The sequence below is a fragment of the Hyperoodon ampullatus genome, assembly GCF_949752795.1.
Source record: "Hyperoodon ampullatus genome assembly, chromosome: 19".
NCBI lineage: Eukaryota > Metazoa > Chordata > Mammalia > Artiodactyla > Ziphiidae > Hyperoodon > Hyperoodon ampullatus.
In genome coordinates this window covers 25833646-26093382 of record NC_136932.1, presented here as the reverse complement: position 1 = coordinate 26093382, position 259737 = coordinate 25833646, and the positions used below count along the sequence as shown (strand labels likewise).

The 259737-nt window shown below is 39.8% G+C and overlaps 1 protein-coding gene and 1 long non-coding RNA gene across 4 annotated transcripts; one reads left to right on the top strand and one right to left on the bottom strand.

Moving 5' to 3' along the window:
• Nucleotides 1-12585: 12585 nt before the first annotated feature.
• On the bottom strand, nucleotides 12586-46308 carry LOC307068018. Of its 2 annotated transcripts, none has more exons than XR_013811426.1 (3): nucleotides 46138-46308; nucleotides 16818-16963; nucleotides 12586-12973 (listed from the first exon to the last, which is right to left on the bottom strand). It is a non-coding gene; the product is annotated as an uncharacterized lncRNA (long non-coding RNA). The 2 variants fall into 2 exon arrangements; XR_013811427.1 differs by lacking the exon at nucleotides 46138-46308 and adding an exon at nucleotides 18079-18473.
• Nucleotides 46309-126005: 79697 nt separating this feature from the next.
• HELZ (helicase with zinc finger) lies at nucleotides 126006-256477 on the top strand (the record flags this gene model as incomplete). Of its 2 annotated transcripts, none has more annotated exons than XM_079725645.1 (30): nucleotides 126006-126215; nucleotides 128541-128577; nucleotides 139934-140058; nucleotides 142526-142582; nucleotides 146683-146734; nucleotides 148129-148204; nucleotides 150272-150470; nucleotides 150939-151046; nucleotides 152101-152398; nucleotides 159801-160068; nucleotides 167587-167920; nucleotides 168981-169111; nucleotides 174269-174448; nucleotides 174997-175098; nucleotides 180617-180795; nucleotides 183698-183816; nucleotides 184957-185102; nucleotides 186399-186546; nucleotides 189661-189844; nucleotides 190993-191221; nucleotides 197340-197544; nucleotides 204096-204147; nucleotides 204905-205095; nucleotides 206820-207027; nucleotides 219063-219142; nucleotides 223308-223860; nucleotides 224259-224505; nucleotides 225294-225810; nucleotides 251893-252145; nucleotides 256143-256477. In XM_079725645.1, 30 exons carry the CDS (start codon nucleotides 126006-126008, stop codon nucleotides 256475-256477), a joined length of 5823 nt encoding a protein of 1940 aa, XP_079581771.1. The 2 variants fall into 2 exon arrangements, with proteins under 2 accessions (XP_079581771.1, XP_079581770.1); XM_079725644.1 differs by having other exon boundaries at nucleotides 174994-175098.
• Between the last annotated feature and the right edge of the window lie 3260 nt (nucleotides 256478-259737).

Below are 259737 nucleotides of genomic sequence, written 5' to 3'. Positions count from 1 at the left end.
CCACCGGCTCCAGCTCCCCCACAGCAGTGGTGAGGCTCCCGTCGGGGCTGCGCCGGCACCCCGGGGCTCCGGGTGAGGGTGGGGGGCGCGGGAAGCTTCAGGTGGATGAGGACCCGGAGCAAAACTCAGTCGTCCGCCATCCTCGGGGTAAACCGGCCTCTCCTAAGTTTCGCCCGAAGAGGCTTCACCTGAGGAGGACCTGAGTGGCTCGAGGGCGGCCGCATTAGCGAGCGCGTACCTGGGCCCAGGTGTGGCGCCTCGGCCCCGCTGGGCCGCTTTCTTTCTTCTTCCCCGTCCTAAGGCCGGGTTCCTCGGCTTAGCATAGATTTCATGCCCAGGTCCCTTGCGTTCAGCGGGCGAGAGCGGTCAGGGCCTTGGTGGCTCCCGAGAGCACGCAGAGGGACTCCAGCCGTGGGAAGGGAGAGAACCCGGGGGGAGGGGTGGTCCGCCCGGTTCCCAGCGGCTGTGCTTGGGGGCGGAGCTGCCTTCCAAATGCGCTCGGGCTGGGCCAGAGGCCCTCGTCCGGAAACTGGGGAAGGGGGCCCTGGCTGTGCTTCTCTGTGACAGTCGGCCTTCCATCAGCCTCGGAGCCCCATTCTTTGTTTCCTGCAGATCCTCTCTCACTTAATTCTCCTTCGTTCCCCTATCCCCCGCCCCTCCCTCAGGAATGAGGACGCAGCGGGATTTCTACGTTCGCCTCATTGACTCCGTGACAAAACAAGTGAGTTTCTTAAATTCGCGCTGCGGGGGTGACTACGGCCGCGAAATTTGGGAGAGTCAAGAAGCCGGCTACTCCTTAGCGGGAGGGCTGGGACTCGAACTCTCAATGCCAGGGCGGACCGCGCTCTTAGCGCAGCCTTGCAAGCGCCCCAAAGCACGTTGACTCGCCGCGCGGGAGATGGCTGGGCGGCCCCTTCTTCTCAAGGGAACTTCAGACCTTGCGATTTGAGACTACGGGGTGCTGCGCGGGGAGAGTACGGGCTGAACTTCCTTTGACCCGGCCGGGGGGCCCCAGGGGGCGCAAAGGTGCCCAGAGACCCTGGTGCAGACCGGGCTGAACTTGTGAAACCCAAACCCTCAGGGCCTCCCCCGGGGGGCAGAGGTAGAGGAAGCGGGTGAGGGGCAAAAGCAGCTTCCCCAGGAACGGTGCGGTGGTCTGAGAGCGTGCTTGACCCACTCTACACATTTTTTAAAGAAGAGATGGTGGTGGTGGTAGTGCTGGAAGACGGAGCGACAATTGTCAGAAGATATCTTGCAAATATCCCCCTGCTTTTGCCTCCAAGTTTGGCAAGAAGCCAGGCAGCGTGAGCGAGCTTGTGCTCTTAAAGGTACATAGACGGCATTTTCTTACGCTTCCAACACGCGGGCGCCGAGCGGTATACATTAAAGGTGAGATATGGTTTAAAAGACACAGTTATGAGCCGAGTCAGAAAAGAGGTCTGACGTTTTTACGAGGCGCATGAACATTTTTTCTTTTCAAGAAAAAGTTTAGGAATTAAATATCTGGTTAGGTAGTTGGAGGATTTCGTGACAAAAAAGAAGACAGTTTTGGGCTTCCCTGGTGGCGCAGTGGTTGGGAGTCCGCCTGCCGATGCGGGGGACGCGGGTTCGTGCCCCGGTCCGGGAGGATCCCACATGCCGCGGAGCGGCTGGGCCCGTGAGCCATGGCCGCTGGGCCTGCGCGTCCGGAGCCTATGCTCTGCGGCAGGAGAGGCCGCGGCAGTGGGAGGCCCGCGTACCGCAAAAAACAAAAAACAAAAAGAAGACAGTTTTATTGGGTGGGGGACAGAAATCAGAACAAAGAGAAAAGTTACCCATTGTGTACTAACCACCAATTCAGTGAGAGGGTTAAGACTGGTTTGCTTGATGGAGGTTTTAAAAGATTCCCTTTAAAATAAGGGGCGTAGTTTTCATAGATGCTGGCTTGGAAGGTTTCAAATTAGAGTATACATGCATATTTAAAAATTATTTTTAGATACCCATGGCTTAAATATGTTGTACCAAATGCACATTAATAACCTGTTGGGAGTTTTTAAATCTACTCAGCAGGAACCAATTTAATAACAGCTAATTGTAATTATTACCTTCATATTTCATTGTGAAACAAGTGAAAAACATGAGGGTATGACATGTATTTTTTAAAATGATAAATACATATCTCTTGAGATCTATTTCAAGTTATTAGCCTAAAATATTTGACTTTCTTGAAGATCTGTTTTATTTCTTAGTTGATTGTTCAGAGTAAACGCACATTTATACTTTTGGTATTATTACTGTTTTTTATTATTATTACTATACTGGTTTTGATCATTACATAGGATAATTCCCTTTGATTTGGACGCTCTGTATTTTGTTAAATTTTTTTCCTGCCAAGCAAAAAAATGCAAGAGCCTGATTTCAGTAATTTTTAAAACAAATGATATCAAAACAAAAATGTCTTAAGTGGAGTTTTGTCTTTAAAAAATTGTCTTTGATACCCTGGATACCTTTTCCTGCCATTCCCATCAGAGGAAAGAAAAGCTGGGAGGGGGAGAGGGAAAGTATGGCTTCTAATACATGTTCCTTATGTACTGATTAGAGTTTATTTTTTAAAGAATAAAAAGTCCCCACAAACCAGTATGTAAGACTTGTCTGCTTGTGAAACATTGGCCACTTAAATATTAAATTATCGGCAACTCTACGAAGGGGACCCCTATTTAGGAGGGGACCCCTAAAAACTTCCAGCACAATGGGAAGTCTAAGGTACGATAATCAGAACTGCTGTTGTAGTTCTCTTTCCAGCTAATCTTTATATATTTGTTTTGATGTTCCTGGTACTTTAAGTTATTGATGCAAGTGGACAGTTGTAAGGAACACAAAATTAGGACATGTTTGACGTGATACCTTCTCTCAAAACTTTATTTTAGACCCCGTAAACCAAAAGTGCCACAAGAATTGATCTTCCCATTATGAGATGAACCGACTTTACACACTCTTCTAAGGAGGAAGAATAATCTTGATTCTTATAAAGCAATACATCTAATATCATTTTACTAACAAGGTCATAGAGCTTAAGGAAAACTATAGCTTAAGGCATTCTTTGACTGCACGGTTTCATAAATTCTATCGTGGTGGAGATGGGACCAGAATAAGATACAGTGCAGTAGCAGCAGGTATAAGAGAGTTACTTGCCATACTGTGACATCTCACTGAAAGTTAAAATTATAAATGTAGGCAATTATATATGTTGGTGGGGAGTGACCTGAAAAAAAGGCTTAGTAATTATCTGAATTTAGTCTAAAAATATCAAGAAAAAAGATTTTTCCAGGCATACCTGTTTGCTTTCATAATAGCTGTCTAATGCCTTCTCTGTAGCTTTTACTTTGAAAGGCAATCCCTGCCCGTTATCCAGTTGCTTGTTCCTTGATTCTGTGCTGTAAGAGTTTGGGAAGTAGGTTAGCTTCTTGTGTACACAGCTAATACAATAGTCTTCAAAAAGCAGATCAGCGTGAAGAGCATGACTTTCCTTAGCTGTGACATAATTATTACGTTTTAGCTTTGATGAGTAAAACAGTGGATTCTCATCTAGCTTGAAATTATTCTGTGATAATTAAATGCCAAGTCTGATTTTTAAATTTCTTAAATTTTTGATTTAAGTGTGCAGTGACCCCTTCAATCAAAAGTAAGTCTTGACAGAAGGTGACTGATTAAACAGTTACTTTTTTTTCCCCTTGTGAAATTCTTCCAGGTAGATTGACTCAGGATTTTGATATTTAGAGTGCAGAATGGAATAATTTCAGTGATTGATGAGTTCTAATAACATCATAAATTTCAGGGGGAATAGCTAAGCATAGTTCAAGTGTCTCTTAGCTGCTTATTTATCATAACATTTTTCACGTCAGAGATGCAACTTTATGTATGTGATGTCATATCTTTGATTCACAAGTTGGGGTTAAAACTTGAAGGGAATCTTTGGCAAGCAAAATTCAAAACTAGCTGTGCACTTTATAGTTTCATAGAATGTTTGTGATCTTGGGTGGAGTTAGCAGCATTGAGATCAAACAGAAATGTACTCAATCAACCAAGATGTATTGGTAGGACACAGTATTTCACACCTTTTCAAAGTGTCTCATTACACTATTTGGGGTAATGACTCTTAATTTTGGACTCTACCAGGAAAGGGAAAGCTTTATTAGAAGTGAATGTGTAAGGATCTGAGTCCTCTTATCCCTATGCTTTTCTTATAAAACACTAAGGATATAATTATATTTAAAATATTTGTCCACCAACTAGAAAATAAGAAGCTTGCTTTTGGGAAGGGTTTTTCAAAACCAAGTTTAGCTGGACTAAAAATAGGGGTTTTTTTGTTTTTTGTCATTGCTGTTTTTGGTATTCCATTAGTGAGCATGCAGAAAGGCCTGTAGGATCCAGAAGTTTATAGCTGTTGCATCCGGAAACAGTATCTACTACAGAAGCTGAAATGAACTTAGTGGGAGAGGTCTGAGTTTTAATGTGCCTCAGTTCAGATTTTCCTGTAGTATCTGAGATATAATTACATTCTGTGATTGCTTCACTGAGTTATCTTTAAATAGTTTTAAAAAAAAAAAAACTTTAACTTATCTGCCCTCTTACCATCTTGCTTTGAAGAAAGGGACATTTTTATAATTCAATGAGAGAGTACCAAATTCCATAAAGTTATCAAAAACAAAACGTTCCCTGCCCCCAAACCAAAGCTCTTTTTTGGAAAGGGAAAAATAATAAGTCACATAATCCTTGTCTGTATGGATTTGAAGGTAGGTGATATTGTGAGGGGACCCCTAAAAAGTCCCAGCACAGTGGGAAGTCTAAGGTACAATAATCAGAACTGCTGTCATAGTTCCCTTTCCAGCTAATCTTTATATATTTGTTTTGATGTTCCTGGTACTTTAAGTTATTGATGCAAGTGCATTTTTTCATATTGATTGTTTCATCATATCCTGCCACAGCTACATAGATTTGATTAACAGCCCTTTCTGTTCATGGTTCTTCATTTGTAGATAAGCACATTTTTAGTGTATCAGTATGTTCCTCAGGAATTCACCTAGGCCAGCAGAGAGGTTCTTTCGTATATTTGGGGAAACAAACAAACAAAAAATGACACGGCAAGTTTATAGTTAGAAGCCATATTTTAGCATCTGTCTCTCTTCTTTGGTAACATGTCAAAAATGCAGGTGAGGGCTTCCCTGGTGGCGCAGTGGTTGTGAGTCTGCCTGCCGATGCAGGGGACATGGGTTCGTGCCCCGGTCCGGGAAGATCCCACATGTCCCGGAGCGGCTGGGCCCGTGAGCCATGGCCGCTGAGCCTGTGCGGTCGGAGCCTGTGCTCCACAACGGGAGGGGCCACAACAGTGAGAGGCCCGCGTACTGCAAAAAAAAAAAAAAAAAAAAAAATGCAGGTGATTTGAATTTCCTTGCACATAGAAGAATGAAGAAGTTTGGAATTTTTATGCATGATCAGGACCTGTGTTTGGGAAAATGTAAACTCATCACAGTGGAAAATGTGTTGTTTGGAGTCTGGGGGTGAAAACAAAGCTGATGGTTTTGGAGAGATTGCCAGAGCCAGATGGCCTAGTACTTTCCCAGTCTGGCGGTCCAACTGCTCCCTCCTGGATAATATACAGCCATTTGTTTGGGGATATTTACGCTAGAGCTGTTTCCATGTGAATGTTTGAACAACATTAAAAACGAACATATTAGTAGTGGTGCATTTATCAAATTTGTATGACTACACAGATAATCTGTTCTTGGGTCTTATATTGCTGAGAGGAATGAAGGAGTGTCTGGATGTTGGTGAATTGTTTATATAGTTGTTGAGCAAGAATGATTTGGTCTTAGTTATTAAACTATGTAAGCATTTGGAAACTAATTGAAGTAATGGCAGCACATAACTGGAAGCTCAGTTGTGAAAATTAAATGAATTCATACATGGAAAATGCTTAGAACAGTGACTAGCATACATTAAGTGCTTAATAAATTAGCTGCTTTTATTATTACTATTATTACCTCATTGAGTTGACAAAGCCAGTTGTATCTACTAATATAGATGTAAATGTAGTTATCATATGAGTGAAATATCTTATTACTGCTAGAAAGAAATATTGTATGATATTGTTAGAATGATTCAGTTTTATCTTGGTGTTTGAATAATATGAGAGATTTTATTTGAGACACAAAAGATGTGTTCTGAAGCTAACTGCTTTTGGTACACATTCTCTTGTTATTCAGGGCTGTGATGTAACTGAACAGCATACTGAATATGATATTCCTATGCAACTTTCCTAATTCAGTTCTGCAAACAGGCCTGCTTAGCTGCTGAGCTTAAATTATATCTTTGTAATTTGTTCACTAGTAGCCAAGCTGCTAATTGAAGCAAAATAATTTTTTATTTCACTATTAATTTTGGATTGCTGTTTCACACAGTTGTTTATGAAACGTCAAATTTGTAGTGTTTTCTTTGGCACAGGTTAATTTTTCACTAAGGCTCCCTCACCTATTGGAAATTTCTCGAACTGCATTAGCTAACACTTTTTTTTTTTTTAATGACAAGCAGTGGAACTTGGTGGTTGAAAGTAATGATTAATATTGCAGCATGTTGATAATGTAGGTGTTCATATTTTTTTATTAGTTTTGATTCTTGGTAACTTGCTGCCAAAGTCGTGTTGACAGTCTGTATTTAGAGGACACTTTACTTCTGGTTGAAGGAGATACTTTGTACATTCATGAATGTATTCTTTAAGGTGACAAATTAGGTTTGGCGTTTTATTCTGTATTTGGAAAAAAGAGTGATGTATTTTCAAGGTTACTGTTTTGATTTAAATGGAAAATTAGGAGTTTTTGTTAGTTATAGGTTACATATCTACCTGTCTTCCTTCCTCCTTTCCTTCCTTCTTCCCTCCCTTTCTTCCTTTCTTTCCTTTCATTCTTTCTGTCTTTCTAAATTAATGATGACAAGTCTCCGATTGTTGGTTTGTAAACCAAGGAAGACTCCTAATGAAAACATTTTGTTCCTAAAAACCTTTCAGATTTTAATGAACCAAAGTCAAAAGTATTCTTTGTCCACTTTATTTTTGCATGGAACACAAAGAGTTAAAATTATTTGAAAAGTAAACAAAGAAAACTGTGCTCAATTCTCTATTTCTTTCGGCGTGCCATTGAAGTGTGATCCCTGTGTAAGTACACCGTGTAGTTTTTGTTTTACTATGTGGTCTTTATCCATAGTAAGTTTCAATTAACTTTTAAGACCCAGTGATATTTTAGAAAGGTGGAGATGAACCACATTTCACAAGATGCCTTCTAAAACACTGGCAACAGAGGCAGATTTTTTCTATTGATTGATTTCTTTTCAAAGATGGTATAGGTTAGTGTGTAATTGGGCATTTGAAACTGATGGCATTTCATCCTCTCACAGCAAACCTTCTGGCACTATTGTGTAAGAATGTGAAAGTTTAACAATTCCTATTTTTTCCTTCATTTTTGTTAATTATAAAAAATTATTCTTGAAAAACCCCTCAATCAGAAAGTCAACAGAGTATTAAAAATAATTGTGATATTTTCATTATGCTCATTAGAGGAGAACATTGAGGCTAGTATATCAGAATAAATCTGCTCCAAATATGTCAAGTTTTGACAACTTGTTTATCAATTTCACTAGGTTTTTAAAGTTGAGATGAAGTTCGTGCTGTGTATTTTTTTACTTTTTTTCCTGTACAAGCATTCCTGCCACCTTAAGGGATTTATTTGCATTGGCAGGATTAATGTAAATGTCGTTTTCTATTTGATATTGTATTTTGTTGTTGTTGTTGTTGTTTCTTAGGTTAAAACCTCAACTTGCTTCACCATCAATTCATTTATTTAAATAATACATTTGATATGCTTCCTCTCCCCCTCCTGCCCATCTCTGTAACAGGCCTCCCATCCTTACTCCTTCCTGATGAACACGCTGATTTCTTTAAACCACTGTTGTTTTTGTCGCTCTCACGGCAGACTTACCTTCCTCCCAGTGAGCAGAAGTATGACTTACTATGGAGGATGAAGATAAGCCTTCTTCTTGGTGTTCCATTGTCTAGGTCCTAAACCAGCTGTCTGTTAAAATCGTTTCACTTAAAGTAGTCAATGCTGTTTATATGCTTCTGTGATCTCCCAACTGATCCGGCCTCAACGAGCTTCACTCACACCCCACAGAGGCATATATTAAATTGGGAAAACAAGCAGAAACTTCTCCCTAAGCTGGTGTTAAAGGACCCCTTTCCTTTTAGGCTCGGAGTCTGCATTTGCTGAACTGTGAACCAGTCTCGACGTGTGTACTAAATGTACACGGTAGAGATTTGATGTGTGTGAAAGCTGGAGGGAGAACTTGTTGACATTTTTTAAAAGTCTGTTTTATTGTTGACACTCTACATTGGAGACATTCATCAAAATAGATTTATCCTGTTGTCCCATGTTGGATCTCAACAGAATGTCGATTTCTTGGACCATACTTTTATATGATAGTGTGGTATGTGTGTGTGGTGTGTGTGTGTGAGTGTGTCTGTGTGTTTTAACAAGCTTTTTCTGTAACAAAAACTCCTTAGGCGAGGTTGGAGGTGGAGCTGCCTTTGACGGAGTTTCACTGTATAGCTAACTCTATTACACTGAGGTTCTAGATTATTACTCTGTTTCCAGGATTTTAGTTCTACTCCTTAGGAGACAGGAAAGACTCTCTGTTTCACTTGTTTTTATCTCAGAAGTCACAGAAGCAGCAAGCGCTTCTTTGTGTTTATGTGCTGAAAAGTATTGTTCTGCTGAGGCCCCAAGAAAAGGAACAGAAGAAACTTCATGCTTCCTTCCGTCCCCAGAGTTTAACTATTTCTGAGCAAATCCAAACTCATGCTTTCATTTTTCTATGCTTGATGTAGAGAAAGATTCTCCATTTTGACTCTGCTGCCAGAAGCGAAGTGGCAGGTTGACATTTGGTAGAGATGTATTACGGAGGCCCTGGGCCTTCAACGAATGATGTTCAGTCACCAAAGACAAAAACATGGAATACCTGGGAGACCATGGATCATCTACTGTTTGGGGGGGTCATCAACATATTTTCACTGCAGCATATCTTTTTGGGGGGGGGGGGGGATACGCGGGCCTCTCACTGTTGTGGCCTCTCCGTTGCGGAGCACAGGCTCCAGATGAGCAGGCTCAGCAGCCGTGACTCACGGGCCTAGCCGCTCCACGGCATGTGGGATCTTCCTGGACCGGGGCACGAACCCGTGTCCCCTGCATTGTCAGGTGGACTCTCAACCAATGCGCCACCAGGGAAGCCCCCTGCAGCATATCTTTAATTGAGTATCATCACGGGCCCACTGATTTCAGTGGAACCAGCAGCCTCAGTAAAAAATAATATTGGTATTATCTAGAAAGACTCAAAATGAGAAGGTCTGATGTAATTGATACTCTTTTCTCCTCCCAAAACCAATTTTTTTTTAAACAGGAAGGAAAACCCCATTAATACCTGTGAATTTCATTTACCAAGTTACTTGTATTAGTTTAGCATGACAGAAAACTAAAGTTGAACCAGAGGTTTTCAGGGGTATTAAGAGAACATACAAAACATGTAGTGATAATAGGATTTTGCAGAAATGCATGATAGAATTTTTTAGCACCATGTATGAGATCTAATCAGTTATTTACAGTGTTTCTTTGATTTTTTAAAGCAGTGATTGCAGTAAATAAAGCAGGCAGATGTAAGTTTTGGTTTTTAAAACATTTTCAATTTACTTAATGCATTTTCTTGAGTAAAGCAACTTCTTGGGTATTTAAAAGGTCTTTTAAGATTGCAGGAATGCATCATCAGTGCATGCTAAAACTAATGGGTGAAAATTTAAGTCATAATACAATGTGAACATAATCTAGATGATTTCCCCAGAAGATAGTTATGAATTACTTCAAGTAGTGACTTTACAGTACACAAAGCTGGCTGTGCTCTCTGATGGGTGGCAGGTACCCCCTTAACCAAATGGTCAGAGTTTACTGGCATTAGTGGAACGAGTTGACAGTGTGATGTCATACAGGGAGAAGAACTCAGCATCATGTCTGTGGTATTCTGGCCCTGAATTACATAACTTTAGTCTAAGCCTGAGGAAACATTAGACAAATCCAAAATGAGGATGTTCTACAAAATGGCCTGTATTCTTCAAAAATGTCAATATCATGAAATACAGAGACTCAGGAATATTCCTTTTTTAAGGAGATATGACAACTGAATGCTGTGATTGGTATTGGTTTTGTTGTTGTTTGCTATAAAGGACATTATTGGGTATTTGGTGAATCTCAGGTGTTGATTATTGTATCAATGTTAATTTTCTGATTCAGATAATTGCGCTATGGTTATGTAAGAGAATTCCTTGTTTTAAGGAAATACATTCTGAAGTATTTAGGGCATGTCTGCAGTTAACTAATAAATGGCTCAGGAAAAGAAAATAGAGAAAGAAAGAAGAATAAAGCAAATTTACTAAAATGTAAACACTTGAGGCATCTGGGTAAAGAGTATCTTGGAATTCTTTATATATCCTTACAACTTTCCTATACATCTAAAATTATGGCAAAATAAAACATTAAAAAATATAGGGTTATAACAGGCTAACCATAAAAAATGCTTTTGATGGGCCAGTGGTAGAGAAATATTTTCTCCTTATACAGGTACTTTTTCTCATTTTTTAATTTGTTGCAATTTTTGTTTTGTAATGGAGTTAGGTAACAAAGCAAGAGCCTGCTCTGAGGGTCTGCACACATAGTGTCATAAGCTGTCCTCCATCATTTACAGTTCTAAAAGTCTCAGGTTCATAAACAAGCACATTCCGGACAACTATAAGTTAGTTCCTGCAGTTTTTGTGTGTCCTAAAAAAAGGATAGTCTCTGGTTAATTTAAGTAGTTTCGTCACCAAGAAATTGAGAGTTATCTGAATGTGTGAAAGTAATTTTATTAACAATTTGAAGCTGTGTTATATTAGTATTATGCAGTGCTACATTGTTTAGTTAAAATGTATCCCCATGCAGAGCACTGCTCTACCCATAGCTGTGAGCTTTTCTCTGGCCCAGGTATTAACATGTAGATCTTCCAGTAAGCAGAGGTCTCAAGGAAACTTCCAGTGACCTTATGTAACATGTTTGTACACATATTACTAAAAACATCTTGGCTGGGGAGGTGGTTTGGGACTCCAAAGTTTGAGAGTCAGATGTAATTCTTCTTAGTTGAGGGAGATAACTGTGGCTTAACTCCTCGCCCAACCCTGCCCTTCCCCCAGCATATGCGGGCCAGTATTACTGTTTGGGTGGTTATACACCCCAGAGAGCACATGTTTTCAACCTGTAGGCAGGAAGGATTTCCCCATTGATGAATCATCGCAAGACAGTGAGTGGACTCATAACCATACCCTCAATTGTTTTCTGCTACTTACCTCTAGAATATTACATGTTGGAGTTGGAAGAAGTAAAATGAGGCAACAAATACGGATCATTTAAAAATAAAATCCATGTGCTTTTCTATATTTTAAGTCACTAGTATCTCAGTCTGCTAAGCCTTCTGGGTTTTTCCTTCCCCATTGGTTAGATTTATTTTTATTCTGAATTAAAGAGAGAATTGTGGTTGTCTTGACGACAGAAGCCCATCTCATACAAGGATCCAAAGATGTGTGTTATAATAAGGTGGTTGATGGGACAGAGAGGCACATATCCCCTTCCGCTCAATTTGGGTTGATCCTTAACAACTGTCTTAAAACAATCAGCCCAGTGAGGCCTTTGGCTCTGAAAGCTAGTTGGCCTTGCAGCAGTGGTGAATGGTCAAGAACTCGATTGTGGTAGTTAGTCCTCTGCTACTTGGTTCCATTCTTAGCTCATATCGTGCCTTTGTTTACAGGCCATAGTATATTGAAGGCCAAGACAAGAACCCAGAAATGTGCCGAGCCTTGCTCACACACGAAATCATGTGCAGGTAAGAAATACCTTGTTCTTTCCCTTTAATTAGCAAAGAGAAGATGAATTTATATCTCAAATCTAGGTGAATTCAGGTCTTTTTTTGGGTATATGTTTATCTTCTGTTAGACAATATAAAAACTGCTAGAAGTGAGTATTTGGTAGTAAAGTGTCAGGCATCACAGTGGTTCTCAATTATTTATTAGATTTCATCCTAAAAGATGTATGTTTCCATTTTGATATCACATTGTTAATGGGTGCAAAGCAGTGCTGTCCCCTTTTTCCTTTCAATCAAGTAAAATACAATATAACCCTTTTAGTGTTAATATATGTGCTCAACTGCATTGCTAGTAAAATAAGAGTTCTATTGATGTCAGCAGAAACCTCTGTTTGGATAAGACATGAAAGTTATAGTTCCCCTTCATAATTCTTCCACTTAAAAATGTGACCATCCATACATAGGCATCATTCCTCCCCACACGAACCCTGCAGCTGATCTCTTAATCTTAGTTACCTTTTATATAACTATGACAGTGTAGCTAACATTGCTTAAATGTAGTGAGCTTTTGGAAGGATGGCAAAGATGAGTCACTGAAAAGTATAAACATTCATGTTTTCCACAAATGAGTATCTTTATTTTTGTCTGAAGCTACATTTGAAATCAGGTAAGCAGACCACATTCACTTCCATGGCCTCAGCCAACCCTCCACATGGAAGAGAGTAAACCAGAGAACAGCCTTTTAACTTGTAGTTTAGGATTCTAATTCTTCGTAAAATAGCACTGGCACCTTGCTTCTGATATATTCTGAGTAATTGGATAAAGCATGACGATGACGCTCTGCATCAGGGAAGGGCTACTAATGGCTTTGTCAACCACGCAGGCTCTCCTGGCACAGAGCGTTCTCAGCTCCTGGCTGTTACTGACCAAACCATTTAGGACTTTCAGCTGCCGCTTCGGCATGGGTGGGTTTATTTGCTGCCCACGGACCTGTGGGGAAAGCAATCTGAAAACTCTACAGGTGGAAATAAAATAGAAAAGAGATTAATGTGTTTCCTTAGTGAAGTCCCAAATAGTAACTTCTTCTGTAATAAGAAAAAAAAATACTTAAAGATATACTATGCCTTTCACACACAAGCCTACACTCTATTAATGCAGTTTATATTTTTCTTGTTCTTAAAATTCATTGGTCCAAAGTACTTTGGGTAACCCTATTGCATGAGCTGCCTAAAGGGCTTACTGCCATGGGATTGTTATTATTGTCTCTCTTTGAGACAAAACCCCTTTGACTTGATGGCACAGAACTCTTTCCATGGAATTCTGGGAGAGGTTCTGCATTTTTGGTAAACTGGAATCTATTATACCAATCATCATTATTACATTTTGCTAATACTTGGTGATGAAACTCTTAAAAAGTATGGCCCCGTGAAGGATTTTTTTTTTTTTTTTTTTTTTTTTTGCAGTACATGGGCCTCTCACTGTTGTGGCCTCTCCCGTTGTGGAGCACAGGCTCCGGACACGCAGGCTCAGCGGCCATGGCTCACGGGCCCAGCCGCTCCGTGGCACGTGGGATCTTCCCGGACCGGGGCACGAACCCGTGTCCCCTGCATCAGCAGGCGGACTCTCAACCACTGCGCCACCAGGGAAGCCCCAAAAGAAACAATTATTGCTGTTACATGAAACATTTAAAAATAACTAGAATTATGACTGATAACATTTTACCAGGACATACTAGATTTTTAGGAATTCCATGTAATTTAACATACTAATCAAACATTTCTCTCTGAGATGGCTCAGGGGCCTTCTAAAGCATCTCAAAGTTAGCTGGAGATCAAAGGAACTGTTAGAATTGGCCAAACACTTATTCACTTAACCAAAGCAAGGAGATTTCAAACAAAAATACAGATCACAGACACAGGGAAAGGAACTCACAAGCTGTTATCAAAAGCAGTGTTCCAAGAAAACTTTGGAGGGAGAAACCAAAGCCAGTCTTGCCCTAACCCACTTCCAACAAAATCCATTTACCCAACTAAATTTAATCCAATTTTAGAAAATCCTGATCATGCACAACTTGTTTTCTCAGTGTTTCCTTTTCACAAATTTTCATCACCTTCTGTATCCATCTTATTTTGCCCCTTATTTTCTTCCGCATTCAGAAACAAACAGCTCTAGTACAAAGTGACTTTCTTTTCTCTTTGTACTATCAGCCTGGTACCCAGCTGCTCACTTTGTTTATTACGTAGCTTCATAAATGCTTGAACATATGGAACTTCTTTTGTCTTTCTCTTCCAGTTACAAAATAACTCTAGCTGAAGGGTAGTACAGTCATTTAGGCTACCATTCAAAGACCACCTTTCCTCATTTTCAAGAATGTATCCATATGTTGGCCGAACAAAATTACAATAGAATTTCACTCTTTTCCTAGTCTTAGGTTTACAACTGCAGGTTGACCAGTCTGCCAGGATTTTTCCCATTGGCTATCAGATGGAATTGAAGAAGAAGCACTTCCTATGTTTGAACCATAGAACACTCATACGCGGACTAAGAACAAAACAAAATCCTCACCACTAAGGGAAGCCTAAAACCAAAGGAACCAAAAGTCAAACAGAAACCAAAAACCAAACAGCACAAGACTCAAGTCAGCTTCCAAGTCTCAACTTAGCCTGTGACCTCTGTCCAAGTGGTGCACCTTCCAAATGAAATTTCCTGGAATGAAAAGTCACCCAAATGGGAACTAAAGTTCCCCCAAATGTACAGGGCTAAAAGGACCTTAGAGTGCATGCTAGGGGAGTTACCACATGCTGGCTGAGGTATCGCAACATCCCAAATGCTACTTTTCTGGTTTCCCAAAATAATCCCTTGGAGTAGGACATTCGGGGCAGTCCAGGAAGGAGGAAGAGAGGAACATCCTCAAGGCAAAGATGGTCTTGGCAGTTGCTAGGGTGGTCCCTCTTCTGCCATCTTCTCCTGCCCCAGAGTTCCAACTGCTGGGATGGCAGATGGGGTATGACTGGGGCTTGGCCTCTCCAGGCAAGGGTCCCAGGCAGTCTGGCCTCTAAAGGAATTCTCCAACCCTACACTCTCTCAAAAGAGGCTGGCATGGAGAAAATCATAGAGTGTCCAATCAAGTCACGGGATCCACAGGGGCCATCCCCAAGTCAGCCCCATATTGGGTACTAAATTTGATGCCGAAAGCTCGACCTCTGTGCACCAGTGGCAAATCAAATCTCAGAGACAGAGGTTTGGAAGAAGTAGAAAAGAATAGCTTTACTGCTTTGCCAGCCAAAGGGGGACACACAAAACTCATGCCCTCAAAAACTGTGTGTCCCAATGCAGGAGGATCTGGTGAGGAGTTTTACAGCAATGGTTTAAGGACACAGTTGCTCCTAAGGATTAGTGTGTGTACAGGGCCTTAACTCCCTTTAATCTGGCCTCAGATGGTCTCTTGATGAGCTTCTCTGGAATGAAGAATGCTAAAATCTTCTATTTTGTGGGGGTTTCAGTTTGGTAAAGAGCCCAAAGATACTCTTACGGACATCCCTTTAAGGCCCTGAGGCTGTCCTTAACAAAGGCCCTCAACTTATCTTTAACTGAGGCCCTGACACTCTCCTTAACTAAGGACTGAGGCTGTCTCTAACTAAGGCCCTGAGTCTGTCTTTAACTAATGGCCTCACTCTTTCCCTAAGGCCCTGACACAGTCCCTGACATGGCCCCTAATAACATGAGCTGTCCCTCATTAATGCCCTGATGCGGCCCATAACTGATGTACTGAAGATGGCACTAAGGTCCTGACCATGGCACTAATGACCCAAAATGTCTCTTATCAAGACCCTCAAGTTACCTCTGAGGCCCTAAAGATGTCCATAACTAAGTCCCTGACACTATCTCTAAGACCCTCAAGTTATCTTTAACTGAGGCCATGACAATGTCCCTAACAAAGGACTTGATGCTGTCTCTAACTAAGGCCCTGAGTCTATCTATACCTAATGGCCTCACTCTTTCCCTAACTACGCCCTGATGCCATCCCTAACCAAGGCCGTGACATTCTTCTTAACTAAGGACTTGCCGCTGTCCCTACCTAAAACCCTGACACTGTCTGTAACTAATGACCTGACTCCTTCCCTAACTAACACCCTAGTTTTGGCCCTAACTAACGCCCTGACACTGATTCTAATTATGGCCATGATGCTGGCTCTAAGGCCCAGAATATATCCCTAAGTAACAGCCTGAATTTTGTCTAACTAAGGCTCTCACGTTATCTCTAACTTAGGCCCTGACACTGTCCCTTACAGTCTAAGCTGTCACTAAATAATGCCCTGATCCTGTCCATAACTAAGGCCCTGAATATGTCCCTAAGTACATCTCTGACGATGTCCCTAACAGCCTGAACTGTCTCTTCAAGTTATCTCTGAGGCTCTGACACTGGCCCTTACTAAGGCCTCACCCTGGGGTTGTCCCAGGCTGCTGGGCAGTTTTCTCTTGTCTGCATCTCTAGCCAGCTGCCTGCCATTGGCCATTCTAAGATTCTGCGATGCAGTGGTCCCACGTGGGATGTGCCTGTGTAGGCTCACCTGCGGGAGGAGAGTCATGGCCACTCTGCCCTCCAGGGGACTGCGGCTCAGGAATCTGTCAGCCAGTGTCTGGACACATGGTTCTGTGTCCTTGTTTGTTGTAAATCCCTTGGAGTTACCTCTAACATTTTTTAAATGGATCTCCCCCTCAGCATATTTATGATTTAAATTATTTACCACATTAAAATTCAGGAATGACATTGTTAGAATGAGCAGGAAGACACCAGATGCCCCCCCCCAATGATCTATTACTTGGAGGATTTAAAATTCTAATGAGAAAACACTCACTCTCCTCACCCTCTTGGGTGTCAGCACAAGGCGGGAATCAGCTGCATTCTTTATTTATCCCTCTGATTTTCCAGAACCTTTCCTTCAAGGAGAAATCTCTGGGCTCTGCGGGAACTGTGAGTGGTGACCATGAGGTAAATCTGAGACTGAAAAGCAAGAGGAAGAGAGATAGAGGAGGAGATGAGAATCGGTGATGGGGAGAAGCAGGGGCATCCACATTCAATCGCAGGCTGAGAGTCTGGGTTCATCTCCAACGAAGCTAAGGACCACCAGGGTCTGGCCCCACTGGCCTTGTCACCTGGTGTGGGGACTGGGGACAGCCAAACCCCATGGCCACTCTCAGAGAAATAAAGAAGTTGGGAGGGCACCCCTGAGAGCCCGATTGAAAATGGTCATGCTGTGAAATAATAAGATGCCCTTTTCAGAAAAGTGAAGACTGTCCTCTTGGGTCTCAAAGACTTGCAAATACTCTGTGTCCTTCTGGAGGCATGTTGAAGCCTTCAGCCTTTGAGGGCAGTAATGGGAGTGCAGCTGGGCTCAAAACCATCCAGCACACACTCCTTGAGGGTGCTGAGGATAACCAGTGTCCACACCCTGGGTGCTGTGGGGCCTGAAATCCCCTTATCACCTAGGACAGGAGGGGCCACACAGACACTCCACTGGACCACCACGGGGCTTGGCTGCTACAGTCCTTTATCAGATACATGGTTTGCAAACATCTTGTGCCATTTTGGATGGTGGATTATCTTATTCCTTGCTCCTTTTATACACAACTGTTTTTCATTTTGAGGAAGTCCAATTCATCTATTTTGTCTTTTGTTGCTTGTGCTTTTGGTAGCAAATCTAAGAAATCATGACCAAATCGAAGGTCATGAAGATTTACTCTCATGTTTTCTTCTATGAGTTTTTTAATTTTGGTTCTTACATCTAGGCCGTTGGTCCATTTTGTGTTGATTTTGTATACGGGGTGGGGGGAGGTAAGGGTCCAACTTTATTCTTCTGCATGTGGGTATCCAGTTGTTCCAGCACCTGTGCTGTTTGGGAGGAAATACCTGCAAATGATGTGACCAAAAAGGGCGTAATTTCTAAAGTATACAAACAGCTGATACAACTCAAAAACTAAAAAAATTAAAAAGTGGGCAGGAGGTCTAAATATACATTTTTCCAAAGAAGACATACAGACGGCCAATAGGCACATGAAAAGATGCTCCACATCGCTAATTATGAGAGAATGGAAATCAAAACTACAGTGAGTTATTACCTCATAGTGGTCAGAATGGCCATCATTAAAATGTCTACAAATAGGGCTTCCCTGGTGGCGCAGTGGTTGAGAGTCCGCCTGCCGATGCAGGGGACGCGGGTTCGTGCCCTGGTCCGGGAGGATCCCACATGCCGCGGAGCGGCTGGGCCCGTGAGCCATGGCTGCTGAGCCTGCGTGTCTGGAGCCTGTGCTCTGCAACGGGAGAGGCCACAACAGTGAGAGATCCGCGTACCGCAAAAAAAAAAAAAAAGAATGTCTACAAATAAATGCTGAAGGGGGTGTGGAGAAAAGGAGACCCTCCTACACTGTTGGTGGGGATGTAAATTGATACAGCCACTATGGAAAACAGTATGGAGGTTCCTCAAAAAACTAAAAATAGAATTACCATATGAACCAGCAATCCCACTCCTGGGCATATATCCAGACAAAACTATAATTCAAAGAGATACGTGCACCCTAGCGTTCAGAGCAGCACTATTCACAATAGCCAAGACATGGAAGCAAGCTGAGTGTCCCTCAAAAGATGAATGGCTATAGAAGATGTGGTACATATATACAATGGAATATTACTCAGCCATAAAACAGAATGAAGTAATGCCATTTGCAGCTACATGGATGGACCTAGAGATTATCACACTAAATGAAGTAAATCATAGAACGACAAATACCATATGCTATCACTTATATGTGGAATCTAAAATGAGACCCAAATGAACCTATATACAAACAAAAACAGACTCACAGATTTAGAAAACAGACTTGTGGTTGCCAAGGGGAAGATGGGGGGAGGGATGGATTGGGAGTTTGGGATTAGTAGAAGCAAACTATTATATATAGGGTGGATAAACAACAAGGTCTTACTGTACAGCACAGGGAACTATATTCAATACCCTGTAATAAACCATAATGCAAAAGAATATGAAAAACAGTATGTATATATGTATGTGTGTGTGTGTATATATATCTGAATCACTTTGTTGTACAGCAGAAATTAACACGACTTTGTAAGTCAACTATACTTCAATAAAATAATTTTTTTTAAATTAGGTTGAGATTATACCATCAATTAATTTGAAGGCACTTTTATAAAGTAGGCCTTATTTCTTTTGTCCTTTCATCCTGGGACAAATGTATAACAGATAGAAACTAACCTGGATTACTCCAGGCTGAACTCATATCACACAGAACTTTAATTGTTGAACAAACCATTAATACCAGTTACACCATGGGACGTCCTGATCCAATATCAAGTTTGTAAACCTTGTATCAAGCCTGCAGAATCCACTAAATTTGGAAATTCAAACTGAAATGAAGCCAACTATCCCATGACTTCTCTAAAACTAGTTCTACAACAATCAATTGGAAACCATATGCAATCAAATGAATGTAGACAGAAACAACTATACCCTTCCTTTTTTTTACATTTTAGATGAAGACGGTATTTAAGGTGATGTCTTGGGCCATTCCAAGGTGTTACTCAATTTCCTGGGTATCTCCCATGCAAACAGGATGTACACGTGTTAGTTAACGTGTTTGTGCAACTACATGAAGGTAGTTAATACCACAAAACTGGATACGTAAAATGAATTAAATGCTAAAGTCATGTTTTGTATTTGTAATGACAATGAAAAAAAAAGCGTAGTGCTGATATTTGTTACAAAAACGAACGTTAAAAACATCCTTAGTGAAAAAAGCCATACAGAGAAGGCCACCCAGGGCTTCCCTGGTGGCACAGTGGTTGAGAGTCCGCCTGCCGATGCAGGGGACACGGGTTCGTGCCCCAGTCCAGGAGGATCCCACATGCCGCGGAGCAGCTGGGCCCGTGAGCCATGGCCGCTGAGCCTGCACGTCCAGAGCCTGTGCTCCGCAATGGGAGAGGCCACAACAGTGAGAGGCCCACGTATTGCAAGGGGGGAAAAAAAAAAAAAGGCCATCCAGATCCCATACTCATCTTGTCTGCTTCAAATCCATCAAGGTTGTCCAAATGAGGGGAAAACTCAGTAATGGTTCCAGAAAAAGAAAACTGGATCAGGATGGAAAAAGACATTTTCATACAGTTGGGAGAGCAGATGAAAGTTGAAGTGGGCCTGTGTATTAAATTATAATGTGGACATCATGATTTCCTCATTTAGGGATTATGTGCTGGTTCCTTGGGTAAAACACACTGAGCATTTTGTGTGAAGTGGCAAATGTGAGTACTTTTTGCCATTATTGAAACTTTTCTGTACATTTTTAGTTGCTGGAAAGTAAATTACTTTTCTAAACAACCATGTCAGTACCATGCCAGAAAATCAGATAAGACAGCCATCAAACTTAGTTATAGAGGCCAAGACTTACCCAGACCAAGTTCAACCAAAGTTGTGATATTTATTTCCCTTGTAGGAGTCCGCATGGTATTAACAGGCACCATGGGAAGAGTATATTAGTAGCTACCATGTCTTGGGTCCTGTGGATGACCTGGGGTGCAGTAGAAACGGTGAGATTTTAGTATTACAATTTTTCACATTACTTCAAAAAATGTTAAAAAATAAATTCAGTAAAGTTGCAAAATATGGAATCAATATACACAAATCAGTTTTATTTCTGCACACTAATAATGAACCACCAGCAAGAAAAATCAAGAAAACAATCCCATTTACAATTCCATCAAAAAGAACAAACTATTTAGGAATAAATTTAACCAAGGACATGAAAGACCTGTACTCAGAAAGCTATAAAGCACTGATAAAGAAATTGAAGACACAATAGAAAACAATATTCCATGCTCATGCATCAGAAAAATTACTATTATTAAAAATGTTTATTCTACCCAAAGCCATCAACAAACAGTGCCAGGAAAACTAGACACCAGGCTCCAAAGAACGACACTGGTCACCATCTACACTGCACATAAAACTAACTAAAGTGCACAATATTCCACATTAAACCCTTTCTCTCCTGAGTCCCCTGAAGATGCACCCCACCCAGCCAGCAGTCAGCTGCACAGGAAGATTCTCCACACTTGCTCATTTTTTCCTCTTGTGGAGTCTCCTCACCAGTGGTTCCTGAGAAAACCCAGCTCCTGTTAGTGTGGACAATGCCTCATGGTCCAGAAACCTAAGCCCTGACAGGAGACAAAGCTCCTGTCTGCTTGTCACAGAGCAAAGTCTGTGGGCAGGGTGCCCCTGTGCCCCCAGGGTCAGACAGGTGGGTTCGGCGCCCCCTGTGGGACCTCAGAGAAGTGCCGGGAGCGCCGCACTCACAAACCCAGAGGCCTCATCCGGAAGGCAGCTCTGCTGTATATACTAAGTTTGGAAATCCAAACTGAAATGGAGCCAAGTATCTCACTGTATCTTCTCAAAACATGGTTAAGGAACAATTAATCAGAAACCTTATGTAATGAAATGAATGTAGACACAAACTTCACAACTTAAACCAAAATTCACTCAAAATTGCCCATAGACAAATTTAAATTACCAGACTATAAAAATCCTAGGAAAAAAAAAGAAAATCTACATGACCTTGGGTCTGGTGACCTTATTCAGAAAACCGAAAGACAAACCACAAACTGCAAGAAACTATTTCCAAAACACGTATCTGATAAAGGATCTGTACTCAAATTATGCCAACAACACCATTAAAATTTGGGAAAGATTGAAACACACACCTGGCCCAAGAAGATAAACAGGCAGTAAATAAGCATACAAGAATATACTCAAAATGCTGGTGGAATGCATGTACAACCAACTTCGGAAGACAGTTTGGCAGTTTTTTCCAAATCTAAACAGTCTCACCCTAGGATCCAAGAAGTGTACCTCTTGTATTTAGACAATTGCTTTGACAAACTGTGTTCAAACCAAAACTAGCATCAAGTAATGCACAGCAGCTCTATTCATAATGGCTAAAAACTTAAAGATAACAGGATGTCCTTCTGTAGATGAATTCATAAGCAAATTAGGGCACATACATGTCGAGGGAAGCAGAATACACCATCCCAAAATATGCCCATTTGACAAAAGGATTATTTTGGACTGATTAATTTAAGAAACAGGCCCAGGAGAATCTTTCAAAATCAAGCAGAAAATGCCCTTTTATGAGGTAAATTTACAATTATTAAGGATATCTCCATTTGTAAGGGTACGTCCCTCTCTGGACCAGGAATTGAATGATGACTAAATATCAAGAAAAGCTTGTTGGGACTTCCCTGCTGGTCCAGTGGTTAAGACTCCATGCTCCCAATGCAGGGGGCCAGGGTTCAACCCCTGGTCAGGGAACTAGATCCCGCATGCTGCAAATAAGAGCCCACATGCCGCAACTAAAGATTCCACAGGCCTCAACTAAGACCCAGCGCAGCTAAATAAATAAATGTTAAAAAAAAAAAAAAGCTTGTCAATGAAACAGGCCTGGATATAAATCTGTGTAACAACCATACCCTTGTTTACTGTGCTTTGCCTAATAACCTCCCTTAAATGGCTTCCTCCATTCCCTAACATCTTTTTTTGTTCTCAGCAGAAGCACTTAAGGTAATGGCTTGGGCCATTTCAGGGAGTGACTCAGTTTTCCTGGGTATCTTTCAAGTATACAGGAGGTATGGATGGTATATATTAAACTTCTGATTGTTTTCTCCAGTTCATCTCCTTTTCATTATAAGGGAGATCTCAATGAAGAACACAGAAGAGTAGAGGGAAAATTATTTTTTCTCTCATATACATGCAATGCAATAGTATTCAGCGATATAAAGGAATGGACCATCAATCCAGGCAAAAAAAAAAAAATAGATGCATCTAACACTTACATTGCTAAGTGAAAGAATCCAGTCTTAAGTGCTACACACTGTATGACCTCATTTATATGACATTCTAGAAAAGGCAACACTGACATGGCAAACAGTTTATGGAATATGTGGTTGAAACAGTCCGTATAATACTTTAGTGGTGAATAGCTGTCAACTATGTATTTGTCTACACCCACAGATTTTTACAACCCAACAAGTAAATTACAATCTATTCAAATTTAGCTACTTAGGATATGGGAGTGTCAAAGACTGGCATACAGAATGTAACAAAGAATCTAACTGATTTACAAATGTATGAAAAAACTCACTGTTGGTGGTGGGACAAAATGGGCTGACCTAAGTTAACTTTGGAAATGAGCGGACTCTGTAGGCCAAAGGCAAAATATACCGTACATACACAGTGGACTCTAAGTTCTTTCCCATGAGGGGTAGCAGCTAACAGTACTGAAACTACTATATCCGTAATCGAATGGAACAAGCAGTGAATTTAATAAACGACAAATGGTGGAAGCCAGGTTTCTGACCACTGGAGTGGGAAGTCACAGACAAAGAGAGAAGGTTACAATATCCATGTCATAACAGATCAGGTTGGAGATATCAGTATAAACTATCTTTAGCCTAACAGAGATACACCTAATTATAAAGATTTCCATGTGGAACTATGTGTATATGCATAGGCTAGGATACATGCACATATTTCCATGCACTGTCAGCTGAGCATATTTAGCTCCCACATGTAAGTTTTTAATACCAGTCTCTAATAAAAGGAACAAGGGCTCTCAGAAGAAAGGGCTGATGCTAGGACTGAGACAGTAAATATATGAAGCAGGATAATCTTAAAATATCAGAAAGTAAAGAAGTACCAAAAATTTAAAAAACCCACAAAAGAAAAATTATGTAAAATGAAAACAGGAGCAAATGGAAAAAGCTCTCAACAGCCAAAGCAAGAGTGAACTAAGCAGTCTAATAATGTAGTGCTGGATTATAAACAAAAGTTAAAAGTTAAAGTTTCATGTGTCCAAACTGGTAAAAATAAATTACATAGTTTTTGACGAATGGTGTTAAATAGAAATCTCCTATGCAGAAAGTTTCTAAACAATTCATATAGACACTCAGCTGTCCATCAAGGATGTGAAGCTAACCCCTCTCTCCTCAAGTGTGGGTTCTGCATTATGAATTCCTCCTACATAAGACACACAGGATGGACATGGAAAAAAATTAACCTCACTGTGGGAAAACTTGACAAACACTACTTCAGCTAGGTGACCAAAATTAAGAATATAAGTGAGAAGTTCCCTTAAGATCCTGTCCTCTTGATATATAGTGAAGAGGAAGCACTTCACCTCTGTGATCTGCTTTTTCAAAGCCAAGTCTAAACACGACAAAACCACCAAGCAAATCCCAGTGCCCGGCAGTCTATAAGATACCTGACAAGTCCTCCTCCACACTGTCAAGGTCATGGAAACAAGGAGAGTCTGAGCAACTGTCAAAGCCCAGAAGAGACCAAACAGACATGATGACCCCACGTCCTCTGAGATCCTGGAACAAGGAAAGGTATAACAAAGGGAACGTGAATAGGGACTTCAGTTAATAATAAAGTATCAATATTTCTTCATTATTTGTGATGATTCTGTAGAAAATTAGACAGGAAAAATTAAAAGTTAAATAAGAGAAAACTACTGTAACAGGAAATCTAGAGGAAACGGGTGATTTCTTTGTAGAAACACGTTACGAAAATGAACCCTAAATTAAGGAAAACACAAAAAGAGCAATTAATCACTGAGGAACCTCTTCCCCATACTGGTTACCCTATCACTGTTCCAGGGTTTCCCTCTCCCAGGACAGGGAAGGAGCAGGGACAGAGCTGTTTGGCAGTTCCCCTAGTATATGACCTCACCCAGTGTCTTCACCTCCCCCAGCCACGCCTACCCAGTGTGAACACCTGAGGGTGGATCAGGGAGTATTGATTCGGATGTGTCAACTAGGACTTTTTTTTATTCCCAGCGACTGGACACACTTACTGAAGTAAAATAAATTAGTATTTATTGTAAGGGTAGAAATACATTAATACTTGCAAGTGGCAAGTTGAAGAATGGGTTTGGACCTGGCAGGTCCAGTGGCTCACACTCTCTCCGTGTGATCTTGCTTCTCTCCAAACCTCTGTCCTGCTCAGTGCCTTTGGGGGACCCCATTCACAGGCACAGGCTCTCTCACTGCCCTTGGGCCCACAGCTATTCTAGGCTGACAACCACTCACCATCCATTTTCCGAGAAAGAGTTTCTCCTTTTCCTGGATTCCAAGAAAGTCATGGTTTTAAATGCCTTTGGTCTGGCTTGGGTTACAGTCTCATACTTCCCCCATCACCAGAAGATGGAAAATGGGACTGGCTAGATATGGGCTGTAAACCCATCTTCGAGCTGGGTGGAACATGGGGTCATCCTTCTGGAACTGTTTGGACTGGAAGCAGGTGAGATGCAATTCCCAAAGGAAAACTGAGGCACTTGGGCATGAGAACAGATGCTGGCTGGGAGAAAGCAACAGACTCTATGTCAATGACAGCTCACTGTACAGCATAGAATCTGACACAAAAGGAAGAAAGGGGTTCACTCAGGGTCAGGGGCTGCAGCTACTTATCTAGTGCTTTTACTGTCCTCCCAAGACTGCAAGAAGTTCTTTCACTTGCTGAAAAGTCAGGATTATTGGTGGTGGTAAACTCAAGTCTCCTGCCTTGGGCACCAGGTCCTCACATCTCAGAGGTTGGCCCAGAACAGCCCATGTGCCCTCAGAAGACACACAGACCTCATTCCTGCCCCTGAGAGGTGGGAGCCCTGGAGCTATGCCATCTCCCTGGCCATATTAATCACCCATCCCTGAAAAACAATACTGCTCCTTTTCCAGTTTCTTCTGTCTCCTTTACTAAGGGAAGAAACCAAATGCTAGGGTGGTAAGGGAACTCTTGTGCAATGAAGTAACAGGAGGCTCAAGAATTATTCCATGCCATGGAACCCATAATTGGCAGGCTTTCCAGAGGTCACATGGATGCATATGGCTCTCCAAGACAATGCAGTCTCAGTGTGAATCTCCCATTGGGAGGTCCAGTTGCTCCCATATCTTTGATTCTTAATGAATATGAATGTCAAAAGTTTCTAACGACTGAAAGGGCAAAGGATTGCAGGGCCATGGTCTGCTGTATGGTTGTTGTGTCAGGGACACACTCCAATGTTTAGAGGATTATTACCTCTCTTGGCAAGCTACAAGGCTGTGAGGGGGAGGCCTTTTTCTCAACCACAGGGATGTTGGTAGTTGAAACTTCTCAAAGGAATGTCTACACTGCCCAGGTAGCTGTTCAATTGCCCGGCAGCATGGTCAGCTCAGTAACTATACATGAGGGCCTGACAATGCCCAGGCTGGACTGAGCTAGAGGACCACAGATGCCTGCCTGGATAGTGAGAGGTCAAGGGCTGTCCTACCTGAGACTTGATCATCTATTCATGCCCACTCAGATTGCACAAAGGATGCCTCCAGTTCCAGGAAGGCCCCACCAGCCCTTAAGAAGGCAGCATCTGGGAGCTGGCAGGTCACTGCACCCAGTCCTGTATAAATCCACACATGTCCACTGAGTGCCCTCCTGTCTGGGCTGTGCTGGAACCTGGGGCTGCCCAGGCAGAGTAGGGCCAGCATCACCCTTCCCAGGTGGGAGGGCAGAAGGAAACCATGCATGACTTCTGACACCCTCCCTAATCCTTGACAGAGGTTGAGGTGGATAAGAAACAGTCCGAGACAAGAACAGACATTTCATTCTTCTCTCAGAGCCCAGGACTGGGGAAAGGGAGGCCAGAAAAACAGTTATTGACCTCAGCTCCCTGACTCCTGTTTGACCCTGGGCAAGTCCTATCCATTCTGGAGGCTTCAGAGAGAAGAATAGGGGAGGGCAGTGAGGGCCAATTATGCTTAAACCTAACTCTAACCTTAACCCTATGAACCCTAACCTCTAAGCATAACCCCCTAACAAGCCTAGCCCCAGACCCCTAGACCCTCGCCCCTGACCCCCAAACTCTAATCCCTGACCATGACCTTTAACCACAACCCTCTACAATGACTCTCCAACAATGACCCATAACCCTAAACCGTGACCCCTGAACCCTCACACTGACTCAACCCCAGGCCTAAAGCCTGGTCTAGTGGGTACCGAGAAAGGACTCTATGAACTCTCAAATAAACCAAGGAATTAAATCTTCCTGACCACGAATTTAGCAATGGTTTCTTAGATTTGACAGTAAAGCATAAGAAATGAAAGAAAAAAGTAAATTGGATTTCCTCAAAATTACAAACCTTTGTGCATCAAAAGAGGCTATCCAGAAAGTAAAAAGACAGCCCACAGAATGGAAAAAAATATTATATTGGCACATTATATATCTGATAAGACTCTTTATCTAGAATATACCCAGGACTTTTACAACTCATCAACAAAAAGACAAACAATACAATTTTTGAAAGGGACAAATGACTTGCATGGACTGTTCTCCAGGCAAGACATACAAATGGTCAACAAGGACATGAAAAGATGTCAAACATCAGTAGTCATGATGAAAATGCAAATAAAAGCCACAATGTGATGCCCCTTCACACACACTAGAATAAATAAAAATAACAATAAAAATAATAAAAATAACAATAAAAATAAATTTTAAAATAAATAAATAAAAGTAACAAATGTTGGCAACAATGTAGAGACATTGGAACCCTTAAAAGTCACTTGTGGAGATGTACAATGGTGCAGTCTATGCGTACAAAACTTTAGCATTTATTCAAAAATATAAAATATAATTACCATGTGGTTCAACAACTCTACTCCTACATATATACCCAAACAATGGAAAACAAGTGTTCAGACAAAAACTTGTACACCAACTATTCATAGCAGCACTATTCACAATAGCCCAAGGTAGAAAAGATTAAATGTCCATCAGCAGGTAAATGGATAAGCAAAATAAGGAAGAACAATAAGCTGCATTATTCTGTCATATAAAGGAATAAAGTAAAATTATACGGCTGCTGTGGAAAACAGTATGGTAGCTCCCCAAAAACGTAAACATGGAATTAACGTATGATCCCTTGATTCCACTCCAGGGTGTACACCCAAAATATTAGAAAGCAAGGACTGGAACAGACATTTGTACCCCATATCCATAGCAACATTATTCACAAGAGCCAAAAGGTGGAAGCAACACAACACATCCTTCAACAGATGAATGGATAAGTACAGTGTAGTATATATGCAATGGAATATGATTCAACCTTTAAAACTAAGGTAATTATGACTGTTGCATGCAACAGTGTGGATGAACCTTGAAGTCATTATGCTAAGTGAAACAAGCCAGACACAAAAGGACAAACCTTCTATGATTCCACTAGTCTGAGGTATCCAGATAAGTCAAATTCAAAGACAAAGTAGAATAAGGTTGCCAGGGGTTGAGGTGAGTTAGTGTTTAATGACTACGGTTTCACATGGGGAAAATTAAAAAGCTCTGGAGATGGATGGTGAGGATATTTTTACAACAATGTGAATGTAGTTAATGCCACAGAACTGTGTACTTAAAAATGGTTTAAATGGGGCTTCCCTGGTGGCACAGTGGTTAAGAATCCGCCTGCCAATGCAGGGGACACGGGTTCAAGCGCTGGTCCTGGAAGATCCCACATGCCGTGGAGCTGCTAAGCCCGTGCGCCACAACTACTGAAGCCAGCGTGCCTAGAACCCTTGCTCTGCAACAAGAGAAGCCACCGCAATGAGAAGCTTGCACACCACAACGAAGAGTAGTAGCCCCTGCTCGCCGCAAGTAGAGAAAGCCCGCGCACAGCCATGAAGACCCAACACAGCCAAAAAATTAAAAATAAAATAAAGCTTTTAAAAATGGTTTAAATGGTAAATGTTATGTGTTTTTAATCACAATGAAAAAAATGAATGAAATAATGATCAATGTTACAATGCGGATAAACATTGAAAACATCCTAAGTGAAAGAAGCCATACAGAAAAACCACCCAGATCATGCTCATCTTGTACACTTTAAATCCAACAAGGTTTTTAAAGTGAGGAAAAGCCCCAGTGATGGTTCCAGGAAAAGAAAACTGTATTCGAATGGAAAATACATTTCCACAAAGCTGGGGCAGCTGGTAAAAGTTGAAGCGGGTCTGTGGATAGGATTATAATGTGGAAACCATAATTATTCCTCATTTTGGGGTTATGTGCTGGTTCCCTGGGAGAGTGGCCCTCCCACTCTCAAAGGGTAAAACAAACTTGAGTATTCTGTGAATGTGGAAAACTTTATACTGCTATTTAAAGTTTTTTATACGCTTGAAATTTACTAGAAAATAAAGTACTTATCAAAACAACCATGTCTCTCTCGCCTCGTCACAGCTTACCCTTCCCCCTCCCCATATCCTCAAGTCCACTCTCAAGAGAGAGGCTTGGACATATATACAGTACCAAACATAAGGTAGATAGATAGTGGGAAGCGGCTGCATAGCACAGGGATATCAGCTCGGTGCTTGGTGGCCGCCTGGAGGGGTGGGATGGGGAGGGTGGGAGGGAGGGAGACGCAAGAGGGAAGGGATGTGGGAGCAGATGTATATGTATGACTGATTCACTTTGTTATAAAGCAGAAACTAATTAAAAACATGTTAAAAAAAAAAAAAACAACCATGTCATACCACACCAGAAATACAGACATCAAACTCTGTTATAGAGGCCAAGCCCTACCCAGATCTAGTTCACCCACAGTGGTGATGCTAATCACCCTTGTAGGAGTCCACATACTACAAGAGACACCATGGGAAGATTATACTGGGAGCCACTATGTCTTGGGTGCTGTGGATGACCTGGATGTAGTTGAAACAGTGGGATTTCTGAATTCTAGTTTTCCACATCCAACCACCAAAAAACTATTACAACTAACAAATGAATTCAGTAAAGCTGCAAGATACCAAAAAAAAATCAATGCACAAAAATCATTTGTGATTCTATAAACTGATAATGAACCATCAGAAAGAGAAATATTTTTTTAATTCCATTTACAATTGCATCCAAAAAGATAACTAGAAGTAAATTTAACCAAGGATGTGAAGGACCTGCACACTGAAAAATGGAAGATGCTGATAAAGGAAACTGAACAGATAAAAATAAATGGAAAGATACCCCGTGCTCATGGGTAAAAAGAATATTTTTATTCTTTTTATTTTTATTTTCTTTTTATTCTTTTTATATTTTCTTTTCATATAAATGCATATTTATATGCATTCTAAGGTGGGACTTCCCTGGCCGTCCAGGGGTTGGGACTCTGCGCTCCCACTGCAGGGGGTGCAGGTTCCACCCCTGGTTGGGGAACTAAGATCCCGCATCCTGCATGCCACATGGTGTGGCCCAAAGTTTTTTTAATTTTAAAAAAATATGCAAGAAAATGGGAATAGGAACATACATATCGATAATTACCTTAAATGTTAATGGACTAAATGCTCCCACCAAAAGACACAGATTGGCTGAATGGATACAAAAACAAGACCCATATATATGCTGTCTACAAGAGACCCACTTCAGACCTAGAGACACATACAGACAGAAAGTAAGGGGATGGAAAAAGATATTCCATGCAAATGGAAACCAAAAGAAAGCTGGAGTAGCAATTCTCATATCAGGAAAAATAGACTTTAAAATAAAGACTACTAGAAGAGACAAAGAAGGACACTACATAATGATCAAGGGATCAATCCAAGAAGAAGATATAACAATTGTAAATATTTATGCACCCAACATAGGAGCACCTCAATACATAAGGCAAATACTAACAGCCATAAAAGGGGAAATCGACAGTAACACATTCATAGTAGGGGACTTTAACACCCCACTTTCACCAATGGACAGATCATCCAAAATGAAAATAAATAAGGAAACACAAGCTTTAAATGATACATTAAACATGATGGACTTAATTGATATTTATAGGACATTCCATCCAAAAACAACAGAATACACATTTTTCTCAAGTGCTCATGGAACATTCTCCAGGATAGATCATATCTAGGGTCACAAATCAAGCCTTGGTAAATTTAAGAAAATTGAAATTGTATCAAGTATCTTTTCTGACCATAGTGCTATGAGACTAGATATCAATTACAGGAAAAGATCTGTAAAAAATACAAACACATGGAGGCTAAACAATACACTACTTAATAATGAAGTGGTCACTGAAGAAATCAAAGAGGAAATTAAAAAATATCTAGAAACAAATGACAATGGACACACGACGACCCAAAACCTATGGGATGCAGCAAAATCACTTCTAAGACAGAAGTTTATAGCAATACAATCCCACCTTAAGAAACAGGAAACATCTCAAATAAACAACCTAACCTTGCACCTAAAGCAATGAGAGAAAGAAGAACAAAAACACCCCAAAGTTAGCAGAAGGAAAGAAATCATAAAAATCAGATCAGGAATAAATGAAAAAGAAATGAAGGAAACGATAGCAAAGATCAATAAAACTAAAAGCTGGTTCTTTGAGAAGATAAACAAAATTGATAAACCATTAGCCAGACTCATAAGAAAAAAAGGGAGAAGACTCAAATCAATGGAATTAGAAATGAAAAAGGAGAAGTAACAACTGACACTGCAGAAATACAAAAGATCATAAGAGATTACTACAAGCAACTCTATGCCAATTAAATGGACAACCTGGAAAAAAAGGGCAAATTCTTAGGAATGCACAACCTGCCAAGACTGAATCAGGAAGAAATAGAAAATACGAACAGACCAATCACAAGCACTGAAATTGAAACTGTGATAAAAAATCTTCCAACAAACAAAAGCCCAGGACCAGATGGCTTCACAGGCGAATTCTATCAAACATTTAGAGAAGAGCTAACACCTATCCTTCTCAAACTCTTCCAAAATATAGCAGAGGGAGGAACACTGCCAAACTCATTCTACGAAGCCACCATCACCTTGATACCAAAACCAGACAAGGATGTCACAAAGAAAGAAAACTACAGGCCAATATCACTGATGAACATAGATGCAAAAATCCTCAACAAAATACTAGCAAACAGAATCCAACAGCACATTAAAAGGATCATACACCATGATCAAGTGGGGTTTATTCCAGGAATGCAAGGATTCTTCAATATATGCAAATCAATCAACGTGATACACCATATTAACAAATTGAAGGAGAAAAACCATATGATCATCTCAATAGATGCAGAGAAAGCTTTTGACAAAATTCAACACCCATTTATGATAAAAACCCTGCAGAAAGTAGGCATAGAGGGAACTTTCCTCAACATAATAAAGACCATATATGGCAAACCCACAGCCAACATTGTCCTCAATGGTGAAAAACTGAAACCATTTCCACTAAGATCAGGAACAAGACAAGGTTGCCCACTCTCACCACTCTTATTCAACATAGTTTTGGAAGTTTTAGCCACAGCAATCAGAGAAGAAAAGGAAATAAAAGGAATCCAGATCAGAAAAGAAGAAGTAAAGCTGTCACTGTTTGCAGATGACATGATACTATACATAGAGAATCCTAAAGATGCTACCAGAAAACTACTAGAGCTAATCAATAAATTTGGTAAAGTAGCAGGATACAAAATTAATGCACAGAAATCTCTGGCACACCTATATACTAATGATGAAAAATCTGAAAGTGAAATCAAGAAAACACTCCCATTTACCATTGCAACAAAAAGAATAAAATATCTAGGAATAAACCTACCTAAGGAGACAAAAGACCTGTATGCAGAAAATTATAAGACACTGATGAAAGAAATTAAAGATGATACAAATAGATGGAGAGATATACCATGCTCCTGGATTGGAAGAATCAACATTGTGAAAATGACTCTACTACCCAAAGCAATCTACAGATTCAATGCAATCCCTATCAAACTACCACTGGCATTTTTCACAGAACTAGAACAAAAGATTTCACAATTTGTATGGAAACACAAAAGACCCCAAATAGCCAAAGCAATCTTGAGAACGAAAAATGGAGCTGGAGGAATCAGGCTCCCTGACTTCAGACTATACTACAAAGCTACAGTAATCAAGACAGTGTGGTACTGGCACAAAAACAGAAAGATAGATCAATGGAACAGGATAAAATGCCCAGAGATAAACCCACGCACATACGGTCACCTTATCTTTGATAAAGGAGGCAGGAATGTACAGTGAAGAAAGGACAGCTTCTTCAATAAGTGGTGCTGGGAAAACTGGACAGGGACATGTAAAAGTATGAGATTAGATCATTCCCTAACACCATACACAAAAATAAGCTCAAAATGGATTAAAGACCTAAATGTAAGGCCAGAAACTATCAAACTCTTAGAGGAAAACATAGGCAGAACACTCTATGACATAAATCACAGCAAGATCCTTTTGGACCCACCTCCTAGAGAAATGGAAATAAAAACAAAGATAAACAAATGGGACCTAATGAAACTTCAAAGCTTTTGCACAGCAAAGGAAACCATAAACAAGACCAAAAGACAACCCTCAGAATGGGAGAAAATATTTGCAAATGAAGCAACTGACAAAGGATTAATCTCCAAAATTTATAAGCAGCTCATGCAGCTCAATAACAAAAAGACAAACAACCCAATCCAAAAATGGGCAGAAGACCTAAATAGACATTTCTCCACAGAAGATATACAGACTGCCAACAAACACATGAAAGAATGCTCAACATCTTTAATCATTAGAGAAATGCAAATCAAAACTACAATGAGATATCATCTCACACCAGTCAGAGTGGCCATCATCAAAAAATCTAGAAACAATAAATGCTGGAGAGGGTGTGGAGAAAAGGGAACACTCTTGCACTGCTGGTGGGAATGTGAATTGGTACAGCCACTATGGAGAGCAGTATGGAGGTTCCTTAAAAAACTACAAATAGAACTACCATATGACCCAGCAATCCCACTACTGGGCATATACCCTGAGAAAACCATAATTCAAAAAGAGTCATGTACCAAAATGTTCATAGCAGCCCTATTTACAATAGCCCGGAGATGGAAACAACCAAAGTGTCCATCATCGGATGAATGGATAAAGAAGATGTGGCACATATATACAATGGAATATTACTCAGCCATAAAAAGAAATGAAACTGAGCTATTTGTAATGAGGTGGATAGACCCAGAGTCTGTCATACAGAGTGAAGTAAGTCAGAAAGAGAAAGACAAATACCGTATGCTAACACATATATATGGAATTTAAAGGAAAAAAAATGTCATGAAGAACCTAGGGGTAAGACAAGAATAAAGACACAGACCTACTAGAGAATGGACTTGAGGATATGGGGAGGGGGAAGGGTAAGCTGTGACAAAGCGAAAGAGAGGCATGGACATATATACACTACCAAACGTAAGGTAGATAGATAGTGGGAAGCAGCCGCAGAGCCCAGGGAGATCAGCTCGGTGCTTTGTGACCGCCTGGAGGGGTGGGATAGGGAGGGTGGGAGGGAGACACAAGAGGGAGGGGATATGGGAACATATGTATATGTATAATTGATTCATTTTGTTATAAAGCAGAAACTAACACACCATTGTTAAGCAATTATACTCCAATAAAGATGTAAAAAAATGCATTCTAGTCAAATTAATGTGCACATTCAATGCAATCCCTACCAAAAGTCCCATGACATTTTCCATAAAAACAGAACAAACAATCTTAAGACGTGTGTGGAACCACAATGGACACAGAAGAGCCAAAGCGACCCTGAGGAAGTAGAACGGGCGGAGGCATCTCGCTCCCTGACTTCACACTTCATTACGAAGCTGCAGTCCCAAAAAAGTGTGGAATTGGCACAAAAACAGGCACACGGACCAGAGGAACAGAGCAGAGAGCCCAGGAATCAACCTACAGGTATGTGATCAGTTGATTCACAAGAAAGGAGCCAAGAACATACACCAGGGAAAGGTCAGTCCCCTCAATGAACGGTGCTGGGAAAACCAGAGGCCACAGGCCAAAGAACAACGCTGCACTCTGTCTACACCACACACAAAAGGGGCCAAAATCCCAGTTTTCCACATCAAGCCCTTCCTCTCCTGGGTCCTCTGAGGACAGACACCCTCAGCGGTCAGCCACGCACAGGAACCTTCTCCCCACTTTTCCTCACCTTCTCCCTCAGCGGCATCACCTCCCGGCAGGTCCTGAGGAGACCAGGCTCCTGTCAGCATGAACTGGACCCCCCAGTGTCCCAAAGCTGAAGCCCCAGCAGGTCCTGAGGAGACCCGGCTTCCGTTAGTGTGGACTCGACCCCGGGTTGTCCCGAAGCCCGGCTGTCAGCATGGACTCGGCCCCGCGTGTCGCAGAAGCCAAAGCCCCAGCGGGTCCTGAGGAGGCAGGGCTCCCGTCAGCTGCGCGCCGCGCCAAGTCTGCAGGCAGAATGCGCCTTCCCACGGAGGCTCAGGGAGGCGGGCTCGCGTTCCCTGCCAGCCAATGGGAACGTGCAGACCAAGCCACCTCCCAGTTCAGTGGAGGCCCCGCCCCCTGAAGGCACTTCCCGCTGCATCCACTAAACTGTGGAAATGCAAACTGAAATACAGTCAAGTATCCTATGACTTCTCCAAAATAGTTAAGAAACAATTAACTGGAAACTGTATGAAATGAAATGACTAGACACAAACTTTAAAACTTACACCAAACTCACTCAAATTTATTAACAGACATTGAAAATGTGAAACTATCAAAATTACAGAGATAAACACAGAAATACATGACCTTGGGTTTAGTCTCTCGATCACGAGCTTTGAGTTTTAACACATAACACAAAAAGCCAATCCACAAAAGAAAAAAGTAATATTATGGACTTTATCAAATTAAAGATTTCTACTCTCAAAGATATTATTCAGAAAATCAACAGACAAGACACAAACTGGGAGAAAAATATTTGCAAAACTTGTATCTGATAAAGGATCTGGACTCAGAATAGACAAAGACCTCTAAAACAACCCCATAAAAAAAATGGGTGAGGATCTGATCTGAACAGACACCCAGACAAAAAAGATATACAGACAGTAAAAATCATACAAAAACAAGCTCAACATCATATACCATTAGGGAATTACAAATTAAAATCATGAGATATCACAGCACACCTATTAGCACTGCTAAACTCCAAAAATATGACAATACCAATTGCTAGAGGGTGAGGAACAACAGGAACTCTCCCTCATTGCCAGTGGGATGCATGTACAGCCACTTTGTAAGACAATTTGGCAGTTTTTTCCAAAGCTAAACAAGTCTCACCTTGGGATCCAACAATTGTGCTTCCAGTATTTAGGCAACTGCTTTGAAAATCTATGTCCAAATGCAAACAAGGATGCAATTATGCACAGGAGCACTATTCATAATGGCTAAAAACTTGAAGAAATCGGGATATCCTTCAAGAGATGAATGCATAAGCATCCATGTCAAGGCAAGTAGCATATGCCACCCCAAAATATCTCTCTCTGGCATGAGGATTATTTCAGTCTGATTTTTTAAAAAAAGGGAATCTCAGAAAACTGAGCAGAGACTGCCCCTTTGTGAAGGACATTTACAATAGAGAAATCTCCATTTATAAGGGTATGTCCCACTTTGCACCAGAAATAGAAGGATAATGAAATCTCAAGTAACACTTATCAATGGAGATGTCCTGACTTAAATGTGCAAACAATCATACCCTTGCTTACTGTGCCTTGCACAATAACCTGACATAACTGGCCTTCCCCCCTTCCCCAACATCTTTCTTCTGTTTTTAGCTGAAGACAGTATTTAAGGGGATCATTTCAGGGAGTGACTCAGTTTTCCTTGCTATCACCCCTGTATTCAGAAGGTATACATGTTATTAAATTTCTGTTTTTCTCCTGGTAATCTTGTCTTTTATTACAGGGGCGGGGGGTCCTCAACCAAGAACCTAGAAAAATAGAGGGGAAATTGTTTTTCCTCCCGTACACGTGCACTGGAATACTACTCAGCAGAAAGGAATGCACCATCAACCTATGGAAAGACATGGATATATCCTCAGTATATATTGCTAAGTGAAAGAATCCAGTCTGAGGAGGCTGCACACAGTATGACCCCATTGATGCCATTCCGGGAAAGGCAAAGCTACATAGATGATAAGCAGATCATGGGGTGGGGGGGTTGAAGTGTTCCACGTGATACTCTAGCGTGGATAGCTGTCACTATGCATTTGTCTAAGCCCACAGATGTGCAGAGCCCAAGGGGCCAATCATAATCTATTCAAATTTAGTTATTTAGGATGTAGGCGTGTTGCAGGATGGAATACATAATGTGACAAGAGTCTAAATGTATTAGAAATATATGGAAATAACTCACTGTAGGGGATGGGGTAAAAGGTGCTGACCTAAGTTACCTTTGGAAATGAATGGAATCTGTAGACTAAAGGCAAAATGGACCATATATAAACAGTGGGCTTTATTTTATGAAGCTCTTTCCAGGGTGTAGTAGCTAACAATTCTGAAACCTCTGCACATGTAACCTGGAAAGGAGCAATGCACAGATAAATGGCAGATGGTGGGAGCCAGGCTCCTTGCTGTGGGGGTGGGAAGTTACAGATAAGCAAGGGGAGAGCCTCTGCCCTCGTAATCCTGGATCTGGGCTTCCTGGAAGGATGCTGACTGGCTGGGGGAAACACACAGATCTTCACACTGGGAAGACCCTGCAGACACAGGAACTTCACACCCCATCTTTCCACCCATATCTACTGGAAACACCCAGTCCTTTGTAATCAGTCACTTGCAGCTTTTAAGACATTCTCATCCCTAAGCAGATAAAGGAGCATAAGGGTCTTGCTTACCCCTAAGCTGTCCCAGAATCAAGGCCCTGGGGGTAGAGCCAGGTTGGGGGCTCCTGGGCCTCTGACCAGCAGGTGAGAGGAAGGAGGAGGACCAGACCTGAGGACAGAGGTTCCCTGAAGTCTGTGAGCCCCGGTGCCCCGATGGGATTCATTCCCAGTGCGGACATGGGCGGGGCCTGCAGTGGTTCTGTGTTCGCCCTGGGCCCCTTTGATGAAGCCATGGCAGCACTGGGCCCAGATGTCTCCTGGCGGTGTCTCAAACTCTGACACAACGGTTTTACAATGGAACAAGAGAATGAAGGTCAGCCCCTGACGGCCACTCGTTTCTGCCTCTGAGTTGCTTCCACCAGGACCGCAGTCACCTGCACGTAGTCTGCTGTGACCTAACTGCCCCCATTGGCCTTTCCTCTCCCTCCCTGTGATGATTCTAGTGACATTTCTAGCCCAGACCCCTCTCTCAGGCCAGAAGCCTCTGTCCAGCCACTGCATCCCCATCTCCCTTGGGGACTAACAGGCCCCCTCAGAGGACTGGGATCCCGCAGCTCCCCACACCCAGGAGCAGCCCCACCTTCTCAGGTTGCTGAGCCCAGGCACTGGGTGTAACCGAGCAGGACCCTATGGGGCCTTCCCAGGACAGACCCCTCCCCCACATCCTCTGCTGTAGGTCCTCTCTGCAGTACCTGGATGACAGTATCTGATGCACACTTCCTGGGTTGTTTTACAGATGCTAAAACCACCACCAAGTGGAAGGAATTAACTACTTGATGATCATGAACAGGTAGCCCCAGAGATTCTGCTGCCTAAGAATTTATAATGTTAACTGCCTGTTACCTCATCTTCAACCAGAGAATTGTGCACCAGCTGATCACATACCCTGCGACCCCCCTCCTTCACCTGGCCTTTAAAATTGCCTTGCTGAAATCCCTCAGGGAGTTCGGGGTTTCAGAGCACAAGCCACCTGGCCTCCTTGTATTGGCACTTTTACAATTAAAGCTGCACTTTTCTTCACCACAGCCGGTGTCAGTAGATTGGCTTTACTGCACTCGGGCAAGTGGGCCCAAGTTTGGTTAGGTAACACTGGGGTCTCCAAGGCTCCCACTCACCTTGTGCCCCAGTGACTGTCATCTGCTCCTCCAGAGTCTTGTAGCAAAAATAGAAATGAAGTTTTCCCTCCCCTGAGAACAAGGAAAATAAAGGGAACAGTGAACAGGCTAGAGAAGAAACATAACCTGGCCTGAAAGAGTTCATCAATTCTTATTTTACTTTGTCACTAATTTGTAGTAACTAGATTGGTACTTTACAAAGCTAACCTCACTCCCTGACACTATGTAATTTACATTCGGCACCCATCACCCCTGACTCTGTGTGAGTTACATCCCCTGCCTCTCACTCCCTAACCTTATTATGTCCAGCACTTACATTCTATACGCCCCTCATAACAAATCACCCCCTAGTTTTTCAGTTCAGAAACAAGTTCATCGGCCGATAAACCAGAGACAAACATATGCAATTACCAGACTGCTGGACCCCAATTACCAGGCAGCCTGACGCCAACTATGACTGTTTTGAAATAATGCAAAGGAAAGGAGGAATGCAAGACCTTCACTACTTTGATCCTTATCCTATACACCGGACTTCGAGAGCCCCACATATAAAATCTTCCCTGGGGCTTCCCTGGTGGCGCAGTGGTTGGGAGTCCGCCTGCCGATGCAGGGGACACGGGTTCGTGCCCTGGTCCGGGAAGATCCCACATGCCGTGGAGCGGCTGGGCCCGTGAGCCATGGCCGCTGAGCCTGCACGTCCGGAGCCTGTGCTCCGCGGCGGGAGAGGCCACAACGGTGAGAGGCCTGCGTATCGCAAAAAAAAAAAAAAAAAACTTCCCTGATTCTCAAGGAGGTGTGCCCAGTTCTTGAGGCGCTAGCTGGCTGTGTCTTCCCTGCTGCCTGGCAGAAAAATAAAGCCATCTCTCTTTTCCTCCAAAATCCCTGTCTCCGTATTTCTGTTTGGCCTCAGTGCACAGGGAAGCCGATACTTCGACAACAGTCTGTGGCCAGCTCCCACACTAATTCACCTCTACGCCCACAGCCCTGGCCCAAGCCCGATCTTGTTGTGCCCGGTTCCTCCATCAGGCCTGACAAAGCTCCCTGCCGGCACGGTGCATTTCATATCCCACCCCAATGTGGTCTTTCTGAAGCACAAATGAGACTGACTCTCTCCCACCTGTAATCCCCCGAAGTTTCCCCACTTTCGCTAGGGTATCTGCTGGGAGAGACATCTGCCAAGGCCTTGCGAGTGCCCGGCATCCCCACTAGGCTGCTGGCTCCTGGGTTCCCTGACAATGAGCACCTCGGCAGGCCAGGTGACACGGCAGGAAACCCCAGAACTGCTCACCTCAGGAGGGGACTGGCACTGCCACGGCCTGATCAAAGAGAGCAGAGAAGGGTTCCCCAGCTGGCACACAAACTCTGCATGAGTGGCCTCTCCTTGAGCCATCATATCACCTCGTGTGACTTGAGGGAAGGAAGGACCGAAGCACACTTGGTTCCTAAGGAGGATGGTATAGGCTCAGTCACGTCCCCTCAAATTCACAGGCTGAATCCCTAACCCACAGGACCCCAGGATGTGGCTGTATTTGGAGATGGGATTTTTAAAGAGGTGATCAAGGTAAAAATGAGGTCACTAGGGTGGATCCTAATCCAATAGGATTGATGTCCTACAAGAGGAGACTAGGACACAGATAGGCACAGGGGGAGACCATGTGAGGACCTGGGGAGAAGATGGCTGTCTAAGCACCAAGGAGAGAGGCCTGAGGAAGCCAGCGTGCAGACACCTTGATCTCTGACAGCATCCAGGACTGGGAGATAGGTCTGTTATGCCCTGTCTGTGGTATTTGATACGGCAGCCCCGAGCAGACTCACACGCAGAGTAACTCAGGGCTCAGACTGGACAGAGCCCACTCTCCATCCGCCTGTATGGGAGTTACAGGATCCTCAGAAACTGAGGAGGGTGTCCCTGATGGGAGGCACAAGATAGAAGATGCTAGGCATTAACATGACTGCATTCATGTTAAACGTGCCTGAAATCCATTCACACGAGATGGTTTTGTCCTGTATGTACATCGGCACCTTCAGTCTGAACTGAAGATCTTTGGCTTCACCAGCTCCACTGAAAGCATTAGCTTCACCTGCTGTGGACTGTCTCCTATAGGATTTCCAGAACCACAAAGCATCGAAGCTTCACAGGCCCCAGAGTCTGTGCACTAGCGTCCAGGCGACCCTCACAGGAGAGCCGTGCAGCTGCCCATGAGAAACCATTTCCCTTTTTCCTGTTCACAGCTACCCTGCACCTCCCAGCCTTCCCACCCCTTACAGCTGGGGTGCAGTGCCTCGTGTTACCAAGGGGAAGGGGTGGAGGTGGTGAGGGCCTTGACCAGCCTGCATCCTAGGATGGAGGGCATGATGCCCACCTGGTCACCCCACCCTGCTGGTTGGAGCCCTCACCTGGAAGCAGGGAGGAGAAACAAGGGGGACAGAGCCTGGGCCCCGACACCCACCTGCCCTGGACTCTCACAAGAAGGGGACAGAGACATCTTGAGCTTCAGCCCAGTTTTGGGAGATACTTTGTTCCAGCAACAAACATTTGCCTTAAAAGCCAAGGTGCTTTACAAACACCTCCCCAGCTGTCACAGAAAGGCTTAATCTCATCACACTTTTTGCAAACCCCAGCTCAAGGTGAGACCACCTCTCAGGTGATGGTGCTTCAGAGCAGCCCCTTTAAAAGATCCCTGGAGTTCAGCTCTCCCAGCCCTGCCTTCAGTTTAAGGGAGAAGTTTCCTTGACAACCTTGACAAACCTGCTCAGTTTCCTTAACAACCAAGCTTCGCAATCTCCCAAACTCTTCTCCTTCAAACATTCCTACTCTAGGCTTGATGAGCCTAAAGTGACAGTGCTGTCATCATGTGCCAGAGAGCGATTCTTCCAAGCCCATAGTTATTGGTTACATGATGCTATCGATGATGAAATCCCAGAAGAGCCAGCTTTGCAACATAACCACTTCTGGGCTTGGCACTGGGTCCCTTTCCACGGACAGAGTGGAGTGGCTGTTTCCACGTGCCCCATGGTGGAAGAGCTCACCTAATGGTACCAGGCCTTGATCCTTTCCAGGTGATTCCAGGGTCCTCATTCTCCCCAGACCCTCACCCACATGGCTGCTGTCTGTGCCAGTCTATACGGGACCTTGGTAATCTCCTAAAATGAGGGTTATTTTATACACAGATAATGGGTTGAATGCTGGCCCCAAAAGATGTGTCCCCCCAGAACACGTGAACGGGACCATATCTGGGAAAAGGGTCTTTGTATATATAGTTAAGGATCTCAAGATGAGGTCATCTTGGGTTAGGGTGCCAATTGAGAGAGTCCTTATGAGAGACAAAACAGGAGAGACTTAGACACAGAGGAGAAGCCATGTGATGACGAAGGCAGAGATGGGAGGGATGCAGCCTCAAGACTGGGGACGCCTGGAGCCCCCAGAAGCTGGAAAAGGCAGGAAGAACCCTATCCTGGAGCCTCTGGAGGGACTTCCATCCTGCAACACCTTGATCTCAGATGTCTGGTCTCCAGGACTGGGGGAGGATGAATTCCTGTTGTTTTAAACCACCCAGCTTCTCGTCAGTTTTTACAGAAGCCACAGAACAGTCACACAGACCCTACTCTGTAGGATCCTGGAAGTGCGGGTCTCACTAAAGGCAGATAGAGGCTGGATTACAGAACCCTTAGAGTCGGCACTGAGCCCCAGAAATCCTAAAGCAGTGGCTGGACACCAGAATGTTGAGGGGTCAATTCAGATGCCCAGCCCCAAGGGTACCGGCTGCACACGGCCTCCCCAGTTTTTTCCCCTGTACCTGTTAGGGGTAAGTATTTTCATTCTGATTCAGGACTTCTGATGTCACCATTCACGTTGCTAATTAAGAACCCACTAGTTACACAGATGAAAACCCTATCAGGACACTTGCTCCAGTGGTAAACAATTCTGAAGTTGGTCAGAGGTGGGGAATCGTCTCCCACGCAGCCAGCAGCCCCCCTGCAAGGAGCGTCCTCATTGCAAAGCTGGGGGACCGTGCCGAGGCGTCTGTGAGTAAACGTGAGCTGAGCCCCAGGCCAGCTGCTGCTGAACTGTTCCCACCCTTCCCAGGTAAAACACCTGAATGTGTGCAAAGACGAAAGCCTAGAGGAAGGGCCGTGGAGCCACACCGGCCACAGCACGCAGGCCGACTTGGTGCCTGCAGGCCAGCCAGGATGGTCCTGGCCCCGGGCGCTCTTCTGGAAGCTTTCCACTTCCCTGCCTGAGGTACCCCTCCTGTCCCGGCCCCCACTGCTTTTTTCCTTCCTCACCTCTGCCCGGGGAGAAATTCCAGCAGCAGGTATGGGTGACACATCCCCTTGCTTAGCAGGTGGCAGCCTGGCAACTCCCGCGGAAAGTCCAGCAGAGCCCCACGCACACCGGGCCACCCACAGAGCCGTGGGCCCTACTCCCTCCCACCAGCCCAGCCCCGAGACTGCTGACAGGGCAGAGAATATGGCATCAGGCACAGCTGCAGGTAATCTTGCTGCCTGGAGGGGTGTTTATATTGACCTCAACCCAGGCACACCTGGGGAGGGCTGGCCGGCAGGGTCTGGCTGCCCAGGTCAGCCAATCCTCGCCCCTCAGGGGCTCACAGTTGCAGAAAATGGGCCTTGCTGCACTGGCCAGGTCCAAGGAACAGGTGTGGCGTCCTGAGAGTCAGGATAGACATGGGGCTGCAGCTCTGGCATGTTTCCTAATCATTTTAACTGGTCCATGAGTGGGAGACAATTTCAGAAAGACCCTCTCCTCACAAAAGGAATCCAGGAGTCAGGGAGAGGAGGGGTGGTGGGTGGAGACAGAGGCCTGGTGCCCCGGCTGCAGTGGGAGCCTCTGGAAGACCCGATGGAAGGAGGCCGCACAGAGTGACGCCCAGGGTCACAGGCCTGTCGGAGCTGCTGTGTGTTAGTTCAGGTCCTGCTCTGAGGTGCTCAGGGTCAGCTCTGACCGACAGGTGGGCTGGGGGTGCTCTGCAATGCAGGCTCCGTGCACGGTTCCTGTGTGCCCAGCCCTGCCGGGTGCCTGCCCAGGGGAGCTCCGTATCCTGGGAGGGGCCTGAACACGAGAGCCCCGTGGGCTGCTGGGTAGCTGCACAGGTGAGCTCCATACCCTGGGAGGGGCCTGACCACGTGAGCCCTGCATCACCCTTCCCAGGAGGGAGGGTGTAGGGAAACCCTGCATGACCTCTGAGGCCCTAAGAACACTGGACTGAGGTTGAGTTCAATTGGAAACAGTGAGGGACCAGAGCAGACACTTCACTCATCTTCTATCAGGGCTCAGGGCTGGAGGAGCAGAAAACAACGGCCAAGCTCAGCCTTGACCCTAATCCCGACACTGATCCTCACCCTAGACTCTGATCCTGACCCTAAGCCCTGACCTAACCTTAGCCCTAACCCGTATCCTAAACCTGTACCTTACTGTAACCCATACTCTACCTATATCCTACCTGTACCCTAATTCTAGCCCATGTCCTAACACCCACTCTAACACAGGACCCTAACACCCTGAGACCAAAACCATAAACCTTAAGCAATAAACAAAACCACAACCATAACCAAAACCATAAACCATAAAATGTATTCATTAACCATATGCATAAATATGTCATAACTGTAAACGTAACCATAAGACGTAAACCATAACAGCAACCATAAACCATACACAGCCCCAGCCCTAATGCTAACCCTCCAAACCACTTACACCAAGCCAAATCTAATCAAATTATACAAATACATCATAAAAAAGAAAACTACCCCAGCATACCTTATAAAGATGAATGTAAAAATCTATCACAAAATAATAGCAACAGGAAACCAAAAGAACATTAAATGGATAATGCCATAACCAAGTATCTCTACACCAGAAATTTCAGGTTGTTCAACATATTAAAATTAAGCAATGTAATAAACCACAATAAAAGTGTGAAGTAAAACACATGATCATATCATTTAATGCAGAAAAAGCTACAATCAAAAACCAGTGTTATTTCATGATACAAACACTCAAGGAAGCAGGAATAAAAGGAAATTTGTTCAATATGGAAAGGAGTAGTACAAAAAGCCACAGCAAACATCATGCTCAATGTTAAAGACGGAAAGATTTACTCCTGAAATCAGGAACGAGGCCAGTAAGCTGGTCTTCATCATTGTTACTCAATAGGATGCCGGAAGTCCTACCCGGAGTATTGAGGAAAGAAATAAGAGGCATCCATGTGTGAATGGAAAAATTCAAACTGTGTCTCTTCACAGAACACAGATCACATCGTTTTATATATAAAACTACCTATAATGAACAAAAAACTATTTGAGCTAGTCAACTAATGCAGCAAAGTTATAGAACAAAATATCAATTCACAAAAATCTATCTTACATGTATACACGAGCAATAAATAACCAGAAAAAGCATTTATGATAACAATTTCACTGTAAATAATGTCAACGTCAATATTTAGGAATATATTTAGTCAAGATGCAAGACTTGTTTTATGTGTGTAAATTTATATGTTTGAAATTACTGGAAAGTAAATTACTTTTCAAAACACCATGTCAATAGCATGTCCGAAAAGCAGAGAAAACATCAAGCTTCCATAGAGCAGCCAAGCCCTACCCAGATCCAGTTCACCCAAAGTCCACACGTCATTTAGAGGCACTGTGGGAAGGTTATATTAGGAGCCACTGTCCTCCGTGTTGTGGACGACCTAGATACAGTAGAAACGGTGGGATTTTGGAATTCCAATTTTCCACTTCGTTCCCCAAAAAAAACTATTAGAACTAATAACTGAATTCGGTAAAGTTGCAAAATCAATACACAGAAATCAGTTGCATTTCCAAACACTAATAATGAACCATCAGAAAGATGCTCCTAAGACGCGTGTGGAGCCACAAAGGACCCCGAAGAGCCAAGGCGACCCTGAGGAAGGAGAACGGGCCCGAGGCACCTCCCTCCCTGACTTCACACTACATGGCGAAGCTACAGTCCCCAAAACAGTGCGGAACTGGCTCAAAACAGGCGCACAGACCAGAGGGACGGGACGGAGAGCCCAGAATCCACCCCGCACGGGGAGGGGGGGGGGCGTTAATTTACGACAAGGGGGCCAAGGACACACCGAGCGGAAGGGCAGCCCCACGGTAAACGGTGCTGGGAAGACTGCACACCCCATAACCCACGCGGCTCCACCGCGCACCAGCCTGACCAAAACCCCAGCTTTGCACACCAAGCCCTTCTGGGTCGCACGAAGACGGGCCCCCTCAGCCGTCAGTCGCCCCCAGGAAGCTTCTCCCCACTTTTCCTCACTATCTCCTCACCTTTTCCGCCGGCGTTGCCGGCGTCCTCAGGAAACCCAGCTCCCGTCAGCGTGGACGCAGCCCCACTTTGTCCTGAAGCCGAAACCCCAGCGAGTCCTGAGAAGACCGAGCTCCTGTCAGCAGAGACGCTGAGCCCAGCGTCCCAGCCGCAGCCCCGGCGGTGCCCGAGGAGACACAACTCCCCTCAGCTGCGCTCAGAGCCGAGTCCGCGGGGAACGCGCATGCGCTGTGTGGGTCAGAGAGGCGGGCTCAGCGCCACCCTGTGGTCGGTGCGGGAAGTGGTCGGTTACTGGAGACAGCGCCCCCTGCTGGCGGAACTGCTGAATCTGTTAAACCGTGGAAATTCAAACTGAAATGGAGACAAATATCCCAAAAGTTTTCAGAAAACAGTTAGGGAACAATTAACTGAGAAAGGAGAAGAGGCTGGAGGCATCTCCCTACTGGACTTCACACACTGTTGAAAAGCTACAGTCGCCGAAACAGTGTGGAATTGGAACAAAAACAGGTGCAGGGACCAGAGGAACCAGACAGAGAGCCCAGAATTCAACACGCACGGATGGGGTTGGTTAATTTATGACAAAGGGGCCAAGGACACACCGAGGGGAAGGACAGTCCCCACCCGTAAACAGTGCTGGGAAAACTGGACACCCCATAACTCCAACAAATTGGAAACCATTTGGAATGCAATGAACGAAGATGCAAACTTTACAACTTACACCAAATTCACTCAAAGTTATTCACAGACAAAATGTAAATACAAAACTATTCAAAATTATGGAAGCAAAAGTAGAAGACAATTGACAATGAGCTTGAGTTTGGTCATGTAGATCATGAGCTTTGGAGTTTTAACACACAACACAAAAAGGCAATCTACAAAGAAAAACAAGGAATACTGTGGACTTTATAAAATTAAAGATATCTACTCCATGAAAGACCTTACTCAGAAAAGCAAAAGACAAGTCACAAACTGGGAGAAAAATATTTACAAACACACATCTGATGAAGGATTTGTCTCAAAACATACGAAGAATGCTAACACAAACAACCCCATGAAAAATAGGGAAAGATCTGACTGGACACCTGGCCAAAGAAGATACACAGACAGTACACAGAACTATGCCCAGGACTAGGGGGCAGAAAAACAATGGTCCAGCTCAACTCCCTGAATAATGTGTGACCCTGGACTAGTCCTGTTCTTCCTGGAGGCATCAGAGAGATGGAGAGGGAAGAAGGGGAAGAGGGCCAGATATGCTGACACAGAACTCTAACCCTGACCACACTCCTCGCTTTCATTCAACATAATTAAATAAAAAGAAATAAGAGAAATCTGATGACAGAGGAAAAAGTAAAACTGTCACTCTTTGTAGACGACATGACACTCTATGTAGAAAATGCTGAAGGCAACACCCAAAAGCAAATTGAACTCATCAGAAAACACAGTGAGGTTGCAGGATACAAAATTAATCTACAGAAATTGGTTGCATTTCTATACACTCACAACAAACTATCAGAATGAGAAATTAAGAAAACAATCCCATGGACAATGACATTAACAAAAATAAAATACCTAGAAGTACATCTAAGCCAGGAAGTAAAAGACCTGTACTCAGAAAACTGGAAGACATTGATGAAAGAAAATGAAGATGACACAAACAAATGGAATGATATGCTGTGCTCATGGAATGAAAGAATTCGTATTGTTAAAATGCTTCCACACCACCAAGGCAATTGAGAGATATGATGCCATTCCTCTCAAAATATCAGTGGATTTTCTCAGAACACTACAACAAAAAATTCTAAAATGTGTATGGAAACACAAAAGAACCTAAAGAGTCAATAAAATCTTAAGAAGAAGCACAAATTTGGACATATCATACTGTCTGATTTCAAACTATACTGCAAACCTAGAATCATCAAGACAGCAGGGTATTGGCACAAACAAAATAAACATAGATACAAGGAACATAACTGAAAACACAGAAATAAACCCACGCCTATATGATCAATTCATCTATGGCAAAAGAGGTGAGAATATACAATGGGGAAAGGACAGCCTCTTCAATAAATGGTGTTGGGAAAAGTGTGCAGCTACATGCACAAAAATCACCATTGGATTCCTTTCTCATACCATCTACAAAAACAACCTCAAAATAAATCCAGCACTGCAAATACTTCAATCCTGAAACCATAAAACTCCTATTAGAAAACATAGGAAGTACACTCTTTGACATCAATCTTAGCAATATTTTTTTGGATTGGTCTCCTCAAGCAAGGGAAACAAAAGCAAACTAAACCAAAAGGACTCTATCCAACCGAAAGTGTTTTCAACAGCAAAGCCAACCATGCACAAAACCAAAAGAAAGCATACTGAATGTGAAAAAATATTTGCAAATAGTGTATCTGATAAGGGGTTCATATCAAAAACAGACCAAGAACTCACATAACTCAACTTCCCAAAAAACCCCTAACCCTAACCCTAACCCTAACCTGTATAATTCTTCCTTTTAGGGGGAAACATTGTAGAAGGCAGACCAAGTTGCTGTTAGCAACAGGTTCTTGTCCTTTACCCACAGTATTAAGTTTCTGGGGAGATTCAAACTGATCCTTGACTCTGAGTGTACTCATTTTAATCATTCCCTAGATTCACAATAAAAATAAGTGCATTAATGCAGGAAATCAGCCCTTTCTAACTATTAATAATGAATTTTAGCCTTGCATATTCTTGAATAAACAGTTAAGAAAATGCTTTTCTAAAATTTTATTGTCTAAAATTATCTTGTCTTAATTTGTCTTTCTTGCAGGATTCAGAGGCTTTTCTCTCAAATCTAGTAGTTAGCAAGACCATCTTTGCTAAAGTAGACAGATTAGCAGAAATCATCAATTTCCAGAGACCCAAGGATTTAAATAATTTTTTAAATGACTGGTCTCAACAAACTTATGGTTACCAGGGCGGAAGTGAGGAGGGAAGGGATAGCTAGGGAGTTTGGGATTGACATGTACACACTGCTATATTCAAAACGGATAACCAACAAGGAGCTACTGTATAACACAGGGAACCCTGCTCAATGTCATGTGGCAGCCTGGATGGGAGGAGAGTCTGGGGGAGAATGGATACATGTATATGTATGGCTGAGTCGCTTTGCTGTGCACCTGAAACTATCACAACATTGTTAATCGGCTATACTCCAATATAAAATAAAAAGTTTAAAAAAATAAAATAAAATGATCAAACAAATACATAAATAAATATAAAAATAAACGAATGGTCTCAGAAACTGAACTCACTTATGTCTCTAGTTAACAAAACGACACACCTCATTGCCAAAGAGGAGATGATACATAATCTACAATAAGGGTCTCCATGCCCTTAATGCTTTCCGAAAAGATTTAAAATCAGAAGTCATATATTAAAGAAGACTTTTATGATGTATATGTTGGTGTTGTTTTTTTTTCTATTCTCAGCTCTTTTGTCTAAAATTTAAAAGGTAGTCAATATATTTGAGGCCCCTTTCGATCTTACTATTCCTCAATTTCATTATTAACTTTGCATTTGCAGTTGGTACAAAAATATATAATATATTTCTATTGTCTGAGTACTCAAAAAATTGTCAAAACTTACCTAAATATGTTTTTCTATCATTTGAAAACTTTTTTAGCTATTATTTGTTTTCATTCAGCTAACAACCCAAATTATAATAATCAAAAAGCAGTATGTGAGCATGAGTGCCTTGAGAAGGGGTCACCACATTGTCATCCTTGCAGTTCTCTATTTGTTGTGAGTTGTACAAACTTCTCCTTTCAGAGCAGTCATCTTGTTTTTGCCAGGAATATATTATGGGGCATGGTCCTTCTGATGTCTACTTATTCAGTGAGTGTGAGATGATTTGTATCACTTTCATTGGTTTAATTTGACTGTTATGTATTTTTTTCTGCATTAAAGTTTGAATTACGTAACAGAAAAAAAACAGTATATGCATGTTTACTTTCTATGGTTACCTGTCTCTCTAAACATTTTGTGGGATAGTGATTTAAGTGTTTTTTAAGTAAATAAGTTTTGTTGTAAAACTATTGATTATTTAGTAGAATTTAAAAAGCAACACAGAATCTATAAGAACATTTGGGAGAAAGTTGTGATTTGTGAAGAATTTGTATTTTAGTATCGTGTCAGAAAGTCTCTAGATGGTGTACAGAGCTATCAAGTAGGCTATAGACTTTTTTTTGAGTCAAACTAGTTTTAAACACAGTAACTTATTTTTACCCCCTTTCCTTGACTTGACCAGTCGTTAAACTAAATCAACTGACATTGTGTTGACACAGTTTAATACACCAAGTCATTTTGATAAGACTCCTTTGTGGCTTTAACTTCCATGTCTAATTACATCATTAACGCTCCAAATTCATTTTCTCCCTATAGGAACTTCAGTTCCATTATAATGCGTGCTAAATAACAACCTAAGATGGTCATTAAAAATGACCAAAAAAAGAGACTTCAGGCCACCCTCTCGGTAAATGGTATAGCGTTGACATTTTTTTTCAAACAGAATTAAACAAAGGTAGTTTCACTGTCAAAAGAAACATCTGAGATCACTTACCATGAGCAAATTTTAGAAATTTTAAATTTTGATTTCAAAGAAAATAGAAAAGAAACCAATGTTAGGATATTTTAAATATGTTTAAATAAAGAAAGTGTAAGGTCTACTTTTTAAAAAATACAAATAAGGAGAGGTGGGGAAGGCATTCTGGAAACAGCAGTTCTCATAATTCATTTTCCATTTAATGGTCACTAAATTGTCATATTTCATGATCCCAGGGGCTGGAGACAATTGTGGAACCTCTATTTTTTTTTTCTGAGTCATTGTGAATAATAACATCGTACTGATCTAATTTTATTCTTTGGAAATGTAATGTCTTGGTTACATTAATAACAACATCTACTATCACTATCTTTAAAAACTAACCAAAAATATGGCAAGTTTAGAAACATCAGAAGTTCACACTAGCAGTAAGAATATGATTTTAATTTTCTTTTGAATGAAAAGGATAGAAAATAAAATCCTTTGCATTGTTAATTTGTAAACTGAGTTGGAATTAATTTGAATCTAGCTTCTCCTTAACTTCATCTTTCTAGGGACTCATTCACCTTGTGGTTGCCAAACCTAGACTATTTGGCCAAATATGTTGCTGTAAAGATCTAAAATGCTCCTTTTGTTTTTTATTTAACATGCTCACCCTCAAACTAAGCTTTTTGTGTGTTCTGATTTGGTGCCATTTGTAACTGTGTCCCAGTGGCCACACCCCACTTGACTTAATTAACTGCTTATCCATTTTTTTGTTTTTTCTCTCCAAGCAAACTTAAGACCAATTTCTTAGTGTTACAAAGAAGACTCCATTATCCTAAGGCAGTGAAATGTATGATATGTTCAGAACCTAAAATCCTGGCTCCCATTTCAGACCTAAAGCTGGCATGCATGAAAAAGATAGAGCCACTTTGTTTTAATATGGAGAAGAGAATACTTGACTTATTGTTTTCATTAGGTTACTAACCAGCAGGAGAGGTGATGGGCCACTGTTTTTTGTTTTTGCATTTTTAACGAAACACCTTTTCCCCTTTATTTCTATATAATTTATGTTTTTAGAGTTCAATGGTTATTTCTGTAATTATCTTCAATTTCCATATGCTTATTATTGAATCACTGAAAAACTCGTCTTTAAAATTCATATCATTCCATTCTCTCTCTTATAAGTGTTAAATGTATGATAAAAGTACATATTTTAAATTATCTTCCGCTCCTGGATATAACTGCAAGAAAAGTACTAATTTGTGGGTATTTAAGACATAAATAAACTCATTCTTTAAAATATCACGTCTCTTTTCAACTCTTTTACTGTTTATAACAAAAAGCCGTAGATAATTTTCATTTTTCTTTCAAAATCATGTTACCTCTCTAAACCTGTTTTTAAGCAGTGGGAAAACATTTTGTATGTTGCAACCGGTTGGCTTTTCCCCCTGGATTCTTTCTGATTCGGGGTTGGTGAAAGGCTGTACCTTGTTGTGTTGACCAATGGTTTTCTAACTTAGCACACATGGGAATCACCTGCAGGGCTTGTTCCACCATGGATTTCTAGGCCCACCCCCAGAGTTCCTGACCCAGTAGGTGAGGCCCAAGAATTTGAATTCCAACAAGCTCTCAGGTGATGTGTTTACTGCTGATCCATGCACTACACTTTGAGAACCACTCCTTGATGATACTTGCAGTAAATGTTAGAAAAGAACCATGTTGAGTTTTTTAAAGATATTTTTGTGAGAAAAAAATACTGAGTGAACATGGACATCAGTAAAGTTAGGACTGTGCGGCAGGGTGATGCTTATCCAGTGTCAATTGTTTTTGAATCTAGTTTTATCCTGCCCCCTGAGATGCAGAGAAATGTCACTTTTTGAGTGGACATAAAACAATGTCCCTAACTTGGAGTTTAGTATTTCCTATGTTGAGAGAATTGAATGACATCTCTTTGAAGACTGCAAAGGCTTTATTATCATCTTGCTATTTCCTCTATATAAGATTGGGAACAATGTTTTTATCTTTGTATCCATCATTCTGTTACATAGTAGAAACCTAGATAATTGTTGAGTTAAATTGTTTTAACCAATTAATCTTTTTCATCCTTCATTAGCATATCTTACCGCAATTTTTTAAATATATTTATTTATTTATTTGTTTGTTTATTTATTGGCTGCTTTGGGTCTTTGTTGCTGCACGCAGGATTTCTCTAGTTGTGGCGAGTGGGGCTACTCTTCGTTGCGGTGCGCGGGCTTCTCATTGTGGTGGCTTTTCTTGTTGCGGAGCACGGGCTCTAGGCACGCGGGCCTCAGTAGTTGTGGCTCAGTAGTTGTGGCTTGCGGGCTCTAGAGCACAGGCTCAGTAGTTGTGGTGCATGGGCTTAGTTGCTCCGCGGCATGTGGGATCTTCTAAGACCACGGCTCGAACCCATGTCCCCTGCATTGGCAGGCGGATTCTTAACCACTGCGCCACCAGGGAAGCCCTGCAATTTTGTTTGGATCCTCAACTTCCAACTTTTAATTATCCTGTAAGCATGCAGTTCAGTGGTATTAGTTATATGCCCAGTATTGTACAACCATCACCACTATTTCCAAAACTTCATCATCCCAAACGGAGGCTCTGTAACCATTAGCAGTAGATCCCCACCCACCTCCTTCCCCAGCCCCTGGTAACTTCTGATCTCCTTTCTGTTTCTGTGAATTTGCCTACTCTAGATATTTCATATAAGTGGAGTCATACAATCTTTGTCCATTTTGTGACTGGGTTATTTCACTTAGCATGTTTTCAAGGTTCATCCATGTTGTACTGTTGTACATGTTGAACTTCATCAGAACTTCATTCCTTTTATGGCTGAATAGCATTTCATTGTATGGATATACCACATTTTTTGTCTTCATTCATCTGTTGATAGCCACTTGAATTTTTCTTACCTTTTGACTATTGTGATTAGTGCTGCTGTGAACACGGGTGTACAACTGTTTGTTTGAAGCCCTGTTTTCAGTTCTTTTAGGTATACTGGCTTAAAAACAGCAACAACAAAAAGATTCAGAGGAAGTTGTAAAGATTATGCAGACAGGGAGATCAGCTCGGTCCTTTGTGACCACCTAGAGGGGTGGGATAGGGAGGGTGGGAGGGAGGGAGATGCAAGAGGGAAGAGATATGGGAACATATGTATATGCATAACTGATTCATTTTGTTATAAAGCAGAAACTAACACACCATTGTAAAGCAATTATACTGCAATATAGATGTTAAAAAAAAAGATTGTGCAGAAAGGTCCTTTGTACCCTTCACTCAATTTGCACACTGGCTTTTAAAACCAAAAGGAAGTTTAGGCACAAAGGAATAATGTGGTAGACCAGAGAGAGAGCAATTCCTGATAAAGCTGTTACTATTTAAATCTTATCTCACTAACCCTAAAGACAAATTCCAAAAGAACTCCTGTTCTCTTGGACCTACTGTCAGGGGGGCCCAGAGTCAATGGAATAGGAACCACTTGTGATCAGAGTGATAAGACCAAATGTCAACCATGTTGAACGTGTATCAAGTGCATAAGTCCCAGTAGTGCAATCAGCATTAAGTAAAGCACTCCTGTCTTCAGAATAGGTGGTCTTATATCTGAAACCCACTAAGGATGTTTTAGGGTTTTAGAACCCTAAAAAATCTAAAGCACATTTGTCATCAGTGGGACAAATAAAAAGAGTATTATTTAGATCTTGGGCCTAGTTGGTTCTAACCAGTTTATGTCATATCCTCAATGGCTATGTCATTTTTTTTTTTTTTTTTTTTTTTTTTTGTCGTACACGGGCCTCTCACTGTTGTGGCCTCTTGGGTTGCGGAGCACAAACTCCGGACGCGAGCGGCACGTGGGATCTTCCCCGGACCAGGGCACGAACCCACGTCCCCTGCATCGGCAGGCGGACTCCCAACCACTGCGCCAACAGGGAAGCCCGGCTATGTCATTTTTTAAAGGTTGTGCCGTGCCTCCTTATCTCCTTTCTCACAAGTATTTTTTCAAGATTGAGTGTTGACTCTCTCAGGAATGGCTGTGGAGGGAGAATCTTAATGCACAGTGAAAGCACGGAAGTTAGGCTACATGTAAGGTGAACGAACCTTGGACAAAAAAAAATCTTGGTCAGCTCTACTGAACGTGGGTGGAGACTACTCAAGGCCATGAATACCAGGAGAATCTGAAGAGATGCCTTTCTGCCTACAACAAAAGCTACTGCCTTGAGGATATGGGGAGGGGGAAGGGTAAGCTGTGACAAAGCAAAAGAGAGGCATGGACATATATACACTACCGAACGTAAAATAGATAGCTAGTGGGAAGCAGCCGCATAGCACAGGGAGATCAGATTGGTGCTTTGTGACCGCCTGGAGGGGTGGGATAGGGAGGGTGGGTGGGAGGGAGACGCAAGAGGAAAGGGATATGGGAACAGATGTATAGTATAACTGATTCACTTTGTTATAAAGCAGAAACTAACACACCATTGTGAAGCAATTATACTCCAGTAAAGTTGTAAAAAAAATAAAAATAAAAAAGCTACTGCCATTGTTTGGCCAAAAGTGCTGCTCCTGGACCACGGGGCCACGGGCATCTCCATTTCAAAAGAGTAGCTCTTCTCTGCATTTGCATAACTAAAAGTCCCCTTAAGGGGCTTCCCTAGAATGAAAATGGATTAACTTCAGCTTTGAAATGACGATTTTTCATTTCCTATCTGTGGCAAAGAGAGCTCAGCCCCAGGAAGTCGCTGTCTGCTCATTCAGCCAGGCTTCTCCCTGACATAGTCAGGCCCAGGGCAAGAGTGCAGATGGACACCCATAGACCATATGTCTAATATTTAAAAATTATAAGCCAATACAGGGAGCTATACTCAGTATCTTGTAACAACCTATATTGGAAAAGAATCTGAAAAACAGCGCATATATATATATATATACATATATATATGAATGACTTTGCTGTACACTCGAAACTAACACATTGTAAATTAACTATACTTCAATTTTAAAAGGAGCATTAAAAATAAATAAATAAATATTAAAAATAAATAAAAATTAAAAAGCTTTATTTTGTACTAATAATAAAAGTTGCTAAATAAACATTATTTATACATCACACACACAAAATAATCTGGGCCACCTTTTCAGAAACTTTAGGATGTAGAAATAACGTTCTCAACATGAGAAGCTTTATCTACAAGGAAGAAAGTAGGTGTCACAGAGACATCTTAATTTTTCTGTATTGCCATACATACAGCCTTGTTATTTAATACATGATGAGTACCAACCCTGCAGTAAAAGTCCTCTTTGTCTTTAAGACTAATATTTCTGAATTTAGTGCCCTGATTAATTTCACATCTTAATTTAAACTTTGGACATTTTCCTTGAACTGTGAAAGAAAACTTTCTGGTTTCATAATGCCTTTTTAAAAAGTGCTTAAATGTCACTTGAAAGTACAGAAAGTTAAAAGGTTAAAGCAATATGATGTAAACTAATTTTACTTGATCAAGACTTTAGCATTGTATTCATTTAAAATTTTTGAGGATTTGAAGGATTAGATAAGTTTAAAAGAACTAACTAATCTTCAAGAAAGAGCTAAGATAATGCTGGGAAATAATAGACGTTTCTTAAAATGCATATTATGTCTGCCACTGCTGAATGCACAGTGTAATGCCTCACTACAGAATACTAAACAGCTGGTTTCCTGGTGTGTCCACATTGATTTCCATTGTGTGTAGAATGAAGGGCAGGTATTTTATTCAAAGTGTTCCCACTTAATGAAAACGCTATATAAGACCACATCTCCTTCGCTTTTTGAATGCAAATCTTGAAAGAGAAGGCTAATGTAATTTTCTTCTGCTGTCAGTACTTAGGGATTATGGTAAGAGTTTGGAAATAAATTCTTCCTCCAAGATTTAGATTCAAGTAGCAATATATTCTGGACCAAAGCAGATAGGCAGATGCATAATGCCTCCCTGGCTGACAAAAATCTGACTATAAGAAGGAAAGCTTCGGGGCTTCCCTGGTGGCGCAGTGGTTGAGAGTCTGCCTGCTGATGCAGGGAACCTGGGTTCGTGCCCTGGTCCGGGACGATCCCACATGCCACGGAGCGGCTGGGCCCGTGAGCCATGGCCGCGGAGCCTGCACGTCTGGAGCCTGTGCTCCGCAACAGGAGAGGCCACAGCAGTGAGAGGCCCACATACAGCACAAAAAAAAAAAAAAGAAGGTAAGCTTCTAGAAGCCCACTTTTCACAACTAGTTGACAACTAAATTCTCAACATCTGGAAGGCAGCTATGCTCACCACTATACCACCAATGCTAAATTCTCAACATCTGTAACTAGTTTGCTTAATTTTATGTTATGGAAATTTCACCTTAGTTTTTTTTTAAGATAAGATCACAACTCATGTAAATATAAAATACACATATCAAAGATTTTATTCAACTTACAATTAATAAGGGAACCAGTAAGATGTTAAAAGATGTTCCAAGGGATCTTTATATAAGAATAAAACTGCTAGTCAGATACAAAATTGGTTAATGTCCAACAAGGCCATGCATTGTAACGTCCTGAGGTTATCTATTTTGCCAGACAGGAATTATCTGAATCACTAGTGGACAGAAATCTGTATTCATCTCTGCTCCTACAGAATTTTATTTATTTATTTTTTATAAATTTTATTTATTTTATCAATTTTATTTTTGGCTGCATTGGGTCTTCATTGCTGTGCACGGGCTTTTCTCTGGTTGCGGTGAGCAGGGGCTGCTCTTCATTGCGGTGCGCGGGCTTCTCATTGCGGTGGCTTCTCTTGTTGCGGAGCACGGGCTCTAGGCGCCTGGGCTTCAGTAGTTGTGGCACATGGGCTCAGTAGTTGTGGCTCGTGGGCTCTAGAGCACAGGCTCAGTAGTTGCAGAACACGGGCTTAGTTGCTCCATGGCATGTGGGATCTTCCTAGACCAGGGCTCGAACCCGTGTCCCCTGCATTGGCAGGCAGATTCTTAACCACTGTGTCACCACGGAAGCCCCAGAATTTTAAAATAGCCCAGAAAGTGTCAAGATCAGCACTGCACTGAAAGAAAACCCAGCAATCTCTTTTACCTATTTCCAAGTTTTAAATACTTTTTCTATACTTAAAAGTGGTTTAGAGACTGTCATACAGAGTGAAGTAAGTCAGAAAGAGAAAAACAAATATTGTATACTAATGCATATATATGGAACCTAGAAAAATGGTACAGCTGGACCGGTTTGCAGGGCAGAAATTGAGACACAGACGTAGAGAACAAACGTAGGGACACCAAGGGGGAAAAGCGGCTAGAGGTGGTGGTGGTGTGATGAATTGGACGGTTGGGATTGACATGTATACACTGATGTGTGTAAAATGGATGACTAATAAGGACCTGTTGTATAAAAAAATAAATAAATAAAAATTTTTAAAAAGTGGTTTAAATGGTACATTTTATGTTATTACATTTTACTATAATAAGAAATCAAACGAGAAATATACATACATACATACATGTTTTTTCTGATATTGTATATGTCTGCCTCCCAGGAGACGAAGGGTTACTCATGTGGATGACAGTTAAATTCTCATTAGTGATGAACAAATGGTCATTCTGGTGTTATACACCAGTACTGCAATGGATAGATAGTGTATATTCATCCCTAAAAGATGGATCTGCTCTTTGAACTGGAAACACTGGGTTTCTGTGCCTGCAAGGCCAGAGGTCAAACTTGGTAGAAAATTCACCAAGGCAACAAATGTGAACTGGTGAAGTCTTTCTCGATAGACAGCTCTTTGTACTCTCCCTGGTGAAAGAGAGAAGAGAGTCCTTTTCTTATTTTGAACTTTAACAACTTCATGTTGGCCCTGAAGCATTTTTTTTTCAGATCTTGAGATCAAATGTTTAACCATTTATCTATTTCTCTGACTTTTGGGATATACCATACTCTTGAAATAAGTTTACTAAACTCCATTTACTGTGGAATGTTTGCTGAGATATTCAGGCAAATTACTCACTACTTGAAATCATTCGAAGTACACTCAATTGTGAGGTAAAAGTTGGATGGGATACAAGCGCCTATAGAACACGTGCCATTGTAAGGAAGTTCTGTTCCTTCCCATGAGATAACTATCACTCATTTCCTTCCTGGTTTTTCAATTCCCATTCTCTTTGTGAACGTTTACGGCAGGGTTTTATGTTGGGGAGAACATTGGCCGATATTACATTCAAGTGCTCTTTCTGTCAAAAGCGTTTTCAAGCTCTTTACTGGTTATAGTAGTTACACTACAGCTTGGTAGAGTTGCATTAGATGCTACTTCTTTTGAGATGGTATCCTCATGACATGTATGTTTATGAACTACCTGCTTCTCCGATATATGGTAAACTGACTGTCAAAACAGTTTCCTTGGAATCCCGGGGTTTGGATCAAAATCATCCAGTTCTGCTACTCAAAGTGAATTAAACTAGGAGAATTGCTGACAGCTGTTTCCATTTCCTTCTTGCAGATGCACCTGGAAGCACTGAGTCACAAGGTTGTTTTCAAAGTTTACGTCCTATAGTATTTCCCATGACTTTGGGCAAGAAAACTATCGGTGTCCTACACAGGCTAAGTGAAACGAGAGGAGGTGATTGTGCATAGATCTATCCAGGAGAGGACCTGTACAGAGAGCCAGGACTCTGGGAGTCTCACTGCCAGTTACTGATGTGGAGATAATTTATTGAGACTTTTCTGCTGTGTTCCCACTGCCATGGAAGACTCAACAACAAACAAGCAAGGTATTTTCTCTCTTTCATTCCAAGAAGCCTTTGTGTTTCATGGCCCATCTCCCTTTCCCAAAGGGCTACGTCGTATGGGCTGAGAAGAGAAGTTATGGGAATGCTCTCCCCTCTACCTCTGGGTTCATTTGAGGAATAAGCAGTTTATTCAGGGAGCCAGATGTTGTCGGGGGATGGGGAGAAAATTGGCATAACTCCCCTGGGGAGGAGAGAGTTGGTTACACCTGGAATAATTACACCTTGAAACCCACTCCACTTTTGGTTTTATAAATTATGAGATATAAGAAAATTTTATTGTTTAAGCCATTTCGAGTCTTAGTTTTCTGTTATTTTGCAGCCCCAAATATTGTAACATACTTAAATATATAAAATCTGTCCAAAAATGTACACAAGTGAGACCATTCGGACACACTGCTCGGTACTTTGCTTTGTTCATTAAATATGTCTTGTGGCTGTTTCCATATCTCCATGTACAGATCTACCCCTCCCCTTTTTAACGGGTGCATGGATTTTCAATGTATTAAATACCATCATTTATCAACCAGCCCCCCAGTGATTGAATGGTTGTTTCCAGGATTTTTAATTTTTAACTTAAGAATTATTTAAATTATCTTTTCCATTTTTCCCCAGCTTTAATGAGGTATGATTGACAAATAAAAACTATATATATTTGGCACTTCCCTGGCGGCGCAGTGGTTAAGAATCCGCCTGCCAATGCAGGGAAAGCGGGCTCGAGCCCTGGTCCTGGAAGATCCCACATGCCGCGGAGCAACTAAGCCCGTGCGCCACAACTACTGAGCCTGCGCTCTAGAGCCCGCGAGTCACAACTACTGAGCCCACGTGCCTGGAACCCACACACCGCAACAAAGAGTAGCCCTCACTCGCGACAACTAGAGAAAGCCCAGGCACAGCAGTGAAGACCCAACGTAAGCAAAAATAAATAAATAAATAGATAGATAGATAAAACTATATATATTTAAAGTGTACATGATTTTTTGAGAGTTTTGAAAATATTTTATTATTTCTGATGGTTATATAATTTTAATGATTTTATACACACTATACATTTAATACAGAGAAATAATAATATATATGTCTTTTGTTCCCTTTGAATCCACATTATCACGTAACTGTGTAAATAGCAGTTCTAACTGGGCCATGAACTGGGATTGGAAAAGCCAAATGATTCAATGGAAACTTAACCTGTGCCTAGTTGAGCCTAATCTTCTTGTGGTAGGAGGAATCCAAAAAATTTTTCAAAGCCTTTGGAGTTAATTCTTAGCGTTACATGTTGTTCCACAGAAATGCAAGACTAGAGGGATCTATTGATAAAAGCTTGTCAGGAAGAGAATTTTATTTTTATTTTTTTTAATTGAGGTAACATTGGTTTATAACATTATATAAGTTTCATGTGTACAGCATTCTAATTTGACTTCTGTATACACTACAGTGTGCTCACCACCAAAAGTAGAGCTTCCATCTGTCACCATAGAGTTGACTCCGTTTACCCATTTTGCCCTTCCCCCCACCCCCTTTCCCCTCTGGTAACCAGCAACCTGTTCTCTGTATCTATGTGTTAGTCTTTGTTTTGTTTGTTCACTTACTACTTTTTTAAAAAAATTTATTGAAGTATAAGTTGATTTACAATGTTATGTTAATTTCTGCTGTATAACAAAGTGACTCTTATACATATATATTCTTTTTCATATTCTTTTCCATTATGGTTTATCACAGGATACTAGTTTCCTGTACTATGCAGTAGGACCTTGTTGTTTATCCACTCTCTATATAATAGTTTGCATCTGCTAATCCCAAACTCCCACTCCATCCCTCCCCAACCCCTCTCCCCACTTGGCAACCACAAGTCTGTTCTCTATGTCTGTGAGTCTGTTTCTATCTCATAGGTACGTCCATTTGTGTCATATTTTAGATTCCACATATAAGTGAGATCATATGGTATTTGTCTTTCTCTGACTTAGTTCATGTAGTATGATAATCTCTAGGTCCATCCATGTTGTTGTAAATGGCATTATTTCATTCTTCTTAATGGCTGAGTAGTATTCCATTATATATATGTATGTACCACATCTTCTTTATCCATTCATCTGTCAATGGACATTTAGGTTGTTTCCATGTCCTGGCTATTGTGAACAGGGCTGCTATGAACATAGGGATGCATGTATCTTTTCGAATTATGGTTTTCTCCAGATATATGCCCAGGAGTGGGATTGCAGAATCATATAGTAACTCTATTTTTGGTTTTTTAGGGAATCTCCATACTGTTCTCCATAGTGGCTGCACCAATTCACATTCCCACCAACAGTCTAAGAGGGTTCCCTTTTTTCCACACCCTCTCCAGCATTTATTATTTGTAGAATTTTTAATGATTATTCACCCCCAATTTAGAGATGAGAAAGCTAAGGCTCAGTGAGGTTCAGTGTACTGCCTACAACATGATGTTTTGATGTATGCGTACATTGTGAAATGCTGACCACAGTCGAGCTAATTAACATATCCATCACCTCATATAGTTACCTTTTGTGTGTGTGTGTGTGTGTGTGTGTGTGTGTGTTGAAAACGTTGATCATCTACTCTCAGGACTTTTCAATTATATAACACATTACTGTAGTTACCATGCTGTACATTAGAGCTCCAGAACTTATTCCTCTTGTAACTGAAAGTTTGTACCCTTGGACCAACATCTCTGTATTTCCTCCGCAGCGCCCTCAATTTTTATTATTTTTACAGCTTTATTGACACACAATAAACTTCCCATATTTGAAGTGTACATGCTGATACATATACATCCCCGCAACTCTCACCAACAGCAAATAGTAAACATATTTGTCACCCTCACAACCTTCCTGGTGCCCCTTTCTTCCTGTCTCCTGCCACCAGCGCCAATCACCCTTCTTTTTTTTTTTTTTTTTTTTTTTTTTTTTTTTTTTTTTTAAATTTATTTTATTTATTTATTTGGCTGCGTTGGGTCTTCGTTTCTGTGCGAGGGCTTTCTCTAGTTGCGGTGAGCGGGGGCCACTCTTCATCGCACTGCGCGGGCCTCTCACTGTCGCGGCCTCTCCTGTTGCGGAGCACGGGCTCCAGACGCGCAGGCTCAGTAGTTGTGGCTCACGGGCCCAGTCGCTCTGCGGCATGTGGGATCTTCCCAGACCAGGGCTCGAACCCGTGTCCCCTGCACTGGCAGGCAGATTCTCAACCACTGCGCCACCAGGGAAGCCCCACCCTTCTTTTTAATGAAGCCATAGACTTTCATTGTGTTAGATACCATCATTTATTTACCAGTCTCCATTTCTGGGGGATGATTTTCCTTAGTTTTTGTGCTTAATTTTAATTTTTTTTTCCTATTACAGACACTGCTCCTGTAAACATCCTTGAACAGCTATCTTGGTTTGGTTGTTCTCTTAAAGACATAAAACCTCACTGACATTTCGCTTCTTATGTTCTTTAAAGTCACAGTTCAAATTAATATTCAGATGACCCACCAGGTACCTCTCATGCACCATATGAAAATTTCTCGGCCTCATGTGTCACTTTTCCAGTCACCAAGGCAGTGATCATTTCTGTGTAGACGTGACGGATTTCAAGCTGGTGTGGCCACACCAGGTTCTGCCCTGGGCCTGCTTCACCGCTTCCCTCCTCCTGCCCTAGGGCTTCCCTGTTGACATAGCAGGACTCCAGCTTGGCACCCACATGAGTCTGTGCTACAGAAAGGGAGGGGGGTCAACATCCCAGGAGGCGAATGTTTGACCAGTTGGAGAAGGGAGTCAGGTGTTGCTTCTCCCCCAGCACCACCCCGCTCCCTGGGCAGACTGTCCTAAGGTGCCAGTTACATGACTTCTTGGAGGATGGTCCCCCAGGACTGAGCCGAGCACGCTGAGGAGCAGCAGTTTTAAGGATGCATCTCCCTCCTTCCAGGCCTCCTTCCCCTGATCCCTCACTCCTCTGCTGCCTGGAATTGCACTCCCTGACACAGTAGGAGCACGTAAGCTTTTGCCTCAAGCTGTGTTTTCTGGGGAATCCAGGCTAAGACAACTGGACTTTCCACATGGTTATACTGACTTTAAGCCATCTGTAAATCTTCCTAGTTATCAACGTTGTCATTAAATACTGAGTTCTTGGGATTGTAAAGGACGGTATACGGCAAATGCAGACCTGCTCCCTACTCTTCTGGATAAGAGAGGTGTAATAGAATGGGGGGTCCAGGAAGTAGCAGAGACTTTGACAAAAACGTGTCCTATAACCTTGTTCACTGTCTGCCTTCTCCCCCTCTTCTCTCCTCTGTGCCCTGATATCATCTCAACCATTCTTCTGAAGAGGCCCTTTGGAGGACATCCACACCATCCATCATGTCACATCCAGGGGTCAGGTGTCCTGTTGCTGTCTTACTTGGTCTCTCGGCAGCCTTTCGCTCAGTTAACTGCTGCCCGATTGAAGGCTTCTCTAGGCTTCTATGCCAGAGTTACCATCACACCCTACCTCAGGGACTGTTTCTGGACCAGCATTGTCAGACCACTGGCTGTTAATGGAGGGCCCAGGGTCTCTCCGCAGCCATCTTCAACTTCTCCATCTGTGCTCTCTCCGCAGATATGCTCATCCAATCCCATGGTTTTACATGTATCTGTAGGCGGATGACTTTCAAGTCCCTGTCTTCTACCTTGTCTTTCTCTCTTGAACCTCAGACTCCAATCATCAACTCATTTCTACTTGAATATCTACTTGGATATTTCCATCTATCAACTCATTTGTCCTTGGGTATCTCGAACATGTTGACTTTTCTTGGGTCAGCATCTTTCACACGCTAATCTCTCTTTTCTGAAATACTCTTCCCCAGATCCTGACATGGTTGGCTCTCCTTGGGTGTTTTCTTATCACTTGGGTCTCTGCTCGGATATCATTCCTCCAAGAGGACTTCCCTGACCTCTCTGGTTAAGGTGGTCCTGCTCCTGAGATCCTCCATATCCCGTTACCCAGCTTTATTTTAGCCATGTCATTTATCACTGTCTGAAATTATCTCATTATTTGTTTCCTCCTTCTTTCTTCCTTTGTCTAAGTACAGACTGTCTCCCTCTCCTAGACTACTTGACCTTTGCCCTGTTTCCCTACTATATCCCTGGAGATTAGAATAGTGCCTGGAATACAATAGGAACTCATTCTTTGGCTACAAAATACATATTTGTGGAATTAATGAATACGTGTGGTAGCATTCTGGGTTGGCTACTTCCCTGTGGCAGGCTGTTTTAAATGACTTGAAACAAAGGAGATCAGAGGATGGTTTGCAATATTTGGAAATAACTGTCTTTTTTGCCCATTAAGAGGAAAATTTCCCTGGCCTTCCTTTCATTACTTTTATAATTATTATGCTTTTGCCCAAAGAATTAGGGTCACAAAGACCTTATTGGATTGTGAGGAATAAAAATCATCCTGTGCCTCCCCTCTGTATCTGATGGGTGTGGAGAATGTCAGAGCTTGGAAGAGAGGACCCGAGACGAAAAGGAGGGAATGTATGGTGAACCCAGAGAGCAGGAGTGTCCTGAGAACACTTTAGCCTCTGTGCTGGTTGGCTCAATAGAGGGGTTAATATGTGGTCCTATCCCTGAAGCCTGGACACGGATCCCAACTTCAGACTTCCCTATTCAATAACTCTGTACCCCTGAGTAAGTCAATTCACTTCTCTGTACTCCAGTTTTCCCATTTGTATGGAGATGATGATGAAGATAAAAATAAAATACCTCTATCTAGGGTTTGTATAAGAATTAAATAAAATTATCTATCCCAGTAAAATATTTGACGGTTACCAAACTGGATTTCTAGCTAGTTTGCTAAAAGGGGCCAGACTTGAAGTGTCACAGAGAAAGTAAACTAATAGTTCTCCTAGGGGTATATTTAACTTTGCTTCACATTTATTAAACAGGTTAAAAATCCCCTTGGTCCCTCCTGCGCCCCTCCCATTTTGCTCCTTTCTCTCCTTTCCTGTCTCCTTCTTCTATTCCTCAGAGGTATAGAGGAAAAGAGGAAGAAAAGGGAGAAATAAGTATTCCCTCCAATATATTTTTTAAAGCTTTTATTCATTTGTTTTTTTAAGGAACTCTTAATACGTGACTTCCTGGAAAAGCCGCCGGCCCTCAGAAGCCACTAGAGGGCCAGCTCTGCTCTCTGGTCCCAGCCAGTTCTCCCACCACCTTTGCTGCAAGAAAGATCTGAAATCCCCTGCATTCCCAGTCCTGCTCTCCAAAGGAAAAGGTGGCATGTGCTGCGTAGGGTCTCCACTCTCTCAAACAGCAGCAGGAAACGGCTGATGTCTCCTTTCCGCGGCGGCCAGTGGCCCAGGTGCCGAGTGGCCGAGTCGCCCAGGGCCTTGGTGCCCATCCCGTGAGCTGCGGCACGCCCCCACCCCCACCCCCCTGCATGAAGCGGGGCTGCAGGATGGGCAGTGGCCGAGCCCGTGGGAACTTCCCTTTGCCACGTGGAGGGCCAGGACTGGAAGGAACCACGTCGGAGACCAGGAAGGAAAGGAGACAGACAGGTGGTCTTCTCCGCTCCTTCCCACAAGGTCGGGGTCAGCTATAAGGCGAGACCCAGAACCAGGGCTTAGGTGGCGGCCCTCCCCGCCCATCTCGAGCAGGGAATCAGAGGGCCCGCCTCGCTGTCTGGACCTCTCATGGACAGGAAGGGGTGTCCCTTCCGCAGGCCTTTTAACAGCCCCTCACCACCGCAGACAACCTCTTGCCCGTCAACTAAGGGGAAGGGGCTGCCTGTGTGTGTGTGTGGTGTGTGTGTGTGTGTGTGTGTGTGTGTGTTGGGGGGAAGGGTTTGCTCCAAGATGAAGTCCAGAGGCCCCCGGGCCTAGTGAGGACTGTGGGACTGTGTATTAGTTCGCTCAGGGCACAATAACGAAATACCAGACCCAGTGGCTTAAATGACAGAAACTAATTTTCTCACAGATCTGGAGGCTGGAAGTCCAAGAGCAAGGTGTCTGCAGGGCTGGTGTCACCTGAGGCTTCTTGCTTCCTCTTCACGTGGTCATGCCTCTGCCCCAGGAGCCCCTTCCTCTTCTTTAATGGACACCAGGCACATTGGACTAGGGCCTCACTTTAACTGAATCACCTCTTTAAAGACCTGTCTCCAAATAGGTTACGCTCTGAGGTACTGGAGGTTAGGCCTCCATTGCATGAGTTTGGGGGACACTATTCAGCCCATAGTAGACTGTGACTCAGGGGGCTCAGTTCTCTTCAACGTCAAGAACAGCTTAAACGTCCACCAACATTCACATCCTCCAACTGGGATGACAAAGGCAAGGAGGGGAGTTGGGGGTGGGGAACTGCGGTGAGGACAGGGGTGACTGTCTTCTGGTGGCCAGTGGGAAGGCCAGGGAGGATTGTGAAGGTGCTGGTGGTGGACAGAGGGGTGGTGTGAATTGTGCCCCACTACGTGTGGTCAGTGCCCTGCTGTTGGTGGGCAGAGCTGGGGCTGTCCTCCTGCCCTGCAGAAACCCATGACGTGACACAAGAAGACACTGCCTGCTGTGGCCACCTGGTCCCTCAAGTGGGGAATCCAATGCTCTTCTTGGTCTCACCTTCTTAGAATGAAGCCCTTTGTGTGTCACGGGAAGGATGGAGAATGAGAAGCGTACTCGGGGTCCAGTTCAGGCCAAGAAGACTCATTAGAAAACCCAGGAAGGTTGTTAAAGGGTCCTAACTTGATAGGAGGGTGGGAAAACCAGGACCTTCCTTGACATGTAAAACCCTCCTCCCGTCCTCTTTCCTTCATTCCCATCTCTGGAGCTACTACACCTCAAGAGATCATAGCAAGGGACAGCCTCCAGTATGATGGTCTAAAGATGCCACCTCTTCCCATCTGCTGTGATGCTGTGATATGTGTGTGTGTGTGTGTGTGTGTGTGTACAATCAGGCCACCCAAGACAGCTGTGCTCTTGCTCTCTGTACATCCCCTGCTGGACCAGTCCCTGCCTCACCTACACTCTACTCACTTGGCTGACCTTCCCTCTTAATCGCAGAGCCTGATCAGTAAATGCCTACATACCTGCCCCGGCCCAGCTAGTGACTGTGCTAATCTTTAGATCAGAACTATCCCCACCATGACAGCTTATCAAAGGGGCAGTGGGAAGCGGGCTCTGCTGCTGGTCTCGCTGGTGACCGCTGAGCCCCCTGACATCAATTCCCTCTCTGACTGGTAACCTCCCTGTCCCTCAGCAACGAAGGCTGCTGCCCTGTCCTGCGTGCCATCTGCACCCACGGCGGGGTGTTGCTCCGGGCCCTTGTGTACAATCCCTCATCCACTAAACCACTGATGTCTCTGTCGCTGACTCCAGACTCTTTCTTGCGTCTGGGCAAGTACAGGGCTTGCAGCCCAGCACGGAGTGCGTGTGAGTTCCAGCTTGGGGAGATTCGGGGCAGCTGCAGCGGTGCGGGGATGTCCTAGCTTTCCCCACCACTCGCTCCTCCAAGACCGGGTCCAGTTCCTAGCACTCACTCAGCTTCAGCCTTACGTGCATCTCCTCACGGTAGTCTTATCTATTACACCATCCTCCAAAGCAACTGGAACATTCTCAAGGCCACATTCTAAGGCTTCCCCCAGCCCACCCAGCTGTAAGATGAGAGCTCTGAGGGAGCAACTTGAAATTAAGTTATGAAGAGGCCACGATTCTGCTATTCTGAGGTGGCTGTGAAATAGCTTCACCATAGTGTTTATGGGAAGAAACTTCATTCTTTGGGAAATTAGGGGCTACAAAAAGATGTCTAATGATAGAAAAAAAAAAAAGCCAAAAAATGGATTTCTTGGAATCCAGAGATGACTGTACTATCCCCAACTCTCTCCTGTTTCTTGGGATGAGCTCAGTTTTTCCTTCCAAGGAACATGCCAAATGTTTTCAAAGGACAAACTGTCTATGTCATTTTCCACAGCGGTGGCTGGTGTGAGCAACACAGTCCCAACATGGCTGAGAAGGCAAGAAAGGTGGTTTACGTGGGAGTAGAAAACAACTTGCCCTCCTACCGCCACCGCCCGCTGGGGTCACACTCAGAAGTGTTAGAAGGCGGAGATGGTGGAAAGTTTTCCTGGGATGCCAGGGGAGCGGGTGTGGGCCAGGGGCTCAGGCGAGGCATGAATTCTGCTCTGGGAGTTTGGGCCACATTTTTCTGGGGAAAAAAAGTCTGCAACCGTGTTTCTTGCTAAGTAGGCCTGCAATCAGGGAAACCAGAGTAACTCTGAGAGAAACTATGGGGCAACAAAGCCAGGGGTGTATTCTGCCTCTGGCCTCCCAGACGATTCCCCCTTCCCCTCAGCAGCAAGCTCATTACAGCTGCCAATATTTCCAAGAGCCCTCCTAACCCGTCTTCCACAGCCCGCACTTTCCCCCATGCTGAGGGGCTTCTGCGCTGGTGGAGTTCAAAATGTGTTTATGACTAGTGAATAGCCCTGCTAGTTGTAGGAAGATTTAAAACCACAGAAAAAATGTCAACGTGAGAAAAATAATTACATGTTATTGGACCACCCAGAGAATATCACTGATAATATTGTAGCCTCCTGGTCTTACTTGTCAATGAATGCTTTAAAAAACTTTTAAAACATACATGATGTATACACACACACACACACACACACACACACACATATATAAAATCCTTTTATCTTCACTTTTCCATTTAACATTATATCACGAGCATTTCTTCCGCGGGTGGTGCCCCCTTGAGAGAATTCCTCAGACGTCAGGGAAATGTTCCAGGCAGAGCCTGCGGGGACAGGCCGCCTCTCTTTCCCTCACTGAGAAAGCACAGGGGTCAGCAGTCGGGACTGAGCAGAAGCCCGGATCTTACCCCGGCTTGGTGCTCCCTTCCAGGTCAGTCAGAGCTGTTTGCCTGCTCATGCCAAGTTCCCTCCCATGGGAGCTGCTCAAGCTTTCCACAGTTTCAGCATCAACGATACTTTTGTCTGCTCCCCTTGGGGAGAGGGCTGGATAGTCTGCTTTTGTGTCCTTGATGGATCCAGCCCAAGTTCGATGGACCTGTGTACTTGCTCAGTTTCCCTTGATGGCCCGGTTCCAAGAACAGCTCAGAAGCCAAGGAAACCAAAATCCATGCCTCTGCAGCCAAAATGGACAGGCTGTTTCCTGATACTGTGTGTGCGTGTGTGTGTCTGTGTGCGTGCGTGTGTGTGCGTGCGTGTGTGTGTAGTCCCAACCTGTGATTTTATTTCTGTCACAGTATAAAAGAGCTCAGTGCACAGTTTTTCCCCTGCTTTCATGCAAATAGATGATCTATCCTTCCCCAGCTGACTCAGTTGTGAAGAATAAGTGTCTGTGAATGAAAATTTTTGCAAATGAATCCAACCAACAACTGAACTTTGTGGATGATGAAAATCATCAGTGTTTTAGTAGATGTATAGCTGTTTCCTCAGGTGTGAGCTATATGTATTGTAGGTAATTTGTTTCCTTTTTAAAAAAAAATTATTTGTTTATTACTGTTTATTTTGGGCTGTGTTGTGTCTTTGTAGCTGTGCACGGGCTTTCTCTAGTTGTGGCGAGCAGGGGCTACTGTTTGTTGCAGTGTGCAGGCTTCTCTTGTTGTAGAGCATGGGCTCTAGGCGCATGGGCTTCAGTAGTTGTGGCACGTGGGCTCAGTGGTTGTGGCTCGCGGACTCTAGAGTGCAGGCTCAGTAGTGGTGGTGCGTGGACTTAGTTGCTCCACGGCATGTGGGATCTTCCCAGACCAGGGCTCGAACCCGTGTCCCGTGCATTGGCAGGTGGATTCTTAACCATTGCACCACCAGGGAAGCCCTGGTACCAATGTTTGCAAATAACTTATTTTTTAAATTGTGATAAAAGGTTTACCATTTTAGCCATTTTAAAGTGTACAGTTCTGTGTCATGAAGCACGTTCACATTGTTGTACAACCATCACCACCTGTCCATCTCCAGAACTTTTTCATTTTCCCCAACTGAAACTCTATACCCATTAAATAATATCTCCCCGTTATCCTTTCCCCAGCCTCTAGCAACCATTCTTCTACTTTCTGGAAAATAACTCACTTTTCACATCAATTAGAGTGTATTCTAGGTTATGCTTATATCATTGCTCACATTCATTCACTCATTTATTCATTTTACAAATATTTATTGAAGGCCCATACTCGTGAGTAGAACAAAACTCTCGCCCATGTGAAGCTTATGTTCTTAAACAATTAACTGATAAAAATAAAATAAGTGTAGGGTAGTAACAAATGCTATGTAGGGAAACAGTTACCAGGTGGTCCAAGACGGTTTCTCGCAGGATGTGAAATTGTTGATGGAGACTTAAGTGAAGTGAAAGAGAGTCATGCAAGAATGTAAGGCAGGAGAAGCGGGGGGAGGTCCCGGGACGGGGGAAAGCCTGGAAGGAATAGATGCACCAACCCTGAGGAGGTGTATCAATTACACGATTTTCGCTCCAGGTAGTAGAATATCCAATCAAGAATGGTTTATGGGGGTTTCCCTGGTGGCGCAGTGGATAAGAATCTGCCTGCCAATGCAGGGGACACGGGTTTGAGCCCTGGTCCGGGAAGTTCCCACATGCCACGGAGCAACTAAGCCCGTGAGCCATAACTACTGGGCCTGCGCTCTAGAGCCCGTGAGCCGCAACTACTGAGCCTGTGCGCCGCAGGTACTGAAGCCCGCGTGCCTAGGGTCTGTGCTCCGCAACAAGAGAAGCCACCACAATAAGCCTGTGCACTGCAACGAAGAGTAACCCCTGCTCGCCGCAACTAGAGAAAGCCCGTGTGCAGCAATGAAGACCCAACACAGCCAAAAATAAATAAATAAAATTAAAAAAAAAAAGAATGGCTTATGGGAATTCCCTGGTGGTCAGGTGGTTAAGACTCCACGCTTCCACTGCCAGGGTCCTGGTTTTTGATCCCTGGTCGGGGAACTAAGATCCTGTAAGCCCATGGCATAGCCAAAAAAAAAAAAAAGAAGAATGGCTTAGACCACCCTTTCTCAAAGTGAGATCTGGGGATCCCCTGGGGATTCCCAAGACCCTTTTGAGACATCCATGAGGTTAAAGCATTTTCATAATAAGACCAAGACCACATTCATTATTTCACAAGTGTAAAGTGGAGGTATTCCAGCGGCTATATGATGTGTGATATCACAGAGATGAAGTGCAGAAGCAATTATTATTAGAACCCAGCCATCTCCCATTAACTCAGACTTAAAGAGATTCGCAAAAAGGTAGAACAACCACTCTTCTTACTAATTTTTTCTTTTGGAACATATAATTATTTTTTCATAAATCCATGTTGTTTATATGAACAACAAATGGGTTTATTATCTTTATTTATAAATATTTAAACTTTTTCTCTGTCTCAGTTTCTAGCATGGTAAATACTGAGCCATAGCACACATAGACAGAAGCTGTTTGGGATTCTCAGTAATTTTTTTTTTTTTTAAGATCTATTTATTTATTTATTTATTTATTTATTTTTTGGCTGCGTTGAGACTTCAGTTGCGGCACACGGGATCTTCGTTGACGCACGCAGGATCTTTCATTGTGGCACGCAGTCTTCTCTCTAGTTGTGGTGTGCAGGTTTTCTCTTCTCTAGTTGTGGCATGCAGGCTCCAGGGCGCGTGGGCTCTGTAGTTTGTGGCATGCAGGCTCTCTCGTTGATGTGCACGAGCTCAGTAGTTGTGGCACATGGGCTTAGTTGCCCTGCGGCACACGGGATCTTAGTTCCCTGACCAGGGATCGAATCTGCGTCCCCTGCACTGGAAGACGGATTCTTTACCACTGGACCACCAGGGAAGTCCTGTCTCAATAATTTTTAAGAGCTGAAAGGGGCCCTGAAACCAGAAGTCTGAGAACCACTAGCTTAACCAATAAGGATATTTGTTATCTCACATGATCAGAGGTTCAAAGGCAGAGTGGTGGCTCCTGGGGTAGATGCAGTGGTTCAACCATGACATTGAGCACAAGGGTGCTTTCCAGCTTTCCACTTTTCCATCTGGCTACTCTCAGCTTGTCAGCAGCATCCCTTCTTCACGGTCAAGAGGCAGATGTTTGAGCAGTTATAGACATTGCAGATACGCACACATCTAGCCAAGAAAAGAATCTCCTCCCATGAGTCTCTACAGTAGGGGAAAATTTTTGCCTAAAAGCTTTCCTACAGAAACAGTTGGCCAGGATCAGGCCACACGCCCATACTCCAGCCTTAAGTCCTAGAGGTGAGTCTTGGTATTTTCAGCTTCTATGGAAGGGGTTTCTGCAGCACGAAGGGTGGGGGGAGGGTACTGTAGGACTGGGGCATGGGAACAGCTTGGCCTGTTGGAGAAGCCACAGGCCATCCACAGTGGGAGCATGGGAACACTGTTGGTGACACGTGTGGAAGAACGTGAGGAGAAGGTTAGGATCTACTACTTTAGCTTAGGAAGTGTTATTATAGCTGGGTCCGAGGCTGACCTGGGTCCTAGGTAATTTTTGATAAGGTTTAGTCAACAGCAAGAATGAGATCCAGCTGTTTTGCTGGATGAAAACTTGATACGAATTTAGAATCCATTATCCTAAATTCCTTAAAACTTAAGCCATAAACTCAGTGAGTTAAGGGTTGGACTTTTTGTGATACATTTTAATATCTTCACCAGGCTTTTAATTAAAAGGTAATCTGATATACAATAGCCAAGATATGGAAGCAACCTAGGTGTCCATCAACAGGTGAATGGATGAAGACATGGCACATATATACTATGGAATACTACTCAGCCGTAAAAAAGAATGAAATTTTGCCATTTGCAACAGCATGGATGGACTTGGAGGGCATTATGCTGAGTGAAATAAGTCAGAGAAAGACTTATTTCTGTATGATATACTGTATGATATCACTTATATGTGGAATCTAAAACATACAACAAACTAGTGAATATAACAAAAAAGAAACAGACTCACAGATATAGAGAACAAACTAGTGGTTACCAGTGGGGAGAAGGAAGTGGGGAGCGGGCAAGGTAGGACCAGGGGACTAAGAGGTACAAACTACTATGTATAAAATAAATAAGCTACCAGGATATATTGTACAGCACAGGGAATATAGCCAATATTTTATAGAATAACTATAAATGAAATATAACACTTAAAATTGTAAATCACTATGTTGTACACCTGAAACTTATATAACATTGTACTATACCTCAATTGAAAAAAAAAAGGTAATCTGATTAATGCAGGAGGAGCAGGAAAGGACTATGGAAAGGGTGGGTAAGGCATTTTGTAATTATGGCAGGAGTATCAGGCTTTTTACCTGGAAAGCCTGGGCTGGCCAGCGGTTACTTGCATCTTGGACTTGGGATGCACCTTCCCTAGGCAAAGGGCAGAGGTGCGGGTGACCCCTAAAGACAGTTCTTCCTCTGTGCTCTTTGGTATTTGGGACTGGACTCCAAAAAAGTGCCCAAACAAACCCAAGCCAGATGGGTCACAATTTTGCTTGTCCTTTGTATTATCATTTCCCATCAATGATTTTTTTTTTCAAATAGTCAATCAAACGTTTATCGATACTCTTCTAAATACTGGACACTGGTTAATTGACCCTTGACACAAAAATAGACTTGAGTGTCATAAGCTCAAGAAATACCCAAGTGGAAAATTTTCATGGCCTTAAGAAGTTGGTTTTTAGATATAGTGTCCCATGATTTCCTTTAGTCAAAATGACCCTGTATCTAAATATCTCTGTTAGAATGTACTTTGCTTGATTTTACAGAAGCCCTCAAAAGGGCAATCATGGGCTCTCATGATGGAAATTCTGATTTTGAAAATGATGACCCAGACATGGGAATGTCAGTGTGTTGATGGTGGGTGTATGTTCTAGAAGCAACGCAGTAAAGTCTGTCCGGTAAATTTGGTAATCTGGCCTAGTGCAGAAAACAAAATCAAGGCTGAAAATAATATAGATTTGTTGTTGTTACTGAAGTTGTTTTGTAATTGAAGTTCTATTTATTAGAGATTTACTATTTAGGTCAGACATTTGCTGATTCAGTTTTTAAAGAATTTGCAAACATTGCTTCCTCGGGCGCCCCCAGCCTGCGGGTGTAGAGCACAGAGGCCTGAATAATAATTGTAGTTATAATAAGGCTGGGAGCACTGAACTTTTACCCTGCCCCCATCCCCAAGGCACCAGGCCTGGGGGCAGGGAGAAATGTGCTTGCAGTTTGGGCCTGCCAGCACTGTCAGCTGAGGTAGGATGCTTTGTCATGTAACGCAGGGCAAGGAAAATGTGCATGTTCACGAAGCACAGGGCTTAACGGATTAGTTTATGGGACCAGTCAAATCTGTGTTAATAGAAGGAATGCAAATTTCCTATGTATTCCAGACAGGAGAGGGTTTTGGATGAAAATTAATCCTGGTCAAGGCAAGAGATGTTTGATTTTAAATATGCTAAGAGAAACCAGCTGCAGCTCCAAATGGAACATCCCCCCATCTTTGAAATCAGAGCTCACTCCTCCCATCTCCCTGCAGCCCACTGGCTGCTCTGCAGAAGCATCAGTAATCTGGTAGAGATGAAAGGGCATCAACATCCTTTTGACACCAGCGGCTTGTGAAATTTGCAAGACACAGAGAAGGAGAAAGAGGGGAATTGAGGTTTGATCCTTTCAGTAAAGAAGGGTGATGGATGGGGGAGAGGGTAGGGGAAGAGTCTTGGAAGGGGAGGGGGTTTACGGGCAAGGGCTGCCTGAAGAGAGAGAAGGGAGAGATTTGAAAAAAAAAAATTCTTTCTACTACAACACAGAACATTCTAGATGTTGTTTCTAAATTCAAAAGAAAAATGATTGAACTATATTCAGGATTCTAATAGATTTAGTATACTTTACATGTAGCAAATGGCGAGGTGTTTGTGGCTAGGGTTTGCAGATGTATGGAAGGAGTGATGACCCGAATGTTTCTTGGATGTAACGTATTCTCCAGCAGGTACCAGAAATAGTTGGTTCAATACAAATCCAAGAAGTTCCCTAAGAGAAATGGCAAAGAGAACTTTGCAGGATGAGTGGCTGAACCTGCCTACATGGATGATTTAGGCTTCTCCAAAAGGCCTGCTCCTCTTGGGTGTGGATGCTGGACACTGGTTACTCTCAATTTCTTCTTCAAAGGTGAAAAATGGATGTAACATTGGCAGTAAGAGAGCCCATCCTTACCTCCGAGAGAAGAGTAGTGGCAACTCTGAGACAGATGAGGTCAGGGTAGTTGGCTCTGGTTTCTACACAGGCAGAGTGGGAGAATCTGTCCAACCTTCTCTCCCTGGCAAATCTGGCCTTGGATTCCAGCCCAGGCCAGGAGCTCCGTCAGGGCTGGGCTTGAGGGAGAGCATGCTTGGTCAGCAGTTATGAGGCAATGGAACAAAAGTGAAATTGGGTCCCAAGCAAGGGTGGGTCAGACCTGGGTTCTGGGTCATAGTGTAAAGTGGAAACTGGTGTTGAGTCTTGGGAAAGGGCAAACAAGGAAACAAGTTTGGACTTGAAACATCACGTTTAAAACCAGGATTTGAAGGGGTAGGTTGGCAGCCCTGAATTGGCAAGAAGATGAGGCTGGGAGGATGAGCTCAGAAAGATCCCAGAAGAAAACCTACACAGGCAAGAACATTTATGGAGTGGAATGGATAGAACTGTTGAGAACCAGCATAAGGACTATGGAAACTAGGACCTGCTCTGGCCCGTGGAAAACAAGAATGGCTGCCAAAAAGAAAGGGCAAGGCTTCCCTGGTGACGCAGTGGTTGAGAGTCCGCCTGCCAATGCAGGGGACACGGGTTCGTGCCCTGGTCCAGGAAGATCCCACGTGCCGCGGAGCGGCTGGGCCCGTGAGCCATGGCCGCTGAGCCTGCGCGTCCGGAGCCTGTGCTCCGCAACGGGAGAGGCCACAACAGTGAGAGGCTCGCGTACGCCAAAAAAAAAAAAAAAAAAAAAAAAAAAGGTAAATCCTCTGGGCTACTTCCCCTGGGAAAAGGGAGGGCAAAGTCTAGTAGCATTCAGGAAGCCCTCCTCTCCTCCACTCCCCACCACGCCCTGGCCCTTTCAGCCCATACGGTGTCTCTAGTTGTCTTTGTGGAGCCCGTAACTGGACAGGTTTCCCTGGTGTGTGCTCACTCTTGGGTAGGTGTTCTTTGTGCTAACCACCCATAAGGAGGGGCTGCTGATGCCTGCGGGGGATCCTGGACCAGGAGGGGCCCTCTGCCTGCTCTGCAGACCTTGAGGCTTCACACACACACACACACACACACACACACACACAGGGAACAGGAGATCTGTATATTCTGCGTATCTGTATCTCACTGGTTCTGTTTCTCCGGAGAACCCTGACTAACACCTTCTCTCACTCTCCCTTCATTCTCACTGCTTATCCTCTTTGACCCCTTTTCCCTCCAGTGTCCCTCCCCTGCTCCTTCTTCTTCCCTATCATTCTTTCCTACAGAAATAATCATGTTGCAGTCCTTTTTATACCTCCTTTCAACTGTGCCTCTGAGTCTTCCATAGTGTAGAAGAAAAAGCTCCACATGTGAGTAAAGGCACTTGCATTTTAATCCTGGTTCTTTCATTTATTAGCTATGTTGACCTGGACATGTGTCATCGCCATTGTAGTTAAGCTGAGTGGAAACCTCACTGCCCCAGGACCTGTGTCAACCCTGGAAATGTTCTAAGCCAGCTGTTTCCTCAGCTTCCTGAGAACAAAGTGTGTCTTACACTATGACAGTAGCCTCGACCTCCAAGTATGCATGAGGCACATAGTAGGTGTTCGATATATGTGTGCCTTGTGTCAGGAGCACAATGTTATAAGCACCAACTTTGAGACCAGCTGTGCCATGAACCCACCTCTGAGACGCAGAAATGGTGCTTTACGGAGAATGCCTGGAATTTCTAAAAACCTGGAAAATCACCCAATGTGTCTCTAAATCCAACTACAAATTTACCTAGGCTCCCAGTCACAATGCCACCCTTGGTTTCTTTCATGTTTGTTACCCTCCTGGTTTTAATGTCTCTCTTGTATCCTGCCTTCCTAGATCCTGACCTTTGGCTCCTGATATATCTCTCATTTCACTCCTGGCTTTGGCTTTGGCCCATCTATCTCTTTGGCCTGAAGTCCCAGCTCCAAATTCTGCCTTGGAGTCCACAGCTGATTTCCCCCCATTCCTAGGCCCTTGCTGGATCGTGAAAAACTGCATCATCAGGAACAGTGCACGGGACCCCACTGTACATTGTACATGTATATTGGTGACTCAGTCTTTACCAGTCTGTGAATACAGGTAGAGCCTCATTTAAATGAATGCCCAAATCTTAGTTGCTCTGAGGTCTCACTGTTTCAATCTTTTATAGTAGCCTCTCCTATTTTTACAAAATCACTTAGGAAATACCAGGGTACTTAGACATACTCACAAACTAGTGCTGGTCACTGGTTGCCACTATGGCTACTTGAACTTGGACCTAATGATCCAGATCCTAACAGTTGTACACATGCTGCTCCATGGGCAATACTTAGATTCCACTGCTATGACCACCACTAGATGCTGGTGGAACAGGAGACCCACCATGCACAATGCTAATAAAACTGGAACATCCCTGGTGCTCTAAAAAATCAGAAATCCCTTTTGCTACCTTGGGAAGCAGAAGGCTGCTTCTCTTCTTGCAAGAAGCAAGCTTACTATATGAGAGGTCTGCAGGACAGGCCCGAGTATGAGTAGTTACATCATACCTGGAAATAATCACTTTTCCCTAATTCTCAGACCCTTTCACTGCATCTAGCTTTCAGAATCATTGTAAAATTCAGGTGCCAAGACAAGTCAATGGGGGAAATATAGTCTTTTCAACAAGTGGTGCTGGGACAACTGAATATCCACATGTAAAAGAATCAAGTTGAATGCATATCATATACCATACATAAAAATCAACTCAAAATGGAAAAGAAACATAAATGTGAGAGCTAAAATTATAAAACTCTTAGGGACTTCCCTGGTGGTCCAGGGGTAAAGAATCTGCCTTACAATGCAGGGGACGTGGGTTCGATCCCTGGTCGGGGAACTAAGATCATGTATGCCACGGGGCAACTAAGCCTGTGCGCCACAACTACTGAGCTCACCTGCCTCAACTAGAGGCCCCATTCCACAAACTACAGAGCTCACATGCTCTGGAGCCTGCACACCACAACTAGAGAAGAGAAAACCCACCGCCACAACTAGAGAGAAGCCCGCGCGCCACAACGAAGAGCCTGCATGCCTCAATGAAGATCCCACATGCCCCAACTAAGACCCGACGCAGTCAAAAATAAATAAAATAAAATAAAATAAATAAATGATCAATAAATCTTTAAAAAATAAAATTATAAAACTCTTAGAAGAAAACCTAGGAATAAATCTTTATAATCTAGGGTTAGGCAATGATTTCTTAGATATGACACCAAATGCACAAACAATGAAAGGAAGAATTCATAAATTGGACTTTATCAAAACTAAAAACTTTTACACTTCAAATGACATCATCAGGAAAGTGAAAAAATAACTCACAGAACTGGAAAAGCTAGCATATTATATAACTGATAAGGGACTTGTATCCAGAATATATAAAGAAAGAACTCTTAATAAGAAGAAAATAAATACTTCCATTTTAAAAATGGGCAAAGGATTTGAAGAAACATTTCTCAGAAAAGATATACACATGGCCAGTAAGCACATGAAAATATGTTCGACATCATTAGTCATTAGGGAAATGCACATTAAAACCAAAATGAGATACCACTTTATACTTGCTAGGATGGCCAGCATAGAAAAGCCAATAAGAAGTGTTGGTGAGGATATAGGGAAAGTGCCGCTGGAATGTAAACTGGTGCCGTCGCTGTGGAAAAGTTTGGCAGCTTCTCAAAACGTTCCCACATGACCCAACAATTCTCTTAGAGAAACAAAAATAAATGTCCCACAAAGACTTGCACCAAATGTTCATAGCAGCATTGCTCACAGTAGCCAAAAAGTGGAAACAACCCCCTTGCCCCTCAACTGGTGAATGGATAAATAAAAGGTGTTATATCCACACAGTATAATACGAAGAACAATAAAAAGGAATGAAGTACTGATACATGCTACAACATGGATGAACCTCAAAACCATTAGGCTGAGTTGAAAGAATCCAGTCATAAAAGACCACGTATTACATGTCTCCATTTATATAAAATGTCCATAAAAGGCACATCTATAGAGACAAAAAGTAGTTTAGTGGTTACCAGAGATAAGGGGAAGGGTGGGGAGTGACTTTAAGTGGGTACGTGGTTTCTTTTTGCAGGGATGAAACGTTCTAAAATTAGACAGCAGTGTTGGTTGTGCAACTCTGTAAAGGTACTGAAGACCATTGAATTGTATACATGGGTGAATTTTACGGTATGTAAATTATATCTCTATAAATTTTTTTAATAAATTTTTTTAAAGAAGTTTGATTAATTCAGGGATATTTGTCTCCGAGACAGATAAAACTTTTTGCAATTTAAAAAAATACATCAGCTACTTCAGGTGCAGTTCCTGGGGCCCATGACCTTTGTGAGAATCTACAAAAAGATTTTTGAGACCTAAAAAAACATGTATTGGCTTTAAACTGTAAAGACTTATCTGAAATAAATAAAAATAAATCAAAAGCTGACAAAATATAATAATACGTCAACGAACCAATGAAAGCCAACTCATATGAAACTAATATGCCTACACATACATTGATGTAATATGGGATGTGGGTGTATTTCACATGTGACATGAAGGAATGAGACCCCCAGGAGCAGGGTGCTAGGACTATGAGAGTCTTGGGACACGGAAGCTGCTTCACCTAGCCAATTTTTTCTTTCCTTAAAGTGAGGTCTTTCATAAGGCTTCTGTAGTCCTCCCCTGTAGAAATGCCCCTTTCTGGGCTCCCAAGTTCCTCAGACATAACAATAATAGACAGGGTTCAAGTTTTTGCCCTCCAGAAAGTTTGTTATCCTACATAAAAATCAGTGTATGCAAAGTAGTTTTATAATAGAGCAAATCAAGTGCTCTTATTCCACTCAACAGAGGAACCCAGCTCCACTGTGCAAGGCACCTGGTTCCAAACCACCCTGGAATGGCCCTTACCGTGTTGCAGAAAATATATGTCCACGCTTGTGTCCTCCACATTAAAAATAGTGTGCTCAGGCTTCCCTGGTGGTGCAGTGGTTGAGAGTCCGCCTGCCGATGCAGGGGACACGGGTTCGTGTCCTGGTCCGGGAAGATCCCACATGCCGCGGAGCGGCTGGGCCTGTGAGCCATGGCCACTGAGCCTGCACGTCCGGAGCCTGTGTTCTGCAACGGGAGAGGCCACAGCAGTGAGAGGCCCACGTACCGCAAAAAAAAAAAAAAAAATAGCGTGCTCCCTGAAGATTTGGATGTGTCTCACTTACTACTGGACCCCAGGGCCCAGTGCAGTGCCAGGCACATGCTCTGGGCCCAAAAAGAAATTTCTTAATAGGTAAGTTATTTTTATTTATAGTGTTCAGAGTGACAATCACCACGTGCCTGGGTTCTTGCTTTCACGTTCTAAACTTCTACCCTCACATACCAATAAAGTGGCTCAAAAAGTAAATAAATTAAAAACTTTAAAAGTAAATAAATTCCAATCCTCTTTGGGAAAGAATATAAGAGAAAAAGTGTTATCATATCACTATTGGACAACCATTATAGTAATATTTCATTCATGCAAGGATCATCAATGGATGCTAAGGTTAGCGGGTGAAAGTTGAAGGATTAACAGGATATTTACACAGTCTCGAAGTATCTTTCCACAAGATGGTGATATCATGGTTTATAAGAAATAGGTATTTGGTCATTCAGATGACCAAAATATATATTTCTCATACATTCGGCCTTCACCTACAGTTCCTGGCTCACAGCTCCCCAAACCTTTGGAATTTCCTGAGCTATAAGAGCAACAGGATGATTATTTGGTCTCTTGTTTTCAGTTCCTGAAAATGCTTTGGGGAAGGTGACAAGAGTGGGGCCTGGTTGCCGGGAAAACCAACCATGAAATCAGAGGGTTGGAACTTTCGGTACCATCCCCCATCTCAGTGGAGAGGAGAGGGGCTGGAGGTTGAATGAATAGCCAGTGGCCAATGATTTAATCAATCACGCCTGTGTAATGAAGCCTCCATAAAAACCCCAAAGGAGAGGGTTTGGAGAGCTTCTGGGCTGGTGAACACGTGGAGATTTGGTGAGAGTGGAGTGTTTGGAGAGACCCTTTCCCCATACCTCACCCTATGTATCTCTTCATCTAGCCATTGATTCATATCCTTTTATGATAAATCAGTCATCTGGTGAGTAAACAGGTTTTCCTGAGTCCTGTGAGCCATTCTAGAAAATTAATCAAACCCGAGGAGGGGGTTGTGAGAATCTCTGATTTATAGTCAGTCGGTCAGAAGCACAGGCTTGTGACTGGCATCTGAAGTGGAGGGTGGTCTTGTGGGACTGAGCCCCCTACCTGTGGAATCTGATTCTATCTCCAGGTAGATAGCGTCAGAAATGAGCTGAAAAAAAAAAAAAAAGAAAGAAATGAGTTGAATTCTTGGATACCCCACTGGTGTCAGAGAATTGCTTGTTGGTATGGGGAAGCCTACACACACACACACACACACACACACACACACACACACACTGGAATTGGGTCTGGGAACCCTTTTTCAAGTTACTTATTAATTTTACAAAGAGAAAATAATAACTCTTCAGAGCAGACACCATCCCAACTGACAGCCAAAGTTAACATCACCAGTAATGGGACAAATTGCCACCTCTTGAAATGCTGCACTGAGAATAACACAGCATTAGTTCTGGAGGATTCTGGTGCAAAATACACAAACTGAATCTAATCATGAGAAAAGCATCAGATGTACCCAAACTGAGGGACATTTTACAAAATAACTGACTCTTCAAAATGTCAAGGCTAGGAAAAACAGGCCAAAACAGAAATGTTTCCAGGGTGAAGAGGACTAGGTAGACACTAAAACAGAATGCAGCCTATAATTTGGGGTTTTCTATTGTCTTTCTTTTGGGGGCATTAAGGACACTATTGGGCCAATTGGCCAAACCTGAAAAGAGTCTATAGTTTAGCTAATAGTATCGTATGAGGGTTAATTTTCTGATTTTGATTATCTTCCTGTGGCTATGTTGTACATAAGCCCTTGTTCAGGAAATACCCACTTAAAGTGTTTACGGGTAAAGGGGCAATGTGTCTGCAACTTACTCTCAAGTGTTTCAGGAAAAACATTTGATATACAAAGAATGATAAAGTGAATGTGGTAAAACATTAACATTTGGGGAATGCGGGTAAAGGTCATATGGAACTCCATGTATTATTCTTGCAATTTGCTGCGAAGTCGGCAATTATGCCAAAAAAAAAAAAAAAAGGTGAGAAATGTTAAAATATCTTTTGTCTCTGGTCATTAAAGCCATTGTTGGATGTCATTTGTTGTGGCACTGAGGGAGTCTGGTAAACATGTGAAAATTCGTCAAAAGGACTCAGAGTCATTAGCATTTCTTACCTTTCTATTTTCTCTCTTGGCAAGGCCCATCCTTTTGCGTGGGTCCAGATAAATTTGATTTCTGAGCAATGTGAATTTATAAATTCCATATGTTAGAATGTGCATTTGGATACATATCTTTCAAAATAACAGTGGCTTAAATGGGATAGAAGTTTAGTTTCTCTCTCGAGGAACAGAACTCAGCAGTCTGTCAGCCCAGGGCTGGTCTGGAGGGAGGCTCCTTTATCAATAAAGATCAAGTCTTACTGCTCTGATGTGCTCGGTGTGTGGCCTCATGATCCAAGTTGGTGACTGAGGCTCCAGACAGCACATCTCTATTCTAATCAGTAGGAAATGGGAAGGAACGAAGAAGGGTGTCCCACAGTCCCCACTTAAGGACGTTTTCTGGACATTGCACACAAGTTTTGGTTACATCTCTTTGTTCCAAGGCAACTTCTAGCTGCAAGAGAGGCTGTGCATTGCACTCTGGGCAGTCACGTTCCATCCAAAAATTAAGGAGGAAGAGAATGGTTATTGGGATGTGAAATAAGTCCATGTTTCAAAGCGAGATAAAGGTACTCTATAAGGAAACTCTTGCAACTATGACTCAAGTGACAGTATTGGGGCTGCCTGGTGGCCTAAAGGATAGTAGATCTGGGGGTGGCCTAGGACATGTAAGTGGAGGAAAGAGCTGTTTGCAAAGAGGAGAAGAAAGTGGAAACAACCCTATGGATGCTGTGGGAAGTGAGATGAAATAGAGCTAAGACCTCTGCTTAAGTGACTAAGACTCCAGCTGAATAGGGAGAAAGGGAAGATAAGGAAAACCAGAAAACGGAAGAGACTGGGAAGAAAGGACAAGAGGGCCTGAGCAAGGGAGAGATCAGGAGTAACAGGGGGGTAAAGTCCAGCTGTTCTAGCTGCTGGAGGTTGGCTCTGGCGTCCCTGGCACTGTGGCCTCTTAACTCACCTGTAAGGAGAGTCCTGGGAAGCACAGCTTCGTCTGGTATAAGGAACCATCAGTCATTTGTAGTGTTGGAGACTCTCCTGACTTCATGAAAAGCCTTTATACAACTAAGCTGGGTGAGCAGACATGGTACCAGGGCCAGAAAAAAAGGTTAGGCTACACTGAGAAGAAATCCTAATTGTGTGCTAGTAGGAGTTTTAATGACTCCTGATAGATCAACCCATGGCTTTGCTGCCGCCTTCAGGGATATCGCGGGGATGGCTGGAGGGCTCAGTGTGGTGGCTAAATACTGGGAAAGCTGCTCACAAGGCTTCTGAGTCAATAGAATTTTTTTTTTAGTCCTCTTGAATAAAACTGCCTTTCATCCAATAAATACTTCCCTGTGAGGAAAATCATCAAGGATACTTACCTTTCAGCCAAGCCTATGGGACAAAAAGATGTACTGAGATAAAATTATGCACTTGAAGTTTCTTAGGTCATAGGCAAGCTTGTTCATCAAGCACTTCATTTAGAGCAAAATGGTTACATTATAGCGTCCTAGAGCTGGAAGGGACCCTTCTCTTTGGGTATAAATATTTCTACAGAAGGCTGCAGAGACTGGAGTTTGCTTTGTTTATGGAAATCTGCTCCACCTCGCTCCTGAGAATTTCATGACGGTGGACCTTCCCTTTGCCAATAACTTCAAAGTCGAAGACTGGTGAATGTTTGCAAGTTTTGTGGAATGTTATGCAAATCTGGACTTGAACCCCTTTGAAGAGCTTCAGCCGAGGTTGAGGGCCTGTGCCTGCTCCCAGGACATCACTTCCCTGAGGCCTCAAACTGTTCTTTAAAAGGACGAGGGACACCAAGATACTAATCAGAGCAGTGACAAAGCAGCGGGAAAGTTCTGGCGCCTCAGTCTAGACCCAAGCATTGCAAACTGCTTGGCCTAATAAAAACACACTGAAGGCAACACATTTTTGTTTCGTAACATATGAGAGGGCAGGTTGCCAAGTACTTGGCTATGAATGTGGAATCCATTAAAAAAAAATCCCTGCACTTTGTCACTGTCCTCATACTGGATTAACCCTATAGCATCAGAAATGACACCAGAGATTTACTCAAGTCATTTTAATGCGAAGCTTTCTCTCTTGGCAGTGACTTTCTGCAAAACTGGCAAAGCAGCTTCCAGGGAGTCCTTTCAGGTATGTACACTGGCCTGTAGGTGGAAAGTGTAAGAAACCTTCCCCAAACCTTTCTACTGAAGAGTTATCTGCTGGGGAGAAAGATTAAAGTTAAACTAAACAGAACAAAAAATGCCTAGGTATTGTTTGTTTTCCTGAAAGTAAAATTTGACTTATAATTAAAACACACTTTTTTTTTTTTTAAAGGAGGACCTTAGGGGCCTTTTTTTTTTTTCCCCAGCTCATTCTTAGCCCAAACCCTCATGACTCCTTTTTATCTTTGGGGGTGATATTGAAGAGTGGAATCCTTCATCATTAAACTGAAGGAACTTTAAAGACCATTCAATCCAACACCCCCAATTTGATGGGTAGGGAAGTGGAGTAATTAGCCCAGGGTCTCCTGGCAAACCAAAGCCTGGGTCACCCATCTCCAAGTCCCAGCATCTCCCAGTATCCCAACACTTCTGAAGAGTAGGCTCGCCACAAGAGAATTCATCACTGAACTGTGTACTTCTTGCTGTCTCTGCGAATGAAAAGCTCCACTCCAAAACTTCAACTACTAGAAATAAGGGAGTTAGACTTGTAGGCCCTAAATGCCATTGCCAGTTACAATAAGGTCTAGGAAGAAAATGTCCTCAAACATATTATCCTATTTTCCTGTGCCATTTTCCTGTGGAAGAAGTCTTTGTTCAATTGTGAATGCCAAAAATAGGTTACCAAGGTGTTTCTGGTTTGTTTTGTTTGTTTGCTCGTGTGATATCAGTTCTTAACTGCAACATGGGAGGTGAAAGGCAGGAAGAAAAGAAATGGGTATTTTTTAAACTCTCTACTTTAAAACTGAAAGCTTTGAAAGGAGTAAGAGCTAGCCTTGCTGCAGACTTTCTCTATCCAAGCCATGGCTAGAGATGCCTGTAACCATCAAACAATCATTCCCATTTTACATATGGGGAAATGACAGCAGAGAGAGGCAGAGGACTTGCCCAGGGTCATCTGATGGCAGGAAACAGCATTTCAGGTGACTTGTTCCAGCATTTGTGCTTCTAGTCACAGATGATGGGACTCTTCTCCAGACCTATTGAGAGGTATGGGTTCTGTCTTCAAGTTGGCTGCTTCCTCTTCGACAGTTCTGTGGCCTTTATTTCCTTCCTGCTCTGCTGATTCAGGACCCCAGGAAGCCTGGCTTCCTGTCAAGATCATTTTGAGGACTGCCAGCAGAAATGCAGACTCAGCAAAGCAGTGCTCACCACGGGAGAGGCTGCAAAAGGTCAGAGAACCAGAGGCAAAGGCAGACCCACAGAAGTGCTTGTGCACGCAAACATGCGCTGAAAATTACCTTCTAGGGGAGACAGGGAAAGGGGGTGGGTACAAGAACTGAAAAGCAAAACAACACGGATGAACCTGGGGGAGATTATGCCGAGAGAAATAAGCCAGACACGGACTGACAAACACTGCATGATCCCACTTACACATGGAACCTAAAAAAGTCAAACTCTTAGAACCAGAGAGTAGAATGGTGGTCGTCAGGGGCTGAGTGGGGAAAATGGGGAGATGTTGGGCAAAGGGCACAAACTTTCAGTTTGTAATAAGTTGACTAAGTTCTAAAGATCTACTGTATGGCACGGTGACTACAGTTAATAATATGGTACGATATACTTGAAACTGGCTAAGAGAGTAGATCTTAATTGTTCTCACTCCCCATCCCTCCCCCAAAAGGTTAAAGTGATGAGTGTATTAATTAACCTGATTGTGGTAATCATTTCACAATGTATATGTATGTTAAGTCATCATGTAGTACACCTTAAGGAACTTGCTTTGTACAACCTAAAAGAAAAAAGCGGGCTTCCCTGGTGGCGCAGTGGTTGAGAGTCTGCCTGCCAATGCAGGAGACACGGGTTCGAGCCTTGGTCTGGGAAGATCCCACATGCCGCAGAGCAACTGGGCCCTTGAGCCACAACTACTGAGCCTGCGCGTCCGGAGCCTGTGCTCCGCAACAGGAGAGGCTGCGACAGTGAGAAGCCCGCACACCGCGATGAAGAGTGGTCCTCGCTCGCCACAACTAGAGAAAGCCCTCGCACAGAAACGAAGACCCAATGCAGCCAAATAAATAAATAAATAAATAAATAAAATTTATAGAAAAAAGCAAGAAACAGCAACTAGATAAGTTTGGGGATGCCAGAAATTCTTTAAAAGTCTATTTATTTCCTTTTAGAAAGAAATATTTCTGCCTTTATTAAGAAGGAGAAAAATATAGTCTTTTGTTTGTTAAATCTATCCACTGAGTTTTAAATTTTTATTTATTTGTTTTTAAATTGGGATGAAATTCACAAAACATAAAATTAACCAAAGTGCACAATTCAGTGGCATTTAGTACACATTCGTGATGTGCAACCCCCAACTCTAGTTCGAAACATTTTCATCACTCCAGAAGAAAACTCCATACCCATCAAACAGTTGCTGCCTCTTCTTTCCTGCCCCCAACCCCTGGCAACAACAGAAACTTTTACATAGCGGCTTAATGAGTTTGGGGACTTTATCCCTCATGGATGGTGGGGAAGAGTGCATGACAGGACCGTAAAACTAGACTAAGGGGCTGCTTCTTCCATTCTGCCTTCACTGAGGCTGGAAAGGAAAAATCCAATGGTGGTTTTGGTGCAAAGATGCTGCTGCTTCTCCAGGGCAGACTGGTACCATGTGCCCACTCATACTGTCTCTTGCTGCAACCTGCACTTCTTGTCCCCCAGATTATTTCCCCCGACACCAGATAGTCTGGCCAGGGAGCAGTAGTAGGTAAATGTTAGGACCCTCCACAGAGCATCGAGGCTTAAAAAAAATAAGATAACATGATAAAAAAAAAAAGCCAAAAACTCAAACATATAACATACAGGGTTTGCAAACATTCATCCCAATATTTTGTAACCTTTTCTGTTTTCTTTTGGCCATTTTAATTGTGAAATAGAACACACACAAAAACATATGAAACAGAGATGGACAGCTCATTGTTTTTTTTTTTTTTTTTTTTTTTTTGCAGTACGCGGGCTTCTCACTGCTGTGGCCTCTCCCGTTGCGGAGCACAGGCTCCGGATGCGCAGGCTCAGCGGCCATGGCTCACAGGCCCAGCCGCTCCGCGGCACGTGGGATCTTCCCGGACCGGGGCACGATCCTGCGTCCCCTGCATCGGCAGGCGGACGCGCAACCACTGCGCCACCAGGGAAGCCCTCATTGTTTTATCACAAAGCAAAGATCCACATTCCAGAACATCACGTAAGGCAACTCAGAATGCTCACGTATGCTCCCTAACCTTCCTTTGGAGGTGACCTCAGGCCTGAATTTTATGGCAATCATCTCCTTGCTAAGCATGTATCTTTCAACACTATAGCTGAATTTTCTTGCATTTTGAACTTTGTATAAATGGACCACAGGGTATGGACTCTTTTGTAACTGATGTTTTTGGCTCAGCATCCTTTGTGAGATTCATTCATGTTGTTGAATATAACAGTTGTTCATTCTTTTTCATGGCTGTGTAGTATGCCACTGTATGACTGTAGCAGTTTACTTACTTTTTTTATAGGTACACTTTATTTTTTATTTTATTTTATTTTTTTGCGGTATGTGGGCCTCTCACTGTTGTGGCCTCTCCCGTTGCGGAGCACAGGCTCCGGACGCGCAGGCTCAGCGGCCATGGCTCACAGGCCCAGCCGCGCTGTGGCATGTGGGATCTTCCCGGACCGGGGCACGAACCCGTGTCCCCTGCATCAGCAGGGGGACTCTCAACAACTGCGCCACCAGGGAGGCCCTATAGGTTCACTTTTATATAGTTTCTTTTTACCAGCTTTATTGAGTTATAACTGACAGATAAAATTGTATACATTTAAGTTGTACAACATGATGATTTGATTGTTTACTTATTTTCCTGCTACGGCTAACAGGTTTTACCCAACTTCCGGCTATTACAAATAATGCTGCTATGAGCACTCTTGTGTATGTCTTTTTTTTTTTTTTTTTTTTTTTGCGGTACGCGGGCTTCTCACTGTTGTGGCCTCTCCCGCTGCAGAGCACAGGCTCCAGACGCGCAGGCTCAGCGGCCATGGCTCACGGGCCCAGCCGCTCCGCAGCATGTGGGATCTTCCCGGACCGGGGCACAAACCCATGTCCTCTGCATAGGCAGGCGGACTCTCAACCACTGCGCCACCAGGGAAGCCCTGTGTATGTCTTTTGATGTATAAGTTCACATATTTCTGTTGGGCATATTCCTAAAGTGAGACTGCTGGTTTATAGCATAGGTTCATTTTAGCAGATGCCGCCAAACAGTTTTCAAAGTGGTTATACCAATCTAAACTTTCACCCAACTCTATTTGAGAGATTCCCTTGGTCCACATTCTTACCACCAGTCTGCTTTGTCAATCTTTTAGATTTTAGCCATTCTGCTTGGCGTGTCATGTTATCTCATTATGATTTTAATTTGTATATCCCTGATTATTGCTGAGGTTGAACACTTTGAACATGTTAATTGTTCATTTGGATTTTTTTTTTTATTGGGGGGGAATTGCCTGTTGAAGTCTTTTACCTACTTTGGGGTTGTTTGTTTTTTCCTTTTTATCTGTGGGAGTTGTTTATATATTTTGGATATGAGCCCTTTGTTATGTGTTGCAAATATCTCTTCCTACTTGTGACTTGCCTTTGTGCTCCTTTTCTTTCTTACTTCTTTCTTTCTTTCATCAAAGTATATCATGATATGTTTACATGCACAGAAATTCTTAATTTTAATGCAGTCAAGTTTATTTATTTTCTTTTTGGTTAGTGGTTTTTATATGCTGTTGAAGAAGTCTTTTCTATCCTCAGGTCATGAAGATAAGTCTTCAATATTACCTTCTAGTTCTGAACTATCCAATATGGCAGCCACTTGTGGCTATTTAAATGAAAGTTAATTAAAATGAAATAAAAATTTAAAATATTCAGCCCTTCAGTTACCTGTATTGAACAGCACAGATGAGAGAATATTTCCATTTTCTCTTGGTCTGTACTGTTCTAGAAGCTTTATTGTCTTGTCTTTCATAGTTAGATCTACAATCCACCTGGAGTTAATTTTTGTTTATGGGGTGGGGTGGAGGTAAGGTTTCATTTTTTTCTGTAAGGGCATCCAACTGTCCTAGAACCATATAATGACAAAGACTTCCACCACTGGTCTGCGGTTTCACCTTTGATGTAAATCAAGCATTCAAATAGGATCTGCTTGTCTCTGTGTCCTCTCGTTTCTATGTATTTGTACCCAAACCACATTGTCTTCATTTCTGTAGCTTTATAGTAAGTTTTAATATCTGGTAGAGCAAGTCCACCTACTTCCTGTTTCTTCAAGAGCGTCTTGATAATTCTTAGCCCTTTGCATCTCCTAATAAATTCCAGAATTGGTTTATCATTCTATTCTGTTTGTATCTTTTGGTCTATTTTATACTTTTTTATAATGTTTGCCTTTGTCCTGACCATATATATATTGTATAGAATATAAAGTGTTTGTCCTCCAAATCTGTCAATCCTTGAGTATAGTCCCACAGAATATTTGTTCACTTTCTATTTTCAAAAACTTACTATGGGCAATACTCTTTGGAAATAAATGTGTTGTATGAGCAAAAATATTGCAAGAAGATCAATATTTGGAGATTTTGATACGGTTGTATATAATCTATAGAGCATTTGTGGGTGAACTGACCTCTTGAAACTTTTTGGAGTCTTTAAACCCAGGAGTATGGTATGCAGGTCAGGGTGTCCAGAAACAGATGTTTAATGGAGTTTGGAGCACAAGAGTTTATGAGGGAAAAGGAAAGCAGCAGAATTGGGCAGAGGAAGAAATCAGATCCAGACCTGACAAAGCTTTGGCTACCCTGGTGTGTTTGGGAGCATTTATTGTTGTGAGAGTGTCTGGTGTTGGGCTGAAATGTCCATATGCTGAGTCATGAAACCCAGGCTGCCCGGGAAGGGCAGGAAGAGAGCGACCCTAGGCAAAGCAGCACTCAGCAGCTGAGGCAGGCCCCCGGGAGCTGCACGTCCAGGCTGTGCATTCCCCACAGCTGGGCAGAGTGTCCTTCCCTGAAGGAGGACTGGGTGTGTCTGGCACTTCCAGGTCTACATAGCTCATTCTTAAGCTTTTTAATTTTCTCCTCCACCTTCTTTCCTGGCAATTCTGGGATTTCAACTTTTCTAATAGTGAGTTTGCACCCGAGACCCTTACCAGGATGTTGAATCCTGTATCCCAGGAGAGCACTCCCAAGTCAATAGACTCCTCTGAACCCACATTTATATTCTGGCCCCCTTGACCAAGCACCCTTAGAATCCAGTCCCTGGCATACTGGCTGGGCTTGCAGCATTTTTGTGGGATATAACCCCTTAGCATGTCCCTAGCTGCCACAGACTGTGACTTAAGCTAGTGATAGGAATAGTGACTAAGGAGGGGGAATTCCAAGGAACCTAGGCTCTTCTGCATGGTGTTCCAGCACATGGGAGTGCTAGTTCTTACTGGGGATTCGGGGATGATGGGCCACTTCTGCAGGCTCAGAAGGTCCACAGGAGTCCAGGAAGCCAAAATCTTCAGTGTCATCGCCCATATGTCTCTATCCCATCCAGGGCCTGACCAGCCTCTGCTGGGCGTTTAATCTTCATCTCTTGTTCCTTAGCTTTCTCTGCCTTGTCGCTGTAGGAGACAAGAGCTTCATTTTATGCAACCAAGGAGGCCTCTGGTTTTCACACCTGGCTTTCAACTGCCCATTACCTTCAACTCTTTATCATCTCTCTGTAGAACATCAATGATGCATATCAATAGCCATCCAGACCAATCGTCTCTATAAAAACTATTTCCCCCATACGTCTCAAGGGCCTGATACACGACCTCTGCCAGTGCTTTCACTTCGACCAGGACACCTTCTTCATGTGCCAACAGAAGGATGTGAACAACAGAACCAGCACCTTGTGTCAAGGGCTGTCTGAGTCCCACCCACCTACCATCAGTAAGGGGGACCTCTTCGCTGGCTGGCTCTGAACCCCATCTTATCACCTGCTTCCTCAGATCTCTCCCGAGCCAGCCGTCATGGGTGAGAGTCTTCAGAAGCAGAGGCAGAGACCGACTTTGAGGTGCAAGATGTTTATGAGGGCTCGACACTTGGGGAAGGGAGGGGAGGCAGCAAAGTCAGGCACAGCAAAGGCTCAAACAGCAATGCTGGTCCCATGACACTCCATCAGCGCAGCAGGGAGTGGCCAAGAGCTTTGGAATATCGTGCATTAGCTGAAAATGGCCCCAAGTATGTCCCTGTCCCGTGTATCACTGGATGTATGCTCATGTAACCTCAGGCAAGGCAGCTCTCTGCAGCTGGAGGCTGCGTGCAGGCCACATCTGCATGGCTGAGCAGAAAGCTCTTTTGTTTCTTTGCGGTACGTGGGCCTCTCACTGTTGTGGCCTCTCCTGTTGCGGAGCACAGGCTCCGGACGCACAGGATCAGCGGCCACGGCTCACGGGCCCAGCCGCTCCGCGGCATGTGGGATCTTCCCGGACCGGGGCACGAACCCGTGTCCCCCGCATCGGCGGGCGGACTCTCAACCACTGCACCACCAGGGAAGCCCAAGCTCTTTCTTGAAGGGCATCTAGATGACAGCTCCATGTCTGCCACACATGATGCCTCTCATTTATGTCGATTTCCACAATGGTTAGTTCTGCATAGAGTTCTGGTACACATTCCAACAGATACCTTCCTATGTATTCACTATTTTACCACTGTTGTAAGATTTATTATTTTTTTTTGGTGATTCCCCGTTATTTAAAAAAAATTTTTTTTGACTAACCTATAGTTGATTTACAATATTGTGTTAGTTTTCAGTGTACAGCAAAGTGATTCAGCCATATATATATATATATATATATATATATATATGTATATATATATGTATATATATACATGTATATGTATATTCTTTTTCAGACTCTTTTCCATTACAGGTTATTACAAGATATTGAATATAGTTCCCTGTGCTCTACAGTGAATCCTTGCTGTTTATCTAGTTTACGTACAGTTGTGTGTATCTGTTAATCTCAAACCCCTAATTTATCCCTCGCCCCCTTCCCCTTTGGTAACCATAAGTTTGTTTTCTATGTCTGTGAGTCTGTTTCTGTTTTGTAAATAAGTTCATTTGTATTATCTTTTTTTAGATTCCATATATGTGATATCATATAATATTTACCTTTCTCTGACTTACTTCACTTAGTATGATAATCTCTAGGTCCATCCATGTTGCTGCAATGGCATTATTTCATTCTTTAATGGCTGAGCAATATTCCATTCATCTGTCGATGGACATTTAGGTTGCTTCCATGTCTTGGCTATTGTAAATAGTGCTGCTATGAACATTGGTGTGCATGTATATCTTTTTAAACTTTTTATATTCTACCTGATTATTCTTTTATATAGTATATACTAGTATGTAGAAATACATTTTAATATTGATGTTAGTAACCTTACTCACCTCATTTGTTAATTCCAATTGTTTACTTGTGGATTTTTAAACATATGTATCAGGTCATCTTGTAAACAGTGTTTCTTCTTTTCCAAACGTATACCTTTTACTTTTTTCTTGTACTGCTTTCTGCACGGGCCTGGTCCTCCATTATGACGGTAAATAGAAGTGGTCAGAGCAGGCATCCTTGTTGCCAGTTCAAAGGGAGAGCTTTCAACATTTCACTACTTGGTATGATGCTTGAAGCTTTCTACACTATTTGGTGTGTTTGTTGAAAATTTTGCACACACTTTATCAAGCTCAGAAAATTCCTTTTTATTCCTATTTTGCTAGTACATACATTAAAAAAATCATAAATAGTGCTAAATATTATTCAACATTTCTTTCTGACTGATTTTTATTTATTTATTTATTTTGTGGTACACGGGCCTCTCACTGTTATGACCTCTCCCGTTGCGAAGTACAGGCTCTGGACACGCAGGCTCAGCGGCCATGGCTCACGGGCCCAGCCGCTCCGCGGCATGTGAGATCTTCCCAGATCGGGGCACGAACCCGTGTCCCCTGCATCGGCAGGCGGACTCTCAACCACTGAGCCACCAGGGAAGCCCCTGACTGATTTTTGAACGTTAAACTAAACTAACATTCATAGAAAAGCCCACCTTGGTTGTGATGTATATTAACTTCTTTACATATTGCTGGATTCATTCTGCTGATCATTTGTGTAGTTTTACATTAAAGTTTATGAGTGAGATTAGCCTGTTATTTTTCTTTTTGGTAATGTCTTTGTTAGGTTTTGGTATCAAGGTTGTGCGGACCTCATGAAATGGTTAGGTATTATTTCCTTTTTCTATTCTTTGAAGGAAAATTAGATTGGTGCTATTTTTTCCTTAAATATAACTCAGTGAACTCACTGATGAAGCTGTCTGGGCCTGGAGTTTTCTTTGCAGGAAGATTTTATATTATAGATCTAATTTAAAATAGTAGATATAGGACTAGTCTGGTTTTATATTTCTAATTGTGCCAGTTTGGAAAATTGTATTTTCAAGGAACTTCTCCATTTCAATCAAATTTTCAGACTTATTGGCATACAGCTGTTCATGACGTTATCTCAGTGTCTTTTTAATTATTGAAAAATCTGTAGAAATGTTGCCTTTTTCATTTTTTGGCATTATTTGTGCTTTAACTAGTCCCAGGAGGAGTTTATTAATTTTATTAGTCTTTTCAAAGAATTAACTTTTGACTGTTTCCATTTATTTACACTTTCTTTGTGCTTAAAGGAATCTCTCAGAAGAATACTTTGCTTATACTTTTTTTTAAAACTTCCTTTATATCTTCAGAAAGGAAACTAACATTTTTTTAATTATTATTTTTTTAAATGTATTTATTTTATTTTATTTTTGGCTGCACTGGGTCCTTGCTGCTGTGCGTGGGCTTTCTCTAGTTGTGGTGAGCGGGGGCTACTCTTTGTTGCGGTGCACGGACTTCTCACTGAGGTGGCTTCTCTTGTTGCGGAGCACCGGCTCTAGGCACGCGGGCTTCAGTAGTTGTGGCTCGCGGGCTCTAGAGAGCAGGCTCAGTAGTTGTGGCGCACAGGCTTAGTTGCTCCGCGGCATGTGGGATCTTCCTGGGTCAGGGCTCGAACCCATGTCCCCTGCACTGGCAGGCAGATTCTTAACCACTGCACCACCAGGGAAGCCCCTACTTTGCTTATTCTTATTTCAGGCTCATTTTTTTTATTACATGCTTTTAAAAAGTTCCATGTTTGCATGGCTCTAGCTACATCTTAATTCTGGGATGTAATATTTTCAAAAGCTTCCAGTGTAAAATATTTTCTAGTTCCCACTGTGATTTTCTAAATCCACGAGTTATTTAGGAGTATATAGAATTTTCAAATATGTAGATATTTTCTTACTTTTTTTCTTCTTTTCTATCTTAATTGCATCACTGTCTGAGAATGTACTCTGTATGATTTAGAGCATTTGAATTTGTTGAGCCTTGTTATATGGCCCAGCATTTTCATAAACATTCCATGTAGACTGGAGAAGAATTTGTAATCTGCAGTTGTGGGTGCAGTATTCTCTATATACCTATTAGGTAAGGTCTGCTTATCCAGTTGTTCAGATCTCTTTCTTACTAGCTCTCCATCTGATCGTTTTAACAGTTACTGATATACGCATCTTCCACTATATTTGTAGATTTGTCTCTACCTTCTTGCAATTCTGTCCATGGTTTTGCTTTCTATATTTTGAGGCTATGTGTATTAGGCACACACAAATTCAGAACTGTTATGTCTTCTTGGTGAATGAAGCATTCCATCATTATGAAGCATCCCTCTTTACTTCCAGTCATGCTTTTTTGCCATAATGCCTACTTTCTTTTGGTAGTTTTTGCATGGTTTGTCTTTTTAAATTTTTGTTCTTCTTTCAAAAATTGTGGTACAATGCACAATTTACTGTCTTAACCATTAAAATTTTTAAAAATTGCGGTAAAAACTCTGTTAACATGAAGTTTACCATTTTAGTCATTTTAAAGTGTACAGTAAAGTACATTTACATTGTTCTGCAATTAATCTCCAGAAGTCTTTTCATCTTACCACACTGAAGACGCTATATGTGTATCCAGTTAACAATTCCCCATCCTTCCTTCCCACCCCCTGCTTGGCAATCACCCTTCCTACTCTCGAAGAATTTGTCTACTCTAGATGCCCTCATACAAATACAATCAGACAGTTATTTGTTTCTTGCTGCTGGTTTATTCCACATAGCACAATGTTGTCAAGGTTCATCCATGTTGTAGCATGTGTAGCATTTCCTCTCTTTTTAAGGCTGAGTAATATTCCATGGTGTGTATATACCACATTAAAAAAAAATCTATTCATCTGTTGATGGATGCTTGGGTTGCTCCCACCTTTTTGTGATTGTGAATAATGCTGCTATGAACATGAGTGTTTAATATCTGTTTGAGTCCTTGCTTTCAATTCTTTTGGTTATATACCCAGAAGTGGAAGTGCTGGGTCATATGGTCATTGTATAATTTTTTGAGAAACTGCCATAGTGTTTTCCATAGTGGTCGCACCATTTTACATTCCTACCAGCAATGCACAAGTATTTTAATTTCACTACATCTTTGCCAACACTTGTTATTTTCTGTTTTTTGTTTTTGTTTTGATAACAGTTGTCTAAATGTGTGCGAGGTGATACTTACTCTGGACTTAAGTTGCTGTCAAAAGCAAAGGACCTTAGGGCACAAGGACCCCAAATCTTAGAATCACCTCCCTGTTCTGTCTACCCCTGATAGTTTTCACTCTTATTAACCTACCAGATGTTTCCAAGCAGATGTTTTGAGGAATACATTGTCTATTTTGTTTTAGTAGTCCTTAGTGGGAGGGTTAGTCTGAATTATCTGGACCACCATCACTTCTTTTCTGTATTGCAAGAAGAAATGAAGTGGGCCTTAAAGGTAGAAGGAGAGTAGGAGTCCATGGATTTAATATTTCTTTATTTTTTAACCCATGTTATTTCCCACATCTATATTTTAAGTAACCTGGAGTAGATATCCTGGCTGAGTACTCATAGTAGCTCACATTAAGAGGCAGTGAATTTTGATTTTTTTTTAGATTCACTGGGAATAAAAAGAGAGGAAAATCCATGGAAGAAAAAGGAGTGGAAGAAGAAGGGGAGAGAGAAGGAGGACCTAGAGGGATAGAGATGGAGAAGGCAGAAAAGCGGGAAGAAGAAAAGAGAAAGATGAAGAAGGGAGGACAGAATTAAAGGAAGCTCCATTTAGTTTTACCAAGACTTGTAGCCAGCGCTTCTGTAGAAATCCAGAGTTACTACCTGCTTAACAAGCAAACAAACAAAAAATTCCTTTCACATTGTCCTTTCCTTGCCAACCATTCACTTATTTTCATGACTGGTCGTGGAAAAAGGAAACTAATTCATTCACTCAACAAATATTTATTAGGTACCCACTATATGCCAAGCTCTGTTCTGGGCACTGAGGAGAAACAAATGAACAAAACCTACACAAGCCCTTGCCCTTACTGAGCTTCTGTTCTAGTGGGCCACTGTACCCAAGGTACAGTGATTGAGGTGCTAAGTGCTGTAACAAACAGATCACAACTTCTCAGCAGGTTAACATAATAAAGGTCTGTTGTCTGCTCAGCTGAGAGTCCTTGCATGTATTTTTGGTCATGCAGATCTGCCCTGCTCATTCAGAGTCACACTTCTGCTTCACGTCTATTGGCAAGAACTAGTCACATGGCCCCAAAGGCAAGGGCATGGCTGGGAAATGTAGTTCCCAGTAACAAACACAAGTCTTTGGTGATCAGCAAACTGATTCTTCACATGGAAAGATACAGACAAGAAACGGAATAACAAATTATTTATTACTTTAGGAGGTGATAAATGCTATGGGAAAAATGCAGGAAAGAAATAGAGTGTCTGGGAGGGGGGGAGTATTGAAAATTTAAATAGACTGGTGAGAGACAGACTCACTGGGCTGAGCAAAGCTTGAAGGAAGCAGAGGCGTGAGCCATGTGAATATAGGGGACATGGTGTTACTGGAAGAGGAAACACTCAAAAAGGAGCCCATTATGGCTGAAACAGAGCCAGCGGAGAGAGGCAGGAGATGAGGTCAAACAAATCAGAGGCAAATCGTGTGGGACTCTAGATTTATCCTCTGAATGAGAAGAAATCAGAGGAGAGCTAGGATTCGATCTGCACTTTATCGAGACCAGTGTGGTGGCTACATTGGGAATACACTGAATGGGGGCAAAGGGAAGGAGATAAAAGTGCATGGGACCAGAGCGGCAACAATGGAGGTGATGAGAGATGTAGGTTGCTAGATACATTTTGAAGGCAAAACAGGATTTGTAGATGAATTGAAGATGGAGTTTGAGAGAAAGACAGGAGTGACTGTGGCCTGAGCAATTAAGAAATGGAGCTAGGGAAGACCATGGTGGAGCACGTTTGTGGGGGGAAGTCAAGAACTCACCTCTGGACATGTTGAGCTTGCGACGTCCATGCGAGTTTCACGTGGAGACGCTAAGAAGCTGCTGGACTAGGGTCTGAAGCTCAGGAGAAAGCCCTGGGCTTGAGCTACAGGTTTAGAGTCCTTTCTCAGGGTAAAGGCGCTACTCAAAGCCTTGAGACCGAACGAGAAGGGCAGGCAGTGTAGTTGAAAAAGAGAGACCCAAGGACTGAGCCTTAGGTCTGGACAGAATAAGATGTGGCCATTGCTGGGGATGGGGAGAAAAAAAGTGAGGGAAGGAAGCGGGCGTGAGTGGGGAATTATTTGGGGCTATGGTTCATCAGATCAGAATCAGAATGGAGCACCATTAATGGTGACCAAGGGGTCTGTTTCCCCCCAACTCCACTCCTACCTGCCTGCCTCTAGCTGTGTACAATCCCAGTGGTCTGATGATGGGCAGGGCCGTCAGCTGCTCATTCCATGCTTCTGCACTCTTTCACCACCACCCCTCGCTCTCATAAAGGTTTGGTCATTCATTCAACAAATCTTTGCTGAATGCCTATATATGTGCCAGGCCCTGAGTGAACAAGCTAGACAAGGCCTGTGCCCTTATGGAGCTTATACTCCATAAGGGGGCTGGGGCAGATAATAAACAATCAACAAATAGACAAACAAGAACATTCCTAATCCAGGGTAAAAGAATAGAAAATGCCCTGCTTTGGTGAAGGGGATCATGAAAATTCTCTTCCAGGAGGGGACATCCGAGCTGAGACCTGAGCGCTAAAAGGATGATGGTCATCAGATCTGGGGGTCAAGGATCTGGCTGGAGGGAGGCTTGCAGTGCTGCAGGGGAATGTTGAAGGCCAGTGTGCTGATCATGGTGAGGAGCCCCCTCACATGGGACCTTGTAGGCTATGGTTAGGAATTTGGTTTTCTTCTAAGTGTGACGAGGACACCTCCCGTGGGTTTAAGCAGAGGACTCACGTGACAACATTTCACAGACCTCACTGGGTTGGTCAGATGGAGAGCAGACAGTAGGGGGCAGAGTGGAGGCAGCGAAAGGAGTTAGGAGGGTTTTCTAGCTGAGGCCACAGGTGGCATCTTGCACTAGGATGGGCCAGGATGCACACTGTCTTGGACGAACGGGTGGGTTAGGCAGCCACATATATCAAGCTCTTCTCTGGGTCCAGGCCTATGCAAGGCCAAGAAAAGCACCTCCTAAAGAAACATCGGCGAGGTACAGTCCTTGCCCTCAGCTTACTGAATGCTGAATTACAGGAAACTCAGACCACACATATTAAGGTGCCGGGTAAACACAAAGCAACCAGTAAGTCAGTGCATAGGAGGGGCTGACTAGGTGCAGAAGGGGGACTGGAAACAGTAACTGGCTACCGCGTTAAGGGGAGACTTTGGAGCCTTCTCCAGACGGGCGGGGCAGCTCATTTTCCAGCGGGCAGCGGCAGAGGGTCGCGAGCAGCGCTGCCTCCCCGCCCCCAGCCCACGGCCCCGCGTGGCGGAGGGGCCTGGATTGTCCAAGAACTTGGCTCCGGGCACCGGTTTCCCAACTCACTCGGAGCTCAGAGAAGCGGTGACTCAGGCGAGGGCCCTCCCGGCACGCCGCGTTCTCAGCCGGCCTGCAGTGACTCACCACCTCGCTCCCTCCCTCACCGCTGACCCCGGGCCAATCCCTTAAGGAGTCTACACCCCACTCTTCTCACTTGGCCGGGACAATTGCCTGGTGGAGTTTTTAGCTCCCCGGGGGCAGGGCTTCTGTCAGCAACCGTCCAGGTTCCTCGAGAGAGGCTTCTCCTAGGGTCTGGTGGAGCATAAAACCCTTGGGTGGACCCGAAGCCCCCAGGCCCTCCCCGTGCACCAAAGAGGTCTTTAATGCCTGTGCATTCTTGTAATTTCAGAGCCTTTCAACAGCATTTTATACCGAATACAATTTCGCAAGTCTTGGTGTCCTGGAGGAATTTTCCCTTGGACACCTCTTGGTCAAAATTTGCTTGGGGAAAACAAAAAAGCAACCAGAGTAGGCCCCCAAAGTATGCAAAGCAGAGACCAGTGGCAATGGGAGGTGAGGGTGCGGCGGACTGACCAACGGGCCCCGGGGCAAGGGGACCACCGCGCGAGGGCGCGGGCCGAAGCTCTGCTCGCCCGCGCAACCGAAAGCGGGCGGCGAGTATCGCGAGAGCGCTCAGCTCCCCTGCAGCGAGCCCTCGGGCAGGAGCAGAGGCCCAGGCGGCGGGCGTGGCCTGCGGGGTCGCTCGCCTGGTTCCCCGGCTGGCATCTCGGTGCCCCTACTTCCAGCGCGCCCCGTCGCAGCCAGGCGACCTGAGCGGCCCCCAACCAGCCTTGGGCCGGAGTGCTGCCCGCAGTCCTCCGCTCGCCCGGGCGCCGGCGCTCGCCGCCCGGGCGCCAGCGCTCGCCGCCCGGCTGGCACCCGGCAGGTGGACTGCGGCGGGAGCACCCTCCTTCCGGCCCCGGCCCCTCTCCCGGACCCTCCCTCGAGCCCTGGCGCGCCTCTGCTCCCCGGCCAGAGCTCGCAATCTGCGCCCCCGAGTTACCTGCCTCGGGAAGTCCCAGTTCGCAAGCAGCCCGGACTGTAAAAGGGTGGATTCGGCAGAGCCCAAAACCACATTCCTAGGGGAGGGGTGGGGTCCCCATCTAGAGGGTCACGGATCACATTACCGGCTGAGGGGAGGAGACAGCGGAAGGGAGAGTCAACAGGGGCAAAAGTTGCTTTTCGCTTAGTACTCCCGTCCCCCTCCCTAACGCGCTGCGATGCCGGTAGGCTCGGGGACACAGTGTCCGCCCAGGTTCCGGAGCCCGATGGCCCCGGAACGGTTTAGCAGGATAGAGGCATCTTTCCATACGCGGATGCTGCAGTCAGAGCGCCGCTTGGCCTGCAGGGCTGCCGGGCTCCGGGGCCCCGAGGGCGACCCCCGGCTGCCCGGGGGCGGGAAGCAGAAGCCCGCCTCCGGGCACCGAAGATCTAGAGCAATAACAGACGCATAAATAAATCAATGAGCGGCTCTTTGCTGCCAGCAGCAGGGAAACCTCGGGCTGATTAAATGCAGACGCGGGGTGTCTGCCAGGACAGGAGGGCGGCGGGGTACAGGGAACCGGCGTGGAGGCGAAGGGTGGGGGGAAGGGAGGCCGGGGCAGGAGCGACGGGAAAGACCCAAAGTCACATTTTTAAACATGGGGGGCGGTTTTAAAGGCAAACAGTACGGGGGAGGGGGGACCCGGGCTGCGGGCCTCCGTTCCTCCCAGCCACCCGGGGCAACTTTCCGGGCGGGAGGTGCGGCCCGAGGGGCGGCGCCGACGGCGGGAGGCGGGAGTCCGAGGCCGAGGGGCGGGGGGGGGGAGTCACTTTAAAGGCTCTTTCTTACCCATAATGCTTTGTGGGGACGTTGACAAGTGGATCCAAGATGGCGTAGAAAGTAATGACAGGTAAGTGCTGACTTCCCCCTTCTCTGCTGCTGGGACCGCTCCGCGAGCTGCCGGAGCCCTCCGGAGAGAGGACCGGACTCCCCTCCGGTCCTCCAAGTCCCGGGAGGGTCGGCCCCGGGGCGGGCCTGTGGCCCAGACGGCCCGCGGCGGGGCCTGGGAAGCGGGGCTCTTCGAGGCGAGGCCCGGACGCTGGGGCTGTTTACAGCTTCTTTCCCTCCCTGGCCCCCTTCCCCTCAGCTGGGGGCCGCGGAGCCCTCGGCCCAGGCCGTGGAGGGGGCCTCGCAGACCCCGGCCGCTAGCCTGCGGGAGGTTTGTCCAGCCCACGGCACTCCGTGAGGGGGAGTCGAGCCGCCTTGCACGCTCCCCTCCTCCGGGTCGCGGCTGGGGGTGGGGAGCGTGCAGGCCTCCCACGCCCCGCTCGATTGCCCCCTCTGGGCTCGGACTTCCACGCGGGGTCGGGCGGGTGCCGGAGGGTGGGCGCGGGGAAAAGTGGGTCAGGGGTGCACCCCTCCCTCCCCCGCCGAGGGCTGTTGCCTGAGCTTCACTTTCTTTACCCCCTTTCTCCGCCCCCTCCTCGGAAATTCTCATTGGGCCACAAGCACATCAACAAAAATAAAAACAGAGGATCCTTTCCTGGAGATTCCTTCAAGACTTCCCTTTTCTTGAGCTAAGGGACCGCAGCTTTATCTAAGGAACTTTGATTGCTCTCCCCCCAAATTATTTGAGCCTCCTGCACCCTCCCCTTTGCTGAGGATCGTCCAGCCAGGGTTGGAAATCAGGGTCTTAGGATTCTTCTTGGATTGAGACCCTCAGGTTGTGTTTGAAACTCAAAATTGTTGTTCCTTCACCCTCACCACTTACACCTTTCAGGCAAATCGTTAATAGATGTGTAACTGCAGAGACAGTGGATTCCTAGAGTTGGGCGTGGGGACGGGGGAGGAAGGCGTCGTCCTGGCAGTTTGTTCTTCATTTTGCCCTCTCTGAAACTCGTATGAATGGATTTCTTCTCCTTCATCTCTTCTTTTTTCTCCTTCTTTTTCATTCCATTTTTTGAAAGTAAGGTCAGTCAGATATGACATTTTTATGTTTGGATTTTAAGAACACTTTATAATTATTCTTTTCTCACACAGAGAGGAAATGTTTTTGTTTTAAAGTAAAGCAAACAGACTCATTTACAAAGCTGCATACTGTACCATTTTGGTAACTTTTTCCATTTGAAATTTATATGCCCTTTCACTTCAGGCTGATAGAATGTTTGCTACACCTGTGCTCCGCAGCGGGAGAGGCCGCAGCAGTGAGAGGCCCACGTACCGCAAAAACAAAACAAAAAACTACTGTGTATAAAATAGATAAGCAACAAGGATATATTGTATAGCACAGGGAATTATGGACATTATCTTGTAATAATTTGTAATGGGGTATAATCTGCAGAAATACAGAATCACTATGCCGTACACCTGAAACTAATGTAACACTGTAGATGAACTCTACTTCAATAAAAAAGTTAATAAAAACGAAAAAAAAAAAAAAAAAAAGAATGTTTGCTACATGTCTCTTACTGGTGTTGTCTAGACACATTTTACTTTTCTGTTTATCTCAGGAATTGGATGAAGTCATTGATCACTAAAGAACTACAGTGCTGGTGAGATGTGTAAGGTGAGACTGCAGTTAAAAATGATTTACCTTTTTTCCTTCTTTATTTTAATCAAGTCATGAGGGTGAGACTGAAACTAAGTAACTTGATGGGGCCATCTTTATTTCCAAATCACTCACTCAGTCAAATGGGAGTAGAGGCAGGGCTAGATTTGGAAAGGACAACTGTGTCAAGTATACCAAACTTTTCAGCTACTGGAGCTTATCCAGAGCCAAATGTTATTTGCAGCCATCCTTGATTAGTATCTTCACCAGGGGTAATTATAGTTTGCCTATTTAAATTCCCTTGTGTAACTTTAATTGAATGTCTTAATTTTATCTGTGCTTTGGTGTCCATCACTTAGTCTGCATTGAGTGTTAGTGATTGTGTATGCGGATTTTGTGTGTCTACAGTTTGTGGGACTCGTGTAAAGTACACCCTTTCCATTGGAAAGAATGATTTCAGGCAAATCCTGCTTTTATTTTCTGAAAACTGGAACAGTGCTTGGCTCTCTCATAATTATTTGGAAATAAAAATGATAGTGCTGCATTTTGGTTAGGTTATTAGGGATAAGACTGGCTTGTCATTATCTTCTGGTCACATGTAGTGTGTGAATTCAGAGTGTTGCTTTATTTAATCTAACTTATAAGGCTTTGGATTTATAGAACATTATTAATATAGTGTCAATGAACAGTCAGTATTCTGTACTGGTGAGAAGGAGAGTGTTGCTAATTTTACATTCTTCACAAGCAATTTTCTCAACTTTAAAAATATATCTTTATTTTAATTTTAGTCATTGTAGATGTACTATACTACAGTGTGTGTGAGTGTGTGTGTCTGTAAAATATTTTACTATGGTTTATTGAGAAAATGTAAGTTGTTATGGTAGATTGGTTACTGCAGGGTTTTGTTTTTTTTTCTTTAACACATCTGGGTAGCCTTTGAATTTTGAAATGCACTCACAAAGTTTTCATCTCTATCACACATCTGTTTAAGAAGAGTAAGCTGTGCTTTATTTTATTCCAGATTGAGGCATACAATTGACATTTTTGCCTTAAAAAAAAAAACTGGGGAGAGGAAGGTGGACATAAACCAAGATTTTTTTGTAAGTGCACACACCACATTTGCTTGTGTTTGAAACTCAGAAGTGCTTGTGTGTATTACATATATTTTTATTTTTATTCTTAGCAGAGCAAATATGGATTTTAAAATTTATTTTCAGCTTACAGATGGAGGCATATTCATGCCTTAGACCTCCCAATCTGTACCTTTTATCTTTTTTTTTTTTTAATACATATTACTTTGTGGAAAGAACCAATGATCTACTTTTGGGCCTATGGAGATGTTTGTTTATAATCCAAAAGGGAATATTTAGAAATAGGTAATCTTGTGTGGCTAGTGCTGTTTGGCCTGAGCTGTGTCAAGACATTTTCCACAATTTTCACACGTGTAGACCATGTGAAGTGTTAGTATTGACTTCAAAGTGAAGTTGGTGGTTGGCCACCGAACAGGTTGTCACACGAAGCATTCTAAAATGGGAAATGCCATAGTACTGAAGTTTGTGGTGAAGCGAGGGTCTGTGTCTTTGAGTTGAATGAAGACATAGCTTTTTTAGTCTGTCCTTTTGGCTGGGAAGCTGGGACACTATTTTTAGGTAAGGCGGGAGTTTTGGGGAGTCACTAAGTGCCTCTCTATCAGCTGGTGTGCTTGATTTTTGCAGTTGTTAGCAAGAAGTTTTATTTCTAATACCGTAAGTATTCAATCTACATTGTTTGAAAGTCTGTATACATTTATGGACAGTCCAGTGTTTTACTGGAGAAGGGAGTGATGCCAAAATAACAGGGGAAATCATTCCTACTTGCAAAGGGCCTTGTGTAGTTTAAAAATATAGAGCATATTCATGAAAGGCTAAGAATATTGCAGAGGGACCTACAAATAAGTAGACCAGATCTTACACATGCATTTTTGTTCCCTGTTTAAGAAGTAGGCATGGTATTGATATTAAATGCAAATTAGTCTATAATTATCTGTCAGAATATATTTAAAATTCTAAATACAGGCCCAGCACAAGAAGTAAGGTCCTTTGCCTGTTGTTTTAAATGCTTAGCAGTTTTAAATGCATAGTAGATTTGGGGCCAAGTTTATCAACTTGTCGATAAACAAGAGATGGGGAGGAGCTACTTAAAAATTATAAACACATTGTTATGGCTGTTTATTTCCATAAACTTAGATAAGTATACATGCAAATATAATTTGATTTCTAAACAATAGTTTGAATTGTTTTCTAGGAGAGAAGTATGATATGTGTGGAGAGTGTGGTCGCAGCAGCTTGTAGTTCATTTAAATTGCTGGGTGTAGTCAGGATGACTTCGGTAGCACTGGCTAGGAGCCGCATAAAACTTAGTGGTCTGTCACTTCACCAGTGGCTGAGATTATACTTTTGAGCTATCCTGAATTTAATAAGATTAATATTCCTCTTTCAAAAATAAATAGTAGATATAACATGAAGATTTTTAATTTATATGTCTATATATGTGTGCATATATATTTATATATGTATCTATCTTTATTTTAAAAGCTACCAATTGTCTAAAGCAAATTGAAAGTTTTTCAGCATACTACTAAAGAGTCATACCAACTTGTTTACTGGTGTAAATTGTACTGGGTCAGTTTCTCCAAGGGCAGGAAGTTGTCTGGTAAAGCCAGAATTTTTGTGTTCAACTTGTTTTGACCCCCAGAAACCCTGATTCATCATTAGGTTCTTCAGAGAATGCAGGCACATTTTTTTGAGTAAACCATTGTGACGTGTGAATGTTTGTGATTTTTGTTATTTCTGTGCCATATTTTAGGTGTTCTCGGAACATCTGAATTTGCCTTTTTGCTTTCTTCTGTCGATATTCTCCTTGTGGTGAAAATATTCCTATGAGGCGAGCTTTCTTTCAGTAGGCAACATGTGTAACTAATATAGTTTAAAAAATTATTTATTTTTATGTAAAACTGATGCATGCTATGGTAAACAAATCCAAGCAGTGCTAAGTGTATATAGGAAAAAAGATAAAAAGCCTCTGCTCTCCTTCCTCCATCGTTAGCCATGTCCCCCTAATCTGACCATAGAAAGCAGTTGGTGTTACTTGGTGTTTGGAAGACCTCTCTTGACTCGGTGCGTGGGCAGTAGTGAAAGCAGAGGGAGAAGTCATGGAAGGCATGGCCACGGAACCCGTTTAGATGTTAGGCAGGTATTCCACCCTTATTTCCTGTGATGTTAATTAATATTGATAATCTTAAACTTCCATTACTTTAAGATAACTGTAATTGAATTGTTAGTGAAACACTCAAACAGTTAATTGCATTGTCAGGTTGGTAAAGTTTTGATTTGTTGATCTTGTAAGGAAATAAATATTTGGAAATTGAATTCACGTAACCTTAGGGCTGGGAGTAATGTTGGTAATTATCATCTGTGGAATTTTATGATGAGATGCACAGTATACTTACTATAGGCTTTTTATAACTCATTATCTTTCCTTTAGTTTTCAGAACAACTCCAAGATAGCTGTTATTTCTGCTTTGCAGAGGAAATTTAGGTTAAATGTGAATTAACGAACATAACGTCACAAGACTAGTAAGTAGTGGTGCTGGCGTTGTGCTTTGGAAAGGCCGTTCTCTTTCCATTGCAGTATGCTCTGCTGCTTCTATCTAGTCTGTCTTATTTTCCAGATGAGGAAATTGAGGCCTGGAGAAGTCAAGTGACTTTCCCAAGGTCATATAGCTGATTAGTAGTAACATTAAACCAAACTTTTATCTCTGGACCCTTATCTCAGGACTCTTGGTCCTGGCTGGTTATGCTACATTTTACTGAAGTACTGTGGACCAAAGGACCATACGCTGTGACCACTGGATACAAATGCTTCAGAACTGATACATCAGCAGTGGTGTTTTCTAGTATGTATTAAAAGGTTCCTTCTCTCTCTTTCAGAAATTATAAAGAGCTCTGATGGGCTCTTTGGGTGATACCCAGTGCAGTGAACTGCAGGTGAGTAAGGTCTGGGAGAGCCTTATTTACAAAGCAAGGACTTGGTAATGCCTGAAGAAAAGACAAAAGGGTCTTAATCTAGAGGAGGGTGTCTGGTCAGCAAGATGAGGTGGGACAAGGTGGAGGAAGTAGGGCCCTGGTGCAGCAGTGGTGACCTGACTGAATTGGCTACTTCTGGAGCCGACTGGATGATGGTGAACCTACTCCAAACAGACTGCCTGATGCTTTGTCAGTTTGTTTGAAGAGAAGTGAGGGTAGGTTAATCTTCCACTTCTGTTTTGAATGAGTAACTGCACAGGGATTCAACCTATCTGCATATGATTGGATCTTCAGAGGTCCTTCAGTTTTTGTGTCAACATTCTTGAGTGTTGATCACCCAGTGCTCTGATGAACGGGTTAAGTATTAAATTGTGTATTTTTCCTGTTATGTACTATATGTGTGTTGTCATGAATGACTATATATCTGCATTTTTGAGGATCTGGATACCAGGAACATATCAATGGAAACAGAAGGTTAAACTTTTTTCCTAATGGTTGTATTAGTATTAGTCCTTCAAATTATTTGTTTATTGCTGAAATGCCCTAAGAATGACATTTTAGTCTTGAGTATTTATTATTTCACAGTAATTAATCTTCTTGGTCCATTATAGTATCTTGGCCATTCAGTATTAAACTAAGAAAATGGTAATACTACAGAAAAACAATTAGAAGACTGTTTTAATATTGTCCTTGTGGGGCATCAGTGCTAAAATTATTTTTTGATATGTTTTTAATACTAGTCCCAGAGACTTTAATGAGACAATGCTATATACTTTTAGGGTTTATAATTAAACTTAGGCTTGGCTACTTATTGATTGCTAAAGTAAAACATTGTTGTAGGGGTCCTTTGTTTCTTGAGTTAGGGTAGTTTGCACGATTCATCCCCCACAGGTTCATGGGGATGATCAGAAGGCTAGTTGAGCTGGTTTCTTGGTCCTTGGAAAGCTGGGGTCTGGGTTGTCATAGGTCATTGTGATAAGAAGTGCATGAGCGTTCTCAGTTAAGGCCAAAGTGAGCAGTAAAAGAGAGGTGTGGACCTCTTCCTGAGAGTATATCGAGTTTGCATCCTGGGACCCCTAGTTTCCTCAGTATGATAGAACTTTCTCTCTTAAATTATAAAATAATTTAAGAATTGTTATTAAGTAAATTGTTAAATATTTGGGTTACTACCCCTAAAACAGTTGATTTTCTTTTTGGCATTCTGTTAAAAAATATGTATATATATATAGATATATATCTATATATATCTATATATCTATATACACACACATTATTGTACTCATTTTTAATTATAAGGCATATAATTTGAATTTTTCCTACTTACTAGATTATGAAACATTTCCATGTTATAGTTGTCACAATTTTAATTGAGATGATTACACTTTGAGAGGCTGCAAAATATTTCATCCAGTCATGCCGTCAATAATTAAATCTTTTTATGTTAGATATTTATGTTGCTGGCTGGTTTTCAGTTAATACTTTAATCTACGTTATTGTAGATATTATTGTATTTTTTTCTGGCTAATTATATCTCTAGGATAAATTTTTGAATGCATTATTGTGTTAAATGGTATGAATGTTTTTATGGCTTTTGATATATATCGCCATACTGTTTTTCAAGAATGTTATACCAGTTTGTACTACTAACAGATATACAGATGTACCTGTTTCACCATAACTGGATATAAATACATTTTTTCCTTAAAAGTTTTTTCTTATTTAATAGTGTAAAGTGGCATTTGTACTTCTTTGTTCTATAATGTTGAATTTTTCTCTTTGAGTCTCTTCATGGTGAATTGTTTGTTCATATCCTTTGCTATTTTAATCAGTAAACTATCGATGTGGGCTTTGGATGGTAAGACAAGTATAACCAGCTAATAAACAGGTGATTATTAAAAAGATGATCAGAACCTGTTCAGGGAGAATGTTCAGAGAGAGTCTAGTCTGGATGGTAAGTTTTCTTGAGAACATAGTGGTTGAAGGGGAACGGGTGAGTGATTCCAAGGTTCAGCTCAGCACATGTTTAGTGCGCATCCATTGTGTACCACGTGTTGCGTCCTCTTAGTGCTTCTCAAGTCATCCTGGCGTATACTTGGCTGAAGGAGGAGGCTGCTTGAGGCTGCTTGAGGCTTGACTTGTGGGACTTTGGCTGCTGAAGTCTCTTTGTGGAGGGCTGAGGGGATGACTGACTAGAACCTCTTTAGCTCATTCACGGCATACCACAGTGCCACGGCACAGTCTTTGAGAAGCTCTGTTCTGAAGGATACAAAGATGAATAAAGCATCATTTCCTCTGACAAGGAGCGAATCATCTAGTAGAGAGAGTAGGGGCACCAAAACAAGGAAGGACTAATAGGAATTTGAAGGGCGCTGTAAGAGGGGTTCAGACAAGGTGCCTAGGGGTTCAGTGGAGGGAGTGATACTGCCCCCTTGGGGATGTAAGGGAACACTTCAACTGAGGAGGTGGCATTTAAACTGCACCACTGTGAAATTGAGGCGCCAGGGCAAGAAGAGGGCATTCTGGAGGGAAGGGTAGCTTGAGCAAAGACTCAGGGGTGGTGTTGGAAATGAGGTGGATGTCCGGAAACTGAGTATCCAAATTACCCGGACCCTGGGTTACATGAAGGAACATAGTGGACAGTGAGACTGTTGAGAGGTCATGACTGGGTTTTGGAGAATGCATATGATGGATTGTCAGTGAGGAGAAACTAGAGACAGGGTTTTCAGTCGGGTTCATGGCACTACTCCAGGTGAGGGATGATGAGTGCCTGAGTTGGTGTGCTTGGGAATGAAAGGAGGTGGTGGAGTCAAGAGATACTTTGGAGGTTGAACAGAGAGATGTGGTGACTGAGTAGGTAGGAGGGGAAGGAACAGTCAGTTCTGTGTCTTAAGTCAGAGATGATGCTGAGGTATTTGTGGCTGGATGGCTGGCAGAATGGGACAGCAGGAATACAGAAGTCAGGAGGAAGAGCAGGTCTTAGGGGTTTAGAATAGAGAAAAGACGATTTTGGTTTTGTGTGTTGAGTTTAAGGAACTAGTAGAAAGGTGAAATCAGAATCTTAACCCTGGAAGGAACAGATGAGGAAGTTCAGGGCCCAGAGGAGCTTGAGGGACCAGTGAGGTCTCACAGTTACATAAAGCAGAGTGAAGACTGAAGCTTCCTGATTCCCAGTCCAGCACTCTCTTCAGTGCCTCAGACTGAGAAACTTCTCTGCTGTGGTGCTTTCCTCGCACCCAGGTGTGCTCAATAGGAATTTGGAAGTGGCAGAGCTTATGTTGGGAGTGAAGAGTTTATTTTTTAATTACATTTTTTTATTATGGAAAATTTCAGATGTATAGAAGTGGAAAGGGTATAATCAATCCCACTGTACCCGTTGTTCAACTTTAATAGTTAGTAATGTTGTTTCATCTGTTTCCTCCCTCTCCATCAATTATATTGAAGCAAATCAGATAAAGTGTTTTGGTGAACTTGAACTCTGGGTATCTGTAGTTAAGGAGAATTGAACAGTTCAGTAGGGTATGTTCTGAGCTTTCTGGGTGGGGGTCTAGAGTGAACAGAAGTAGTATTAATTGCCAGAATTCCTGGGCAAGTCACTTACGTCTTCTGAGCCTTCGTTTGTCTGTGAGACGGAGGTAATAATGGCAGCGTCACAGAATCACCTGAGATAAGGTGTAGAAAACCCTCTGTGAACTGTGAGCCTGAAGTGTTATGCAGATTTTAGTTGTTGGTAATAACAGAAAGGTAGTGCTATTCCTTCGGGCTTCTGTGTTGCTGGCATTCAATACATTTTTATTATTCAACAAAGAATTATGTGAGGTACCTGAGACTTCAACAGGGAACAAAACAGACAAAATCTCAGCTCTCCTGGAACTCATGTTCTAGGTCTGGAGTATAATAGGAAGCTAATACCTTAATAGTGATTAGTGTGGGCCAGACACTGTTCTAAGTGCTTTCATATTTTACCCTATTTAATTCTTGCAGTAATGCCTTGAAGTGTAGCACTGTTATTATTCCCATTTTGCAGATTTGGAAATCAAAGCAGATTTTTAAGCAGATTGCCTCAGATCACAATGCCAGGATTCAGATTCAGGCAGAGCTGGCTTCAAGCCTATACTCTTACCCCTGTGCCATTAAAACGCTTTAGCTCATTCATGGCGTACTAGTGTTTGGTACAAATAAAAAAGGTAGGCCCTGATTGAAATTATTCCTAAACAAGTAAGTGTTCTCTTCTTGTGGGAGAAAAAAAGACAAAAACAAAGGAAAAAAATGGCAGTACATAGTTCTCTGTGGATGGGGGTATATTAGTATTCTTACACAGAAAAGAATGTTTCTTCCTAACTTTTTATAGGCTTCAGCAACTTTCTTGGTTTCTTTAGATATAAATGGCCACCTCAGTGGAACGAAGTCATTTTCCTGCTGGTACTTGGGAAGAGTCTCTTCTTGAATGAATCTCCTTCTTGCTTACAATTCTTCTTTCTTCTCCTACTACTCTCTTTCCTTACCTTGGGGCAGTTCCCTTCTCTGATTTCCCCTGCTGTCTGATTCTCCTTTTCCTCACAGCTGTGGTGTCCCTTCCCAGTGTCATCAGCTGCCCATGTTCTCAGGGATTTCCTTCCTTCTGCCTTTGCCTTCTCTTCCCTAGCCTGCCTCTGTCCGTCTTCTTGGGCCTTACCCTCTGTTGTGGCTCTTCTGAGTTTCTTCAGTGGGACTAACGTCAGGACCAATTTCCCGCCTCTGGCTCTGGCTCTGCCCTGCCAGCTCGTGGTTCTCCTTCCTGGGCAGGGAAGATGGGGAAATGGGCAGTGAGCATTCCTTAAGATTGCATCAGGATTAGGACATGGGCCTCACTCCTTTTAAGGAGGGTTAGGAGGGTATTATGGCTTGCATACCTGTGGGGTTTTTTTTTTGAATATTGTTAAAATACACATAACATAAAATTTACCATTTTAATCATTTTAGCATACAATGTTCAGTGTCATGAAGTGCATTCACATTGTTGTACAGCCATCACCACCATCCATCTCCAGAACTCCATCATCTTCCCAAATTGAAGTCTGTTCTCATTAAACACTAACCCTCCATCCCCCTCTCCCTCAAGCACCTGGCAAACATCATTCTACTTTCTGTTTCTAAGAATTTGAATAGGGTCCATTCATACCATAGGTACCTCATATAAGTGCACTGCTACAATATTTGTCGTTTTGTGACTGGCTAATTTCACTTAGCATGTCTTCAAGGTTCATCCATATTGTAGCATGTGGCAGCATTTTCTTCCTTTTTAAGGCTGAATAATATGCCATTGTATGTAAATACCACATTTTTTAAAATCCATCCAGTTTTTGATAGACACTCAGGTTGCTTCCACCTTTTGGCTGTTGTGAATAATGTTGCTGTGAACTTGGGTGTATACATATCTGTTCAGGTCCCTACTCTCAGTTCTTTCGGGAAATACCCAGAAGAATTGTTAGATCATATGGTAATTCTGTGTTTAATTTTTTGAGGAATCCCCATATTGTATTCCATAGCAGTAGCACCGTTTGATGTCCACCAGAAATGTAAAAGGGTTCCAATTTCTCCATATCCTCGCAAACAGTTATTTTCTATTTTTTGGATAGTAGCCATCCTAATGGGTGTGAAATGATAATATATACTTGTTTTTAAAGGTGTTTTTTGTAGAATAATAGAATTTCAGGACTAGAAATGGTACTAAACATTTCTGATTCAATTAGCTGTAGACAGCAACGAATGTCCTCATATGTCTTAGCATTTGCACTTCTTTCTCAGTTGGAGAAAGGCATTTTGGGCAGATGGGTCTCTACTGGATCTTCGGCTCAAGATGAACTATGTCTGACCCAGGCAGGGTACATGGAATGCAGCTTTGCAAGAGATCTGCTCTTCTCTTCTGCCAGTGACTCTATTTCTTATACTTCTTTACAGTTTCCAGCTGTGTCTTCTGGGTTATTTAATCTTCTTTCCAGCTTCTTTAAGGGATAAGGTAATTGTATTCAAATAAACATTCTTATTTAAAAAAACTAGGTAAGTTAGCAATTAATGAGCCCAAGATCAGTATAAACTGCTCAGATGATTAAAAAGACTGTATTCAATATCAATTTGAAGGAAACCTAAATATTACTCCTGGATGTTAGCTATAATTCCTTACTATGTAAAATAAGTCATCCCTTTTCAATTTTTTTTTTAATTTGGAGGAGATGAGTTAAGCAGCATAAAATAAAATATATTTTATATTTACGAGAAGATTATAACTTCTGGATTAGTTTGGGTTTTGAATCTTTTTTAAGTTAAAGAAAACTGTTAGTTTAATTTATATTATGAAAATCTTTATGCCTACAGCAAAGTTGTAAGAATAGTATAATCAATACCCAGTTGTTAGCGTTATGTCATAATTTGCCTTGTCTCCCTTTCTCTGTCAAATAGATAGAATTTTTTTTTTCCTGAGCCAGCTGAAAGTAAGTGGCAGACATCTTAGATGGCATTTCATTCATACTTCATCATGTGTCTCCTAAGAATGAGGACATATTTCTTCATAAACATAATACCATTAACACACCTAAGAAGATAATTCAGTAATACTAATAGTTATACTATCAGATATCAAGTCCACGTATAATTTTTCCTATTTCTTCCCAAAATATATTTTATTTCTTTAGTTTGTTTTTGACTCTTTAGTTTCTTTTTTTTTAAATTAATTTATTTAATTTATTTATTTTTGGCTGCGTTGGGTCTTCATTGCTGTGTGTGGGCTTTCTCTAGTTGCGGCGAGCAGGGGCTACTCTTCATTGCGGTGCACGCGCTTCTCACTGTGGTGGCTTCCCTTGTTGTGGAGCAGCGGCTCTAGGCGTGCGGGCTTCAGCAGTTGTGGCGCACGGGCTTAGTTGCTCTGCAGCATGTGGGATCTTCCCGGACCAGGGCTCAAACCCGTGTCCCCTGCACTGGCAGGCGGATTCTTAACCACTGCCCCACCAGTTATTCTTTTATAAAAAAATTATTTCCTCATTTGTTTTTATGTGATGATGCCTTTATTTATTTATTTTTATTATTGTTTATTTTTGGCTGTGTTGGGTCTTTGTTGCTGCGCGCGGGCTTTCTCTAGTTGTGGCAAGTGGGGGCTACTCTTTATTGTGGTGCGCGGAATTCTCATTGTGGTGGCTTCTCTTGTTGCGGACACAGGCTCTAAGTGCGCGGGCTTCAGTAATTGCAGCACCCGGGCTCAGTAGTTGCGGCACACAGGCCCTAGAGTGCGCGGGCTTCAGTAGTTGCGGCCTGTGGCCTCAGTAGTTGTGGCTCGTGGGCTCTAGAGCGCAGGCTCAGTAGTTGTGACGTACGGGCTTAGTTTCTCTGCGGCATGTGGGATCTTCTCGGACCAGGGCTGAAACCCGTGTCCCCTGCATTGGCAGATGGATTCTTAACCACTGCACTACCAGGAAAGTCCCAGACGTTCCTTTTTTTAATGACAATTTTAAAGAGTCCTGGTTCATGTATTTCATAGACTGTCCCTCAACTTGGGTTTGTGTGATGTTCTCCTCATGACTGGAATGGAGTTAGGGTTTTGGGGAAGGAGATGTTTACTTTTAATATTTTGTTTCATCTCTATCTCTTGGCTTTTTATATAAGATATTCAGTGCATATAGATATATATTTAAAAAAGTATGCTTGTAGACTATTATTTTATAATCTGTTTGCTATTTTGTAATCTGCTTGGGATGATGGTGGTCGTGGTGGTGGTATTCTTTTTTTTTTTTTTTTTTTTTTCTGTATGCGGGCCTCTCACTGTTGTGGCCTCTCCTGTTGCGGAGCACAGGCTCCGGACGCGCAGGCTCAGCCGCCATGGCTCGCGGGCCTAGCCGCTCCGCGGCATGTGGGATCTTCCCAGACCGGGGCACGAACCCGTGTCCCCTGCATCGGCAGGCGGACTCTCAACCACTGCGCCATCAGGGAAGCCCATTTTTTATTTTATTTTTTTGCGGTATGCGGGCCTCTCACTGTTGTGGCCTCTCCTGTGGTGGAGCACAGAAGCCGGACGCGCAGGCTCAACGGCCATGGCTCATGGGCCCAGCCGCTCCACGGCATGTGGGATCTTCCCGGACTGGGGCATGAACCCGTGTCCCCTGCATCGGCAGGTGGACTCTGAATCACTGCGCCACCAGGGAAGCCCGGTACACTTTTGTTTTAATTATGCCGTTGGCTCTCTTGCGTTGATTTACATTTTATTTATAAAGCTCCACTGCTTTGGATTATGATGTGTTTACAAGGCTACACAGATAATCTGGAAGGGAAAATGAAGAAATACAAATGACAGAAAATATTTTATAATAATAAAATTTTCTTGGCAAGCAGCAACCTTTTCTCAAAGTCAGTCTTTTAATATAATTTGCTTGCTTCATAAATATGGGTTTTTTGTTTTTTTGTATCTTTATTGATTAGTTAGCATGTTAAATGACTTGGGAGGAATCTCACTCTCTTCAAGAAATAATTTGGAATTATTGATCCAGAATGCTGACAGTTCTCAAAAATGGGTCAGGAAAATCAAAGTAATAGATGGAAAAAAAATCTCAATTTTAGCTCTTGATATAACTTTTCTTAAATTTAGGGTTCTTTTTTATAATTCAAGTTACTAAAACAGATGGTGGAAGGTCCATCAAGATTTTTATTTTATGTATTTAAAGCATTTTACTTTGCTGTATTGAATTCCATTCATTCTGGAATTTAGGAGAATTTACCTCTTTATGAAAGAGATTATTGAAAGTAGAAAATGATTGATGACCTTCGCTTCCAGTTTTCTTCTCAATAGACTTAGTCTCTCTTCTAATGCTTCTTGCATACTCAGTAATTTTATAAGTTTTAGATAAAAATGCAAGTCTGGCTGAATATTAAGCACAGTACAATAAATAAAGCTTTTTTACTTTGCAGAATATGTTACATGTGTGTCCCATAGATTCATCACAGATTCTAGTTTTGGATAAAGGCAAGTACATTTAAAGACAATACAACATCCCTGTCTATGACATTGGCATTCAAATGAGAAGTGAATTTGGTTCAGGACAGTTCTTGAAATGCTTAGCATTTAGGTTATTTTAGGTCAACTCTTTGGGGAATTCAACTAGAGTATTTATTGAATGGTTTTAGTGAGCTGATTGGTTGTCATGTCATGTCATAGATGATATAAAACATGACTCCTATTTATAAAATAGTTCTGTTGGTCAGATAAGGCATCTTACATGATGTATTTAATCCAAGATAATGGATGAGTAAGAGGCAGATCATTCTCTAGGAAGTAATTTTGGTTTTGAGAGAGGCATTCTTAGGGAAATAGGCCTTGGAGTGTTCATTTAGAGCTGGGCAGGATTGAGGTCCGGAGAGAGGAGGGAAAGGATATTTGGGTAGAGGGAAGGGCATTGGCAGAGCCTCAGAGGCCTGACGGTTCCTGGGGCCTGTGTGGGAATGGTGGGAAAGTTGGGTTGCAGTCAGCCTGTGGGTGGCCTGGACGTTGGGTAATGAGCGTGGCCGTCAGTTTATGGGCGCCCTCTCTAGAGTGGTCTGTAACTTGCTTCCTCCCTGAGGAAGTGTGACACGCTTGTGCTAGCTGCAGTGTCTTCCCCACAGCTGTGCTGTCCATTGAGGAGAAGGGGGCCTGCTCTGCCATGGCGTCCTTACTCCTCAGGGTATGGCGTGTGAGTTATTTTAATAATGTATCAATCTGCCTTTTCTTTCTTTTGTCACAATGCATTTACTTTCTAACGTGGTCTTGTTTTCAGGGTAATAATTGGGTTTCCACAGGGAAAGTAATAATGTATGAGGCAAATTACTGACTTAAAAAATGAATCTCTAATATTTTTCTAGTAGTTCTTCTTTTGTTTAAATTTTTGTTTTGTTAGTTATGTAAAGAAACTTATGTATAGTAATTTCTGCTCAGGTGGATAGTGGTACTGTTTAGCACAGCTCATTGGTCTTCTGAAACCTTTACAAATGCAGTCTGATTCATTCCAGCCAAGTTAATTTTGAGGTACATCATTTTTTTTTCCCCTAATGGAGACAAATGTAAAAGACAGAGATACAGAAATCATCTTCAGTTTAGATTGAAGTAATTTTAGTTACTACTGTTTGTTCCTGCTATTTGATCACAGTTTATTTTTATTTTTTGAAGTCTGTCTCTAATCAAATGATTCAATGTTTTAGCAGTAAAAGAGGACCATGACTAAATTAATAAGAAAAGTTAATTTAAGGACAATAATTGATTTTTAAAAATATAAAAGTACATTTCATGACTTGATTTCAAGATGGTCTGGTGGTATCCTTATACTGTCGCAGAAGGAAGTCCACAGTGGGACGAGAATGATGCTTACAAATCACCACCCTTATTATCTATTACTGAACATGTCTTAGTCCAGGCCAGTCTGCCTACCACCTCTGTGGTACACTGTTGATTTCATTTTTCTTCCAGTATTTACTTTTGTTCCTGGACCAATTATCTAGCTGTGATGGGATTCTTCAAAAGTATCCTACATTTTGTACCTTGTGAACTAGTGATTGTTTTGTTTGCAGACATTCTTTCTGAGGCTCTACTCTTGCCTCGAAAACCTACATTTGCAGAAAGGGAAATGTATAGGTTTTCCTTTTAGATGTATTTATTTTTATTTATTTTTTATTTATTTTTGTCTGTGTTGGGTCTTCGTTTCTGTGCAAGGGCCTTCTCTAGTTGCGGCGAGCGGGGGCCACTCCTCATCATGGTGCGTGGGCCTCTCACTGCCGTGGCCCCTCTTGTTGCGGAGCACAGGCTCTAGACGCGCATGCTCAGTAGTTGTGGCTCACGGGCCCAGTTGCCCCGTGGCATGTGGGATCCTCCCATTCCAGGTCTCGAACCCGTGTCCCCCCCATCGGCAGGCAGACTCTCAACCACTGCGCCACCAGGGAAGCCCAGGTTTTCCTTTTATTAACAAACTTATCCTTCTTTATTTCTTTCCAGGTTTTAAACACCGTGTCCATTGTGACATTCAGATTCATATTTAAAAATAATTTTAAAATTTTATTCTTAAAATTATCATACAGTAAAACTAACTTTTTTCTTTTATCCTGTTAATTTAACACGTGTAGTTTGTGCAACCATCACTACAATCAGAATACAGAATAATATTATCACCCCCCAGAATTCCCTGATGCTATCCTTTTATAGTTAACTGCCCCCATCCTATAACCTCTGCAACCACTGACCTTTTCTCCATCCCTATAGTTTTGTCTTTTTGAGAATGTCCTATACATGGAATCATACATGTAAGCTTTTGAGACTGGGTTCTTTTACTCTGTCTTTGAGATTCATCTAAGTTATTGCATGTATTGAAAGTTTATTCCTTTTTATTACTGAGTAGTTTTCCATTGTCACTCATTAAAGGACATTTGCGTTGTTTCCAGTTTTTAACATTTAGGAATAGAGCTGCTGTAAACATTTGTGTACAGACTTTTGTGCAAACATAGTTTTCATTTCTCTATCTCTAGGGTAGTTGTCTCTGGGGAGAGGGGATTGCTGGGTGATATAGTGAGTATATTTTTAACTTTATAAGAAACTGTCAACCCTTTTCCAGAGTGTCTGTACCATTTTATATTCTCCCACTAGCAATGTACGAGAATTCCACCTATTCCACATCACTGACACTATCAGTGATTTTAATTTAGCCATTCTAATAGGTATGTGGCAATATCTTATCATGGCTTTAATTTGCATTTCTCTGATGACTAATGCCATTGGACATCTTTTCATGTGCTTATTTGCCATCATTAGATCCTCTTAGTGGAGTGCCGTTGAAATCTTTTGCCTAGCTTTTAATTGGGTTGTTTTCTTACTGTTGAGTTTTGAGAATTCTTTATATATTTGGATACAAATCCTTTTTCAGGTATGTGATTTGCCGTTGGTTTTTTCTCAGTCTTTAGCTTGGCTTCGTATCCTTCTAACATAATAGTGTCTTTCAAAGAGGAAAAAGGTTTAATTTTGAGAAAGTCCAGTTCATAAATTTTTTTCTTTTTTATATTATACTAAGATGGGTAGATTTTAAAATAAGTTTCTGTTCTATAAAAGTGGTGAAAAGTAACTTAGTGATGGGAATGTCCTCATAAAGTTGACTTTGTGGAAGGTGCAAATGTTATTTTCTGGAAAGGTAGTACTAATTAATATACCTCTTAGTCTTGGGAACATCTAGGACTTTTGTTTAACCAAAGGATGCAATTGGTTGAGGTTTGTGAGGGTTTTCACACTTTTTAAAAAAATGATAATCACTAATGTGGTTAAATATGTATACTTTCATAATGCAGAACTATGTAGGAATTAGTCCTTAAGACTCTTCCAGGGTTAAAATAGTGGTATATTACATTCCCATTTGATGCTTTTGGGAGTGCCTGAGTTTGAGTTTCTGCTTCACTGGAACAGCATTAGAACTCTGAGTGTAGGTTCAGATTCAGTGTCATGGCTAAAAGCACGAGCTGCATCAGAATGTCTGCATTTGAATCCTGCCTTTTATTTACAGTGTAACTGTGGGTGAGTAACTTAACTTGTCTGTGCTTCAGTTTCCTTATCTGTTAGTGGGAATGATAATAATAACATCCACCTTGTAAGGTCATTATGAGGACTCAAGCAGATTACATAATATAGTCATTTCAACGGCCTCTGGCCCACAGTAAGCATTCAGCAAATGGCTCTTGTTATTATTCTTATTATTATTGCTGAAATAGCTTTATGATAAAATTGTTTAAACAAATGTTTTGGAATATTTTCAAGAGTCAGAATAACCACATATCACACTAAGTCATTTCTCTCCCATGCCCACTTTTTTCTCTTTGCACTTGTTATTATTAATCAATACCTGTGACCAGTGTTTTTAATAATCATGTATATATACACTGTTTTACAAGACAGCTATCAGTTCATTCCATTTTTCACATCCTGTGAGGTACTAATCAGATATACACATATACACCAGTTCGCTTCAGCTGCCTGAAATATCAACCTAAATTGGCTTAAGCTGGAAAGAAATTTGAGTTAGGCTCACCTAACTGCAAAGTCAGGCACAGCTAGCTGGATTCAGGGCTCAGGTAAAGTCATCAGGACTCAGGTTCTCCCCACGAGTCAACTCTGCCTTTTCCTGTATGGACTTCAGTTGTAGGAACTGTATGTTAGAAAATTGGCTGTAGCATATTCACCCCCTGTAGCCTATCAGCGTTTAGATTCAGCCCGAAAGAGCGCCTGTCTCTTTCCCAGAAGCCTCAGCAAAAGTCTCATGATGTCTCATTGGCTCTTATGGGGTCACATGTCTGACCTGGAGCCAATCGCTGTTTGAGGCTGTGAGACTGGGATTGGCCAGTTCTGGTCACGTGGCACCCGTGGCTCTTTGGCGGAGTCGATCCCACCAGAGCCACGCTGACTGAGAGGCGGGGTGAGGTGCCTACTCTGAGGGAATTTGTGGGCTTTTATTACCAGAAAAAGGGATGGACGCTGGCTGGTCAAACGACTAATGTGCTGTTAGGCTCTTTTTGTAGATCGGCAACAGGTCACAGGGGTTAATGGATTTGAATTAGACCGGATTTGAATTAGAACCTTGGTTACTGATTCCAGCTTTTTTGTCTGTGAAGTTACATCCTCCAGGAATGCCGTTCCTCACAGGGGCAGGAGTTTTCAGAAAGTTAGTGTTGTGTATTCTTTTGGTGAAAGTTGGATAATTTTTAACAGGAAGAGAAAGAGTCAAGGCAAATAGGGGTGGCCTTCTCAATGGGTGGACGTGGTGCTTCTTCCCACACTGGTGGGTTTAAGCGACTCAGCGCCCTTCTCCGGGCCTTTCTCTCCCCGTGGCAGAGGCTGTACAGGACCCAGCTTGGTCAGTGTCTGTCCCGCACGTGGCAGGGTTGCGTGCTGTAGACATGGGTGTATCCGTGTATCCTGGGCAAGAGTGTCAGCTACATGGTGAGGTGTGTCTGGGAGCTGGCGTCGTGTAGAGGTGGTTTCTAGATCTCTGTGTTTTTTATAGTCCATTTTAGCGTGGCTTGAGACATTGTCTCACTTTGACTTCGGCTGGCAGTTTTTATTTTATGTTTTTCAAGAAGACGCTTGAACTTCTTCAGGAGTATGTGTAGCCAGGTCATGCTGTTTTCTGAAGAACCAGGGAAGACAGTTACCAGAGACCTGCCTTGTATGGAGAGCTACACTACAGAAGTACCCGCAGTGAGGTTCAGGGAGACCGCAGTTAGAAATGAACTGTTGGGACCTGATTAATTGTGGTAGGCGTCTTCATATCCAGTGCTGAGGTGGGCACCTGAGCCTACATATCAGAGACATTAACTCTTGAAATTAAGTCACTTCCCCCCATAGCTCCCGGAGTTAGTAATTCTGTCCCTAATCTCTACTTCTGTGTTACTTTTATTGAGATATGCCTGGCTAATATGTTTGGTGATTAATGTTGATGGTAGGCTTTGTGATCTCCCCTCAGAGCCAGTTTTAGGGGTTAGCTTGTCTTTGTCAGCGACGTACAAGTACACTTGTTTCTCCAATGGCTATTGGAGAGCATAATCATTATTATGATTTCATAATCATAACCATTATTATTTTACCGAGATGGAGAAAATGGGTGAAAATAATTCCTCTGTCAAGTAGATAAAGTAGTTACATAGCATGATATTTTATTTTCTATAAATACAGTGTTGAATGTTGAAATCTGTAAAGTGATTTCCACTTTGTATAAATTGAAAATATGGAATTTTAGTGAAATAACAATAGCTAACACTTACTGAGCACTCACTGTATGCCAGGCATTCTTTTAAGCACTTTACACGTATTATTTCACTTAATTCTTAAGTGAAAATAAATAACCATAGGAGGTAGGTATTAGTTGTCTCCTTGCCATTTTAGAGGTGAGCAAGTTGAGATACTTGAGGCTAAGTCATTTGCTCTAGGTCACACAGCTGGTGAGTGACACAGTTGGTGAGTGACAGCTGGTGAGTTCTGAATGTAAGTCCTCTGGCTCCAAGTCTGTGCTGTGGATCACTGTGCTGTGTTCTCTCCCTAGTAAAGATTTTAGCTCATGTGTTGTTAGTTTTTCTTTTCATTTTGCTTCTTTTTGTAATATTTTCTAGATGTGGGCTAAGAGTTTTATAGAGAAGATTTGCTAATTCTAGGACCTTTGGAATCCATGGATTTATCCATCTTCTGTTGGTGTTATTTGGCAAGCAAACACTATATGCTTGTTTATATCAGTAGGTGTCAACCAGGAATGATTTTGCCCCCCAGGGGACATTTGCTGATGTCTGGAGACAGACATCTTTAGTTGTCGTAAGTCAGGAGACATGCTCCTGGCACCTAGTGGTCAGAGGCCGGGATGCTCCTGAAACATTTATGAGGCACAGGACAGCCTTCCGCAACAAAGAATTGTTCAGCCCAAAATGTCAATAGCATCAACTCTGGCCTATAGAATAAGTGACTGATGATCTTGTAATGCCATTCTGATCTCTAATGGGCAAAGTCACATTAGTAATGTAGAAATGATTGCTTTTGATGTTTGTTTGATAATTGATTTCCCCAAATTAATGCATATTTGTATAAGGGACATAAACACCAACCATAACTTAAATATTGAAGTTCCCTTAAAGTAAACTGGGAATTATAGCCCACTGAGGGAGAGCTGAGGAAGTTTAAAGGGAGGCCATATAATGCCTGAGGATACAATACTCTAAATATTTGTTGGATTACCTTGTGAATTACACAATTAGATTTCATTTTTTGTGTTGTGTTAACTTGTCAAGTGTATAAACATTTTAAATATCCTGTAATTTTTAAAACCGTGTTTTGGTATTTTTTTAATTAAAAATTTCATACTGAGAAAAGTGGAGAATATTACATTGTACCCCATGTATGTACCACCCATATTTAACAAATGCTAACAAATACTGAAGTCCATTTTGAGCTCTTTCTCATCCCATCCCTTAGGTGTTTCTACATTTTTTGTTATACCAAACATCTCAAAAGTTGAAGGGGCCTGGAACTCTTCCGATGTCTGTCGTCAGGCCTCACTCACTGCTGCTGCCTTTTGTCTGCCTGTCAGCTTCTCCCCTCATCTTTCACTGCAGTATATAGGCGGTAGAGGGCGGAGCCAGGTTGTCTTTTCAAAGCTGGAAAGGCCAGGCCGAGAGTGGATGCGTAGGCTGGAGGGAGGCGGGAGGACAATAAGTATGGGTTTCCCCCAATGACTGAAAGCAGAGCGTTCCCATGAAAACTTTCATAAGCCGAAGTGGCGTAAAGCGAAGAAGCAGTGACCATAGGACACATGTTGCTAACGGATGCACAAAATAAATTGAGCTAAAGTACAGAAGCTCAGTGACAGTTCAAAGCTATGGTGGCTTGATGCTGAGGTGCTGAGTGTGGTTCCCAGGAAGGAGCTGGGTGGTACCCCTTGCACCCGCTTTTGTAGCGCACAGTGCAAATTGCCTCTGTACGGGCTGCTGCACAACACATGCCGAACACTGTTCTCATTTTCCCCCCTTTTTTGGGAAAATAGATACCTCTTTGGATTTCTTTTGGTTAGGAAAACAGGCGCTAACGTGGGTCTTTCTTAAAAGCGAAGTGGCATAAATTGAGCTTTGGAAAGATGGAGGAGACCTGTACCTTGGGGCCGTTTGGTGAGGTAGAAAGTGGGGAGAGTGAGCGAGGGTGGGAACAGGCAAGAAGAGCAGTCTCGGAACCAACAGAGATGTGGTGGGAGGTCTGCAAGCGTGGTCCGCCGGAGCAATGTTGTGACTGTCAGGTCAGAGGATCTTAGGTCTTCTTTGCCCAGGATTGCTGCTCCCTGCATTATGAGTGGTATAGCTCAGGAGAGGCTGCGCTTGGATTCTCAATCTCTATTACTTGGACTGCTTAGTGGTCTGTTATTAATGGCAATGCCTGCTTATCACCAGTTGTTCACAGGACTTCTACATGATAGGTTCCTTCTTTTGTTTTTTTGACCACACCATGCCGCCTGCGGGATCTTAGTTCCCCGACCAGGGATCAAACCCTCCCCCTGCCCCTTTCCGCCGTGGATGAAGCACAGAGTCCCAACCACTACACTGCCCGATAGGTTCCTTCTTTATTTAAACACCTCCCATCATGCTCCATTGCTATGGAATAAAGCCCTCAGTTCTTGTGGCATTGGAGGGCATTCTTAGCTCCTTTCCCTCCTTCTCTGGCACACCTGGAGTGTATCATGTGCTTTCTCTTGTCTTGGTGACTTCTTGTGCATTCTCTCTGAAAAACTCCCCTGTGCTCTCCCTATCATCTCCTCACAGTGAACTTGTGTTCTTCTTTTGAGGGCAGCTCATGCCTTTCGGCAGATGGAAGGTATTTCTTGTTATTTTTCACTAGTGCTTTGCCTGTCTTGCTAGAATCTGAGTTTCTTGAAAGCAGTGATGGCATGCTTCCTCTTTGAGTTTAGTGCTGCTAACACAGGGCCTGGCCTCAGGAAATGTTTGCTGAACTGAATTAATAGCCAGTTCGAACTTGCCCTTGAGCCAGTGTTTTGTACTGGTGGGAAAAATCCTACACGGTGGATTCTCTGCAGTGTCAGTTACAGTATTTTAAGACCAAAGAGTCTGGGATAGGAAACAGTTTTGCACCTTCTGGTTTGTTTTTTTTTGTTGTTGTTGTTGGTTTTTGATTTTTGCGGTCCGCGGGCCTCTCACTGTTGTGGCCTCTCCCGTTGCGTAGCACAGACTCCGGACGCGCAGGCACAGCAGCCATGGCTCACAGGCCCAGCCGCTCCGCGGCATGTGGGATCTTCCCTGACCTGGGCACGAACCCGTGTCCCCTGCATCGGCAGGCGGACTCTCAACCACTGCGCCACCAGGGAAGCCCCTGCACCTTCTGGTTTAAAAAAAAAAAAAGAGACGCCTTCGTGGCTTATTACACTTTGTGATATTCAGCATCATGTTTCATTTATAAATTTGATGTATTGTTGGCATGATCCTGACTTACGGTTGATATTTTGCTTGGATTTTAGTGAAGACTTCATAAAATATAAAAGAGAAGCATAGAGTTTGTAGCGTCAGTAGTTGCTACTCAGCTCTGACCTTGATCAAAAGGCTGCTTGAGAGTAACTATTCAGATAGATAGTTGGACCAGTTGAGTTAGGAATGGGGCTAGAATTGAAAATTAATACATTTTTTAAAACCTTTTCTTACTTGTTCTTTCTCCCTGTCTTTAGGATTTTTGTCCCTGAGTCATGGAAGACAGAAGAGCTGAGAAGTCATGTGAACAAGCATGTGAATCACTTAAGAGACAGGACTATGAAATGACCCTCAAGCACTGCACAGAGGCCCTCCTTTCTCTTGGCCAGTACTCCATGGCTGACTTCACAGGGCCGTGTCCACTGGAGATAGAAAGCATCAAAATCGAGAGTCTTCTTTACAGAATTGCCTCCTTTTTGCAGCTGGTGAGTAAACACTGTCAATGAGCCAGTGCTGAACCATGTAAAATGGCTGTTTTCTGTGAGTGGGGACTATTGCTGATCACTGCTTCCACAGGTCACCACATTCTGGGCTGAGGACATGAGTGAAGTGGCTAGTGATTGCTGAATATCTTTGATGGCAAGCAACTGTGTTTTTAAGCCTTGAAAGTATTACTGTTTTTTAGCATTTTGGGTTATTCACTCCATTCAACAAATATTTCAACAAATGTTATTCACTCAATTCAACAAATATTTACGCTGTTCTAGGTATTTGCTATACGTTGGTGAAAAAGAAAGAGAAAGATCTCTCCTTCATAGTACTTTTTCTAGTGGGGGGGCAGACAGTAAACCATAGGCATTATAAATAAGTAAACACTTTAGATTGTTGGAAGGTAACAGTCTGCATGGAAAAAAAGTAGAATAGAGGGTTACTAGGGTTAGGGATAGGGTTGCAATTTTAAATTGGGTTAAGATAGGCCTCATGATGAGGTGATACGAAGGAGGTAAGGAAGTGAGCCATGTTGAAATCTGGAAGAAGATCGTCACAGGCAGAGGGAACAGTCAGTGTGGAATTCCTGAGGCGGAAGCATGCCTGCCGCGTCTGAGGAACAGTTGGGAGGCCCTTGTGCAGGAGTAAAGTGCCCAAGGGGGAGAGTGCAGCAGGGCTAGATCCTGTGGGACCCTTCAGGCCACTGTAAGGGCTGGTGTCTGCTCTACTTGAGATGGGACGCTGTTGTGGGATTTTGAGCAGAGGAGTGGCATGGTCTGCTTTAATAGGAGTTATTTGGCCTTTGTGTTGAGAATAGACTGTAAAAGAGTAAGAGCAGATGCAGGGAGACTAGTTTGGAAGCTATTAGAATAATCTAGGCCAGCGGTGAAGTGGCTCAGATCAAAATGCTAGCAGTGGAGATGGTGAGAAGTGGTTTGTTCTGGTTACAATCTGAAGATAGAACGAAGCAGATGTCCTAATGTACTGAAGGCAGGGAGTGAGAGATACAGAGCAGGCATAGTTTACTTACTTCGCCCTTTTTTTGTCTGAGCAATTGGAGGCGTGGAGTTTCCTTACACTGAGATGAGAGGCCTATAGGTGGGGAGATGGGAAAGAGTTCATTTTGGACATACTGATTTGAGATGACATTTAGATATCCAGCTGGAGATGTTGAATAAGCAGTTGGATATGCAGGTCTGGAGTTTGGGAGAGAGGTCTGGGCTAAAGATGTAAATTTGTGAGTTTGTGGCCTATAGATGATATATAAAGTCTTACACCTGGGTCAGATCAGCAGGGGGATGAGTATAGGTAGAGAGAAGGGGAGGGCTGAGGATTTAGTCTTGTGGCACTAGTTTAAGAGGTTGGGAGGAGAAGCAAAGCATCCTGAAAAGCAGCCCGTGAGGTTAAGGAAAACTAAGAGAGTAAGATGTCCTAGGAACCAGTCAAAGAAGCCTGTCCAGATGAGGGAACGTTCAGTGTTCACTGCTGTGAATAGAGTCGTGAGAACTGAGAATTGACTGAGAAATGACAGTGTGTCTAAATGGGTACGTGTAAGTGTACCTAACTGGATTCACTGGCAGTCACTGGTGAGCTCCATGAGGGCAGCTTCCATGGAGTGGTGGGTGAAAGCCTGATAAAAGAGAGTTTAAGAGAAAGTCAGAGGGAAGGGAATTGAAATACATGATATAGACAATTCTTGAGGAGTTTGCCCCATTGAAGCACAAAAAAATGGAATGGTAGCTGGTGGGAGAAGTGAAGTCAAGAGAAGGATCTTTTCAGATGAGAGAAATAAGAGCATATTTGTTTATAGGACTGAACCGTTAGAAAACAAAATATTAATGATGTAGGAGAAAATAGAAGCTTGCTGGAGCGCTGTTCTTGAGTAGGCCCTGGAGCAGATCTGCGCAGGTGATAGGATGGGCTTTAGGAAGGAACAGGGCTGGCTCACCTGGTAACAGGTGGAAGGCACAGTGTGCCGGGAAGTGGGCAGCCATGGTAGTGGCCATCCGTGGAAAGTCTCTTCTCAGGGCTGCCGTTTACTCAGTAAAGTCATTAGCTGAGAACGAGGATGGGGAAGAGATTTCTGGTGACTTGAGGTTGGAGAGGGCGAGAGGGAGGAGTGTGAATAAATGGCCTAGGGAAGTATACTGTAATGTTTGTAGAGTGTCACGTAATCCTCAGCATGAGTTAGCTTTGCTCTCTGCATATTAAATTTGCAACATTAGTGATTAAACTTTGAAACAAAGCTGAGCTTTTTGATAAAATGTGTTTTAAGCAGCCCTTGAACTACTTAACTTTATCTTGTATCTTTTATTTTGCAGAAAAACTATGGGCAAGCTGATGAAGATTGTAGGCATGGTATGTTTAAAAGCAGGATTCTTTTCTGCTGTGAAGATGTTGAATTATTTAATTGAGCAGTGTTTAAGATTTGTTTTTTTCCATATGCTAATTTCAAAAGTGATTATAATATTTAAAAAACCCACCTCACGGTGGTGCTGAGTGACTAATTTGGATGGCGACTTTCCTGCTGTGATGGGTGCACACATGAACATTGTTCCTAATCACAAGTGTTGGCATTGCTGTCACTCCCTTGGGAACATTGAGAATGCCCTTTTAAAGTTTGTGTGAGTATTTTCAGTCAATAAAGAGCCATATTTTAAGAACTGTAGCACATAACACACATTGATTAAAACGTTAAGCTTGGATAAATTGAAAAGCTGGGCCTCTGCCTCCTAGAATGTTCTTTTCCCCTGCATTAGAAGATTTCCCTTAGAGAGAAGAGACTGACTAGAATGCTCTTTAGTGCTTTTTCCTGTTTTCTTTTGGGCAGGAAATTGATTAATAAGATTCGTGCTCTTTGGGTACTCATAGAATAGGAATCCTTTTCTTGGAGATTGCTGCCAATTCACTAGAATGAATCTAGAAGTGAGTGGGAGGAGGGTTCAGTGTACATTCTCACACACTCTTGGTGGGAGTTTTGCACAGCTCAGTGATTTGGATAATATAATGTTTCAGTTATCCAGATTGGGGTTGGGGGGCTGAGGTGTCTAACATAAGTTAAAGTTTTTTTCCTATTTGCTCCTTTGTGTCAAAACTTTAAAAAGTATTAGCTCTTTTTGTTGTTAACCTTACAAAACCATCTTATCTACTCCTGGGGCATATTGGACGTAATTTAACCATTCATTAAAGATTCAGTGACCTCTTTGTAAACCTTGCTTCATAGAATTGTATACTTTGAGAGTTAATTGGCTTGAGAGATATCTAGTACCATCTTCCGTTAAATAAATCTTTACTATCTGTGGACATTTAAAAGTTACCAACAAGCCAGATAATAAGTCAGATAATATAGAGGAATATGAAGAAGGGACCCACTTCCCCTTCTCCCCCATCTGAAGGAACCATGTTATTAGTTTGCTGCATCTTCTTCACCTTTCTCTGTAGTGATAAGCACAAATGCTTAAATACATAGGTAGGGTTTTCCTTTAAAAATTAAAAAAGAATTATGTGATCATCACAAAGTTTCTTGCTTTCTTCTGTAACAATAGATCATGGACATCTTACTATGTTAATAATACATCAGCTCCAATTCCTGCTGAATATTCCATGGCATAGATGTGCCGTAATTTATTCAGCCATTCCCAGATTGATGGGCATTCAGGTGATTCTAGTTTTCTAGTTTGCTATAGTTCATCCTGTAATAAACATGTATTCTTTCTTACTGTTGCCTTTGTTTCTTTATGGTAGTCTTAAAAGTTAGATATCTGGGTTAAGGAGTTTTAAAAGTTGGATGTCTGGGTTAAAATATACTTGAATGCCTGTTTCCTGTGATCTCACTAACTGGAACCTCTCAGTCTTGACATTGTGACAATCTTGTGTGTGAGAAATGGCCGCTCTTTCTTTAATGTTCCCTTCCTTGAGTACTAGTGAGGTTGATGCTTTTCATTTGGAGACACACAAAGTCCCAGAAGAGTAACTGACTTGTGAAGAGTTACTGACTTGTGAAGAGTTGTCGAAGGGTAAACGCTGTGGGTGAAGGAACATAAGGAAAAACGCTGCATTTTTTGTTAATTGTTTTACTTAGCGTTTTCAGGTTAGATACTATTTTACAGCTGCTGAATTACCAAAATAAAAACTTAACCAGGAAACCTTGGAGATGAAGGATAAGTCTGTTACCTGGATTGTGATCATCGTAACATGAATGTATATGTATGTCCACACTCACCAGACTGTATACATTAATTACGTGCAGTTTTTGGATACTGATTATGTCTCTGTAATGTGGGGAGAAAAGTTTAACCAATGTCTAAGATAAGGTTGCAGTGAAATGAGTGTATGCTTGTGGTGTGGTAGAGTATGAAGCGGAATTCAGCTTGGTAACATGTTCGTTCCTTTGACCCACTAATCTTAGTTCTGGGATACTGTCCCAAGTAAATATTCCAAAAGAAGGAAGAAATTGTATGTGGAATGGTTTTCATTGCAATACTGTGTGGAAAAGCAGAAAATCGTTTAGCTTGCAATAAGGGTTCATTGATTACACTCTGTGCATTCCTTGTTACCATTTATGTGATAAGTAAGAACATGGAAGTGCTTATTTAATGTATATAAATTTGTCGTTTGAAATAGACATTTGGGAATATTGGCAAAGTTTACATGTGTATATTGCTAATTGTAGAGTTCTGCTTTTATATTATGTACATGTAATTTTTTTTCTTTTCACCTTTTGGTAACTTGTGTTTTTTTAAATTGAAATACAGTTGATTTACAGTATTAGTTTCAAGTGTACAGCAAGCTTATTTTTATATAAGGTAAAATACCACAGTTAAGCAGTCAGTAATAAAAAGCAACACGAGAATCTCAATCTCTGTTAATTATTATATTGGTTTGTAACGCTAGATAGCCCGAATAGCTCCTGCCTTAATGGCCCCAGAGCTTTGTTTGAATTTTATGTACTAGAGTATCATCCTGGTGTCTGTTCCCTCACTGTCAGGCTATCAGTTTGCATTCCTTACAACTCTCAACATGCCTCATTGCAACTACCCTCCCCCTCTTCTCCACTTGCTGCTTCTGACCCTGATTTCACTTTCTTAGGCAGGGATAGGAAACCAGACAGGCAATCTTTGTCATGGAGTTAAAAAACATTGAAAAATTTTTTATTATGAAAAATTTAAAACATACAGGAAACTAGGGGAAAGTGTATAATAAACATTCATAGTCTCGAAACTTAGGTTGTAACCTTTTGCCATATTTACTTCATTAATTTTTTTCTGAACTATTTAAAAATAATTATAGACATCATGATATTTACTCCTAAATACTTTAGTATCCATCTCTAAAAAATAAGGTCATAACTGTATAACCACAGTATTATTATTAACCTAATAAAAATGGCCATAATTCCCTAATATCCAAAACCAGTCCATAATCAGATTTATGTGGTTGTTCCCAAAATGTTTTTTTTTTTAAGGCTGATTTGTTTAAGCCAGGAACTAATCAGAGTCATTAGATTTAATAGTTGGAATTCTACTTAAATAAGAAATAGATTCTGAGTGAGGACTCAAGGGCATCCTGAAAATAAACTACACAGACTTTAAGTTCATGGAGTTTAGTTCTGAGTTTGGTGTTGTGTTCTGGATAGTGAGGGTTGTCAAGCCAGTGACCAGCGAGTAAGTGAGGTGGTCAAGTCTGTTTTCATTATCTGAACATATGCTGTATTTGGCGTAACAGGACAACTTTCATGACATAAGGATTCTTTTTCTTCCTCTGAAATATTCATCATATAGGAAACTCACATTTTTTTTTACACTAACAAAAGGGAATGAGGTAAATGGAGAAAGTGAAATCGAAAGATAGTCTTATCAACTAAGAGTTTTGTGCTACATGTAATGTGTAGATCAAACTTAGTCATTATAACATCAATGAATATTTTTCATAAGGCTGCAAGATTTTTAAACCCTAGGTGAGAGTGTCATTAATTTAAGAAATTAATATAAACAAAGGAGTTTTGGCCATCAATTGATATTTATTATATTGATAACTTGCCCTGTGAAGTAAGTGATTCAGTAACCAAAAAGCCCTGTTAAATAGATGCTGACTGTATTACAAAAGGCAAATTGATTCATGATTGATTGAACCTTCTATACTTTCCTTCTCTGAAGAGTTTTGATTAAATAGATTTTATATTTTATGGTAATTAAAAATGTTTTGGAAAAATAGTTAATAGGGGTAATAATATTCAGAATTATCTCTGGGTAAGACCCTCTGAAATATTTTGTTTAATCACACTGTAATATCATTCCAGTTTTATGGGTGAGGAAACAGATTTTGTGAGATTAAGTAACTTGCTTAAGAGCATAGAGACAGTCCAGAGTGGAACTGTGGTTTTGAAGTGAGGTCTTTCTGACCTGAAAGGCCATGCTCCTTCTCTTTATCCTAAGGTACAACCTATTTATTCTTTAGGGTTTTACAGACATTATTCTATTTAGTGTAATAAACCTGGGGTGGGGGGGAAGGCAAATGGGTATTTTATATTCTAGAAATGAGAAAAACTGAGGCTCAGGATCACGTAGATAATAGTGGAGTGGGACAAGCGTTTGGATCTTTAAGCCTCTAGTCCATCCAGTTTTTCCTGTTGACCAGAATGTTAAATAGGGATGCAACTCGATAATATTTCTTAATTACTTGTTCTTTAGATCCATTTGCGGTAACTATTTTTAAAATTTCATGTATGTAAGCTTTATTTCTCCAACAGGAATTTTTTAAAAAACTTTTTATTTTATTTTATTTTTTTTGCGGTACGTGGGCCTCTCACTGTTGTGGCCTCTCCCGTCGCGGAGCACAGGCTCCGGACGCGCAAGCTCCACTCACGGGCCCAGCTGCTCCGTGGTGGCATATGGGATCCTCCTGGACCGGGGGCACGAACCCATGTCCCCTGCATCGGCAGGCAGACTCGCAACCACTGTGCCACCAGGGAAGCCCAAAAACTTTTTATTTTGAAATAATTATGGATTCACAGGAAGTTGCGAATATAGTACAGTGATCCCATGTACCTTTCCCCCCACTGGTTACATCTTACATAACTGTAGTACAATATCAAAACCAGGAAGTTGACATTGGTTCAATGAATATGTGTAATTCTGTTTCATTTTATTATGTGTAGATTCCGGTAACCACCAGCACAGTCACAATACAGAAGTGTTCTATCCCAGTGAAGATCTCTCTTGGGCTACCCTTCGTAGTTACACTCACTGTCTGCCCTCCCTGTGTAACCCCTGGCAGCCACTAATCTGTTCTCCACCTCCATCATTTTGTCATTTTGAAAATACCACATAATGGAACCATATTGTATGTGACCTTTTTAAGGATGACTTTTTTTCTCTCACCATGTGTTTGAGACCCATCCAAGTTTTTGTGTGTATCAGTAGTTCATCCATTTTTATGGCTGAGTAGTATTCCACAGCATGGCTATACCACAGTTTGTTCTTCAGCAGTAACCTAAGCCTTTCTGGAATAGGACCTTAACTTCCACTCTTCATTTCCCCATAATGCCTATTAACTGTTTTAAGTAAAGTTCTTTTATGTAAGTTGTTAGGGATAGAATATAAATCAGGAAAGTGTTTTTTTTAATATTTAAGTTAAGTTGGAGACCATCCTCTGAGTATGCAGACTCTCTTTTGTATGAGTAGATATTTAAGTAAGCAATAGTCTTTGAACTATGCCCTTTGAACTCAGTTGCAAGAGCCTCATCATGGTTGTATGACTGTCTTTTCTTATTTATGCAGGGTGTCAGTTATAGTCATGAGTGACATTATAAATGTATTTCATGTTGTTTTTCACTCATAGAATAAATACTAGCATTAATATTATATTAGCTCAAATTATATGTATACCATAAAAAGAGAAGATTTAAAATGAGTGGTACCTTGCCTTGTAAAATCTCAATAAAAACTATACCAGGGCTTCCCTGGTGGCACAGTGGTTGAGAGTCCGCCTGCCGATGCAGGGGACACGGGTTCGTGCCCCGGTCCGGGAGGATCCCACATGCCACGGAGCGGCTGGGCCCGTGAGCCATGGCCGCTGAGCCTGCGTGTCTGGAGCCTGTGCTCCACAACAGGAGAGGCCACAGCAGTGAGAGGCCTGCGTTCCGCAAAAAAAAAAAAACTATACCAAAGCGGGGTGGCGGGGGGGGACGGACGGACACGGACGGACAGGACGATGACACTGAAATTAAGATTATTGTGAACACCTGAAAACATAGCCCTCTCACATAGTGCAAAGAAAATAGTCAGAAGAGGAGCAAAATGTCAGTTCTTCTCAGTAAGCAAATTATTTTTTTAAAAAGTAAGCAAATCAACCATGGAAACAATGAAGTAAGGGAGTGCCTTAGCAGAGGATTTTCCACACTCAGGATTTCCTCTGAGTGCTTACAACGGACATAGCAAGATGTTGACTTCTGACGTTGAAATAAAGTCAGTGAAAGAGTTTTAAGATAAAAAATACAGTTAAGTTGATTTTTTTTAAATAGAAAACTTCCAGGGTTTTAAAATTTTTATTTATTTTTTTATTTATATATATAGCTGCATTGGGTCTTTGTTGCTGCACTCAGGCTTTCTCCGGTTGCGTTGAGCAGGGGTTACTCTTCGTTGTGGTGCACGGGCCTCTCACTGTGGAGGCTTCTCCCATTGGGGAGCACAGGCTCCAGACACACGGGCTTCAGCAGTTGTGGCACACGGGCTCAGTTGCTCCGCGGCATGTGGGATCTTCCTGGACCAGGGCTCAAACCCGTGTCCCCTGCATTGGCAGGCGGATTCTTAACCACCGCACCACCAGGGAAGCCCCTTTCTTCCAGTTTTTGAACAGTTAACAGAGATTAACTTTCCTGTAATGATACAGCAAATGCATCTTGGAAATTAGGGTTCTTTATAACGAGGAGGCTGAAGGCTCTGCAAGCAGCGTGCTCTCTCTCTCTCTCTCTTTCTAATGCACACACAGTACAACAGGCTACTCAGGAGTCCAAGAGACTTTACGCTGAGCTGCAGTTGAAGGAAAGAGTACTTTCAAAAATAGACAGTAAGGTCTCAGCTTCAAAGTTTATGGCACACACAAGAGGGCTGTAAAAGAGATGTAGAGATTTTTGTGACCAGGTTAAGGACCGAATACTGGAAGGAGCCAAGAGCAAGGTAGCAGGGATTTGGGGGGAAAAAAAAGAAAGAGAGAATGAGAGAGAGAGTACATTATAGTATTTAAATCTGGAGATGAAATATTTAGAAGAGGTCTGTATGATACCTGAGATTGAATACTGTTAGGGCTTTTCATTTTCCAAAAGCGTCTTATAAAGGAAAGATTTTATCTGCAAAAGACCTTGGTAGGAAGGACATAAAATGCCACAAAAGCTGCGGTCCGCATGTCTTAAAGTATTATGTATTACAATTGGAAGTAAAGAGAGGGCAAGGGGAAAAAGGGTTGAGACGGAGGAGAAGGATGGTGGAAAAAAAAAAAACTATGTGGAAAAATGCACCCGGGTGAGAGAGTTCTTATTCTGGTTTACATTATACTTTTTGTTACTTGTTACAAGTGGACATTTCAACCTGACTTAGGCCTTCTGCTGTTTGGAGTCTGTTTATAAACTCCTCCCCTAACCCCACCCCAATAGATATTTGGCAATAAGTTTATTGCCCCAAAATTAAATGGCTGATATTTAGGAAAGGAACTTATTTATAAATTATAAATTTGTTTCATATATTTATTAAATGAATCTATTTTCATTTTTGATTCAGTTCCTGATGTGTTGGTTCTGAGAATGTGATTATTTCCAAGTGGTGAATAACTTCACTTTATTAGTGACTCAAGGATTTAGTTTAATGGTAATTTTAAAATTTCTTTCAAAAAATTTGGAAAAATACTACCTTGATTAGGCTATGCTCTTCAATAAACGGCTTTGGAAATAACTAAGGACTTGATAAGAGAAATAACCTTTTATGGTCATGTTACTGAAAAAATACAGACTAATACTCAGCATTTACTGAACTTTAAGCTTGTTTTAAATTATCTTTCTCATTGCATGTAATTCTTTACAGGCAAGGGCAATTACATTTTAATTGTTGATCCTCTCCTTTTGGTAGCCAGGGGTTGTTTTCGTTGAAACAGTTGAATGAGGACTCCTTTAAGATCACTCATATTCTGGTCCAAAACATTCCAAGTAAGACATATTTCAAGTGTTAGAAAATCTTACAAAAACTTAAGAATGAGAAGGGATAGAGACTTGAATTTAGCAACGCAGCTAAGGTGTTCAGATTTCTCCTTTGTAACTCCCAGGGGAAGGAAGGAGTTATGTGCTCACAGTAGAATTTCACAGATAGTTGGGGGAAGAGAATTTATTTGTAAGGAATCATAACTTTTTTACAGTTGTCCAAGATTAGGTTATGTTTCAATGTCATCTCTTTTGGCAAGTTCAATTATTATAGCTGAGGCAAGTTTAAGAATACACTAGGCCATACTTTGTTTTTTTTCAAGCTTTTCAAGATGTTAAAGGTAATACAGGACCAGATTGGCAGCACTGCAATTTGATTCTATCATATGACACCATAGCAGGATAGCTTTTTCTCTATAGTAGTTGACTGTTTCTTTGCCATAGTTCTTCATGTGGGATCCTACAAGACATAAACTGAATTGCATTTAAAGACAGCCGTTAGAAGAAAGTACATCAGTAGTGTTTCTTGTCTAAACTGTTTAGAGAGAGGAAAGGGAAAGATAATTTTGACAAATCTGGAGACATTTAGACATCAATGTAATGGAAGAACTTTTGCAAAATAAAATTCAGCATATACCTTGTACAAAACCAAGGATCTCTGAAAAGTGCTTGTAAAATATCATGTCATTTAATACTCTTTAGACATGACATAGTCATCTGAGATTGAAATATTCTTACATTTTTTTTCATTTCCCTGAAACATTCTTCAGCTCTGGACAACTAGTTTCTTAATATCCCAATTACTGAAAAGGAACTAGGATAGTTCCTCAACAGTTCTTAATACTATTTTATACTTTTTAGAGGGGAACGTAACATCTAGGGAACTCTTGAGGAGATTGTGCTAGATACTTCATATAATTACCACGGTTAGTCTTTACCACAACCTTGTTAGGTAGCTACTGTCACCTCCATTTTACGGGGGAGGAAACAGGCTTAGCGAATGTGAGTGACCCAGACCTCGATAGGACTGTCATTTTTCTTCAGAGCATTTTATTAATGCTTGCATTATATTATTTGATCCTTGCAGCACATTTTTTCATCTTGCAGTTCTACAGGTGACCACACTGAGGACCAGAGAGATAAATGACTTGCCAAAGGTTATATTTGAATAGTTTCAGGAATAGTAAGATCTGAGGGAGATGTGGGCTTACTGTGGAATTTTCTGAGATGCTCAAAACATTCTTAAGGATGCCCCGTTGTTGTTATTCATGTATTGGAATTGTCAGTGAGGCGATAAGTGATCTGTAACATGGATGCTGTGACAGCAGGTTGGTCTAAACTGAAAGTAATTGAATAAAACCTTCTAGAATACAGAGACTGCAACTTTCAATTTAGTAATCTGATTCAATAAAGTATATATGTAGAAAGATGTTTATTACAGTGTTTTTTTTTTTTTTTTTTTTTTGCGGTACGCGGGCCTCTCACTGCTGTGGCCTCTCCCCTTGCGGAGCACGGGCTCCGGACGCGCAGGCTCAGCGGCCATGGCTCACGGGCCCAGCCGCTCCGGGGCATGTGGGATCTTCCCAGACCGGGGCATGAACCCGTGTCCCCTGCATCGGCAGGCGGACTCTTAACCACTGCGCCACCAGGGAAGCCCACAGTGTTCTTTTTAATAGTTAAAAATTGGAACTGTTCTGGATCAAGGGAATAGTTAAGTAAATTGATGTATCTACTTGATGGAACATTATATCGCTAATAATATAAATATAAACACTGTAATATGGAAAATACTGAATGTGTCAAGGGGAAGTAAAATAGGATATAAACTGTTATATCAGTTACAGTCATGTAAGAATTATGTAAATATTGATCAGAATTTGAAGAGAACACGAATAAGTGAAACAGTTTTTTTTTGTTGAGTGGCGAGTTTATGGTGAACTTCTGTGTAGAATTTTATTCGTGTTCTTTTGTTATGTTATTTGGGTAATAAAAAAATTGAACCATATAACAAAAGGATATATTCAGTACAACCAAAATAAATATATTAAGAACAGGGCTTCCCTGGTGGCGCAGTGGTTAAGAATCCACCTGCCAATGCAGGAGACACGGGTTTGAGCCCTGGTCCGGGAAGATCCCACATGCTGCGGAGCAGCTAAGCCTGTGTGCCACAACTACTGAGCCTGTGCTCTAGAGCCCGCGAGCCACAACTACTGAGCCAGTGTGCCACAACTACTGAAGCCCGCATGCCTAGAGCCCGTGCTCTACAACAAGAGAAGCCATTGCAGTGAGAAGCCCGCACACCGCAACAAAGAGTAGCCCCTGCTCACCGCAACTAGAGAAAGCCCACAGGCAGCAATGAAGACCCAACACAGCCAAAAATAAATAAATAAAATAATTACATTTTATTAAAAAAATATATATATATATTAAGGACAGACCCAATGGACTTCATTTATTTTTTTTTTATTTTATTTTTATTTATTTATTTTTTTTTGCGGTACGCGGGCCTCTCACTGTTGTGGCCTCTCCCGCTGCGGAGCACAGGCTCCAGATGCGCAGGCCCAGCGGCCATGGCTCACGGGCCCAGCCGCTCCGCGGCATGTGGGGTCTTCCCAGAGTGGGGCACGAACCCGTGTCCCCTGCATCGGCAGGCGGACTCCCAACCACTGCGCCACCAGGGAAGCCCCCAATGGACTTTAAATGCAATATATTATATTGATACTTAAACAAAACATTTCCTTGAAAATAATTAGAAAAAATGCAATTTCCAAATATTTTCTTTCAGCAAATTATCTTTTTGTAAAGGAAGCTGAAGTGTATAAACTAAAAAATGAATCTTGGACTTCTCAGTAAAGAGAAGGGTACAGATTGTTTTACTGGTTGAACCATTAGCAGTTATGGGAAATCATCTCAAATGACATGGCATAAAAATGAGTATATTCTGTATTGTTAGAAATATGTTCTCCTTGTGATTGTATTAAATGAAGTCAGTAAACCCTTGCAGACAAATTGGGTAGCATTTTCTCTGGCCATTTGACAGTTGGGTTCTTAGTTAATCTTGCTTGTTTTGATAAAAGCTAATTCTTAATGGCTTAGGAATATCAAAATATTGAGGTTTGTAGTTTCTATTCTTATGCATTTTAATGGCACTGGGTCTCTTTGTCAAAAATGCGACAACTTTATTCAGTGAATATCTATCTCCGCAGTTTAAAAGCCCTCATTTACCCAGAAATCATAGGTTGAACAGTATTTTCACTGGAGAGGTGTAAGATTAATTCTCCTCATGATTTTGCGGTGATCCTACCTGACTATAGGCTGTAGTAGGTTAGGTATGTTGATTGTCCCATGTTTTTTTTTGGCTTTATGCATGTCATGGACAGAACTGAAACATCACTGCCTTCCTCTAGTAGTTATAGTTATTCTTTTAGCATAAAAGAAGTCATGCTTGGGATAGTGTACTAATAATAAAATTGAGAAAAATGTGTATCGAATGTTATGTGGTTAATGATGGCTGTTCTTTCATGACAGTGCTGGGAGAAGGACTGGCCAAGGGAGATGGTACCTTTCAAGCAGTGCTTTGCTGCATGCAGCTTAAAGGAAAGCTCCAACCTGTATCCAGCATTCTTGCCAAGTCACTGACAGGAGAGTCCCTGGTATGTTGATGAGTTCTAAATTTGAATGTCTGAAAACGGGTTCATCCATTTGACTCCTTAGGTGTATTACCTACGTTCCTCTAGGTTCTGTCAGAAGTCAAAGTTTATAAGTATCTTGAGATGCTTATTTCTCTTCAACAAACTGATGTTTAATCATTGGATTCTTGTAGTTTGTGATAATATATATAAGAATTGGAGATATTTTCCAAGCTTTGAAAGTATAGAATAACTAAAGGATTTTCTTTAAAGGTATAATTTAACAGAATCTGGAAATATTTTTGAGTTTTAAAATGCTCCTGTGGACATATGATCTTACAGGGTTCTTAAATTCAACAATTTATTTTATAAAATGCTTAAGTTTATCTAAACTAAGTAATAATTACTTTTGTTTCTGAAGATGTCATATGTGTAAGTTAATATTCATGACTGCTCTGATGGAGTTATCTAATTATTTTCAGACTTTGGGATAAATGTTTGTATGTAGTATGAAGTTTTTGAGAGTTTTTGTTTGTTTTTGGATGAGATAATTGAAAGACTACTTTTTTGTACTTTAGAGTTGGCAATCTATAGAAATTGGAAGAAAAGAGATATTATAACGTTTTTTTACCAGTTGGTAACTGTTACAGAATTTGCTGATATTTTTCAGGAATCATAATGAAAAACAGTGAAAGCAAGAAAATATATGTATACTTTGTTATACAGCGTGAATTCTCTATACTTTTCTTCTGAAAATTGTGGAAAGCTGGAGCAAAGTTGTGTTTTCACTGCAAATAAATATATATTTGGTAAAAAAAAAATGCAGATTAGGAAAGTACTTTGTATATTGTTGAGTGCAATGTAATGACCCGTTTCAGAGGGTAATTTAGTTATTTTCTAAGGAATTATTTTGCAGTGACTTGTTTAGTTGGTTTAACAATATTTTTGGATGTCACCATTTTAACAAATGAATATAAAAGCTAAGATGTGTTATTAATATAGCAAAATTGTATGGGTATTTAGTTCTAGATAGATGATAAAGAATAGTTCTCTTCTTTATTATTTAGATAATTCTATCCTTAAGGAACTTTCCTATATAAGTTAAGCATATTACACAGTTTTACCTGTTGGATTTTTACTTATTTTATTTTATTATTTTTTAATTTATTGGGGTATAATTGCTTCACAGTGTTGTGCTAGTTTCTGCTGTACAGAGAAGTGAAATAGCCATATGTATACACAAATTCCCCCCCGACCCCAGCTTCTGGATTTCCCTCCCATCTAGGTCACCACAGAGCATAGAGTAGTAGTCACCACAGAGCTGTACAGCAGGCTCTCAACTAGTTATCTATTCCATACTCAGCAGTGTATACATGTCAGTCCTAATCTCCCAATTCATCCCACCCCCCCTTTCCCCCCTTGGTGTCCATACGTTTGTTCTCTACATCTGTGTCTCTATTTCTGCTTTGCAGATAGGTTCATCTGTACCACTTTTCTCGATTCCACATATATGCATTAATATACAATATTTGTTTCTCTCTTTCTGACTTACTTCACTCTGTATGACAGTCTCTAGGTCCATCCACATCTCTACAAATGACCCAGTTTCATTCCTTTTAATGTCTGAGTAATATTCCGTTGTATATATGTACCACATCTTCTTTATCCATTCATCTGTAGATGGACATTTAGGTTGCTTCCATGACCTGGCTATCGTAAATAGTGCTGCAGTGAACATTGTGGTACATGACTCTTTTTGAATTACAGTTTTCTCAGGGTATATGCCCAGGAGTGGGATTGGTGGGTCATACGGTAGTTCTATTCTTAGTTTTTTAAGGAACCTCCATACTGTTCTCCATAGTGGCTGTATCAACTTACATTCCCACCAACAGTGTAGGAGGGTTCCCTTTTCTCCACACCCTCTCCAGCATTTATTGTTTGTAGATTTTTAAATTTAAAATTAGGAAGAAGCAATTTGCTTTCAAATCTCAAGTGAAATTTGAATTTCAGAAGAGTGAATGTTTTATGTATTTTCCTTCAACAGCTTTGTTAATGAACCATCTTTAAGTAGTGTGATCATTGTATGTGAATCTGAGTCATAAGTAACTGAGTTCACCATTTTGTAAATATAGCCTATTAGTTTTAGGAAAAAGGAGTTTTAAAAAGTTGAGGTTTATTTTTTTCTTTACCTACTCTATCTTGCTCTTCAGTGATACCCTTTGTGAATATTTTATTGAATTAATCTTACCTTCTTAGGCAAGGTGAATACAGTGTTTTAGGGCACACTGTATCTTTTGTCCTGTTAATCTTTTTAACTTTGTGCATAGATGGTTAGCTTTATCATCACCTCTAATGGTAATGAGGATGGGAGATGAGCATAGCATTGGTTTTCTTTTTACAGATAAACCTTAGAAACAGCTGAAGAGTTAAGTCCCCATAGTAAAGAACTAATACACTACTTGGTTTTTCCATTTTTCATTTGCTCTTTCAGAATGGGATGGTAACAAAAGATTTGACAAGACTAAAAATACTTCTCACAGAAACGGAGGTAAGACTATTTCAGTGGATCTCTTTGGGAAGAGTTTAACTCAGTCTGGCTAGTACATGTTCTTTATTAAAATTTGGAAAATCACTGGGCATCAGCAAGGCTTTAAAGATGGGGTAGTGCAACCTTTAGACTTTCTGTAACCAGGCTTGGTCCCATCCTAGGAACTTTGCTTCCTATCAAGGTGCCTCTGCATCCCAGGTCTTCTGTTTTGTCCCTAATTTTTGTTAGCTGTCTCTGGCCAATAAATAGAAAGATAATGGGGAAATTTTAGTTTTTAACTACATCTGGCTATTAGAAAATTCTGTTATTAAAAGTGAGATACTCCTCAAGCCTTCTGTGTTTTTAAGTAACTAATAGAAGTCTGTGATTTGAGGAGTATTTTTAGGGAATGAGTTTAGCTGATGGAAATAATGTGTATCAGGGTAAATGGTGAACAAAAATGTGCTCTGGTGAAGCAGTTGAAGGCCGGGGACAGCAGTGGCATGTAAAAGGCCCGTGGCTTTGTAAGTCTCAAATTTCTATTCCTCATACAGGCATATAAAAGTATTTTTATTTAGATGTCTCATTTTAAAAATAGCCATTTTTGTCAGTTTTTATCATAAATGGAAGCCCATGTAAAGTGATCGACTGATTGGCTTATTTATTTAAAAAGTGGCACCTACTATGTGCTAGGTATTATGCTTGGTGCTGAGGATACAGCACTGAAGAAGACACTCATGGTCCTTGTCCTCTGGGAGGTTAGAGTCTTGGGGAGGAGATAGACAATAAATACATAAATTAATTAAACAAGTATAGGTATAATTCACATTGAGGTGAGTGGTATGCGGGAAAAGAATAAGCTTTCTATGAGGGAAAAATAACTGGAATGGTGGTGAGGGAACGAGACACTTAAGCTGAGTTGAGAATGGAGAAGGTGCTGGTCTCATGGAGAGTGCGATAAGGGTGCTCCCATCAGGCCAAGAGGATGAGAACAGCCCCCAGGTGTAAACCTTGACCTCCTGTAGATTACTTTCCCACTTCAAATCTAATCATACATCGCAGTTCATACCAACAAATAAGTAAGCAAAGAAGATAGTCATCGTGAATTATATAAGCTGCATAAAGATACTGTTTGTTTTGCTACAATTAAATAGCCTTTTAAGAAATGTTATTTTTTTAGTCTTATGTTATCTTATTATGAATTAACTGAGAATCAATAAGCTCTAATTAACTTCGAAGCCATTTCCCTTCTGGTATATATGTAGTCTTTTAATTTCTAAGAAGTAAAATATGACAATTATAAGTGTTTTAGACTTTTAAAATGAGAACATAAAATAAGATGATTTTTGGCCTTGTTCTCCTCTTTTATTACCTTAGTTGAATTAGCAGCTTTACATCTGATAATCATACACAAATATATATAAAATTTTATTTTTAATATTTATAATCCTGTTATGTATAAGGTCACAAATATCACTTGACTCTCATTTTGTGACTGTACTTTTGGAATAAGTGACTTAAATTTTGTTTATAATTTCTTTTCTATGTAACCAGAGTAGTATTATTTTTGGTTAGTGAACTGGTACTATTAAAAAATCCATCTAGAAAAAGCTAACAAACAATACTACCCTTACTTATCATTGCACCTGACGTATTTAAAAATAGCAACAATTTGTTATTTAAAGATTGGGCTGAGCTGATGTTTAACCTGTAAATGCTGGTGGATTAGAATAAAGACATGGAACTAAAGGCTGACTAATGAAAAGAAAAACAACACATGTTCTTTAGAAAAATTTCAAATATCCAATCAATAGATTTGATTGTAAATTTACAGGAATTCTAGCAGTGTGAACTTCGGCTGCCTTCCCTGAAGGTCTCAGTAGAGACTGAAGATCACAAACTAATTGATGTTGCCTTTCTGTCTTAGGGTCTGAGCATATAAAAAGGGTGTTAAAAAAAAACTAAACTAAACACAATACCTGGAAACTAAAAGCCACAGTGGCCAAATATTCAGCCCAGGCTTGAGCTTCTCATTTTTACCAGCTCTTCTGATGAGGATGTACTGTTCACCAGACCCCACCAGAGTGAGAACTACAGTGTCAGCACATGCATACTCTGCCCATTTGCAGATTGTTGTAGATGCTGACTCATGAAATACACCATGTATGTTTCCCTTCTGACAGTTATAAACCTTTAAGGTTTATTTCATCACCAAAACATTTTTGTCCCGTTTTTTTCTCACATATTTGGTAAATGTATTTTGATAAATGTTTTTAGAGGAGGTACTTTCAATTCATACTTGAAGTGAATTTTTAGCTCTTACACTTATAAATTCTGTGTAGTTAGAATCATTTTAAGGGCTAGTGTGGAACTATGCTGCTTAGATCTTGCTTATAGAATTTTAAAACATCTTTAAATATACCTTTTTGGTGCGCATAGAGTCCTTATAATGTTAATAATTACTCCTGATTTATTTGTTAGCTTATGTATTCTTATATTCAGTCCTCATTTTACAAAAAGAATGGGTTGTCTTTAAAAACTTGTTAGTAAGTAGTTTGAGAATCAGAAGGCATTTTCCTGTTGAAACAGTATTATAGTGATTTAGTTCCACCCCATGCTAAAAAGGGTCCAATTTAATCAGTGACATGTAAATTATGGTGATATTATTGTTTCAGTTATACCCAATTAGCATTTATGCCATTCTTTCTATGGTACAAGACATTCCAAATTTCACCTTGGGATACCGTTTCCTCCTCATTCAGTTCAACATTTACTGAGTGAGTGTGCTGTTCAAGGTTCTTTGGGTTTTGGAAAGCTGAGAAATCCATGAAAAGCAATCTGAAGGGCCAGCCCAAGGTGTGCGTAGCTAATGTACCCATGGGGCAGCCTGTGGTCAGTAGGTTCTGTAATGGAAGTACAAGCAGGGAAAGGAGAGATAAACACCCTGCAGGGAAACCAGGGAGGCTAGGGTCAGACTTGAAGTTAAAGGGTAGAGGCAGCTAAGTAAAGACCCAGGAGTGACTTGGTACAATAAGTTGGCAGTCAGTTGGTTCAGGGGTAGATGCGACAAGTAGTAATGATGCTCTTACCTAGGATAGTGGCAGGGGGCGTTGAGTATGAGACAGACATGAGAGGCATTCTAGACCTGGTTGGGCAAAGATTTGGAGAATACTCGGAGCAGGACAGAGTCTGACTTTCAGGGTTTCAGCCTGGCTCTTTTGGGGGAAGATGAATCCATTAACTTGAGATAAGGAGCACTGAAGGAAGATGAGATTTGGGGTTAAAGTTGATGAATTTTATTTAAACATACTGTGTTTGAAGTGCATGGGTGGTCATCCATCCATCTACCCATCCACCCATCCATCCAGATTTCCTGAGCATTCATTATGTGCCGGATCCTCTGAGAAGCAGGAATGCAGAAAGGCAGTTGCAGGCTGTTGACAGTGGATCTGTGCATGGCTGACAGTAACCCAGCATGTAAAATGCTATAGAGTAGTTAAGCTGGCACTTAACTATTCTCTAGCTGACACTCAGTTGAAATTGGGGGTGTGGAGCTTAGAGTAAGGTTATAGCCAAAGGGGCAGATGGAGGACTTACCTGCATTAGAGGGGTCGAGAAAGCCAGGAAGTCAGGGTGAGTGGGCCCCAGCCATGGGCTCCACTGTGGGAGAAGGTCTCATCCTAGAGCAGCGAGGGGGACTCGGCCAGGATATGCTCCCAGGTCCTGAAGTGGTGGTGGTGCTGCACTTGATGCAGGAGAAGCGGCTGGTCATACTGTAGATGTTAGCAGAGGAGAGTGCAATACACACACAGATGCAAGGTGCTACTCCACGGGGTTCAGGACTGGGGACCGAGACTTCTCTTGCTCCCAGGTAATTTTTATGTAAGGAAGGAATCTCTATCAGTTTCCTTAATGAGGGCCACAGAAGTACTTCTTTTCCATATTTACATATGGAAACTAGAGCAAAGAGCAAAAAATACCGTTTGCATATTAATGTTTATTAAAAATTTCTAAATAGTCAATCTCAAGCTTTTTAAAAAATGTTAAAAATGTCCAAGTTTAATTCAACATCAACTAGTTATTTCTTATTATAAAAATTTCTTTCATTTGAAAAATTGCAGACAGCAACTGGTAATGTCCTCTCTGGATATCATGTGGAAGACTTAGAAGAGGGTAAGTACGAAACTGTATAACTTCTGGTAGCTGTGATTTTGGGGCATTGCTTCTTTATTGATTATTGGGAGGAAATTTCTGAGTTAGATTCCATGTTAGTGGAGGTACAGGAGAGAATATAAAGATTTAGTTTTAAGAAGTAGTGCGGATGGAAGCAGTTTGTTCACTAGCCCCTGTCATGGAGTAATAGAGTACGGAGATGGGAGGTAACCCTGGAGGTGACCTATTTTGCCTTCTTTCCTCCATGTACGCAGTTCTGAACTTGAATGAACCCTGCTCTTAGCAATCTGTAGAGGGAGGTCTTTTCTCCTTTCTCTCAATCACAGGCTAGTACAGTTACTACTTTTTGGAAGTTCTGACCTGTAAGCTGAGTTGTTCCTGCCACAATGAAAGTCTGTGCTCTCCTCTTCTCCTGCCAGAGGAAGGTGAAGAGAGACTGGCATTCATTGAGCGTTTGCTAAATGATGTCTACCATGTAGTGGCTTTCACAGAAACGAGTACTGACTTCTTAGAGTCTTTCTTCATCTTTTTGATAGGTGATAAAACTGATGTTCATTAAGGTTCAGTAATTTTCCCAGTCACGCAGATAGGAAGGGGTGAAACGCAGCTTTAAACTCAGCCGGGCGGAGTATGTTTTGGAGGCGGGGGAGCACAGTGCCTTGTGAGGAGGTAGAAAATGGCTACAAGGTCCTGGGAAACTTGCTGCTCAGCCTCTAGAGCTCAGCCATTTCTCTCTGACGCTTTGTTTTCCTTGGCTTATTTGGAACCTTTTATCCAAGTGCATTAAAACTCATTGTATTCAGAAGGAAACTAATGTTATTTTTTAGCTCCTATCTCAGAATTCACCTTTTTGAACTTTATTTCAATTATTAAAAAAAGATTACTTTATTCAGTGCCATGTGTCAGACAGACCCTAAGGAACATGGATGGTAATGTGGAACTTCTTCTCACTCCATATGCAGTACTGGAATTTGTTTTACAAAATTTCCTTCCAGGATACCATAATTTTCTCATTCCTGAAATAGTTCCTAATAGAGACACGACTCATACTTAAGAAATGACAAGCATGCCAACACATCTCCCCTTTAGATGCCAGGCAGGAGACTGCACTTGGAAGTATGTTTGCCAGTCGCTGGGGTAGAGTAAGGGTCATTGATTTGTCTTAGCTGCTGTGTAACTGCTTCTTCAGTGATTTCTAAGTTTCATATGGCTAAGTGATTTATAATTCGTTTGACTGGTAGATGACTCTTTTGGTAGAGGCAAGCATGTCATGTTCTTTTTACATCATCTGAGATGATGTGTATGGAGGGTTTATAGTATTTCTTACACATTAAAATATCAGAATTATCAGCAAGCCTCAAATGATAAGACTATATATCCTGATTACTCTCTAGGATCTTGTAATGGTTGGCATTTCCGCCCACCACCTAGGGGAATCACAAGCAGCGAGGAATATACTTTGTGTAAAAGGTAACGTGAATTTTTTTTTTAAACCAATGACATGTCTTTATTCAAAGGATAGTTAATTTTCCTTCACTTTTTGAAAAGTAGTAATTCAGATTTAAAGAAGATAATATGTGAAGGAAGAAGCATAACAATTGAGTAAAATGGTTTATTTTCAATTTGAAACAGAAGCCAAAATGGTCATTATCATTAAATAATAAAAATCAAAACCATATTGATGATCCTTCTTTTAATTATAAACAACAGTGATCTAAGTGGAGATTGTTAAGACTTCTGTAATACCAGTTGGATTAATATGACTCAATTTAATTGCTGGTCTCTTGTTTATGTGAAATTTACCTAAATTATGGTGATTGAAGTTGAAGTTACCTTATTTAAACTGAAATGGAGCATAAAATAGATAAAGAAATCTTAAATTATTTTAATAACTTTTCTAAAAAAAAAGAAAATCTATTATCACGTAATCTTATATAGAATTTATGAGTAATTTATATTTGAAGGGCTAACCTTTCAAAATTTAATAATTATATGTTAAGGTAGAAAGAATTATTAAAGTTACATTAAGAAAGGTTCTTTTTATAAGAACTAGAAACTATTGGTTTTTTAGATATAAGTCTAATTACTCTAGGTTGCTTTTGATAATGAAGGAAGTTTGATATGCAGCTTTGATGATTGAATAGTCAAGAGGTCAGGTTTGATTTTATAGCAGAAATAAAGAAACTAGGTAGTAAATTTTTAAAATCCTGGTGGTATCAGTGTTGTAGGAGACGTAGAACGCAATCCTATGCAAAGGAAGTATGAGAAAATTTATAGTCCAGATGAGACTATCAAACCTTTAATTTTTAGGGAAATAATTTAAAGCAAAGCAATAGAAAGACAAAGAAATATTTGGCTTATTACGACATACTGAAGAGAAACGAATGCATGATTTTAAATGTGTCTTAAGCATAAGAGAACTTAATAAATAGCATAATTTAAGTTCAAGTACTTTATGTATCATCAAGAAAAGCTTTAAATACACTCGTCTTTTCAAATAGGGTGAAACATGATAATTTACACTGTGCTGTGGTTCATTTTGTATTTCTTATTCATATTTTTCCAGTTGAAAAAATATCTATAACATAACATCGCTTTTATCCATTTGCTATTTATAGTTTGATTTTCATGTTTTCTCTCAGAAGATCTTTTATTCATTTTTGAATGTTTAAAAACTGGCTGGATCTATTATTTTATAGAGTATTTAAAACTTAAAAAAAAAGTTACTGATCAAAGTCTTGCATTTTTATCTGTTTTGACCATTGAATTATCAGTTGAATTTTCTGAGTCATAAACATTGAGAAATATTAACTCTGTATCCTCTAAAAAGAACGTTTATAAATTTACCCATTGAAGAATTTAATCTGACTATTGAATTGATTGTGATTCTTACATAAAACTTTTATTCTTAATTTATTTAAAACTTCAAGCAAATTAATATAGTCCAATATTTTCAATGAAATATAGGCAATAGTAATGTAGAGAAGAGTGAAGGCATTACATTTGAAGGTGAAAAGTAGAAGCCTTGAAATGTTAATTCAGTGACATATTACTTTTTTTTTTTTTTTCCAGAACAAAATTTCTAGTATGTGGAAAATTTTCTTTAGGTCGTATCATTTTGGGAAGTAGGGCATACCTGTGCTTGACGAACTAATCCACTTGATGTCAGTGTTGCTTTAGAAAAATTCTGCTCTAAGAGGAATTGTCTAACAGAGTTGTTATATCATGAAGGAAGCTACCTTTGCAATGCCAGTTTTTGTGGGTGGGGGGCGGTTATGAATATGTTCTGCTTTGTCATCCCCTTATTCCAGAGAAAGAGGTCAGTGAACATGGCGGGGGGGTTGCTGTTTTGATTAACTGTTACAAATGTTTTCTAAACGTCTTCTTCCTCTTCGGTGCAAGACGTGATAAATATGGCCTTTCAGGAGATGAAGTTTTGTTTTTGTTATTGGAGAGTCGGAGGGCAAATGCTGGAAGTTTATCTTTTAAATGGTCCAACAAAGTATATGATAAAACAGTCTTTCCTATTCTACTTAGATTTTTAGAGCAAGGAATCTGTAGGTATGGTGCCCAGTGTACTTCAGCACATTCCCAGGAAGAACTAGCAGAATGGCAGAAAAGATACGCTTCACGGTTGATAAAATTGAAACAGCAGAATGAGAATAAACAGCTCTCAGGCAGTTACATGGAGACCTTGATAGAAAAGTGGATGAATTCATTATCTCCTGAGAAAGTGGTGAGGAAAATAAACTGCATTTTTTGTTTGTTTGTTTTAAACAGTGCCCTTGTTTGAGTCTTGACTTTATTTCATGCTGTATCTTGGTTTATTTCCCTATCCTCTGTATGAAACACTTGATTCTTGATAAAGTGTTTTTAGTAGCAAAAGTAGACCCATTTGCTAAAATAAAGAGCAGAACTAAGCCATTTGTTTGGAGACTTGCAGGTATTATATTAATTTGTCTTCATTCAGGGAGTTTTTATTGCCATTTTTGTTGTTGTTGTTGTTGTTAGTTTTCTTATGTCTCTTATTTTAGCTTTATTATATTTTGTGCTTATAAAAATAACTGGAAATTAATCTATAAAATACCTTGCTTTGTAAACAGTTCCATCAGCATCTTTACCGTTGACATTTATTTACCATGCCAAAAGTGTTTGTTTGTGTTTTTAGGAATAAAACGTAACATTAGTTGCTCTCTGTTTTCAGCTTAGTGAATGTGTAGAAGGAGTAAAGGTAGAGCATAATCCTGATCTGTCCGTTACTGTCAACACCAAAAAGTCTCACCAGACATGGACCTTTGCTCTCACTTGTAAGGTATGAATTTTGTGATAGTTAAAGAATATAAATGTCTTTCAATTTTCATAAAGGCTTTTTGGACCTTTAAATCTGTGTGTTGAAAGAGCATTGAAAATGTTTTATTCTAAGTACATTTTTATGTAGGTTCTATACTGTGATAAAGCATATTTCTGTATTTTGATCATGAAGGGTACAGGTTTTTCTTAGATTTTGAGATAAAAGCTTTGTACATGTTTAGATACTTAGTTATTTATTTATTTGGTGAAGAGGTCTTCGACATGTTGTCTTCCAAACTTAAAACATAGGATGGGGTTCACGGCTTGTAGTTAACTATTTAAAAATTGAATTGTTTAATCTGGTGGTTCTAAGATATTCAAACAATGAGTTTGTTTTTAATTTTGATTTAATGAAATCACAAATTCTGTAATAATGGGTTTTTAATATGAGACATTTTCTGCAGTGCTTCCCATCCTGAATTATAATGTTCAAAGTTTAAGAATGAAGCACAGTAAAATATTTCTGTGAATATATGCAGTGGAAAAGTTTTGTGTACTTTTTTGTGATGTTTCTTCCACTGTACCATCTGCATCTTGGGATGAAAAATCTGGGAACGTTTAGCTTTGGCCTTGAACCCAATCCATTGTCTTCAGAGGTCACTGCTCTCCTATGAAGACTTCCTCCTTGAGGCTAGATAAAACTTTTTTAGGCCAAGGGTATGGAAAGTTGGAGGTGATGGTGATACAGGGTGAAAGCTTTTGCCACAGTGAAAGATAAATGTATCACAGAAAGAGCAGGGAGGCTAGTAATGTAGCATAAATATATCATTTTTGAAAATGTCAGCCTTATTGAGGTATAATTGACATCATAAATATATCATTTTAACAACTGAGTTTTTTTTTCTGATTTTTTTTTTTCTTAAATGGCTTATGAGTACAACTTGTATTTTTAACATGGTATCTTAGAAGCATGGGAAAGTAAAAGTCCCTTATGGAAATATTTTCATTGAAGAGCCCAATTACAACTGGATTTTTCACCCCCTTGTACTCAACAAATTATTTTAACTTCCTTGTAGCCTGCAAGAATGCTGTATCGTGTAGCATTGCTTTATGATGCTCATCGTCCTCATTTTAGTATCATTGCAATATCTGCCGGAGATAGTACTACCCAGGTATCACAAGAAGTCCCAGAAAACTGTCAAGAATGGATAGGAGGAAAGATGGCCCAAAATGGATTAGATCATTACGTGTATAAAGTCGGGATAGCATTTAACACAGAAATATTTGGAACTTTTCGCCAAACCATAGTTTTCGACTTTGGATTGGAACCAGTACTCATGCAAAGAGTAATGATTGATGCAGCTTCTACAGAAGGTAAAATTTAGACTTTTTTCCCCTAATAACGATGTATTAAAAGGCACTATAACAGCAACATTAAAAGATACGTATTGGCCCCTAAATATACCATGGACAGGGAGGGAAGAGTAAAGAAAAAGATCCCAAGTTTATTGATTCATTTACTGTGTAATGGGATTAGAATGGTTTGCATTATGCCCTGGTCACTTCATACAGTCATCAGGCAAAGCTTGATTTGAGGTTCCCCAGACTTGTATAAGTAGATGATCAGGTCTCTTTTGGTCTACCAACTTCATTTGATGATTTTAGCACAGTAAAACCTTTCAGTATTTGTTTGGGTAGAATATAATTTCAATGGTAATTGTGAATACACCTACAGTGTCTATTTCCATGTTCAACTGATGGTCCAGTTAACTTTGCTGATATTAGTACATTATCTCTGAATGGAAAGTCCTAAAAATAAGCTTTCATAACTTGATTTTACTAGTGTAAAGGAGACCAAAGTGCCTTTAATAGGATCTGCTTCATGTTCTTGGGAAGAGGTCCCTGGTTTTAACATGCAGGCACCTGCAGAAGATGGTGAATTACTTTGTAAATTGTCATGTTACTGCCTAAACCTGAATTTTATGCCAAGGTCCAACTGGATAAGGGAAGGGCATGTTAGCCTACATTTCTTTGGCTCTTGGTTGGATTTTTAGGTGCTTTATTTTATTTCATGAGCACTAAATATTTATTTAACAAACACTTCATATAGCAGAGCTGTATGAAACTTGCTATTATATTGGCTATAACTAAGCATATTGTGGAGGATGTTTTTCATCATGTCCACAGTGTCCCATTTATGAGAACCTAGAAGTTTTTTTCATGAGTAAATGCTAGGACTTTATTTTTTGGACATAACGAACAGGTGGAACTGGTTCTGTCCCCTTACCTTTAGCTGTGAGTAGGGTTAAAGCAACATTTGTGCCAAAATTGAACAAGTAGGTGTTACCTTCTTGTATATGTGCTAATATTATTACCCATACTTCATTTTACCCATATTTCTCTTTTACTTTGATCCCTTTTACCTGTTTTTATTCTGTTGTGTTCTGCTTTTGTCATCTTTTTACTACTCTTTGGAATAAAAATATGTTAATTCCCATAGCCAAACAGATACAGTAGTTGATGAAATAAAAATACTTGATTTATATTTACTAATAGAGCAGTTAGTTGGCAGATTTTTTCTGTAAAGGGCCAGATAGTAAATATTTTAGGTGTTACAGGGCAGATGATCTCTATTCCAATTACTCAGCTCTGCATTATAGTGAGAAAGCTGCCATAGACAGTATGTAAATGTATGGGTGTGACTGTGTTCCAATAAAACTTTATTTTCAAAAACAACGCAGGCTGGATTTCTCTTGAATGCAGTGGTTTGTTTACTATTACGCCATTACATTGCTTTTAGAGACTAGAACTTGAGAACTACTAGATTGCACCCTTTTTAAATCATAAGGAGATTTAAAATCATAGAGATACTGACATGCATCTCCTACTCTCAAATATAATTCTGAAAGGATGTTCTTGGCTTACATGTGGGTTGTGCATTAAAAGTTTGCTTTTAGATTGTGGCTTTTAACTCATGACTCATTTCCCATAAAAATAAGTTTGTAAGTGTTGTCAAAAATCTGTAATAAAAGCCTATTTAATTAATAATATAAAATGTTAAATATCTGCAATAAAAAGAGAAAACGATACTGTTAACACATGATAAGGGAAGTGGTGATGAAGAGGATTTCAGGGCACCCTCATGGGCTTGAGAGATTGAGGGTGCTTTGGCTACTTTTGCCCCAGCTATGTGCTACTTTTCTAGTTGGAGAAACAGAGCAATGGACAGACTTCAGAGTTAAATAGAATTGGATTCAAATCCTGATTTTCTACTTAATTCCTGTAGGACCCTGGGCAGAGAACTTAACATCTCTGAGCTTCATGTGGAAACATCTGGTAAATGGGGCTAGTAATATCTGTCATAGAGGATTATCATGAGAACTAGAACTAAACCTTGCACAATATCTGGCACATAGTAGGCATTTAGTAGATAGTAGCTGCTGATGTTATCATTAGCCATCATTAGGAGAATTTCTGGTTTGCAAACAGAAAGTAAAAAGGAAGAGAGAAGGGTTTTTTGTTTTGTTTTGTTTTGTGTTTTTTTTTTTTTTTTTTTTTGTGGTATGCGGGCCTCTCACTGTTGTGGCCTCTCCCGTTGCGGAGCACAGGCTCCGGATGCGCAGGCTCAGCAGCCATGGCTCACGGGCCCAGCCGCTCCGCGGCATATGGGATCCTCCCAGACCGGGGCACGAACCCGTATCCCCTGCATCGGCAGGCGGACTCTCAACCACTGCGCCACCAGGGAGGCCCGTGTTTTTGTTTTTTTTTAGTGAGGACCAAGACTAGGGTGCAGCCAAGGGACTGAAAAGCAGAAATGGAAGACCCAAGTTATTGAGCCCACAGCACTTAGAGATCTTGGCAAGAGAAGTTGTCCCAAGATGAATGATGTTTTGAGACTGGTAACTGGAAGAAATAAAGAGTCTCATTTCTGATGTTTCTGATATATCAGTTTGAAAATATAGTAAAATTTATATTTGATTCAGATATGGTAGCGGGAATTAATACAGACAGGGATGTTCTCCCATTTGGGACCAATACTATATACCCTCTCCCCTTTCTGTAATACTATATCCTTTTTCTTAGTGACCTTTTTGCAGTTTGATATCTTTGCCTATTTTCCTTTAAACAAGGTCTTACTTCTAAGATGTTATGGAAAATAATTGAATAAAATCAAGCATTTTCTTGAACTAATTTGGAAACATTAAAACAATTTCACATAGTGAAATTTGTTTTTCAAGGACATAGGAAAAACAAATATTACAAGAGAACAAAATAAAATCTACAAAATGTATTTTCTGATAAGATATTTTGAACATTATAAAGAGAAAAACTTAAATGTAGGTTTAGGCGAGCTAGATGACATTTGATTGGCTTTATTTTGTCATTACTTAAATTAGCTGACCTGTTGTGCTCATTTTTAGTTCTGTCTTTGATATTTTTACTATTCTTACAATTGATGTCGTTTTTTTCATTGTTTTTTCCTTGTTGGTGAGGTTCAGGTACAGAAAAAGGCACTGTATGAACTAAAAAAAATTTTTTTTGGATTAAAGGTGTGCTTCTCACAAATTTGTGGCAAAGGACATTTACAAAAGAAGGAAGTTAGTGAGTTTTCCCCTTGCTTAGAGCACAAACTGCATTATACACTTTATACCTCAATTTAAGTAATAGAAAATTTTTGCTTGACAAAACTGATCTGGAATTCTGCTTTGAATATCTGGAAGCTACATGTTGGAAATTCTTATATTTAACTTTGAAAACAATATTTATTACACATTACTTTTAGTCTAGCAATGTATGTTAAAATTAACATTAAATGTTAGTACATCTTAAAAATTATCTCTGGCTGTCAAAGTTGTTGGTAAATTAAGGACATGTTTATATATATAAATATATAATGTTTACTATTACGGGGTCAGAAAATTAATAGAAAAATTGATTTAAAAAATAGAGGCTTCCCTGGCAGTCCAGTGGTTAAGACTCCACGCTTCCAATGCAGGGGGCGTGGGTTCGATCCCTGGTCGGGGAACTAAGATCCCATATGCTGCGTGGCGTGGCCAAAAAGAAAAAAACAGAACAAACAAAAAATAGTATACTTGTCAATAAAAGATAAATGTAACTGAGTAGAAGCATGTAAAAAGTGTGAGGTACTCCTATGTTGTTACTCCGCTGTTTTAACTTTTTATTAGCCTCATTAAGAGAACAGACAACATGGATAAGCTAAGAGATGTTCATCTTCCGTCTGAGTAGCTCTTTTAGTGAAAGGAACGATGTTGAAATGGATAGCGGAAGTCGTAGTTTGGGTTTCCTTTGGGATTTTGTTTTATTGTTGATTTGGGCTGTCAAGATTTGTAAAGCCACAGACCAAAATGTTTCCTAAGGAAGAGTGTTGTATCCAATTTTGGAATTAGGAATCATTTCATCTCATTCTCTTTAAGTTCCAGATAAATATACCTGTTTTTAATAAATCCCACATTTGACATGCATTTACTGCATGCCTCTTGTGTGTCAGCCTTTGTGCTGGGTATGTAGGACACTGCATGTTTTTCTCCTAACTTCTTATCCACGGTCCAGGGTTTGTTAAGGATAATTTTCAAGTCTGCTGTACTACATACTTCAAGATAAAACAAACCAACCCTTTGGATGCTTTATTAGAATAGTAACTATGTGGCTGAAATGAGAGCATTTGCTATTCACAGTAATCAGAAGGGTGAGGGAAGTTGGGAAGCGAATCTTGTGTCAGACTAGGTATTCTAACCTTGAATTCTATTTTTGATAGTAACAGTTCTTCCCATATGTTATCTTCAGGAAATTATGTTCTAATTATCAGGTATGTTCTAATTATCTTTAACTTTTTCTTATGAATTTCTCTTAAAATACATGTGTAGCTTCTGCCTATCATATCTCAGGGTAACACATTCCGTAGGTTTATAATTTGTCAGGGTTTCAGATTTATTATTATAGGAGTTGGTTAATAAGTCAGTGTTAAACTCTCCCTAAGTGATTTTATGCATATTGATTCTAACCTGTTCACTTTTCATCTTCCCAGAATTTTTTTTTTTTTTTTTTAGCCTAGTTTAGACTGAGGAAGAGGGCTTTCTTACCATGGATGGACTGGCTCAGGCTGCTGTGAGCAGTGTTCACGTCTGGGTTGCATGTTAGCTGGTGCATGTACTGCATGGGGGGTGAGATGAGCCCCAGGACTAGCGTGTCCAGTGTGCCCCTGGGGGAGCCTCAGCCTTCTCCTTTGTTTAAAGAGGAGCTCTTAAGACCTAATGACCTTTAAGCACTGTAAGTAGGTGGGTAATTAAACAGGTTTAATAAGAAGCTTTTTACAACTGAGAGGATTAGAGGCAGAAGTTTGTCTCAAGTTGAACATGAGCAGGGAAAGAGAAGTGGTTTTTGCAGAAGATACCCTCAGTAGTCACTGGCCCGAGTCCATCTTGGACGCCTGAGTTAATGGCCAAGGTCAGTGGTTTGTAGACTTTTTGATGCCAGGCACACATGGATTTTCCCAAGATTCTTCTCTCTGCTCCCCTAGCTCTCCCCTCTCCTATATTGTATTTATAGTTATTAAAGAGATGGAATAAAATTTAACATTGTTTCGGAATTGTTTTGAAATTGTTGTGCTACCTGCTAAAGACATTCATTTTAAGAACTTCATAAAATCAGGGTGGGAACCATGGTACTAAATAGGTAAAATGAGAAAAACAAATACTATTTCTCATGCCACTTTTCCCAAAAAGCCTGAATACTTTTAGCCCAGAGTAGAATGATTTTCTGCAAAATTTGCTTTGTATATTAAATAGGTGATACAAAAAACTTTTTTAAAGGAAAGCTGTACCATTTTAAGTTTGTTATTATCCCAGTTACTTAAATGGCAGTTAGGAATAGCTAGTGACTTTTTAAAGAAGGTGAATATAATATTGATGTAGGTATAGTCTGAATCAGTTTCTTATTTAAAATAAAATTATGAAATATAATTTCCCTATGCCCAAAGAATAGACATCCTTTTATTACATATTAAATAAATTCTTCAATACTGCACAGAGTTTAGTGTTTTTTTTAAAAGAGCTGGTTATTTGGTTTCTGTACCATTAGTGTTTCTCCTTTTGACTTTTGAATTAAGGGAAGAAAATTATGTACATCCTTACTATTTTGTTAATAGTATCTGATCTTTAGTGATGGTATAATCTGTTTTAGGAATGTTGGCGTTTGTATAATTTAAATATTTTTTATAGCTATGATCTAATGAAAGGATAGGAAGGGCCCAATTTTAGAGTGATTTAGGAAGAAAATGCGGTTAGTTTATGAAACTTCTCATAAGGCTATTGCAAAAACAGACCATCATTTTCTCATCCAGAGAATTTTAAAAATGCAAAATTTTAATAAGAAGACCATCTTTATATATTGATGGTTATAGTTGTGTTTATAGTGCCATTTGATGAATAATAAAATTGGCATGTAAAAATGCCTTTTCAAGGAACAAAGATTAGAAATTAGGACTTCTACATTTTAATCTTTATTATGATACTAGGATAAACTATTTTCTAATATTGAGAAATTTCTCTTGGTGGATGACTATACTTATATGTTTATAATTTATATATAACATTTAAATATAGCAAAATCTGTCACTAAGCAAGACAAGACAATTATACAATCTGCTCTCATTTCAAAGATAGCACAGGATAACTCGTCTTTGCACTTTGGAGACTGATCTCTGTTTAAACTTTTTATTATTTCTTCCTAAAATTTTAACTTGAGTTGTAAAACCACCTTTCCAATTAGGTTATATTAAAACTGGATCTTGGCCTAATGAGTTAGTTAAGCAACTTTTTTTTCCCCTTTTGGTCAAGTTTCATATTTGTAGGTGTATGTGTGTTCCACCCAATAGAAAACTAAAATGCACTGTGGATAGAGTGAGGCTACCTAATGCTCAGGATTTATGTTACGATGTATTTCACCCGGTGCTGGTATTCTGCTGCATTTTTTTTCCAGAGCTGTGAGAACTTGATCAGTCGTTCTTTTTTTTTTTTTTTTTTGCGGTACGTGGGCCTCTCACTGTTGTGGCCTCTCCCGTTGCGGAGCACAGGCTCTGGACGTGCAGGCTCAGCGGCCATGGCTCACGGGCCCAGCCGCTCCGTGGCATGTGGGATCTTCCCAGACCGGGGCACGAACCCATGTCCCCTGCATTGGCAGGCGGACTCTCAACCACTGCGCCACCAGGGAAGCCCAGTCGTTCATTTTGACATTGTGCTCTACTTACCATGCAATTTAACTGAGGCTAAACTGGATTTTTCTGAAATGGCATTTGAATAGTACATTTTATCACTTTTAATGTGGAATTTAATGTGGGAAAAAAACACAAAAGGTTTTTGTTTCTCTAGTAGGAAGAGAAAAGTGATTATCACCTGATGAGATTTTGTCTTATGAGAAATTTACCATACTTTCTTCCTGCAGATCAGATTTCTCTTGACGAAAGGGTTAAGTTCTAAATATTAATCTGTATTTTTAAAATGTTAATAACTATTCCTGGTATGTCCTAGCCTGAGGTACAACAAAATATTTTTTACATGAATTCCTATTTATGTTATTTTGTTAACCTAGACAAAAAAATATTTCTGATATGGGGAAAACACTCTGTCAAATGGGGTTTTATATTGTTTCATTTTTAAGAACTTTAGCATACAAAATTCTCTTACCAAAATGCACAGTGTATTATTTGAGAATATTAATGTTGTGTTCCTTTATAAATGTGTTTTTTGTTTCCATTTAGATCTTGAGTACCTGATGCATGCAAAACAACAGCTAGTAACCACGGCTAAGCGCTGGGATTCTTCTTCTAAAACTATTATAGATTTTGAACCTAATGAAACTACTGATTTGGAGAAGAGCCTTCTTATCAGATACCAAATTCCTCTCTCTGCTGACCAGCTATTTACCCAGTCCGTTTTAGACAAATCATTGACCAAGACCAACTATCAGTCACGGTTGCATGACCTTCTTTATATTGAGGAGATAGCCCAGTATAAGGAAGTCAGCAAGTAAGTTACTTTAGAAACACTTGTCTTTTCTTTTCTTTCTTTTTTAAAATCTCCCCTTTGGATAGTATTTTTCATGTTTAAAATACGGAGGGGTGCCTAAGCGCAGCCAGGTAGTGAAACGGTTGTTATTCAGTAGCTGTTATCCAGTATGGTATATGAGCTTAAGGGAAGAACTGTGCTCATCTTGGCATCCCTAGTGTATAGTGCCTTGCTCACCTCCACAAGCCTTGCTACCGTGCGCTGGGAGTGTAAACACACGGTCCCTGCTCTTCAGGAGGTCTCTTGTCAGTGGGAGAGCAAACACTCAATGATTATTTGTCGAATAAATGTACAAAAACTGAAGGAGACCACATATTTTGCAAAGTAATCATGAAAGTAGTATTGAGGGAATTCGTACTGGTTTCTTACATTTTAATTATAAGGACTGGACTCTACAGGAACCCCTCAGAGATAGTGTGGGTTCGGTTCCAGACCACCACAGTAAAGCAAATACTGCAGTAAAGCAAGTCACACGAATTTGTTGATTTCCCAGTACCTGTAAGAGTTAGGTTTACACTATTCTGTAGGCTATTACGTGAAATAGCAGGATGTCTTTAAAAAAAAGGTACATACCTTAATTAAAAAATACTTTATTGCTAAAAAATGCCAACCATCGTCTGGCCTTCAGCATGTCATAATCTTTTTGCTGGTGGAGGGTCTTGCCTCAGTGTTGCTGGCTGCTGACTGATCAGGGTGGTTCGTGGTTGCTGAAGGCTGGGGTGGCTGTCTTATTTTAATTTCTTAAAATTGCTGCATCGATTGTCTCTTCATGAACAGTTTCTCTGTAGCAGCAACACTGTTTGATAGCATTTTATCCACAGTTAGAACTTCTTCCAAATTGGAGTCAATCCTCTCAAACCCTGCCACTGCCTTATCAACTAACATATTCTAAATCCTTTGTTGTCATTTCAGCAGTCTTCACAGCCTCTTCACCAGGAGTAGATTCCATCTCAAGAAACCACTCTCTTTGCTCATCCATAAGAAACAACTCCTCATCTGTTAACTTTTTGTCACGAGATTGCAGTTACTTCTAATTCTAGTTCTCTTGCTGTTTGCACCACATCTGCAGTTTCTTCCTCCACTGAAGTTTTGAACCCCTCAAAGTCATCCATGAGGGTTGGAATCAGCTTCTTTTATTAAATTATGGTTAATGTTGATATTCTGACCTCTTCCCATGAATTACAAATGTTTTTAATGGCGTCTAGAATGACAGATCCTTTCTAGAAGGTGTTCAATTGACATTGCCCAGATCCATCAGAGGAATCAGTCTATAGCAGCCATAGCCTTATGAAATAAGGCTTGTTAGTCGAAATAATAAGACTTGTTAGTCGAAATTACTCCTTGATCCATGGGCTTTAGAATAGATGTTGTGTTATCAGGCATGAAAACAACATGAATCTTGTTCCTCTCTATCAGAGCTCTCGGGTGACCAAGGTGCGTTGTCAGTGAGCAGTAATGTTTTGAAAGGAATCTTTTTTCTGAGCAGTAGGTCTCAACAGGGGACCTAAAATGTTCAGTTAACCATGTTGTAAACAGATGTGCTGTCATCCAGGCTTTGTTGTTCCATTTATAGGGCACAGGCGGAGTAGATTTAACATATTTCTTAAGGGCCCTAGGATTTTTGGAATTGTAAGTAAACATTGGCTTCAACTTAAAGTCACCAGATGCATTAGCCCATAATGAGAGTCAGCCTGTCCTTTGAAGCTCTGAAGCCAGGCATTGACTTCTCTCTAAAGTCCTAGGTAGAGTCTTCTTCCAGCAGAAGGCTGTTTCATCTACATTGAGAATCTGCTGTTTAGTGTAGCCACCTTCATTAAGTATCTTAGCTAGATCTTCTGGATAACTTGTTAAAGCTTTTTGCATCAGCATTTGCTGCTTCACCTTGCACTTCTACTTACATTATGGAGATGGCTTCTTTTTTAAACCTCGTGAACCAACCTCTGCTAGCTTCAAGCTTTGCTTCTGCAGCTTCTTCACCTCTCTCAACCTTCATAGAATTAAAGAGAGTTGGGGCTTGTTCTGGATTAGGTTTTGGTTTAAGGGAATGTTGTGGCTGGTTTGATCTATCCAAACCACTAAAACTTTCTCCATATCAGCAATAAAGCTGTTTTTCTTTCTTACTATTTGTGTGTTCATTGAAGTACAACTTTTAATTTCCTTCAAGAACTTTTCCTTCACATTCACAACTTGGGTAACTGGTACAAGAGGCCTAGCTTTTGGCCTGCCTCAGCTTTTGACATGCCTTCCTCACTAAGCTTGATCATTTCTGGCTTTTGATTTAAAGTGAGAGACATGTGACTCTTTCTTTCACTTGAACACTTAGAGGTCATTATAGGGTTATTAATTGGCCTAATTTCATTACTGTTGTGTCTCAGGGAATAGGGGGCCTGAGGAGAGGGAGAGAGATGGGGGAACAGCCAGTTGGTGGAGCAATCAGAACACACACAGTTGTTTGCTGTCTTGCATGGTTGCGTTTTGTGGCATCGCAAAACAGTTAAAATAGTAACATAAAAGATCACCATAACACACATAATAATAATGGAAAAGTTTGAAGTATTGTGAGAACTACCAGAATGTGACACAGAGACATGAAGTGAACAGATGTTGTTGGAAAAATGGCACCTATAGCCTTGCTTGACTTAGGGTTGCCATAAACCTTCAATTCGTAAAAAACGTAGTATCTGCAAAGGACAGTGAAGTGCAATAAAACAAGGTAGACTTGTACTTTTACATGGTCACCTTAGAATTCTCTTTTTGAAAATGGATTGAATGAAACCTCTCAAGATTAGAAAAAATGTATTTTGGCTTGAGACTGAATTTGATAATCAGGTTTATCTTTTTTTTTTTTTTAAAGAAAGATGTTTTTTTTCAAAGCAGCCCAGTTATTAAGAGTTCTTTTTATGTTAAGTTTTAGTATGAGATGTGTGGAGATGGTAAGAATAATACTGCATTTCATTTAAGTTTTAGAATATGCTTCTGAGTTCTTTCAAGATTTTTTTTCAACTTCTCTTGTCCTCAGCTACATGTTGTTGTGCATTCAATAATGATTCCACCTTGAAGTGAAATCAATTTCATTCTAAGATATACATTTTCAAAAGAAATTGGCTCTGGCTGAAGCTGTCATGTGCATGTGCATCAGAGTGTGTCGTGGCCTGCAGGATTGGGGCATTGTGGCTGCCCAGCACTGAAGCTGGCAGGACAAGCCCCATATGCAGATGCTCATTTCATCATTGTGGTGACTGAGGCCTCTGTTCATTCAACCTTGGTTCTGTGGCTCTGCCTCAATAGACCCAGCTGTTTTTTGGCTTATTACCTTGGTTGACTTTTGTTGTCATTCATTTAGTCAGAAATTGCATGAAGGGAAACTCACTATATATAGTTTTGAAGTGTTTTTAAAGTTACACTCAAGAGGTATAACTATTTCTAACATAGATGGAGCCATATTTCTTTTAGCTAGAAGTATGGTTTTAAATTGGTTGAAAACTTTCCTGGGCTACTATTCTGCCATTTCCAAAAATGTTAGGAATCCTGTAAGCTTTCAAGTTGATTTTAAAATGTGGCATGGAACCATGGAAAGATGTTTTTTCTTCTTTTTAAGACATATCTTTGTTAATTATAGGATATATTTTGTATTTTAGGTATTTTTGAGTTACTAAATCTCAAAAATGCATATTATTTTAATACTTAAGAACGCTTACTAATGTCTTTTTAGTTTCAGCCTGTTAAACTTTTAGAAAAATTAAATATTAGTAGCTGAAACTTTGAGAACGTCTCTAATGTCTGCATCTTGAACATATGGTGACTCTTCTGTGGGAAAAGCTGTATTTCTTAGTTCTAGTGCCTCTGCCTCAAGAGTTTTGTTGCAAGGCACAACTCAGTGTCATAAAAGAATTCTCTTATTGCTTTAAAACTGTGAGATTAATTTTTCATGCCTGCTAAATTGTGATCAAGTGTTTTGGGATGGTAGATTCTAAAATAGATGTAACAGTAAAACTTTAATATATTACCCGAGTTAGTTGAGAAAACATTATAGGATTACAACAATTTGTTAGGGAATAATATGAAGTAGTTGAAATGGGAATGTGGTACCTGGGAAAAAATCAGATTATTACAAACATGTAAAATTAATTCAATGAACAGAATTTATTGAGTATTCAAAGTGTTAGGTTCTAGGCTGGTCATTGCTGATTCTGAGGTAAACAAGTTACGTTTCGTTTCCCCAGAGCTTGAATGACATATCAAAGTCAGCTTTCTGGACCAGGTGGCATTTAAGCTGAATTTTGAAAAACAGGTAGAATTATCAGGTGAAGAAATAGGACAAAGGTATTTAGTTTGAAGAAGCAGGATAGGAGAATAAGAGCGTAGAGTTGTGGGGGAAGCTGCAAGTCGGTCATCGTAATTTTAATGGAAGGGACGTGTGTGGTGGGGTGGTAAGATACAAAGCTGTTTACACTTTACCCTCGGAGCCGCCTATCATCGGACTCGCATTTTACAGAGACCCTCTAGTGGTGGCTTGGAGAATAGATCTGAAGCAAGACATCATGGTAGGTGTTTGTTACAGTAATTCAAGTTAGAAATGTTGAGATGCAGATAATTTAGGAAGAAGAGGAACTAACAGGGCTTGGTGATTGTATGATGGGGAATGAAGGTTGGTGAGAGAGACAAGGTCAAGGATAACTTGGTTTCTGGCTGGGACAACTAGGTGGATAGTGCCATTACCTAAGCTGTCTAATACACGGGAGGATTGGTTTGGGGTAGTACGTGGGGAAGTCAGATGATGATTCTCTTTTGCTTTTACGGAGTTTGCAGAGCATGAAATCCAATGTGCGTATTTGGCAGTTAGGTTTACAACCCAGAGCTGAGAGATCTAGGAGAGGGCGTCCTCATCTTGTGAGAGCTGACAGGGTAAGAAGAGGGCAGGGTGGATGCTTAGAAGGTGGGTGGTGCTTGGATGGAAGATGGAGGAACAGCCAGAAAAGTAGGAAGAGAACTAGGAGAGTATGACTGTACAGAAGCCAGTGGAAGAGGGAGTTTAAATGAAATGGAAAGTGGTTGCAAAGTAATAATAATTTTAGAAAAGATCAGAAAGCTGGACATCAACTTTAGCAACAAAGAGGTCATTTGTGAATTGAGAATGGACTGTTAAGGAATCTCTTTTCTCTGAGAAAGTTTTTAATGACCACACATCTCAGGTATATGGTTGGTAAAAGCAAAGTAGAAATTTAACTTCATTTGAAAAAACATGAAAAACCTAAGGGTTCCTTTTCTTCTGTAAAGCATATATTTTATTTTTTCAAAAAAAGGAAGGTGAACATAGACTATATGTAAACTGGGAAGGGTAGTATACTTTTGTTTCATTTTATGACTTATTTTTATATGAATCCTTAGTGCACATTCCAGTCTTGAAAGAATCAGACATAACTAGATAACATACAATCTGTGTTTCCTTAAATTATATTGTACTTTTCTAGTTTGGATCTAGTGAAATATGGATAGAGAATGAGAGAAATATAACATGATTTTTAAAAATTCCACACACATATATATATATATATATATATATATATGAGTGATACACAGAGCAAGTACTCCTAGAATTCATTTGATCCTCATAGAAAGCCACATTATTAAATATTAAATTTATATTTATAATAAAGTATATTTTTACATATCTTTTTGGAGCCTTAAGTATTCTATTTTAAGTGTTTTTAAAATTTTTTATTTAATTTATTTATTTTGGGCTGCGTTGGGTCTTCGTTGCTGTGCGCGGGCTTTCTCTAGTTGCGGTGAGCAGGGGCCACTCCTCGTTGCGGTGAGTGGGCTTCTCACTGTGGTGGCTTCTCATGTTGCAGAGCATGGGCTCTAGGAGCACGGGCTTCAGTAGTTGTGGCGCACGGGCTTAGTTGCTCCATGGCACGTGGGATCATCCCAGACTAGGGCTGGAACCCATGTCCCCTGCATTGGCAGGCGGATTCTTAACCACTGCGCCACCAGGGAAGCCCTTAAGTGTACTTTAAAATAACTAATGGAGCTTATAAATGCTATGACTTGTTACATGCATAAATAGCTGTTCAGATGTGTTATTTTCCTTAAGTGTTTTCTTATTTCTGTTAAAATATTTCTCTAGTCTTACAGTTTTCTAACTTTAAAGTATATAAATGGAAACTCAAAATTTTAATATAATGTTTTAATTAGAATTGGTTTCCTAATATTGTAAGCAGTACAAATGTTTGTGTTACAGAAGTGCATAATGTTTTAGAAAAGGGTTTTTTTTTCTTTTTCCTTAAGAATTTATTTCTTGACATCACATCAAGAAAATACAGAAAATTTCAGAAAATCACAAGAAAATTCAGTAGTACCATTAAAAAGTAGCCTTTTCCACAAATGGGTATATAGATTATAAAACAATTAAATTTTTTCATTCAAAGTTTTTAAACCTTATTAAGAAAAAGGAGACAGGGCTTCCCTGGTGGCGCAGTGGTTGAGAGTCCGCCTGCCGACGCAGGGGACACGGGTTCGTGCCCCTGTCCGGGAAGATCCCACATGCCGCGGAGCGGCTGGGCCCGTGAGCCATGGCCGCTGAGCCTGCACGTCCAGAGCCTGTGCTCCGCAACGGGAGAGGCCACAACAGTGAGAGGCCCGCGTACCGCAAAAAAAAAAAAAAAAAAGGAAAAGAAAAAGACAGTGTTCCCATTGTTACTGCTTTGTCTTTTCTCTCACAGCACCATTTCAGAATGGCAAAGGAGAAGAGCTGTTAATTAATTTAAATCTTTCTTTCACTTCATCTTTCTTGACTGTGTGAATTAATCTTGATTCTCTGTGCTTCTTGCACACACATGTTCTCTTTCATGCTCACGTGTGCTCATGGAAGTGGGAGTGAGTGCACCAGCCATTGTCTAATAAGATAGCCTTTAACTTTTCTTTCCATAATTTGGGCATGAGACCTGCCTTGATGTAGCCATGAATAAAAATGTATTCTGGATGTTATTCGTCAACAGTATTGGAAGAGAAATTTTATGGTTAGAATCTTGGTAAGATCCACTTGGAAAGCAGCAGTTTAATAAAAGTCTGTTGCAGTTTCAATACAGTACATTTCCTTCTGGCTTTAGGTGATTTTAAAGTCTTGATTGTCCTAATGGTATATTCAAACAGACTTTCATATTAACTAATACATGATATTTCATTTTATTAAAAAATCATACTTAGCTTCATTTTAAATGCTCAAACTTAAAAATATGTGTATTCTTCAACACAACTAAGCATGCATTTTTATAAACTTGGAGAGTTTATTCACTTAAAGTTTTGTTGTTTCCAGCTTGTATTAAAGACAGTATATAATTTGTAGCTCCGTGGAGTGGAATTGATAATGAACCTTTAATTTTTCTATGTTTATATTTGATTTATTTTGTTTTACTCTCTTATTTAGTTTTAATATTTTTGATGTAAAATATTCAAACTCATTTTCTACTTCTGACTTAGGTTCAACCTTAAAGTGCAATTGCAGATTCTAGCAAGCTTCATGCTCACTGGAGTTTCTGGAGGTGCAAAGTATGCTCAGAATGGACAACTTTTTGGCCGTTTTAAGCTTACTGAAACACTTTCTGAAGATACTTTGGCTGGACGGCTGGTGATGACCAAAGTCAATGCTGTTTATTTATTACCAGTCCCTAAAGAGAAGTTAGTACAGACCCAGGGAACCAAAGAGAAGGTTTATGAAGCTACTATTGAAGAAAAAACAAAAGAATATATATTTTTAAGGATATCCAGGGAATGCTGTGAAGAACTTAATCTTCGGCCTGATTATGACACACAGGTATGTTTTGAAGTGTGGCAGCTTCCCTGTGGTTGTCTGTAGTTTCCCTGTCAGCAGATCCTCTTCTTCTGGTTTGGTTTCCCTCCCTCTGCCACAACTAGAAGTGCAGTTGACTTTGAAGTATTGATTCTGGTGGGTGGAGAATTGGACCTTTGATAACTTTCAGAGAAAATTGATTCTCTTTAAGTAAAATCTAAAATGTTCCAGTTTTATATGAGGTCAAGCTTTCTGATTTCTGTTTTAAATCAACAATGGAAGAACAGATTAAAATAAACTAAGCTAGATCCTGGGGCAGTTCTTATCTAAAGTTGTATCTGCTCTTGTTCTTTTTTTTTTTTTTTTTTTTTGCGGTACATGGGCCTCTCACTGTTGTGGCCTCTCCCGGACGCGCATGGCTCACGGGCCTAGCCGCTCCGCAGCATGTGGGATCTTCCCGGACCGGGGCACGAACCCGTGTCCCCTGCATCGGCAGGCGGACTCTCAACCACTGCGCCACCAGGGAAGCCCTGCTCCTGTTCTTTTTGTCTTTATGGATTTTTAGGTGAACTGTGCTCAGTCTGCCATACTTAACTGGAAAGCTACTCTTTTTTTCTTTTTAAGTATAGCAGTTGGTGAATGTTATTCATTCATAGTAAATCAATAATACAGTGTCATAGGCCTGGTTTTAACCCTTGAGAGATGATATTTCACAGTTCTATTAATTTTATCAAATATATTCTTCTTAGGAATGGTGGAATCAGATAATCTTTATTTAGAGATTAAGTAATTTACAAGTGCCTCAGTTTCTTTAGATGAAGAATGAGGTTAATAATAGTATACACGTCATTGGTGCTATTAAATGGGATAATCTATGTAAAGTGCATATTACAGTGCCTGGCACTGAATAAACAAAGCAAATATTAGGCATAATAATTATTATTACACTATGATTACACTTTAAAGGCATCTCTAAACTTGGCCCCTGTAAAAGGGTATCTCCACAGAGCATTCTAGGAAGCTGAAAAGCACTGATGTTTGCTTTAATGCTTTAAAAAAAATTTTTTTTTATTTTGTCTTTCAGGTTGAACTTCAGTTTCAATTAAATCGATTACCCCTCTGTGAAATGCATTATGCACTAGACAGGATCAAGGACAATGGGGTTTTGTTTCCAGACATCACTATGACTCCAACCATACCTTGGAGTCCCAACAGGTACAAAAAAGAGATATCTCATTCCAGAAGTTATATAAATTTTAAATTTAATATCTGTATCAAATAACTCAAATATGTTTATAAGAAAGTTTCCATATATTCTTCAAGAGAGATGTTATTAGTTGAGAAAAGAGAGTCCAAGAACCCTTAGAATGAAGCATTTGAAGTTCATCATCGATTTTCTTTACTTTTCCTCAGAGTCTAAATGAGTTCTATTGCTTTTCTCAACAGCCTTAATTTGACAGAATGCCAAGCAATTTAGGAATATTCCTGAGTAGAAGCTGAATAGGGAAACTAGGGCCTTTCTAAAGTGGTTCAAATAGTTAATTTAAAATAATTTTTGAATAGGAAGACATTTTTGTAATTTAGGAAAATGGAGGAAGTATCATGGAAGATGTTATAAAGTTAATTGTTATGTAAACATTTTTCTGCTTAATTCTCTTTACACATCTTTACATGTCGTTAAATATGATACCTCTATTTTGTTTCCAAACTAACTGTAGTGACAGCTCTATGACTGCATCTTTTTTATTCTTTTACTGGATTTTGTCCTCTTGGCCCCTGCCCATGCCCAGCTCACTCCACCTTTTTTTTTTTTTTTTTTTTTAAATCTCAGTGGCTCCACAAAATAGTTTATTTTTTAATCACTTGTGTCAATCTAGTCATGGTAGCATGGCCCTGCTCCATCTCTGATGGAGGCTCTGGTATCTTTACTGAGTGGTTTCCAAGGTCACCCTGGGTGCTGACATTAGCTGGCAGACAGGGGAAGCAGGAGCACAGAGGACCATGTGGGAAATTTTTATGGGCCAGGCCTAGAAGTGACTTATATCATTTCCCCTCACACTTCATTTCTTCTGGTCCTAAAAACAGAACAAAGCAAAATATGCCTTATAATACAAAATCCAAATCATTTCTCCCTTGTTTTCACTTTCCTCATTCTTCTTTTTATTGCCAAAATTCTTGAGCAAGGATAGTCACCCTAATTGTGGTATTCTCATCTACTCATCCTGTGATCTGTTTTCTACTTCCTCACCCTCCTGAAAGTAAACAGTGATCTACCAATTGTAAAAATCCAGTGACATCTCATATTTTTAGCTCTTATTTGATTCAGCTTCTCTGCATCCTTCCCTTCTTTCCATCCCTACAGCCAGTGCATAATTTAGAGCTGGACTATTTCAGTAGCCTTCTAGTCAGTCGTCAGTCCTGCTGTCTGTGTCTCTGTTCTGTGGTCCAACCCACATACTTCTTCCAGAGTTAGTTTGCTAAAATAATCATTTCATTTCACTGCTTATAAACCTCTGAAGGGCTTCTCCTTGATATGCAGATAAAGTCTGAACGTCCTAATACAAAACTCATATTATGTGGTCTCATTGACAATGCTTCTCAACAGTATCTTTTCAGATTTCTTTTACTTTTTTCTTCTTACTCTCCCTTTCTTCCTCTAAATCCTCATGTTCTAGCCATATAGAATTACCTTGATGTTTGTTTAATTTGCCCTGAACTTATTTGCCTCATCTTTTAAAAAATTCTTTAAAATTAAAAAAATTTGTGGTAAAATCTACATAATGTAAAATTTACAATCTTAACCATTTTTTGTTGTTGTTGTTTTTGTTTGTTTGTTTGTTTGTTTGCGGTACACGGGCCCCTCACCGCTGCGGCCTCTCCCACCACGGAGCACAGGCTCCGGACGCGCAGGCCCAGCAGCCATGGCCCACGGGCCCAGCCGCTCTGCGGCACACGGGACCCTCCCGGACCGGGGCACGAACCCCCGCCCCCTGCATCAGCAGGTGGACCCCCAACCACTGTGCCACCAGGGAAGCCCCATCTTAATCATTTTTAAAGTGTGCAGTTCAAGAGTGTTAAGTGTATTCACATTGTTGTGTAGTTTATCTCCAGAACCTTTTCATGTTGCAAAACAAACTTTATACTCATTAAACGCTGCATTTCCCCCTCCCCCAGCCCTGTGTTCTATCTGTGGTTTTTTCTCCCTGAAATAATCTTTGCCCAATATTGATCTATTGGAGGATATACCTGTCCTTTAAAATTTAGTCCCGCTCAAGGGCTCTCCTTCTAGTAAATGAATCTGCTCTTCCATTTCATTATTTCAACAAATATTTATTGATGCCTAGTATGTGCTAGGTTCAGTCAGTTTTGTACTTTCAAGCATAATTTCTCTAAAATTAATTTTTCTCAGTTGTGTACATTTCTGCTGTTCTCATTAGACTCTGAGCTTTTTAGAAGAGACCACATCTTATTTGTCTTTGAATCTCCGACACAACCTTGCACATTATTAATATATGACACCTTTAAATTAATAAGAATATCATGTTTAAAGAAGAAAATTAGGGTTTCACATATGAGGCTATACCAGTAAACTTATAGGCATTGAGTTGATACGTTCACTTCTGAAAAATATATTGTGTATAGCAGTATATTCAAATACCACTGATTGCAACTGTTAACTGCAAAAGTAAGGAAATGTCAAGTAGCAGAAAACTTTCAAGCAGGAAGAGATTTCATACCCCTATAATTTAAATAGTAATTAAAATGTATCTAGGTCTAGGAACGCTGAGAAGCTATTAGCCATTTAAAATCTTTTCTGGAATAAGGTGGAATATAGAAAGATAAATGAAATTGAGAAATTATTCTTGAGCATGTAGTCTATAAATTAATTACAACAATGCGTCAGACCAGGGGAAAAAAAGAACTTAGAATTAATTTGGTTCAGGGAATAAAATAACTCTTATTTTATTCAGAGTAAACTTGAAAAGACTTTATATTGTTTTAATTGTGAAATTCAGAGATGACTTTTACCAACATGTTTATTGTAAATCTTCTTCCCTTTATTAAGCAGGTAGTATAATAAATAGAGACGATTTGTTTTACTTATTGGCTTTCTATAAATGTTCATCATTCATGACCAGAAACTATAGAGATGACTCACATTGGTAAAGTTTCTGATCTACTCTGAAGCATTTGTTTGCACTGAAACAATTGACAAGTAGAATGGTCTATGTAAATAAAACAGAGATATCGACATATTTTAGAATTATACCTGTAAATCTGTTACTAATCTCTTAGATTTATACTTATGTATATAATCTAATATCGATCTCATTCATAAGTTCATTAAAGTCTCCAAATTTGAGAGATTAGAGGGTATTCTAAAAACATTTTTTGATTTTCAAAAGTGTGTGCTGGTCAAGTAATATCTTATTTTTCTGAAATCCTCAGACAATATTATAGTAATAGAAGTCAAAGTTAATTTTGCACTTATTCCTCAGTTATTTTTCTTAACAGCTTACATGAATTATCTTATTTGATCCTTTAAAATATCTATCTGATGCAAGTATCATTATCTCCGACCATTGGGGTCAGGTATCGTAGAATCATAGTGGTCAGGTATAGATGCGAGTGACAGTTTGTTGGATTGACTGTGGCTTAAACAAATAGAAGTAGAGGCCCAGAGCTGGGTGGTCGAGGGCTGGTCCGGGGGCTCAGCAGTACCTTTGCAGACCTGGTCTCCCTTCTCTCTTTACTCAGAGAGCGTATTAGTTTTCTTCGTGATGCCTGTTGTTGCCTCATGATTATAAGATGGCTTCTGCAGTCGTATTTATCATGAGCTTTTTCCAGTACGGTGAAGGAGGAAGGCAAAGAAGCAGGAAGACTTTCTTCTAGAGAGGCTTTGTTTTGTTTTATTGGGTATAGAAGCCCTTCTGAGGGACTTCCTTTACGTCTCGTTGACCAGTTGGGTCTCCAGCCACAGAGGCCGGAAAGGGAGTATTATAGCTGTCTGGGCTCAGTAGTAGAAGGAGGAAGAGACGGGCACCGTGGATGGTTTGGGGGTAACCATTCCACAGTGTCTGCCACGTATATTAGCTCTGGACTTAGTACTTACCTAAAGCAGTTTCCTTATTTATAGGAGATGGAGCATTGCTAGGTACTGGCAGAATTATGAGTAAAGAAACTGGTTAATGCTGAGGGACTCTTTGGTGTTTTCATGAATGGCTTCCAGGAAATCTAGTGCCACTGGTCAGAGTCCTTTTGTTTTTTACTTAAAAAATTAAATTTCAGAAAAATAAATAATAACATGTTTATATGCTTAAAATTTGTTTTTAAAATTTGTTTTCTAAGGTTTTACATTAGGAGAATTTTGTTTGTTTGAAGTTACCTATCATAATATATAGCATTAGTTATAATTTTTTAAAACTGAAAGAGTTAAGAAAACTTTCCATAAATAACTAGCTTCTGTTTAAGTAGAGTGTAGCCTCACAGAGTGGGCATTTTGCTGTCTAAACTGTGTCCTCCTATTTCAGGATTATTTTGTAGGCATTTTGCAAATTTTCCAAGAGTCTCTTTACACACCCTTCCTATTTTAGTTTACATCTCTATCATTTTTACCATAGTTGTTGCAATATTTAGTATTATAATTGTAGTTATGAGAAAGAATGCTGTTGATTCTCCACTTGGTTTGATCCCTTTCAGCATCTGCCGTCCATTTAAATCTTCAAAACTTAGCCAAGTCATAGAAGGGACACTAATAAGATAGATTTCATTACAACAGCCATTTGTGTTGCCATGACAGGTGTTCTCTACCCAGAAAAATAGGACATACGTATGTTATTTGTGTGTGTGAAAATAATCAGAAAACATTTCATATTGTTTGACCTTAAAAAAAACCCTGCTATTTTCTGAATTAAGAACTTTATAAAAGTTTGATATCTCTTAACCAGTGACACAGGTTTTTTTCTTTTTCTTTTGTTTTAAATTTTACTGAGAGATCTTTCAATGGATTAGAATTTGAAAATCAGTTAGTTTCCCTTTTCCATTTTATTTGCTATGCAAAGAAACTGCTGCTACATAGCAACTAGACTGGAAGTGTGTTGTGATGTCTCTTGGTTAGTTACCAGAATCTTTTTGCACTTGAAAAGGACAGAATAACTAAAGTGAATTTTGATCAGAGTAGTAAAACACCCTACACCGACTTTGTTGGGAATATTTTAAAAAGTAGTTTTAGAATAAGCATTTGTTTTTATAGATGCTATGTTATTTCAGTATTTTTAATGGTTCAGTGAAATTCAAGATACTTGTGTGCCATGTTCTGCTTATGAATAAGATGCATGTGTTTAAAATAACTTACATATTAATTTTCTTTAGACAATGGGATGAGCAGTTGGATCCTCGGCTAAATGCAAAACAGAAAGAGGCTGTTCTGGCCGTTACGACCCCACTTTCAATACAGCTGCCTCCTGTTCTCATCATCGGCCCCTATGGCACCGGCAAAACATTCACCCTAGCTCAGGCCGTCAAGCACATTCTCCAGCAGCAGGAGACCAGGTGAGATGGCGTTGTGTGTGCCCTGGTCTCATCAGCAGGGCACAGTTTCTGTCCTTGTTGTGAAGACAAAGCAAGGGCTAGCTTTTAAAATTTTCATCTTGCTTGTAAAAATTTTAAAAAAAATACAAATAAAGAAAAAGAGCCACACTCAAACCCCAAAGCACTAAAATTTGAATTCTCTGAAAATGTACTGTTTTTAAAAATTGGCAACATAGAGAATTGTAGCTTTTAAATAGTCCTCAAAACTCCAAGTCTGCTAAGAGATTGTGATAAATGTTAGTGCCACAAGGGTTGAGTTTTTAAAAAATAATTTTATGTGATAGATTTAAAAATAATTTGGGGGAACTTATCTCCTTTACAGCTTAAAGAGTAATTAAGCTTTAATAATAATTTCCTAAAGGCATAATTGAATAATATGTTAGAGGTTACTGAGTAGGTTGAGGGAAATGTATTATATTAAAGTGGCCACTGCTTTTTTTTTGGTATTATACTGCTTGAATAGCTTTGTGCTTTATCATTCTTTTTATTTGCACCGTTTATTTCAGCAGGATTCTCATTTGCACCCATTCTAATAGTGCTGCTGATCTCTACATAAAGGATTATTTACATCCATATGTAGAAGCAGGCAATCCCCAGGCAAGACCTCTCAGGTATTCTTTTAAGGCTTCTTATGTCTCTGTATCATACTTTATTATTCTTAAGAAAAGGTGTCTATAAAGATTTTAGTAACTTTGAGAAAACCAAAATCTTTAACTGTGCATTGGCATTTGGAGGTTATGCCTTTTGAAGAAACCATTTAAATTAAGGAAAAATTTAAAAATCTTTGACCATTCATTTCTTAAACATTAAGTAAAGAGAAAGACATCCTTTTTTAAGTTTTGTATGTAAAAAATGTTGTTACAATCTGAGCCGATTTTGATGTGTTCCTCTAAAAGCTACTATATATAAATTTATGATTAAATCAATTTTAATTAAAATTCTAGCATATTTTGCATGGCAGAGTAGTCATGCAGTGATAGTTGTTTATGGAAATAAAATTTTGACTGTGATCATGCAGGTAATTTCATAGACGCTACACATTAGAGAAGCATGAAATTGAAGTGATTTCTGCAGCACGGTGTAACCGACTGGTACTTATAGCTCTTTGCTATCATTTAAGAGAGAAAGAAAATTCTAGGTTAATACAGGTCTACTAAGTGTCTATGGATATGAAATGTTCTTAAATATAGGGTTGTGGGGGAATAAAATCCTTTTCTTCAGAAAACAATAAAGAACCATTAAATGGTTATTATACCATTTGCTCTCATTGTTATATGAATTAATGTTTAGTTTTGCCATTTTACAAACTAATATGTCATGCCCTATGTTGTTCAAATACAATTATTGTTTAAAAATTAATTTCTAACACACTTTTGAATCATAATTCACTAACTTTTTCTTTCTAGTTGAGCCTAGGCATGGAAAAATGAGGTTACGCTATTTAATTCTTTAATAACCATAAACAAAGCCATTCGAATGATTTTGCAATTGCATTAAAAAGAACAAAAGAGAAAAAAGTGGCATGGCCTGTTAACACAGGTTTTTATGCCATACTCTGTTTCTACTCTGGAGACAAATTAGAGAAGAAATAAGTATTTTAAGTAGAACCCAGTTTTATTTGGTAAGAAAATATCACGTATACAGAACCTATAAATGAAAATGTGATATTTACCAATGGATAAATTCATCAATAACTAGTTTGCTTCAGATTCTAATCTTTTTTAACCCATAAGTGAAATTGAGTTAGCTAGTAGCATTTTTGCTATGAGTGTTCTTACTTCAGTGTCGATAAGATGTTTTATTGTTGGTAGAGCTTGTGTGTGTGCTTATGTTTGTGTATGTATGTTATGTAGGAACTGTGACAATCTCATTTATCATTGTACTTGGCTTGGAAACAGTGGAGTGAAGACCCCTCAAAGCTTGGTTGACCTAGCATAGGTCATTTGACATTTGGGGCAGGAGAGCTGTCGTTGATAAACACTGAAATCCATTATTTGGCTAGCATTATGTTTAGCTTTTCCCATGTAAAATTATGTTTTGGGCGTTACAATCCAACATGTAGTGCATCTAAATATGTAGGATAAGAAGTTATGTTCCAGTAGGGTCTATGTATAGTTGTAGTGACCCAAATACAGAAACTTGCCCTCTAGTAGAAAATATTTAAATTTATTTAAATACAAATTTCATGTTATTTCATTTAATAAGTGGAATAAAATAAGAAAAGACTTGGCCTTTATGTGGCACTGTATTTTCACCATAGTTTTTCTGTTCAGGAAAGGTGTTAACTTGTGAATGTATTTCCTAGGAGGGCTAATACATTGAAATGTTAGGATTTATTAGCACCATCTATTATTATATTAACTGAGATTAATTTATAATTTTCCTAATGGGCAACAAATATGAGTGGTATGGGAGATGGAATAGAGAAAATTAGAATGGCTGAGCACTCTGGGGAGATCAGCTTGATGTGAATTGTCCCAGAATGCAGGGGAAAGAACACAAGAGGGCCCTAAGTGTCCGCATGTGACCTTGAAGATTTGTTGTCTCTGTGGAATAAGAGTGATGATGGCAAGTTTACCTTCTCACACTGTAGCTTAGAGTGGGCCCTAGTAAATGTGACAAAGTGGGAAAATAGCCATAAATATTAAATAGTTAAAACAGTAAATATGTTTAAATATGCACACTTGTGGTTAAAATGTATAAAATTCTATTAGTTGCCAGGAGTTGAGCTTAAATTATTTTGGGATGAAGGTTTTAGAATACATTTTAATTATATTTAGTTTCAGTTTTTACTTCTTTATTAGCATCAGAAGATTTTAAAATGGAATAGAGAGGAAAACATAGTTTCTGTTTATGCTTCTGAAAATCAGTAGCTGATTCTGGCAGAGTTATCACTTATTAGATAAAGCCTATCTATGGAGAAAGTGTACATTTACTGTTTTCTGGACAAATAGAAGGTATATGTTATTTTATAAAGATCTTTGAATAAGTAAATAAGGTCTTTCTGATTCTGTAGTATCTTATGTAATAATATTTTGGGGGTGTTCATTGCATATGAATTCAATACATGAATAAAATTTCAGTGAATTAAAATGATATATTACCAGACAGTCTTCTGTTTTAAATTTCATTATAATTCATGTGGGGTATGTGGACAGTTTATTTCTAGAAATATGTAAATTACTTAGTTGGTGTCACCTTTTATACCATGGACTTGAAAGTGTCAATTCTCCAATTTTGAAAAATGTTGTTGGATGTGTTTTAAGTAATCTTATAGACAGTGTCTACCTTAAATGTTGCACAAAATGAAAGTACTGGGAAAATATTTAAGTCTTTTTTAAGTCAGCACTAGACTATTGTATTTTTAAGGAAATGGGCCTAATGATCAAACTTTATATTCTTACTAACTTCATCTTGAGCTAACTTTCCAATGTAACTACAAAAAAGTCAGTAATGAGGCTTAGAACTTCAATTTCTATTTTTTCTTTGAGAAAGAAACAGTGCCTGTAGTTAGATTTGATAAGTAATTTGAAAATGAATTTTTCAATTTTATAATGAAATGTTCATTTAAGAAAATATGGAAAATATAGGAAAGCATGGAGAATAAAAATTATCTATAACCTTACCAGTCAGAGATAAATACTACTAACATTTTACAGTTTAATTTCTAGTCATTTATATGCTTAAATACACACACGTAAGTTAATATTAATGGAATCATAATTTGTAAATACTTTTTCACATAATTTGTAAAATGAGATTTTTCATATATTTAAAAGTAAATTCTGCTTTGCTGATCTGAATAAATATTTTTTTATTAAAACCTAAAACATGTTTAAGATTTTTACATCTTTTAGGAGCGGTGTTGGTTACTTTCACAGTCCTTCCTATCATACTAATGCTTTTAAAATACATTACTTTCCTCTATTACAATTTATTTATAAATTAGGGACATTTATTAAATGCTTTTTTTTTTTTTGCTTTGCTTTGCTTAAAAAAAGACAATAACCAATTTTAATTGTTTCATAGAGGGTTAGAACACATTGTAGAAGATCATGAGGTTAGTGTTTGTGCACATGACATTTGAGCTGCCTTTGAAACATTCTAGAGGAGACAGATGTCAAATAAATAGTTGGATATGCATCTTGGAGCTCAGAGGTGAGGTCTTGGCTGGAGAGAGAAGAATGTGTGAGTCATTAGGGTATTGGTGGTAGTTGAAGCCATGGGCCTGCGATGAGATTGTCAGGTGAGAGGACAGAGCTTGATGAGAGCACTAAAGGCTAAGCCTTGAGGAACCAGCTTAGAGAGGTGGAAGGAAAGCAGGGAGCGGTTGAGTTATGGCAGCTGAGGGAGAGAATATTTCAAGGAGGGGGAGCAACCACAGAGCTGGATGCTGCTAATAAGTAACTTGATGGGCCTGGAAAATGTCCAAACGATTTAGTGACATGGAAGTTTATGTCCCTTGATTGGACCCTCACAATCTCCTAAGTTCTTTGCTGTTTCACTGATTGCTGCTTCCCAGTCTCCTTTCCTGTGTCCCTCCATTCCCCAGCCTCTACATGTGGAAGTGGTCCATTAGCCATTCTTCCAACTAGTTTCCTTTTTATTACACTTACTCTCCAGGTGAGCTCTTCTAGTCTCAGGGTTTAAGTATGATCTCAATTGTATATTTCTTGTCTTAGGCATTCTTCTGAACTCCACACTTATAAATACCTCTGCTTACTGGATATCTCTACTTGGATGTCTACTACTAAATATGTCCAAAACTGAATTCTCAATTCCCACCCCAAATTTGTTCCTCCCTGTCACCACTGTTGCCACTCATCCAGTTTCAAAGCCATGGAACATCCTTTCTCTTAAATTCCACATCTAGTATATCAGTAAATTCTGTCAGCATTACTCTCAAAATGTGCAGTGATCTGACCATTTTCACATCTCTACTGTTACCACCCTGGTTCAAGCTATCATTTTTTCTTGTCCGGATCCTTACAGCGGCCTCCTAATGGGTCTCCTTGATATCGCCCCCTCCCCCTGCCTCTCTCCCAGTCCCTGGTGTGATGGAGCAGCTGGTACTGGTTTGTGAGAGCCAATCATGTGCATGTCTTCCCAAGTTCATGTGAAATTGGCCATGATAGTAGGTTTTATACCCCCAGAAACCAGCAAACACTGCAGATCAGGTCACCCCTCCCCACCCCCCTCAAAGGCTGATTGTTCAACATTTACCACCACACCACTGTCCAGCCCTCTTCCTGCCTCCAGAACTGTGTGTTCTGTCCAGAGAAACAGAGGGGTCCTTTAACAACCTAAGGCATGTCTCATGACATGTGCCCTGTTACAACTCTCTGATGGCTTTCCATTAAAATCAGAATAAATCCAAAGTCTTTATGAAAGTTTGCAAGCCATGTGACTTGCCTCTGTGCTGGACCATAGTAGATACCCAGCAGATCTTTGTGGTGTGGGTGGGTTAGGGATGGGAGGAGGTGGGTGGGTGGATGGATGAGTTGTTTCTGTACCATCTTAGTAATCTGTTGTATGAATCCTATTTCTATTTTTCTTTTTCAATTAATAGAAAAGATGCTCTTTCTTAAGATTTTCTGATGGTCCAAAATTTAAATTTGTTTTTAAATTTCCAGAACTTTAGATAGAGGTCTATTTAAATATAGGTATAAGAATATATTCTAAAGTGAAATGCAAGTAACTTTTAAATTTCTCTTGTAAGTATGCAATTCACTATATTTTATTAGCATAGATAATTAAAATATAAGTATATTTTTGTAAGAATATTCTAGGGAAAAAAAAGTAATTCCCAAATGGGAATGTTTTGAAGTAAAAAAACTAATGCTTATGAAACTCTGTGTGTCATTCTGTTGTAAGATTATTCTGAGCACTTAAAAATAATTAGATATTTATCTTATCATAGTGTATATACTTTCTGCTTGATTCATTTTTTTGCTGGGGGGAGTTACAGTTGTATGTTAAATTCTAATCCAGTAGAGTGTTAACAGTTACCAGACTTATTTGTTAATTTCCAGGTATTGTAGTCTTAACATCATAATGTCAATATTTTGATAATCACATACTGGTAAGATGTTAATAAGTATAAATAGGAAATGTTATCTTCTTTTATAGGGTATATTTCAGAAATCGCTGGGTAAAGACTGTCCACCCAGTTGTGCATCAGTACTGTTTGATCTCAAGCGCACATTCCACCTTTCAGATGCCACAGAAAGAAGATATTCTTAAACACCGAGTGGTTGTTGTTACATTGAATACTTCCCAGTACCTCTGTCAGTTGGACCTTGAACCTGGTATGCTGACTCAAGACACAGAAAGGGTGTCTGAATGCACAGGGCTCTGCATTCAGTTTAGATCAGGGGTTGGCCTGTGGGCCGTATCTGGCCTACTGTCTGTTTTTGTAGATCAAGTTTTATTGGATGGAACACAATCATGCCCATTTATTTACCTATATTTTCTATGGATTCTTTTGTGCTACAGCAGCTGAGTTGAGTAGTTGCAACAGAGATTGTATGGCCAAAAAAACCTAAAATGTGTACTGTTTGGCCCTTCACACGCACACAAAAATTATCAACCCCTAGTTTAGACATTTTAGTGACTGCTACTCCATTTGTTCTCTAATTGATCAGATGGTATTTACTTACTATTGATCATGTGAAAAATTCATATTTGGACAGTGTTGGTGTTTTTACAATTTTCTCAAGTTTTTAATTTTAAAATAGTTTTCCATTAATACAGTGTAGAGACAACAATCATGATAGGTTTTTTTATGACATACTATTAAGATTATTTAAGTACAGGAACTATGTAAAATCAAACTAATATTATACAAAGTACAGACAGATGGTGACAAGAAGTTCTGATAAATATGGCAGAACTTAACCATCAAAATGTGGTATCACTTCAAGGTAGTTGCTTTGGAAGAATATTCATTTATTACCACTTTATTATAATTGTTGACATTGGTCAACGCTTTTTTGCTCTCTCCTTTTGGAATTGCTTTCAGAGCCAGTGACAAATTCTTTTAAGTCTCTGGAAGGTAGAGACAGTTCTCTTCACCTTGTATTCCTGGCACTTGGCCCAGGGTATAGACACCTGGAGGCCCTTGATAAACCTCTGTTTATCTTAAAGAATGAACAGTGGCCAAACTTTCTTTTTTGAGGGTAGAGTTAATTTTAGAAAAGCTTCAAAATCTTTCTGAGACATACCTGGTAAATAAGGTAGGTTATCAAACTGAGCAATACCATTAGGGGTTGAAAGAAAAAAAAGAGAGAGACGTGCCTCTCATGTAATGAGACTTATTTTTCTTGTGCACGCAGCTCATAGCTGGCTGGTGAGGGCAGTTACAAAAGCAGAGTTTCAAAAATGTTTTGAACAGTGGCTGCATCCATTGGAATGAGTTATATTTCCTCTCAACTGACTTCTTTGATGGAACAACACTTATTTGCAATGTAAATTTTGGTATGTTTATTTAACAATCAGTCTCATTACTTCATGATCATACTCTGCATATTTGCCACGTAAATTAAATACCCAAGCCTCCTAAGCAGTATAGTTTTGAGGAAGAGTAAAGAATGGCTTTGAAGAGCAAGAGTGTAGAACATTTATTGCAAGTCAACTATCTGCTTTGTTTTAGGCACTGTTTATACTTTATTTAATTCTCATGTCAACTTTGTGGAGGGTTGTTTTACAGCTAAGACAACCAAGGCTCAGGCTAAATCAGTTTGACTAATTCAGGTTTCTTTTACTAGCTTAAGCAACAGTATAACAATTTCATGATTTATTCAGTTCCTGATTTACACCCTAGCTCTATTTAATTAAAATGTTATCTAATGAAAACAGTAGATTTTTTTCACTAGTCTCAGTTTTTTCCAATTTGATCCTATAATTATATAGTCATCTTCCTTAATTAGTCTTGTAGAACAAAAAGCACAAATTCTCCTCAACAGGGAGAAAAATGCATGTGTCCAAATCATGCTTGGGCCACTGTCATTAAATAGACAACAGTTATTGATACTTGTACTGTCAACATAGCCATTTGTTTGAATGGACCGTGATGATGGTGGTGATGGTGGTGGCGGTTATTACTGCCAGTCAGTAAGGTTTAGAAAGTTCCCAACCTAGAAAGAAGTTGCATTAGGAAGTTGTATAAACAGATTGTTTGGAACTTGTTGCTATCCATAGAAATAGAGGTTAGGTTCTTGGGCCAACTCACAGGAGGCTAATTAATCTAGAGAGTTACAACTGGTCATTCTGTTGAGAAGCTACTTTGTGTTCTTTGCTGCGCTAGTAAAAACAGGGCCCCCGTCTCCCTACCTCAGTGAGCTAGCCATAGGGGCAACATTTACTTCTACACATTGAAACAGCAAGGAGAGTTTTCTTCTGTCTCCTCTTTTAGGGGCACAGAGGCTTTTCCTCCTTTCTGTACACAGATTCCTGTGCTTCAGTGTGAGTGGCAGCAGTAATCGAGACTGGGTGTTTGCATCTAGGGGATATTTGATCATGTACATTTTTGATACTTGTGTCACTTTTGTTTTTTTCTTTTTCAGACTGGTGATATTTTTACAGCCAGGATAGGGTCTTAGGCTAAAACATTGTATATAATCTGTACGCACACACGTGCGCACACACACACACACACACACACACACACACAATAAACCTAAATAATCAAAATAATGCATTTGCTCACAGATAACCTTTGTTTTTGGTCAAAGTTAGATTATCACTTTCTCCTTTATATTAGATTTTGGGTATGATTTTCTTTAATGTCTAATGTGTGTGTTTAAGCTGAAGTTACTTATAAACTACCATTGTTTTATTTTTGGTGTTTTAGCAAATAAATAGTGAAAGGGTTTTGGGCCTATCACTGTTTTATTGCCAGCTTTTCTTTGTGGTGAAAAGCTGCTATCTTGTACTTTTAAAGTCTTTTTCATGTGTCCTGATTGTTAGTCTTGGGGCCATTAGTACCAGATGGCATTTACATACCTGTTGTTGAGCAAAATAGTTCTTCCTTTCAACTTCTATTTTTTAAATAATGATTTAAATATATGATCTTCTAAATTGAGGACTGGCATTAAAAATACTCACAGCTCGTAAATCAGGACACTAAACTCTTTCCTTAAAAGAAAGACACTACTCCTCCCTTTATCACTGCTGTAATATGCGGTCCTGTGTTTACACTGTACCTCGCAGGGTTTTTTACGCACGTTCTATTAGATGAGGCTGCCCAGGCCATGGAGTGTGAAACCATTATGCCCCTAGCATTAGCAACTAAGGACACCCGGGTTGTCCTGGCTGGTGACCACATGCAGGTGAGTGCCCTCTGAGTCACCATGTTGAAAGAAACTTCTGTTATATTTTGATGTTTAATATTTGTTTTCTAAAACAGCCTATGCCATGTTGTGCCATGCATGTCAGTTTAAGTACTTTAAATATTTCTGTACTAATAGTGGAAAATGTTGGTGTTTCTGAAGGAAAATTGCTACCCCCCCGCCCCACTTTTTTTCCTTCTTTGGATAGAGAGTGGAATGAATGAGTCTATCAGTGTTCTAATTGTCATGTTTATTAATTTGAAGTTCAGTTCTCTGTAGTATGAATATTTGATTCTTACTTTTCTTTATCAAATAAGTTTAAAGTATCCTTCTTACGATTCCCCAGTTCCTGTCCCCAGCATTTGTCTTCCTGAAGGGTTAATTTTTCATTATCATGGGAAACAAAGTGCCTAATTAAAAATAATAGCCAAAATCTCAAAGAACTTGTCTGATCTTAATACCGATGTATGAAAGAAAATTACAGTTTTTCTATTAAAATATCAGTTTTGCAAAGTTTCAGTTTGAGGTTCTTTTGTCACAGTTGGTTGAGATTGAACCTACACAGTGTTGTAGCTATCCATTTAGGGAAGAGTTGAAGGTAGAGGGACAAGTTCTGTTTTTGTTTCTTTGCCAGAGTTTAATTTTGTTCTTAGCATCAAAGTTATAATCAAGGATGGCTCCTTACACTTTACGAGATAAAGATGGCTTTTTTGCTAATTATTAAAAATAAGTGTTTTAGTCATAGGCGGTGTATCCTGCTAGCTCACTGTTTAAAATAGTTGCTTAATTTTAGTGAGACAGTTGATTGACTCCCCCAATGATGCAGTGGGTTGCATCCCTAAAATTACTAAGGTAGTAGCTATTTATTAAGTTGGAAGAGTCCTTTATTAACCTGTGTGTAGAAACTCTAGGTTAGTGTTGGCATGCTGAAACGAAAAGTTAGAAAATTTAGCCTCATTCTATATAGTAGTAAAATTGTTCCTAGAAAAATGTTTTTGACTCTGCTTGTTGCAGCATCCAGCATGTTGAGGTTTAGTACCTCAGGAGTTTCAGCGTGGTGGGTTCTTTTTAAAGTGTGTTAAAAAAAAAATGCTACTTGTATATTTAGTTAAATTCTCTCCATGTGTCTCTCTGTTACAGCTCAGCCCTTTTGTTTACAGTGAGTTTGCCAGGGAAAGAAACCTTCACGTTTCATTGCTTGACCGGCTCTATGAGCATTACCCTGCCGAGTTTCCCTGCAGGATCCTCCTGTGTGAGAACTACCGCTCCCACGAAGCTATCATCAAGTAGGTGTGAACTGCCCTTCTGTAACGCTTTGTGTGGTCCAGTGGAAGGGGACTCAAAACAGCACTGTTCCTAGGGACAGATTATTCCCAGCAGAGTTACATGGTGTCCCTAGTGTTGCAAATTATGTTTACTTTTATGTCTGTGAAAGTACACTTCAAAAGTCAGCTGTAATTTATTATAGTAGGGCAGTTCTGGAAACAAAAACTTTAGGTTCTACTAGCTATAAACATATTTTTCTGGGACTAAATATATAATGTATATGTAAAACTACATGATGTAATAAACAAATATGTTGACAAGCCACATAATGGTTTGCATATGTGTGTCTGGCTGTGTTATACAAGGAGTCTATTTTAAAAGAAAGGAAGGATGGGAGGAAGGAAGGAAAGAAAACCATGAAACTTAGTAATAAAGTTTTAAAAGGTCTCTATTAAATATAGTATACATCTACACACGTAAAAGTATCATAGATGGTAGCCCAGTGAATAGTCACAAACCAAACGTACCCCTCAACCGGCATCCAGACCAAAAAACAGAATGTTCCCAGCACCCGGGGAAGCCCCTTTGTGCTGCGTTCCTGTCACTGTCACCACCAAAAACTTAGGATTTTTTCAAGTTTAGTATAATTTAATAATATTGATGGTGGTCATGTGAAAATAAATTTTAGGTTTCTCTGAAAGCAGTAGGAGAGATATAAAAATAAGTTTAGATTTAAATATGGCTTTTATCAACATCTCGAAGTGGGATTCCTCTTTTATTGTTGCCAGTCATTTGCTGCAGTCAGTGGTGAATCGAGTACTACGTAGTATCTTCAGTAGTAAAGAGTCTTCATTTCACAGTTGAAGACTGGAAGGAATACCCTTCAATTGTGTGTATTGTTTCAGTGTCTGTAGATCTTTGTGTTTGCATAAGTGTATGATCCACATAAATAAAAATATACATTTAAAAAATTTTAGTATAGAAACCCATAACAGGTAGCAAATTCCCTCATGAAACAAGAGTTTCATCTAGTACTGAACTGTCATCATTTCTTCCTTTTCTTTCTATGTTCTGGCTTCCTCCCTTCCCCAGATCAATTCATTTATCAGTGGTATACGAGGAGCCCACTGTGTTTTCATTGCTGTGGCTAATTTTGGTGAAAATCTTGGCATCATGGGTATTAGATGTTTGGATTAAAATTAATCATGGGCATAAAGCAACGTGAGATTTGACTGGTAATTTTTTTATATGGGTAAAATTAATGTTGATGATAGATTACTTTTTATTTATTTATTTATTTCGGTCTTTTTCTGCAGTTACACCTCTGAGCTCTTCTATGAGGGCAAACTGATGGCCAGTGGAAAGCAGCCAGCACACAAGGATTTCTACCCACTAACCTTCTTTACAGCACGAGGGGAAGATGTACAAGAGAAAAATAGCACAGCTTTTTATAATAATGCAGAGGTACCTTAGTCCTTTTTGCAAATTGTTGACATTTTTGCAGTCATATATATAGTCTGGTCTTACTAAGCATTTATTTAAAATTTTGGGTTGATATTTTATTGTGGGTTGACTTCATTTACATGAAAATAGTATGGAAGTTTATTCTTTCTTGTGTAACATTGATTTTTTAAGATGAATCTGCCATGAGAAACAAAAACTTTGAATTACATTTTGTCTTGTGCCAAAATACAGAACCTCATTTAAAAGAAGCCATCTAAAATGGACTATGATCACATTTTATAGTGCACACTCCAATGAGGCATCGTTTTATATGAGTAAGACTTGAATTGTGGAATCCTGGGCTCCAGGGGGTCACACAGACCCAGATGATGATGGTGCTAACCCATTATGTGCTGCAACTTGTGTGGTTCTCTTACAGTTTCTGACTTTTTAAGTTCAGAGAAAATGTGGGAAGTATGAGGGGTCAGATGAGGTAGCAGACAAAAACCTGTGATGTCTTTAGGGGCCAGCAGGCCAGAGAACCTGAGGTTTGGTTCTGGCTGTCACAAGGGAGTGGAGTTCTGGACTTGAGGAAACCCAGGGGAGGATGTGTGCATGGTTGGTCATTAGAAGAATGATTCTTGATCTGTGATCTCCATCTCCCTTTCTTCCCTTGAGTCCCGTGCTTTACTCATTTTATTTACAAAAAAAAAAAAAAAAATGCCATTTATTAGGTAATAGTAATTCATCTTTCCATTAAAAAATTGGTCAGAGGCCTGTAGTTAGAAGTCAGTACAAGAAAATTGACAGTACCCACTTGATAAAATCCTAGCCAAAAGTAAAGAAACTTGACATTTTAATTAGTCTGTGCCAATTAATTTTAGGAAAAGGGAGACTTTTCTTTACCTGTTTGAAATATTGACAAATAACTCTAGGGTTTCCTTTATTACTTTTGCACTCAGGTTGGAAACTGCTGGCTGGAAAATCAGTTAAGAAGAAAAAGGAGAATAAATATACTATTATACTGTCTTTTATAATTAACTATGTAATTACCTTTAGTAGTATGCTTTGTTTGTGTGGATTCGAATTACTGTCTGGTGTCACTTGCTTTCAGCCTGATGAATTTCTCTTAGTGTTTCTTTTAGGGCAGGTCTGCTAGTAAAGAATTCTTTCAGTTTTTGTTTTTTCTGGGTATGTCTTTATTTTGCCTTCATTTTTGAAAAGTAGTTTTGCTGGATATTAGATTATTGAGTTATTTCTTTCAGCACACTGAAATATACTTTCCTACTGCTTTATTGCCCTCATTGTTTCTGATGAGCAGTCATCTGTTAATCTTATTGGAGTTCTTTGTAAGTGATGAGTTGTTTTTTTGTTGCTGTTATCAAGATTTTGTTTTTGTCTGTGACTTCTACCATGTTGACTATGGTACGAGCAAAGGAGACTGCTTGCTTCACCTGCTGTCCCACTCAGGCCCTCCCTGTGTGGCAGGAGGTGGGGTAGAGGAATAGGTGCCACCCAGGTGCTACCAGCTGCTCATGGGCTCCTGTTGCACCTTGCTGGGGAAAACAACATCTCTGATGTTCATCCACTGCTGTAACCACCTGGAGTAGCTCTTTCACCCCAGGGAGCTGGAGCAGGTGGGAGCTGCCCCTCGGCTGCTGAGACAGTCCTGTAAGACAGGGCTGTGGGAGAGTGGGGCAGTCCCAGCCTTCCGCTCTTCTTCCCGACTTCCTGTAGATTTTGTTGAAACAGTGCTTCTCAATTTCTTGGAAGCTCTTTGATCAATCTCCAGAGACTTTGAATGATTATCTGTTGGCCTTGACCAGCTTCATAGATGTCTGTCTGGGAAAGGGGTTTCCCCAAGCTCCTCATACCATTCCAAGTCTGTGTATTTTGACTACAGTTTTATGCTGCCTATGATATAAGGGGTAACAGAGGGACGAAGTGGAGAAATGTTTATGTGTTGCTTGTTCCTTATGGGTGAGAGCGCCATGTTTTCAATCCAGTTGACTCATCAGAATCCTTGGACAGTCTGGGTAGTTGTTTCACTTGCTGTTATTTCATTATAACAACAGGATGACTAGAGTCTATTCCTCTGTCATTCATTGAATTTATATGTGGAAGTGGGAACTGCATCCTGGCCATTAATCCTCGAGTTCTTAAAAGGAATAAAACTATCAAATTTTTGTATATTTACTATTATAAATTTAAGTAGATATTACTAACAAATAGTAAATAAATGATGTATTTAAAAGACATTAAAAAATTTCTCCTTCCTCTCTCTGCCCCTGCCTGACCGTCTATTGAGCTTGCCTTACAATACGTATTTTAATTTAGTAATCTATTTTCTAAATATACAGTAATCTCTTCACTGGCAAGGAGTGTGTTTTAGTAATCATTTTGTCCCCTACTGTGCCAAGCCTCAACACAATTTGTTTGATGAATTCATCGAATTAAAGTAGATTAAACTACACTAAAAGTTCTACTCTAATTCACTAAGTGGGGTCCAGAAAATCCAGATGGTAAAATACGGGCTTACTTCACTGCAAGGTTAATGACAGGGCTTGGGCAGAGTTGTACCATGAGAAGGCAGTGAACTCTGAAAGTCTGTCCTGAGGTCCAGATTTGCCCCAGTCCCAGCTGCGGTTTGCTGCCAGCTGTTGGCTGTTCTGTTTACTTATATCCACTGGGAGAGGAGGAAGGGTAGCCCTCGCACTGCTGAGACGTTGGCGGTGCTGACTCTAGGGCTCTCCTAATGGGTTTCATCGGCCTGAGCTACAGAGTGGACTGAGAAATACTGGGAACGTGGGGTTGCCGGTCCCACGCGCCTCTCTCTAAACAGGAACCCGAACCTGTCCCTATTTGAGAAGGGGGGCCAGGTGAGGGGTGGGGCCAATGGCCAGTTACATCATCTCTGATTTTCACATTTTCACTGGGTGCACTATTGTAGAGATTTACCGCTTGAAATGTAAACAAAAATGTGTTCACATCAGCAAAGCCTTATTCCTGGTTCGAGGTGATTTTAAAACGACATTTGCTAAAATGGAATCCTTTGTACATCGATTTCAGTTACCATATTCTTTTCTCCAAGCACTTGTATAACTTTAATATGTATACATGTACGTTTGTTTAAAGGTCTTTGAAGTGGTGGAACGTGTGGAAGAGTTAAGAAGGAAGTGGCCAGTAGCGTGGGGGAAGTTAGATGACGGCAGTATTGGTGTGGTGACTCCGTATGCCGACCAGGTGTTCAGGATACGCGCTGAACTTCGAAAAAAGAGATTATCTGATGTTAACGTCGAAAGGGTGCTAAATGTTCAAGGTAACTATTAATGGAAATGAATTAAGTTATTCAAATGGTTAGATCTTAAAGTGTGTGCACATTTGATTTTTAGTTTTCAGGATCTCTTTTCTGGACAAGCAATTATGTATTCATTTCACACCAAGTTCTTTAATGCCAAATTTGGCAATTCAAGGTCGAGCTCATTTACATGTTCGTTAAATTTCTATATCCAAATGAAAGAAGTATCAACAAATGGACTTCCTCCATGAGTGTAAGTGCAAATATCTGTATGCTGTAGTTGCAGTCGCAGTAGCATACAACACCTATTGTTGTTATAATGTATCTGAGAACTACTTTGTTTATAAAGATTTTTAAAAACTTGTACCTGTCAAGCAAATTTTTAAAGGCATAGCTTGTTCTTCATCTAGATTTTCCTAAGTGAATAAAGCAACTCTTTTAAATTTTCATGTAATTAGTTGCTGTGAAATTTGTGCGTTTAAGTAAGTGAAGCAACACTATAATGTGAGTGCCAGAAAAGCCCAGTACAATCTGAGGTTTCATGGTAATATACAATAATAATAGTAATACAATTTCTAGATCATGGGGAAAAAAAATAGCTCCAGTGTACCATGCATTCAGATCGCGCAGAATTTGGGTGTGCATTTTAGAAAGAATATTACTAATAAACTAGGAAGAGTCCAAAAATGACCTAGCATAGTTAGTGGTCTAGAAACTGCCCTGTGGAGTCAGAAATGGTTGAAAGAACTAGGACTGTTTGGCCTGGAGAAGAGAGAACTAAGAATTGATGCTAGAACTGTATTCGCGTCTATGGAGACTTGTCATAGAATGAGGGAAGAGATGTGTCGATGTAAGAAAGAACATGTACAAACTAGTCTCTCTCTAGGCTTTCTTATGGAATCAGTTCTTTTGGGTGTATTTCCAGAAGTAGAGTTGCTGCATCATATGTTTGTTCTATGTTTAATTTTTTGAGGAACTGCCATGGTATTTTCTATAGTGTTTTACATACTAATTTATATTTCCACCTACAGTGAACAAGAGTTCCAGTTTCTCCACATTCTCATCAACACCTCTTATTTAGCAATAACATTTAAAAAATGAAATGCTTTTATTATATCCGTGGTTCAGAATAACAGTCCTCTTATTTTTAATTTTTTTTTTTTTTACAGGAAAGCAATTCAGAGTTTTGTTTCTTAGCACAGTACGTACAAGACATACTTGTAAACATAAACAGACACCAATTAAAAAGAAAGAGCAACTGCTGGAAGATTCCACAGAGGACTTAGATTATGGTTTTTTATCTAACTATAAGCTTCTCAATACTGCCATCACAAGAGCACAATCCCTGGTTGCTGTGGTGGGTGATCCCATTGCTCTGTGCTCTATTGGAAGATGCAGGTAATTATGTGTTAGTGTTTGAGACATTAAAGGGGGAAATGTAGAGTAATTTGCATCCCTATGCACATATTTATATGACCTCCTGGCTGATTAAAATCAAGTTTAGTCTTAACTAATACCCAGTTGGAACACAAAAATATATTGCTTTGAGCCTATTCATTATGTATATAAAATTGTGTGTTCATTGAATCAGTCATCATTCATAAGATGTTTCCTGAGTGCCTACTGTGTTCTAAGTACTCTTTTAGCCACTGAGGATACATTGGTGAACAAAACAGACAAAAATCTCTGCCTTTGTGGGGCTTAACGTTTTATTGGGGAGGAGAGGAACACCGACAGTAAGCAAAATAAAAACACTTTGTAGTATTTTATGTGGTAAGTTCAATGGAAAAGCAATAGAACATCAAGGGGCATTAGAAGTGATGGGGCAGGGTGGGCGGTTTGTGATCTCACATGGGGTGTGTGGTCAGAGAAGGCCTTACCGAGAAGCTGACTCTGGAGTTGAGAGTATGAGCTACGCAGGCTCCTGGGGTAAGAGTGCTCCGGGACAAGGGACTGACCAGTGCGAGGGTCCTGAAGGTGGTTTTGTGTGTGTGCATTATCTTTGATGGAGACTGAATTTCATACCCATACTCCCCTCTTTTTTCCTTCATTATTGTTTTAGCTCGTTTTTAATGAGTTTCCTTCTCATTTTCTCTCAGGGCTTCTCAATGCAAATCTTTGTGTCTGGTTAATCCAGAGGATCTTAAAATTAGGGGGTTAAAAAGGGTTGTTACTTGTCTTTGGAAAGAACTGTTAGTATTCCTTAGATTGTAGTCATAAGGAGTGTTAAAATAGCAACATAAATAAAAAATTTCTCTTTGTACACTTATGATTTATCCTAGTTAATAGGAATTTTAATTGTATGAAGCCAGTGATATAAGACTTGGCCTACGCAGTGTTGAAAAACTATGTTACAAAAAAAATTTACAAAAAAACAGTTGAACAGAAATTTAGAATATTCTTTATGAAAAAGAAAGAAATACACGAGGGATTACTTAAAACTTAAGTATTCTAGTACCTGTGACAGTGTGTTCAGAAAAGTAGAAAGAGGTGCCGATGGTCTCAAATATGCCTTGGGTAGTTATTTCTTCATGACGTGTTAAAATAGACAAAGTTGTTAGGAAGTGGCCCGTTTAAACAAAGTTTTCTGTTGCAATATAGATATAGCAGCATTTTATTATCTGTTTTCCTGTCTCAGCAGGAAAAAAGTATTCTATGGCAAAGGAGACAATTTGGGACCTTTAAGAATAAGCTGCATACATTAGAGTTTAAGATTCCAAAAGAAGTTAATATATTTTATAGGGGAAAGCCATTAACAAAGGAATCACGTAGAGTTTAATTTATGGTGACATTTTGAAGAATAACCTTTTATTTTTAAGGAAATAAAACTTGAATGGTCCATGATTTGTTTATATATAGCTAAACAGTTCTATTGTAAAATATCTTTAATTTCTTATTTAAAAAATAGATTTCCATTCATTTTTAGCCACTAATGACAAAAAGTTGGGGAAGGAACTATATTACTTCCAAGATACCAATGAATAAAACTAAGTCTATTAATTTGGCTTCCCTCCTGAGAAGTTCACTTTAGTTACTTTACTATTCATTGCAGATATATTTGGTTAGAATATTGCTGTGGTAGTTTACCATTTTTGTTTATATTTATCATTTGATAAATGTGAGAACACCTACAGTTTGATTAGAATTTTATTAGATTAAAACATGTAAAATAGGCTGACATATTAAAAGCAACTAGAAACTGTTGTGGGAATAAATAGGTATAACAGTAGTCTTGAGTGACATTACTTTTGGACATTCTTTATAAATAACCCCAAACATTTACCAACATGCATATTTTTTTAAATCATTACCCCTTTCCATAGAGGTATATTATACTGTGAATTACATGAGATCGGCATTTTTCACCCCTTCTCTGACATAAGTCGTTATTTTCTCAGAGCAAATAGGTGAATGATTCTTCCTGAGGCCATACTATCAGAATGATCCAGGGCTAATTTTTAACTTGAAGCCAGGTCTACTGGTTGTTTATTTCTTACTACTCAGCTGGAGTGTGTCAAGGCCCTCAAATTAATTTATAAGCTAAGTAAAATATTTTCAGAGAGGTCAATACATTGTGTAGGGAGAGAAAATCATGTGACCCATAGCTGAATGGGAATGCTGATAATCTATGTTATTTGGACAATTTAATCAGCTCTAACCCAGGAGCTGATAGTTGAGGCTATGGATATTTATGCTTTACTCTTTCCAGTTTCATTAGAAATTAAATTAATCTCATAATACAAGTAAACCTGGAGGACATAATGTGATTCTTAGGTACTATACTAATGAAGGCATGAATTCTTTGTATCAATAGTTTGAGTTAATCAGGACGTCTCCCTCCCTTGCTCATTTGATATTTATAAAAAACTAATATGATATTTCCAAATATTAATTAAGTTTTCAAGGAATAATTACTGTGTTTACTATACCAGTTTAGTTGTATAATCTTTTTTGTTGTAAAGGATTTTTAAACAGAATTTTTCTGTTAACCCTAAGTGAATGGAGGGAACTTTCTCTTCTCCCACTCGCCAAACAAACAAATATTAATGTAGTAGCTGCTGTTTATTGACAGCTTTCTCTGTGCCAGGTGCTAGGTCAAGTGCTTTGTTCACTTTGCCTCGTTCAGTCATCCTAATAACCCGGTAATGTGGGTATTTTATTTGCATTTTAAATGGGCAGCCTGATGTAGAGTTTAAATTACTGCCCAGGACCACATAGCTACTAAGTGTCTCACTCACACAGATGTCAGATTGACCTCACTGGGTTACCCTGCCTTTCCGAGGAAGCGAGGAGTGTGTGCGTGGTTAAATCTACACTGAGTGAGGAGAGGTGATGGGGCGGGGCGGGGTGGGGGGAAGGCGGGGCGTGTTCGTGCGTTTTTCCAAACCAGAGAGTTTGGAAGAGATCTCCCTTTGAACCGAATTTCTTCATTAGCGAATTCCACCTGCTCAGTGAGATATAAACCTGTTTCACACGTGTAGAGGTGTGTGTATGTGCACACACACCCTCTCTATGACCTGAGGACACCAAGTGATTTTTCAATGTTTTATCAACGATCCTAGAAGCAAGGTTAGCATGAAAATGAAAGCAGACTTTGGGTTCATGCAGTGATTGAAAGTAAGGTTTTGTCTTCTGAAAGTAACACTTACATTACAACGTAGAGACACACTTGGCTTTTCTAACCAACATTACTAGAAAAAAAAATTAACATGTTAACGTTTTAGGGAGGCACTGAGAATTGGTGAAGCCTTTAAATAATCATAGTGGTGAACTCTTCAGTCTGAGTGATGTTGAAATTCTCAAGTGATCTTCCAGTTATGTGTTCTGAAATGCCTCATAATGCCATGTGTAGTATTTCATTAAAGAATTGAGTCAAGGACAGTGTGAAATGGTCTTTGAAAGAGCCTTCGCAAAGAGAGAAAAAAGGAATATTTTTGGCTTTAAGAATTTTTGAAGGAAAGAATACATTTCTCTGAAAGTTTAAAAGTGAGAAATAAAAGTCTTCTTAGTGATAAAATAATAACACTGTTGGTGCCCTGTTTTACACATGAGGAAACTGAGGTATGAAGAGAGGTTAAATAACTTGCCCAACGTTACAGGGCTGCTGAATGACAGAGCCATGACTGAAGCCCAGGCAGCCTAGTTCTAGAATCCACGTGCTTGACCATTTTGCTGTTCCCTGGGGCTATCAAAAGACAAGTGAGATTTAAGATGGAAATTCCAGGTTGCTTTTGGAATTAGTTGAACTTGATTAGCTAATAGCAAGTGTTTAGTGTTACTTCTGAAACAGTTCCTTTAACTCGGAGGCTGTTTCCTTGAGATCCCTGGGATCTTGTAGATGAAAACTGTCACCAAGCTACCAGCATCTTGTGACGTGTGAGGTTGTTTAAAGGTTCTGCTTAACTCGATGTTACTTCAGTGCAGTTGAGGTCAGTAAGAGCCGTATAGGGACAGGGTATGGAGCTTAAAAAGGAGCTTGAAATGGAGCAAGTTCTAGCATTTTGGTTATGTAAGCTGGAAATGAAAATGTTATAATACATTAAAATTAAAAACTGAGCTGTAGTAAAGTCACTCCATTCTCTCCTCATTTTGCTGTGTCTTGAAGTTCACACGAATATGAAATGCCACTCTATGAAATTGTTACTTTATTAGACCAAAAAAACTTCCTTTTTAACACAGGATGTAGTAGAATTGTATTGATAAACAATAATACAATTGAATATTTTGGGGTTCTTTATCAAAAGGGTAGGAAAGGTTTTGGATTTTAGATCCTGAGTGCTATGTTGAAGATAGTCTTTCCTTAGCTGTCAGACTATGAGACAAAAAATTTGATTCCTATGGAAAGGTTCTTAAGAATAAAAATAAAGGGCAGCTTTCAGTGTGCATTTCTTAGCAACACACACTTCCTGTAGCTGAATGAGTATCTTGTTAGCCTTTATGTCTTATTGTTGGAAATACATATTTAATATTTTATAGCATTTTTACCTTTCCTATTGTTGACATGAAGGCCTGAAATTTTTTCTGGACCCATTTCTTAAACTCATCTTTAAAAAATTAGAAAAGATGGTAGAAAGCATATGTAAGAGAAACATAGTTTGAAATGAAAATCTGCAAGGTTTTATGAATGTATTAATAACTCCATGCCCATTCATATACTAACTTTTATAATATAAACCTTTTTATTTATGCTTCTTGAAGCCATCTTGATTACCTGCTGTCCACCTGGACACAAGGATACCAACTTGGGAAGAAACCATATCACATATCTTTTATAGCATAATAAAACATTATTTGAACCTCATACTAAAGATAGGTATGCATATTTATAATAGTCATTTAAAATCCTAAAACTTCTTATATGTTATCTTTTGTAATATATAATATTTTTAATATTTGGAGATCAATTTTCAAAACTTCAGGAACAACAGTGTACAACTGGATTAATTTTGAATGTATTTTTCTCCTTTAGTATTTATTAATTTGATTAGGAGATAAATAATCATCATTAAAATTAGCATTCCAGGGCTTCCCTGGTGGCGCAGTAGTTAAGAATCCGCCTGCCAATGCAGGGGACACGGGTTCGAGCCCTGGTCCAGGAAGATCCCACATGCCGCGGAGCAACTAAGCCCGTGTGCCACAACTACTGAGACTGCGCTCTAGAGCCCGCGAGCCACAACTGCTGAAGCCCACGCGCCTAGAGCCCGTGCAACAAGAGAAGCCACCGCAGTGAGAAGCCTGCAGCAAGAGAAAGCCCACGAGCAGCAACAAAGACCCCGTGCAGCCAAAAATAAATAAATAAATTTATTTAAAAAAAAAAAAATTAGCATTCCAACTTCCTGTGTTTTTCATAATTTAATTATTTTAACATAGTCAATTAATGTTATGAACTTTGCTGTGACAAGCGTCAGTTAATTAAAAGAAAAATATAGGAATAACTGGTTATTTCTTAAGTTCCTTATGAGAATTATTTACTTTGTGGTTCAGATTTATGTCTGAATTGGCTTTTCTTAGTCACCCAGCACCAGGCTACTTTGGCCCCATAATTCAAATTTGTGTGTGTGTGTGTGTGTGTGTGTGTGTGTATGTCTGTATGTATATAATATATATATGTATACATACAAATGTGTATATGATGAGTATGCCTAGAAGTACAAATCTTTGACAAAATGAGTTATCAATTTTGAAATCCTTGCTTACTGTGTGGATAACAAAATCTGTCATTCCAAATTAGTGTGCATAGTTGAGCACTGACCGTGTTACTTTCATTGATCAGCCAGAATTAATGGAGAGCAGAATTTGTATGTTCCACAGTACTAGACATGACTGTAGTTTCAGAAGCAAACTTCTGAAGTCTTGTGATCTGGTGGGAAGATTATATCTGAATCATAGATGAATACTGGGCCTAAGGATTTGGGGTTGGGGTGGGGGAATTCGAAATTATCTTTAGTTGCTTTTAATCATTTCTGTGATCTCATCCACTGAAATTATAAACTGATCTTCTAAATCTTTTCTGTAGGAAATTTTGGGAGCGGTTTATTGCCCTGTGTCATGAAAATAATAGCCTACATGGAATCACTTTTGAACAGATCAAAGCTCAGCTAGAGGCTTTAGAACTAAAGAAGACATATGTGTTGAATCCACTGGCACCTGAATTTATCCCCCGGGCTCTAAGAGTGCAGCACACGGGAAATACCAACAGGTTGCAGCAATCACCCCCCAAGGTAAAGCCTGTCAGTGAAATTAAAGAGGTTAAAGAGAGAACAGTGCAGAGACGTCAGAGCTTTCTTGGGCTGCAGATTACTTTACGTGTTGGAATTGAAGATTACATTTGACAGCAACCAGTTTCTGCCAGGAGCTCGTCCAGTGTGGACCTTAAGTGAAAATACAGTGTGGTATTTAGCCATGCTGCTTGATGGCATAATCATCCTCAAAAGGTTTTCAAGGGGACTTCCCTGCGGTCCATGGGTAAGACTTCACCTTCCAATGCAGGGGGTGCAGGTTTGATCCCTGGTCGGGGAGCTAAGATCCCACATGCCTCACAGCCAAAAAAAACAAAACATAAAAAAACAAGCAATATTGTAACAAATTCAATAAAGACTTTAAAAATGGTCCACATCAAAAAAATCTTAAAAAAAAAAAAAAGTTTTCAGGTACGTGATTAGGTCTGGTGCCCTTTGTATAATATAACCTCTCGGTCCTCTCTACTGATAGACTTATTTTAGCAAGATGTGAATAAAACAAAGCAGTTTAAAAGACTGCCACACATATTAAAAGCATGCTCTTATAGAATATTATATAGCATGCTCTCATAGCATATTTTTTTACAAGGAATAATATAATAGCAGTATTTGTATAAAGAAAATAGTTCTAACCTCTTGTTGATGACCAGTTCAAGTGGTGTTTAACACAGTGAGAAAATCTGGCTGACTGCTTGAAGGTTCCTTTAATTGACTTTGACCAGTGTTTGTTGTATAAGAAGTAGTCCAGTCATTGGGATGGGATGGGGGGGAATCAAGGCCCCCATGTCTACTTTTGAACTATAGTTATTTTGGGCAGAAACAGCTGGTTTATTTGCTAGATTGCCTGAAAAAAAAATGCTTGCACTTACCATCTAGAAAAGAAAGTTATGAGAGTGGCATGTTTAGTATTTGTTCTGGTTTTTGGGTGTATTTATAGTCATCAGCTTGATATTCAACTTATTGACATTAGTTAAGAGAGTATGCCAGTTTGGGGCTTCATTTTAAAAATGTAAAGCTTAATGTGTAAGAAGTAATTATTGGTTTACTATCTTGAGAAGATCTTTTAGCTGAGTAAATATTAAACTGAGACGAGAACTGCTTTCTGTTTTAATGTACTGTTTGAGTTTAATAAAAATGGACCTGATATACAATAATGCTTTAGTGACTTGGAATTAAGCAGATTAAGCATTTTGTGTAACTGAATCATCTAGATTTCTAAAGTTTAAACTGTTGATAAATTAATAATCAACTTATTTATCAAATAGTTAAATTTCTTCTATGTGACAGCTGTTACAGTAGGTAGTAGAGAAGCAAATTAGCCCCAGTCTTCTTGTGTTGGAGGGTAACGGTCAGAGGAAGTACCACTCCACCACAGTGGAGATTTCAGGGTAATTTCACCGAGTGGATGGAGTGAGTGGGAGATTGGGGAGACTGTCAGAAACTAGAACAGAAGCTCCCTTAGGGCAGAGATTTTTGCCTGTATAATTTGCTGCTCTAGCCTCTGTGCCTAGAACAACATCTGGCTTATCACAGGTGCTTAGAAGTATTTTTAAGATTAATGAGTGAAGCTTAACAAAGAGCTCATACGAAAAGCAAGAGGTGTGAGAGAGCAGGCTCTCCAGGGAACAGCAAGTAGCTTAAAGTAAGTGAAGAGTGGGAACTCAGTTAGAAACTTTTAAATTTTTTTGTTTTTTATTTAAATGTTTCAGAGACATTATACCTTTTGCACATTCTTAAATACAATAACTACAATAAACTTTTTACTTAATTGATCAATGTTAGCCTCAAATAATGTACCATAGATGCAGCTAGATTCAAGCCATGATATCAAATGTGTACTGACCCTAAGCAAGATCCTGTGATTTGCTTTTTTTTAATTTTAAAGGTAAAGAAAATATATGTTGAATCCACTTGCTTTTCCAACACTGTAAATTCCCCAAAGACAAAAATCCTATTCTGTATACTTCTTATGGCCCCTAGTGCCTAGACCCACTCTGCACATAGTGGGTGCTCAGTAAGTACCTGATAAGTGAATAATGACTATGATGCATCCAGGAGAGTGCAGTGGGGCTTCCTTCTTTCAGTAGGAAGGCTGTGTAATTAAGGACCATAGCAGCCATCTCCCCAATTTTTTCTTTTTAACTTTTTGGGAAATTTTCTTCACTGATCCAGTAGATATCATCTGTTATTTCACTGTCACTAACACAGAGGTTCACTCAATTGTTTATATACCTGGTTATTTAAAGTTCTTTATATCATATATAATAATAATAATTTTAGGTAACTAAGTTCTAGTGAGCCAAAGGTTACTTTTGTCATCATCTCTCCCTTCACGCCCCAGTACTGTATTTTACTTCTATTAAATTGTTTTCAGGATTGAATTTGTACTGGAGTCTTTTTTTATCCAACTTTCTGTTGTAGAAAATTTCAAATATATACATAAATAGATGAGTATAATGAATTCCCTATCATCCAGCTTCATTAACTATCAATTTATCCTTGATCTTGTTTCAGCTATCAGCCCACCACTCCACCACCACATATACGCACTGGAGAATTTTGAAACAAATTCCAGATGTTTTATTTCATATGCTAGAGTCTTTTGATGAAGGGGAATTTACTTCATTGCAAGAAAAGCATGCTGTTTCTGAAAATGGGATACTAAGCCATATAATTTCCCCCCAAGTTTCCTTAATGTTTAACTTTTAATGCAATTCTGTGCATAAGAAATATTAAAAACTAGTAAGGTTAATGTTAGCCTAAGACTTAAAATCCCAGTAAGATTTAATGTAGATAAAATTATCAGAAGGCTGGATGATGGTTAAACATGCACCAGGACCTGCTCCCTCAGGACTGTGTCTGGTAGCAAAGCCTACCCCCAGCTCTTTACCAATCGAATGGCTTTATTCTCCTCACTAAGATGTAGGTTCGCTGGTAAGGGTTAGTGAAGGTACAGATATTAGGGGATCCAGGAGCAGGTGGTCCTAGCTAAGACTCATTGCCCCACTCTCCAGGCATCATTTATCTGTAGGAAAGCATCTGTTTCACAGATGCCTACAGAATCAGCACATAGGAAAACAATTTGCTTGTCTTCAGTCTGCTTACTCCTGGGCACGTGCTGGGAAGTGTTCAGAAACTCTGCGAAGATGGGACAGATTCATTTGTACATACTATAAAACTATTCAGAGGATAGATAATATTCAGAAATGGGTCCTCTGAGAAGACCATAGCATTGTTTTATAGATTTTAGTTTGTGAATTGTTCTTCACTGTCTGTCTCTAGCTGCTTATGTTGTGTCTCAGTGTCCAGACATCAGAAGACGTGTCAGACTTATGTGGCTCAGTAGCCTCAGTGCCCAGCCAGGGGTGGACATATCGTGGGCCCTCATAAACATTTGTTGAATGAATAAATGGAAAATGATGAAAGATTGAGTGAATGAAAAAATAAATACTTGAATGAATAAACGGTTGAGTAAAAAAAAATGGTCCTCAAAAAACAGATGATGTGAACTACATTTGCTTATAAGCTTTCTACCAAAGGTATACATACTTTCTGAGATTTATTAGCAGAAGTTTGGAATTATCATTATGGAATGACTTTTCTACATAGTTAGCTCTAGCTTACTGCTGCATTGTTATTTTGTTATATGCTACCAAACACTGTATATTTTGTATAGACCAAGCACACTTATTGCTCTACAGTTGCATCGGAAGTCTAAGTATACTAGAGGAGTTTTCCCATATTGAACTGTAACAGGGTGCTGAATTATGCTTGCAGATATGCCACTGTCTTTTTGTGAGAGGCCCCAAGTTGCTTTTTTTCCCCCATTCGTTCAACAGTACTCATTGAGCCAGGCGATGTTCTAAGCTCAGGGAATCAATAATGACCTAAACAGATAAAGTCCTAGGTATTTAGGTCCTTTTATACTTTACATGCATCAGCTCCATCAACAGAGTCATCATAACAGCACTGTGATGCAGATGTTCCCTTCCCAAGTTTCTTTTTCACTTAGTTTATCACACAGCACCCAGAGTGCTGATGTATATTGTCTGGCATGCTTCCAGCTTTACAGTGCAGGATCAGTACAGGCTATGGTTATTCTTTGTATTGGTTTCCTATTGCTGTTGTAACAAATTAGCACAAACCTAGTGACTTGAAATGACACCCATTTATTATCTCACATTTCTTTGAGTCAGATGTCCAGGTTTTTGTTGGTTTCTTAGCTCCAGGTCTCACAAGGCCAGGATCAAGGTGTTGGTCAAATGGGCTCTTATCTGGAGGCTCTGGGATAAGGATCTGCTTCTAAGGTCATGCAGGTTGTTGGCAGAATCCAGTCCTTGTGGTTGTAAGGACTGAGGTCCCTGTTTCCTTGCTGGCTGTCAGCTGGGAGCCATTCTTAGCTTCTGGAGGCTTCTTTCCAGTTCTCATGTGGCCCTACCTCTCAGAGCCATCAACGGTGCATTGAAGCCTTCTCTCTCTTGGCATCTCTGACTTCCCCTTCAACCACTTGTATCTCTTCCTCCTTTTCTTCTGCATCTCTTTGGCTCAGCTGGAGAGGTGTCTCTGCGTTTAGGGCTCATGTGATTAGATTGGATCGCCCCAGATAATCCAGGATAATCTTCCTATTTTAAGTCTTTAGTTGTATCTGCAGAGCCCCTTTTGCCACATGACATGACAACTCATGGGTTCCAGGGAGTAGGATGTATATGTCTTTGGGGGGCTGTTGTGCCTTCCACACTGACCCAGTGACAGTGTTTTCTCCACCTGACACACAGCTGCCCCTGGTTGACGAGTCCTCAGAGGCTAAGAAATCTAAATGGTTTGTTAGCCTCTTGGAATGGTCTTATCTCTGCTGTGTCACTGCTCTCCTTTCTTCTGTCAGCGTATCTGCCTCTGGCTGCTCTTGCGGTCACTTCCCATTGCTTATGCTTCTCATCTTCCACCTGTTGCTGCTGTCCCTGCTGTCTGCCATTTTCTCCTTTCCTCTGCCTGCTTTTCTTTTCACTTCTCTATTCCTCAGAAGCTTGTTTTTTTTTTTTTAATAGCTAACGACAATCACTGTGAACATTCTCTTCTGGTTAATGGACCAACTCTGATTCTTTCTTGACTATTTTTTTTCTGACTTTTTAAGAGTTAGAGCTTAGCTGCCCTTGCCTACCCATCGCTAACCAGCTGACCATAAGCCTTTGATGTTTAGTGCTAACCTGAATATTTAAAGTTGCTGACGGATAGGGAGATAAGTGAAGCATCACTGTACCTTTGCTTTCGTCAAGAACAAATTCTTCTTCTTGCTATAGACATTATCCCCCCACTTAAGCTTTCAGATGTAATGTACAAATAAAAAATTTATGTGGTGGAAGGGTAAGTTGTCTAATGTGCTACTTGTGTTGTGTAATGGCTTTGTGTGTTACATTTAGCCAATGAAAAGAGAAAAAAAATGGTTAAAGTCTAGAAACTCAGAACCATATGTTTCTTCACATATTTCTGCCCCAAAGTCATCATTTTTAATGGTAGACTAGCATGCCATTGTATGAATCTGCCATTGCTTATTTAATAAATTTTCTACTGATGGACATTTAGGTTCCTGGAAGTGCAATTATTGGGTTAAAGCATATGTACACTTCCGATGCTTTTGACATCCACATTGCTTTCTAGAAAATTTGTACATTCTCTTAAGCAGATTATGACACTGTGCATTTTCCTGTTCCTTCAGTAAATTTTACAGTTTAAGATGCCATGAATCATACTCAGAATATCATAAACCCCAAAGCATACTTACATACATGTTATTATTTTAAAGGTTCTCATCCTCAAGAGTTGAAGATTGATATTTTTCCCTTGAAAACGGCTTTTACACTTCATCATTTAATTCATAGAAAATTTATAGAGAAGCTGCAAAGGAATAGAATTTAGGTTTCAGTCATATTGATGCATATTTCTTTTTATAAAAAAATTAATTTAAAAAGAAAAAAGAATTTTAGATATCCTTAATTTGAAGTTGAGGAAACTTGAGGCCTAGCACCATGACTTAATGTTTTTATTTTATTTTATTTTATTTATTTTTGGCTGTGTTGGGTCTTCGTTGCTGTGCACAGGCTTTCTCTAGTTGGGGCAAGCGGGGGCTACTCTTCATTGTGGTGTGCAGGCTTCTCATTGCGGTGGCTTCTCTTGTTGCGGAGGACAGGCTCTAGGCACGCGGGCTTCAGTAGTTGCGGTGCGTGGGCTCAGTACTTGTGGCACATGGGCTTAGTTGCTCTGCGGCATGTGGGATCTTCCCAGACCGGGGATCGAACCCATGTCCCCTGCATTGGCAGGCGGATTCTAAGCCACTGTACCACCAGGGGAGTCCCTGACTTAATGTTTAAAAAGAAGGTTGGCTGAGAGGCATCTAACGGTTATTAATTACAGACTCACAGTCTTTAAATTTTAATTGTTGCTATATACATTTATTTTGCATGGAATGAGGAAAATGCTTATTGTTCTTTAATATTAGGTGTGTTTAAATGATTATACATTTGTGTTTTTCTGTAAAGGGGAAAAGCCTCCATCATATCCAGAATGATCATTTCCAGAATGATGGAATTGGTAAGTGGAAAAATTAGCCCTATGAAAACTTGCTTTTATGATGTAAGACATTTATTCCAAATTTCATCATTTAGAAAGAGGAAGATGGAGAGGGACACACACACGCACACACGCACACTCTGACACTTTGGAGCTCATGTAACTCTTTTATTCAATACATCTGTTCTTGTGAATGCTTTGATATGTCGTTTCTGAAAAGGGGTAATTTTGTAGGTACCAAGGTACATATATGGATGAACATTTAAGCCTCCTATGCAACATAAGTTTTTGGAACATATTTATATCCTACAAATGTTGGTTATACAAATTTTCAAGATAAAGTTTATTTAAGTGATTTAAAATGTTGCAGAATTATGCTTTTAAAACAGTAATTGCTTAACTGTTTTGTATGTGGCTGTGCTACAGTTGCAACTCAAAACTTTATTCTGAAGAATTGTTTATGTTTTCTAGTCTCAGAAGAATGTTTACTGTATGGTTTTCTCTCTTGAAGGACACATCTCCAGCTCCTTGCAAGACATTTAAAATTATGCTAGTTTTTACAAGGAATACTTTGTATACCTCAAGCTAATTTTAGGGAATATGGTAAAGTGATTGTTTTTTTAATATGCTCTACTCTTTCACACTGATAACTCTTTGAATATAAGATACCTTACGGCAAAGCTGGGGAATGTGTTTTGCTGTTGGATGATTTTAATTATTTTTGTCTACGTGAATATGTACAGCTATTGAGTGCATCCTTTCCCTATTTGTTTTTCAGTTCAGCCCAATCCTTCTGTGCTTATTGGCAACCCTATCAGAGCATATACTCCTCCACCTCCTCTTGGACCTCACCCAAATTTGGGGAAATCTCCAAGCCCTGTTCAAAGAATAGATCCTCACACTGGGACAAGTATTCTTTATGTACCTGCCGTCTATGGAGGGAATGTAGTTATGTCCGTGCCTTTACCTGTAAGTAGATGTTTAAGATACTCTATTGAATAAGATAAAATAGGCTTCACTAAACTAGTGACTGTCCTCCCAAATAGTGTTCTACTAATCTCTCTCTCTTTTTTTTTTTTTTTTTGGTTTTCAATGTCTGTAAGCTTCTTTCATTCAAAGCAGCTCTTATGACCAAAGAAATGTGAATTGTTGCTTAAAATTTGTTGCTACATTGTCAGTGGCTATGAAGAAATCTGTAAATTGGGTGTTTTGATTGAGAAGCCTTTGTATTGTCTTAAATATTTTTACTGGGGAAAATAGGGCTAAAAGTTAACAGAGCTAGTAAATTGGACTCTTGTTTTGTAAAGTGATGTTTTATTTTATCTTTTGCTTTTTCATTCTTATATAATTCACTAACCCTAAGAAATACAGTTCTTTGGAGGAGGGAAAAAGGTTTGGATTAGCCTAGCTCCCTTGGATCTAAATTTATCTGAGAAATTCCATGCCTTACGAAATCCTACTGGCACTTAAAAACATTATTAAATCATTTCTAAGACTATAGATTTTTAGAGGGCTTCCATCTTCTGTTAAAACTCATTTTTCTTTTCTTTAAGATTTTTGAGTATTTTGGTAATTTAAAAAATTTGCTGTTTACTAATATTTCCAAATTCAGGAATATTAGCCTAGAAAATATTTCTTTCATTTAAGATAAGTACTGTAGTTTCAGGTAGAGGTGATCATTGTCAAGGATCTTTGGCACCCCTACCTACACCCCCAAAATGCAAAAACGCCTAGCTGCCAACATTTTTCAGCCATGTTGGACACGGTGGTTCACAATCCCGGCAGCCAGTGAGAATAACTGTCAATAAGAAATATGTCATTTATGTCGACTCCCCATAGACTTTCCATTTTAGCTGAGTTATTTCTTCCCAGACAGCCTGGCAACATTATACATCATCTGCTTTAAATAGTAAGTCCCTTGGGATTTATATTTCATTTTACTAGGTCAAAGAGACTTTTAAAGATTTCTAAGAGTCTGAATTTAACAGTTGTATTATAATAAAATAATAGGGGTGGTAGCTCAGATGTCATTGTGTTTATTCATTTTATATTAATATGCAGAGATTATATATTTTGACACACCTAAAGAAATTTTCTGTTTCTGTGGTTTAATTAATCAAATGCATTAATTAAATTAATGAACTGTTTGAATTTTGCCTACAGTAAATGAACATTAAATGATTTGGTTATTCATATAAAATAGTAATACATATTTTTTGAGTTGAGACTCCTTAGACTGAATTTTTTCTTAAATTTTTTCCCTGTTATTCAAGTTTATTAAACTGTATATCTATGCAGTTATGACTTTAAAAGACAGTTTTCATGGTAATCAGTGACATATATGCATTCATATTGAGGGAAAATGATTCAAGACTATAAAATGATTTGATGCCTCAAGGAATAATTACCAATTTTAAGTCCTTGATTTCTTCCTAACCTAGTGTGTAAGGGAAATGGTCAGTTTTCCCTTACATACTAAAGATTCAAGGAGGTTTTTTTTGTTTTTTTTTTTGCCAGTTGAGATATAGCAGTCATTCTGCCAACTGTTACTATTAGCATTCATTTTGTAGTTATTCATTTTGATAAAATTAACATCTGTGTGTGTGTTTGCTCTTTCCTAATTAATAGCACTATAGCAGTTTGCCTTTCAAAATGTACTGAAAGCAATTATTTTATTTCTTATAATAACCTAGGTACCATGGACAGGATACCAGGGTAGGTTTGCAGTTGATCCTCGAATCATTACACACCAGGCAGCAATGGCCTACAATATGAACCTCTTACAGACACATGGGCGAGGGTCTCCTATACCTTATGGCCTTGGGCATCACCCACCTGTCAGCATAGGGCAGACGCAAAACCAGCCTCAGGAGAAGGATCAGCATGAGCAGAGTCGAAACGGTGAGTTGCTTTGCTGCCTCATGTTCCTAAATTGATGATACGCCAGGTTGTATCAACATACAAGTTTCCTTTCACAGGGTGATTGTTAACTCGTTCATAGATTATAAACCTTTTCGAGGAGGAATCTGATGTAAAAACTATGGATCCTCTCTCCAGAAGATACAGATATGTGCACAGATACAAAATTTACATGTAACCTACCACTTATAATTGATGGATGGTATCAATTTCCTGGGAAAATGTTAATATTTAGATTTTTTTAAAAATCATAGTCATTTAAAATTGAGACAGAAAACCCTCTCCTGTTAAACATTTTTGTTGACCCAAAATATTTTTGTAGCATACTAAATATTAATGCTACTGTGGCAATAGTTTATTTAAAGTAGTTATTTCTTATGCAAATCGTAGTCTCTTGTCTACTAGAATTATAAATAAGGAAAAATTACCCTGTGTAATTTTTAAAGTCAGGTTTATTGAGATATAATTTATATAGAGTAAAATTCACCCTGTTAGAATGTAGTTTGATGTGTTTTGACAAATATACAGAGCTGTTCACCACCACCAGTATCAAGATTCAGGGTGTTTACATTTCAAAAAACTCCCTCATGTCCCTTTGCAGTCACTTTCCTCCTCCAGCCCCAGCCCTGGGCAACCACTGATCTGACTTTTGTGCCTGTACTTTGGTCTTTTCTCTAGTTTGTCATATAAATGGAATCATAGTGTCTGGCTTCATTCACTTAGCTTAATGCTTTTGAGATTTATTTGTGTTGTCTGTGTCAGTTGTTTGTTCCTTTTGGCTGTTGATTAGTATTCCCTTATATGTATGAACCACAGTGTTTTTTATCTCTCCATCAGTTTTTATCTATCCTTAATTATTTCTAATTTTTGGCTCTTATGAGTAAAGCTGCTGTGAACATATGTATTGAACATATTTTCATTTCTCTTGGGTAAATACCCAGGATTGAGCTTGTTGAGCACATTTGTTAACTTTATAAGAAACTGCCATACTGTTTTCCAAAGTGGCCAGACCATTTTTCATTTCTAATATGTGTGAGATTTCCAGTTGCTCCACATTCTCGTTAGTACTTGGTATTGTCAGTCTTTTTAATTTTACCATTGCTTATGGGTATCTGATAGTATCTGATTGTTGTATTAATTTGCATGTTCCTAATGACTAATGATGTTGAGTATCTTTTCATTGGGCTTATTTGCCACCTGTATATCTTTGATGAAGTGTCTATTTGTATCTTTTGTCCACTCTTTTATTGGTTTGTCTTACGAAGTTATAAGAGTTCTTTATATATTCTGGATACAAATCTTTATTAGATATATGTTTTGAAAATATTTTCTCCCAGGATATGGCTTGCCTTTTGATTTTCTTAACAGTATCTTTCAAAGAATAAAAGTTTCCCTTTTTGATGAAGTCCAGTTTATCCATTTTTTTCTTCTTTGGGTCATGTTTTTGGTGTTATGTCAAAATTTTTTTGCCTAATCCAAGATCACAAAGATTTTCCCTGTTTTTTTCTAGACGTTTCATAGTTTTAGCTCTTATATTAGGTCTCCTTTGAGTTAATTTTTATATGTCATGTGAGGTAAGAATTGAAGGGTTTTTTTGTTCTCATTTTGTTTTGTTTTTACATATATGTATGCTCAGTTGTTCTAACACCGTTTGTTGAAAATACTCTCCTTCCTCCATTAAGATTACTTGGTGCCTTTGTTGAAAATCAGTTTACTGCCTATGTGAAGTCTCTGTCGTCTTCTATTGATGCATATGTTTGTTCATGCCAAATATACTGTCTTGATTACTGTAGCTTCATAAAAGTCTTCAAATCAGGTAGTATGAGTCCTCCAACTTTGTTTTTCTTTTTCAAAATTGTGTATTCCAGGTCCTTTGCATTTCCACATACATTTTAGAATCAGCTTGTGAGTTTCTACAAAAAAAAAACCTGCTGGGATTTTGATTGGGATTGTATGGAATCTGTAGGTCAATTTGGGGGAGAGCTGACATCTTAATATTTAGTCTTCTGTTATATGAACGCGGTGTCTCTCTCTTCTTTAAGGTCTTTACTGTCAGCCTTTTAAAAAAAAGAGTTTTCAGAATACAACTCTTGCACTTATTTTGTTAAGGCGAAAGCTTAGATTAATAGAGGTATCTTGGTGTTAGAATTTTCCTCCTCAGTAGTGCATCCCACAAAATTCCAGTGTTCTATTTTTATTTCATTCAGTTCAGTACACTTTCTATTTTCTCTTAAAATTAGATCCATGGATTATTTAGAAAGGTGAGTTTGGGTGAGTTATTGGGGATTTTCTAAGAATTTTTCTGTTAACTGATTCCTAGTTTTAATTCCTTTGTGGTAGGGGAACATACTTTGCATGACTTGAATCCTTTTGAATTTATTGAGATTTGTTTTATGGCTCAGGATATGGTCTATCTTTATAAATGTTCCATGTTCATTTGAGAAGAATGGAGTGCTCTAGTACTACTATAGGTCAAGTTAGTTAATACAATTGTTCAAGTCTACTTTATCTTTGCTGATTTTCTGTCTACGTTGAAAAAAAAGAATATTGAGAGAGGAATATTGAATTCTCCAAAAATAATTGGTGTTTATCTATTTTTCCTTTAAGTTTTAAATTTTAATTTAATTAATTTATTTTTTATACAGCAGGTTCTTATGAGTCATCAATTTTATACACATCAGTGTATACATGTCAATCTCAATCACCCAATTCATCACACCACTATCCCCCACCACCACTTTCCCCCCTTGGTGTCCATATGTTTGTTCTCTACATCTGTGTCTCTATTTCTGCCCTGCAAACCTGTTCATCTGTACTGTTTTTCTACATTCCACATATATGCGTTAATATACGATATTTGTTTTTCTCTTTCTGACTTATTTCACTCTTTATGACAGTCTCTAGATCCATCCACGTCTCTACCAATGACCCAATTTCATTCCTTTTTATGGCTGAGTAATATTCCATTGCATACATGTTCTACATCTTCTTCATCCATTCGTCTGTCGATGGGCATTTAGGTTTCTTCCATGACCTGGCTATTGTTAATAGTGCTGCAGTGAACATTGTGGTGCATGTGTCTTTTTGTATTATGGTTTTCTCTGGGTATATGCTCAGTAGTGGGATTGCTGGGTCATATGGTAATTCTATTTTTAATTTTTTAAGGAACCTCCATACTGTTCTCCATAGTGGCTGTATCAATTTGCATTCCCACCAACAGTGCAAGAGGGTTCCCTTTTCTTCACACCCTCTCCAGCATTTGTGGTTTGTAGATTTTCTGATGAGGCCCATTCTCACCGGTGTGAGGTGATACCTCATTGTAGTTTTGATTTGCATTTCTCTAATAATTAGTGATATTAAGCAGATTTTCATGTGTTTCTTGGCCATCTGTGTGTCTTCTTTGGAGAAATGTCTATTTAGGTCTTCTGGCCATTTCTTGATTGGGTTGTTTTTTTTTTTAATATTGAGCTGCATGAGCTGTTTATATATTTTGGAGATTAATCCTTTGTCTGTTGATTCCTTTGCAAGTATTTTCTCCCATTCTGAGGGTTGTCTTTTTGTCTTGTTTGTAGCTTCCTTTGCTGTTCAAAAGCTTTTACGTTTCATTAGGTCCCATTTTTTTAATTTTTGTTTTTATTTCCATTACTCTAGGAAGTAGATCTCAAAAAAGATCTTGCTGTGATTTATGTCAAAGAGTGTTCTACCTATGTTTTCCTCTTAAGAGTTTTATAGTGTCTGGTCTTACATTTAGGTCTCTAATCCATTTTGAGTTAGTTTTTGTGTATGGTGTCATGGAGTGTTCTAATTCATTCTTTTACATGTAGCTGTCCAGTTTTCCCAGCACCACTTATTGAAGAGATTGTCTTTTCTCCATTGTATATCCTTGCCTCCTTTGTCATAGATTAGTTGACCATAGGTGCGTGGGTTTATCTCTGGGCTTTCTATCCTGTTCCATTGATCTATATTTCTGGTTTTGTGCCAGTACCATACTGTCTTGATTACTGTAGCTTTGTAGTATAGTCTGAAGTCACGGAGTCTGATTCCTCCAGCTCTGATTTTTTACCTCAAGACTGCTTTGGCTATTCAGGGTCTTTTGTTTCTCCCTACAAATTTTAAGACTTTTTGTTTTAGTTCTGTAAAAAAAATGCCACTGGTAATTTGATAGGGATTGCATTGAATCTGTAGATTGCTTTGGGTAATATAGTCATTTTTACAATATCGATTCTTCCAGCCCAAGAACATGGTATATCTCTCCGTCTGTTTGTGTCATCTTTGATTTCTTTCATCAGTGTCTTACAGTTTTCTGAGTACAGGTCTTTTACCTCCTTAGGTAGGTTTATTCCTAGGTATTTTGTTGCAATGGTGAATGGAATTGTACCCTGAATTTCTCTTTCTGATCTTTCGTTGTTAGTGTATAGGAATGCAAGAGATTTCTGTGCATTAATTTTGTATCCTGCAACTTTACCAAATTCATTGATTAGCTCTAGTAGTTTTCTGGTGGCATCTTTAGGATTCTCTATGTATAGTATCATGTCTGCAAACAGTAAGTTTTACTTCTTCTTTTGCAATTTGTATTCCTTTTATTTCTTTTTCTTCTCTGCTTGCCATGGCTAGCACTTCCAAAACGATATTGAATAATAGTGGCGAGGGTGGACATCCTTGTCATGTTCATTATCTTAGAGGAAATGCTTTCAGTTTTTCACCATTGAGAATGATGTTTGCTGTGGGTTTGTCATATATGGCCTTTATTATATTGAGGTAGGTTCCCTCTATGCCCACTTTCTGGAGAGTTTTTATCATAAATATGTGTTGAATTTTGTCAAAAGCGTTTTCTGCATCTATTGAGATGATCATATGGTTTTTATTCTTCAGTTTGTTAATATGGTGTATCACATTGGTTGATTTGTGTATACTGAAGAACCCTTGCATCCCTGGGATAAACCCCACTTGATCATGGTGTATGATCCTTTTAATGTGTTGTTGGATTGTGTTTGCTAGTATTTTGTTGAGGATTTTTGCGTCTATATTCATCAGTGATATTGGTCTGTAATTTTCTTCTCTTGTAGTATCTCTGTCTGGTTTTGGTATCAGGATGATGGTGGCCTCGTAGAATGAGTTTGGGAGTGTTTCTTCCTCTGCAGTTTTTTGGAAGAGTCTGAGAAGGATGGGTATTAGCTCTTCTCTAAATGTTTGATAGAGTTCAACTGTGAAGCCATCTGGTCCTGGACTTTTGTTTGTTGGAAGATTTTTAATCACAGTTTCAATTTCATTACTTGCTTGTGATTGGTCTGTTCATATTTTCCATTTCTTCCTGGTTCAGTCTTGGAAGGTTATACCTTGCTAAGAATTTGTCCATTTCTTCTGGCATAGAGTTGCTTGTGGTACTCTTATGATGCTTTATATTTCTCCGGTGTCCATTGTAACTTCTCCTTTTTCATTTCTAATTTTACTGATTTGTGTCCTCTCCCTCGTTTTCTTGTTGAGTCTGGCTAAAGGTTTATCAGTTTTGTTTATCTTCTCAGAGAACCAATTTTTAGTTTTATTGATCTGTGCTATAGTTTTCTTTGTTTCTATTTCATTTATTTCTGCTCTGATCTTTATGATTTCTTTCCTTCTACTAACTTTGGGTTTTGTTTGTTCTTCTTTTTCTAGTTCCTTTAGGTGTAAGGTTAGATTGTTTATTTGAGATTTTTCTTGTTTCTTGAGGTAGGCTTGTATTGCTATAAACTTCCCTCTTAGAACTGCTTTTGCTGCATCCCATAGGTTTTGGATTGTTGTGTTTTCATTGTCATTTGTCTTTAGGTATTTTTTAAATTTCCTCTTTGATTTCTTCAGTGATCTCTTGGTTATTTAGTAATGTATTGTTTAGCCTCCATGTGTTTGTGTTTTTTACATTTTTTTCCCTGTAATTGATTTCTAATCTCATGGCGTTGTGGTTGGAAAAGATGCTTGATATGATTTCAATTTTCTTAAATTTACTGAGGCTTGATTTGTGACCCAAGATGTGATCTATCGTGGAGAATGTTCCGTGTGCACATGAGAAGAAAGTGTAATCTGCTGTTTTTGGATGGAATGTCCTATAAGTATCAATTAAATCTGTCTGGTCTGTTGTGTCATTTAAAGCTTCTGTTTCCTTATTAATTTTCTGTCTGGATGATCTGTCCATTTGGTGTAAGTGAAGTGTTAACGTCCCTCACTATTACTGTTTTACTGTTGATTTCCTCTTTTATACCTGTTAGCAGTTGCCTTATGTATTGAGGTGCTCCAATGTTGGGTGCATATATATTTATAATTGTTATATCTTCTTCCTGGATTGACCCTTTGATCATTATGTAGTGTCCTCCTTGTCTCTTGTAACATTCTTTATTTAAAGTCTATTTTATCTGGTATGAATATTGCTACTCCAGCTTTCTTTTGATTTCCATTTGCATGGAATATCCTTTTCCATCCCCTCCCTTTCAGTCTGTATGTGTCCCTAGGTCTGAAGTGGGTCTCTTATAGACAGCATATATATGGGTCTTGTTCCTGTATCTATTCAGCGAGCCTGTGTCTTTTGGTTGGAGCATTTAATCCATTCACATTTAAGGTAATTATCAATATATATGTTCCTATCACCATTTTCTTAATTGTTATGGGTTTGTTTTTGTAGGTCCTTTTCTTCTCTTGTGTTTCCCACTTAGAGAAGTTCCTTTAGCATTTGTTGTAGAGCTGGTTTGTTGGTGCTGAATTCTCTTAGCTTTTGCTTGTCTATAAAGCTTTTGATTTCTCAGTCAAATCTGAATGAGATCCTTGCCGGGTAGAGTAATCTTGGTTGTAGTTTCTTCCCTTTTATCACTTTAAATATATCATGCCACTCCCTTCTGGCTTGTAGAGTTTCTGCTGAGAAATCAGCTGTTAACCTTATGGGAGTTCCCTTGTATGTTATTTGTCATTTTTCCCTTGTTGCTTTCAATAATTTTTCTTTGTCTTTAATTTTTGTCAATTTGATTACTATGTATCTCATTGTGTTTCTCCTTGGGTTTATCCTGCCTGGGATTCTTTGTGCTTCCTGGACTTGGGTGGCTGTTTCCTTTATCATGTTAGGGAAGTTTTTGACTATAATCTCTTCAGATATTTTTTGGGGTCCTTTCTCTCTCTCTTCTCCTTCTGGGACCCCTATAATGCGAATGTTGTTGCGTTTAATGTTGTCCCAGAGGTCTCTTTGGCTGTCTTCATTTCTTTTCATTCTTTTTTTCTTTATTCTCTTGCATGGCAGTGAATTCCACCATTCTGTCTTCCAGGTCACTTATCCATTCTTCTGCCTCAGTTATTCTGCTATTGATTCCTTCTAGTGTATTTTTCATTTCAGTTGTTGTATTGTTCATCTCTGCTTCTTTGTTCTTTAATTCTTCTAGGTGTTTGTTCTTTAATTCTTCTAGGTCTTTGTTAAACATTTCTTACATCTTCTTGATCTTTGCCTCCATTCTTTTTCCGAGGTCCTGGATCATCTTCACTATCATTATTCTGAATTCTTTTTCTGGAAGGTTGCCTATCTCCACTTCATTTAGTTGTTTTTCTGGGGTTTTATCTTGTTCCTTCATCTGGTATATAGTCCTCTGCCTTTTCATTTTGTCTGTCTTTCTGTGAATGTGGTTTTCGTTCCACAGGCTGCAGGATTGGAGTTCTTCTTGCTTCTGCTCTCTGCCCTCTGGTGGATGAGGCTATCTAAGATGCTTGTGCAAGCTTCCTGATGGGAGGGACTGGTGGTGGGTAGAGCTGGGTGTTGCTCTGGTGGGCAGAGCTCAGTAAAACTTTAATCCACTTGTCTGCTGATGGGTGGGATCGGGTTCCCTCCCTGTTGGTTGTTTAGCCTGAGGCGACCCAGCACTGGAGCCTACCTGGCTCTTTAGTGGGGCTAATGGCGGACTCTGGGAGGGCTCATGCCACGGAGTACTTCCCAGAACTTCTGCTGCCAGTGTCCTTGTCCCCACGGTGAGCCACGGCCAACCCCCGCCTCTACAAGAGACCCTCCAGCACTAGCAGGTAGGTCTGGTTCAGTCTCCTATGGGGTCACTGCTCCTTCCCCTGGGTCCCGATGCACACACTGCTTTGTGTGTGCCCTCCAAGAGTGGAGTCTCTCTTTCCCCTAGTCCTGTTGAAGTCTTGCAGTCAAATCCCACTAGGCTTCAAAGCCTGATTCTCTAGGAATTCCTCCTCCCGTTGCCGGACCCCCAGTTTGGGAAGCCTAACGTGGGGCTCAGAACCTTCACTCCAGTGGGTGGACTTCTGTGGTGTAAATGTTCTCCAGTTTGTGAGTCACCCACCCAGTGGTCATAGGATTTGATTTTATTGTGATTGCGCCCATCCAACTGTCTCATTGAGGCTTCTCCTTTTTCTTTGGATGTGAGGTATCTTTTTTTTTTTTTTTAAACATCTTTATTGGAGTATAATTGCTTTACAATGGTGTGTTAGTTTCTGCTGTATGACAAAGTGAATCAGCTATACATATACATATATCCCCTTATCCCCTCCCTCTTGCATCTCCCTCCCACCCTCCCTGTCCCACCCCTCTAGGTGGTCACAAAGCACTGGGCTGATCTCCCTGTGCTATGCGGCTGCTTCCCAGTAGCTATCTATTTTACATTTGGTAGTGTATATATGTCCATGGCACTCTATCACTTCGTCCCAGCTTACCCTTCCCCCTCCCCATGTCCTCAAGTCCATTCTCTATGCCTGCATCTTTATTCCTGTCCTGCCCCTAGGTTCATCAGAACCTTTTTTTTTTCTTTTCTTTTTTTTTTTTTTTAGATTCCATATATATGTGTTAGCATACAGTATTTGTTTTTCTCTTTCTGACTTACTTCACTGTATATGACACACTCTAGGTCCATCCACCTCAGTACAGATAACTCAGTTTTGTTTCCTTCTATGGCTGAGTAATACTCCATTGTATATATGTGCCACATCTTCTTTATCCATTCATCTGTCGTTGGACACTTAGGTTGCTTCCATGTCCTGGCTGTTGTAATTAGTGCTGCAATGAACATTGTGGTACATGACTCTTTTTGAATTATGGTTTTCTCAGGGTATATACCCAGTAGTGGGATTGCTGGGTCGTATGGTAGTTCTGTTTTTAATTTTGTAAAGAACTTCCATACTGTTCTCCATAATGACTATATCAATTTACATTCCCACCAACAGTGTATGAGGGTTCCCGTTTCTCCACACCCTCTCCAGCATTTATTGTTTGTAGATTTTTTGTTGATGGCCATTCTGACCAGTGTGAGGTGATACCTCATTGTAGTTTTGTTTTGTTTTTTTTTTTAGTTTCTGCTTTATAACAAAGTGAATCAGTCATACATATACATCTGTTCCCACATCCCTTCCCTCATGCATCTCCCTCCCTCCCACCCTCCCCATCCCACCCCTCCAGGCGGTCACAAAGCACTGAGCTGATCTCCCTGTGCTCTGCTGCTGCTTCCCACTATCTATCTACCTTACGTTTGGTAGTGTATATATGTCCATGCCTCTCTTTCGCTTTGTCACAGCTTACCCTTCCCCCTCCCCATATCCTCAAGTCCATTCTCAAGTAGGTCTGTGTCTTTATTCCTGTTTTACCCCTAGGTTCTTCATGACATTTTTTTTTAATTCCATATATATGTGTTAGCATACGGTATTTGTCTTTCTCTTTCTGACTTACTTCACTCTGTATGACAGACTCTAGGTCTATCCACCTCATTACAAATAGCTCTGTTTCGTTTCTTTTTATGGCTGAGTAATATTCCATTGTATATATGTGCCACATCTTCTTTATCCATTCATCCGATGATGGACACTTAGGTTGTTTCCATCTCCGGGCTATTGTGAATAGAGCTGCAATGAACATTTTGGTACATGTCTCTTTTTGAATTATGGTTTTCTCAGGGTATATGCCTAGTAGTGGGATTGCTGGGTCATTTGGTAGTTCTATTTTTAGTTTTTTAAGGAACCTCCATACTGTTCTCCATAGTGGCTGTACCAATTCACATTCCCACCAGCAGTGCAAGAGTGTTCCCTTTTCTCCCCACCCTCTCCAGCATTTATTGTTTCTAGATTTCTTGATGATGGCTGTTCTGACTGGTGTGAGATGATATCTCATTGTAGTTTTGATTTGCATTTCTCTAATGATTAGTGATGTTGAGCATCCTTTCATGTGTTTGTTAGCAATCTGTATGTCTTTTTTGTAGAAATGTCTATTTAGGTCTTCTGCCCATTTTTGGATTGGGTTGTCTGTTTTTTTTGATATTGAGCTGCTTATATATTTTGGAGATTAATCCTTTGTTGGTTGCTTCCTTTGCAAATATTTTCTCCCATTCTGAAAGTTCTTTAACTTAACACAGTTTACTTTCCAATTTATGTTTTACCACTCACGTACAGAAAAGGAACCTCAGAGTATTTCAGGTTTTCCTCTTCTGGTCTTTATCTGTTGTTATCATGCATTTATTTTACTTTTCCTATGTTATAAACCTCAACCATTGTTATTATTTTCATTTAAAGAGCCAAGTATCTTTTAAAAGAGTTTTAAATAATAAGGAAAATAATCTTTTATATCTATCCATGTAGTTAGTTCTTCTGGTAATCTTGATTTCTTTCTGTATATTCATGTTTCTATTTCAGTAATTTTTCTACTGCCTGAAGGACTTCTTTTAACATTCCTTGTAGTTCAGGTCTGCTGGCAATGAATTCTTTCAGCATTTGTATGTCTGAAAATGTTTTTATTTACAGGGTATAGAGTCTTGGTTGATAGTTTTTATCTTTCAGTATTTGAATGATGTTACTCTACTGTTTTCTTGCTTACATTATTTTTAGTGAGAAATCTGATGTCATCCTTATCTTTGCTTTTCTGCATATAACATGTCTTTTTTTCCTCTGACTGCTTTTAAGAACTTATTTTTATACTGGTTTTAGTAATTTGTTTATGATGAAATGATATTCCTTGGTGTAGTTTTCTTCATGATTCTTGTGTTTATGGTTTGTTGAGCTTCTTGTATCTGTGGGTTTACAGTTTTCATCAATTTGGTAATTTTTGACCTTTATTCAGAAATTGTTTCTGTCTCACCTCTTTTTCTCTTCAGGAATTCCAACTACCCATTTTTTATGCTTCTTAAAGTTACCCCACAGTTCACAGATGCTCTTTTCATCTTTTAAAAAATTCTTCTTTCTTTTTGTGTTTCACCTTGCATTGTTTCTATTGCTATGCTTTCAAGTTCACCAAGTTTTTCTTCTGCAGTGTCTAAACATCTGCTAATTCCATCCAGTGTATTTTTCATCTCAGACATTGTAGTTTTCTTTTCTTAAAGTTTAGTAGTAAGGCTATTCTGGCACAGAGTTCCAGTGGCATTCTTAAAAGAATGTTTTCAAGGAAGAACCCAAATTAAGGATTCTTTCAAGGGATTTAAAATATCCAGTAGTTAGTTCTTATAGATTAAAAGCCTTTCACATGCGTGAACTAGCATTATTTGTCTATTATAATTGTGATTTTTTTAACCTTAATATTGCTTTCTTTAATGTTTGTCATCCACTTATATTTAGTTTGATATCTATTACTTTTAAAAGTATAACTGCATTCCTTTCAGAATATCTTTATTTAGTTTAGATTCCTTTACTAAATTACATTGACGCATTATTTGGATTTTTGCATTCATAAATGGCCAAAGTAGTAAACCTTTATAAATAGACCTTTTCTATGTCTAGTTTAAGAAAATGAGGCTGTAATTTCCTGGAGAATAGGCATTTATCTTTGGACTTAGTTGATATTTTAAGGTTATTCCCTTATTAAGTTTTTGCCTTGTCAGAGAGATTTGCTTCATTTATAAATTTTCTTTCTTTCAGAGAAATTGCAACTCTGAAAATTTAAGAACAAAACCCAAACAGTAATAATTAATAATTGTTGAAAAATGTTTAAAATATTCTACTTCTTTGTCTAATATTGGATAGTCATTGGCATTTTGTGACATCTACTGGAGACAATTTATAAGAATTTTGAAATATTTTCTTAGGTAAAAGTGATACAAATAATCCTGGACCTGAAATTAATAAGATTCGGACACCAGAGAAAAAGCCTACAGAATCAAAACAGGTATGTGGTTTACCTTTAGTGAATGCATTGTTCTAATGGAGTTAGTTTGATTGATCATCTTGGAATCCTGGTGTTTTAAAGAAAATTATCTACCTTTTTATGTGTATCTTTTATGTTTGTTGTTTCATGAGCGTCTGGTGGGTCATGTTGCACTCTCTCCCTCCACCTTTTCTTTGTCTACACTATTTTATTTATCAGAATACTTTTCTCAAATTGTGTCATTTAGCAATAGACTTGAATTCAGAGACTTCCAATTATAAAGTAATAAATGAAGACACAGCTATAGATGTGTTATTAAAAATTGTCTCAGATTGGGAAGAGCTGTTATAGTGCGGAAGGAAGACTTAGCTTCCTCAAGTCCCTCACCTTGTCCTCTCGTCACACCTGCTGTGTGCATCCTTAACTCTTAACCTGTTTGTTCATCTGCTTTTTCTGCTTCTGTGCTCGTGAACCAGTGAGGGAAAATCAAATCATTGGTTGAATTAGTGCCACTGGAAATTCATGCTCTCTGATCTCAGCGAACCCGTGGGGTGCCTCCCCATTTCTTTTGTATGTACCTGGCTCCCTTTGCCCAGTTTTCTCAGCAGCTCTTCTGATGCCTGCTTACCTTCTACCTGTTATTCTTACGATCAGGGGATGACCTTCCCTTAGAGTGCAATTCATCAGGATTTCACGCTCTTAACTCAGACCTTTAGTCCTCACACTTTTCCTGTGTCCTTGAACATCCTTCTATATCACCGATCTCAGAGGAAGAGTTTCCATTAAGACTTATCTCTCCTCTTTTGGTCACCTCACAGACCTTGTCCCTTCTCTTCATTTATCTTCAGATTCTTTCCAGCTACTGGTTCTTCCTCCTCAGCCTGTAAGTAAATTGATTGATAGACTGTTTTTTTAAAAAAACACTTTATTTGGCCTTTATTTCCTTTATATAGCTACTGCCTAATTTCTCCTTTTTCCCCTCATCTCTTATTTGTCCCTTAACCAACACAGACTAGTATTAGGCCTTAACATTTCACTAAAACTGTTGAGCCCAAAGTGACCAGGGACTTCTCCGGTGGTCCAGTGGTTAGGACTCCGCACTTTCCCTGCCGTGGGCCCGGGTTCAATCCCTGGTTAGGGAACTAAGATCCTGCAAGTGGCGCAGCCAAAGGAAAAAAAAAAAAAAAACTCAAAGTGACCAAATCTTATGAACATGCTTCAGTTGTAGCCTTACTTGACTTTTCTTTGGTATTTGGCACTATTTTCTACCTCTTTCTTCTTGACCATCTTTTTTCTTTTGGTTTCTTTGACACACATTTCTACTTATCACAACTCTTTCTAACATGACTCTGTCTCTTTTATAAGTTCCTGTCCACCCCTTCCCATCTGTCCCTAGTCCTTAAGTTGGGGTTTCCCAGGGTTCTGTCATGGTCCCATAACACTCTTTGCATTCTGTGCTTTCTTACCATAAACTAGTCCAATTCCACAATTTCCATTACTTGCTCCCTGATAGTGACTTCCAAATCTGTATCTGCAGGCTCAGGCTGGCTTTAAGCAACTGTTCTCTATATTCAGGTACTTATGCCTCTTAAGCAGCTCTGACTCACAGTTTATACAACTGGAAGGGCTCAGTACCCACTGGAGGAGCTGCAGTGCCAATTAGGCAGCCAGGGGAGCTTGCTGATAGAGTAAGAGGGAAGCAGCAGTGAAAGTAGGCGTCCTGTGTGTTTGGGAACGGATGCAGAGAGAAAGCAGAGGGCGTGTGGGGCGGTACAGCAACAGCACCTGTAGTCAGAGGGCCAGGGTTAGGGTTAGAACAGACCCAACCGGGAGAGTCTTAGGTACTGTCAGAGCAGCTGAAGCCAAGATAGCCAAACGTCTCTCAGTCCTTTTTAAAAATTTTCTGTTGTGGTCTTTCCCTGTTAGGGGACTAGGCAACCTGATAGACACGTTTCATTTTCTTTTCCACCCTCATGCTTCGTCCTGGGGCCTAGGGGGAAAATGTCCTAGCTCTCCTTGACTCAGGATTAAGAGGAAAGCGATAGAGGAGAATCTAATTCTGATAATATTAGAGTCAGACTCCTTCAGACTTTACAGTCATCTCCCCTGCTTAGCCTGTTGTAGTATCATAGAGGAGCACAGTCTTGATCTAAATTTCTACGACACTGGCCCGGCTTCTTGTCCATGTAAAAGTCAGAAGTGAAGAAGGCAATTAAAACATCAGCTTATCCACATACAACCTTGACATCTAATCATGGTCTCCCTCATGCCATCAGAGTATGCCTATTAACAGTATCTTTTGGAGAAAGGTGTATCTCAGCTGAAATGTCGCTTTAGTCATTAAAAAGATGAAGACTTATAGGGGAAAATGTTTGTTTTTAAAGAGGCTTAATCAGATTCTGAGACAGTTGAAGAGCAGGCATTGCAGCTGCTTGGGAAGACTGGGACAGAGTTATCATCCTTCTCATTTCATTTTCTACATAATTTATATATACCCAGTAGTCTTCAGGATCTTATTGGCCAAATTTAATGTTGGTCCATTTGAGGTAGACATGAGAATTCTCTTGGGGCATGATTGGCACATCTCAGCCATTTGTGGCAATAGCTTTGTTGCCGGATTACCCCAGCTTCAATTCAGGAGCAAACTGCTTGTTCTGTCTTCTTGAGAGTGGTCAGTTTCATGTCACTTAAGATCAGACTTGTGTTTTAGAAAGATGACAGCACTCCCTAGCTTAAAATCCTTTGGTAGCTTGCCACAGTTTACAGGATTAAAAACATGTTTTTTCTCAGTATTGACTCATTCAGGGTCTTGTGTAATTGGGCTTCTGCAGTTTCATCTGATTTCAAGAAGGGGAAGATTAGCATGTAAGTCCAGTTGTAGTTCTATGTGCACAGAACTTCTCGTCTCAAATCTGCTTCAGTGTATAAGCTGTCACCTTTATCTCGTATGTACTTCCCTCATACTAGATAAAAAACTCCAGCTTTTTTTTTTTTTTTTTTTTTCTTTTGCGGTACGTGGGCCTCTCACTGTTGTGGCCTCTCCCACTGCAGAGCACAGGCTCTGGACGCACAGGCTCAGCGGCCATGGCTCACAGGCCCAGCCGCTCCGCGGCATGTGGGAACTTCCCGGACCAGGGCACGAACCCGTGTCCCCTGCATCGGCAGGTGGACTGTCAACCACTGTGCCACCAGGGAAGCCCAAAACTCCAGCTTTTTATGCAAGATTATCATTATCTCTATGAAGTCACCTTTAATTTTCTCAGGCTCCAGGATGTCATCTCACGTCCTCTTACAACACCTCTAATTTTATGTTTACACGTTGGTATCCTCTACTGGACTCTAAGCCAGAGCTTAGAGCTTAGCAGACTTGTTCTGTGAAAGGCCAGATACTAAATTTTCAGGCTTTGTGGGCCGTGTGGTTTCTGTTGCAGCCACTCACCTCTGCCATTGTAGTGAGGAAGCAGCCGTAGACAATGTGTCAACTTGCACAACTGTGGCTGTGTTCCAGTAATACTTTATGCACAGAAATCTGGTGGACTGGAAGTGGCCTGGGGGTCGTAGTTTGCCAACCCCTGCTCTGCACTCCTGGGAGTACAGACTAAGTCTGACTGCTTTTTTATCTCCAGCCCCAGGCACAGTGTCCTTGGTAGGCCCTCAGTAAGTGTTTGTTGAAGGAATAATGGCAAAAATTGACAGCCAAGCTTTTAATGCAAAGGTGATATAGTACTTTTTTTTTGGTTCACTTCAAAGTTATTTAGACTGAGACTTTTTTTATATTAATATAGATATGTTTGAGGAAGAGATGTATAAAAACAATAAAATCAGAAGGAAAGAACACATTTTAATGATTTATATCAGAAGGAAATAAATGGTTATCTTTCCAAGGAAGATAGTGTGAAAATAAAAATATTGTTTTTAAAGGAATTAAAGTAGATATGCTAATAAAATAGTAGTATCTTTCCCTGTGACTCACATTTAATATGCGGGTTTTTTTCTGTTTCATCTTTCCTAATTTAAAGAATATTCCCTCATTTGATGGTCAGAAAGTGATTTATCAGGCCCCCAGCGCTCCGGCTATTACGGATAAGAATGGATCATATCTTTTAGATGTGCTAGGGGTGGGAAAAGGTGGTGAACCACAGGACTTAGATCTTCTGCAGCTAAAAAATACTTCTTCTTTTTTTAGATGGATTTGGAATCAAATCCACAGAACAGAAGTCCTGAATCACGTCCTGGTGTTGTTTATCCCAAATTTCATCGCAAAGACAATCTCAACCCAAGACACATAAATCTCCCTGTTCCTGCTCCCCACGCCCAGTATGCAGTCCCCAGTCGCCATTTTCATCCACTTCCCCAGCTGCCAAGACCGCCATTTCCAATTCCACAGCAGCACGCCTTGTCAAATCAGCAGCAGAATAATTTGCCTGAACAACCAAATCAAATGCCGCCCCACCCGAATCAGGGAGTCCCGCCCCAGAATCCGCTGGGCCAGCCGCCGCCTCAGCTTTCTGCTGTCTGTCAGGCAGGCCCCAACAGTGCTTTTTTTAATACTGCGGTTTCTCATCGACCACAGTCCCCTCCTGCAGAGACTGTGATTCCTGAGCAGCAGCCCCCTCCCATGCTGCAGGGGGGCCACAGTCCTCTGCGAGCCATTGCGCAGCCCGGCCCCATTCTTCCTTCACATCTGAATAACTTCACTGATGAGAACCCCCCAGGATTGCCTGTAGGAGAGGCTTTAGGTAAGTCCTCTGATCACTGCTGGATGTGACAAATTCAGAGATGATTTACTTAAATGACATGTGCTATACAATATTTTTTGAGTCAGGATTAATTCATTTCTTTAAATAACGCCAGCAAAAGAATCAATCAGTTACTGTGGTAATCAGAATCTAGTTCCAAATGCTATATAATACTAAGCATCCAGTTGATGTCAGGTTATGTCGTAATGTAGGTAAGGAAGAATCATCATCATCACCATAACTTTAGTTACTGGCAAGTTTAGAAAACATATGCTTTCTCCAAAACTCAAACTGTAGCCATTTCTTTCTGGAGAATATCTGGTTGTAAAAACTCTTGAAAGAATTAACTTGAAACCCTAAATGCTGAAAACATAAACTTCGCACCAATGTTTCTACAGATCGTGTGCATGGGAGTGTGGCTCTGGAAGCATTACGGCAGCAGCAGGTGCGGTTACAGCAGTGGAGTGAGCATCACGCCTATCTCAGCCAGGGCAGTGTTCCTTACCCACACCATCACCATCCTCATCCTCACCCTCACCTCCAGCATCTTCCCCAGCCGCCCATTGGATTACATCAGCCACCAGTGAGAGCAGACTGGAAGCTCCCCAGCAGTGCCGAAGATGAAGCAGAAACAGCTGACTCAAGGTATTCCAGCAGACTGACATGAGCCCCCTATTGTCCTTCTTGAGTGGTGTCCTTTTAGCCTCAGGTTGGAATATTGTCCCAAAGAAATTGGATGCCAGCCTTCCAGGTACATTGCTCCACAGTTCTGTCGATTGACTCTAAAATATAAAGCATCTTTTGAGAAGTAACTCTTCTGAAAATCTAGGCATGGACGACCCGCTGTGGCTCGTAAGTTAATGTGCCCCCTTGCTTTGCAGTCCTTCTGAAAGAAATGTACCATCACTGTGCGTGGTTTTTTCCTACTCAGTCATAATGCAAAGAATGCAAAGAGGACAGAATTAAATTAGAAGTTAAAAATTATAAATTTATCATCAATATGTTTTTTTCTAGTAGCACGAAATTCTACCATCTTTTAAGTATAGATGTTTGAGTGTTCAGTCCTCATTCTAAACTTGTTTTTATGGTGTCATGTGAATGCATTGAAGTGTTTCCTAATCCCTTCTGAATAAGATCCACCATTATGGTGACCTTTTATAGCCGTCAGTTACCAAAAGCATGTGAAGACCAGGACAGTTGTTTTTAACACCAAGGGAAAAGAAAGAAATCAGATACTTGGGCATGTTTAGTGTCTTCAGTTCAACGCCTATGAGTGTTAATGCTTCCTACTCTTGAGATGAATTAACATTAGTTCTGATTAAGTAGTATGCTATTGTTTGTAAAAATTACATATGTAGTTGATTAAGCTCTCCTTAATGTGATGAAGCTTTTCTTTTGTTTTCTCCTCCTCATATTTCATCATCCTTATGTAGGTTTCAAGACTTAATCAGAGAACTGTCTAATCGTGATCAAAGTGAAACACGGGAACTAGCTGAGATGCCGCCACCTCAATCAAGACTTTTGCAATATAGACAAATTCAGACCAGGAGCCCACCAGCAGTCCCCACGCCCCCGTCCAGTGCAGACCACAGTACCCACTTTTCCAACTTCGGTGACAGCAGCAGAGACCTCGAAGTAGCCAGCAACCCAGCATTTCCACAGCGCCTGCCGCCACAGCTGTTCAGCTCGCCTTTCTCGTTGCCATCTGAACACCTCGCCCCTCCTCCCTTGAAATGCCTGGCACCTGATGGAGCATGGACTTTTGCCAACTTACAGCAGAATCGCCTGATGGGGCCGGGTTTTCCCTATGGCCTACCTCCACTGCCGCCCAGGCCACCGCAGACCCCTTTTGTGCACATGCAGAGCCATCAGCCTGCTGTCAGCCAAGAGCCCTTCCACCCGCTGTCGGCTCGCACAGTGTCGTCCTCTTCGCTCCCCAGCTTAGAAGAGGTAAAATGTCCTTCTTTTGCGCTTCTCCTTTCAGGATTCGTTGATTGTGAAAAATATCAATATTTGTTTGTTTGATAATGACGGTGGACAGATCTTAACTATATTTAATAGTCTTGTAAAGATAATATTTTCTTGCAACTTATTTATTTTTCAGCTTCATTTTAAAGAGTTGTTTATTTTTTTATTGAAGTCTAGTTGGTTTACAGTATTGTGTTAGTTTCAGGTGTACAGCAAAGTGATTCAGTTATATATATATTTTTTTCCGGTTATTTTTCATTGTAGCTTATTCTGAGATACTGAATACTATTCCCTGTGTTATACAGCAAATCCTTGTTGCTTATCTGTTTTATTTATAGCATTCGGTATCGGTTAATCCCATACTCCCAATTTATCCCTTCCCCCTCTCCCTTTCCCTTTTGGTAAACCATAAGTTTATTTTCTATGTCTATGTGTCTGTTTCTGGTTTGTGTATAGATTCATCTGTATTATTTTGTAGATTCCACATATAAGTGGTACCATGGGATATTTGTCTTTCTCTGTCTGACTTACTTCACCTAGTATGATATTCTCTAGGTCCATCCATGTTGCTACAAATGGCAATATTTCATTCTTTTATATGTCTGAGAAATATTTCATTGTGTGTATGTAGGTGTGTGTATAGATGTGTGTGTATGTGTGTGTGTGCATGTGTGTATATATATATATATATATACACATATATATATATATATATATATATATACCCCATCTTCTTTATCCATTCATCTGTTGATGGACACTTAGGTTGTTTCCGTGTCTTGGCTGTTGTAAACAGTGCTGCTATGAACACTGGGGGTGCATGTATCTTTTCAAATTAGAGTATTTGTCTTTTCTGGATATATGCCCAGGAGTGAAATTGCTAAATCATATGGTAGCTCTATATTTAGTTTCTTAAAGAACCTCCATACTGTTTTCCACAGTGGCTGCACCAACTTACATTCCCACAAACAGTGTGGGAAGATGACCATATCTCCACACCCTCTCCAGCATATTTATTATTTGTAGACTTTTTGATAATGGCCAGTCTGACCAGTGTGAGGTGATACCTCACTGTGGGTTTGATTTGCATTTCTCTAATAATTAGCAATGTTGAGCATCTTTTCATGTGCTTTTTGGCCATCCGTATATCTTCTTTAGAGAAGTGTCTGTTTAGGTCTTCTGCCCATTTTTTGATTGGGTTGTTTGTTTTCTTGATACTGAGTTGTATGAGCCATTTGTGTATTTTGGAAATTAACCCCTTGTTGGTCAGGTCATTTGCAAATATCTTTTTTCCATTCCTTAGGTTGTCTTTTCGTTTTGTTGATGGTTTCCTTTGCTGTGCAAAAGCTTTTAAGTTTGATTAGGTCCCACTTGTTTATTTTTGCTTTTATTTCTTTTGCCTTGAGAGATTGGTCTGAGAATATACTGCTATGGTTTATATCCAAAAATGTTTGGCTGTGTTCTCTTCTAGGAGTTGTTTGGTGTCATGTCTTATATTTAGGTCTTGAAACCATTTTGAGTATATTTTTGTATATGATGTGATGAGGGAGTGTTCTAATTTCATTGATTTACCTGAGGCTATTCTTGGAACTTATTTTAATTTTCCCCTTTTTATTATGCTATTTCAGGCTTTGTAGAATGGTCATTGTTACAACATGACCATTGCTGTTTTAGAACACTTAACATCTGACTGACTTGAGGAGGCTGTTCATTCAAGAAGCTTCGTCCTGTCTGATCTGGGGAAATGGTTTTTAGTGGCTTATCTTTTTACTTACATTACATTTGTTAATTACAAATTTGTCCATTAAGGTTTTCCATAGATGTTGGTTTTCTCAGCCAGTGGTCAGCTGCAAGGGCTGTGCTCTTTCTCCTGTCATTCATCCTGGTGCTTTCTTAGACTGGGGCAGTTAATACACAATGGCACTGATTCCCAAATATCAGAATTTGCAGTCTTTAACGTAGAATTGACTCTGCTAAACTAAGCAATTTAGGGTAAACTGAATTATACTTTGGTATTGCCAAAGAGCATCCTTATGGACCTTCACTGATATAAAAATCTTAGTAATTCTAGGTTATAAAATTTCAAAAATGGTACCATTTGGTGTGGACTATAAAAATGTTGTCTAGCTGTTCCTGTTAAGCTTACAGTGATTAAAGGTAAGAATGTGTAAAGCTCACGTGGTCATTATCAATCACAGATGTCTTCTTAAAGCAGGGTAAACATTTTGAATTTTGAGATATGAAAAATATTTTTTTGACATTAGCTTCATTTTGGCAGTTCCTTAATGATTTCTAAAGGCTTTAGAAATAATTTTTTCATGTTTTGCAAATTTTCTGCTACAGATGCTGATTAAAAAGTGAAGTTTCATAGGGAAGCTTCTATATCTTATTTGTAGGGTTTTGGAGGTAATTTGTTCAAATTGTTCCAGTATTTATTGATTGGCTCATCCTGTATAATAACTGTCATTAAAACAACTTAATTGCTGTCTTAGCCTCATAATGTAAATTGTAAGCATAAGATGAATTGGTATCTGTATATACGTATTGTGAGGATCTAAAATTTGGAACCATACTTTTAAAGACTGGACACATATATGACATTATTTCAAATTATAATGGAATGGCTTCACAACTGAATAGTAGTAATTTTCAGTTAAGCAGTGTTTTATGTATGTATCTACCTGTGTATTTGTTTATTTATGATAAAATTCATATAACAAAAAAATTCACCATTTTATCCATTTTAAAGTAAAATTTAATGGATTTTAGTATATGCACAATATTGTGCAGCAACCACCGCTATCTAATTCCAGAACATTTTTTGTCACCCTTAGAGAAATGCCATAACCAATGAGCAGTTACTCCCTGATCCCTCCTACTTCCAGTCCCTAGCAGCTCATAATCTATTTTCTGTCCCTGTAGAGACTTTTGATATAAATGGAATCATACAATATGTGATCTTTCGTGTCTTGCTCCTTTCATTTAGCATAATGCTTTTGAAGCTCATCCACTTTGTGACATGTTATCAGTACTTCATTGTTTTTTATGGCTGAGTGATATTCCGTTGTATGGATATACTACAGGTTGTTTATCTGTTCATCAATTGATGGACATTTGGGTTGTTTCCATTTTTTCGCTATTATGAATAATACTGCTGTGTACATTCATGAACAAGTTTTGTGTGAAAGTATATTTTCAGTTTTCTTGTACCTGAAGTTCTTGGGTCAAATGGTAACTCTGTTTTTGAGGGGCTGCCAAACTGTTTTCCACAATGTCTTGCTCCATTTTATATTCCCACCGGCAATGTATAAAGATTCCAATTTGTCCATTTTTAAATTATAGGCATCCTAGTGGGTGTGAAGTAGTATCTCATTTTGATTTGTGTTTCCCTAATGACTAATGATGCTGAGCATCTTTTAATATGCTTATTGGCCTTCTGTATATCTTCTTTGGAGACATGTCTATTCAGATACTTTGTCTGCTTTGAAAAACAATTGTCTTTTTGTTGTGGAGCCATAAGGGTTTTTATGTATATCCTGAATACTAGATTCTTATCACATATAATTTGCAATATTTTCTCTCATTTTGTGGACTGTCTTTTCCCCCTCTTGAGAGTATCCTTTGATGCACAAAAGTTTTTAATTTAGATAAGCTCCAATTTATCTGTTCTCTCTTTGGTCGTTCTGCTTCTGGTGTCATGTCTAAGAAACTGTTGTCTAATCCAAGATCACAAAGATTTACATCTACCTTTCCTAGTTTTATAGTTTTAGTTCTTACATTTAATTCTTTGATCTGTTTTGAGTTAATTTTTGTACATTTTATGAGGTACGTGTCTAATTCATTATTTTGCATGTGGTTGTTCAGTTTTCTTTGCACCATTTATTGAAAAGACTATTCTTTCTCCATTTTATGGTCTTGGCAACCTTGTCAAAAATCAATTGACCTCAGACCTATGGGTTTATTTCTGGACTCTAAATTCTCTTCATTGATCTATATATGTCCTTATGCCATACCACGCTGGCTTGTATACTGTAGCTTTGTAGTGAGTTTTGTATTTGGAAGTATGAGTCTTTGGTACTTTGTTCTTCTGTTTCAAGATTGTTTTGGCTATTCTGGGTCCCTTGAATTACCATATGGAATTTAGGGTTAGTTTGTCAGTTTCTGCAAAAAAAAACCTAGCTGGGGTTTTAAAAGGGATTGCATTAAATTTGTAGATTAACTTGGGAAGTATTTCCATCGTAACAATATAAAGTCTTCTGGTACGTGAACATGGTACCTTTCCATTTATTTAGGTCTCTTAAAATTTCTTTCAACAGTATTTTGTAGTTTTCCAATTATAAGTCTTACACTTCTTTTGTTAAATTTATTCCAAAGTATCATATTATTTTTTTGTGCTATTGTACATGGAATTGTTTTCTTAGTTTCATTTTTTGGATTGTTCACTGCTAGTGTTTAGAAGTGCAATTGATTGTATATCTGCAAACTTGCAGAACTCTTTATTAGCTCTAATAGATTTTTTTGTGTGAATACCTTAGGATTTTTTGTGTAGAATATAATGTCATCTGCAAATATAGTTTTGTTCTTTCCTTCCAATCTAGATGTCTTTTATTTCTTTTTCTTGCCTAATTGCCCAGCCAGAACTTCTAGTATAATGTTTAGGGTACATTTTGGGCAAAATTAGAGGAAGACAAGCATTTCCGGCGTGAGTTTTCCAAATTTCCTTCTGTTATTGATTTCTAATTTCACTCCATGTGGTTGGAGAACTTACTTTGTATAATTCTAATCTTTTAAAATTTATTGAGACTTGTTGTATGGCCTATCCTGGAGAATGTTTCAGGTACACTGGGGAAGAATGTATATCTTGCTCTCGTTGGGTGGCATGTTCTATAGATATATTAGGTCTGTTTGGTTTATATTGTTCAAATTTTCTCTTTCCTTTGGGTCTGCTGTCTAGGTTTTATATCCATTATTGAAAGTAGGATGTTGAAGTCTCCAAATATTATTGTTGAATTGTGTAGTTCTCCTTTTAATTCTGTCAGTTTATGCTTCATGTATTTTGGGGTTCTGTCCTTAGGTTTACATATGTTTATAATTGTTACGTCTCCATGTCTACCTTTTATCATTATATGATATCCTTTCTCTCTCATAACAATTTTTGTCTTCAAGTATGTTTTTTTCTGATATTTGTATAGCCACCCCAGCTCTCTTTTGGTTACCGTTTGCATGGAATGTCTTTTCTCATCCTTTTGCCCTTTGATTTTGTTGTCATTTGTTTGTTTAGTGATTTTTCTGAACTAATTTTTTAAATTTAATTTTAAGTTAATTTTTAAATTTTGAACTAATTTTTTAAAGTCAGTATTTGTTGTGTGTGGCCTCTGAAGTTTTTCTTCCATGGGCTTAATGATCAACTAGTCATTGCCCAGAGATTTCCTTAAACACCCCATTCCAAAAACATTGCCCAGTTTTTGCAGAGGCATCTGTGTGTATGTGTGTTTGCGCACACCTTCCATACTCAGCTGGGCAGTTTACACCTCTGCTTTAGCTTTAGCTTCCTGCTTCTCCAGCCTCCAGATCAGCCAGAGGTGAGAACTTTTCCGGCCTTTCCTGAGCACATGCACAGCATGTGTGTGGTCTTCTAGATTCCCAGGGAGGAACAGGTCGGAGCTATTCAAAGTCTTTATTCCCTAAAGTATCTTATAACCCAGGCTTTCCTCCAAGGCTTTTTGTTAGTCTGTTGTTTGGTCCAACTGCTATCCATTGCTTCAGGCAGCAGCAACTAAAACATCGGCCTTGTACATATTTTCAGTATGGCCCTTTCAGCACTGGTTGAGTTCTGAGTTAGTTAAGTCAAGTGTTGTTTTGTACCAGACAGGTCAAAACAAATAATTACAGCCCTTTGACGGTGAGGTCCCTTCTGCTCTGATAGTAGCGCTGGAAACGCAGGGTCTTATTTTCAAGGCTCCCTCTCAGCTGCAGAAGCAGGGGCATGGGCCTACGGTAAATGAAAATACCGCAAATCTTGCTCTTCTTACTGAAATTTTCTGGTTTCTCTTGATTAAGTGCTCCCCTGGTTGCTTCAAGCTTTAGTTTCCTAAATTCCAAGGAAGTTGATTGTGACAGTTTTTGTCAGTTTTTTCATTGCTTTTATGGAGGTCCTCGTTCCACCATTTTTACTGATAACCCTTGTGATATTTTTATCTAACCAGTAGAATGAGTTCATAATGTTTGGGGGAAATAACATGCCACAGTTTTTATAAGGTTTTATAAAGTTTTGTACTTTGCTAAATAATGTTGGATACCGAATAGTGTACTTTTAATCATTGATCTATTTAAATGTTTCTTAGTTTTGGAATTTAAGTTCTCTGTACCTTCGAGCTCTTAACATTTGTTATTACTGTTTAGCTCTGAGTGCATGAATAAGTACCTTCAATTGTCAGTGGGTTCTTAGAGTGCAATTACTTTTGCAAAAACATTTGGTCACCTTTATTTTGATGCATGAGATCCACAAATGATGACTGATTTGCAACACTGAAGAAAATACCTTGACAAGGAAAATATTATTTTTACCACATTTGCAGGATTTGACGTTTTCAGTACATTAGGATAACTTCTGTCTGTTATGTTGTACAAAACGATTTTGCATGAATCATCTCACAGAATGAATGGTTTATATGTTTGCTGTTTATTTCCAACCTTTTAAAATAATTTCCTTAACATTAACAATACAGAAAAATGTGTTATTTCCCTACCTACTGTTAACTCTTTCATTGCTAGAAACCTTGGTAGATGAAGCTTATGTTGGATGAAAACATCTAGATGTTAGCTTAACAGTTAACTTGAACAGATGGTTTTTCATGTTGTGTTTCATTAGTTTTCTCTTTTTTTATAATAATTTTGATTTTCTTTTGACAAATGATATACCTGGTCAGCATGGAAAATGTGGAAGTTAGAGAAATTATTCCTCATTTCACTATACCAGGATAGCTACTGTAATGTCGGGGAGGAAGAAATTTCCTCTACCCTTCTAGGTTCTTCTGGCTGGTCTGAGAATTAAATTGACATGAGACAGCTTAATAGGAGAAAATCAAACAAAGTTTAATATCATATGTACATGGGAGAGACCCAGGAAAACTGAGTAACTCACCAAAATGGTCAAAGCCCTCACCTTAAATACCATCTTCAGCTAAGACAAAAGGATGTGGGGTGGTGGTTGGAGTTCAGAGTGCAGGAAGGCAGTTGGCTTGGAGATGGAAAATCAAGTGTGTGGTTTGCCGGCAGTGCAGCCAGTGGGACCCAGAGAGGAATTTTAACAAACAGGCTTTGCTGGGTTCCTCCCTGTCTAGACACTTAGTTCGCACTACAGTGATCTCTGGTGACAGCTCCCTTCCTGGAACAGGTCCTCTTTCTGCATTCTTTTAGGCAGTTATCGGGAACGTCAGAGGTTCTTCCTGAGTCTTTTGGGCCTTAAGAACAATCAGCCTAAATTAACCCTCAAGCCAGAGAGACATTTTGGGGTAGCCAATTTTGTTCACCTACAGTAACAGATAGCTTTTCATAGCGTTCACAGGTGCGAACATGTGACTGTCATGGAGGGAGATTACTTGTTGGAGACGTGAAACAATTTTTTTCCCTAATTGCTGTGCTCAGTTATATCACCCCATCAAACCTTTCTTTCTACCAGGTCAAGATCCCTAAACGTGATCCTGATCCTATTCTATGACACTTTTTGCTACTTAAAATTTTCAGAGTCTTCTCATTTAGATGTTTAAGGCGTCAATCCATGGATTTTCCTTACCTACCTCAAATGCAGCAAAAGCCCTGGCCCTCGGCTGCTTGGATGGAGCTAGGGCTCTGTGGTTTGGTCGCAGTGCCTGCACCCTCTCCCACTTCTAGTTCTTTACTGATGTGATGAGACAAGGAGAACACAGAGCGGGGGTGCCCTCCTTACCAGACCAGGTTACAGACCATTCCTGATTGAAAACAGATGGATAAATCGCTCCAATTTGATTTTGCATTTCAGTGTAAGGTTGAGGTTGTGATTTAATTTTCTCCAAATATTTAGCCAGTTGTTTTCATACTCTTTATTAAATGATTGCATATTCACTAAATAGAATAGTAGCTTTCTTGTCAAATACTAAATTCTTTATAATACCACTGTATCACATTTGTGTTTCAACTCACTGCTGTTGGGGGAGGGGGAGATGAGATGCAAGGAGCAGCAATAGAAGTTAACTCTTGGCTTCTGAACTTCCAAGGATTCAGTTTCTAGTAATTTTGGCATGATTTGGGATTTTTTCAAGGGTAATTTTGATCTGAATGAGGTTTTTCACTTTGCATGATAACTTTAGAATCTAATCTCTGAATAAGATGCAGTTCTTCAGTATATACTGCAATCTGTTTCTGGACTTTCTATTTTTCTCCTCATCTATCTATATGTTTCTGTACCAGAATTACAGTGTTTTAATTTTTGAGGCTTTCTGGTATTCTAATTTGATAGTGTGATGTCTCCCTTATTACTTTGTTTTTTTCTTCCAGTTTCGGTTTGGGGAGTGCCGGGGAGAAGAGGTTATTCTCTGGTTTTTCTACTAGAAGTTTAGAATACCTGTGTGAACTCCTCCCCCCGAAACAGAAACAAAAACCTTTCTTAGGTTTTAATTTCAGTTACATCAAATGGATAGCTTAAATTGGGGGAAATTTTGTCTTTACAAATATTTTAAGCCTCTCATTTAGGAACTGGACAGTCTTCAATATTTTAATTTTTTTTTCCTTCTTCCCTCCTTCTCTTCCTTTTTTCTTTGTTTTCTGAGTGTTCCTCTGTAAAATTCTGTAGTGTTTTCATTTCTGGTTAAATTTATTCTTAGGTTGGTTTTTCCTTGCTTTTTGTTTATGAACAGGACCTTTTTTTTTCCCCCTATCATACTTCCGAGTTATTTTATCTTGAGAGATAAATCCTCATTCTTCTTAAGTGGAGATAGTTTTACCATGTTAAAAAAACTTTTGTTTAACATAGAGCCAGCAGCGCAGAACACTGGTGCAGAACAAAGCTTTTGCCATTTAAGGGGTACTTTGCCATGAAATAGTTTGATTAAAAGTCCTCACTAGTAATAAATGGAAATTCCTTTTAAAAGTGTCATTGTAAAAGTCTCCAAACGTTTATGAAGCTGCACATTTTTGTGCTGCAGTGGTGGTATTGTTGTAATGGCCTTCTAACAAAAACGGAATTCTTGTAAGTCACTCATTCTGATCAGCTTCCTATAAATCAGCATTTACTTATGCCATCTTAGAGATGACGAGTAAGCCTCTGTGACGTATCTGCTTTGAAACAGTTCTGTCTTATGTGTTGGCTTTTGAACAAAGACACTTTTTAACCCATCTGTTTATTTTCATTTTTTCTTTCAAACAGCTAGTTTTGAGGTTAGTTGTCAAAACTGTTTTCAGGAAGTACTTGTCCTTCGATACTCAACGATTTCAATACTGTTGTCTAATCATTCTCCCTCTCCCCCGCCAAGTCTCCTTCTATGGAGCAAGGTATTATTGTACAGATGTAGCTTGAAGATTATATTCTTGGCTGATCAACGTAGTCTGCCTATTCTGACTTTAAAGGTGGATGGATGATGATAGGTCATGATTTATGTTGCATAACCAGGTAGTATTGCTGTACTCTCAGAAGTGTCTTCTCAGATCCTCACTGTGTGGTATCTAATAAACCATCTAATGCATATAACAGAGACAGTGATCAACAAATTAATAAAATTAGACCTGTAATTTAAGCATGAATATGCTTAAATTATCAAAGCTAATCATTTAAATGAGATGCTCTATTTTAATTAAAGTTTCTGGCACCATAGTTAATGAGACTTGGAATTTCCACCAGAGCATTTAGCTCTTCCTTAGTGGTTAGCTTTGATAGTATAATTATAAATAGAGTCCTAATTCATTAAGTTGCTAACCTTTCCCCCAGTTATTTATTTATACATATACATGTGAATGGCTTGCTAACCTTATACATTAGAGGTGTACCGTATAAAACGGTGGTAAGCAGATTATGAATTTTTACTTAAACTGACAACAATCTTTAAAAATAGAAATTCATACATGAGTTTAGTCATTTAGCTTTTTCTTCTTAAATGGCTTTTGAAACTTTAGCATTACACTTTGATTTTTAGAAGGAGATATTAGCAGTGGACTTAGAAAATAATGATCATATGTTTAGCAACATAACAAATTCACAGTTTAAGCATGAAGAATGTTTATAAACACACAAGCATATATGGAGTCCATACTGAACCCAGGACTAAGGATCTCCGACAGAGGAGAATAAGCCTTTAAGGAATAAATAATGAAATTATTTAAGACCTGAGGACTCTAAAATTAAATTCTGCATGCCAGTCATTGATAGGGTTGCCATCTAGAAGTAAAGGAACAGTCTGATCAGCAGGAGATGTATGTAGAAAGAGTAGTCTTACTCTTCAGGAAAAAAACTGAGAACTGGGCAGAAGCAACAGGAAACAAAAAGTGGTCAGGAAATAAGAAGAAAGAAAATAAAAGGTGAAAAGTATAGTTTATATATTTGAACGGCCTAAGGGCCCACAGGACTGAAGTGTAGGTGGAAATAAAAGGGCGTTCTCTGTCAGAAATATACTTATATATTTATAGGCAAGGGATCTTTTTCTCAAATTTTTGTTTGCGGGCCCTTCTCTTTCAGTGTACTTCATAGGAATTTCCCTCTGTGGGGAGAAAATCTGAAATTTTAAACTCATTGCCCATAATGCATTTTATTGTAATCAGTTAGCATGCTCTCTATAGTTTTTTGAATTTAAATAACTTAAATAGGCTTGTATATGTCATAACACTTTAATTATTTTAGCAAATACATCAAATTGTTGATGGCTGTTAAGGTCGGTGATGGATTATGTTTGGACTTTTTAATAATAAAAAGTTAAAATATTTTCTCATTGACAAAGACTTTGATTTTTTGAAGGCTTTAAAGTAAAACTTAGAACTTTGGGATTAGTCAAGGCCTTGAAGATCATTTATTCTAACTCCTCCTTTTAAAAAGAAACTGAGGGCTTCCCTGGTGGCGCAGTGGTTGAGAGTCCGCCTGCCGATGCAGGGGACACGGGTTCGTGCCCCGGTCTGGGAAGATCCCACATGCCACAGAGCAGCTAGGCCCGTGAGCCATGGCCACTGAGCCTGAGCGTCTGGAGCCTGTGCTCCGCAACGGGAGAGGCCACAACAGTGAGAGGCCCGCGTACTGCAAAAAAATAAAAAATAAAAAAAATAAAAAATAAAAAGAAACTGAGGCAGTGAGATGTTGAAGGACTTAGAGCTTAAGCAGTTACTAATCACAGCAGAGCTGAGACTCCTGACCTCCGGTCTTACGTTGTTTCTGGAGCATCACACTGTTGTTCATATCCTCATGCCACAAATAAGGTTTATTCCGAGAAAGCAGGAAGTGATTGCAGTTACATGAAGTAGACGTGGCAGGTGGGTAGGTGAGGCCAGGGGTGAGACAAATCATGTTCTTGGGACCAAATAATTAAATCTTCAATTATATGAAGTTCTCCTTTTCGGAGAAGGGGAGGGATGGTGGTGGAGAGAGAAGGAGATGGTTCATTTTAGAATTCCATATTCTTAGAGCTCTCCAGTTCTACCTACTAAATGTTTGACAGCTCAGATAATTAGTTTGGAGATCTCAACTATCAGAAGATTAACTATAAGGAATTTATTTCTCAATGTTCTTTAAAAATTAATTCTCTGGCATTACCTTGTTTTCTGAAATTAATTACGATAACTATGATTCTTCATAGTTATAATTATTCTTCAGAGTTATCATAGCTGTGAGTTGAAGGTAACCTTCTGTGTACTATTTTATTTATGTCAAGCTGACATATTTTCATCGTAAAAGGGATTGTGGTCTATAATTGATAACTTGACTGTTTCACATTCAAGAAGAGTTAACAAGAGCCAGAATGAGTCAAGGTAGCTCCAAATGTCACAGCAGTGAACCTGACATTTCTCTCTTAGATGTAATATTGCATTCCTTCTAGTATCTCCTCTATTACCTTGTGTTTGGATGTAGGAAAAGAACATTGCTTGGTGGGAAAATACTATTTGCAGAGTGTAAGTGCCCTTGCCTGTGAAATGCTTTCAAATGGTATTTGTCTTTATTTAGACCTGAATTGATTTTAATGCACTTTGGTACAAAGTCACGTTCATTTTAGTATACCTTTCTTTCAAGAAAAACAAAACAAAACCCAGAGATAAATGTACTGTGGTTTTGAAAATTAAGATAAATTTTTGCTTCTATTATGATTGAATCTTATGAACCTAGTGTGACATTGACGTTTTCAAACTTCTGTTAAGATAATGCATTTTATTTTTAAAATAATTATTTTAAAATAATATAAAAGAAATGGTGGAGAGTGGCATAATTATTTAGGTGAGAGATGATGGTGGTTTGGACTATGATGGAGCAGTAGTAATGGCAAGAAGTAAATTCAAGGTCTGTTTGTAGCTAAGATCTACAGGGATTCCTGATGGATCTGATGTGATATGAAATGCGGTGAAATAGAACCACCTCTTTCTTGTTTCTGCTAGCTACATTTCAGTTGCTCAACAGCCACCTGTGGCTCAGCGCTGTTTTACTGAACAGTGCAGGTCCCCAGAATCTCCCACACCTCGGAAAGGTCTTTTGGACAGAATTGCTCAACTGAAAGGCTCACACCCTTCAGCTCTTTGAAACTGTCTTGTATTATTTCTTTGCTAATTGCCTACCATCTTTTTTTCTCTGTTTCTCACTTCCTGAAGCTTCTGTTGATAAGATGTTAGACTTGCTGGATTCTTCAGATTCTTTCTTCCTCTCACATTTTAATGTTTGTGTTTTTCCTGCTGTCTGAGATTTCCTTCATCTTACCTACAGACCCTTCTATCACACTTTACATTTGAGCCCTCAAATTCTTTAATTTCCAAGAGTTCTTCCTTCTCAGGTTTTTCCTTTTTCATAGCATCTTATTTTTGTTTTTATAAATGCAGTGCCTTTTCTGAGGAAACCAATTGAGAGTTTGTTGTTGTTGTTTTGTCTTAGATTTTTAGTAAGAACTAAAAAAGCATTTAAAAAATATTTTTAAAACATCATTGCTACCTCTTTTTCCTGGGCCCTCCTTTTTTCCTGTTTATTTGTGACCATCTTTTACGCTGGAGACTCTCTTTAAATGTCCGGTAACCCTTGATTATCTGTGTCCCTGAAAAGCAGTTTGGGAGTTTTACGTTTCCTTAATGACTCACTGCCTGGCAGGCTTTTCCCTGGGGACTTTTTAATGCTTGAATCTTCTGCCTGTTGCGGAGGAGTGCAGAGTGGGACTACTTGTTCTCTGTACAGACTTTCAGTTAATCCCCCCAGTTTTATCCCTTCGTCCTCCCTTCACTTTCCATTGTAGCTTGTGTTTCTGAGGCCCGAGCCTGTCTGGAATTCTGCAGAGTGGACTGATTCTCCTCTCAACTGGTAGCTCTAACTCCATCCTTCTTCCACGGACACAGTCTTCCATGTGTTCCAGAAATGTGTCCTATGTTGATGGCCAGTCATCCAGTCTTGACTGTTATAGATCCTTTATGTTCAATTTATTATTATTGTAGTGGAGTCTTGGGCCAGTCTCCACCATTAACTGGGAATCGTGCCTTTAAAAAAAATACTGTTTCAGAAGTTATCAAGTCCTTTTCAATAGATTACATGACATGAACCCATAGACATTACTGTTGCAAACTACAGTTTATCCAACACACATTGCCTGGCTTGCTAATATTGATTGTTTTTAATCTTATAGTGATACTCCTAGTTCCTTTCTTCCTAGGTAACTCGACAAAACTATAGCACATTGCTTTAGACGTAAGATGATAACCTTACTGGGAGCTAAATTGAAGTAAGTTAGTAGAGCCCAAGAGTGTTCTATAGTCAGGAATTTCTTCTTCAAAGCTTGGGGAAATTAAATAGAAAATATGGCATGAATTCAACATTAAACGTTTAAATCCTTTTGTTGAATACTTACTGAGGACTTTTAGGTTCTAGGCATGGTGTTTAGGTGCCAGGAATACACAAGTGAGTAAGGTCTGATTTCTGCCCCAGAGTCTTTGCATGTCCTTGACATTTTAATTTAGGTCAAGGTTACATTGCCTCTTCTTGGATCACACAAATCCAGGCCAAAAACATATTTTTAGATTAAAAGAAAAACGTGAGCATCTCCAAAGAATCAATTTTGTTAGTGAACCAGTAACCTTCATACTGTATGAAAATTTATAGTTGAACAAGATGTAGAGCGATGGAATTTAGTGGTATTTTAGACCAGTAAATTTGTAAAGTTGTGAAAAATTATTAAATACCCTAGAAATGAGATAAAACTCACAGAGTACAGACTGGATAGTCCAGATTTGTTTTTTTTTTTTTTAACTTGTTCAGTGGTTTTTTAGAAAATTAAATTTGACTAGTTTGAGTGCCAGGAATGTATTCTTTAGTTTATCACAGCATAACTCCATATTGTTCAACACCTGGTCTGATTTACATTACACATTTAGGTTATAGACCTGGTCCTACGGGCATTAGAATTTTCCAGCTTTAAATGAGTGAAGAAATAAAGTGCAGCTATTAAATATGATGTAATAAATGAGTTTTCATGACATAAAAAGATATCTGTGATATTTTAGTGAGAAATTACCAGGTTGTATATATCATTTTAAATGAATGTGTATGTTTATATGCATACAGGGGAAGATGCTCATAATACCTGGTTTTCTACTTTTAGTGATGTTAAGTTGATTGACATTTATCAGTGATCAGATGATAGCAGTCTGATCCACCAGTTTTTAAAGTTCCCAGCGACCTTTCAGATTTAGCAGCTATTGATGATTCTTGTTTAGAACTGTTGTTTCATTAGAGATGGCAAAATGGCGATTTTAAAATTCTTTTAATTTCTTTTGTATCTATTTTTCTTCTATGAAAGAGAACTTCTCCTTACTAAATGTTTCATTCCTTCAAATCTGGTCTATATAGAAGAAATGAGTCGTTCTTGCCCTTTGTTTTCTTGCCATAGATTTTCAGAGTAATGAATTGGTGCCTTAGCAGGCCCCAGAGATGACCACTCAGGCTCCCCTCACCTTTTTTTCCTTTGGAATATCATCATGAGTCAGGTATCATTATATATTTGAGTTTTCAGTTCATTGTAGCCATTCTACAGTGTGACACACTGTTATGTCTCTGGCCAGTGGGAGCCCCTTCATATTGGTGGCTGTGTTCTTTGACATGGACAGTGACCTTTGGTAGCTTCCTTGCTTTCAGGCAGGACAAGATGTCTCTAGCTCATCTCGTACATGTTCCGCCCCTGACCAGGAATCAGGTGTTTCTCAGGGCAGCCCTGATGGAGACTGTAGTCTGGTACTGAAGGTGCTCTCTGGTACTGAAGGTGCTCACTGGTACTGCTTGTCCCTGCTTTTTCAGTGGGCAGAGCCAGGAAGTACTTTGTTGTTGTTGTTTTTTCTTGCAGTACGCAAGCCTCTCACTGCTGTGGCCTCTCCCACTGCGGAGCACAGGCTCCGGACATGCAGGCTCAGCGGCCATGGCTCACGGGCCCAGCCGCTCCGCGGCATGCAAGATCCTCCCGGAACTGGGGCACGAACCCGTGTCTCCTGCATCGGCAGGCGGACTCTCAACCACTGCGCCACCAGGGAAGCCCAGTACTTTGTTTTTTGAGAGAAAAATAAATCATGAGTTCATATTGATATTTCCAAGTCAATGAAGGATTATAGGGTTTTTAATATTTGTATTTTTCACTTTACACTAAAGATCGTTGTTCCTAATAAATGACTAACAACTAGCTATTTGCTTTATATGTATATACATACACATAGATAAGATATAGATAGGTAAGGGTGTGTGTGTAATAGTTTCACACACACTGGTGTTAAATTAGCAATAAATGCAGTTGAAGACATCTGTGTGATTCATTTTCTCCTAAGGCTATATCCCACAGATATATTTAGTTAAAATACTGGATTTTAAAGGTATCTGAAATAATTCTTCTATGTGTGGTTATAGCACTCATTCAATAAACATTTGTGTTTATTTCTATTTGTTTTTAGGTTTCAAATCTAATTTTGATTTTAAGAAGCACTTATCAGTACATGGTCCCAAAGTCCAAATTATAAAACAAGTGATATTCACAGGTTAAACTTCCATTCCTGTCTCTACTCCTTCCTTATCCCTTCCCCCTATAGAAAAAAATTATTTTTTAAATGACATTTATTGCTTTCTTTCTAATTTCACAAGCCATACATATTCATGGCAGACAACTAGAAACACATAAAAGCATAAAGTAAAGAATAACAATCAGCCACAATCTCTACCCTCCAGAGATAACCACCATTAGCATTTTGAGGCATTCCCTCCCAGTGTCTACATATTTTTTTAAATTGAAATATAATCGACCTACAACACTATGTTAGTTCCAGGTGCATAACATAAGGTTTCAATATTTATATACATTACAAAATAATCACCATGATAAGTCTAGTTACCATGATAAGTCTAGTTACCGTCTGTCACCATACAAAGCTATTACAATGTAATTGACTATACTCCCCATGCTGTATTTTTTTTGGTTAGTTTCTGCTTTATAACAAAAGGAATCAGTTATACATATACATATGTTCCCATATCCCCTCCCTCTTGCGTCTCCCTCCCACCTTCCCTATCCCATCCCTCCAGGCGGTCACAAAGCACCGAGCTGATCTCCCTGTGCTCTGCGGCTGTTTCCCACTGGCTATCTACCTTACGTTTGGTAGTGTATATATGTCCATGCCTCTCTTTCGCTTTGTCACAGCTTACCCTTCCCCCTCCCCATATCCTCAAGTCCATTCTCTAGTAGGTCTGTGTCTTTATTCCTGTCTTACCCCTAGGTTCTTCATGACATTTTTTTTTCTTAAATTCCATATATATGTGTCAGCATACAGTATTTGTCTTTCTCTTTCTGACTTACTTCACTCTGTATGACAGACTCTAGGTCCATCCACCTCATTACAAATAGCTCAATTTCGTTTCTTTTAATGGCTGAGTAATATTCCATTGTATATATGTGCCACATCTTCTTTATCCATTCATCCGATGATGGACACTTAGGTTGTTTCCATCTCTGGGCTATTGTAAATAGGGCTGCTGTGAACATTTTGATACATGACTCTTTTTGAATTATGGTTTTCTCAGGGTATATGCCTAGTAGTGGGATTGCTGGGTCATATAGTAGTTCTATTTGTAGTTTTTTAAGGAACCTCCATACTGTTCTCCATAGTGGCTGTACCAATTCACATTCCCACCAGCAGTGCAAGAGTGTTCCCTTTTTTCCACACCCTCTCCAGCATTTATTGTTTCTAGATTTCTTGATGATGGCCATTCTGACTGGTGTGAGATGATATCTCATTGTAGTTTTGATTTGCATTTCTCTAATGATTAAAGATATTGAGCATCCTTTCATGTGTTTGTTGGCAGTCTGTATATCTTCTGTGGAGAAATGTCTATTTAGGTCTTCTGCCCATTTTTGGATTGGGTTGTTTGTTTTTTTGTTATTGAGCTGCATGAGCTGCTTATAAATTTTGGAGAGTAATCCTTTGTCAGTTGCTTCATTTGCAAATATTTTCTCCCATTCTGAGGGTTGTCTTTTGGTCTTGTTTATGGTTTCCTTTGCTGTGCAAAAGCTTTGAAGTTTCATTAGGTCCCATGTGTTTATCTTTGTCTTTATTTCCATTTCTCTAGGAGGTGGGTCCAAAAGGATCTTGCTGTGATTTATGTCATAGAGTGTTCTGCCTATGTTTTCCTCTAAGACTTTGATAGTGTCTGGCCTTACATTCAGGTCTTTAATCCATTTTGAGCTTATTTTTTTAAATTAATCCTCTCATTATTTCTTTTTGAAAATAAAAGCAAATACTTATATATGTACATGTACCTCCCTTTCTTAGATCAAAGGTAGCATGTTATACATGTTGTTGTGTATCATGATAGATCAGAGCTCATCCATAGCAGTATTTAGAAATCTTCCTCATTCTTTTTACAGCTGCATAGTACTTTCATTATATAGCTGTACCATGGTTTATTGAACTGGTCTCCTACTGACAGACATTTGGATTGCTTCCAGTCCTTTGCTATTAAAAAATTAGTGCTTCAGTGAATAGCCTTATGCACATGTCAGAAGGATCTCAAAAACTTTTATTTATGTGATGTTTAAATATCTATCAACAGTTTTTTTAATATAAACTATCAGTGTTTAAAACTAATAATTTAAAATAAATATCAATTCATTTAAAAATTATAGTAATAAACTCATTACTTGTTAACAAAAATAACTGTATTTTCTAAAACAAAAATGTTTAGTGAAAAGAGTGCCATTTTTTCAGTTTTGCACATCTTCTGCAATATGTCATTTTGGTTGAAGTATATGAAGAAAATTCTGTCACACCGATATGTACCTGGAAAAGGGATTTTAAATTTTAATGACTTTTTCAGATAATTATAGATATTCTCCCTTGATACTACACCAAAACTTGGCAGTTAGTAGTTTCTTAAAGATTAGTTGCAATATGGAGTCAAAAATTTCACTGTGATGGCCCTGATCACAGCAAAAGCTTGTAGGAGCCAGAACTCTGATGGAGGGGAGCCATCTCTGCTTGGTGGGCCTGTGGTGCCAGGAGGGTGGGGCCAGACCTTGTTGCCTTTTCCTGTCTGTCCTCCTGCCCCTTGGCCCTAGACGCTGCACGTTGTGGGAGTGGGTGGTTTCTGGTCAGAGGACTATCAAGGGGGCTCCCAAGGACCTAGAAATCACCAGGGAGCTCATGGAGAGGAGGAGCTTAAGAAAGTGACTCTGTGGAATTGTTCATGAATTCGTGGGCCCAGGTCTGACATACACGTACATGGATCAGATCGTAATTAGCATACCAAAGACATGGAGAACTGAGCTGGTGGATAGACCTCTGCCCAGGTCACAGACTGAATCCAGAGTGGCAGGCCCTCAGTACAGATCCAGATAGCACCACAAAGGCTTTGAAAACTGAGCTGACTTTGAAACCATAGCCCACAGAAGACAGGTTGGAACTTAACCTTACCGGATCAGTTGCCTGCTAAAACAAAAATACCAGTATCAACATTCTCCGTAGGATTTAAACAAACCCAGGGTCTCATTAGTTAATATTTAAAATGTCCATAATACAATCCAAGATTACTCAGTATATAAGAAATTATGGAAATCTCAACTCACACAGGAAAAGCCCATCAACAGGTGCCAGCAGTAAGCTGATACAGATTTTGGAATTATCTGAAAAACACTTTAAAGCATCTTATTATTAAAATGCTCCAAAGAGCAGTCACAGACCTCTTGAAACAAATGTTAAAAAGTCTTAGCAGAGAAAGAAAAGATATTTAAAAAATAAATAAATAAAAACCAAAACCAAGTAGACATTTGAAAACTGAAAAATGCAATAACCAAAAATTTAAAACTCACTTGATGGTCTCAGTAGCAGAATGGAAATGACAGAGGAGAGAGTCAGTTAACTTGAAGATCAATAGAATTTACCTAATCTGGACTACAGAAAGAACAAAGATTGGATGGGGTGTGGGGGTGGGGAGGAACACAGAGCCTCAGAGGCCTATGGAACGAAAACAGAGGTTGAATATTCAATCTTTTGAATTTCATCGGAGTCCAAGGAGGAGAGGAGAAAAAATGTGATGCTGAAAAATATCTGACAAAATAATAGCAGAAAACTTCCCAAGTTTGGTGAAAGACATAAGCCTACAGATTTAAGGAGCAGAGTGAATCCCAAATAGGATAAACCCCAAGAAATTTACACCTGGGCATATTATAATCAAATGGCTAAAAGCAAAAAACAAAGAAAATAATCTTGAGAGAAGCCAGAGAAAACACATCTCATTAGAGAACAATAATTCAAATGACTAATGATTTCTCATCAGAAACCATGGAAGCCAGAAGGAAGTGGCAAACATTTTTAAAGTGCTGAAAGAAAAGAACTTTTAACCCAGAAATGTATATGCCACAAGACTGTCCTTCAGGAATGATGGTAAAATAAAGACATTTACTGATAAAGGAAAACTAAGAGAATTTTTAGCCAGCAGACCTCCTCTAAAAGAATTGTTAAAGGAAGTTCTTCAGACAGAGGGAAAATGATACCAGAAGGAAACTAGACACATCAGCAATGGAAGTTGAGCAACAGATACAGTAAATATCTGGATAAATATGATAAACTGTTCTCCTTGAGTTCTATCAAAATTCCCAGTTGAGAGCAAAATATATAACATTGTCTGATTGTTTTTCAGTATATATAGATGTAATATATAAAACAACTATAACTATAGCATAAAGAGGAAAAGTAAAGAACCGAATATGGTAATAAGTTTTCTACATCTCAACTGAAGTGATAAAATACAGATTCTAAGTAGATGATGAAAAGTTAAGTATGTATTCCATTATCCCTAGAACACCTATTAAAAAATCATATAAGGAGACACAGAATCACAAAATTAAAATGAAATTACAAAAACATGTTCAAATAGCCCAAAAGAAGGCAGGAAAAGGAAAACAAAGGAACATAAAACAGGAAATGAACAGGAAACAAAAGATATAAGACAACTGACTTAATTCTAAGCATATCAGTAATTACATCATATACGTGATCTAAACATACCAATTAAAAGTCAGAGATTGTCAGGATGGGTTTTTCAAATAGTTCTAATTATATGCTATCTACAAGAAACGTTAAAAATATAACAGTATAGGTAGTTAAAAGCAAAGGATGGAGGAAGACATACCATGCAAAGACTAATCAAAAGAAAGCTAGAGTGGCTATATTAGTGTCAGACAAAGTAAACTTCGGAGCATAGAAAGTTATCCAAGAGCGACATTAGTACTGATAAGAGGGTCAGTACATTAAAAGGAAATACCAATCTTAAGTGTGTATGCATCTAACAACAGAACTTCAAAATACGTGAAGCAAAATCTAAAAGGAGTAACAGACAAATCCACAATTATAGTTTGAGACTTTGACTCTCCCGTCTCAGTATTTAATAGATCTAACAGACAGGAAATCATCCAGGATATAGAAAAAGTGAGCAACATCATTAACCAACTGAATTTAGTTGACATTTATAGAACACTCCAACCAACAATAGCAGAATATATGATCTTTCCAAGTGCAGATGTAACATTCACCAATAAAATATGTTATCCGACCATAATGGAATTAAACTAGAAATGCATAACCAAAGGATAACCAGAAAATCTCCAAAACTTGGAAATTAAACTGCATGTATCTAAATAATTCATGGGTGAAAGAGGAACTCTCAAGGGAAATTAGAAAATATTTTGAACTGAATGAAAATGAAAATATAGTATGTCCACATTTGTTGTGATGCAGCTAAAGTAGTCCCAGAGGAAATTTTGTAGCATTAAATGCTTATTTTAGAAAAGAAGAAATGTCTCAGATCAATAATCTAAGCTCTATCCCAAGAAATTAGAAAAGGAAGAATAAAATAAATTAAAATCAAGCAGAGGGGAGGGAATAATAAAGATGCATAATAAAGATGAGAACAGAATTCAATAAAAAATGAAAACAAAAATAATAGAGAAAAATCAGTGAAACCCAAAGCCAGTTCTTTGGAAACATCAATAAAACTGATAAAGCTTTAGCAAGAGTGACAGGAAAGGAGAGAAGCACAAACTACCAATATCAGGCACGAAAGAGGAGATACCACTGAATCCACTAGACATTAAAAAGGATAATAATAAAGGAATACTGTGAACAACTCTTTGCATAAAATTCAGCAACTTAGATAAAATGGATCACTTCTCTGAATACCACAAACTACAAAAACTCACTGAAGATTAAATAGATAGCATATGAATAGTCTTATAACTGTTAACAAAATTGAATTGTAGTTTAAAAACCTGCCAAAGAAGAAATCTGCAGGCCCAGATGGTTCGCTGCTGAATTCCTCCAAACATGTAAAGAAATACCACGAATTTACACGATCTCTTCCAGAGAATGGAGAAGGGCACAGTTCTTAACTTACTGTATATGGCTAGCATTACTCTGATACCAAAACTAGACAAAGAGTACAAGAAAGAGAAAACTACAGACATGTCTGTGAACATCATTGCAATATCCTCAACAAAACATTAACAAATTGAATTCAGCAATATATAAAAAAGAACAATACACTATAATCATGTCGGAGCTTATTTCCAGAATGCAAGGCTGGTCCAGTGTTTGAAAATAAATCAATGTAATCCACCATACTAACAGTCTAAAGAGAAAAATCACGTGATTATATCAATAGACACCCCCCCCAAAAAAAAAGCCTATACACATTTGACAGAACAGAACATCCACTCATAAAAACTCTTGGCAAACTAGAAGTAGAAGGGATATTCCTCAACCTGTTAAAGGGCACCTATAAAAATCCTACAGCTACCGTCACGATTAATGGTAGAGACTGAATGCCGAACGCTTCTAAGATTAGGAACGAGTTAAGATGTCCTCTCTCAACATTCCTGTTCAACGTTATCCTGGAAGTCTTAGCCAGTGCAGTACAGCAATAAAAAGAAAAGACACAGAGTTTGGAAAGGCAGAAATAAAACTGTCCCTATTCACAGATTACATGATTATCAATGTAGAAAAACCCAAGGAATCTACCCAGAAAACAAACCAACAAAAATTAATTTTGACTAATGTGAATTTGACAAGGTTTTGAGGTAAAAGGTCAACACAAGTCAATCCCATTTCCATATATTAGCAACATTCAATTGGAAACCAAAATGTAAGAGCAAATACCATTACAGTAGCTCAGAGGAAAATTAAATGCTAGGTGCAAATTAACAAAAACTGTACAGGGTCTGTATGCTGAAAACTACAAAACTGCTAAAAGGTAATTTATTTGGTGTATAAACCATTTCATTCAGTTGTCAGCAAGATTTCTCTGCTTATCCTCAAATTACCTTTGAGGACAGATTCCAAAGTAGCAAATCATATTTCCGTGCAATTTACCTACATCTGTGTTGTATGAAATAGGTATACCAGGAGACCATCTATATATTATATTTATATGTACGTATGTATATTATGTGTGAGTGTGTGTGTGTGTATACATACATATATATATATATATATATATATATATATATATATATATATATATATAAAATCTTCAACATATCTAATTTTAAGAACATTCAAACAATGCCAAGTTTTGGTTCTTTTTCTAACAGAGGATCAATTGCATTCATAATGTCATTTGAAGTTGAATTTTATACTTAATCTACCCATTCATCTTTGTCAGCAGCTGCTTAGGAGCTGTTATAAACATGTTACACAGTACTTCCACAAGTACTGTGTGTGTCAACTGTGTGATTTTTTTTGGATTTCAGTTTGGAAGATATAAATGACACACTTTTTTTTAAGTTTAATTGAATATTTTCTCCCTTTATATCAGCTTTCCATTGCTTTCTTTTTTTTTTCCCGGGCCTCTCACTGTTGTGGCCTCTCCCGTTGTGGAGCACAGGCTCCAGACGCACAGGCTCAGTGGCCATAGCTCACGGGCCCAGCCGCTCCGTGGCATGTGGGATCTTCCCGGACCGGGGCACGAACCCGCGTCCCCTGCATCGGCAGGCGGACTCTCAACCACTGCGCCACCAGGGAAGCCCCAAGAACACATTTTTTTTTTTTTGCGGTACGCGGGCCTCTCACTGTTGTGGCCCCTGCTGTTGCGGAGCACAGGCTCCAGACACGCAGGCTCAGTGGCCATGGCTCACGGGCCCAGCCGCTCCACGGCATGTGGGATCTTCCCGGACCGGGGCACAAACCCGTGTCCCCTGCATCGGCAGGCGGACTCTCAACCACTGCGCCATCAGGGAAGCCCTCCATTGCTTTCTGATTTTTGGTTTTCCTCATTTAAGCGTTGTGGTTCACATATCTATTCATTGCAAAAAGGGGCTTATAAAGTTAATGCCTGGAATTCATATGAGTATCACCAGGGAATTTGATTATTATAACCTGTTTTCTGAGGCCATAACAGATTTAGTTTTGTACTTTAGTATTCACACATAAACCCTTTAGAATGTGATCCCCTACAGTTTCTGACTGGGCTGCACACTTAGGGCATGGTAATGAAAAGAAGCACTTCACTTTGAGTCTAAGAGCTAATCATCTTCATAACAAACCTTGACAAAAAAAAAAGGCACCCTGCACAAGCTGCTGTGACCAGTCATTCATTCATTGCCTAGCCATACAGAATATAAAGCAGTTTAGGAATGTTGGTTATTCTACTCAATACCATAAGTTAATAACCTTGATGAAGAAATTTCAAATGTGCTGATTAAATTCACAGTTGACACTAGTTAGAATGGTTACTATTCTAGAAAATAGGAATCAAATTTGGAATGATCTTAACCATTGGGAAAAAATACCTTTAAAGCAGAGTAAAACTAAAGATGAATTTAGATACTATACATAAAGACAGAAGAACAATAAAAACATATGAGAAAAGGTATTAATGGGATGGAAGTATTAGCTCTCACCTTTCTCATCCAGTAGCTAAAACTTTGGAAATGTAGAAATGACATGGACATCCTCATTTAACAGTGAGAGAATGTCTGTCCTCCCTCCCCTTCCTGCCTTTCTGCTCAAGGGCAGCCAGTCCAGACCCATTCCCTTCCCCAGTTTGTACCCTTGTGGTTCCGTCCGTGATGACTTTACTCTCACATACTTAGGCCCACAACTTCCCGCATTTAATTGGCCTGACAATATCTGCTTGTGCTATCTTATATTCCCCCCAAATCCTGCTATTTCTGTGCCTATCTCTCTCTCTTCTTTGTAATCTAACCTCTAGTTCCTGATTTCCAGTTATTTGTAACAACGGTGGTAAAAGAAAGTTTCCTCCCAATCATAATGACCACGAACTGAATAACAAATCTGTTCCTTCCGGGAGAGGGAGAGGGGGCAGTAAAAAGCCAATCCCGTTCTGTCATGTGAGCTCTGACACGGAAGCTTATCCTTTACGTTACATCAACAACAAACCTTCCTATGTGCCAGATGCTATGCATACTGAACTTGCTCAGATCTCACAGCAGCCCTAAGAGGCAGGCACTGTGGACAGTGGAGCCACATTTACAGATGAAGTGCCCAAGAGGCTAGGTCAGTTGCCCGGGTGATGCTGCCGGTAGAACTGAACACCTGACTGCTACTCCATACTGCCTTGCTCTTAGAACTGAGCCTGAGCATGGCCACAGCAATCGGGCCCGAGAACTTGGAGGGCACTTCAGTAGCAGTAAAAAATCATGAAATGCTGGCAAATACATTCTGTCGGAGGGTTCAAGAAATTTTGGTTGTGCAAGTGTAGGGAGGAGAAAAATGTTAATTGGGTTTCAAACATACGAAGGATTTGTTGAAGAATAATGAACATTCCGTTTCAGTCAAAGACTTTCCGAAGGAAGACGTGCAGAGAGGGCGATCAGGAGTACCTCTGTTGGGTGGGAGGAACCCTGTCTTACCATCAGGTCTAAGGAATGACAAACCGGGAGGTTGTGAAGGGCCCACGAGATGAGTCTTGAACGGACGAATGTGTTCAAGACGTGTGATTCAGTTGATTGTGACTGTAATTTCCCCATTTAATTTTGAGCAGATACGTGTCTTCATTCTTATTCTTGATCTAATGTTACCTAAAATGTGGATAGAACTTTAGAACTGAAGACAGGTAGTTCAGCCCCATACTTTACAGACAAGAAAACAGAGTCAGAAATTAGATGTGTGTTGTCATAGGAATACCTGCTAAGGGCCAGAACTGAGTTTTGACCCCAAGTCTCCTGACACCATGTCCACAGCTCAGACTGCTTTTGGGGGGTTTTGATAGTCACAGAAGAAACTGTTTTTGAGAATTTCTACTTAATAGAGTGAGATTGCTGTGTGCATAAGAGAGTGGGGTGTAAGTTTTCACTGATTTATGAACTGTCCTTTTTCTTTGTGTAGTATGAACCCAGAGGACCTGGTCGGCCCTTGTACCAAAGAAGAATCTCATCTAGCTCAGTCCAGCCTTGTTCTGAAGAAGTAAGCACTCCTCAAGACAGTCTTGCTCAGTGTAAAGAGCTTCAGGACCATAATAACCAATCTTCTTTCAACTTTTCCTCCCCGGAGTCCTGGGTAAACACCACCTCATCTACCCCCTATCAGAACATTCCGTGCAATGGATCCAGCAGGACAGCTCAGCCCAGAGAGTTGATAGGTAAGACAGGGTTGGGGGTTGCCACAATTGCAGTTTTAACTACTCAGCTCCTGGGTATTTATGGAGTTTTTCTTCTCCCATTCCTTCCATTCGCATTATTATCTTGGAACAATATTTAATGCTCATAGCTCGCAGGTGTGCCTCAGGACACATATTAATTTAGGACTATATTGTTTCCACATTTATGGTCTGGAAGGTAAGTAGACCTACCCGTATTTGGGAACTGATCATTTTGATCATTTTAACCTATGAATGCATGAAAGAAGTAAGGGAACCTAAAATGTATTTCTAAATCAGATCACCTTTGCTTGGGAAAAGCTTGTTTTCTGGATTTTTGTGTTTTCTTCTTAGTTGGGGGTGGCAGTTGGTTAGGTCAATTTCAGTTTTCAAGGATTTATTGTCAATAAAGTTGTTAACAGTTTGCTACACAATAGAGTTTGGCCGTAAGAGAAACCAGTAAAGTCTGACATTTTGAGATTTAGAAATCCAGTGTTTATTCCTTATATTCTAATGAACTGAGAAATCCAAGTCCAAAGAAGAAAAAAAAGAAGGCATAGGAAGGCCTTGGAATGGATATGGCTGTAAACCTGTGTGCTGGGAAGTCTGAAGTCTTCAGCCTTGAACGCAAGTGCACATTTATCTTTCCTTTGTTTCCCTCTTTTTTTATGTGGAATGTAAACAATGATACTGTTTGAGTTCTCTGATCTATATAGCCTTCTCTTTGTAGGCTGTAGTCATTGATCTTTGTGAACAAGTCTGTGATCGTCGGTGAATTTCTGCCTTGATAGCATCAACCTTTGTATTTTAAATTAATTTTGTTCATCTTTAGAATGTGAATCCATTGTGCCTGTAACTGACCCATTTTGGAGTATGTGCCATATAAGCATATTTTTAGAACAATAGATGTGGTAGGTCAAAAAGCATTAAAAAGGTATTGGTTTCTTTCCTGTCAAGAGACATGGTCATTTTAATCTTTAAACATTCATTAGTACCTTCTATGGATAAAGTGTTGTATTTTGCCTGGGATTGCTTTGTCATTTTAAAGGTCTAACAGAAATGCACTCATCATATTTGAATTTCCTGAGAAACATCTAAATTACAAATAAGTGATGAAAATTTGCTACTTCTTAGTTGTTTTGTGTATTATAATGTATTTTAAAGACAACATCATTTCTCCTTTTTTTCTGCCTAAATTTTAAGATAGCTTTTGGCCGAAATCAGTAAAAATCTGATAAAGTTGAAATTTCCTGAACAAGTGCCCAAAGCACATGTCATTTATGGTGTCTTCTCCACAAATATAAAATTATTATTTTCTTCATTGCTAGGAGACAAATACTAGTATTCTTTAGTTGAAAGTAACACTTAGCTAAGTATTTAAAAATTAATTCAAAATCACTAATATCCTGAAGCACAACTTCTTGTCTGACAGTATGTATGTATGTATGTATGTATGTATGTATTTCTTATTTTATTTTATTTTATATTTTCATTTCATTTCATTTCATTTTTAGAGGAATGTAGCAATTGCCGGTGGTGAATCAGAAGGAAAATAATCACCACTTGGGAAACTTCTTTCTGAAGTTTGAGACTTATTTCTTGAGTTGAAGGAAACTGTTCATATTATATTGGTTTGGAATTTGAAAGAGGTCATGATATGGCCATATTTTCTCCACAATTACAAGCCTGAGAGCAAAGATCATGTCTCTGACCTTTTTGGACTTTGGATTTCCCATTTTGGTACTGATCACACTTGGTAAATGCCTGCCTGCTGAGTAAGGAGATCATGAAAATAGACCCTGTGCGATCGAGGGGGTGATCCAGTCTCACTGCAGGACCTCTGTGTGCACAGCGAGGGTGGGGTTTGTCTCTCCAACACGTATGTGTTCGGGTTCTATTCTCTTCTCTTGGTGACAAGGCATACTTTATCAAGCATTTTCTTTTTATGCACAGATGAAAATTAAAGATTAGGTAGAGATATGTATTTTGAAAAAAGTCATTGGTTGCCAGATTAGTAAAATTCATAGTTTTAAAGAATAGTTTGTCTTACCAGGAGCATATATGGTAAATCAAATTGACAGAGATCTTACATTCATGATTAGATAAGCGTGTAGGCATTACGCTAAACTGCCTCTAAAATATTATTTTGTAAGTATTTATTATTTACTTGAAAACATTCTAAACTCTAATTATATTGTCATGAAGATGAGAATATGGGTAAATAAGACTTAGTAAAGTAAATAAAAATAGTAAGTCTTTGAACAGCTAGTAAAATGTTTATTTTGTATATTATATTAGGCAGTACAGGCCACTTTTATATTGAAGTGTTTGTTAAACTAATGCTCTTAAAAACAATTGTTTCATTCACAAAATCAGTGACATTTAGACAGAAAAGGTGGTAAACGTTCCAGAAAGCTGTTAAATGGCTTAAAATAATTTTGAACAATTTTGTGAATTTTTAAAGTTTTAAAATAATAATTTGAAATTAGCATATTGAATCAATGAAATACTAAAACTAAAAAATGAACTATTTTTCTCCTTAACTTTCCACAAATGGGTAATAAACACAAGGAAAAATGTCCATAAATATCAGTAATCAAAGACATGCAAAGTAGAACTACAAGATAATTATTTATTTATAAAATAAACTAAAGTTAAAAAAATAGTAACACTAGTGTTGTGATGTAGTAGGGAAATGAGCAAGCGTTGTTGGTTGAGTATAAATGGGCAGTATTTTCCTGCAGGGAAGCTTGGCCCTAGTTAATCCAAAACTTTCACTGTGTATGTACTATATGACCCAGCCATTGTACCTCTAGGGATTTATCCTAAGGGAGCAGTCGTGAATATTTAGTAATATTTATCTATAATAACATTTATCACAGTGTAGAAAAGTGAAAAATTGACTATTATCCATATTTCTAAAAATGAGAGATTACTTTAAAAAGTTATGAAATATCTGCATTATATTACATCCTTAGGGAAAAATGCACCAGCAAGTTAAGGCTTATTAGCTCTGGTATTTGGAAATATGAATGACTTATTTTCTTCTTTGGCCTTTGTGTAATTTCCAAGTTATCCTCAATGAATACGTATTATGATTTTAATCCAATCTAATGTTAGTTAAACTTTTAAAAGATTGAAAGCAAAAGCAATGTTTAAAATAAGTTATGGGGCTTCCCTGGTGGTGCAGTGGTTGAGGGTCCGCCTGCCGATGCAGGGGACACGGGTTCGTGCCCTGGTCCGGGAAGATCCCACATGCCGCGGAGCGGCTGGGCCCGTGAGCCATGGCCGCTGAGCCTGCGCGTCCGGAGCCTGTGCTCCACAACGGGAGAGGCCACAACAGTGAGAGGCCCGCGTACTGCAAAAAATAATAATAAATAAATAAAATAAGTTATGATTTAGGGGGCCATAAAATTAGTTAGTAATAGTGGAGTCGAATATTAAAGGACCTTAGAATTCGGCAGATGATAGGAAATGTGAAGTAAAGTCTACAGCAGTTTTCCCCACCTTATTCCATGTTTACTTACATATTATAAGAAAAGGTCGTGTTTTTAAGAAACAGAATCTAGGTGCTGCTGTTTCTTAGGTTAATAATAGAAGCTGTTTTAGCCCGAAGTCTGCATATAGAGCTCATTTTTATTTAAGAAAGAACCTGTTTGTTCCCATTTTCAAGCTGTGAGCAGTTAATATAATAAATAGCAAAGTGTGCAATTGTACAAGTTAGTTTTTTGAAGCAAACCTTCAGACTTGACCTTTAGTTTTTATATGTTTAGTTATCGCAGTTCACACAGTTAATTCTTCTTCAAGTGTTTATGAGATGGAGAAGTTCAGTTAGATGTGTTGTGATTGCAGAGTGTTGTGGCACAAGTTGTCTGTCCTTGTGGCTCTCCTGTCGCTGAGTTCCTGGAGATGAGAACCAGCTGTGACACACTGAGCTAGTGAGATGCCTGAGTGTCGCTGGGCTTGCCCTTAAATCGATGCTACTCTTCTCTGCTTCTAGCTCCACCCAAGACCGTCAAACCCCCTGAGGATCATCTGAAGCCTGAAAACCTCGAGGGGTCCAGTTCCTTCAATTACAGTGTCCTGCAGCATCTCGGCCAGTTCCCCCCACTCATGCCCAACAAGCAGATCGCGGAGTCGGCCAACAGCAGCAGCCAGCAGAGCTGTGGAGGCAGCAAGCCCGCCATGTCGTATGCCAGCGCTCTGCGGGCTCCGCCCAAGCCCAGGCCCCCGCCGGAGCAGGCCAAGAAGAGCAGCGACCCTCTGTCTCTGTTCCAGGAACTCAGCCTGGGGAGCTCATCGGGCAGCAATGGCTTTTACTCCTATTTTAAATAATCACTTTTTTTTCCTCCAGGGAGAGTGTTTTCATTTCTGTTTGTATCAGTAGAATTAAGATAGCTGGACTTCACCTATAGATGCACAGTTCCCTTTGTTTTAATATTAAGTATGTTCTCAGTTGCTTTGCTGCTAGACTTGCAACTAATTTTTTTTACAGTATATTCCATTATTTTGCATTTTTGACATGAGTCGGAATTTTGACAGCTTTTATGTGGAATAAAAAATATTTTTAAATTTGTGTATTGTTACATATGTTTGCATCAAGCTAGCAGCTAAGAGGTTAATTGTGCAACTATTAAAAAAGGAGAAAAAAAGTTTGTCTAAAATGTATTTAAAAAGAAAAAAAAATTGTAAGTAGCATTTACATTTATTCAGTAATATTACCATACGCTGGGTTTCTGTACCAGAAATGGCCAGTTGATGTACAAATGTATGTTATTTTTGCTTAAATTCATTGAAAATTTTTTAAAATAAAAGGGGGCAGCATCTTCTAAATACTTTAAGTTTTATCAGCTTTTTTTGGTGACAAGATGCTGCATTCTAAAACTTTTATAGTTTTAGACTATGTATGATGTGCTGTTGTAATCTCCATCCACTGTAGGATAGAGTTAAAGGCATTCTTTGCAGGTGTATTTCATATGCCACTGTTTTTTGTAACATGAAAAAAACAGTGGCATACTTAATTATTTTTTGGACAAGCTACACTTTAAGCTTGTTTTTAATGTTAATTTGATAGTGTGTGTTTTTTTTTTAAACAAATCATGAAGCTGAAAAATTTTTAGGATTGTTGGTGCTTAGTAGACTTGATAACTATTTTAAAAATGCGTGAATTTAGTAAAATCTTCTTTTCCTCACTATGCATGTGTAAATGTTCGTAATCTGGCTTCCCCCCTCTCCAGTGGTATAAAGAGTTGTGCCGCTTTAAGGTTTTTTTTCCCCCCAGTAAAAATTTTGGTACCTTTATTTGATGTTTACATTAAAATGTGACATTATACATGGCAATTCAAATATTTTGCTAACTGTTTTGTTTGAGGAACATCATTAAAGAAGAAGGATAATGTTTGTCAAAGATGTATCAAAATTCATCAAAATCTGGGGCAAGAAGCTACCCTTGTTTTCATGTCTTTTGATTCTTCTAAAAGAACCCCACTGAACTTGTACAAAAATATAAAATTTAAACAGCTATCTTAAATATCCTACAGTCTAAACATTGTTTTGAATGAACTTTGGTAAAATCCAAAGAAAAATGTTTACCCTCTTAAAACTTGTGGTCTTGTAACACTTTTGAAGCGATGCATGTCCATATTGTTTTCCTGATCTAGTAGTACTACTTTTATACTTCAGAGATATCTTGAAACTACAATATAACCTTTAAAAAAAAACATAAAATAATAAGGTAAGGTTGGGAAACACTGCAAATCCTGAACGGATCCTGATGATCCGTTCAAAAATTGTTTTCTTTCGGAAGACTGCCTTTGAATAGGCCATCCTCTATTCACGGTCCATTTTTAAAGCAGAGTTGAAAAGTGGAGGGCAAAGAAAAGCGTCTACGACGGGAGTTTAGTTGGTGTTGGCCAGCAATAGTCCCCTGTAAGCCTCAGACAGTTTGGGAGAAGAGAGTGCCTTTAGTTAAAGGCTGTCAAGCTGCAGGACAAATGAAGAGAACCTCTTTTTTATTCAGTTCTGTCTTTCTGCCCAGAGCGCAGTTCACTTCTCTGTGGTTTCACGTTACAGGCTGCAGGTCTCTGTGTAAGGCGGCAGATGTAGACGTGTAGACTGCAGACGTGTTAATGGTTAGTATAAATCACAGTTGGAAAACGGAGTCAGCAAGTTACAACACCTCGTTTTCTCTGTAAGATGTCAGATCACCACATTTAGTGATGTCAGATTTTACTCAACATAGTCACAAGAAAAGAAGAAAAAGTTTTGTCATATAGCTGTGTATGTCTAACTCTGTGACAAAACTCAAGATACAGCCCAAATGAAAATGAGATTCCCCCTGATGTGAGGATGTCGATGAAAAATAATGTTCTTGTCAGTGATGATTCTCCTCCCCCGAAAATATACAGGACTGCGACACAAGCCAGGTAAATGGTCGAAAGCATGCTGATCTTACAAAGACAGAACTATCCCATCAGGGCTGTCAGTTAACCCCTTGTCATAAAGTAATTGCCTAATCATCTATTTTCCATACTTGAACCTTTAAAAAATACCAGTTTTAAAATTATTTCTATTTAAATGTGCCCACCCTACCACCCTTATATATTGATGGAAGCTTTGCATAAGGAAGCTGTTACATTGTTGTGACTTTGCTGTTCTAAGCAGTTATTTCTAAAAAACTAAAAGTAATAGCTACTTCTTAGTCCACTGCTCTGCTGAGAATGTCTGAGTGTTCCTCACTTCCTTATTGTTTCTACAGCCAGTCAAGGATTCGAATGTTTCCATCTCAGCTTTACTTAATGCCGTCTTTCCAACTGTGCTTTAAATGTAATGTATACATCATAATATCTTGTAACGGTTTTGAGAAAGTCTTACTGCAAGAATCATTGCAAGTTTCCATTGAAATGAGGCGTGGCTTCTGAGTACCGTTCATCCTGTTGGATATTACTTGAGTAGTGTTAGCAAGTGCCCACGAATCAGGCTTAAAAAACAACTTACAGTCAGCCCTCCGTATCTGCGGGTTCCATGCCCACCGATTCAGCAAATCATGGATCAAAGATATTAAAAACAAAAAAAAAATTCCAGAAAGTTCCAAAAAGGAGAGCTTGAATTTGCCCTGCGCTGGCAACCATTTGCATAACATTTATATTGAATTAAGTATCATAAGTAATCTAGAGATGATTTAAAGTATATGGGAGGATGTGTGAAAGTTATATGCAAATGCTACATCATTTTATATAAGGGACTTGAGCATCCTCGGGTTTTGGTAGTCCTGGGGGTCCTGGAACAGACCCCCTGCAGACACTGAGGGGCGACTATGTTTTATATACTAGGTCCAACCTTAGAGTTCAGGTGGAACTTTTTTTTTTTAAGCTTGATGTAAGCTCTGGGATAATACCAAGTATTACCAACTTCCTTTTCTTCCAAAACAGATTTCTTCTAAGTGAGGTTAGTTGTTCACATGTCTTTCTACTTCTTTGTTCTTTGTTTCACTCTGAAGTTTCCTTTTTCTTGCCAGAACTATTTTTTATTCATTTTACTTTTTAATTTCAGTGCTACTGAGATTTTCTTTTTTTACCTTAAAGAAATTCTTTTGG